Source organism: Choloepus didactylus, chromosome 7 (assembly GCF_015220235.1).
Source record: "Choloepus didactylus isolate mChoDid1 chromosome 7, mChoDid1.pri, whole genome shotgun sequence".
Classification (NCBI taxonomy): Eukaryota; Metazoa; Chordata; class Mammalia; order Pilosa; family Megalonychidae; genus Choloepus; species Choloepus didactylus.
This window is the reverse complement of record NC_051313.1, coordinates 64,821,365-65,061,976: the sequence shown is the minus strand read 5'-3', so window position 1 is coordinate 65,061,976 and position 240,612 is coordinate 64,821,365. Positions and strand designations below refer to the sequence as shown.

Here is a 240,612-nt window from a genome sequence, read left to right as displayed (position 1 = left end):
GAGTGTTTCTTTGGAATGTGCCCCACCCAGCTGTGGGTGATGACTCTGGTTGGATAGTTTCCATGGAGTTGTTGCTCCGCCCATTCGGGGTGGGTCTAGGTTGATCAGTGGAGCCGTATAAATGAGCTGACATAACAGAGGGAACTCAGTGCAGCTGTGAGTGATGGTTTGAAGAGGAGCTACAGCCAAGAGGGACACTTTGAAGAAAGCACAGAAGCTACAGATGAGAGACAGTTTGAAGACAGCCGTTGAAAGCAGACTTTTGCTCTGGAGAAGCTAAGGGAGGACAAATACCGCAAGTGCAACTAAGAGTGACGTTTTTGAGGAGCTGAAGCCTAGAGAGGAACGTCCTGGGAGAAAGCCATTTTGAAACCAGAACTTTGGAGCAGATGCCAGCCACGTGCCTTCCTAGCTAACAGAGGTTTTCCAGACACCATTGGCCATCCTCCAGTGAAGGTACCCGATTGCTGATGTGTTACCTTGGACACTTTATGGCCTTAAGACTGTAACTGTGTAAGCAAATAAACCCCCTTTTATAAAGGCCAATCCATCTCTGGTGTTTTGTATTCTGGCAGCATTAGCAAACTAGAACAACAGTCCTATGAGTTTTTTTTTTTTTTTTTAATTTTTTCTAGTGACATGTATAAACCAAATTTTCTCCTTTTAGTCACATTCAAAATATAATTCAGTGCTGTTAATTATATTCACAATGTTGTGCTACCATCGTTACCATCCATTACCAAAAACATTTCCATCACCCCAAAAAGAAATTCTGTATAATTTAAGCATTAAGTCCCCCTTCCTTACTCTCACTCCAGCCCCTGATAACCTGTATTCTAGTTTCTGACTCTATGAATTTGCTTATTCTAATTATTTTATATCAGTGAGATCACACAATATTTGTCCTTTTGTGTCTGGATTATTTCACTCAATATGATGTCTTCAAGTTTCATCCATGTTTTTGCATGGATCAGAATGTCATTCCTTTTCATGACTGGATAATATCCAATTGTATGTATATACTACAAGAAGTACACTTACAGATGACATATATTCAGAAAATCCTGAAAAATCCACAACAAAGTTACAGAGCTAATGAACGGATTTGGCAAAGGGGTGGGATACAAGATCAACATGCAAAAATCAGTAGTGTTTCTATAAACTACTAATGAACAAGCTGAAGATGAAATCAGAAAAAAATACCATTTACAAAGCAAGTAAAGAATTAAATATCTAGGAATAAATCTAACCTAGGATGCAAAGGATTTGTACAGAGAAAACTACAAAATACCACTAAAAGAAATCAAAGAAGACCTAAATAAATGGAAGGACGTTCCATGTTTATGGATTGGAAGACTAAATATAGTTAATATGTCAACTCCACCCAAAGCAATTTATAGATTTAATGCAATCCCAATCAAAATTCTAACATCCTTCTTTGCAGAAATGGAAAAGTCAGTCAAGTTTATATGAAACAGTAAGGGGCCCTGACAGCCAAAACCATCTTGAAAAAGAACAAAGTTGGAGGACTCACACATCAGGATCTTAAAACTTATTACAAAGGTGCAGTGATCAAAGCAGCATGTCATCTACATGGCAATGTAAGACACTCTGAAAAAGCCTCCCCAGAGATTTAGTGAATAAGAGGACAAATTCCACTTGCTTAGTACTTTGGAGGATGGTAGAAAATGGAGAAGTGCTCCACAAATGCTGAACTGAAGAAACAGAAAAATATCAGGTATGAAAATTCCATTCTGGACCACCAATCCTTTCCTGTTGTCCTCCCCGTTACTTGGTCCTGCGAAACTTGGGAGTTGCACAGAGGCAGCAAGTCCTGGGTCGCTCCCACCACCACAGACAGACTGTAGAGAGACTCACAGCAGTGAGTTAGAACTCCACACATATCCAGGTACAGGGACCTAAGTACGCAGAGACCCATGGTGGAACATAAGCTGCTGAGGGGTGCTGCATATAAAAGGACCCCCGGGGGTGAGGGTTGGGAAAGAGAAACAGATAGAAATGCTGGCGAGAACTGCTGTGCCCTCACTCAATCCAGTTTCAGTTAGCTGGACCATCTAAAGGCAAAGCAGACTTTGATTTCTGGATTGACTTCATCTGGCTCCCCAAAGTGGGATACCTTAATGGGGAAGAATCTGGAGGCAGAAAAGTCCCACAGAAACAAAAAGGGGGAGAGTGGATTAAACCGAACTACTGAAAGATAGGATGCGTCCCAGAACTGAAAAGTGTAAGGAAAATGGGGCACTGAGTGAGGGGGAGAGAATTTAAACAAATCATAGGAGCTGGGGAGAAAGGTTTGCACAGAAACAAAGAGATCAAGATTCCCAGAGAAGGAACAGAGGAAAGGAAGCTCTCTCCTGGAGGTGAAACAGTTGCACAAAAGGTGCAATCTTAAAAATTGTACATATCCAGGGCAAGACATAAATATAAAAGCCATGGGTATAAAACTCGTAGAAGAAAATGTAGGGAAGCATCTTCAGGATCTTGCATTAGGCAATGGTTTCTTAGAATTTACACCCAAGGCACAAGAAATGAAACTAAAAATAGATAATGGACCTCCTCAAATTTAAAAACTTTTGTGCCTTGAAAGGACTGTCGCAAAAGTGAAAAGACAACCTATTCAATAGGAGAAAATATCTGGAAACCACATATCAGATAAGGGTTTAATATCCAGAATATATAAAGAATACTACAATCCAACAATAAAAAGACAAACAACACAATTAAAAAGTGGGCAAAGACTTGAATAGACATTTCTCCAAAGAGGAATACAAATGACTAGAAAGCACATGAAAAGTTGCTGAACATCACTAGCTATTAGGGAAATGCAAATCAAAACCACAATAAGATCCATTTCACACACACTAGAATGGCTACTATTCAAAAAAAACAGGAAATTACAAGTGTTGGAGTGGATGTGGAGAAATAGGAACACTTGTTCATTGCTGGTGGAAATTTAAAATGGTGCAGCCACAGTGGAAGACAGTTTGGCAGTTCCACAGGAAGTTAAATATAGAATTACTATACAGCCTGGCAATCCTGCTACTGGGTGTTTAGCCAGAAGAATTGAAAGCAGTGACTTGAACAGATATTTGCACACCATTGTCCATAACAGAATTATTCACAATTGCCAAAAGATGGAAGAAACCCAAGTATCTATCAACCAATGAAAGGATAAACAAAATGTGGTATATACATACCATGGAATATTATTCACCAGTAAAAAGGAACGAAGACCTGATGCATGTGACAATGTGGATGAACCTTGAGGACATTATGCTGAGTGAAATAAGCCAGATTCAAAAGGACGATTATTGCATGATCTCACTGATACAAACTAATTATAATAAACAAACTCAAAGAGTTAGAATCTAGAATATAGGTTACCAGGGATTGGGTTGGGGGTAGAGAATGGGGAGCTGATGCTTAATTTGTACACAATTTCTATTTAGGTTGATTGTAAATGTTTGGAAATGGATGGAGGTGATAATAGCACATTAATATGAGTATAATTTACAGCACTGAATTATGTATGTGAATGTGTTTGAAAGGGGAACTTTTTCGTTATGTATGTTAATAGAATGAAAGTTAGAAGATAAAACATGGATCTGCATAACACTGTGTACCCTGTTGTGGACAATGGACTGGGGTTAATAGTATAATTATAAGCATGGTCTTTCATGAATTATAGCAAATGTACAACAGTAATACAAGATGTTAATAATAGGGTGGTATATGAGAAAAATATAAGTAATGTAAGCTATGGACTACAGTTAATAGTACTATTTTTTTTTCATCAGTTGAAACAAAGGTACTATACTAATGCAAAATGTCAACCATAGGGGAATATATGGGAATGCTGTATTTTTTTTTACATGACTTTTCTGTAAACCTGCAACTTCTCTAATTAAATAAAATAATATTTTAAAAAATAAAAACATTATGCTAAGTGAAAGAAACCAGACACAAAGAACTACATATTGTATGATTCCATTTATATAAAATGTAAATATAAGGAAATGTATGAAGACAGATTAGTGGTTATATTGGGCTGGGAAAGGATAGAGGGATTGAGAGGTGACTCCTAAGGAGTATGAGGTTTTTCTTTTTGGAGTAATGAAAATGTTCTAAAATTGATTGTGGTGATGAATGCACAACTCTGTCAATATACTGCAAGCCATAGATTGTACACTTTGGATTGATTGTATGGTGTGTGAATATATCTCAATAAAACTGCTTGTTAAAAAGGAAAACAAACAAGCCAAAAAACCAGCATGACACTGGTACGAGGGCAGACATATAGACCAATGGAATCAAATTGAAAGTTCAGAAGTCAACCCTCACATTTATGGCCAACTGATTTTTGACAGGCATGCTAAGCCAACTCAGTTGAGAGAGAATAATCTCTTCAACAAATGGTGCTAGGAAAATTGGATGTCCATATGCAAAAGAATGAAGGTGGACCTCTAATTCACACCATATACAAAAATCAAATCAAAATGGGTCAAAGACCTAAATATAAGAACCAGAACCTTAAAGTTCCTAGAAGAAAATATAGGGAAGCATGTTTAGGACCTTGTGTTAGGCAATGGTTTCTCAGCAGTGTTGCTTTTTAACAGGGCAGGTACTTCCAGTTCTCCAGTCTGACCCACTTCCTGCTTCCTTATTAGGCTACCACTAAATTTCTTTGCCTTATATACCTGACAGATAGTTGTGCTTTGGGACCCTGTCAGTAAAACTTTGGAGCTGTAATTTTATTACTGTCTTGCATACTTCTAATACTACTCATGGATAATAAAGGCTCCTGGATGGAGGGCCTGTTAAACCTGCTTAAATAGGTAGGGGGTCATTATATTTAGCATTTTTTCCTGAACAGGTGACTTTTATTAAAGTATTTGTGTAATTTGTTTTCTATGTAGGTTAAATGTTATTTAGAATATGAACATGCTTTGAAATCCAGTTTCCATACACATTTTAAAGGTAAACTTTGAACAGACCTATTTCTAGGTTTTCATGATTTTCATACCTGAAGTTTAAAAATGATGTGTAAAGGTAGGCTGGCTGGTTGTTTAGGCAAGGTGTGGGGTGAGGGAGGTACCTGTACCTGAAGGAGGTGGGGTGGTATAGTTAATCCTAATCTTTACAAACTCAGGAATTTGATTTTGTTTGTTCAGTCCACCCTCATTAGTTTCTACAACATTACTAAACGCAGAGAAGAATGGCTGGTAAGCCATAATGCAGGGTTGTCAAGTGAGGGCTGAAAGTAAAATAAAAGTGAATAAAAATACCAAATCCATTTTGAAAACCAATCTAAATATTATTAGAAAGTTACCTGTTAAGAATGACAGCTTCAAAATAAAGGAAGATACATCAGATGGTGAGCTTATCCTCTCCCAGGACCTCTACGTACTCAAGCCACACACTGCACACAGTGCCTGACGATCTCCCCCATTTCTGTGGGTTACAGACCAAACTCAATTTCTCTTCCAAATCTGTTTCTCCTTTTCTATTTCCTTCTATGGTCGAAGGCATCACTGCTAACCGAGCATAAACTTAAAACTTCTCTGGCAGCTCCTACAATTAACTAGCCTTTGAGCCTTGTTAATTTGGGCTTGAATTATCTCTGAGATCCAAGTCCTCCCTACTGTAATTTAGGACTTTATCCTATTGCCTGGGTCTCTGCGGTCTCCATCTTTTACATATTTTATCAGGTTAGATTATCTAACACATAAACTGGATCATGTCACTTGTCTTCCTTCCTCCAACCTTCATACCCCCTTTCTTAAAAATTGACCAAGATTCTTCTCCATTACCTAGGGAATAAAATACAAATGCCTTTACATAGTAGATGAAACTTTTCAAAATACGATCTCCATTTATCTTCCGATTTCATCTGTTTCTCACATCCTCCTTCCATACACCATACATACTAGCCAAATTGAACTTCCCCCAAATCTTCAAATATGTCATGGTCTTTAATACCAGCAGTCTCTGCCTTTGCTTTTCACGCTGTCACTTGGAATGTACTCCATAGGCACCCCACATGAAACTCCCCCCACACGGCCCAACCGGATTTTACTTCTTCCATGAAGATTTTTCCCCACACAGTTGGGAGAATTAATTGCTCCCTCCTTTGGGTTTTCATTGACTTTTATTCATACCCTTATTATATAAACTTAAATAGGTTTATTTTTAGGTGTTCCCCTCTATTCTCCCCTGTTAGGTTGTGACTTGTTTGAGAGTTGAATGAATAAGGGGGCAAATTGGAAGCACCATATTGTTAAGTGATTATTTTAATTGACAAGGTAGGAGGTGGCAAGGGCCTGCACCAATTTAGAAAAGGAGAGAAAAAGGCAGGGAGGAAAGGGGAGAGTATGTTTTGGGAAGTGGTAAAAAAATGAAGTTGAATACCTAGGGTTGGCTTAGCTTTTGTAGAACTTTGAAAGCCAGGAGAGGCATATGTTGCTTTCCTGTAGTGGGAAATTAAAAACCACTAAGATTCTTGGACAGAGGAAGGATTGTGGACAGGGGACAAGGGAATTGGGGAGATGGCTGGGAAGTGTTGCAAAAATTGGGTCGTGGCGTGATGGATGATGTGATGATTTGGACTAGGAGAATGATAACAGATCTGCAGAAGAAGGCGCATATGTGAATTTTAATGAAGATGCTATAATATCTCAAGAAAGGAAAGAAAAATATAAAATATGATCTTAGGATTTCTACCCTAGGACACTGAGGATAATTGGGAAGAGGAATGGGTTGGTTAAAAAATATAACGTGTTCGGTACTAGAAAATTTGACTTTAAGAGATGACAAGAATAGTAAAGAGATGATTAGAAAGATAATTTGAAGGTCATCCCCAAAGGAATGGAAGGAGAAAGAGAAGATAGTAAAATAAGACAGAGGGGCAGTTGGAAAAGTAGAAAGAGATATAAAGGAATCTCCACAGTCATGGAAGAAAAATCTAGTTCTGCTTTTCCTAGCTGCATTACTTAATATTTCTCTGCCTCAGTTTCTTCATCATTAAAAGTGTAATAATAATAGCTCCCAACTCATTGGGTTGTCATGAGGATTAAATGAGTTAACACATGTAAAACATAACACATGGCAAATGCTTTGTTAGTGTTAGCCAAGGGCGGAGAGAATTTCCAATGTTTCATTTCTACTTTACCCCATCCCCATTGTTTCTTCTTTTAGTGTTCTAGTTCTCAAGTAGTGTGTAGAATAATGCTTGGCACTTTATGACTCTCAATAAATGTCTGGTGGTGAATAAACAAAAGAGGATAAAGAATGAGAAAATGTCAATGGAGTTGACAGCTGCTAGGCTCAATTTTAATAGAGGTGGATTAAGTAGAAATAAGATTGCATAAGTTAACCAGGAAATGGTAGAAGTCGGTGCAGGCTATGAATCAGTGACTGGTAGGAAAAGCAAAGTAAGATTTTGGTTAAATAAAAAGGGAATGAGAAGGAAGGGAGAGTTAAGCACAAATAAGAAATGTTTGGATATTGATGATTATTCATGTTTAATTCTCTTAGTTCAGGCACTGAAATTTACACCATTTCCCATCAATTATAAAATGCAACAATTATTCTGGTGTGTCTTTAGTAATATTATACCATATGAATGAATTGGTTTAAAATAACAAAAATCTAGCAAATTGGTTTTGGGTGTTTTTCTTAATAGAAGAATAATGAGTAATAGTCTCAAACTGTCACAGAAACAATTATTTTCGGTAACTGCGTTTATCTACATGTTTTTTTTTTTTTATGATTAAGGGTTAACTGAACTTTAACCTTTACCCAAAATGAGCAATCTATTATATAGCTACCATTTGAATTTAATTATAATATCCTTATGCTTTTTGGTATTTGCTTCCTCTCCAGCCTTTTTGTTTAATCAAGTTAATACTTTTACTTCCTTACCAATGGTTATAGTACTGGGCTTCCTTTTCAATAACTCATTGAGACTGGGGTAGCACATATGCCTGAGCTGAGACAGAAGTGAGCAGGATGTAAAGGCAAATACTACATCTTGATAGTGACAATCAGGAATATCAGTAGCTTCTCAAATGGCAATTGCAATAGTTGCTTGAAGGGTTAGCTTCTCAGGTAAATAACCCAAGACTTACATGTTGGGGACTATTACTTCTTGCTCTAACCAATGTTGTATAGAAAGCTAGGCATACATTTAAAAAAAAAAAAAAACACAATAAATTGATTTTTCCTCCAAGACTTAAAATAATTCAGTGAGAAAGTGAGAAATAGCATGAATTAAAACTTATAAATATCTGTTTGTTCATTCATTGGGTTGGAATAAAAAACCATAAAGCCAGCCTCAAAGTTAATGGGAAATAATATTTCTTCCAAGGATATGTTGCATATTGAAAGTATAATAGCAATCCCTTGACTACTTTCTAACTTGCTGAGAAACTTTGCTCCCTGAAATCACAGACTATTAAAATCCTTGCTGTTTGCAATTTATCACTAAGAATGAACCATCTCTTTCTTGCTTGGAGGATCTAAGTCACTTTGACACAAGAAGCAGACTCAATTTCCAACCTAGGCACAAAGCATCATTTAAGGGTTCCTGAATGCAACCTTCCATATCAATCATAATTTCCAGGAAACAGGATCCTGAGACCACTTTGCAGTCTGATTTGATGCTTTGTTCTTTATACGTAGCCTTGCTTTGAGTCTATCCAAACACTGCTTCCTTTAAATTTCACCTAAACTCCATCCTTCCCCTAAATCTATAACTCTATCTTTTCCTTTGTTTCCTGAGACATTCCCTGGTTTCTCTGATGTGTGGTTTCCCTTATTGCCATGGGTTAAAATAAACCTAACTTTGACAAACTACAGGTTTATCCCTGATGGTCTTCAACTGATTGGGCTGGGGCAGAAGGCATCAAAACCTGGTCAAGGTTGGTGCCAGTGGAGTAAAAAATCTTTGTGGGGAATGACAATTCATAAGAAAAGTAGAGTTCAGCAACATAATATTTTATGTGAACCATAAATGCCACTAAAATGGCCTAACAGCATTTTACCCCCCACCATAATTGTGATCAGTTTTTTGGCTATGTGTGTGTGTGTCCAATGCTATTCTCTGTCAAAGGTACCATGATTCCTTAAAGTGTAGTTGGTTCCATGACCTAGGTCAGAGCAAGATCACACATTGACTTGGAATCTCTTGTTGCTAGAAATAAAAAATATTTTAAAAAGAAAATTGCTGAGGTAGCCTTAAAGAAAGGGACAGGTTTAAGGGGACATACTTGAGCATTAAAAAGAGAACAATTATAGTTAGTTAAAATAAATTGTCTGTAAAAAAACATGTATCTATACTTCAAAACTGGAAGGGCTAAATGTAAAAAGCAGTAATTATAAAACAAAAGAAAGGATATATGATAGAGTATTTTTAATTTTTAAAATTAAAGTACATATATGAGTTTTCTGTTTAAGTATATGTTAAGTACATACAGAGTGGGAACTGAATAATTCCAGAAATGGGAATCATACCAATTACAGGAAGAGGTGATTAGCACCAATAAGCACACATACAACTAGGTAGAGAGAGGATCCAACATTGTGTTCCAAAATGAAATTAATCAAATATCTGACTCTACAGAGTCAACTCTAGTGTCCTAGGAGGCCTTTTTAATTATATAATGAGATGCTAATAAAGCATGCAAAATTTTCGAGTAGTGTTAATAGACCAGGTGTATCTATATGTATATCTAAATACATAACAATGATATACAACATTAGCCACACAACCCTCTAAAAAGACAATTTTGGGGGAAAGATCATGCTGCAAAGGTATAGGTTGCTGGGTATGTCAGAATTTTGTACCTTTGTTCCTGTAAGGGCTGGAGGACCTTTACAGTATTTTTAACCAATACATTTATCGTGAACACCTCACATTTTATCAATGAATTATTTCTATCATCCCTTATGCTAATTAACATCCTCTAATGAAGGTGGAGATTATAGTGCTTAAAGTTATTGTTGATATGTCTCACATTTTTGAAGCACCCGTTTGTTTTGCGAACACTATATAGTTAAAGAGTCTGGCTAGTTAAATATACGTAATCAACGGCAATTCTGACAATAAGGACACAGGCACAAAACAAATAACTACAAATATGTAATATAAATTTTACTAACTTTAAACGAGTTAACTATTAAAGGTAATGCACAAGATGACGTTTATAAAAGAGTTGCCAAGAAGAGTCTTTCGAGTTCTGGGAGCTTCTCCAATAGATCTTGCAGAATGAATCAATAAAACAAATCCCAAATCCTTAACCAGCCGTCTCATTTCCAGTAGGGACTACAATTCCCAGAAGGCAACGCTTCGCTCCTTCGACTCCGCTTCCTGAGAAAGCCGGAAGTTGTAGTTTACAAACTAAGCCTTCAAACAGAGACTGCTATTGAGGACTTGGCTCTAAAAGCCTCTCCTCCATCCGGGTTCTTCCCATTTTCGAGCGTATCTTGGTACCATGAGTCTAATTCTAGTGCTTGCCTGGGTAGGAGGTGTCAGTCGGCGCGGCGCTCTAGGCCGAGCAGTGTTCGGTCTCTATGACCACAGAGGGAGGTCCCCTTGCCTTGCGCTGCGTGCGCTTTGGGAACGCGCGTCAGTTCCGCGCGGGGCTGTCAGGGAACTATGGCTGCCCCAAGAGGTGAGGCCGAGGGGCACTGGGAAGGGAGAGCGGGAGCAGCTTGGGCTCAAAGCCTGCGGGGGGGCGGGGTGGGCAAGCATAAGCGATTGTCGGCACCTGTCGGACGGTCGAGCCTACTCCATACACCCGGACCTCCGGGACTACGTTGGGGCGTTGGACTTGAAGATTTTAAATTGACCTGCGCCCTTTTTGAGCCCGCTGAGCCGCCTGTCAGGATGCGCGGAGCAGCCAGCCTCCCACTGCGGCTGCTTTCCCCGCAGTGGACTCCGCGCGGGACAGTTCGGCGGTGCCAGACAGTGCCTGCCTCAACAAACTGGTAGTGGGTAGGAACCTAATTTAGACAGGCCTGGGCAGCCGCAGAGACGTAGAGCGGCCGGGGCGCAGGTCCCAGGTTGGAGCCGCATCACCCGACCGGAGACAGGACAGTTCTCGGTGTCCATGCTGGGGTCACCGCGGCTGCGGTCCTTCTGAGCCTCCTACACTACGGATGCCTCAGAGGCTTAGAGGCATGCTCCGGGTGCAGAGCCCAATCAGCGGCTGCTCCATGTAACAGCCGCTAAAAACATCACTGGGTCGTGAAAACAGCTCTGAAACTGTAACGAGATGGAGAAAGCAGTAGTTACCCGAATTCCCTCTAGGGAGGAATAGCATATGTAGTTGGAAGGAACACTTTATTCTATTTTGGGTGGGGAGGTGAGATCCTCCCCCTACCCCCAAGGGATGGCACATTCCGTTAATAATGTCTGGTGACTAGTTGCCATTTAAAGAGGGTGAGTGTGATGAACTCCTTAGCATCATTTTGTTTTGCTCAGTGGGATATGTAAGTTGCAACAAGAGCTGACTTTTTAGACGGGAGAGCAGTATCTAGGAGAGGTTAAGTGACACCCTATACTTTGTCCACCTTTCCCCACTAGAGCTCTTGCTTTCACCTCTGAAGAAATGTTGAACAAATATTTAAAGAATAGCCTTTGTATGATTGCTAAATTCTTTTCCTGGTTGGAGCCCACATTTATCATTCACGTCCTGCCCAGAGGCATTATTTGTAGTTAAATATCCCTCTCTTGTGTATTCTCTCCTTTCAAATAAGTTCAACTTGAGTTTTTTTGTAGCAACATAAGAAGAAAAGAAAAAAAAAAACCACATTGTTTTGATAACATAAAATAGAAACAGCAAGATTAAAAATAGCAGAAGTCGAATCATTATCTGAAATACTTGTAGCAATTTAGCTTTAGACTTGTTGCCAATAAATATTTGTCATGACTTGGCTGTGTTAGAAATGTATAATACTAACAAAACTGCAATTTCAGTAGCTTCCTGATACTCACAAAGGATATTTCTGGGATTCCCTGAATTTCCAAGTTCTCAGGTATTACAAATAATGCGCCCCATAAAATACAGTAAAATATAAGTGAAAAATAGATAACTTCAGACCCTTAATGTGTCTATAAATATAGAACAGAAGTGATTTAGTAAGTTCCTAAAGTTTTTTGGCACACTTATTGAAACATTTAAATTATAGAGCAAATTTGATCAATTTACTGAAACTGTTCCATGCATTATTCAAAACTTATGTTTTTTAGTTAAAAACTGCTTCATTTCTAACACTATCGCATTAGCAGTTGACTTTTGGGGGCATTTTCTATGCAGAAGCAAATACTGCGTGGGAGCTGATGGGAACTTTAAGAGAAGCAGAGAACAATGCAGGATTAAGATGTGGCTACCAGTTGAGGTGGGAGCTAGGTTTATAATCATTGGCCTTTGGCATGATTTAAATTCTCAGCAAAATTTAAAGTGATTACATGTCATGGCTTTAAGATGTTACCCTGAAAAATTAAAATTATTTTTAATAATTGAAATCTCATACTGGTGAATTTTTGAACAGAGTGAAGAGATATTTTGATCTAATGTTAAACTGAAATTCCTGAGAGAAAATCATGCTTAAAAATGTTTTTTAAAAGTTCCTTTAGATATACTTTTAAAGTGGTATTGACAGGTCAGAGTGTTTGTAGGCTATAAATATTTGGTTTTGTGTTTAAATATTTGCTATATTGTTTTTAGAATCAGAAGCCCATAAAGTAAAGTAGGTTTCAGTTTGGCAATCCTAACTTCTCTTATTTATGAAAATGACTGTAATCCAGGACATGGGTTGACAAATTTTCTGTAAAGGCAAGATGGTCTTTGATACAACTACTCAACTCTGCTCTTGTAGTGCCAAAGTTGCTATAGACAATATCTAATTGAATGAGTCTGGCTATGGTCCAATAAAACTTTATTTATGGACACTGAAATTTGAATTTCATATATTTTTTACTTGTCACAAAATGTTATTTTAATTTTTTTCTAACTATTTAAAAAATGTAAAACCATTCTTAGTTCACAGGCAGTATAAACACAAGGAGTGTTTTTGTTTTTTTTTTAAATTCAGTTTGCTCTCTCCTGATCTAGAAGAGAAGTGCTTTCTCCTTCACTGAGTAATTAAGGATAATCATTTTTTGTTTTTGAAGTCATACACTTATCCCTAGTAGGAAAGTTTAGAAAAGGAAGTATTGGTGTGATCTCCTTCACTTCTTTTTACATAAACATTGCTTTTTAGTGCCTTAGATCTTTTGTAAAGGAAGTTTGGGCAGATATAAGCTTATTTTTTCTGTTCTACCTTAATACTTTTTAGTAAAGACCTGATGTAATTTTAAAAAGTTGTCTGCAATTTACAAATCGTTTTACTCTTTTCTTTAATTCCCCACTAGATAACACTTGTATCAAAGGATGTATTTCCCTGTAAGTTCCTACTGTATATATCTAAAGATAATTTGTTTGAAACTTCTACTTTATGTCCCAAATCAGTGAACAAAAGCATACTTAGTGCATAATATAATTATAGTATAATATAGTTATGGTAGCAATCTGGAGTCATCCTATGTTCCTTTGATCTCTTAATCTGGGGTCCTCAAACTATGGCCTGCTGGCCAAGTCCTTCCCATTACTTGTTTTTATTCAGTCTGTGAGCTAGGAATGGTTTTTGCAGATGAACATTTGTAACTGATTTGATGATGGAGCCCTAAGTTTGAACCACAGTTAAGCAAAATGTTACCCCCTAAAAGAATTAGAATTCCATTCTTCTCATTATAGTAGATCCATCTTATAAAACATTATACTCAATTATTATATTTTAAATTTTGTCCAAAAATTTGTGAAAAACTTTCTTTGTTGTTACATAAATACCTAAATAGTATCTTCTACTTTGTCTTGTGGCCTAGAAAGCCTAAAATTTTTACTACAGGCCCTTATAGAAAAGCTTGCTGGTCTCTGTTTAACCCGAGCTGAAGATTTGGGTGGAGGTTAAGGAGAGCTGTGGGGCTGAGAGGTGGGAGGTGGATAAAGAAAGTGGAAATAGTTTGAGCCTTGGGTAATGACAATATCAGAAGGTCTGGAAGTAAAGCACTGGTCTGACCAGTGTTTATGGTTTTATTGAAGATGTTTGACTAGAAGCATGTCCCTGGTGCCTGAGTGATGGCTGCTGCTCTGGTATATATACTTGAAGGCAGCTCTTAAATTGAGCAACTAAAAGTTGTATATTTTGCATTTCACATATTATAGAGCTTTGCTCTCAATATACTTGTTTGTGTTATGAATTATTTCTCTGTATAATGAAATGAGAGTTTTCAAAATAGTTCATTTTTTATTGTGATAAAGGTCTTTATTAACCCCACTTTTATCTCTCAATTACTCCTTTTGTTTTCTTTCTGTTGTCTTTAAATTTAGAATATATATGCCTTAGTTGTTTTCACTGCTTTCCTGTTGTGCTTTAACAAGTCTGTAATCCTAAACATATCTTAAACATTTCATTTAATATCCTGGAGTCAGTATGCTGCAAAATCTTGTAATCGGGGCATTCCCCAGGAACAAAATCAACAGAAGTTGATATTTAAAGTCAGCTGTGCTGTGTATATGTGTATTTGTTCATGTTCATGTAGTTGGGAAGTATTGTTTTGACTTAAATTTTTAAATGCCATTGGTTTCAAAAGCATTTTGAACTCAAAATTGCAAAGCATTTTTAGTAATAAAATTGATTAACTTTTCTATACTTATATTCTCTACTAATAACATTTTGTTGCACGTATTTTCCAGAGAATGTCAGTTTGTTATTCAAGTTATACTGCTTGACAGTGATGACCCTGGTGGCTGCAGCTTATACCATAGCTTTAAGATACACAAGGACATCAGACAAAGAACTCTACTTTTCAACCACAGCTGTGTGTATCACAGAAGTTATAAAGTTATTGCTAAGTGTGGGAATTTTGGCTAAGTGAGTATACTTTTTAGTGTGTTTAATAATTTTTTTCACTTAGTTGAGGTATTTTATATTTTTAGAAAATCCATGCTATCTCTTTACAAGTTTGATTGCTCTAAAGCAGTGTTTCTCAGTTGGGGGTGATTTTGTCTCCTAGGAGATATTTTTGGTTGTCATTAGTGGTGGGGGGATGCCACTGGCATCTAGTAGGTAGAGGCCAAGGATGCTGCCAAACATTCTACGATGTTCAGGGTGGCCTTCACAACAAAGAATTATCTGGCCAAAATGTCAGTAGTGCAGAGTTTGAAGAACTCTGCTCTAGAGCAGGAGTTGGCAGACTATGGCCATGAGCCATATTTTATTGTATCAGAAACCATAAGACCTGCAAAGCCTAAAATATTTACTGTCTGACCCCTATAAAAAAAATTTCCTGACCTCTGCTTCAGAGGGATATAATGATAATAATTAACATTTATTGAGTGCTTCCTGTGTTAAAGTGCTAGGCATTGTGCTAATTGCTTTTCATGAATTATCTCATTTAATTCTTATACATTTTTGAAGTAAGTGCTATAATTACCCCCATTGTATCGATATGGCATCTGAAGTTCCTCAAGATCACACTGTTAAAATGTGACAGCACTAGGCTTTGAATCAGTAAAGTCATATAACAAATTTTAGCTAAGGATGCAGTATAGGAAGGGTTAAAAATAGGGGCTGTAGTATGAGACAGACCTAATTTTAATACCAGACTCATTGGGATTATGGCTTTGCACACATTTCTTGAATGTCTAGTTTCTTCATGTTTTTAACTGGAGAAAATATTGTACACTTCTGAGAATTAAATAAAATCCTGTAGGTAAATTAGTTAGCATGGTGTTTGGGACACACTAAGGCCTTCCTAAATGGTGGTGGTGGTGATGGTAGTAGTATTGGTACACAAATAAGGTGTTTCATTTGATAAAGTTCAGTTTTTTTCTGGTTCTAAAAGTGAGGACTATCTCTGGAATTGATAGTTCCTTCGCAGTTTTTATTATTTGGAAATGGTTTTTTTTTTTTGAAGTGGAAATGACAAATATAAACATTTTCTTAGTTAATAAAATAATGTACCAGGGGGTACTAATGACTTTCAGATGCAGCTGAAGTGCTCTTCAGCAACTCCTTTAGGTACAGCAGCAAGCACTGACTCATGCAGAGCCACTTTCCATTCTCTGAGTTTGCTCCATGTAGGTTTTCAGTCTCCATATCCCCACACCAGATATATAGCCAGTGTGCCATCTAACTAAATGCCTTACTCATACGTATAACCCAGGGGCCTAGTACTGTGCTAGCTCAAAGTGTAGTTAGTGGTTGACCAACCGAATGATTAATGTTCTGGCTCTTCGCAGCTATATTTTTATTTTTTTAACAATGTTTTTCAGGTCAGCTTTATTGAGGTATGTTTTTTATATCATAAAATTCACCTTTTCTGGTGTATAGTGTTATGAGTTTAGACATATGTATAGAGTTGTGTAACCACCACCACAGTCAAGATACAGAACAGTTCCATCATTCCAAAAAATTCCTTTCTGTCCCTTTGTAGTCAGCCTCTTACTTCCATTCCCAGCCCCTGGCAACTGCTGATCTGTATTCTTTCCTTATAGTTTTCCTTTTTCACAATGGTAAGTGGAATCATACTGTATGTAGCCTTTGAGTCTGGCTTCTTTCACTTAGCATAATGCATTTGAGATTCATCCGCATTGTGGATGTAGTTTGTTCCTTTTTATTGCTGAAAAGCAGTATTCCATCTTATGGATGTACCACAGTTTATTCACTAGTTAAAGGGTATTTGAGTTGTTTCAGGCTTGATTTTTAAGTTAAGTTTCAAGTCGTTTTAGGAAAATTTTGAGGGGCAAAATTTATAATATGGCTTTATGTATGAGTAGAATTAGTATTCTAAATTTTTCCTTAATTATTTTCTTTTTAGGCAAAATGAAGGCTTAAAAAATACAAATAGAAAACTAACATTTCAAATTAAAGTTTAGATTTTGTGAAAATCATTTGTTGATTAGCAGCTCCTGTGTGTTGAGCTCTGAGCCATCTGTCGACAATGTGCTTTCTCAGTATAATATGCCAGTATTTGATACATGCTAGGTGTGTAAAATGAAGCTATAGGAGGGTGAATGTAGACTGACTTGCCTAGGGAAGGATTTATGGGATGGGGTGGGTTTGAGTCATATGGGCAGGTGAGAATTGATACAAATTTTAAGATTTGCATTGGTGAGTGGGGAAGCTGTGAGGAATAGCATGTGTGTAGGTAGAAACAGATAAATTACGTCTAACCGCTTTTTTTTTTTTTTTAATCATTTTATTGAGATATATTCACATACCACGCAGTCATACAAAACAAATCGTACTTTCGATTGTTTACAGTACCATTACATAGTTGTACATTCATCACCTAAATCAATCCCTGACACCTTCATTAGCACACACACAAAAATAACAAGAATAATAATTAGAGTGAAAAAGAGCAATTGAAGTAAAAAAGAACACTGGGTACCTTTGTCTGTTTGTTTCCTTCCCCTATTTTTCTACTCATCCATCCATAAACTAGACAAAGTGGAGTGTGGTCCTTATGGCTTTCCCAATCCCATTGTCACCCCTCATAAGCTACATTTTTATACATCTGTCTTCGAGATTCATGGGTTCTGGGTTGTAGTTTGATAGTTTCAGGTATCCACCACCAGCTACCCCAATTCTTTAGAACCTAAAAAGGGTTGTCTAAAGTGTGCGTAAGAGTGCCCACCAGAGTGACCTCTCGGCTCGTTTTGGAATCTCTCTGCCACTGAAGCTTATTTCATTTCCTTTCACATCCCCCTTTTGGTCAAGAAGATGTTCTCCGTCCCACGATGCCGGGTCTACATTCCTCCCCGGGAGTCATATTCCACGTTGCCAGGGAGATTCACTCCCCTGGGTGTCTGATCCCACGTACGGGGGAGGGCAGTGATTTCACCTTTCAAGTTGGCTTAGCTAGCGAGACAGGGCCACATCCGAGCAACAAAGAGGCATTCGGGAGGAGGCTCTTAGGCACAACCATAGGGAGGCCTATCCTCTCCTTTGCAGCAACCGTCTTCCCAAGGGTAAAACCTGTGGTAGAGGGCTCAACCCATCAAACCACCAGTCCCCTATGTCTGTGGTCATGTTAGCAACCATGGAGGTGGGGTAGGCGAATACCCCTGCATTCTCCACAGGCTCCTCAAGGGGGCACTACATCATTTTTTTTCCTTGTTTTTCTTTCTTTCTTTTTTTTTTTTTTAACTTTCCCTTCTTTTTTAAATCAACTGTATGAAAAAAAAAATTAAAAAGAAAACAAACATACAATAAAAAGAACATTTCAAAGAGACCATAACAAGGGAGTAAGAAAAAGACAACTAACCTAAGATAACTGCTTAACTTCCAATATGTTCCTACTTTACCCCAAGAAAGTTACATAATATAGCAACCTTTCTGTGAACTTGTTCCTACTATATCCAACAGAAATTAACAGACCATAGTCATTTCTGGGCATCCCCAGAACGTTAAAAAGCTTATCTGTTCTTCTTGGATTATTGTTCCCCCTTCCTTAATTACTCTCTACTGCTAGTTCCCCTACATTCTACATTATAAACCATTTGTTTTACATTTTTGAAAGTTCACATTAGTGGTAGCATGTAATATTTCTCTTTTTGTGCCTGGCTTATTTCACTCAGCATTATGTCTTCAAGGTTAATCCATGTTGTCATATGTTTCACGAGATCGTTCCTTCTTACTGACGCGTAGTATTCCATCGTGTGTATATACCACATTTTATTTATACACTCATCTGTTGAAGGACATTTGGGTTGTTTCCATCTCTTGGCAATTGTGAATAATGCTGCTATGAACATTGGCGTGCAGATATCTGTTCGTGTCACTGCTTTCCGATCTTCCGGGTATATACCGAGAAGTGCAATCGCCGGATCGAATGGTAGCTCTATATCTAGTTTTCTAAGGAACTGCCAGACTGACTTCCAGAGTGGCTGAACCATTATACAGTCCCACCAACAGTGAATAAGAATTCCAATTTCTCCACATCCCCTCCAGCATTTGTAGTTTCCTGTTTGTTTAATGGCAGCCATTCTAACCGGTGTTAGATGGTATCTCATTGTGGTCTTAATTTGCATCTCTCTAATAGCTAGTGAAGCTGAACATTTTTTCATGTGTTTCTTGGCCATTTGTATTTCCTCTTCAGAGAACTGTCTTTTCATATCTTTTGCCCATTTTATAATTGGGCTGTCTGTACTATTGTCATTGAGTTGTAGGATTTCTTTGTATATGCAAGATATCAGTCTTTTGTCAGATACATGGTTTCCAAAAATTTTTTCCCATTGAGTTGGCTGCCTCTTTACCTTTTTGAGAAATTCCTTTGAGGTGCAGAAACTTCTAAGCTTGAGGAGTTCCCATTTATCTATTTTCTCTTTTGTTGCTTGTGCTTTGGGTGTAAAGTCTAGGAAGTGGCCACCTAATACAAGGTCTTGAAGATGTTTTCCTACATTATCTTCTAGGAGTTTTATGGTACTTTCTTTTATATTGAGATCTTTGGTCCATTTTGAGTTAATTTTTGTGTAGGGGGTGAGGTAGGGGTCCTCTTTCATTCTTTTGGCTATGGATATCCAACTCTCCCAGCCCCATTTGTTGAAAAGACCATTATGGCTCAGTTCAGTGACTTTGGGGGCCTTATCAAAGATCAGTCGGCCATAGATCTGTGGGTCTGTCTCTGAATTCTCAATTTGATTTCATTGATCTATATGTCTATCTTTGTGCCAGTACCATGCTGTTTTGGCAACTGTGGCTTTATAATAAGCTTCAAAGTCAGGGAGTGTAAGTCCTCCCACTTCATTTTTCTTTTTTAGAGTGTCTTTAGCAATTCGAGGCATCTTCCCTTTCCAAATAAATTTGATAACTAGCTTTTCCAAGTCTGCAAAGTAGGTTGTTGGAATTTTGATTGGGATTGCATTGAATCTGTAGATGAGTTTGGGTAGAATTGACATCTTAATGACATTTAGCCTTCCTATCCATGAACATGGAATATTTTTCCATCTTTTAAGGTCCCCTTCTATTTCTTTTAGTAGAGTTATGTAGTTTTCTTTGTATAGGTCTTTTACATCTTTGGTTAAGTTGATTCCTAGGTACTTGATTTTTTTAGTTGCTATTGAAAATGGTATCTTTTTCTTGAGTGTCTCTTCAGTTTGTTCATTTCTAGTATATAGAAACATTACTGACTTATGTGCATTAATCTTGTATCCCGCTACTTTGCTAAATTTGTTTATTAGCTCTAGTAGCTGTATCGTCGATTTCTCAGGGTTTTCTAGATATAAGATCATATCGTCTGCAAACAATGACAGTTTTACTTCTTCTTTTCCAATTTGGATGCCTTTTATTTCTTTGTCTTGCCGGATTGCCCTGGCTAGCACTTCCAGCACAATGTTGAATAACAGTGGTGACAGCGGGCATCCTTGTCTTGTTCCTGATCTTAGAGGGAAGGCTTTCAGTCTCTCACCATTGAGTACTATGCTGGCTGTGGGTTTTTCATATATGCTCTTTATCATGTTGAGGAAGTTTCCTTCAATTCCTACCTTTTGAAGTGTTTTTATCAAAAAGGGATGTTGGATTTTGTCAAATGCTTTTTCAGCATCTATTGAGATGATCAATTGATTTTTCCCTTTCGAGTTTTTAATGTGTTGTAATACATTGATTGTTTTTCTGATGTTGAACCATCCTTGCATGCCTGGAATGAACCCCACTTGGTCATGGTGTATGATTTTTTTAATGTGTCTTTGGATTCGATTGCAAGTATTTTGTTGAGGATTTTTGCATCTATATTCATTAGGGAGATTGGCCGGTAGTTTTCCTTTTTTGTAGCATCTTTGCCTGGTTTTGGTATTAGATTGATGTTAGCTTCATAAAATGAGTTAGGTAGTGTTCCATTTTCTTCAATGTTTTGAAAGAGTTTGAGTAAGATTGGTGTCAGTTCTTTCTGGAAAGTTTGGTAGAATTCCCCTGTGAAGCCATCTGGCCCTGGGCATTTATTTGTGGGAAGATTTTTGATGACTGATTGGATCTCTTTGCTTGTGATGGGTTGGTTGAGTTCTTCTATTTCTTCTCTGGTCAGTCTAGGTTGTTCATATGTTTCCAGGAAATTGTCCATTTCTTCTACATTGTCCAGTTTATTGCCATACAGTTGTTCATAATATCCTCTTATAATTTTTTTAATTTCTTCAGGATCTGCAGTTATGTCACCTTTTTCATTCATTATTTTGTTTATATGGGTCTTCTCTGTTTTTGATTTTGTCAGTCTAGCTAGGGGCTTGTCAATCTTGTTGATCTTCTCAAAGAACCAACTTTTGGTGATATTTATCCTCTCTATTGTTTTTTTGTTCTCTATGTCATTTATTTCTGCTTTAATCCTTGTTATTTCTTTTTTTGTACTTGGTTTAGGATTGGTTTGCTGTTCATTTTCTAGCTTCTTCAGTTGATCCATTAGTTCTTTGATTTTGGCTCTTTCTTCCTTTTTAATATATGCGTTTAGTGCTATAAATTTCCCCCTTAGCACTGCTTTTGCTGCATCCCATAGGTTTTGGTATGTTGTGTTCTCATTTTCGTTCGTCTCTATATATTTAGCAATTTCTCTTGCTATTTCTTCTTTAACCCACTGATTGTTTAGGAGTGTGTTGTTTAACCTCCAGGTATTTGTGAATTTTCTAAGTCTCTGATGGTTATTGACTTCTAATTGTATTCCATTGTGGTCAGAGAATGTGCTTTGAATAATTTCAATCTTTTTAAATTTATTGAGGCTTGTTTTATGTCCCAGCATATGATCTATTCTGGAGAAAGTTCCGTGAGCACAAGAAAAGTATGTGTATCCTGGTGATTTGGGATGTAATGTCCTGTATATGTCTGTTAAATCTAATTCATTTATCAGATTGTTTAGGTTTTCAATTTCCTTATTGGTCTTCTGTCTGGTTGATCTATCTATAGGAGAGAGTGATGTGTTGAAGTCTCCCACAATTATTGTGGAAACATCAATTGCTTCCTTTAGTTTTGCCAGTGTTTCTCTCATGTATTTTGTGGCACCTTGATTGGGTGCATAGACATTTACGATTGTTATTTCTTCTTGCTGAATTGCCCCTTTTATTAGTATGTAGTGGCCTTCTTTGTCTCTCAAAACATCCCTGCATTTGAAGTCTATTTTATCTGAGATTAATATTGCTACACCTGCTTTCTTTTGGCTGTAGCTTGCATGAAATATTTTTTTCCATCCTTTCACTTTCAGTTTCTTTGTGTCCCTATGTCTAAGATGAGTCTCTTGTATGCAACATATTGATGGTTCATTTTTTTTGATCCATTCTGCGAATCTATATCTTTTAATTGGGGAGTTTAATCCATTTACATTCAACGTTATAACCGTGAAGGCATTTCTTGAATCAGCCATCTTATCCTTTGGTTTATGTTTGCCATATTTTTCCCCTCTCTCTATTAATATCCTTTATTGTACCCATACCGAATCTCTTTAGTACTGAACCTTTCTCCAAGTCTGTCTGTCCTGTCTTTGTTTCTCTGTCTGTAGGGCTCCCTTTAGTATCTCCAGTAGGGCAGGTCTCTTGTTAGCAAATTCTCTCAGCATTTGTTTGTCTGTGAAAAATTTAAGCTCTCCCTCAAATTTGAAGGAGAGCTTTGCTGGATAAAGTATTCTTGGCTGGAAATTTTTCTCACTCAGAATTTTAAATATATCGTGCCACTGCCTTCTCGCCTCCATGGTGGCTGCTGAGTAGTCACTACTTAGTCTTATGCTGTTTCCTTTGTATGTGGTGAATTGCTTTTCTCTTGCTGCTTTCAGAACTTGCTCCTTCTCTTCTGTGTTTGACAGTGTGATCAGTATATGTCTTGGAGTGGGTTTATTTGGATTTATTCTATTTGTAGTTCACTGAGCATTTATGATTTGTGTATTTATGTTGTTTAGAAGATTTGGGAAGTTTTCCCCAACAATTTCTTTGAATACTCTTCCTAGACCTTTACCCTTTTCTTCCCCTTCTGGGACACCAATGAGTCTTATATTTGGACGTTTCATATTATCTATCATATCCCTGAGGTCCATTTTGATTTTTTCAATTTTTTTCCCCATTCTTTCTTTTATGCTTTCATTTTCCATTCTGTCATCTTCCAGGTCACTGATTCGTTGTTCAACTTCCTCTAGTCTTGTACTATGAGTGTCCAGAATCTTTTTAATTTGGTCAAAAATTTCTTTAATTTCCATAAGATCATCCATTTTTTTATTTAGTCTTGCAATGTCTTCTTTATGCTCTTCTAGAGTCTTCTTGATTTCCTTCATATCCCGTACTATGGTCTCATTGTTCATCTTTAGTTCTTTGAGTAGCTGCTCTAGGTGCTGTGTCTCTTCTGGTCTTTTGATTTGGGTGCTTGGGCTTGGGTTATCCATATCGTCTGGTTTTTTCATATGCTTTATAATTTTCTGTTGTTTTTGGCCTCGTGGCATTTGCTGAACTTGATAGGGTTCTTTTAGGGTTTGTAGACCTATTGAAGTCCTTATCTCTAATTTATCAGATCTACAGCTTCGTGGAGTACACTTTCTCTAACTAACCAGCAGGTGGCGTCCACGAGCCACCTGTTCTCCACAAGCCAGTTCTCCCCTGCTTAGCCTTTTTGGTGAGTGGGGGAGTGAGTCTTGTGGGGCCCAATTGGTGTACCAAGCTTGCGTGTGTAGTTGGTGTTGCCTGCCCTGTATGTGGGGCGTGTTTCTGGGCAGTCGGGGAGGGTGGGTGGCTCTAACAATCAAATCTCCCTGGTGATCCTAGAGTTTTAAAGCTGGTGCAATAGTCTAATCCTTCAGTTCAGTCCTGCCACAGTTTGTCTCTGCCACTGACCCACAAGTCCTTGGTATTGGCGTATGGCTCCTGAGACTTGCAAGTGGGCCCCTCTTCCAGGCTGTGCACCCCGGGTCCTCTGTTGACGGGTGACTGTGCTATGTCACAGGTGAGTGCCGTCCCCTCAGGGCAGTTCTGGGCTGCTGGGCTGTGTAGGGAGGCTCCCAGTCTGCTGAAATGATGGCTGAATGGGGCTTTGTTAATTCACACTGCTCCACCTTCCCAACTCTGGGACAATCAGCTGAGGTTTCAGGGAAGGCTAATGTCCACGCCCAGTTTTGTGGTGTGTGCCTGTTATTTGAAGCACTTCCGTCACACTGGGTTGTCTGGGGCAGTTCTGGGCTATGGGGCTGGCGATGGGCAGGAGTGTTTCCTGTCCACCAGGATGGTGGCTGTGAGCGGACACCCCCGTTTTCTTGGGAAGTTGTGGTGTTTAGTGAATTTTCTCAGCCACTGAATTATTGCCTTTTGTCTCAGAGCTCTCTTAGTTCTGCTCTTGACTTGACGTGCCCAAATTGAAAGTCTTTGAAGCTTTCTGTATTGGGCTTCTTAGAGTAATTGTTTTAGAAAAAGAAAAAAGGATTAAAAAAAAAAAAAATAAGGGCCCTCCTCAGAGATCTAATGGGTTATTGAAATGCTAAGAGACAAAGCAACCAGGGCCATTAAGGAAAGGTCCACAGGGCAGAGAGATCGGCTTTTCTTCGGGATTTGCATATGCGCCTTAGGGACTGAGCTCCGCCCTTCCCCTTTCTGTGTTCACCAGAACTCTAAAAATCCTCTGCTTTTATTTTGGAGTTTTTCGTGTTGTTTTTTTTTTTTTCTATGCCTGTCTCCTCTCTGCTGGGCTGGCTGCTCACAGATTCTCTGGTGTCTGGTCTCTGTCTATCTATGGTTGGAGTCTGAATCAGTGGAATGAGTTTCCGATAAGAGCAGCCACTGCAGTTCTCCCTTCTCCTTCCCGGAGCTGACAGCCCCTCCTCCCACGGGACTGAGCCTGGCAGGGAGGGGCGCGGGTCCCCTGGCCGCAAAAACTTACAGATTTCGCTGATCTCAGCAGTTCGACATTTTCATGAGTGTTGTATGAAGTATGCCCAAAGACAGATTGCTCTGTGGTGTCCAGTCCACGCAGTTCCTGGCTTTCTACCTACTTTCCTGGAGGAGTAACTAAAACATACAGCTCACCAGTCTTCCATCTTGCCCCGCCTCCCTAACCGCTTTTTAATTCATTTAACAAATATTTATTGAATGGTTTCTATGAGATAGTTATACTGGATGCTGGATGTGCAGGTATGAGTGAAATAGATATGGTCTCTGCTTTCATGGAGCTTAAATTTAGTGGAAGAGGCAGAAAATGAACTAGTAAACATACACATGATTACAAATGATCATGTGAAAAAGAATGCTCTAAAAATGGTTTGAGGAGAGAGAAAAGGGCAGAAAAATAAGTTGGGGCCAGATGTTAGAAAGCTTTACTATATTTGAGATTAAAGTTTATCTTAAATTTATGGGTAGATACTATGGCAACCTAACTTGTTAGCTTGCAAGTAGGGTAAAATCTCAGACCTTTCACAGTTTCTTACTTAACAAGATTTAGTTTTCTGAAAATTTGACTTTTCTTGTAGAATTCTTCATTCTGGATGGTGTCAGATAAATGAGAGGCCTTAAAGTACCATTAAAAGACAACATGTCAGAGGTTAAGGTCTCTGTGTTTAAAACTCCAGAACATCTTCCATATAACAACCTAAGAGTTAATAATTTAAAAAAAATATTAAGGATAAGCCTTTTTAAAAGAAAATTTAGGATGTAGAAAGAAGGCAGATGCATTTCCTCTCCTTGTTCTCCAATTTCCAGAGTGACAACCTTAGGAATTAAGTAGAGCTGTCAAAGCATGTAATCAGTTATTTTAAGCTGTAAGTTCAAGCCATGGTCCAGTTTGTTTTGTAACTGTTAATTTTTAAAAACCAACAGAGCAAAGGAAATCAATGAGGCCTTTGCTATATATATTGGCGTTTGGGTTGGTGTCCTGCTAACCTACCTGCATAAACTTTATTTTGATGTTTTTCCAGCTTTGCATTGCTTGTACAGTATTCTTCAGTTACTCAGTGTTATGGGTATGGTCAGTTGTAGTTTTGTGTGTGTGCGTGTGTGTGTAAACTTTGGAAATTATGCCAAAATAAAAGCACAAGAATTTCTAAAAATTCACTAGGCAAGTCAAATAATGATATTAAAATAACAGCAGTGTGGGAAAACCAATACTTCGTTATCATCAATAATCAGACTCTGAGTCTGTCACCAGCATAACACAGAGGCCAGGATCTTGTTCTTTTGTGAACTTCTACACAGAATATCAAGACCCAAGGCCAATCAGAAAAAAGTAAAGAATTATGAATGCTGAGTTTTGATGGTTGGCATTTGATATTATATAGCCAACAAGAATTTGGTTCTGGAGAAGAATCACTTAAAACACAAGGACTTTGTAAGTGGAAAAAGCAGTGGGAAAAATTCAGAAAACATGAAAGAAGTGAAAGGTATTTGAAACCGCTGAATTTTAGCGTGAATATTAATTTATGGAGAAATATATTGATTAATTATCATTTGCTTATTCGAAACACTGGTAGGAACAATACCTGTTGCTCAAAACAAGAAAAATATTTTATTTCTCAGAATAAAAGTCTTACTTTTAAGAGGGAATGTGTGAAAAATGTTAATTTTTTTAGAATTGTAAAAGTGAAAGTTAATTATTTCAACCTATGTGGTAAGAGATCGATAGCTACAAAGTAAATAATTTCAAAATGAAATGTTACAGGACATTGTGATTGTTTCTTCAGCTTATTCAGCAATATGTGATGAGACAACTAATAATGAAACTGAAGCACAGATATCAATTTGAGAAAGTTAACCCACTGAAAATGTCGACAGTTGGTTCTATATTGAAAGGACAACTGGGTTAATTACTTACCTGAAGCAGTTTGGAATTTGAAAACATGAATAAAATGCATGGCCAAACTATGATTGGGCCACTAAGAATGAGTTGAAAAGTTGAGGATTGTGGCAAACAGAAGAGCCTAGAACTTTATACGTGTCTTTTAGATTTAGTGGTGTGAAGTTTGCAAAGAAGTAAAAAATTTTCCAGATACTCTCAATGCCATCATGTAATTTCTATGTACACTAATTAAAATTGGTAATTAAAAAAAAAGGAAGAGGAGCAAAGGCAAATAGGATGTTATGCAGTTTGTCAAAAAAGAACAGATTGGATGTCAGTACTTTATTCGTTATGATTGGAGAAACTTCTAAATACCAGAAAATATTTGTTACTTGGAAATTTTATGAGACGATTTGTTAGACATGAAGGAAACTAAAGTTGAGTTCATATTTTTGAATTTATATTTGTTTGAGTATTCTTTACCACATACTGTTAAAGTAATTCTTTTTATAGAGCTAAAAAATGACATAAAATCTTTTCTTTGTTTTCAAAGTAGAAGCAATACTGTATTTTTTATCATCTGTAAGAAAGGATGACAATTGCATGATATTGTGGAGAATGTGGAAGAATTATATTAAAAATAACTAAAGGTTTAGAACTTGAATAACCTTCCCTTTAGAGAAGAAAATTAAGAAAAAATTCGATCTTGATGATTAAATAGTGCATTTCCCCCATATCCCCAGGAGAATAGTCTGAAGTTAATGTAAAAATTAGATAATATGTTACTAAATTTGGATTTGAGCATTTTGGAGAATAGTTACAGAAAAAGGAGGAGGAAAAAAACTGAAATGACTATTTAAATGAAAAAATCTATTAAATGAAATAAAAACTTCTTTCCTTCTCCCTATTCTTTACCTATGATAAAGTGTTACAGAGGTGATAGAAATATTACTTCACAGTTTCAATTTTATCTGTACTATGCAAAGCTTAATTTCATTATAGACTTTATCAGTTTGGCTGTTTGTTCATTTAGTATGGTCTCTACGTTAATGGTCTTTGCTCATAAGTCATTTTTTTTTTATTAAGAAATTTTATTTTGAGATAAATTCAAACTTGCAGGAACAGTTGCAAAAACAGTACAAACCCCATACATAGAAGTCCAGCATACCCCAACCCCCCTCCCCTGATCCCCCGATCCACCACCTTTAACATCCTGTCACACTGCCATTTCTTTCTTTCTTTCCCTCCCTCCCTTCCTCCCTCCCTCTCTCCCTCCCTATCATCCATCATCTATTGCTCTGTCTTCTGAACATATGAGAGTAAGCTGCACACATCCTTGAACAAACAATATAATTCACATATAGATTTCCCATGAACAAGAACATTCTTCTATGCAATCCCATTAAATGCAGCTAAGAAGTTCAAGAAATTCAACCTTGATACAAAGCTTACATTCTATATTTCCTTTTTTTTTTTTTTCCTTATGTCCCATCTGTGTCCCTTTGAGCCTCCCCTCCTCCATCCTCAGATCCCATCCAAGATCATCCTTGGCATTTAATTGTCATCTATTTAGACTGTCTTTTTTTTCAGTTGTGGAAACATATATACAGCCTAAATCTTCCCATTCCACCCCCTCCCTAGTATTCCATTAGTGAGATTAATCACATTTAGAATGTTGCAATGCTATCACCTTCCCACCATCCTTTTCTAGAAGTTTCTCTTCACCCCAAACAGAAACCCTACACTCATTTCTTAACTCTCCATTGCCTCTTCCCCCACTTCTCGGAACCCCTACTCTACTTTTCATCTCTATGGTCATATTCTCTGATACTTTCTTTGTATTTACCATGGGGCTTAAATTTAACATCTTAAATCTGTGACAATCTTGTTTTTCTTTAATACCACCTTAACTTCAATATGACACATAAACTATGTTCCTATACTCCTCCATTCCCCCACCTTTATGTAGTTCTTGTCAAAAATTACATATTTTACTTTGAGTCCAAAACCACTGATTTATCATTAGTTTATGTATTTTAGATCCTGTAGGAAGTAAATAGTGGAGTTACAAATCAAAAATACAGTAGTATTGGTATTTATATTTATCATGTGATCTTTAGTGGTACCCTTTATTTCTTCATGTAGTTTCAGTCAATTGTTTAGTGTCCCTTCCTTTCAGCCTGCTCAACTCCCTTTAACATTTCTTATAGGACTGATCTACTGGTGGTGAAGTCCCTAGCTTTTTTCTCTGTCCGTAGGGCTCCCTTTAGTATCTGAAGTAGGGCAGGTCTTTTATTAGCAAAATCTCTCAGCATTTGTCTGTGAAAAATTTAAGCTCCCCCTCAAATTTGAAGGAGAGTTTTGCTGGATAAAGTATTCTTGGTTGGAAATTTTTCTCTCTCAGAATTTTAAATATGTCATGCCACTGCCTTCTCGCCTCCATGCTGGCCGCTGAATAGCCACTAGTCTTATGTTGTTTCCTTTGTATGTGGTGAATTGCTTTTCTCTTGCTGCTTTCAGAACTTGCTCCTTTTCTTCAGTATTTGACAGTCTGATCAGAATATGTCTTGGAGTGGGTTTATTTGGATTTATTCTATTTGGAGTTCACTGGGCATTTATGCTTTGTGTATTTATATTGTGTAGAAAGTTTGGGAAGTTTTCCCCAACAATTTCTTTGAATACTCTTTCTAGACCTTTACCCTTCTCTTCCTGTTCTGGGACACCAATGAGTCTTAAATTTGGACATTTTATTTTATCTATCATATCCCTGAGATCCATTTCAATTTTTTCAGTTTTTTTCCCCATTCTTTCTTTTGTACTTTCATTTTCTGTTCTGTGGTCCTTGAGGAGGCTGAGGTGTTGTTCACCTTCCTCTAATCTTGTATTATGAGTATCCAGAGTCTTTTTAATTTGGCCAACAGTTTCTTTTATTTCCGTAAGATCTTCTATTATTTATTCTTGTAATTTCTTCTTTATGCTCTTCTAGGGTCTTCTTTATTTCCTTTATATCCTGTGCCATCCTCTTCTTCATGTCCCTTATATCCTGTGCCATGCTCTTGTTGCCTGTCTGTAGTTCTTTGATTAATTGTGCCAAGTACTGTGTGTCTTCTGATCTTTTGATTTGGATGTTTGGGTTTGGGTTCTCCATATCATCTGGTTTTATCATATGCTTTAAGATTTTCTGTTGTTTTTCACCTCTTGGCATTTGCTTTACTTGATAGGGTTCTTTTAGGATATAAAAAATACCAATCTCTAATTTGTCAGATCTACAGTTTGGTGGTGTACACTTTCTCTAACTAACCAGCAGATGGTGTCCGCGAGTCACCTATTCCCCTCAAGTCAGTTCTCCCCAATGTTGTCTTTGTGGTGTGTGGGATCTGATTCTTGTGGGGTTCAATTTGTGCACTAAGTTTGGGTGCATTGTTGGTGCTGTCTGCCCTGAATGTACAGTGTGTGTCTGGGTGGTTAGGCAGGCAGGGCAGCTTTAATAATCCAACCTCCCAGGTGTTCCCAGAGATTTAAGCCTGTTGCAGGAGCCTAAACCTTCATTTCAGTCTTTGCACTGATTGTCTCTGCCGCTGACCCACAAGTCCTTGGTATTCATGTAGGGTCCTGGGATTTCCGAGCGGTTCCCCCTTCCCAGCTGTGCTCTACCAGGACCTCTGCTGAGGGAGGGCCACGCCATGTCACTAGTGCGTGCCGGCCTGCCAGGGAAGCCCTGGGTCGCTGGGCCGTGCAGGGGTGCTCCCAGCCTGCTTCAAAGATGGTTGAATGGGACGCGTTAACTTCCCCCTTTTCACACAGCTCTGCCCTCCCAGCTCTGGGACAATCAGCCATGGGTGTATTAAAGGCTACTGTCCCAATATTGTGGCTTGTGTGTAGTGCTGCAGGAAAGATTCCCCATCACACTGGGTTTCTTGGCACTGCTCTGGGCTGTGGGTCTGGCCCCGGGCAGGAGCGTCTCCATCCCCGCTGGGGAGATGGCTGCAAGGAATGTAATTTTTTTCTCCTTTTGGCTCCCCTCTGTTCCTCTGGTCTTGAGACAGTCAGCAGCAGGTGTGGGAAGGGTTATCTTCCACGCCAGACACCAAGGTGTTAGTCCAGCCTGCTCCCACCATGCTTCACTGCGTGGCTCTCCCCATCATATCTGCAGCCACTCCTGGGCTTTTTTTTTTAAAGAACTAGTCCATCTCCAAACACCAGCCCACTGTTTCCCCACACCACAGCGCGGCCGCAGGACTTTCAGCTGACTCACTTGTTTCAGAATGCAGGTTCCTGGTTTCATCAAATGCACGTTCCCTGGGGATTTAGCAGACCTTGTCTGGCTGGTGCATCGCTCGCAGTGGTGTTCTGGGTCACTTTCTGGTTTTTATCTAGTATTTTTCATGGAGGTATTTTTTTGCCTTGTCTCACCTAGTCACCATCTTAGGTTCTTCTCATAAGTCATCTTATACAAAACAGAAGTAGAGGGGAGACTTATGGAAGCGGTACCTGAAATTTCTCAAATTGTCTTGCATAAAGGTTCAGTTTTAGAGAAATCATTGTGACATCCAAATAATCTGTGCTTCACTCCCTCCAAATATTTTAAACATATAGTCATGCTAAGTCTCTATCAAGGCAATATTTTAAAAATGTAGTCAGTTTTATTCATTCATTTATTCAGCAAGTGTTTATCAAGCCCCATTTATGTGCTTAACAGTATTTTAGATGCAAAAAATATAGTTGCAAACTAAAAAGGCAAAGTTATGCCTTCCTGGAGCTTATGGTCTAGCAGAAAACCAACATTAAACAAGTAAATAATAAATTGTGGTGGTGTGAAAGAAAAGTAGAAGGTGTTAGTAAGTATAATAGAGGGTTTCCATTTGGATTGGAGGACTTCCTCTTGGAGGAAGTTACATTTAAACCTAGATCCGAAGATTGAGTAGAAGGGAGGCAGTAAAAGAACAGAGAAGAGCATCCTTGGCCAATGCAAATGGAAAAGCATGTAGTCCCTGCAATAGAAAGTCCTTGACTTTTAAAGAACTAAATTAGTCAGTCAGTCAATCATTGACTTGATCAGTTGATGTTTCTGGAGGGTTGTGAGAGGACAGTAGTGCTAAGATGAAGCAAGAGAAGTCAGCAGGGAATCTAGAATAATCTGTGGTCCTGTTGAGGATTTTGGATTTTATCTCAAGTTTAAATCAGGACCAACATGACTTATTTTGCTTTAAGAGATACCTTGGGGGTGACGTCATCAACATGGCAACATAAACAGCTACTGAAAACTTCTCTTCAGAGATTCAAGATAAAAAGGACGATTCTGAATTGTTTGAAACTCTGGAGGAGGATATAGACTGAAGAAGGACCCTGCAAATGCCAAATTGAAGAAAGAGAAGAAACCAGGTAGGAATCTTCTGTCCCAGATCAGCCAGTCCTCTCCCTTCCCCCTCACTCAGTCTCTGAGGTTCACAATCAGCAGATGGGACCCCTTCAACAGGGACACATTGTAAATTCTTTCACAGCAGTGAAAAATACCCTCACTGTTGAAAGACTCGGTGGACAGGGGAGGACATTTCAAAGCCCAGATCAGTGAGGGACAAAGAGACAGAGAAAATGTAGACAGAGACTTTTTCCAGCCCTGGGTCTGAAAGCCCTTCCCCTACCCTTAAAGGAGCAGCAGCTGGCAGCCGTTTCTTTGCCTTGGAGACAGCTGGAGTGCTGGGTCGACTGAGGGATTACTTTGTCACAGGTGGAGCCACACATCGAGTCAGATTTTGGCTGGCAAAGTGAGGGCATAGGAATCCTGCAGTTTCAGCCTGGCTGGGTCAGACACAACCTGTGCTTGGAGGCAAAGCAGCCTCTGAGGATAATTAAGTTACCGAACGGTGACATCTGCTGGACAGTCTGGAAAGTGCAAAGGAAGTAAAATACTTTTTAAAGGATGCTTCAGACCCTTTCTTAGGATCACAGGAGCTGGCCTACATGCCCTGTATGGAAACCTGCCCCTGTTTTGGCTGAGAAATAGGGAAGATCCAGCTGTTAAAACAGGGACCCAAAACAAACCCAGGTCTTGCTAGCCATTGGAAAATAGAGCACCACTGGAAGCCAGCAGATTTGTATTACCACACACAGTGAGCTTGCTGGGTGCCCAGTGCCTACCTCCCATCTCTGTGGCAGGCCACAGTGGGTGCCTGCTTTTGGGGGGAAGACTGAGGGGCAGAGCCAATCTAACGATTGGCCAGGGACAGAAACAAAGAAAAGATAAGAGATCAAAGACAACCAACAAGAAACCTTAGGCAAAAAAGTGAAAACAGCCTCCAGAATAAACCAATCCAGAAAATCAGATGTCTAGACAGCAAAAATCACAAGCCACATCAGGAAATGGGAAGATATGGCCCAGTCAAAGGAAGAAATTAACACCTCAACTGTGATTCTGGAGTTGAAACAACTAATTATAGATATCCAAACAAATCTTTTAAATCAAATCAATGAGTTGAGAGAGAATGTGACAAAAAAGATGAAGGATATAAAGAAGACACTGGGGATCATAAGGAAGAATTCATAAGCTTGAAAAAAGAAATGGCAGAACTTATGGGAATGAAAGACACAATAGAAGAGATGAAAAACATAATGGCGACGTATAACAGCAGACTTGGAGAGGCAGAAGAAAGATCAGTGAGCTGGAGGACAGGACATCTGAAATCCTGCACACAAAGGAACAGATAGGGAAAAGAATGGAAAAATATAAGCAGGTTCTCAGGAAACTGAGTGAGAACACAAAGCACAGGAATATACATGTTGTGGGTGTCCCAAAAGGAGAAGAGAAGAGAAAAGGGGCAGAAAGAAAAGTGGAGGAAATAATCACTGAAAATTTCCCATCTCTAATAAAAGACATAAAATTACAGATCCAAGAAGCACAGCATACTCCAAACAGAATAGATCCAAATAGACCTACTACAAGATATTTACGAATCAGATTGTCAAATGTCAAAGAAAAAGAATTCTGAAAGCAGCAAGAGAAAAGCAATCCATCACATACAAGGGAAGCTTGATAAGACTTAAGTGTGGGTGTCTTGGCAGAAACCATGGAGGTGAGAAGGCAGACACTGAGAGTGTTTGTGAACAGGGGACCTCCTCTACAAGAAATACTGTTACAGACTGATAGGAAAAGACAGGAGAGAGAGGTTTGGAGAAGAGTGTAGAAATGAAGATATCAGGAGATAGAAATAGGGTAGAGATTGGGCATTTGATGTTAAAGAAGTATAGAATGTTCTAGAGGATTGATTGTATAGATCCAGAAATGGATAGTACAATTAATGTGTGATGGTAGCACAGTATCATAAGACCACTGAGAAAAGATGACTGTGAATATGGTTGAGAGAGGAAGGTTAGGGGTATGAATGACATGAGAAGGAAAGATAGAAGATAAAGACTGGGACTGTATAACTTAGTGCAACCTAAAGTGGTCAATGAGTGTGATTAAATGTATGAATATAAGAATGTTTTTGCATGAGGAAGCAGCAAGAGGGTATGAAGTTCTTTGATTTTGGCTCTTTCTTCCTTTTTAATATATGCGTTTAGTGCTATAAATTTCCCCCTCAGCACTGCTTTTGCTGCATCCCATAGGTTGTGGTATGTTGTGTTCTCATTTTCATTCGTCTCTATATATTTAGCAATTTCTCTTGCTATTTCTTCTTTAACCCACTGATTGTTTAGGAGTGTGTTGTTTAACCTCCAGGTATTTGTGAATTTTCTAAGTCTCTGATGGTTATTGACTTCTAATTGTATTCCATTGTGGTCAGAGAATGTGCTTTGAATAATTTCAATCTTTTTAAATTTATTGAGGCTTGTTTTATGTCCCAGCATATGATCTATTCTGGAGAAAGTTCCATGAGCACTAGAAAAGTATGTGTATCCTGGTGATTTGGGATGTAATGTCCTGTATATGTCTGTTAAATCTAATTCATTTATCAGATTGTTTAGGTTTTCAATTTCCTTATTGGTCTTCTGTCTGGTTGATCTATCTATAGGAGAGAGTGATGTGTTGAAGTCTCCCACAATTATTGTGGAAACATCAATTGCTTCCTTTAGTTTTGCCAGTGTTTCTCTCATGTATTTTGTGGCACCTTGATTGGGTGCATAGACATTTACGATTGTTATTTCTTCTTGCTGAATTGCCCCTTTTATTAGTATGTAGTGGCCTTCTTTGTCTCTCAAAACATCCCTGCATTTGAAGTCTATTTTATCTGAGATTAATATTGCTACACCTGCTTTCTTTTGGCTGTAGCTTGCATGAAATATTTTTTTCCATCCTTTCACTTTCAGTTTCTTTGTGTCCCTGTGTCTAAGATGAGTCTCTTGTATGCAACATATTGATGGTTCATTTTTTTTTGATCCATTCTGCGAATCTATATCTTTTAATTGGGGAGTTTAATCCATTTACATTCAACGTTATAACCGTGAAGGCATTTCTTGAATCACCCATCTTGTCCTTTGGTTTATGTTTCATATTTTTTCCCCTCTGTCTATTAATATCCTTTATTGTACCCATACCGAATCTCTTTAGTACTGAACCTTTCTCCAAGTCTCTCTGTCCTGTCTTTGTTTCTCTGTCTGTAGGGCTCCCTTGAGTATCTCCAGTAGGGCAGGTCTCTTGTTAGCAAATTCTCTCAGCATTTGTTTGTCTGTGAAAAATTTAAGCTCTCCCTCAAATTTGAAGGAGAGCTTTGCTGGATAAAGTATTCTTGGCTGGAAATTTTTCTCACTCAGAATTTTAAATATATCGTGCCACTGCCTTCTCGCCTCCATGGTGGCTGCTGAGTAGTCACTACTTAGTCTTCTGCTGTTTCCTTTGTATGTGGGGAATTGCTTTTCTCTTGCTGCTTTCAGAACTTGCTCCTTCTCTTCTGTGTTTGACAGTGTGATCAGTATATGTCTCGGAGTGGGTTTATTTGGATTTATTCTATTTGGGGTTCACTGAGCATTTATGATTTGTGTATTTATGTTGTTTAGAAGATTTGGGAAGTTTTCCCCCACAATTTCTTTGAATACTCTTCCTAGACCTTTACCCTTTTCTTCCCCTTCTGGGACACCAGTGAGTCTTATATTTGGACGTTTCATATTATCTATCATATCCCTGAGGTCCATTTCGATTTTTTCAATTTTTTTCCCCATTCTTTCTTTTATGCTTTCATTTTCCATTCTGTCATCTTCCAGGTCACTGATTCGTTGTTCAACTTCCTCTAGTCTTGTACTATGAGTGTCCAGAATCTTTTTAATTTGGTCAACAGTTTCTTTAATTTCCATAAGATCATCTATTTTTTTATTTAGTCTTGCAATGTCTTCTTTATGCTCTTCTAGGGTCTTCTTGATATCCTTTGTATCCCATACTATGGTCTCATTGTTCATCTTTAGTTCTTTGAGTAGCTGCTCTAGGTGCTGTGTCTCTTCTGATCTTTTGATTTGGGTGCTTGGGCTTGAGTTATCCATATCGTCTGGTTTTTTCATATGCTTTATAATTTTCTGTTGTTTTTGGCCTCGTGGCATTTGCTGAACTTGATAGGGTTCTTTTAGGATTTGTAGACCAATTGAAGTCCTTATCTCTAATTTATCAGATCTACAGCTTCGTGGAGTACACTTTCTCTAACTAACCAGCAGGTGGCGTCCACGAGCCACCTGTTCTCCACAAGCCAGTTCTCCCCTGCTTAGCCTTTTTGGTGAGTGGGGGAGTGAGTCTTGTGGGGTCCAATTGGTGTACCAAGCTTGCATGTGTAGTTGGTGTTGCCTGCCCTGTATATGGGGCGTGTTTCTGGGCAGTCAGGGAGGGGGGGATGGCTCTAACAATCAAATCTCCCTGGTGATCCTAGAGTTTTAAAGCTGCTGCAATAGTCTAATCCTTCAGTTCAGTCCTGTCACAGTTTGTCTCTGCCACTGACCCACAAGTCCTTGGTATTGGCGTATGGCTCCTGAGACTTGCAAGTGGGCCCCTCTTCCAGGCCGTGCACCCGGGGTCCTCTGTTGAGGGATGACTGTGCTATGTCACAGGTGAGTGCCGTCCCCCCAGGGCAGTTCTGGGCTGCTGGGCTGTGTAGGGAGGCTCCCAGTCTGCTGAAATGATGGCTGAATGGGGCTTTGTTAATTCACACTGCTCTACCTTCCCAACTCTGGGACAATCAGCTGAGGTTGCAGGGAAGGCTAATGTCCACGCCCAGTTTTGTGGTGTGTGCCTGTTATTTGAAGCACTTCCGTCACACTGGGTTGTCTGGGGCAGTTCTGGGCTATGGGGCTGGCGATGGTCAGGAGTGTTTCCTGTCCACCAGGATGATGGCTGTGAGTGGACACGCCCCTTTTCTTGGGAAGTTGTGGTGTTTAGTGAATTTTCTCAGCCACTGGATTATTGCGTTTTGTCTCAGAGGTCTCCTAGTTCTGCTCTTGACTTGACCTGCCCAAATTGCAAGTCTTTGAAGCTTTCTGTATTGGGCTTCTTAGAGTAATTGTTTTAGAAAAAGAAAAAAGGATTAAAAAAAAAAAAAAAAAAAAAAAAAAGGGCCCTCCTCAGAGATCTAATGGGTTATTGAAATGCTAAGAGACAAAGCAACCAGGGCCATTAAGGAAAGGTCCACAGGGCAGAGAGATCAGCTTTTCTTCGGGATTTGCATATGCGCCTCAGGGCCCTTCCCCTTTCTATGTTCACCAGAACTCCAAAAATCCTCCGCTTTTATTTTGGAGTTTTTCGTGTTGTTTTTTTTCTCTATGCCTGTCTCCTCTCTGCTGGGCTGGCTGCTCTCAGATTCTTTGGTGTCTGGTCTCAGTCTATCTATGGTTGGAGTTTGGATCAGTAGAATGAGATTCCGATAAGGGCTGCCGCTGCAGTTCTCCCTTCTCCTTCCCGGAGCTGACAGCCCCTCCTCCCACGGGACTGAGCCTGGCAGGGAGGGGCGCAGGTCCCTTGGCCGCAAAAACTTACAGATTTCGCTGATCTCAGCAGTTCCACGTTTTCATGAGTGTTGTATGAAGTATGCCCAAAGTCAGATTGCTCTGTGGTGTCCAGTCCATGCATTTCCTGGCTTTCTACCTACTTTCCTGGAGGAGTAACTAAAACATACAGCTCACCAGTCTGCCATCTTGCCCCGCCTCTCCCAAAGGCCCTATTTTTATTCAAAGGCTGAAAAGTATGGGATAAAAGAGAAGAAAAGTGAAGGGGAGAAAAGGGACAGCAGCACCCTTGGTTATTGGTACAGACATGGTGGTTATTTGGAGCAGCAACTAGATCCTTAAGGGGCCCATATTCTGAAAGGGCAAAGAGCTGTTCATAAAAGAGATCAACTCTGTTCTCTGGATAGCCAATTCATTTGATACCATGAATAGTCTTATACTATCTCTAAAGGGTGGGGATAAGATGGCATAGACCAAAGCTGGGGATTGGGGAAAGGCTAAATATCCACTACACTGTAGCCTTTGAAGGTTCAGCTTGAGGAATCTTATGTGGAAGACAAATGGATATAAGGAGGTGGGGTGTGGGGATAGGTACAGGCATACCTCTCAGTGTCTCCTTAGGGTGCAACCCTGATGATGCATTAGGTACATAAATCAGCATTCTAAAAGGGCAGTGAAAGCAGTGTCTCATACTTCATACAATTTGTAAGATTATATCTATACTGTCTTATGCTTACTAGTGATAATTAGGGCAACAGTGAATGTTCAATTATATTTTCTAAAACATTAACTTTTATATTTAACTCTTTCTACTTTTCTTTTTAAGTTTTTTCATTCAATTTTATAATTGAGGGAAAATCATTCTTTGAAAAAGTATTTATATTCTAAGATGTTAAAAAAGTATATAGAACATCTTAGATTGGTATTAAAGAGTTAAAAAAAAAAAAGAGAATGTCAAATGTTTAAAGGGCAAACCTTTATATACATGGAAAACTCTGCTTTGTAGAATTTCTCAGTAGAGTGATCTTTTGGTATTTTTTCCCTCTTCTGTTAGTTTGTAGTCCACTACCAAGCTGTGTGCATTACTTTTCAGCATGTAGATTTACCATGTGGTACGTAGCATGTTAAATTTGGCAACAGAAGAAGATATGTAACTAAGAAGGATGTCTTTTGTTTCTGTAGCCTAGGTCAAATTTTCTCTTAAGCATTTCCTTTCGGCCCTAATGTTCTACAGGAAATAGTTAAGCAAAGGTAATCTATTTGACATTATGGGCTTTTTTGCTCCCCCTTAGAATGTAGGTAATTATTTTTGCAGTATTTAAATATGAAAAAATACAGTTTACAAATGTTGATTCTAATATGTCAACCAAAAATATAGATGCTCATTGTGATTATCATAAATTTGGTGTTGAAATGGAGCTTTCTCACCAACAAAAGTCTTATGGATATTGTAACGATATTGTAAGTTGCAATGAGAACCCTCTTTATGAAGCATTTTTTTGGTACTGATGCTTGTCATAAAATACCGTTTTATATTTTTGTTCAGAAAATAAATGAACAACAGGGGGAAATATAAGGAAGATTCTTATATTTTTATATATATCCTGAGCAGAAATAAGAATAGTTAAAAGCATGAATAATCAGTATGCCGTCAAGCAGTAAACTTTATATGTTAACAGCTATAGTTTACTTTTGTTGGTATTAGTAAATTATTTAGAGTTCCACAAAATTATATAGATAGTACTTGAGATTTTGTGAGCATATGCTTATATAAGTAAAAGTTTTATCGTCTACATTTCATAAGCACTGAATTGATTTATAAATAATATTGATCTAAATTGCTCAGTTCGTAACCCAAGTAATTTCCATAGCTACCAAAGCCTTTTTTTCCAATTTAAATCTATTGTAATTAAAAAAAAAAAAACATACAGCACAATTTAAAAATGGATATGCAACTGGATTAATTAAAAAATAGGGTGAACTTGAGGTAATGTCTGTTAAAGAGGCAGGGAGTTAAATTAATTTCTTATAGGTTATAGGTAATATCAGGAATTCTGGTTTCCTGTTATCTCATTATATAATGTACTCATAAACTCCTAGAATTTTTGCCAGAATCTGCAAATGGTAAAGTAATTGTCATATTTTCCCAAATAGAACTCGTAATTGATTTTCTTTTATGAGGATACATTGTTGGTGTGTTTCTTTTAATGAATCTAAAATGGTTGGAAATTATTAAAACAAAATAAGTTTGCGAAATTATATAGCTATCTTATGTGTAAAGGAATTTTATCAAGAAGATGTTCTTTAATTCTCTTCCTCATTACCCTCCCGTATCCCTCCTTTTGTTTTCAAAGAGAAACTGGTAGTCTGGGTAGATTCAAGGCATCTTTAAAAGAAAACGTCTTGGGGAGCCCCAAGGAACTGATGAAGTTAAGTGTGCCATCATTAGTGTACGCTGTTCAGAACAACATGGCTTTCCTCGCTCTTAGCAATCTGGATGCAGCAGTGTACCAGGTAAATGGAGTGAATGATAATGCAAAGCATAGAACCTTAAAAAATGTTTTTATGGTGAAACACTTTTATTAACACTTTATAATATTACCAAATTTTTTCATGATAATTCTAGAAATAATATCAGAAATAATATATTTGTGCCAGAGACTGATGTGAATTGAACTCATCAATTCACTGTTTTGTTTCTAGGTGACTTATCAATTGAAGATTCCTTGTACTGCTTTATGTACTGTTTTAATGTTAAACCGGACACTCAGCAAATTACAGTGGATTTCAGTTTTCATGCTATGTGGTGGAGTTACACTTGTGCAGTGGAAACCAGCCGAAGCTACAAAAGTTGTGGTAAGAAATAAAATGCATACAAGAAACTTCCTTAACTCTTACACTTCAGGCAGTCATATTGATGAATGCAGCATGATTACATTTATTTTATTTAAGATAACCTTTGCCATAATTATAAATAGGCAATATTGTCTCATAGTACATTTTTTTCATTTTTTTAAATTGTGGAATATAACATAGATACGTAAAAGTGATAAGTTTCAAAGTGATTTAACAGTAGTTAGCAAATTTCAAAGAATGTTATGGGTTACAGTTCCAGTTTCATTTATTTCCTTATTGTGAAATATAACATATATACAGAAAGGTGATAACTTTCAAAGTACAACTTAACGAGTAGCTATAGAGCAAATGTCAAAGAATGTTATGGGTTACAGTTCCATCATTTCAGTTATTTCCTTATTGTGAAATGTAACATATATGCAGAAAGGCAGTAACTTTCAAAGTATGATTTAACAAGTAGTTACAGGAAATTTCAAAGAATGTTATGGATAATCATAAAAAATACATAATTTGTAATTTATTTAATTTATATAAAGATTCTGTATTCGTAATCCTTTGTTAAATTCTGTTTTGTCTGTTGCTACTCCATCCTCTAGTTTAATCACTTTCCCTATCTTCAGGGATGTCTAGGCAGTGACCACCCTAACTTTTTCATGTTAAAAAGGGTTGTTGACATTATTGGAAAGGGGAGGGCATCTGGTTGATGTTCTTGAAGAGGCTGTTGCCTCTGGGTTTTGGAACTTATCTCATATAGGAACACCTTGGAGGATTTAAGTTTCTGAAAAATAAACTTAGTGAGCGAAACTTTTATAGAGTCTCAGAAAGGGACCAAGGTATTCTTTAGGGTTTTCAGAATTACTGTTGATTTGGACTTGTCATACTGTGGCCATTTGGCATATCTAGCCAAAGCTTGCATAAGAGTACCCTCCAGGACAGCCTCTCGACTCTATTTGAAATCTCTTAGCCACTGAAACCTTATTTTGCTGCCTTTCTTTCCCTCCTTTTGGTCAAAAAGATATTCTCAATCCCTCGATGCCAGGGTCAGGCTCATTCCCAGGAGTTGTTTACCATAACTTACCTGGGAGTCCTGTCCCATGTTGGGGCGGGGGAGGGTGTTGCATTTATTTGCAGAGTTGGGCTTGGAGAGAGAAAGGCCACATCTGAGCAACAAATGAGGTTCTCTGGAGGTGACACCTAGGCATAATTATAGGTGGGCTTAGCCTCCCCTTTATAACCAAAAATCTCTCAAGAGCAAGCCTCAAGATTGGTGGCTTGACTTCTTAAATAGGGGGTTCATAATTTGACATAGCATATGTTCTGTCCAAGATAAACAATCAGTGTCTCACATTACCTTCACTTTGTTGTACAGTCTCCATTTTAAACAATTCTCATGACTCAAAACACCCCATCATTCTTTTCAGCCCCTAATCATGTCCCTACTATTTGAACGGTACTAGTAAAGTATTCCTATTGATTATAGTCCCCTATAGCAATAGGTAGTTTTTCCCATATACCACATGTTCTAGTTTGCTAATGCTGCCAGAAGGCAAAATACCAGAGATGGATTGGCTTTTATAAAAGGGGGTTTATTTGGTTACACAGTTACAGTCTTAAGGCCATAAAGTGTCCAAGGTAACACATCAGCAATCGGGTACCTTCACTGTAGGAGGATGGCCAATGGTGTCCGGAAAACCTCTGTTAGCTGGGAAGGCATGTGGCTGGCGTCTACTCCAAAGTTCTGGTTTCAAAATGGCTTTCCTCCAGGACATTCCTCTCTAGGCTGCAGTTCCTCAAAAATGTCACTCTTAGTTGCTCTTGGAGTGTTTTTCCTCTCTTAGCTTCTCTGGAGCAAAAGTCTGCTTTCAACAGCTGTCCTCAAACTGTCTCTCATCTGCAGCTCCTGTGCTTTCTTCAAAGTGTCCCTCTTGGCTGTGGCTCCTTTTCAAAGCATCACTCACAGCTGCACTGCGTTCCTTCTGTTTGTCAGCCCATTTATATGGCTCCACTGATCAAGGCCCACCCTGAATGGGTGGGGCCACACCTCCATAGAAATATCTCATCAGTGTTATCACCTGCAGGGCACATTTCCATGCAAACACTCAAAGAATTCCAATCTGATCAGCACTAAAATGTCTACACCACAAGATTGCATCAAAGAATATGGCCTTTTCTGGAGGACATAATACATTCAAACCGGCACACCACAGTGTTGTTAACTCCTTGTACCAGTATCATACCTTAGAAGTAGGTCATGCAAGCACTTAGATTTGTAGCACTAATCTGTGGGATACATGCTTTTAAACAATGCTTTTCAATCCTGTTCACCCTTCAATGCAGCTCTGATACGTATAATCCCATTAATGAACAATGATCATCCCTATCCATTCCCAAACCTTTAAATTCACCCTCCTTAACATATCTTAACTTACTAGGTTATCATTTCCCCTTCACTAGCTTCTGTCTATTCTAGGTCCCCTATATTCTCCATTATTAGACACTGATTTTACATTGTTCAGGGAGTTCATAGTAGTGGTAACATACAATATCTCTCCTTTTGTGTCTCACTTATTTCACTCAGCATTATATCTTCAGGGTTCATCCATGTTGCCATATGTTTCAGGACCTTGTTCCTTCTTAGTGCTGCATAGTATTCCATCATATGAATATACCACATTTTGTTTACCCACTCATCTGTTGAAGGCCACTTGGATTGTTTCCATCTCTTGGCAACTGTGAACAAGGCCACTATGAATATTAGTGTGCAAATGTCTGTCACTGCTTTCACATCTTCTGGGTATATACCAAGAAATGGAATTGCTGAATCGTAGAATAACTTGATATTTAGTTTTCTGAGGAACTGCCAAACTGTCTTCCACAGTGGTTATACCATTATACAGTCCCACCAGCAGTTCCAATTTCTGCACATCCTCTCCAATATTTGCTGTTTCCTCTTTGTTTAATGGCAGCCATTCTTATTGGTGTGAGATGGTATCTCATTGTGGTTTTGATTGCATTACCCTAATAGCTACTGAAAATGAACATTTTTTTCATGTGTTTTTTAGCCATTTGTGTTTCCTCTTCAGAAAAATACCTTTTCATATCTTTTTCCCATTTTATAATTGGGCTGTTTGTGCTGCTTTCATTGTGGTGTAGGATTACTTTATATATTCAGGATATCAGTCTCTTATCAGGTATATGGTTTCCAAATATTTTCTCCCATTGAGTTTGCTGCCTTGTCACCTTTTTGACAAAGACCTTTGAGGTACTAAAGCTTTTGATTTTTAGGAGTTCCCATTTATCTATTTTTTATTTGTTGCTTATGCTATGGATGTAAGGTCTAAGAAGTGAATTCCTATTACTAGGTCTTGAAGATGTTTCCCTATATTATCTTCTAAGAGTTTTATTGTACTGTCTCTTATATTGAGGTCTTTGATCCCCTCTGAGTTAATTTTTGTGCAGGGTGTGAGGTAGGGGTTCTTTTTCATTCTTTTGGATATGGATATCCAGTTCTCCTAGCCCCGTTTGTTGAAGAGACTGTTCTGTCCCAGTTCAGTGGATTTTTGGGCTTTATCAAAAATCAGTCTACCATAGACCTGGGGGTCTGTTTCCAAACTCTCAATTTAATTCCTTTGGTCAATGTATCTATCTATATGCCAATACCATGCTGTTTTGACCACTGTGGGTTTATAGTAGGTGTCAAAGTCCAGAAATGTAAGTCCTTTTTAAAGATGTTTTTGGCAATTCGAGGCCCCTTTCCCTTCCAAATAAATCTGATAACTAGCTTTTCCAAGACTGCAAAGTAGATTGTTGGAATTTTGATTGGAATTGCTTTGAATCTGTAGATTAGTTTGGGTTGAATTGACATCTTAGCATTTAGCCTTCCTATCCATGAACACAGAACATCTTTCTACCTCTTTAGGTCCCCTTTGATTTCTTTTAGTAACAATTTGTAATTTTCTGTGTAGAAGTCTTTTACATCCTTGGTGAAATTTATTCCTAGGTACTTTATTTTTTAGTTGCTATTATACACTATTTTTAGAACTATGCTATTTTTAGAAGCTAGAACTTCTAGCACAAAGTTGAATAATAGTGGTGACAGTGGGCATCCTTGTTTCATTCCTAATCTTAGGGAAAAGGCTTTCATTCTCTCACCAGTACTATGCTGGCTGTGGATTTTTCATATATGCCTTTTATCATATTGAGGGAGTTTTCTTCAAGTCCCACGTTTTATCAAAAAGGGATGTTGAATTTTGTCAAATGCTTTTTCAGTGTCTATCGAGATGATCATTTGATTTTTCCCTTTTGATTTGTTACTGTGTTGTATTACATTGATTGATTTTCTTATGTCGAACCACCCTTGTATGTCAGGAATGAACCCCACTTGGTTGTGGTTATAATTCTTTTAATGTGCCTTGGATTGGATTTGCAGGAACTTAGTTGTGAATTTTTGCATCTATATTCATTAGAGAGGTTGGCCTAAAGATTTCCTTTTTGGTAGTATCTTTATCTGGTTTTGGTATTAGAGTGATACTAGCTTTATAAAATGAATTAGGTAGTGTTCCTTTTTTGTTAATTTTTTGAAAGTTTGAGCAGGAATTGTGTCAATTCTTTCTGGTAAGTTGGTAAAATTCTGCAGCGAAGCCATCTGGCCCTGGGGTTTTATTTGTAGGTAGAGTTTTGATGACTGATTGGATATCTTTGCTTGTGATTGGACTGTTAAGGTCTTCTATTTCTTTTTAGGTCAGTCAAGGTTGTTCATGTGTTTCCAGGAAATTGTCCATTTCCTCTAAATTGTCTAGCTTTTGGCATACAGTTGTTCATAGTATTCTTTTATGATTTTTTTTTTTTATTTATTTCTTCAGGATCCATAGTAATTACCCTACTCTCATTTCTGATTCTGTTTATTTGGGTCTTCTTTGTATTTCACTTTGTCAGTCTAGCTAAGGGTCTGTCAATCTTGTTGATCTTCTCAAAAAACCAACTTTTGGTTGTATGTATTCTTTCTATTGTGTATTTTTTTTGTTCTCCATCTTTTATTTCTGCTTTAAACTTTGTTCTTTCTTCTATTTGCTTTAGAGTTAGTTTGCTGATCATTCTCTAGCTTCTTCAGTTGTTCAGTTAGGTCTTTGGTTTTAGCTCTTACTTCATTTTTGATGTATGCGTTTAGAGCTATACATTTTTTTCTCAGCATCGCCTTCACTGCATCACATAGGTTTTGATATGTTGTGTTCTCATTTTCATTCGTCTCTAGATATTTACCTATTTCTCTTGCAATTTCTTCTTTGACCTACTGGTAGTTTAGGAGTGTGTTGTTTAACCTCTGTATATTTGTGAAAGATACGGTTCTTTGGTGGTTTTTGATTTCTAGTTGCATTCCATTATGGTCAGAGAATGTGGCTTTGAATTATTTCAGTCTTTTTAAATTCATTGAGACTTTCTTTGTGCCCAGATATGATCTATCCTGGAGAACATTCCATGAGCACTAGAGAAGAATATATATATCCTGGTAATTTGGGATTAACAATTTATATATGTCGGTTAAGTTTAATTCATTTATCATATTGTTTAGGTTCTTAATTTCCTTATTGGTCCTCTGTGCAATTGTTCTATCTATAGAAGAGAGTGATGTATTGAATTCTCCCACTATTATTTTAGAAATCTGTATTTTTCCCCTCAGTTTTGCCAATGTTTGTCTCATATGCTTTGAAGCTCCTTGATTTGGTGCATAAACATTTCTGATTATTTCCCCTTGGTGATTTGTCCCTTTTATTAATATATAGGGTCCCTCTTTGTCTTATGATATGTTTGCATTTAAAGTCTGTTTTGTCTGACATTAGTATAGCTACCCCTGCTTTCTTTTGGTTGCACTTGCATAGAATAATTTTTTTCCCATCCTTTCACAGTCTCTTTGTGTTGCAGTGTCTAAGATGAGTCTCTTGTAAACAGCATATCAATGGGACATACTTTTTTTTTAATTCATTTTTATTGAGATATAGTCACATACCATGCAGTCATACAAAATAAAGCGTACATTCAATTGTTTACAGTACTATTATATAGTTGTGCATTCATCACCAAAATTAATTTTTGACATTTTCATTACCACACACACAAAAATAATAAGAATAAAAATTAAAGTGAAAAAGAACAATTAAAGTAAAAAAGAATACTGGGTACCTTTTTTTTTTTCCTTCCCCTATTTTTCTACTCATCCATCCATAAACTAGACAAAGGGGTGTGTGGTCTATATGGCTTTCCCAATCACATTGTCACCCCTCATAAGCTACATTGTTACACAATCGTCTTTAAAATTCATGGGTTCTGGGTTGCAGTTTGATAGTTTCAGGTATTTACTGCTAGCTGTGCCAATTCATTAGAACCTAAAAAGGGTTGTCTATATTGTGTGTACGAGTGCCCAGAGTGACCTCTCGGCTCCTTTTGGAATATCTCTGCCATTGAAGCTTATTTCATTTCCTTTCACGTCTCCCTTTTGGTCAAGAAGATATTTTCCATCCCACGATGCTGGGTCTAGATTCCTCCCTGGGAGTCATATTCCACGTTGCCAGGGAGATTCACTCCCCTGGGTGTCAGATCCCATGTAGAGGGGAGGGCAGTGATTTCACCTGCCAAGTTGGCTTAGCTAGAGAGAGAGGGCCACATCTGAGCAACAAAGAGGCATTCGGGAGAGGCTCTTAGGCATAATTATAGGGAGGCCTAGCCTCTCCTTTGCAGCAACAGTCTTCCCAAGGGCAAGTCCTGTGGTAGAGGCCTCAGCCCATCAAACCACCAGTCCCCTATGTCTGTGAGGACATCAGCAACCATTGAGGTGGGGAAGCCCAACACCCCTGCATTCTCCACCAGCTCCTCAAGGGGGCTCTGCATATTTTTTTCATTTTTTTTTTTTAATTAACTCTTCTTTTTTAAATCAACTATATAAAAAACAATTTAAAAAAACATACAATAAAAAAAACATTTTAAACAAACCATAACAAGGGAGTAAGAAAAAGACAACTAACCTAAGGTAACTACTTTACTTCTAACGTGTTCCTAATTTACCCCAAGAAAATAACCTAATATAGCAACATTTCTGTGAACTTGTTCCTACCATACCCATCAGAAATTAACGGACCATAGTCATTCCTGGGCACTCCCAGAATGTTAAATTTACCCACAATAGCTTATCTGTTCTTATTGGGTTATCATTCCCCCTTCCTTAATTGCTCTCTATCGCTAGTTCCCCTACATTATACATTATAGAATTTGTTTTACATTTTTCAATGTTAGTGGTAGCATATAATATTTCTCTTTTTGTGCCTGGCTTATTTCGCTCAGCATTATGTCTTCAAGGTTCATCCATGTTGTCATATGTTTCACGACATCGTTCCTTCTTACAGCCGCAGAGTATTCCATTGTGTGTATATACCGTATTTTATTTATCCACTCATCTGTTGAAGGACATTTGGGTTGTTTCCATCTCTTGGCAATTGTGAATAATGCTGCTGTGAACACTGGCATGCAGATGTCTCTTTGTGTCACTGCTTTCAGATCTTCCAGGTATATACCAAGAAATGCAATCGCTGGCTCAAAGGGTAACTCTATATCTAGTTTTCTAAGGAACTGCCAGGCTGACTTCCAGAGTGGCTGAACCATTATACAGTCCCACCAACAATGAATAAGAGTTCCAATTTCTCCAAATCCTCTCCAGCATTTGTAGTTTCCTGTTTGTTTAATGGCAGCCATTCTAATCGGAGTGAGATGGTATCTCATTGTGGTCTTAATTTGCATCTAATAGCTAGTGAAGCTGAACATTTTTTCATGTGTTTCTTGGCTATTGTATTTCCTCTTCAGAGAACTGTCTTTTCATATCTTTTGTCCATTTTATAATTGGGCTGTCTACACTATTGTCATTGAGTTGTAGGATTTCTTTATATATGCAAGATATCAGTCTTTTGTCAGATACATGGTTTCCAAAAAATTTTTCCCATTGAGTTGGCTGCCTCTTCACCTTTTTGACAGATTCCTTTGAGGTACAGAAATTTCTAAGCTTGAGGAGTTCCCATTTATCTATTTTTTCTTTTGTTGCTTGTGCTTTGGGTGTGAATTCTAGGAAGTGGCTGCCTAATACAAGGTCTTGAAGATGTTTCCCTACATTATCTTCTAGGAGTTTTATGGTACTGTCTTTTATATTGAGGTTTTTGATCCACTTTGAGTTAATTTTTGTGTAGGGTGTGAGGTAGGGGTCCTCTTTCATTCTTTTGGATATGGATATCCAACTCTTCCAGCCCCATTTGTTGAAAAGACTGTTATATCCCAGTTCAGTGGCTTTGGGGGCCTTATCAAAGATCAGTAGGCCATAGATCTGGGGGTCTATCTCCAAATTCTCAATTCGATTCCGTTGATCAATGTGTCTATCTTTGAGCCAGAATCATGCTGTTGTGACAACTGTGGCTTTATAATAAGCTTCAAAGTCAGGGAGTGTAAGTCCCCCCACTTCGTTTTTCTATTTTAGAGTGTTTTTAACAATTCAAGGCACTTTCCCTTTCCAAATAAATTTCATAACTAGCTTTTTCAAGTCTGCAAAGTAGGTTGTTGGAATTTTGATTGGGATTGCATTGAATCTGTAGATGAGTTTGGGTGGAATTGATATCTTAATGACATTTAGCCTTCCTATCCATGAACATGGAATATTTTTCCATCTTTTAAAGTCCCTGTCTATTTTTTTTAGTAGAGTTATGTAGTTTTCTTTGTATAGGTCTTTTACATCTTTGGTTAAGTTTATTCCTAGGTACTTGACTTTTTTAGTTGCTATTGAAAGTGGTATCTTTTTCTTCAGTGTCTCTTCAATTTGTTCATTTCTAGCATATAGAAACATTACTGACTTATGTGCATTAATGTTGTATCCTGCTACTTTTCTAAATTTGTTTATTAGCTCTAGTAGCTATCATTTATTTCTCAGGGTTTTCCAGGTATAAGATCATATCATCTGCAAACAATGACAGTTTTACTTCTTCCTTTCCAATTTGGATGCCTTTTATCTCTTTGTCTTGCCAGATTGCCCTGGCTAGCACTTCTAGCAGAATGTTGAATAACAGTGGTGACAGCAGGCATCCTTGTCTCATTCCTGATCTTAGAATGAAGGCTTTCAGTCTCTCACCATTGAGTACTCTGCTGGCTGTGGGTTTTTCATATATGCTCTTTATCATACTGAGGAGGTTTCCTTTAATTCCTACCTTTTGAAGTGTTTTTATCAAAAAGGGATGTTGGATTTTGTCGAATGTTTTTTCAGCATCTATTGAGATGATCATTTGATTTTTCTCTTTTGATTTGTTAATGTGTTGTAATACATTGATTGATTTTCTTATGGTGAACCATCCTTGCATGCCTGGAATGAACCCCACTTGGTCATGGTGTATGATTTTTTTAATGTATCTTTTGATTCAATTTGCAAGTATTTTGTTGAGAATTTTTGCATGTGTATTCATTAGGGAGATAGGCTTGTAGTTTTCCTTTTTTGTAGCATCTTTGCCTGGTTTTGGTATTAGATTGATGTTAGCTTCATAAAATGAGTTAGGTAGTGTTCCATTTTCTTCGATGTTTTGAAAAAGTTTAAGTAAGATTGGTGTCAGTTCCTTTTGGAAAGTTTGGTCGAATTCCCCTTTGGAGCCATCTGGCCCTGGGCATTTATTTGTGGGAAGCTTTTTGATGACTGATTGGATCTCTTTGCTTGTGATTGGATGAGGTCTTCTGTTTCTTCTCTGGTCAGTCTTGCTTATTCATATGTTTCCAGGGAATTGTCCATTTCTTCTACATTATCCAGTTTGTTGCCATACAGTTGTTCATAGTACCCTCTTATAATTTTTTAAACTTCTTTGGGATCCACAGTAATGTCACCTTTCTCATTCATTATTTTGTTTAAATAGGTCTTCTCTCTTTTTGATTTTTTCAGTGTAGCTAGGGGTTTGTCAATCTTGTTGATCTTCTCAAAGACCCAACTTTTGGTATTATTTATTCTCTCTATTGTTTTTTGTTCTCTATGTCATTTATTTCTGCTTTAATCCTTGTTATTTCTTTTGTTCTACTTGGTTTAGGATTGGTTTGCTGTTCATTTTCTGGCTTTTTCAGTTGATCCATTAGTTCTTTGATTTTAGTTCTTTCTTCCTTTTTAATGTATGTGTTTAGTGCTATAAATTTCCCCCTCAGTAGCACTTTTGCTGCATACCATAGGTTTTGGTATGTTGTGTTCTCATTTTCATTAGTCTCTATATATTTAGCAATTTCTCTTGTTATTTCTTCGTTAACCCATTGATTGTTTAGGAACATGTTGTTTAACCTCCAGGTATTTGTGAATTTTCTAAGTCTCTGATGGTTATTGACTTCTAATTGTATTCCATTGTGGTCAGAGAATGTGCTTTGAATAATTTCAATGTTTTTAAATTTATTGAGGCTTGTTTTATGTCCCAGCATATGATCTGTTCTGGAGAAAGTTCCATGAGTACTAGAGAAGAATGTGTATCCTGGTGATTTGGGATGTAATGTTATATATATGTCTGTTAAATCCAATTCATTTATCAGATTGTTTAGGTTTTCAGTTTCCTTATTGGTCTTCTGTCTGGTTGATCTATCTATAGGAGAGAGTGATGTGTTGGCATCTCCCACAATTATTGTGGAAACATCTATTGCTTCCTATAGTTTTGCCAGTGTTTCTCTCATGTATTTTGTGGCACCTTGATTGGGTGCATAAACATTTATGATTGTTATTTCTTCTTGTTGAATTGCCCCTTTGATTAGTATGTAATGGCCTTCTTTGTCTCTCATAACATCCTTGCATTTAAAGTCTATTTTATCGGAGGTTAATATTGATACTCCTGCTTTCTTTTGACTGCAGTTTGCATGAAATATTTTTTTCCATATTTTCACTTTCAATTTCTTTGTGTCCCTGTGTCTAATATGAGTCTCTTGTATGCAACATATTGATGGTTCATTTTTTTTGATCCATTCTGCCAATCTGTATCTTTTGATTGGGGAGTTTAATCCATTTACGTTCAGTGCTATTACTGTGAAGGCATTCTTTGAATCAGACATCCTATCCTTTGGTTTATGTTTGTCGGATATATTTTTTCCTTCTCTCTCTTAATGTCCTTTAATGTACCCATACATTAGTACTGAACCTTTCTCCATATCTCTCTCTCCTTTCTTTGTTTCTCTGTCACTAGGGCTCCCTTTAGTATCTCAAGTAGGGCTAGGTCTCTTGTTAGCAAATTCTCTCAGCATTTGTTTGTGAAAAATTTAAGCTCTCCCTCAAATTTGAAGGAGAGCTTTGCTGGAGAAAGAATTCTTGGTTGGCAATTTTTTTCTCTGAGAATTTAAAATATGTCATGCCACTGCCTTCTCGCCTGCATGGTGGCCACTGACTTGTCATTACTTAGTCTTATACTGTTTCCTTTGTGGTGAATTGCTTTTCTCTTGCTGCTTTCAGAACTTGCTCCTTCTCTTCAGTATTTGACAGTCTGATTGGAATATGTATCGGAGTGGGTTTATTTGGATTTATTTTATTTGGAGTTCACTGGGCATTTATGATTTGTATATTTATGGTGTTTAGAAGATTTGCGAAGTTTTCCCCAACAATTTCTTTGAATACTCTTTCTAGACCTTTACCCTTCTCTTCCCCTTCTGGAACACCAATGAGTCTTATATTTTGATGTTTTATATTACTCATCATATCTGTGAGGGCCATTTCGATTTTTTTTCCCCTTTCTTTTGTTCTTTCATTTTCCGTTCTGTCATCCTCTAGGTCACCAATTTGCTATTCAGCTTCCTCTAGTCTTGTACTGTGAGTATCCAGAATCTTTTTAATTTGGTCAACAGTTTCTTTTATTTCCATAAGATTATCTATTTTTTATTTACTCTTGCAATTTCTTCTTTATGCTCTTCTAGGGTCTTCTTGATGTCCTTTATATCCTGTGCCATGCTCTTCTTCATGTCCTTTATATCTTGTGCCATGCTCTCGTTTTTTGTCTTTAGTTCTTTGATTAATTGCTCCAAGTAGTGTTTCTCCTCTGATCTTTCAATTTGAGTGTTTCGGCTTGAGTTCTCCATATCGTCTGTTTTTTTCATATGCTTTAAAATTTTCTGTTGTTTTTGGCCTCTTGGCATTTGCTTAACTTGATAGAGTTCTTTTAGGATATGTAGACTGATTGAAACCCTTATCTCTAATTTGTCAGATCTACAGCTTCGTGGAGTACACTTTAACTAACCAGCAGGTGGCGTCCATGAGACACTTATTCCCCTCAAGCCAGTTCTCCCCCACTTTGTCTTTGTGGTGAGTGGGGGTGTGAGTCTTGTGGAGTCCAGTTGGTGCACCAAGCTTGCGTGTGTAGTTGGTGTTGCCAGCCCTGCATATGGGGCATGTGTCTGAGTGGTTAGGGAGGGGGGCGGCTTTAATAATCAAATCTCCCAGGTGTTCCTGGAGATTTAAAGCTGTTGCAATAGTCTAATCCTTCAGTTCAGTCTTGCCACAGTTTGTCTCTGCCACTGACACACAAGTCCTTGGTATTGGCATATGGTCCCTGGGACTTGCGAGTGGGTCCCTCTTCCAAGCTGTGCACTCCTAGGTCATCTGCTGAGGGATGACTGTGCTACATCATAGGTGAGCGCCGTCCCCCAAGGGAGGTTCTGGGCTGCAGGGTTGTGTAGGGGCGTTCCCAGTCTGCTGAAAGGATGGCTGAATGGGGTGTGTTAATTTCCCCCTTTTCACACAGCTCCCCCTTCCCAGCTCCGGGACAATTAGATGAGGGTACGGAAAAGGCTCTTGTCCACTCCCAGTATTGTGGTGTGTGCATCTGTTGTTGGAAACACTTCCCGTCATACTGGGTTGTTTGGGGCAGCTCTGGGCTGTGGTGCTGGCACTGGGCAGGAGCATTCCCAGCCCACCAGGAAGATGGCTGTAAGGGGATGCTCCCCTTTTCTTGGGAAGTTGTGGTGTTTAGCGAATTTTGTCAGTCACTGGACTTATTGCTTTGTGTCTCAGAGCTCTCTTAGCTCTGCTCTTGTCTGGGCCCAAATTGCAAGTCTTTGAGGCTTTCTATAATGGGCTTCTTAGAGTAGTTGTTTTAGAAAAAGAGAAAAAGATAAAAAAAAAAAGGGCCTCTTTGCAGATCTAATGGGCTCTTGAAATGCTAAGAGACAAGGAGATTAGGGCCATTAAGGAACAGTCAAGAAAGCAGAGAAACTGGCTCTTCAGACGAGGAAACTGGCCCTCTGGATTTGCATATGAGCCTGACTCTGTTTGAGCCCTGCCCTTCTCTGTTCTATGTTCACCAGAACTCCAAAAAGTCTCTTTTTATTTTGGAGTGGTTTTTTTTTTTTGTTTTTGTTTTTGTTTTTTTTTGCTGTTTTTGCTAGCCCTATCTCCTCTCTGCTGGGCTGACTGCTCCCGGATTCTCTGGTGTCTGGTCTCAGTCTATCTATGTTTGGAGTTTGGATCACAGTCTGTGTTTTCAATAAGAGCTACAACTGCAGTTCTTCCTCCTTGTTCCCAGCACCGATGGCCCCTCCTGCCATGGGACTGAGCCTGGCTGGGAGGGGCACAGATCTCTTGGCTGTGAGAACTTACAGATTTTGCTGATCTCAGCTGTTCCATGCATTTGTGAGTGTTGTATGAAGTATGCCCAAAGTCAAATTGCTCTCCAGTGTTTGGACCACACAGTTCCTGGCTTTCTACCTACTGCCCTGGAGTAGTAACTAAAACCTACACCTCACCACTCTGCCATCTTGCCCTGCCTCCTCTGGGTCATACTTTTTAATTCATTCTTCCAGTCTGTATCTTTTAATTGGAGGGTTTAATCCATTCAGACTCAAAGTTATTACTGTAAAGGGAGTTCTTGAAGCAGCCATCTTATCCTTTGGTTTTTAGTTGTCAAATCTATTTTTTCCCTCTCTCTTTTTTTCCTTTAAGTTACTCTTACTAATATTCTTCAGTTCTGTACTCTTCTCCAGACCACTCTCTCTTTTCTGTTTTTCTCAGCTGGTAGAGCTCTCTTTAGTATTTCTTGGTATATATGGCAGTGCTCTTTTAAAAAAATTCTGTCAGCATTTGTGAAAATTTTAAACTCTACCTCAATTTTGAAGGAGAGGTTTGCTGGATAAAGAATTCTTGGTTGGCAATTTTTGTCTTTCATAATCTTCAATATGTTATACCAATGCCTTCTTGCCTCCATGGTGCCCCCATGTAGTCAGTACTTAGTCTTATGTTGTTTCCCTTGCATGTAGTGAGTTGTGTCTCTTGCTACTTTCAGAACTTTCTCTTCAGCATTTGACAATAGATCAGTACATGTCTTGGAGTGGGTTTATTTGGATTTATTATATTTGGAGTTCGTTGGGCATCTTTGATTTGCATATTTATGTCATTTAGAAGGATTGGGAAGTTTTCCCCAACTATGTTTTGAAACACTGTTCCTAGCCCTATATACTTCTCCTTCTTGGATACCAGTGGTTCTAATATTTGTGTGCTTCATGTTATCCATCATTTCCCTGCAATTCATTTCAAATTTTTTTCACTATTTGTTCATGTGTTTTCATTCATTTGCCTTGTCCTCTCATTCACTTATCCTTTCTTCTGCCCCTCCAAATCTGCTGCTGTGTTTCTGTAGTGTATTTTTAATTTGATCAACAGTATCTTTTATTTCTAGAAGATCTGCTATTTTTTAATTTACTCTTTCAAATTCTTTATGCTCTTGTAGAGTCTTCTTGATGTCCTTTATGTGTTCAGCCATCTTGTTGAAGTTGTTTTTGAGATTTGTGTGTACTTCTTTAATTAATTGCTCCACATTTTGTGTTTCTTTCAGCTTTTTAATTTGTTTGGCTTGTGTATACTTTCTTGTTTCTTCATGTGCTTTATGATTTTCTTTTGGCTTTGGGGCATTTGCTTATCTTGGTAAGATTCCTTCGGGAACTGCAGGATTATATGAGCAATTATACATAATTTAGCAGAGTTACAGCTTGCTGGAGTGCACTTACCCTGTTGTTTTAGTTTGCTAATGCTGCAGAATGCAAAACACCAGAGATGGATTGGCTTTTATAAAAAGGGGGTTTATTTGGCTATACAGTTACAGTCTTAAGGCCATAAAGTGTCCAAGGTAACACATCAGTAATCAGGTACCTTCACTGGAGGATGGCAAATGGCGTCTGGAAAACTTCTGTTAGCTGGGAAGGCACGTGGCTGGCGTCTGTTCCAAAGTTCTGGTTTCAAAATGGCTTTCTCCCAGGACGTTCCTCTCTAGCAAGCTTGCTCCTCTTCAAAAGGTCACTCACAGCTGCACTCCATCCAGTCTCTTTGAGTCAGCATGTTTTATATGGCTCCACTGATCAAGGCCCACCCTGAATGGGTGGGGTCACACCTCCATGGGAGTATCCCACCAAAGTCACCACCCACAGCTGGGTGGGGCACATTCCAAGCAAATCTAACCAGCACCAAAACGTCTGTCCCACAAGACCACAAAGATAATGGCATTTGGGGGACACAATACATTCAAACTGGCACACCTGTCTTACCAGCAGATGGTGTTCTTGATCTCACTTTTCACTCACAAACCAGCCTTCCCCCAACTTTTCCTGTGTGCTGGGTGGGATCCAAACCAGTGGAAATCCAATCAGTGCACCAGTTCTCTGTTTGCACTGGGGACTGCTGGCTCTGGTGGTGCAGTTCAGCAGAGAATCTGCTCAAGGGCACCCTCCAGCTCAAATGTGCCCTGCTCCCTGTCTGCCATGCTCTCTGGAGCCTCTGGGGTATGGGAGAGGTTCCTGGTGCTTCCTGTGGCACCCTCTCCTATCCCTGCTTCTTGCCAATACAACCCCTCCTTCCGTGGGGGATAGTAAATGCAGTCAACACTTGTCTGCTTCCTCCTGGGTTCCCTCACAAGACACCCAGCCCTGTGGCTGTGGAGCATTATCTCCCCAGTTAATTGCTGAGGTGGGTGCACAGGAGTGGAGAGCTGCTGCTTACTCCCTTGCCCGGCAGCTATCTCGCTGCTGCCAGCCCTGGGAGGCAGTCCTGGCTGAACAAACTCACCCGTTCCTTGAGATTCAGTCTCTCTCCCTCTCCACCCATGTCCCCACCATGCACTACAGGAGTCCCTTTATGACCTCTCACACCCCCAAGTCTGCAGTGCTGGGTGTTCTCCAGCCCCTCTCTAGTTTCATTCATGGAGTAGAAGCACACTCTGCCATCTACCTGGAAGTCCTCTCTGCTCAAATGGGAAAAGATGGAGTAATTCTGCTCAAGGGTTCTGTGGGCCAGGAATCCTGATGGGGCTGGCCCACAGAACCCTTGAGCTGGGATGCCTTGTCTCTGCTGTTGGGAACTCACCACTGGCTTGTGGCTTGAATCATTTAGAGCAGATGTTCTCAGAGTGTGGTTTCTCGTCTCATGGTTTTTATGGATCAGGAATTTGGGGTGCCTTAGCTAGGTGGTTCTGGTTTGGGGTCTCTCTATAATGTTGTAGTCAAGATAGCTCCCTTACGTCCCTGCCAAATTGATGTTGGTCTAGTTTGATTTTGTTGTATTAATGAGCACTCTGCAGTAAGAGCATTCACTGAGCAGTGAATCAAATTGTACTGTTATTCATCACATTTTCTGTCTCATCCACAGAGATGTTACGCAAATGTGTCAGATTTTTTGCTAAACATGATCCCTATGGAATTCTCCATATCACCTGTACTCAGAATCCATTCCTTAAGGAAAACTTGGATATTTACCTCTTAGCAATGGTATACTGTGATGACTATCAAGCTGTTTAAGTTCTTTCAGTCATCAGTTCTAAAAATTTATAAGTAGCATTTTGCTAATAATCAAAAGTAATAACAGTAACAGTTGCAACTATTTATATAACACTCACTATGTGCCAGCATTGTTCTAAGTGTTTTAGATGTATTAGCCCAAGAAACATACTCTTTTCTTCCTGGACTAAACATACTTTTCAAAGCCTTCATCAATGTTTTAAAGTACTTCTCAAGCCTCTGCTTTTTCTGAGTTTTCAATTTCTTGAAATTATTGTTAAACTGGTTCGATTCCTTTTAATGGTATATATTTCAATTCTTCTTTTGTGTGTGCCTACAAAATCAGAATTCGTTGAAGATGCTTTGGTTGGTCATGTTAATCTTATTCTTTAGAATTTCGTATGCCTCTTGAACCATCTTCCTACTAGCCATGTTTTATATGTTTGAATTTTTTTTATTCAGTGCTGGTGTACATGTCTCCTAACTGTGCTGTGTTTAGCTAAACTCATGCTGAGATGACATGGTTACTTTCTTCCAAAATTTTCATCATTTTCACCCAGCAATTTCTTATCAATCAGAATTAAGTTCTAAGAGGCAGTTTCCATCACTATTTTTTCCTGCATGTAGAGAGATTAAATTGGCAGGAAAGCAAGTCAAGAATTTATCAGATGCTCTGTTTTTAGCAGCTTGAGCTTCCTGTCAGATGTATGAATAGGTGAAAAGTCACCATTAGGTTTTCTTGTATCTATGCCAGTCTTGCAATATGTATTAGGAAAGCATCTATGTCCATCAATTGTAGTCTATAGCAGTGTTTCTTGAACTTTTAGCATACATGAGAATCAACTGGAAGGCTAGTTAAAACAGATTGCTGAGCCCTATCTGCAGAGTTTATGATTCAGTAGGTCTGGGATGGGCTAACAATTTTCATTTCTAACATGATGATGTTGCTGCTGGTCCAGAGACCAAACTTTGAGAGCGATTGGTCTATAATATAAGTAGTGTTCTCCTTACATCAGACTTATTTTGAACAAGGTATATGCTTCCTTATCATATTACCGTCTGAATCTTCTAGTTTCAGTGATACTACTGAGATAGTATTTATCTCTCAGGAAAGACTAAGGAAAGCCCAGGATGGAAGAAAGAGGAAATAAAGTTTAAAGAACAGTTTCGGTCCTGTTCTGGTTTGCTAATGCTGCCTTTTCGCAAAACACCAGAAATGGATTGGCTTTTATAAAGGGGGGTTATTTGGTTACAAAGTTACAGTCTTAAGACCATAAAGTGTCCAAGGTAAGGGGGTACCTTCACTGGAGAAAGGCCATGGCATCTGGAAGGCACATGTCTGGTGTCTGCTCCAGAGTTCTTGTTTCAAACTGGCTTTCTCTCAGGATGTTCCTCTCTAGGCTGAAGCTCCTCAAAAATGTCACTCTTAGTTCTCTTGGGGCATTTGTCTTCTCTTAGCTTCTCTGGAACAAAAGTCTGCTTTCAGCAGCCATCTCCAAAATGTCTCTGTAAGCTGCAGCTCCTCTCTCAGCTCCTGTGCGTTCTTCAAAGTGTCCCTCTTGGTTGTAGCAAGCTCACTTCTTTCTGAGCTTATATAGTGCTCTAGTAAACTAATCAAGGCCCATGCTGAATGGGCAGGGCCACACCTCCATGGAAATTATCCGGAGTTATCATCTACAGTTGGGTGGGTCCCATCTCCATGGAAACACTCAATCAAAGAATTACAATCTAATCAACACTAATATGTCTGCCCACACAAGATTGCATCAAAGATAATGGTGTTTTGGGGGACATAATATATTCAAACTGGCACAGGTCCGAAATACATGGATCTGATAGCACTTGTCTTACAATATTATAACTATGTATTCCCTTCAGTCTCTCCTGTACATGAACTAAAGAATTGGAACTGTGTATCATCTTCATCTTTATTCATTTGGCACATACCGTCTGGTACAAAGCAAGTATGCTCTAAATATATGATAAAAATTCAGTGAAATGGAGTCTGAAAGCCAGTACTTCATTCTGTAGGTGAAAGTGAACCTTTGAGGAGTTTTGAGTAAAGATTGTTATCAAAGTAATGACTTAAACTGGTACTGTTTCCAGTAATGATGCCATAAGGGCTTTGAGTTAGGGTGATGGTAGAAGTTAAAATTAAGCAGCAGGCTGATTACGCAAAAGTCAATGCTAGGCTGCTTAATGGTATTAGGAAACAATATTAAGCATTTAGTAGGGCTGTTACTTGAGGAGCATACTTTTAAGTCAAGGGCGTTGGTTAATCTCTGTGATTGAGTCTTGTGGTTTGTTAGGTCCTCTTATCCTGTGGAACAGTTATATCTGATATGGCACATACTTTTACTAAAAGTGTAATGCAGATTTTTGTATTTCATTTGTTTAGTCTCTTGGATGAATTCTTTTCATTAGTCACTAAAATAACTTTAAAAATTAATATTGCAGGTGGAACAGAATCCATTATTAGGGTTTGGCGCTATAGCTGTTGCTGTATTGTGCTCAGGATTTGCAGGTAAATCATAAAAGCATCATTTGAATCTGTTGTCAATTTTTTTAAAAGCATCAAACTTTAAATAGGGATCTAGTTTATCTTGCTTTATAACAAGTTTTTCACCAAAGCTTTATCTTCTTACTTATATTTGTTTAGTTTTGTATCAGCTGTTTTCCCAGTAAATATATGGCAGAGTTTAACTCAGTTCAGACCTCAGTCCTTATTTCACACATGCAGCTATCTATGAGGATAGCTTGACCATCCTCAGTCCAACCAAGAACCCGAAAGTACGTGAAAAGAGATCTCTGAAAATGGAGGAAATTATCTGTCAGAAAGCCCAAGTATCTACCTCTATTTTCTTGGAAATCATATTATCCTCAAGCTAGATCCTCCTACTTGACACTTTAGATTGTTAATGTTACCAGCTCACTATCTGTTCAGATAGGAACTATGCACAGAGAAGAAGGGAGCTATAATACATGCAAATAGTAGTCAAAAAGGTAGGAAAGTATACAAAATCACTAAAAAAAAAGAAGCATGAAAGTCTGGGGTCATATATGTAGAGACAGGCAATCCTTCACTGAATCAAGAAAAAGTGAAAATATGAAAGTTAAGTGTAACAAAAGAAATGAAATGTGTTTTAGAAATAGTTCCAGAAGAGATGAAACTGAATTCTTTTTTGTAAAGAATTATTAGTTATAGCTATAAGCCTTGTTTATCTTTAATTTGTGCTATTTCAAGAGTTAAAACTCGGTTTTTGACTAGGAAAGCAGGATGGACATGGAAATGAAATATTGTTTGTAAATGGGATGTTTTATAAAAAGAGGGGAAATCTAAATTTAGGTATATAATGATAGCATTATGCTGAATTTTTATTCTTAGAAACAAAAACTGAGTTACTTCAAAAATGATATACTATTTGAGTTTTAACACTAGTTTTGAACAATTAAATATTTATGTCTACCATTCTGTTTAGTTCAGCCTCTCAGTACACAATTGAGGAAAGGGTCAGTGGTTTAATATCCCTTTATTCTTGGAGTAATAGTTAAATGGTTTTTCCAGCTGGTATTTTCCAGCTGGTAAAGAAAGCTGGAAATGGGAATATCCATGTTTGTTCCCGTTCTCATTCTTTCCATCACAGGTTCACTGAAAACAATCTTGTTTTTCATTTGATTAGTACTTTAGTGGTAATTCCTATCTCTAACATGGTGTTTATAACTAAAATCTTTAATGTCTTTGCTAAACATTCATTCAAAGTACAAAAATATAACCAGAAACTTATAACAATGGCGTATGACTTTTTTTGGGTGGTTACATATTCCTTTGACATATCTGAAAAACACTTTGGGCCCTCAACCCCAGGAAAATAGCAATACACCCAAAATTTATGATCTAGTTAGGGAGTTCATGGCTTCCAAGCCAAAAAATGAACTTGGCTTGTGGAATTTGGCTTAAAGGAAAATGGCTTCACTCAGAAAGTTCTATTTAAATTTTATTTTGGTTGTGTTATTTACTCTGAAAAAATTCCAAGTGGTTATTATGAAGTTTATTTTGCAAAGTTAGGGGAACTCATTACTAGGCAGATCTTATAAGGGTATGATTAAGATAATTCGCTCTTAGAGTTTTCCAGCTGACCACAGCAAGTCTTTTATTGGCATTAAATAGTTCAGAGAACTTTTGTGATCTTACTACTATAATAAAAGCAGAAACTATTATTAAAAATTATGTCTCCTGTTAAATGTAGGCTTTTAAAAATTTATTTATTCTAGATGCTCTTTAAAAATGCACATTGGTAATGTTCAGTATAACGTGTGTCACAACCTATAAAATATGTGTACATTTAATTAAAATAAAGCATGTTTGTTCCCTAAATCATATATTTTATATTTCTTTGGGTTATTGTTCTAAATAAAAAAACATTTGAAATTTATTTCTAATAATATATTTTCCTATTTGTATGTCTAATTTTCTTTCAGGGGTATATTTTGAAAAAGTTTTAAAGAGTTCAGACACTTCCCTTTGGGTGAGAAACATTCAAATGTATCTATCAGGGATTGTTGTGACATTAGTTGGAGTCTACTTGTCAGATGGAGCAGAAATTAAAGAAAAAGGATTTTTCTATGGTTACACATATTATGTCTGGTTTGTCATCTGTAAGTATCCAGGAATTAAAAGGTTCTGGCTAAATCTTTTTTTTAGCTGTCCATTTTAAGCCTTTCCAGCATTTTAAAATTGTTCCTTTGATATAGTCAACACCAGTTTGAAAATGTAATTTTGGTTTTTATTGACTTACTTTTTATAGCATAGCTATCCCAGAACAATTTTGTGTTCGTAATTTTGTCTTCATAATCACAAGTTTCTAATTGTTAGCAATAAATGTGTACAATTTAGTAGACCATATAGCCCTTTGGGCATCTGAAAAACAATGTTATTATGCAGGAATTACTACTCAATTTTAATATAAACTCTCTCAGATGGCTGCTTTTAAGGAAAATTGTGTTTTCCTAGGTAAATTAATATGGCAGCTCTGGGGATGAAAATTGCCTCAGCATTATAGAATGTTTCATTTATTAGAATGCTAAGATTTTATTTCTTTCTGTATACAAGTTCTTGCAAGTGTTGGAGGCCTCTACACTTCTGTTGTGGTCAAGTACACAGACAACATCATGAAAGGCTTTTCTGCAGCAGCAGCCATTGTCCTTTCCACTATTGCTTCAGTGATGCTATTTGGATTACAGATAAGTATGTCTTAGTTTGTATTAAGTTATTAACATTGAAGAACGTGTCACTTGCTTTATTTATATTTTATGAAAAAATGACAGTTGGCTATAGTGTTTCCTGCAATTCCTAGTTTTTAATACAATTTATTCTGCAACTGCAGCAAGCAGTTCATAGTTGTGTGGACTATGGCTAAGTAGTACGTAGCTTGTCTAAATGGTCCTAGAGCTTAAGCTGAAGCAGCCACTGGTTCTATGGGTCTATGGTTCTCTGTGAAAGTAAAGCAGCTACTGAATTACCAAAAAAAAAAAAAGAAAGAAAGAGAAAAAGTTTTTTTCAGTCAGGGCCTCCTTGCTCCCCAGATATTAGATAGTTATTAGGTATTAAGGAGATAAATACAAGTACTTCAAAAATGATTCCTTTTCACTAGTGGAATTTTAGTAAACTATCTAGGCTTTTTATTTTGAGGAAAGAGTAGAAAATATCTTCCATCTTCCCCCTTAGTTTGCAATTTCTTAACTTTTTTGGACTTGGGTGCATATTAGTTTTGAAACTACAAGCCAGCTCTAGATTTTCTTTTCTCTTTTGTGAAGATATCTTTGTTTCATTTAATCTGTATCCAATACAAAATTCATTATTATAGCTGGTACTGTGGCACTAGTGTTATGCTAGTCTTTTTATATAATTTTCCCTAACCCAAATCCAGCACTGAGCTGGCTTCTGAATTAAGCACTGATGCTCACTTAACATTTCAGTGCTTTTATAATGTAATAATCTTTTTCTTTACTGATCAGTTATTATATCAAAAACTAATGTGTGGTGAAAATCTTTCAAATATCTACAGAAGAAAAAAAAAAACCAAAAAACCAGACATGACCTATATTTAAATTTCATTTTAAAACTGACTTGTTAAAAATTCATATTGAGGTTCTATCAATCTTGTAGAAATCCTAGAAAACCATTTTATAGTGTGGTTGAAGTCTTTACTATAATATTTATTAGCTGTACAGCCTTGGGGAAGTTACTTAACCTGTGTCTATTTTTTTATCTATAAAATGGGAGTATCACCCACCTTCTAGTGTTGTTCTCAGGTAATGTGCTCAGAATAGTGCCTGGTATATGGCAAGATTAGACATAAGGCAAACCCTTTACCCCATTTCAGTATCAGGAATTTATAGGTCCTCCCCAAAGATGTTTTTCTTATTTGATTTGGTGAATTTTTAATTGCAGTTCTGATCCATCCTTATGTTTAACCAATCCTTGTGCCTTTGCTCCTAAGGAATATTTGGCAACAGCATAAAATGCTTTTCAGTCAGTATTTCCTCTTACTGGTGGTAAAATAATCAGAATGTCTTAGTCATCTTCCAGTTTTCTATTCAGATTTATTATCCTCTTTTCTAGTTAGGGGTGAACTAAAATCATAGTTCTCTGCATGCCATTTTTAAAGATATTAAGACTGTGCCACTATAGTTCATATAGAATATGGTTCAGTTTTGACAGATTTCAATATAAGCATTCACTTAAATAATGCCTACCTGTTAAGTTTGGACAGGCTGTAATTCAGTTTCCTGCTTCCTGATTTTCAAGATTAAGATAAAAATATAAGGCTAGCAGGAAATGGAATTTGACTCAGGATGCCACCATCTCATCTCTTCAGTAACCTTCAATGGTTTGAATCATTGCTCATGTAATTCTTTGAATTTTACTCTGTTATCTTTTACACTAAACTTTCATAGGTTTCTGGTTATCATGGAAAAGCCACGCCCCATTGCTTTTTTTTTAAATCATCATATAGGGAAGTTAGCACAGTCTTTATGTTAGAGTGGCCCAGGACAGGCATTCTGGTATGCAGTCAGTGACCGATACTCCTTTGATTTTACCGTATATATTTTTTGCCAGAATTGATGACCTTTCTAAATCTAAAAACTAGAACATTTGGCTTTATTTATTTCTCATATGATCTCATATTGTAAACCCACAAGTAAAAGTTTTAAAAATATTAAATTAATCTTTGTTACATAGTTTTAAAGATACAGACTGCTAAACTTACTGTTTTTCTTTTCAGCACTCATGTTTGCTCTGGGTACCCTTCTTGTATGTGTTTCCATATATCTCTATGGGTTACCCAGACTTGACACTACATCCATTCAACAAGGAGAAACATCTTCAAAAGAGAGAGTCAGTGGTGTCTGATTTCAGTCTCAAGAGAAATTCAAACTAAGACTGTATTAAACTAGAGCCTTAAGAAAATCCAGAAGATAGCTTAAACAAACAAAAATTTTACTGTATGGCGTAAGAATTAAGAAGAAAGCTATCCGAGTGAATTGCTATTACAGGGACTTAATGTGAACCTGTTTGGAGTCAACCTGTTTTATTTTAGAATGAAGGAATTTTATTATTGTATATATAATGTACACTGAAAGTATGGAGAAAATATGGTATAAAAAAATCATGTGAGGCTACAATATTCAAGTAACAAGGTATGGAATAATGTTTTAAGGATTCAAGTGCCAAAGCCATCTCTGTACTAACTGTTCTCTTGTTCAGCTACCAGGGGAGAGAGACAATGACTCCTTATTCTCCAATTCATGTACAGTATTTTGTCCCTGTAGCAGTGAAGACTTAGCTCTTTTCTTACAGAAGATAGGCAGGAACAAGACAGGCTAGTTCAGCAACAAACTGAATGTGTAACTTTTTCTCAAACTGAATCTATTATTTCATAACTCAGCTGAAGAGCTCTGGGTGATGACTTGAGTACTCCTTTTAATGCTGTATTTGTACCATTCATTGTCTGGATACATAATTTTTGCTGTTAGACAATATACTTTTCTTCAAAAAAATTTTTCTACTGTCACTTTTATACTTCTTTTAAAGTATGTTCAACTGTTGGGGTCTCAATAATTTGTGAAATTTCAGTGTTTAAAAAAAATTCTATAATGTTAATGGGGGAAATTCAGCAATAAATTTTATTTATTTATATGAATTCTGTTTAATCATTTTTTGTATTATAGAGATGACCATTAAGACAATTGTTTTAATTCTATTTTGAACAGCAAGGCAACTAAGAATAGATAACTAGCATTCACTTAGCATTTTAAAACCCATTTTAATTAGAAATTACATTCTAGATACAGGTGTTATTCCAAGAAGTTTCATTCCGTTAGCTAGGACAGAACGAACAGCTCTGAAAAGATGAAGTCTGGCCTGCAAAATAAAAAAATGATTAAATGTTCAGTTCAATAACAGGCTAATTGTAAGTGAATAAATAAGAATGTCTTAAAAAGTAATCGTCTTTCTTCAAATTTGAGAAAGTAGAATAGTATCTCAAAGTGCCAGGGAAGATAAATTTCTAGCACTCCTTACAATAATCCTAGTATTTAAGGGATTGAGGACTAAATAAAACAGTATCACTATCAGACAGTCTAGCTTCAGATGAGGGGAATTCATCAGGACACTATTTGATATTAGAAAATGTTTCATAATCTAGTATGTTGGAAAGTATATAAACATCAGTTTTACAGCCCAATTCTAATTATTACCTGAGTCAGTAAGAACAATGATGTAGTTGAACAAAAGAATGCTATTTTAAGAAAAATTTACAATAATGACTTAGTAATATTAGTCTGAGGAAACTAGGTATTAAACAGAAAACACTCAACATAACATACCCCAGCCACTTCAGGAAGACTGTCTTTTATTTGTAGTGTTTTGTGTGCCACAGCTGCAAGATGACTGAAATTGGAAGAGGGGAATCATGATTAGGGCCCGCAGTAATGCCCTGTTTTAACATTTGAGTTTGATATTTAATCTTGCCCGTTCAACTTAAAAATAAAGAAATCAAAGCCTAGAGCCATTAAAAAGCATATCCAAAGTTGCAAAACTGAGTCTGGAATTCGCTGCTTTTCTATAATGGCCAAAGTAACATAATAAAACTCAAGCTTTAGATTTTGGTCCTAGTTCTTCCACTAACAGGTGGCAAGTTCTTAAGATTATGATTTCATTGTTATTTTTACAACTTTAGGGGAGTTGGCCTGGCCTTTCCCCCTTGTACAATGGGGAGGTAAGGCAGAGATTATTTATCAGTCCATTCTGCAGACACACTCTGGGCACTTCTTTAAAACTTGTTTTCTGTTTAGTTAAGAAGACAGCAAATAAAAGAATGTGCTAGGGAAATGATGCTTAGGGCATTCGTCTTAATGGTTAAATGACACTTAAGACTCTCTGCTTCTTTATCTCTATATGGCTAAGTGGAATTGAAAGGAAAACAGATCTTATTTTAATCTGGGGACAAGGTAAAATATAATTAAAAACAGGGACAATAGATCTCTGATTTCAGTAAATCTTAAGAAAATAATAGTTTCCTTTCTTAAGTAGCTTTATGGGAAGATACAGCTGTTGCTGGGTAGACTCAACTTCTATTCAAAGTTTCTACAATAGCCACCATGAACTTTCTATCAAACTGTCACTAGTTCACCTCCCAAATCATTCTCTACTCTAAATGACTGAGTTTTCTGTGTCTCTGCCTGAAACCCTTTTATGGACCCACTGCCTTAAAAATAAAGTGTAAGTACCTTAGTACGTAGCCAAAAGGTCTGTATATGCTTCATTTCTCATCTCTCCCAGGACTATGCCTGTAGTTTCTTTAATACATCATGTCCTTCCTTGCTCAACTCTGGGCTTTTCCTCCTTTCCTGCCACTGACCTTTCCCTGATTGATATCGACTCGTTTCCTCAGAGAAGCTTTCTCTGGTCCGTCAAGGCTGAACTGAGTACCTTAACACTGTCTCTATCGTAACACATATACTGTACCTTAACTACCTATGTTGTTGTTGGTTCCCATTCAACCTCACATCACTGAATGAATGAATTAATGAACATTATTTGCCAATTTGCAAAGATGAAGCAAGAATTTCTGAACTTAAGCACATCATCTTTTAGGCCAAGGGGTTTGTTTATAGGAAACCTTTAAATGAAAGAAAGGTTCTTTGTCAGACTAGAAGATCCCAAATGTCATTTAACACTCCATGAAAAAAAAATCCCTCCCTTCTGATATTAAATGAAGGAATTGGAAATGCCATGAAATGCAGTATGCAGAGTCATTTATTTGTCATGCATCTGTCCTGCATAACTACGCTCCAGGTACATGGCTGAAAGCATTTCACCAGCAACATATCTTAAAGTACCTTAGAGTTAGAAGGTAACTGACAATATGCCTGGGTTGAAGGTCCTGAGATGATTGATAAAGCACCTCATCGAACCTAAAAGAAAGATGACAGGAGCAATTGCCAGGGGAAGACTGTCCACATACTACAATAACCTAAGACATTAAGACAAAGATGTAACGTTGACTTGGTATCATTTAATGAGTAAAAGGTACATGAGAAAAGACCTGGGTACATTTGAAGGGAAAGGCACGTTTTTCTTTTTTACAAATTTCTTGGTCACGAGGACTTTTTAAATATCTGATATCCCTTAGGCCTAGCCCAAAGCAAGGACTCAAATAATGGTGTTAAACTGCATATAAAAAGCCTCCAAATGTATAAAGACGTAATTTGTAAAATGCAAAAAATGGGGGGGGGGGGGCAAAGGGTTATAGGAACAGTGTGTATGTGTGTGCATGTGTGTGTATGTGTGTGCATGTGTGTGTGTGTGTGTGTGTGTGTATGCATGCTATTGAAGTTAAGTTGGTATCAAATCAAATTCAATTGTTACAGAGTTAGGATGTTAAATTTATGGCCCATGATAACCACAAAGAACAAATCTGAAAAACAGATACAGAAAAATATAAGAAGGATACAAATGGTACAATACAAAGAATCAAATAAATGTGAAAGAAGGCATTAATAGAAGAATTGGGAGACAAAAAAGGTATAAGACTTACAAAGACCAAACAGCAAAATGGCAGAAGAAAGTCCTGCATTATAAATAGTTACTTTAAATGCAGAAGGCAGAGACTGACAGAATGGATAAAGCATGACCCACCTATAAGGTGTTTATAAGAGACCTATAATTTGAAGGCCTAAGTTGGTTGAAAGTAAAAGGATGGAAAAAAATATGTCATGCAAATAGTAACTCAAAGCGAGCTGGGATATAGCTATACTAATTATCAGATAAAATAGACTTTAAGTCAAAAACTGTTATGCAGTACAGAGAAGGTTGCTATATACTGATAAAGGGGTCAATTCAACAAGAAGACATAACAATTATAAGTGTATGTACACCTAAAAGCAAAGCCCCAAAATATATGGAGTAAATGTTGACAGACTTGGAGGGAGAAATAAGACAGTTCTACATTAATAGCTGGGCACTTTAATACACCACTTTCAATAATGGATAGAAAATCTGGACAGAAGATCAATAAAGCAATACAATACTTGAATGACATTCTAAACCAACTAGACCTAACAGACACATAAATCACTTCACCCAACAGCAGCAGAAGACACATTCTTCTTGAGTGTATATGAATCCTTCTCTAGGAAAGACCATATGTTAGGTCACAAAATAAGTCTCAATAGATTTAAAAATAACTTTTCTCCAACCACAAAGGAATGAAGGTAGAAATCAGTAACAGAGAGAACTGGAAAATCCACCAATATGTGGAAATTAAACAACGCTTACTTTAATCAAAGAAGAAATGACAAAGGAAACTAGGAAATACCCTGAGATGAATGAAAACATACCAAAACTTATGAGCTAAAGGAAAAGGAAGTGCTGAGAGGAAAACTTACAGCTCTAAATGTTTACATTAATTCAGAGATTTAACTTCCCAACTGGAAGAACTAAAAGAGAAGAGCAAATTAAACCCAAGTAAGCAAAAGGAAAGAAATAAAGAGATAAATCAAGAGATAAATGAAATAGAGAATTAAAAAACAAGAGAATCAAGAAAACCAAAAGTTGGTTCTGTGAAAAGATCAATAAAATTGACAAACCTTGAGCTAGACTGACAAAGAAAAAAAGACAGAAGACACAAATAATTATGATCAGAAATGAAAGGGACGGGGAATTCTCACAGAAATAAAAAGGATTTAAAGAGGATATATGAACAACTGTATGCCAACAAATTACATAACCTAGATGAAAGGGAAACACTATCCACATGGACTGAAGAAGAAAGATTTCAACGGACCAATAACAAAGAGATTGAATCAATCATCAAAAACTTCCCAATAAAGAAAAGCCCAGAACCATATGACTTCACTGGTAAATTTTACCAAACATTCCAAGAAGAATTTATACCAATTTGCTCAAACTCTTTCAAAGAATTGAAGGGCAGGGAACACTCCCTAATTCACTCTATGTGGCCAACATCACCTTAAAACAAAAGCCAATAAAGATACCACAAGAAAAGAAAATTACAGACCAATATCCCCTATGAATACAGATGCAAAAATCCTCAAAATACTAGCAAATCAAATCCAACAGCACGTTAAAAGAATTATACACCATGATCAAGTGAGATTTATTCCAGGTATGTAAGGGTGGTTCAATATAAGAAAATTAATTAATGTAATACACCACATTAATAGAATTAAGAAAAAAAAAAACCCAAAAACCCACATGATCATCTCGATTGATGCAAAGAGGCAATCCACAAAATCTAGTACACCTTCTTGACAAAAATGCTTAGACAACTAGGAATGGAAGGAAACTTCCTCAACATGATAAAGGGCATACCTGAAAATCCACAGCTAATATCCTACTTAATGGTGAAAGACTGAAAGCTTTCAAGACAAGGATGGCCACTGTCATCACTGTTAGTCAACACTGCACTGTAAGCTCTAGCCAGAGCAGTTAGGCAAGAAAGAAAGAAAAACCATACAGAGGAAAGGAAAACACCCTATTTGCAGATGACATGTTTGAAAAATCCACAACAAAGCTCCTAGAGCTAATGAAGTCAGCTAAGAGGGGAGGATGAAGGGTACCAGATCAGCACGGAAAAATCAGTAGTGTTCTACACTCTAGTTATGAATGATCTGAAGAGGTGATCAAGAAAAAAAATCCATTTACAATAGCAACTAAAAGAATCAAATACCTAGGAATAAACTTAATCAAAAACCTAAATATAAGAACCAAAACTAGAAAATTCCTAGAAGAAAGCATAGAGAAGCATCTTCAGGACCTTGTGTTAGGCAACGTTTCTTAGACTTTATACCAAAATCATGCACAATAAAATAAAAAATGGGACTTCATCAAAATTAAAAACTTTTGTGCAACTAAGGACTTCACTGTGAAAGTAAAAAAGACAATATACATTATGGGAGAAATTATTTGGAAGCCACATATCCGATAAGGGTTTAATATCCATAATATATAAAGAAATCTGACAACTCAACAACAGAAAACACAAACAACCCAATTAAAGAATGGACAAAATACTGAACAGACATATTTCCAATGAAGATATACAAATAGCAAACAGGTGCATGAAAAAAAGGTATCAACATCATTAGTCATTAGGGAAAGGCAAATAAAAACCTCAATGAGATACCATTTCTCACCCACTAGAATGGCTACTATTAAAAAAAAAACAGAAAATTACAAGCATTGGGAAGGATGTGCAGAAATAGAAACATTCTTTCACTGTTGGTGGGAATGTAAAATGGTGTAGCTGCTGTGGAAAACAGTTTGGCAGTTCCCCAGAAAGTTAAGAATGGGATTACCATATGACCTGGAAATCCCACCTCTAGGTATATATCCCAAATAACTGAAAGCAGGGACTTAAACAGACATTTGCACATCGATGTTCATAGTGCTATTATTCACAATTGCCAAAAGATGGAAAAATCCAAGTTTCCACAAGACAGATGAATGAATAAACGAACTCTGGTATATACATAACAATGGAATATTATTCAGCTGTAAAAAGGAAGGAAGTTCTGATCCATGTGAGAACATGGATGAACCTTGAAGACATTATGTTGTGCAAAATAAACCAGCCACAAAGAACAAATATCGTATGAGCTCAATGATAAAAAATAATTAGAATAAGCAAATTCATAGACTTAGAAACTAGAATACAGGTTATTAGGAGTCAAGGTGGGGGTAGGGAATGGGGAATTAATGCTTAATGGTACACAGTTTCTGTTTGGGGTGATGGGAAAGTTTTGGTAATAGATGGTAGACAGTGGTTATAGGACAACAACACTGTGAAATGTAATACGTACCACTGAATTACTGAATGTGGTTAAAAGGGAAAATTTTAGGTTTTACATATATCTTATTAGAATAAAAATTTTAAAATAAAATCTTAGGATGGTACAACACAAATAGTGATCCCTAATGTATACTATGGACTATAGTTAGTAGCATCATAATAATAATAGTCTTTCATCAACTGTAACAAAGTTACCACACTAATGCAAAGTGTTAATAGGGAAAACTGCATGTTTGGGGGGGAATATGAAAACTCTGAATTTACCACATGATTTTCTGTAAACCTACAACTTCTCTTAAAAAAAAAAAAAGGAAAAGATAATAAAGCCTCCAGCTATGTTTAAGTATATAATCTATAAGCTAGCAAACTATCTATTTTCAAGGCCAGGAAAACCAAGTTGGCTTATTTTTTCTTACAAACTAGCTAAATATGAGTAAACTTAACTCCTGTTCCTAGAAAGGAATCAGTGACTATTATGTGGCATTCAGAGAAAAGGGCATTGTTCTTAAGTACTCTCATTCCTTCCAGAGACTCAACTGCTTACAAATCTGGCTTTACCAACAGTTCTTATGAGAGCTAAAATGTGTGTGTCTAGTGTGGGGGCATCAGATGGATATGTATTTGAGACTTAACTGGAATCAAGAGGCAAATGAAATACTTATGGTCTTGGGGAAGAGTCCTGAAGGGAGGAATTTTCCTTTACTTATCACAGAGTGTGAGACCATAACATCTTCATCTTCCCAAACTAAAATGTTCATTTTTTTTTCACCAGGCTTCACATTCTTATACCATGGGCTAGAAGATGCCCAGCATCTGTGCTAATTCAACAGTGATAGTCTTTTTAAAACCCAGGACTGATTTTGAGCATGGGCTTAATTCATGCCCTCAGCCCTCAAAGAGCAGACAATCACTTTTCAGTCATACTTAGGAAAGTGCTGTCTGGAGGCAGGACGCAGTAGCCAGCTATCAGCCTGCTGACTCTAGTGGTCAGCAAACAAGCCCAGAGTCATTTCACTAAACAAAAGCATACTTGATAATACTACAAATGCTTCATACCTGAGCAGATGCTGTAGGATTGAAACAGATTGTGGCTCTTGTAAACAAGCAGTGTTGAAGTCATTTAGATAACCACATCCAAAAGCCTCTTCTAAACTGTTATCAAAAATTTAAAAAACAACAAAGGATTAAACAAGTCATCCCAGGACATACAGCTGTAAGTGATGAACATCCCCAAATAATACACATTCTTGCTCTCCTTTTATACGCCTAGACTTTGCAGCTAATGTCGTTTGACCTGATGCCTTGATTTTCCCTAAATCTGTTTCTTCAGCTATAACAGTATGTTCTTTGACAGGGTTATTTTGAGGACTAAATAAGATATATACATAAAAGCTTTCTTCACAGACATTCAATAAGCAACTGTTAATTACAAAACAAAACAAAACAGGAGGTCCACTTACTTTAAACCTTTTGAATATGAGATTTGGAGAAGCTCAGAAAGCAAGCTCTCAGTCTTGGAATGGCAACAGCCAAGTCCCACCGGGGGAAGGACAGAGCAGAGGGGCTGCATTTCCCTGCAGTCTCCTCACCTGTGGAGGCGTGCGTGTGTGTACTGGAGGAAGACTCCTGTGTCTCCGCGACTCTGGAAAACACGATCCCAGCTGAACTGATAGTCAGATAACAGCGAACCCCTGAAGTCCTAAAATGAAAAGGAGTGAATCTTCAGGTCTGGGATGTGTTCTGGTGCCAAACAAAAGGGTCTCATGGGAGTCTTCACAGACCTGAATAATGAGTGCTGCGAGCCCGACCCTCTCTGCAGTCTCCTGCGGGTTCTCAAGTTCCTTAGTTGCTGAAACAGACCAAGGAAGCTACCTTTAATCCGCGTGACACTGTGCCAGAATCATGGATTGAAGTGGGGAGAAAATCTTCCAAAAATGAATGCTGACAGTATCAAGAACAAACAGGTTCACAGTGGAAAACTGACTTTCTTAATTTAGGCTAGTTTACCTTTGAAACTAATATTTCCCCTGGCTACATTAAAGGGGAAGAACAGTCACTGATAAATACAAAAATACAAGTTTATATTTCTTATCCTTGTAAGACTTTAGATAAAGCTGATACTTAAACAAAGCCATAAGGACTTCTGATGTGTACCCAATTAGATAACATAGGAACTTGGTATAACCACTTGAATAACGGAATAATGAAACTGAAGTTGTTCATAAAAACAGGATGAGGGTTTTATCAATTTAGATTATTGAAATAACTCCTAAGCAGCAAGTCTAAAAATTCTGTTATCTCAAATTAGTGAAAATACTCAGTGAAAGTTCAATGGAGGGACAGTCATAATAAATTACACTGCACAAAAGTCTACCAAAACATAAATGTGGCATATAAGTTTTGAGTATAACAACAAAATAAGTGAATTCACTTTTAATGGAAGCCATGTTCTGTAGCATTCTTAATTGAATCTCATTTAAAACATCTTCCAGAAAAGTAACATCTCCTCTTCGGGTCTTCATTCCCTGCACTACCCCAAAGGGCACATGCTGGCACCTGAAATGGAGTGAGCATTTAGGTAACTGAAAAATAAAGAGATGGTGATAATATGGTATATAATAATACCCTTTTAGAGAGGAGAGTAGTTTCAACTTTAATTATTTCACAAGGTTTTTAAAAATTAATAAATTGAAATACAATGTGATTTGTTGTGTGTCATAAAAGATGTTAAACATACCGTTTCATTTTATAAAGATAATCACTAGCAAGTTTTGGTAATGGATGGTGGTGATGGTAGCACAACAATGTGACCATAATTAATAAGCACTGAACTATGTATTTGAATGTGGTTAAAAAGGGAAACTTTAGGTTGTATATATGTTACCAGAATAAAAATTAAAAGAAAAATGATGTACAACATAGTGCACCCTATTGTAAATGAAAAGTTACACAGTATAATTATAAAAATGTTCTTTCACCAATTGTAACAAATGTCATGCTAATGCAAGGTATTAATAATAAAGTGATATATGGGAACTCTATATTTTATGCATGATTTTTCTGTAAACCTACAACTTCTCTAATATTAAAAGAAATAATTGAATGTTTACAAGCTATAAATTAATATAACCAGGACAGTTAGTGCAAAAATCAAATCTACTTTTCCACGCTAAAATCTTGAAAAAAAAAGAACTTTAGTTTGAATTGAAATATTTAACAGCTGGGTAGATTTTTGGGCCTAGGCTGCCTAACAAAGTTTTAATGACCCTGGCCAGGCAATTAAGAACCATGAAGACATTACCTTTCTGCCCAGTCATATCCCATGATCTTCAGCACTTGGAACACTTGCTGAAAATGCTTTTTTTGCCCTTTATCTGTCTTGGGAAGAAAATATGTTTGGAAAAAGGAACATTGATAATTTACAAAAATAGGTTGGGAATGAATCAAATTAATATAAGTCGTTGTCAATCAGTGTTTTAAATAAACACAAAGGGTAGGGCAGTAAAAGAGGGTCTAAAACTGAGTGCTCCATGAAAGAAGGATATGAGCTGCTGTACACTGAGTTAGGAGGAAACAGGAACTTTAATCTTTTAAGTATTGTTTTTAAATTCCTTCCCTCTCAGCTGTTATGACCTTTATCTCCAAGAAGACTAAAGCTAAGCTCCAAAAAGATGCTTGATGGCTACTTTTTTCCTTAGGGGAAAAGGAGACTGTACATAGAAAGGAAAGAAAGGGGAGAAGAAACTGGAATAGCACTCAGCAATAAAAGGAACAACTATTGATATATGCAACTTTGATGGATCTCAAGAGCATTCATTAGGCTGAGTGAAAAAAGTCAGTCTCAAAGGTTTACATACATCCACTTATATAATATTCTCAAAGTGACAAAATTCTAGTGATGGAGAACAGAGCCACGGGGTCGGGTTGGGGGCAAGGTATGACTATTAAGTGTTAACATGAGGGAGTTTGTTGTGATGGACCAGTTCTGTATTCTGATTGTGATCATGATTACACAATTCTACACATACAATCAAATTTCGTAACACAGACATGTGCATGTGAAAACCTGTGAAATCCAAATAAGGTCTGCGGCCAAGTTAATAGGACTGTACCAACATTGATTTCCTGGTACTGACAATGTACTATGATTATATAAAATTTTATCACTGGGAGGAAAGCTGGGTAAAGGGAGACTCTGTACAATTTCTGAAACTTCTTATAAGTCAAATATTTTGAAAGTTATTTTTAAAAACTGCATTATGGTGACTATACATATTCATTTTGCATATCTATTTTCCTCTATTGGGTAAATTTTTACAATGAAACAATGAGCTTTTCATTTTTTTAAAAATAGAAATTGCTACTTTAAATACACTTTAACACTGAATTCTTTCTGCAGTTTGACAAAGAACAGAAAATATTTTTCCATAGCTCTTCAGCATAGCAGCCAATTTCTATCTTTGCAGTTTTCATGAGGTAGGGATCATAGCCTTTTTTTAAAAATTCGGTTTATTGAGATATATTCACATACCATACACCTATCTATGGTGTACAATCAACTGTTCACAGTACCATCATATAGTTGTGCCTTCATCATTCCAATCCATTTTTTGTTCTCTTTTTTTTAATTAAATTCAGTTTTATTGAGATATATTCACATACCATACAGTCATCCATGGTGTACAATCAAATGTTCATAGTACCATCATATAGTTATGCATTCATCACCCCAATCTATTTTTGAACATTTTCCTTACACCAGAAAGAATAAGAATGAGAATAAAAAATAAAAGTAAAAAAGGACACCCAAATCATCCCCCCATCCCAGGGATCAGAGCCTTTTGCTCAGTATTGTGATTACTTACCACATAAATCAAGGTGTCAAAATTATACTTGTCCATTCGATCTATAGCAGCTGCAAGGTCTCTGAAAGAATGGCCATAAATTAGGAATTACTAAGTAGATTTGGGTAATAATTTGCTTTATCTATTTAATAGCAATGAGGCTTTTCTAGTTAAGAATTCTTATTATCCCACAGCTTTGAGTACACCCTCAACCTTGTAAAATACCATACTTTGATACAAAGTAATAGTAACAAAAATAGCTTTAGGTAAAACAGTAATACTAAAAGTTCTCGTGAAATTAATAAAACAAAAATAAATGAATAACAGCTCTGGGAAAAGTAGTAATTATAATGAGAATAGCTCTGGGAAAAGTGTCTCATAGATAGATGTTTTATAATTGGTTAAACCTCTCCTGGAAAGAATCACCCACTTATCACTTCTCTGCAATATACTCTCTTAAAGAACATATTTAAAACATAGGAGATGTGCTGCTAAACAGGCATCTTCTAGCTATTCTTCTATTAATACAATCAAGGACTTTTAAAGTTGTGTCAGTCATAAGCAATACTTTCTAAAGCATTTTAAATGATCATAAAGTTCTTTGTCAAAAATTCTACTTATGTCTTTTATCTGTGACTAAATACAAACCACCAGCTTGCATGTAGTATGAGAAAATGAAAAGTAAATCATTAGTCCTAAACCATGACATTCAAGTCCAAGATTATAAAAATATTGAAGTTGAAAATTAAATGTATTTTGGGTTAATAATATTCGGCACTGGGAGGACTTAAAAAGTTCTTGTGTCTTTTAAAATGTCGGAGAATCATCCAAATGTCGTTAGTATTTACCTCATGTCCCTAATATTGCAGAGCATGCATTCTCAATGGAGGGGGAAATTAGTTCTTAGGGGACAAAAAAATCTTACTTTTTTTTGTATGAAACACCAAAATAATAACTGCAAATCACACATAACACATACACACATTTGTGCTATTAAAATTTCATGTGGGTGGGCAGTTAGGAAAAAAAAAAAATGTCTAAAAAGTCTCCTGGGAGGAGTGTTAATGAAAACAAGGCTGAGAAACACTGATAGTTATCACAAAATTGAAGTCACAAATATACACCACCATTATATTTTTTGGGTTGAACCAAGGCCAAAACAAAGAGAAACCTACACCAATGAAACAACAAAAGAGAAGACTATAAGAAATAGTTCAGGTTTGGTTTGTAGAAACAATTTAAAAACTAGAAGAAATGCCAGGTCATTCAGTCCAGGTCTCTCATTTTACAAAGTAGGGAACCATGTGTCAGACAGGCTGAGTGAAGTTCATGGTTTCAGAATCAAAAGGCCGGTCTCCAACCTTGACTCTGTGCTCTTGTTAATATTCTCCTGCACTTCTCCTCATGTGCTATAATAACCCCTTGCTTCACATACACATACACTGCTACAAGGAGCCCACCAAAAGGGCAGAAACAACCAAGTTAACAGATGGTGAAAAATCAAACATTTCATAAGTGGTAAAAAGAATCAATTTTACCAAAGAAAAAAGAAAAGGTATAGGGATTAAGGTAAATGCATAGAAAAATCTATACCAAATGACATCCTGAAAAAGATACCAGGTCAGGATAGAGAGCCTTTATGGCATGGAGCCTCTATTCTGAGTGGACACATTTCTTAAAACCTCTGCTTAAGGGTTTTTTTAACCAGCCCAGCAATAATTAGTTGGCACAGAAAAAAACTTTACTATATATATTTTTGTGTCTAGAAAAATAAATATACCTCATATTTTTAGGTCCTTCTCACTTCCTAACACCAACTGCATGGAACTGATAAAGGTTAATGCCCCCCAAAAAATAAAGAAAAGAAGAGATGAATTGTAAAAGGGGCAGTAAAAAGGTCAGTTGGTTGTTTAAAGCTGTTTGGAATAAGTGATGGTAGTTAATAGTAACCACTACATATCATGACTTCAACTATGTTACAAAAGTAGTTTGTGTCATAATATAAAATTCTGGCTTGGGAGACAGGAGAGGCTTTTGCCAGCAGTGCTTGTATATAGCCGTTTTGCTTGTGTGGTTTTTTAACTGTCTTACCTTCTTCTCCTTCCTATTAGCTTTGTTTCAGAAATTAGAATGCTTGAGAAATCCAGTTCTTACTGATTAATAGAAACTGCTCTTTTCCACAGCAGCCAGTTATGGTGATAGAGAAAAAAAAAAATGTAAGTGACATGGCCTACTCTCTCAGCCCGTTTTACCACAATCACAATGAGGTCTGGTACTTACGTGCATGTAAAATGGTCTCTACAGCTCAGAGGACTCCACTGAGCCAACACTACCACCTTCTTGTATACATTATTGGTATTTCCTACCAATGTGTAATTGTAAATACTTATGGTTGATTATGGAGTACCTCAATTTTAGTTTGTAGAATGGTCTATTCACCTAAGGAAATCCTATGATATTTAATTCAAAAGTTTTTTAACCACTCTTCTGAGAATATTAAATCTTTTCAGGAACTGTGCTGGCACTAAATAGAAACCTGGTAACTACTTTTTGAATGATGAGAGCAAGAGATTTGGGAACTTGCAACTAGGATTTGGTAACAATTTGAGGATGAAATGACTGTCTTAACATTAATCTTAGCACAAAGAACACGAAATCAAGTACATATGCTAATGTTTATCCTCACCAAAGATACAAACCTCGTTGCATAAAGAGAAGTCCCATCACTTCGCATTACAGTACAAATTGAGGAGGGGTCACCTTTCCCAGACAGATCTACTATAGCTGGTCCTTTTCTAGAAATGCAAAAAGGGTAACTCTGAAGCACCATAATAAATTAAGACCTTTAAAAGTATAACATCTATAGCAGTATCTTCGGCAAACAGAAGCTATTTTTATTCCCCAAGTAGTAGTAAGCAGTCTCAATTCTAGCTTTAATCAATAACGAAGAAAAACGAGAAGGAACACAACTATAAATCTATTAAGAGTGGGTATGATGTGATATTTGGTTATCTAACTTTTTTTTAATCTGAAGGAATGTGATTGTGAATCTATTAAGAATGGGTATGGTGTAGTATTTGCTTATTCAAACTTTAAAAAAAATCTGTACCTTAGGGCAAGGCACTTAGATAAAATCTTTAATACCTTAGTTTTAAGATGAGAGTGCAACTGCAGTTTAGGTGAAAGTTAACCATGAAACATCATAAACTCTTATTCTCATTCAACTTATTGTAACATTCCATACTTGGTTAATTTTTAGCATACCAGAAAGTACCCTCAAGTAGTGAAACCACAAAATTTTGTTACTGTTTTTCCTGCCTGATCTGCATATACTACCATTTAAAAAATTTTCCTTAAGGACATTGCTGAGGATGTTATTATCCACATTCTACATGTCTTCCTTATAAGGATTACAGGAGAAATTGCTCTTTAGTACCATGAAAAGTGGCACTTTTCCTAAGCAACTAGTTTGCTTCTATCTTACAGATCCATGAACTGTTATGACTGGTACTAGTTGTCTAAGTTTGGTTGACCTCTGAGGAAGCTCAAAGCTAAATGAGTAACCTACCTTTAAGAAGTAAACAGAATCTCAGTGTGTGTTATATGATGTACTAACATTCTCCCTGACTTCATATTAATTCTCCTGTACTTTCTCCCCAATTTCCTCATTTTATTGTCTCAATAACTTGAAGAATAGTACCTGTTTTCATGAACTAACAAATATTTTTTGAAACAAGATGGGATTTAAAAGAAAAAAAAAAGTCAGGGTTGAGTCAGAAGATGTGAGTTCTATTTCCTTTTCCATTTACACCATTATCAGGCTTGTGACCTCAGATAGGCCTCTTATATTTTCCATACTTCAGTTTTCTCACATGTAAATAAAGAGGATGTAAAGAAACATCCTCTCTCCAAACCTTACCAGAATTGTGCTGTGGCAACAAAAGACAGCATGTGTGAAAGTACTTTGAACAGCAAAAAACACTATCTAAAATGCCAGGGAGGCTGCACATCACATTCTGTTGTCCTTACTGAAAGAATATATCAATACCAATTTCAAAGAAGAACAAATAACTGTACTCAAGAATAGTAACCTGACATACATTGTTTTTTGTAGGAGTCCTTTACTGTCTAGCAGCTTTAAGACTTCTTTAGATTTTTCACGATAAAATGATTCTCCCGAGTATTCATCAAAATGTACTCCTAGACGCTAAAAAGGTTTAGAAACAAAAGGAAGAAAAAGGTTAGGTAAATTTTCTATCATTATCTTACCCTAAGACAAAGAATTGAATGCCATACAGCTTGTCACACAGATGGAGAAAACAAAAATCAGCTCAAGCCACTCTTCTGCTCAAACTTTCCAGTGGCTCCTGCCACACCAGTCATGTCCTCACAATGTACTATGCTGACCAATATGGTACCACCAGCCACATATGGCTATTTAAATTAAAATTAAATAAAATTGAAAATTTACTTCCTCAGTCACACTAGTCACACTTCAGTGCTCAACAGTGACATGCGGTTAGTGACTACCATATTGGACAGCATAGATGTCAGATATTTCCATCACGGCAGAAAGTTCTAGTGGACAGCCCCGAAGAATGTCCTATGTTTTATGCCCCACCCTACCACCTCTCCAACCTCCTCTCCTACTATTCTTGCTTATTCTTTCTCTCCAGCCACATGGCCCTTGATACTAAAACTCAATGCCCATCCTCATCCTGCTGCAGACAGCATACCCGATCTTCCCTTTACTGCTTTATTTTTCTACATAGCATCTATTACAATCTAACAGATTGTATACGTTTCTTGTTTTATGCATTTGATTTCTGTCTTTTTGCTAGAATATAAGATCCCAGAGACAAGGATTTTTCTCTTTTATTCACTGTTGAATCCCCCCCAACAAATGTTTGTTAAGTGAGTGAATTTGTACCTATCACATGCAAGCATAACAAAGCAAATGGAAATGAATAAGAAAAAGTGAAGGAATGATAGAACACAGGAAGAAAAGTCAGACTGAAAGGAAGAATCAGAATGCCACCTGACATTGCTTCAGGATTATTAAAATAACTAGCTCTAACTTTCGGCCCAAAGAACAATATTTGAGCCCTAACTTTCAGTCCAATGACAGATCTATTCTTAAAGTATGAGTTTAAAGAGCAGCTATTCTACATCGTAGTTCCAGTTGAGACTTGTACCACACCACAGAAAAGCAAGGGGGAGGATCTATAGGTACCTTATAAATCCGAATGTACTCCTCAATGCTCAAGTCCCGAAATTTTCGCCACAGTGCAAGTGCTTGCATATCACCCATTTCTAATTGCTGGAAGAATTCATGTGCTGATTTTGCTACACTTTTGTTTTCTGCTGCTTCTTTATTAACTTGTACATAAACCTAAAAGTAAAATAATAAATTAAATGAAGTACATTACTAGCTACTGTCATCTTCAATAAGCAAGACACATTAAAGACAAAGCACAATTCTGAGAATTCTCATTTAATGTTTACCCAAGTGGCCTGACCACTGTGTTTAAGTTTTTTGTTTTTTATCACGGACCCGTGGTGAAACCTCTGGACTGCTTCTCAAAATGTTTCTAAATACATGAAACAACATACATAGGATTACAAAGGAAATCAATTACGTTGAAAAACACCCAAATCTTTTAAAAAAATAATTTGTTATTTAGTAAAGAGGAAAATGCTAAATTTCAGAGTTTAGTGAAAATAAAATGTAGCTTTTCCTTCCTATCCAAGTTCACAGACACTCAAGTTAAAAATTCCTGGTTCTAGACTAAGTTGGCATTTCTTCTGTTTTCAAAATGCCAAATTATTATTGAAGAAAAGAGGATGTCTTGAAGAAAAGGCCAAAAGGTAACTTAGCAATTATTTTAATGAAAGATTTTTTTTTTTAATGTTCTCTGAAATCTGAGAAAGACAAATAAATTAGGTGGTCTTGGAAAAAGTAAGGAAGACCTTTTGGATAATTAGCTTAATTACACTTCAACATGGGCTCCTGAGAACTGTGTAGAGCACCCACTTCTGCAGCATTTTTAGCACCATCTGTCTCGGCTGGTTTTGCTCTGCACCTACCCAATGACAAGAGCAGAGTTATGTGGCTCATTTTTAATAATTTTCCAGTCTCCAACATGCGATGTTAACAAATGACATTAAAATATCAGTATTATAGACCAAATGGTATTGAGGTTACGCTTCTTTCTTAGTTATTTTTACTTACAAATTATAACTCATTTCCAGATTGAAACATGAATGAAAACTTTACTATCCTCCTATTATTTCCAGAAAGCTATTAACATAACTTGCAAGTAATAAAAAACTGGCATATACACTATTGAAAACATGAGGCTCTAAATTCTTATAGTAACACTGAGATATCTTGGCAGCAACATTTGGATAGAAAAGATTATTTTACTGCAGGAGAATAAACTCAGACAACAGTAATGTAGCCTACACCCACTTGAGACTAACAATAAAAGGGATAGGACAGTAAACATCTATCTTATGCTAAAAAGATACTTTTTCTTCTTTTGAAAGCATATTGTGCAGAAAAGAGTTAACATAGCAGGCCTAAGACTGCAATCCTTAGAAAGGCCTACTTGCAAGGCTGGCTCTTGGCTGGCATCTGGGAGCTTGGATTTTGGGAGTGTTCCCACCACCCTGATAAATAAGGCTCGAGGCACCTAAATTGCTCATGCAAACAAAATGGTTTATGCTGAACACCTGTTTTCCTTCTGGAAGTCTCAAATTTGGGTATGTTCTAGGCATAGAATGCCAATGTGACTAACTTCCAATAAACACCTTGGGTAAGGAGCTTCTAATTTGCTACTGGAGGAATTAAGCACTTCTTAATTGCTGAGAGAGGACTTGCAGAAGTGTGAGCCTGGTTTTCTCCACAAGGTTTTCTCCATGTACCTTTTCCCTTTGTTGATTTTGTTTTGTATCCTTTCACTGTAATAAATCAAATTATATATATGCTAAGTGCTGTGATCCTCCTAGGAAGTCCCTGACCTTATGGGTGACCTTGTAGACCCTCAATACACATATCATAAAAAGTTAATTTCCACTGTGCTCTTATTAGAAAATCATGAATAATGTCATACAATGCGAGTTAGAAAAGAGTGAAAGAAGACTTTTGTAAAGTATGTAAAACTGAGAAAGGACCACTGTAAGATAGTAAACTACTAACATCCTGAGTTTTGAATGACCTACCCATCTGACAGTTCTTAGCAGTCCAGCCTACAGGAAGAAATACATGCATATATGTGCAAAAATGATTTGTCACATATGCGCATGTAGATGCATGAAATATATTAGCAAATATACACAAAATGTCATTTTCAGAAGATAAAACCATTTTGTCTTTCTTTTTTTGTTTTCTTTTTAAGCTAATTTTTAAAGCTGACTCTAAACTCAAATGGGTAAACATTTAAAAATTTAACATATTCAAGCTTCCGATATTTTTAGAAAAACTCCACTAGAATCTCCACCCTTTCTTAAAATTTCAAATAGAAACAACTAAAACAAAAAACTTGCTAATGCCTGGAGAATCTTGGCATTTCAACAATTTGTAGTTATTAAACAAAGATTATGGAAAATCAATTTACAATACCAAGTAGAACAAGAATCTCAATAAACACTTAACAATCTGCCTGTAAATGCATAATATAAAGCTATAACTATTAATGTTTACCAGTTTTAGGAAGGACATGCTGCTTTATTTATTAAATAAATGTAATATTCTACACTTCTAAAATTATAGACAGTTTTAATTTATAGTAATTATGAACCTTTTACCCTTGGAAATTATGCATTTTGAAGACAGCCTCCTTTTGAGGCTAGATCTAGACACAAAGGGACTATAAAGGAAATTGTAAATTTGGGTTTGATGAAAAACAATTTGGCTTAGCAAAGTATTTTTGAGGATGGAAATCATTTTTCTTTTGGTTACTAGAATTCAAAACCCAACAGCATTAGGGAATAAGCCAAATGTCTTAGATTTCTTAGAGGAGTATCAATCTTCTCTTTTACTACTATTTCTATATGTTGGGAATGTCAAAAAGTATATGACTGTCCAAATGTAAAGCAATAAACATGAAAAATAAAAGTAATAAATAATGTCCTCCTACCCCTGATCCCTTAGGTTTGCTTCTAGAATACCATTAGCCCCAGAAGAACAGGATTTTAATTCTGGATGCCAGACTCTATTTCCACCCCTGGTTACTTTTATCGTAACGACACTGAGAATAACTGGTAAGGGTGGTTAGCATAACTTGGACACTATCTTAAAATGCATTTAATTTTTATCTGATTGTTTAGAAAAGAACATTTACTAAATTCATGGTTAAAATTCAAAAAAACAAGTTCGATGTTTGTTTAAATGTTGTTTCATGCCTTGTTCAGAAATTTTTTGGAGGACTTCTAGTTGACACAGATTCCTAAAGTTAAATGAAATATTAAAGAGATTCAAACAAATTTATATATTAAATTTCAAAATATCAATACTTTAAACATTTAACAATAAAGGCAAAACTTGCTAGGTAAAAAAGGAACTCCTTTGAAGTATTTAACTTATTAATTATCTAATTTCTCCTTTTTAATATATCATTAGTAGCATATAATCAGTAGTTTATCATCCATTTGCCTTTTCATATTTGGAATCTTCTATTTTTATGCTCCGTACATATAGAATCACAGGTAATAAACCCTACATCTATATCAAGGGTGATAACTACCTCCTTGTAAATCACCATAAGCTAGTGCTTAATAAATGCAACATTTCTCATTTCAAAAAAAATTTTTTTTGCATGTTTCAATGTGGTGGAATAATTACTGAGTTATTAATTTGTACTTTGGCCTTGCTAGGTCTTTCCACCCTCATTCTTAGAAGAGAATACAGTGTAAAATGAAACACTGTTGAGTTGTCTCAAATGAGTAAGGGTAGGGGAGAAAGGCAAGCAGCACTGGGGAGGATGGTCAGGGCAAGAGTGAGGAGAGGCTTCCAGATTATAGGAAGAATAGCCTAGATCGAGGAGCAGGTGTGGAACACTCCCAGGAATAGCAGAAACTGGGCAGCCCCTGGGTGGTAGCAGGTTCTCAGAGGGAAATGGCTCACAGTGTGACCACAAAGGGAGGCTGGCCTCAGCTCGTGGAGCAGGGCCTTAGCAAGGATCCCATGTGAAGCTTGTCACACAAGCAGAGCTGCATGCCTTCAAGGCATCAGGTAGGCTTGAGTACTGGGCATGGCAATTGTAACCAGTGTGGACTGAGGACAAGTGAGTCCTCCATGACCATTCCAGGATGCACACAGGAGCCTAGGGAACTCTGTATGATTGGGAAAGAGGGAAATCTCTAACAATGACTTAAATTCACTCTCACCACATTCAAAAGTGATTACTTAGGTTAGATTTAATTAGAAATAATTTGAGCTGCTTCTTACATATAGGTGTTACTAAGGAGAAAAATTCATACTTGAAAAAAGTAATGTGACCTAACAAATAAAAAGGTCTTGAATCTAATTCTTCATAAAACAAAAATTTCTAAATGCATAAATATTCCTACACATGTCTAGAATCGATTTAGTCTTGAATTATTTTCTTTACTTAAGCTTGAGAAACTGTTTTGACAATATAAAGTCAGGAAAAGCATTATCTCTTGAGTAATAGATAGTACCTCCAGGTTTTTAAAAATGAGAGCAAGAAAATGTTACCACTCATCAAACTGGTGATTTAATCTTGCTCTATTTGTTTATGTATTACATTTGTTTTTGCTACTGATACAGGGAAGCACAGGGTAAAAATCTGTTAATCAATCCTAGTACTACATTAGTCACTGACTTTCTATTTCTCTTTTACTAAGTGCCTATCACTCCAATACCTTAAATCCTTTTAGAAAAAGGAAGGATAGAAATAATGAAATTCTGTGAGGGTCATTTTGAAAAAAATGTACACTATTCATGTTACTGTATCATCTTATCTTTCTAAATGTCTTTGCTAGCGTACAGGGTTAATATATACTTCACTGGCATGATATTTACCTCATATAAGAGGCTGCCCTTACATTTCAGAGGAATTTCTATGATTATCAAAATCCGCGTTAATAAGCAACAAAGAGTGAAGTTCTAAGAACTTCTCTAGCAAAAACAAACAAACAAAAGTTAGGTCAAATGTTGTTAAAGGTACTGTATTAGCTGTTACCAAGATCTATTCAAGTAGCTTAAATCTAGGAGAAATTCTGAGAGATTCCTTGTCAAAATTATTAAAACAGAAGTGATAACACTCAAATACTCATGGTTTAGATTTAATACTTGTTCACATTTTACCATAAGAAATTACTTTACAATATAACTGGAGAAGCTTTTTGATAATGCTTTCATTGAATCACTAGCATGAATTTTAAACATCAAATACATTAGTTTATTTAACTCATCAGACAATTCAGGGAGGAGGAAGAATTATTACAAAACCATTTCTCTGTTTCATGAAAGCAACAAATAAATTAGAACAATTAAAGAAAAAAATTTCAAATGTTAGCCAACAAAAGTCCTAAGTCCATGCACAACATAGTCAGTTGTCATGGGAAAAGAAATAACTCTATATAGGTACAGAGAAAAACCAACAGTCAAGCAAATGCAGCAAAATGGAAATGCAGGTGAGAAACGACAGTGGGTGTTAAATGTTTTCATCGCAGAAAAGACTAAAACTATCATATAATATCATTTCTAACCTGGCTGAGAAACTGAAACTGGGGGATACTGATTGTGGTACAATTTAGAGGGAGGTATGAGCCACAAAATCTGCTACCGGATAACCTCAGCCAAATTCAAAACTAATATGCCAAAGGGGTGAAACTGCCAAAACAGAACTACTAATTGTGTTCCTGGTACAGCAATTTGGAGGTGAAAGAAAGGAAAATGTCATGTGAGTAATTATAACAAATGGAAATGAATGGCTCAGAAAGGCTTTTTTTTTTTTTTTTTTTTTTTTTTTTAGTGCCAGTGTGGGGCAGTGCAGTGCTATGTGTCTAGCCCTCAGGTTCTTCTTCAATAAACTGAGTCTGATTCTGACAAATGGTAACTGGTGTATCCCGCAGTAGTTTAGCCCTTCCCTGGAGCTATATCTTAGGTTTTATATACCACAACTTGAGTAAAGGTTAGAGTAAGGGGCAAAAGAGAACTACAGGGACAAATTCAATCCAACATTTACTTGATGTCAATCATGTGTAAAGCACTGTATATGAGACTGGTGATAAAAGACAGGAAAACATGGCCCTTATTCCCAAAGAGCTTTGACCAACTACAATCCAACCAGCAAAAATCCAAGAGTTTGAATAAAGCTCTGACAAACAAAATTGTTTTTCATAACTAAGAAAGGTAAATGCAGACCGTTCTAAAGTTTTGTTTCCCATCAGTCAATACATAAATTATTTACCTATGCCATGACACCAAACACTTACCAAGCTGAGGGCCACTATCCCTAACTTTCTGCTCATGAATTCTGGTTACCTGGAAAGATGACGGAGATAATCTGTATTATACCTATGCTCTCTCAGATACTGTAGGGCATGCAAAGGCATCTTTCAGCCATTAAATAAACTTAGGGGCTTGTATGACTCATATTTTCTTTTAGGAAGAGAATGCCATTTGTTAATATTTGTTTAAAGCTCAAAAATAGAAAAATAAGGGAAACAATTTCTCATTTATGGTAAAAGCTGTTCTTGAAAGTACTGTACAGTAACAATTATAATTTTAAACTGAAAACTGTGTCAACAAATATTAGCATAAAGATATAATAACCCAGAGGGTTGTCATTTTAGACTTTGCATTTTCTTCTTAGACTCTGCAGAGGAAGAAGGAAGAGAGCAGGTGAGCACTCTAACGGGTTTCTGTCATCTATTACTAAGCAAGGTAGGTATAAATGCTACTCCCCTACAAAGCTATTACCCAAAAGAACACTAACGGAAGCAATGCCGTTGTCCCTGGAGTTTTTGCTTAATCAAAGAAGCACCCCTGCCCTCCCAGTCCTTTCCTTACATTTACCCATCAATTAACAACCTCTAATATAGATGTGTGCTCTCCCATTTTTTATGAGTCTCAAAAGGCAGAAAATGGTACTAAACTGCACAGAAGGAAACATATGCTTAGGTTTCTATGGCATCTTAGAACAAATTTCACTAAAATGTATAAAACATTATAGGAAAAAAAAGATTGACTATTTGCAGGATTAAATGAAAACTTCTGAGAGGTTGTGGGAGAAGGATGACTCTTACATGTCAAACTGTACTCTAAATTCTTAAAATGTTCTCACAATGACACAAGGTCTCCACTGCAGGCATTTCTACTTTTTGTACTATGGTTTGTGTCTGGAAGTCTAGATATGATGAAAAGTTTGTTAAGCTTGTGGTAAAAAATATTACCCATTATTCAAAGTTTTAAAAATTCCTTGAACTAAGGGGGTGGGGCATGCCTTATTTAAAGACAACCATAAAAGTTATTACTTTTTAAACTCTTATCTAACAATCTAAACTCAGTGGGGAAGAGGGAAAAATATTTTGGTTAACATAAATCAAAAGGTAAGCATTTATAGTGCACTGTAGGCATGGACTTTGGGGGAAATTACAAACCTTTAAAGATCCTTGAGAATTAGAATGTGTTTTTGTGAAATTTAACTACAAAGCCAGGGGCAGGAAAAAAAAGCATTTAATCAAAAGGAAAATGATGAAGCACTCTTTTTTGGCTGGAGAAGTAAAGCATTATTTTGGCAAGTGCTTTTCCTCATACACAGGCATAGCATCTTTAGTCTGATCACCTAGTATGTCACCTACAAAGCTTGTAAGGACCAGCGATAGCAGAGGTAACAACTAGAACAACGAAAAGGAAACACATCTCTGGAAATTACTTGGACAAGAAGAGTTTCTTAGTGAATTCCAGGAAAAGTCAAGGATACTCAAGTATCCAAGAGACAAAGGAAGTAGAATAATAAAAAGGAGTTAAAACCAGGCAAAAGTCATGAAAGGAACCTGAAAGATATAAATTAAAAAAGTGCACACAAATTCAGAGAGAAACACATATGCCCCACCATGACCACCAGAAAAAAGAACAAAAAGTATATACACATGCTTTCCAAGTCTAAATGAATTACCAGTTATATCCAGGAAGAAAGCTGCAGTACATATATATCAAATGACACAATATTAAGAAATTTCTCTCTGTATCAAAACTGTTACTCAGTGTGTTTATTTCTAAGAAGATTCTATATCTGTAGAACTAGAGTCGCAAATCAACTAAAATAGTAATAAAGACTTGGATTTGAAAATGAAAAGAATTCCCTGGTACAATAAAAGCAACATGTCCAATTAAGTTTGGCTCCTTGTTTTAAGGAATAGATTTTTTTAAACCTCTGGGGATAAAAGATATGTTACCAAGAGGCACAGTGCTCTGAAAAAAAAGTTCAAGCACTTGCTAATGTTGTTCCTTGTCAACTTACTTCAAAGAGATGCTGTAAAGGATTGGACTGGAGTTTTTCTTCATAGCCGAACAGCTGGAAGCCAGTTCCCAGAAGACCTAGCATAATAATCAGTAAATGAAATTATAAAAAGGAACAGTAGAGGACAGTCATAGCAGGGAATAGGTATAATTCTATGAAAAGATCAACTTCTCATAATTATGTATCCTGAGAACTATTGCAAAACATAGGCTATCACCTTCCTCTACTCTATTAACTGATGCAAATCAAATTCAATATATGATAGATCATGGAAATTAACTTCATGAAAACCAACAGAATATGAGCTCATCAAAGGTAGGGTCTAGGACTAATTTATCTTTGTCCTAACAGTGCCCAATGCTTCCGTAGCAGATATTAATAAGACAAACATTCATTGAACAACTACTCTCTGAAAGGATATCATGAAGCTAGACATTGGGCACTCAAAATTTGTGAAAATAAACTGATGTGAAGTGATTTTGAAAACTTTCTTTAAAAACCTGGAGGAGTTAAAATAAAGTTAGGAATGGTCTTCTGTTATATTAGTCCTTAAATACATAACTGAAGGAAAAAAAAAAGAGACAACTTGAAACATCCCTGATTACTTCCCTGATTCAGAGGAATCAAACAACAAAAATTCTCCTTTTATTTGGATATATATATATCTGTGTTCTGTCAATTATATTTTTCCAGTCTTTGATTATAAATTCAGACTTCAGGGATTGCGACAATTTAATCTTTTTTTTTTTTTTAATACAAATTGAGGTTTTCAGACTAGTAATGAAATTTCCTAGTATGGACTGTGCATGTTTACACTCAAGGTGTTTTGCTAAAACATTATAACAATTTCAGTTTGAAAGGATATACACAGCCTGCGGCCAAAAACAGTAATAAGTAGTTTTATTATTTTAAAAACAAATCTGTTGCTACAATAATCTATCACCAAGCTTCAGATGTAAAGAAGCTGTTGCCGGATCTTGGTATTGTACACTATCCCATACAAGGCTGAGAAGAAAAGGGGATGCTATTGAACACAAGAATACACAATACTCCAGAGCTGAGATGGGAACGAGGGGGAGGACTGAAATATGTACCAGCTCTGTTTGCTCTCAAGCAAGAGCAAATATGATTATGATTCAGGGCCTTGGGAGCAGGGTGTGGAAAGATGCCCAGAGTGCTCTAAAAAACAGAAATGGGAAAAGTAAGGGCCAGTTCCATTTAGCATTCAATCTAATACATTTTCCAAAACTAATTTTGTGCTTAGGAACTGTCTGCCAACTTTCAAGAGGGGACAGCTCAAACAGCCAAAATGAAAACTCTTCAACAATGATGGTTATAATGGAAGTGTTGACAGAGAATTAACCAGAGTTGGCCTTTAGAGAAAAAACTGCTTTAATGAAATCCTGCAACTAAAACATAACAAATACCATAATTATATTATTTGCTAATGCCTGTGAAATGTCTACATCGGTCAAACTAATATAAAGCGGATGCCACCTATTAAATCTGGACTGTCAAGCCTAGAGCCTAAACCTCTGACTAGCAGCTGTTGTGAACTGCAGGTGAATCTGTATAATGCAAGGCATGTTCTCTGATTCCTCCACAAAGAACAGTAAGTGCACGGTAACAGGTTCAAATTCTACCCTTTCTATTGTCTGAAAAAAGATTTCTATTAACTAGAAGGCTATGATTAATAAGAGAAGGTCATGATAAACATGTCATGAAAAAAATTCTTCAAATGAACTGGCCTTTCTCTGAAAAACTATGATTTCATTTCACTGGATATGGAATATAAAATCAGAGAATGTTTGAATTGGCAATGCATATTTTACACTTTAAAGAAGCTTTAAAATATTACCCAACCTTCCTTTTGCATTAATATAGAAAAATACTGCCCAGGACAGATTCAGTTGTCATTCTTATGTACCAAGCATTGTGGATGCAAAAATAATTATATCATAGTCCATGCCTTTCACATATGGTCTAGCAAGGGAGAGAAGCACACAAATAATATAAGACAGATAACTATTTGAGTAGAACTGGGTACTAGGAACACGAGAAGGTGGGCAAGGATATGTCTGTGTGGTGGAGAATGCTTTATAGAAGTGACTCTAGGGGGCAGGATCTTAAAATACACATGGTACCAGATATTTAAAAATCTTATATTTCCCATGCTACCAATCCTTCACTACCTTAACAACTCCATTTTTCTTGCCGCCCCCTCTCCTTGATTTCTGTTTTATATGAGCTAGGAATGGTTCTGAATAAAGTCATGATATTAGAGATCATTTGTGGCACTCAATTGTAAAGTTATTTCCTCACTTCCTGTTTCCTCTCTTTTCCTTTTGACCCTCCCCTGTGCAGTTAAAGGGGAAGCCAAAATATGCCACTTTGTTCCTCTGGCCCACTGATCTACAGCGTAATGAGAGTTCAGGCAGGGAGGCTGGACATCACTAGATTCAAAATGGTAGGGCAGTGGTTCAGAAAGGTGTATTTAGCTAAACTTACTTACTTCTTCCCTGTATGATCACTTCTGTATTTAACTAATAAATGTAAGCCACTTCTCTTAAACGTGGGCTTGGCAGGTCTTGCTCTGAATATGTAAAGCTTCCTCCCCCAAAACTTACATGCGTGGTAAGAGCTACCCTAATAAGTAGAAATAAGATTTTATGCAAAAGGACCATTAGGAAAAAAAAAATAGATAGAAAGCACTGCTTCAACCACTGACAGTCTTTCTATATTCTGTCCAGATGATCAAGTGATGTGACATTAAAAGAAATTAAATCTTACAATTAAATGAAATGAAAAATAAGACCTCAAACATACTTACCAAATTGCATGCCCCAATCTCCAAGATAATTTATTCTTGTTACTTGATGTCCTAATGCTTCTTTGAGATTTGCTATAAAATTTCCTAGTAATTAATAAAATAAAGTTTCTCATTCTTGTTATCAGTTTTGGCATAAGAACCACGTGCTTCTCTATTACAAAAGCATAACACAAAATTCTTTACACAAAATTCACCAATTCAATCTTTTTTACCAGAACCCCAATATAATTTTCATCTATGTTATCGAAAGGGAATAAGGAATTACTTTGGGGGCAGTTATTTCAAAGAATCTCACAATTTTCACAAGAACAGAATTTTCATCAACACTCACAGAAGTCTGGAAAATAGGTTCAAGTAATTACTACTCTAAGGCAATTCCAAGTTCAGAAAAACAAAACAAAAACAACCAATCTCAGTAATTAACAAGAAACATATAATCTGGCAAGACTTAAAGAACCTGTGCCATACTGCTTTTTTCCTAAATAGCTCATTCCATCTCCTTTCAATCACTGAAGTCCATCCTCCATATGTCTGTTCCCTAACAGACAGCCTGCAGTTGTCTAAAGCCTTCACTTTCTTGTGTTGCCTGTGGCAGTCTGATATTCAACATCCATTCCACTCTCTTCCAGTGTACACTCACATACTGCAGAGGCTGGAGACCTGAAAATTAACATTTCCTAGAACCTCTTGCAGTTAGGGTTCCAGAAATGATTTAGGTTCAGGCAATCAGAGATACTTGGCAAATATTTAAGGTGGAAGTGACACGAGGTGGAACTACTTGTATTTTTTCTGACCATTACACTTGTGGGGGTGTTTGTTTTAATTTTTGTTGTACCACTAACAGAGGTCCTAGTGTCCTGTCACAACCTCAAAGAATATTGCAAGAAAGGGTATGAAGACGCCTCCTTTACTAACATAAATTCTAGAAGACCTGGCAGTGACAGTGTGACTCTGGAGCAGTGGATTCCTGATTGTGGAAGAGGTAGTAGCTCCTTTAACGGTCACGCTATTGTAGTGTGGTTTTGGGAGTCATTTACGTCAGCTTACTCCAAAGCATTTAAAATGCTGTATGACATCCCTTCCTAATTTTACTGAAGTGGATTTAGTTTTCTGCAAAATAAATCCTGACCAATCCACATTCTTGGCTTAAATTACTGCAGCTACCTTCTTTTCCAGCTCCCCTGGGAAGACTGAGTTTCTTTGTTTAATACAAAGTATATAGACAAACAAAAAAAAAGGGAAGAGGGGGATTACTATCTTTCCCACAAAACTATTTCCATTTTCATATCTTCTGGTTCTTCTCCATATGCATACATATTTTCATAAAGTGAAAATCATGACATACATAACAGTTAAAACTAGTTTCTGATTTAATCTTTTCGTTTTGAGATCAATTTCTTTTTCCCATTTCTAAACCAATTTTTCTTTTTTTTTTTCCCCACCAGGTAATATTCAATTAGCATTAGGTTTATATCAATTTGAAGGCTTTTTTTGTTTGTTTGTTTTGTCATTTAAGTATCAAACCATTAGACTGTATTACCAAATGCTTCCCCCCAAAGGCATGTTTACTATTTTCAGTGAAACAAATACCACTTACCTATGATGGTAGAACGCAAATGTCCAACGTGAAATTTTTTGGCAATATTAGGTGAACTGCAACAAATTTCAAGAGTTATTTTTGTGTTCTAAAAGCAAGAGTCCTAAAAATGCCTCCACAGTTTAACACAGTTGAGGACTAGGGTCTTTGGTAATTTAGGGCAAAGATAAATTAAAAATGAGCAATATAGAGCAAAGATAAATTAGAAATCAAAAAGAATAATCTTTAATGAAATTCATCTTGTGAGTCATGAGGTATTAACCAGTACAGAAGTGGCACACTTACGAAGCAGATATATTTAAGGATTGATAAAAAGAAGAAGAAATCCAGAGATAATTGGGTATTTTTTCCCTTATTGATAGGCATTCCCTTTTTCTGCTATTATGAATAAAACTGCAATCAACATTTTTGTACATGTCTTTTGTGAACTTACATGTTCAATTTTTGGGTAAAGACCCAGGAGTGGAATTGCTAGATAATAAGGTATTATGTATAATGCTATTTTTTTTTTTAATCATCATTTTATTGAGATATATTCACATACCACGCAGTCATACAAAACAAATTGTACTTTCGATTGTTTACAGTACCATTACATAGTTGTACATTCATCACCTAAATCAATCCCTGACACCTTCATCAGCACACACACAAAAATAACAAGAACAACAATCAGAGTGAAAAAGAGCAACCGAAGTAAAAAAGAACACTAGGTACCCTTGTCTGTTTGTCTGCCCCCCCTACTTTTCTACACATCCATCCATAAACTAGACAAAGTGGAGTTTGGTCCTTATGGCATTCCCAATCCCACTGTCACCCCTCATAAGCTACATTTTTATACAACTGTCTTCGAGATTCATGGGTTCTGGGTTGTAGTTTAATAGTTTCAGGTATCCACCACCAGCTACCCCCATTCTTTAGAACCTAAAAAAGGTTGTCTAAAGTGTGCGTAAGAGTGCCCACCAGAGTGACCTCTCGGCTCGTTTTGGAATCTCTCTGCCACTGAAGCTTATTTCATTTCCTTTCACATCCCCCTTTTGGTCAAGAAGATGTTCTCCATCCCACGATGCCGGGTCTACATTCCTCCCCGGGAGTCATATTCCACGTTGCCAGGGAGATTCACTTCCCTGGGTGTCTGATCCCACGTAGGGGGGAGGGCAGTGATTTCACCTTTCAAGTTGGCTTAGCCAGAGAGAGAGGGCCACATCTGAGCAACAAAGAGGCATTCAGGAGGAGACTCTTAGGCACAAATACAGGGAGGCCTAGCCTCTCCTTTGCAGCAACCGTCTTCCCAAGGGTAAAACTTATGGTAGAGGGCTCAACCCATCAAACCACCAGTCCCCTATGTCTGTGGTCATGTTAGCAACCATGGAGGTGGGGTAGGCGAATACCCCTGCATTCTCCACAGGCTCCTCAAGGGGGCACTACATCTTTTTTTTTTTTTTTTCCTTGTTTGTCTTTTTTCTTTTTTTTTTTTTAACTTTCCCCACTAAACAGTTTTCCAAAGTGACTGTACCATTTTATATTCCCACCAGCCACAGAGATACTGTTTCGACACAAACAATGTAGATAATTTGATATTAAGTTTAGTGCAGCGGTCCTTAAATCCCTTACTCTCTCAAATTATTGAGGACCCCAAAGAAATGTGTTTATTTGGGTAATCTCTTATCAACATTTACTGTATCAGAAATTAAACTAGACAATTAAAAAATATTTATGCATAAATCTTCCCAGAATAATCAGAAATCTGATTTATCACTCCAAATACTCAATTAACATATTTATCACTCCTGCATATGTTTAAGAAATTGTAATCAATAATTTAATAATAGCTGCATGTGCTGATTTGGATGTATTATGTCCCCCAAAACACCATTTTCTTTGATGCAGTCTTGTGTGGGCAGGAAACGTATTGGTGTTGATTGGGTTGCAGACTTTTGATTGGATGTTTCTGTGGAGATGTGATCGCTGAACTGTGGGCGAGATCTTTCATTGGATAATTTCCATGGAGGTGTGGCCCTGCCCATCCAGCATGGGCCTTAATTAGTTTACTGGAGTGCTATATAAGCTCAGATAGAAGGAGCGAGCTTGCTACATCCAAGACGGACACTTTGAAGAATGCCCAGAAGCTGAGAGAGAAGCTGCAGCTTACAGAGACATTTTGGAGATGGCCTTTGAAAGCAGAATTTTTTTCTGGAGAAGCTAAGAGAGGACAAATGCCCCAAGAGCAACTAAAAGAATGATATTTTTGAGAAACTGCAGCCTACAGAGGAACGTCCTGGGAGAAAGTGATTTTGAAACCAGAGCTACGGAACAGATGCCAGCCACATGCCTTCCCAGCTAAACAGAGGTTTTCTGGACACCATTGGCCATCCTCCAGTGAAGGTATCTTTTGATTGTCGTTGCCTTACCTTGGACACTTTATGGCTTTAAGACTGTAACTGTGTAGCCAAATAAACCCCCTTTTTATAAAAGCCAGTCCATTTCTGGTGTTTTGCATCCCAGCAGCATTAGCAAACGAGAACAATAGCAAAGGCTTCTGGAGTACTCACTACCTGACAAAGTTTTACACACTGTACATGTATTAATTCATTTAATATTCATAAAAGCTGTAAGGCACTCATCTCTATTTTACAGATGAAGAAACTAAGACAACAACAAAAAAGAGATGATGAAATAAATGTGGCAATATCCTGATGGCTCTTGAAAACGGTGATGAGCAAATGGGGGTTAATTATACCATTCTCTCTGTTCTGTGTATGTTTGAAAATTTCTTAAGTTTTCAATATTTTTTAAAAAAGAAAAAATAACTTAAATATAACTCATTAAAAGTGGTCAAGTCAGAGCTTAAATTTTGGTCTTGGGTGACTCCAAACCTTGTTATACCCTTTTTAAGGGTATTATAATTTAAAAACTTGATCCTACAGCTATATGCATACAACTTTGAAAGCAGGAAACTACAAGGGTATTCACTTAATCATCATTAGAAATAAAGTACATGACCTTCTATAGGGTTAAAAAATAAGGAATCTTCCACTTCCAGCCAACAAGGAATAACAGGGACTAGATTTAACATTCTGCTTTGAACAACCAGAAAACCGGAAAAATATATGAAACATTGGCTTTCAAACAATAGACAACAGGTAGTGCAAGACTGTAACAACTGAGAATATTAAATGAACCCCAGGACTGGACCACTTTACTGTCTTACTATCAAAATTTGTGGGATATAGCTAAAGCAGAAAAATCTATAGGATGAAATGTTTATATTAGAATAAAAGAGAGGTGTCAAATAATAATCTAAGCTTCTTTAAGAAAGGAGGAGCAAATTAAATTCAAAGTGAGCAGAATAAAAGGAAATAATATAGATAAAACCTCAAATCAGCAAAATAGATAAGCAATAGAGAAACCATTCTATATCATAATTGTGGTGGTGGTTGTGACCAGACACCCTTATCAAAACTCATGAAATTATATGCTTAAATCTGGTGAACTATATTGTATATAATTATACTTCAATAAACCTCAATAAAAGCCCCAACAATGGAATACTATGGAACAGTAAAAATAAGTCAGCCCTAGATAAATTAATATTGAAGGAATCTCAAAATACATTGTTAAATGAAAAAGCAAGGAGTAGAACAATGTGTAATGTGTGTAATCTGTTTATAAATGCAGAGAATATCTCTGGAAGGGTAATAAGAAGCTATACTGGTAGCTGCCCAAAAGGAGAGAACTAGGAAACTGGGATGGGGAGGAGACTTCCTTTTTACCCAATACCCTTTAGTAATCTATTAATTTTTTTAAAAAACTAGGTATTTATATTTGTTAAAAACAAGCAAGAAAACTTTTGCAGAGCTTTTGTCTTCTTCCCCTAGGATAAGAAAAATCAAATCTATCTAGTTCTTCAGCTTGGATGAAATGGAAAATACAAATCCCGCTATAAATTACAATCTGGACACTTTATTTCAAGTAATTTTCTCAATCTTGTAAGAAAGGAGAGATGTTATTCCTCTTACTTTCCAGATAAGAAAATAAGCCAGAGAAATAAACTGCCCCATCCCAGATTACAAGCATAAACAAAAAGGAGCATTATGTGGGAAACAAAGACTTACAAAGGAGTCAGAAGTGGTACCCTGATTTCCTGGCTTCCCAATTTACCAACCAGAGGTCCCCAATCTGTTTTGTGAGGAAAATACTTCACATGTGAGAAGAGCATCAGGGGGAGACTGTGCTCCTTTCACAGGTTTGAGCTGAACAAAACAGGAATGGCTGACCTTTCGGAGAAGAGAGAACAATAGCAGTCAGCTTCAAGATGGTCACCTACCCTGGCACTTTTATCACACTGCTCTTAGATCTGACCAAATAGATGACAACCTCAACCACGTATCAGGAGGCAATAAAGGTGTCAGAGTTAGTTCTGTAACCCTGAACAAGTTACTTAACCTATTATTATTATTATCATGACCTCAACTTAAAGGGCAAGTTTCTTGAGCACAGTGATTATTTCTCGCTTTTTTTGGGGAAAAGAAGAGTTTCCTAGTCTACTCAAGAGACTACATATTTTTAAATTTCTCTTTTCCCACCTCTTTCCTTTCAGAAGAAATTCAAGAACAGTGTTTTCTGTATCAATTTTGACCCTGTCTCCCACCTGTTTGTCTCTACTATGAAACACAATGGTAAGCACAGAAGCATCAGGAAAACCTCTAATTAAGGGAGGGAGAAGTAAGAGTCCCACAGCAAGGCTAGATGGAAAATATCAGAGATAAGATGGCTGCTGGGAGATGGGCTGTGCCTTCATCAGCATTCAAATGCTCATTTAAGTTCCAGCCTTCTTTTACTGCTTTAGAAAAAAACTGAAAAGGGCAAATTCATAAGCAAATAAACTGCCATACACAAAGCCTATAGAACAGAACTCAAACAGAACAGGCTATTTTTAGACCTTCCTTACAAGCATAAACAAAAAGGAGCATTATATGGGAAACAAAAACTTACATGGGAGAAAAGCTGGAGAATCAATGAGTAAGGAGGACTGAGTTCTTGGTATTTTAAGAGCTCAGTTGGGGAGGAGGGATGGTGAAGTTGAAGTGAAAATTAGGAAGGTGTTAAAAGTGAGCACTGGAAAAAAAAATTGCAAAACAAAAACAAAAGAAAAAAACAGTGAGCACTGGTGGTAACTTTTCAAATTTCAAAAAACGTACAGTGTCATTATTTCAAGGATACACGATAACAGATACTATACTGCTGCCCTACTGATTTTCCTTTATCTACTGGTAAGGCAACAGAAAGAAGCCCAAGAGTAATATGGTACTGAAGTGCCTCCATAGAAGAAAATATCTCCATCAACTCAAATGAAGAAATGAATGAAAAGAATTATAAGATGGCCACAAATTCTTTGTCACTCCTGACATTAAGAGATACAGTCTATTTTCCATCCCCTAGCATCTGGGCTGATCTTGTGAGTTGCTCTGACCAGCAGAAAGTGACAGAGAAGTGCTTCTTCTCTGACAAGGTGCTTTCACTACCTTGGAGCTCTAACTGCCTTTGTAAAGAGGTCTGCCTATCCTGCTGGAGAGAATGTCGAGAGAGATGCCTGGCTACCTTGGACTTCTAGTCCCAGTCAAGTCTTCAGATGAACAGAGCTCCATAGTGACAAATGGAAGAACTATTGAGCTAAACCCTAATTTCCTGATTCACGGAGTCATGTCTATCAAAATGGTTGCTTTTAAGCCATTAATCGGGGATTGGCAAACCTTTCTTAAGGGGCCAGATAGTATATACTTTAGGCTTGCAGTTCCTAATGTTCCCTTTTTTTTTTTTTTAGTTACCTAAACATAATCTAAACATTAGACAGCTGTAGTAATGGCATATTGTAAAATTATTATGAAGAATACTTAGAGGCCTATTAAAACCTCAAGCTATTTTTCTGGTAATTTTTAAATACATATTACAAATACTGTAAGACTTTGTTCTCTGGTATTCATAATACTTTAACATTTTAAATATTTAAAACCTTTTAAAATTACCTCTGCTTTAAGAAGCTACTAAAATTAAGAACTATTTCTTCAAAAATAATTAATTCTTAGATATTTAATTTTAAAAGAAAAAAAGAAAAAAACACCTAAATAACCACTAGACTTTTCTGGGGGTTTGGAGTCCAAAAAATCCATTTTCATTCATAGTTTAACCATCAATTCACCATGACCTTAAGAAAATAAAATAATTTCACTGGTTTTCAATTTTTCCATGTGTAATTTAGTAAGCCCCGAGATAATGATGGTAAAACACTCACCTGCCCAGTCCACTTGAATAACCAGGAAATAAGATGAGTAGGTACTCACCTGAATTCAACCACTACCTTCTTTTGTGGAAGACCAGAGAAAAATTCACTTTTTAATCCATATTTTGAGTCATCTTCAATTACTTGTTTTAGCACTGTCTGAAAAGTAAAAGATGTGGGAACTGATAGGAAAAAAAATTGCAATTTTCTTAACTACTATGCTATTGAGAATTAAATGTTGCTATTTTGCTCATTTTAATTTATGGAATTAGGAATTTTGTATCAGTGGCAGTAGCACTACCTCCTCTACCACCTTCTATTGCTAACACTAGTCTGGGCTTTTGTAGCAGAAATGAACATCTATGGGAGCTCTATGCCCTTTAATACATCCTTCCTGTCTATTCATCCTTGTAATAACCAATGATGTAGACATTTTACAGGTAATGAAAATGAAGCCTAGAGAGGTTAACTAACTGCCAAAAAGTCCCACAGCAAATAATAACAAAACTGGAAACATCTAAAATTTATTGAGTACATACTCTGTGCCAGGCATTCTTCCAAGCATTTTATACGTATTACCTCATTTAATCCTCACAACAACCCTAGAGATGAGCACTGTTTTTGTGAATGAGGAAATAGAAGCACAGAGATATTAAGTAACTTTCCCAAAGTCACACTGCTTCTAAATCATGCAGCAAAATCTTCTCTCACTTCACAGCTCACATTTTACTTCATGATGCTGCTTTTCCTGTCATTCTAAAATCATAACTAGTGGTAGAAAATGAATAAAAATTACAACTCAAATGCCTATTAGTGACATAAGGATAAAACAAGGATATCTCACAGAAACTTACACAACAAATTCCAAGCTATTTTTTACTTATTAACATAGAATATTTTAAAGTTCACAAAATTCACTTCATGTTGATAATGGTGAAGACGTACTTTTTTCTAGTGTACTCTTGATACCACTGTAATAAACTTCTATTTACTCATGCTGGTTTTGCTTCACAGTCCTAAATGTGTAGTTTATGATGTGAAGAATTTTACTATGATAAGAGTACATTAACATGTCACTAAATGGGAGAGACAGAGTAGGTAGCAACAGGAAGCAAAATAATACATAAAACCAACATTTAAAAAGCATGTTCTTTGATACAATCTTGTTGGGGCAGACGTATTATTGTTGATCAGATTGGAACCTTTTAACTGAGTGTCTCCATGGAGATGTGACCCACCCAACTGCAAGTGACACCTTTGATTAGGGTGTGATCTCTTCATTGAATGTTTCCATGGAAATGTGGCCCCACCCATTCAGCAGTGGTCTTTGATTTAATCACTGGAGTCCTATGGAAGAGCTCAGACAGAAGGAGCTTGATGTTGCAGCTCAGAGAGACATTTTGAAGACCGCCATTGAAAGCTGACACTGACATCTTGGAGAATGCCATTTTGAAACGCAATGTGGGAGCAGGCAGATGCCAGCTATGTGCCTTTCGAGCTAACAGAGGTTTTCCAGATGCCATCAGCCATCCCTCAGTGAAGGTACCCTATTGTTGATACCTTACCTTGGACACTTTATGGCCTGAAGACTTTAACTTTTTATAAAAGCCAATCCATTTCTGGTATTTTGCATAATGGCAGCATTAGCAAACTGGAACACCATCTATGTGTCTATCAATACATTTCATGAATAATTGAGCAACGGCTTTATTCACCATGCTGCTTTAAGTCTCATATTCAAATGCTTCAATGATTCTGTATCATTTAAAAGAGTGTATCAATTCATGGCCTGATTTTTACTTTACAAGCATACTACCTTTACTGCAGTAAATATATGACCACTAAACGAAGTAAATTTCATTAGTGTACTACCAAAAATCATCACATATGCTTCCTGTGGTACACATAACACACTATGGAAAATAATGACATAGGAAAAAGCTGAAATTCTTATGCAGAAACACATAAAGCCTGCTACCTTTGAGAATGATCCATGTAAAAACACTGTAAGCCACTATTAGTGACCCAAACTTAAGGTAACATTTAGTCATCCCTGATGCAGCCAATAATTTGATTTCTCTGTTAATAATTTGATTGCAGAGCATAAGAAGATATATTCCATGTAAGGCAAAGTATGCACATATGTAGGCAATAGCAATTCATAATTTTATGCTTGAGGAATGTTTTGGACATAGATCATTGGCTACATCCCAATTTTGATAACTTTAAAACAGGAGGACAAGAAGGATGATGAGGGGATTGTGTGTGTGTGGTGGTGGTGGTGGTGGTGGTGGTTGGGGGTCTAGGAGGAAGAGAAGAATGTTTTATAATACTCCTGAGAAGGGTTGAATTTTTTTCTTGCTGTATTCTGAAAAATTCATTAGATGTAAATGACCACTGTCTAATGCCTGGAAATAAAACCAGATGTAGAAGAAATTAGGCTTTGGGCAAATGACAATTATTATAAAAAATTATAGCACACACAGAATCAATCCTTTTTTAGGCTATGGGTACTCACTGCTCTAGGCTACATCTTTTCTGTGACAATGGAAAGGGCTGTGAGCCATCTCCCTGTTCCTTTAACAAAAATCACACTAAGATTCAGATCCTTAAAGCTGCCATGAAGGGAAAATTTCCATGTGAGAAAGAGTAGCTGGAACACAGAGTCCTGACTCTTGTTCTTCCATTGTCAACTGAGAAGAATTTGGGATATTTTTAATAAATGAGCCAGTGAGCATCCTTAAACCAGACCACATTCTGTAGTTTGTTAATTTTAATAATGCATGAAAATTCATGGCTATTGTAATTTTAAATTAGTAAGTAAATACATGCTCTACCTCAAAATACTGACAAACCTGTCTTTCAGCTCAGCTGGCTGTAAAGGCAAAACTATCTATCAGAGTCCATTTTCCCATCTCAGGGAAAAAGAAAATTAAAAAAAAAAAAAAAAAAGGAAAAAAGAAAATATTGCTGCCTTTCAAATGGCTTCAAGTTTGGAGGGCACTTCAGTGAGCTGCATTTCTACTTCCATAAAAACTGAGATGGAAATTAGAAGAAAGAGTCACTTATTTTAAAATGGTAAATCAGATTCAGTGGTTCACTAAGTTGACACAAAATGTTTTCAAGACCCAGCAGGGTGTAGACACTTTTTAACAAGCTCAAAACAATTGTACAACTTGCACATGTGGCTGATTTTTGGTTAACTAATTTACCTTGAAGTATGAAAAAAAGATAAAACAAAAAAGATAGCATGAAACAATTAATTCTCCTTCAGAAGAACTACAGGCTGACGGACAAATGCCTGTACCATATAAATGCTTGTACCATGCCTATACCAAGAAATGATATAATTAGAAATTTGATTTTATAGTTATTTTCAATTCAAGCATTTACCAAGCCCAACAATACAACAGGTATTTTTAAAAACAGCCCAAAGCATGCATTGTTATCAAATTTAAAGTTCAACTAAGAAGAAACTTACAACAAAAAGTCTCATTACCATACACTGTCTATTGGGGATTACCTCCATCCCCTGAGGTCTCACTTTTGTGAGATCCAGTCCTCCCAATTCCTCCAGGCCATCTTGATTTCTCTTTGAAATTTCTTATGCTTATTTTATCAACCACTTTTTTTGTTTTATTATTTATGCTTTATTAAAATAAGGAGTTGGCATTTAGTCTCTGCTGTATAAATCTTATGCTTTGGACAGAATATAGGCTACCAGAAAGCAGAAACCATTTCTAATACTGTTCTTGTGTTCAGTACATAGTCCATCTGTTCATTCAACAAATAGTTATCTACCACCTATTACATGCCAGGTAATGTGCTAAGAACTGGGGATCCTATAATGAGAAAGACATAGTATAAGCCCCAATAGAAATTAGAGTTTAAAGGTCAACAAGGATTAATGAAATTTTAAATATGCAAAATAGTAACTAAAATAATTTCTGCAAAAGAAGTGCTCTCATATATAGTGCTACAAGAGCATATAAACAAGGGGGTCAGAGAGATGCTGCTAAGGAAATATCAGGATCTGAAGGATAAAAAGGAGTTAACTTAGGATAGCACTCTAGGCAGAGGGATCAGCATGTGCAAAGGTTTTGAGGCAGGAGGAGGCACATGAGTTCAAGAACTGGAGAAAAACCACTGTAGCTGAAGCAGAGAGAGTGAGTGAGAGAACAATGGCTAGAACATACTTCACTCTTACCTTTGTTAATAGTTCTCTGTTTATTTTGAAATTTATAGTACCTCGACCAGTGCTGATTTCACTCACCACTGTATCACATTTTAGCTGAAAAGATAATAAATCAAGAAAAATAGGTATTCCATAAGATATGCCTAATGAGATTTGCAGTGCTAACATTATAAAAAACAGTTTACAAAGGCAGCAGGGGAGTTATCTAGCATTCATTATATCTAGATCTGGACCTTGGCCAGTCTCTTTATTTCTATCGTTTTATTTAGATAAACCCATTTTCTTCTTTTCCTGACTAGAATGTTATTCTGTATTCAGAGAATCTCCCTCTTCCTCCTTCCCTTACTTCAAATCCCCCACCTAACGTGGAAGAGCTCATCACTCTATTGTCTGCCCTACTTATTCTGACATGCAGTGAGCACTTTTTATCTCTTACCTTTCATGAGAGCTACTGAACACAACATTATGTCAAGGCATACACTGAAGCAATTGCATAAACATGTAACATGTAAATCGTTAAATGCTTTGCCTTCTATGCATTTACCTTCACTTTTTAACCTACTAGAAGTTCAAAAAACCTAATATACCTATAGAACTTGAAGAGATATCTGTTGTCACTGTAGAATAGAGTATTTTTGAGAACTCACAAAAAATGGGAGAAGGGGACTAAATATTGTAATTGGAAATAATTCCATTCCTGGTATACTTCCTGATAAAAATCTGAAGTGATTCTGCGATTATAAATACTTACTCAGCTATTAAAGCATCTTTATCATATTCATTCATTATTTGTCTTTTTCTATAATAGTGATTTATGCTGCTCCAGTTCTTCAGAGTGCCCAAATGGCGGCTCTGTGTCACATGCAATAAATAAACCTATGAAAAAACCTTGTCCAACATCAGCCTTTTGTTATGGTATTACACTAACAATTTGGATTTGGTCATTGTCTACAATCCTTTCAATTCTTCTTTTAGATGCCAAACCCATCAGAGAAATTAGAAATGAAAGAGGTTTATGAAATCTTCTAACCACCTCTTCTCGGCAATCAGGACTCTTTTTAAATCTAATTATTTCTTCTCATATTTTAATGTTCATCTCAGAAACTCATTTTAAAAACTGCATCCCACTGCTCTAATTTATCAAGCTTGTTCTACTAAATTCAAAAGTCCATTCAACTTCAACCTGTAAATTTAATTAACACTTCAGTCCTATGAGTAGTTAATAAAAAAACTGAACAATGTTAGCTCAAGAGGAATCCTTTATAACTAATTTGAAAAATCATTCTAACCTTATAGTACATGGCTATAATGAATTTAAATTATATTTTCCAAGGTGCCTTGAACAAATAAACATTATTAAATTAATTATTATGGCTGAGATAACCTGAGAATATAACCTGTTATTTCTTTTAATAACAAGTTTATTGTAACGTCAAAAAAAAAGATAATAGTGCTCAAGTACCTTCTCTGCCAGTCTCTTGGCTTGAACTTGAATATCTGGTCTTGAATGGTCACTGTTGTTTTCCAATAGAGAATCCACAGAAAGCTGAAAATCAGCTATTTCTCTAAAGGCAGACATTGAAATGGGAAAAGACTGTTACCTTAAAAACATTACAGCCTAATAAAGACTAATCACTATGGGTTCCCTACATCAACAAAGTGTTATCAGAAGAAGTTTGTGCTTTCAAAATAAAAAGCAAAGAAATTAGAAATATCATTATCTTGTATTTATTTAGAACTTTTATCTTTCTATCATGTTATAAAACTCTTCCTCTTCTATTACCTAAATTTTAGTTTTATGATATCTCTATGTCACAGGAAGAGCAGCCACCTTATTTTATATACATAAAAACTAAATGCATGGTAAGTTAAAAATCTCTCCTAAAATCCTACAGCAAGCTAATGAGCAGACCCAGAAAAAAACCCAGGTCTTTTGACCTCCTCTGCAATGTTTCCTCCATTATTCCAAATTCTTGCCTATTTTAAGCCCCTCCATTAATAACTCCAAAATGGTGAAAGCCAAGATACTTTTAAAATTCTGTGACTTGAGTTTTCAACATAAGAAAAAGAAGAAAATCATTCTTAATACTCAGTAGTTCAATAAAGAGACATTTTACAGTTGTCATTTGTCCTTTTCATTGGGTTGGTGGACAGAAAATAAAACACAAAGGAACTTAATAGTGAAAATAATCATTTGCTTCTTGATAGCAGTTATCTCTAAGGAAGGAGGGGAGGGAATAGAATCAAAGAGGTATATATAGGCTGCTTCAACATTATCTGTAATGTTTTATTTTTAAAATACAAAAATCAAGATTGCCCCCTATATCTGCAAAAACAAGGGAACTGAAATAAATTTGGAAAAAAGTTAAGACTTTCTCTGCACCTCAATAAAATGGTGGTAACAATAGTATCTACTTCTCAGAGTTGTTGAGAAATCACATACTGCTGCAATAATATGAGCCCTACATCTGACATTAAATAAAAATGCTAAATAGTACCAAAACTGATCCCTGAGGAATTATTCTGTCTGTACTTCTTCATGTACTGGTTTGGCAGGCAAATTGCATTCTTTGTTCCTTTTTAAGACTGTTCTCTAACTAGGACATGATGAAATTTTTAGAAGTCAAAGAAAATAAAGTAAAACAAAAAGAAAGTAATAAGAACCTGTGATAGTTAAGTTCACGAGTCAACTTGGCCAGGTAATGGTGTCCAGGTGTCTGGACAAGCAAGCACTATCCTAACCGTTACTGCAAGGACATTTGTGGCAGGTTAATAAACCAGAAGGCTGGTTTATTAAATCATCAGTCAATTGGCTGCAGCTATGACTGATTACATCAACAAGGGGCATGTCTTCCACAATGACAGAACGCAATCAGCTGGATTTAATCCAATCAGTTGAAGACTTCTAAGCGAGACAGAGAGAGGACCTTCACTTCTTCTAACCAGTGAATCATTTCCTGAGGAGTTCATCCAAGTTGCCAGTTTGTATCTGAGGAGTTCATTGAACATGTTCATCGAAGTTGCCAGTTCACTGCCTGAGGAGTTCATCGAACATCTTCATTGGAGTTGCCAGTTTGCTGCCTGCTCTACGGAATTTGGACTCATGCATACCCACAGTTGTGTGAGACACTTTTATAAAACCTTGTATTTAGAGATCTCTCTTGTTGATTCTGCTTCCCTAGAGAACCCTAACTAATACAGAACCTTAGCAATATTAACAGAAATTATACAGATCTGAAGATACCAAAGATTAAATTATGATTTTTAAAATATAAGTAGAATACTTTATTAAGGTTTAAGAAGCTTTATTAAGGTTTAAGAAGCCATAAACCTACAACATGGCTCTCAAACATCCAGGAAACACAGCGTACACATGATTTTATACATATTTTTTATTATCATATTTTTATTATAGAATAAAATATACCTACATAGAAGTGATAACTTTGAACTGCAATTTCACAAGTAGATAGCAAATTTCAAAGAATGTTATGAGTTAAAGTCCTACAGTATCAGTTATTTCCTTATTATGAAATATATATAAAAAAAGGTAGTATCTTTCAAATTATGATTTAACAAGTAGATATATAGGAAATTTCCAAAGTTATTATGAGTTATAGTACCATAGTTTCAGTTATTTCCTTATTGTGAAATATAACATATATACAAAAGGTGGTAACTTCCAAATTACAATTTAACAAGTAGCTATAGAAAAAGTTTCAAAGGATGTTATGTTACAGTTCCAACATTTCAATTCTTTCCTTCTAGATATTCTACTGTCCTAGCAACTAAGAAAAAGAAAATTATATAAAGATTCAGTATTCATAATCCTTTGTTGAAATCCATCTTGTCTGTTGCTACCCCTTTCTCTAGTTTAATCACTTTCCTGATCTTCAGGGATGTCTAGGCAGTGACTACCCTAACCCGTTCATGTTGAAAAGGGGTGTAAATTTTATGAGCAAAGGGGACACATCTAGTTGATGTTCTTGACGAGGATATTACCTCTGAGTTTTGAGACTTAACTGGCATAGGAGCTCTCTGAAGGATTTAAGTTTATGAAGAATAAACTTAGTGAGTGAAACTTTTATAGTCTCAAACAGGGATCTGGATATTCTTTAAGGTTTTGGGGACTACTGTTGGCTTAGGCTTATCATATTGTGGTCATCTGGCATATCTAGGTGACACTTGTATAGGAGTAACCTCCAGGACAGCCTCCTGACTCTATTTGAATTCTCTTAGCACTAAAAGCTTATTTTGTTGCCTTTCTTTTCCCTCTTTTGGTCAAAAAGGCATTCTCAATCCCTTGATGCTAACGTCAGGCTCATTCCTGGAATCCATGTCTCACGTCGCCAGGAAGGCGATCTTGGGGGTTCTGTCCCATGTCTGGGGGAGGTTGATGAATTTATTGGCAGAGTTAGTCTTAGAGAGAGAAGGTCCACATTTGAGCAACAAAAGAGGATCTATGGAGGTGACTCCTAGGTATAATTATAGGTGGGCTTAGCCTCCCCTTTACAACCATAAGTTTCACCTGAGCAACCCTCAAAATCGAGGGCTTGACTTATAAAGTAGGGGGTTCCTAAGTTCACATAGCATATGTTATGCCCACAATAATCCATCCATATCTCACATAATCATCATTGTACTTAGTTGTACAATTGTCATCACTCTCCATTTTAAACAATTCTCATGACCTAAAACACCTTGTAGCTCTTATCAGCCCTTAACTGTTTATCCCTAGTATTTGTGTAATACTAGTATGATATTCCTATTAATTATAGTCCACATTATGCAATATGTAGATTTTTCCCATATACCCTTTTGTTGTCAACTGTCTGTGCTGGTGTCATACCTTAGAAGTATATCATGTAAACACCTATCTATATTTGTGGTACTGATTTGTGTGAAATATGCCTTTAAACAACCCCTTTCAACCCTATTCACCTTCAATACAGCTCTGATACTTATACTCCTAGTAACAAACAATCGTCACCCCTATCCATTACCATACCTTTGAATTAAACCATAATTAACATAGCTGAACATATTAGATAATCATCCTCTCTTACTAGCTATTGTCTATCACTTGGTCCCCAATATTCTGTAAGTCACTGATTTTACATTGTTCAGATGGTTCATAGAAGTGGTAACAAACGAAAGACTGAAAGTCTTCCCCCCAAGACTGGGCACAAGACAAGGATGCCCACTGCCACCTCTATTATTCAACATTGTGCTAGAAGTTCCAGCCAGAGAATTTGTCAAGACAAAGATATAAATCGTATCCAAATTTGAAAGTATTTGTGTCTCACTTATTTCACTCAGAATAGTATCTTCAAAGTTCATCCATGTTGCCATATGTTTCAGGACATTGTTGTTCCTTACTGCTGCATACTATTCCATTGTATGTATATACCACATTTTGTTTATCCATTCGTCTGTTGAAGGACACTTGGATTGTTTCTATCTCTTGGCAACTGTCAGCAATGCTGCTACGAACAATTGATGTATAAATGTCTGTTCATGTCACTGATTTCAAATCTTCTGGGTATATACCAAAAAGTGGAATTGCCAGATCATAGGGTACTTCAATATCTACTTTACTGAGAAACCACCAAACTGTCTTCCAGAGTAGCTGTACAGTCCCACTAGCAATGAATAAGAATTCCAATTTCTCCATATCCTCTCCAGCATTTGTAGTTTCCTGTTTGTTTGATGACAGCCATTTTTATTGGTGTGAGATGGTATCTTGTCTTGATTTGCATCTCTTTAATAGCTAGTGAAGATGAACATTTTTTTCATGTGTTTTTAGCCATTTGTATTTCCTCTTTGGAGAAATGTGATTTCATATCTTTTGCCCATTTTATAATTGGGCTTTTTGTACTATTGTCGTTGGATTTCTTTATATACGCAAGATATCAGTCTCTTATCAGATACATGGTTTCCAAATATTTCTGCCATTGCATCAGCTGCATTTCACCTTTTTGGCAAATTCCTTTGAGGTACAGACATTTATCTATTTTTTCTTTCATAGCTTGTGCTTTGGGTGTAAGGTCTGAGAAGTGACCTCTTAATACTAGGTCTTGAAGATGTTTCGCTACCTTATCTTCTAGGAGTATTATGATATTGTCTCTTATACCGAAGTCTTCGATCCACTTTGAGTTATTTTTTGTATAGGGTGTGAGGCCAGGGTCCTCTTTCATTATTTTTCATTATTTTTGTTATGGCTATCCAGTTCTCCTAGCCCCATGTATTGAAGAGACTGTTCTGTCCCAGTTCAGTGGACGTAGGAGCCTTATCAAAAATTAGTCAACCATATATAAGGGGGTCTATTTCCAAACTCTCAATTCAATTCTATTGATCAATATGTCTATCTTTATGCCAATACCATGTTGTTTTGACCACTGTAGCTTTATAGTAGTCTTCAAAGTCTGGAAGTGTAAGTCCTCCCACTTTGTTCTTTTTTAGGATGTTTTTGGCAATTCAAGGCCCCTTTCCCTTCCAAATAAATCTGATGACTAGCTTTTCCAAGTCTGCAAAGTAGATTGCTAGAATTTTGATTGGAATTGCATTGAATCTGTAGATCAGTTTGGGTAGAATTGACATCTTAACAATGTTTAGCCTTCCCATCCATGAGCATGGAATATTTTTCCAACTATTCAGGTCCTTTTTTATTTCCTTTAGTAAAATTTTCTGATTTTCTGTTTAGAGGTCTTTTACATCCTGAGTTAAGTTTATTCCTAGGTACTTGATTTTTTTAGTTGCTATTTTGAATGGAATTTTTTTTTGATTACCTCTTCAGTTTGGTCTTTACTAGTGTAAAGGAACATTACTGACTTACGTGCATTAATCTTATATTCCGCCACTCTACTGAATTTGTTCATTAGCTCAAGTAGCTTTGTGGTCAAATTCTCAGGATTTTCCAAATATAAGATCATAGCATCTGCAAATAATGACAGTTTTACTTTTTCCTTTCAAATTTGGATAGATTTATATCTGTCTTGGCGAATTCTCTGGCTAGAACTTCTAGCACAATGTTGAATAATAGAGGTGACAGTGGACATTCTTGTCTTGTTCCCAATCTTAGGGGGAAGGCTTTCAGTCTTTCACTGTTGAATACTTTGCTGGCTGTGGGTTTTTCATATGTGCCCTTTATCATACTGAGGAAGGTTCCTTGAATTCCTTCTTTTGAAGTGGTTTTATCAAAAAGGGATGCTGAATTTTGTCAAATACTTTTTCTGCATCTATTGAGATGATTATTGGTTTTTCCCTTTTGATTTGTTAATGTGTTGAATTTCATTAATTGATTTTCCTATGTTGAACCATCTTTGCATTCCAGGAATGAACCCCACTTGGTCATGGTGTATAATTCTTTTAAGGTGCCTTTGGATTCAATTTGCAAATATTTTGTTTAGGATTTTTGCATCTATATTCATTAAGGAGATTGGCCTACAGTTTTCCTTTTTTTGTAGTGTCTTTACCTGGTTTTGGTATCAGAGTGATATTAGCTTCATAAAATGAGTTAGGTGGTGGTTCCTTTTTCTTCAAGTTTTTGAAAGTGTTTCAGCAGGAATGGTGGCAATTCTTTTTGGAAAGTTTAGTAAAATTCCCCAGTGAAGCCATCTGGCCCTGGGCTTTTAATTTAGGTAGATTTTTGATGACTGATTGGATCCTCTGTGCTTGTGATTGGTTTACTGAGGTCTTCTATTTCTTCTTGGGTCAGTCTAGGTTATTCATGTCTTTCCAGGGAATTGTCCATTTCCTCTAGATTGTCTAGCTTGTTGGCATACAGTTTTTCATGGTATTTTCTTATGATTTAAAAAATTTTTCTGGATCTGTAGTAATTATCCCCTTCTCATTTCTAATTCTGTTTATTTGGGTCTTCTCTCTTTTTGACTTTGTCAGTCTAGCTAAGGGACTGTCAATCTTGTTGATCTTGTCAAAGAATGAACTTTTGGTTTTACTTATTCTATTGTTTTTTTTGTCCTCTAACTCATTTATTTCTGCCTTAATCTCTGTTATTTCTTAGGGTTAGTTTGCTGACCATTCTCTAGCCTCTTCAGTTGCTCAGTTAGGTCTTTAGTGTTAGGTCTTTCTTGCTTTTTGACATATGCATTTAGAGCTATAAATTTCCCTCTCAGCACTGCCTTCACTGCATCCCACAGGTTTTGATATGTTGTGTTCTCATTTTCATTCATCTCTAGATATTTACCAATTTCTCTTACAATTTCTTTTTTGACCCATTGGTTGTTCAGGAGTGTGTTGTTTAACCTCCATATATTTGTGAAAGATCTGGTTCTTTGGTGGTTGTTGATTTCTAGTTGCATTGCATTGTGGTCAGAGAATGTGCTTTGAATAATTTCAATCTTTTTAAATTAATTAAGACTTGTTTTGTGCCCCAGCCTATGATCTATCCTGGAAAACGTTCCACTGGCACTGGAGTAGAAACTACATCCTGGTACCCTGGGATGTAATGATCTATATATGTATGTTAAGTCTAATTCATTTACCATATTGTTTAAGTTCTCAGTTTCCTTATTGGTGCTCTGTCTATTTGTTGTACCTGTAAATGAGAGTGGTGTGTTGAAGTCTCTCACTATTATTGTAGACATGTCTATTGCTCCCTTCACATAAGCCAATGTTTGTCTCATGTATTTTTGGAGCTCCTTGATTGGGTGCATATTTATACTGGTTATTTCTTCTTGGTGAATTATCCCTTTTATTAATATATAGTGTCCTTCTTTGTCTCTTATGACATCTTTGCATTTAAAGTCTATGTTGTCAAATAGTATAGCTATCCCAGCTTTCTTTGGATTGCAGGTTGCATAGAACTTTTTTTCACTTTTAGTCTATTTGTGTTGCAGGGTCTAAGATCAGTCTCTTCAAAGTAAACAGCATATCAATGGGTCATTTTTTTTTTTTTTTTTTTTGCTTTGTCCCATATTCAACCACTTATGTAATAAACCACAAATAAAATCTTCTCTGGAAGATACTTTGCTCCTCTTTGAGACGGCAGGGAAAGGGACTGGAAGTTGGGGTAGGAGGCTTTTATTCTTTTGGCAGATCCTTTCAGTCATTATAGATATTGCTGCACTGTTAATAAAAAATATATGCTTCTCTGTAAAGCATTAAAAAAAAAATCCATGGATGAGATGGCTGAGGCCTCAGCTCAAGTATCTCCAAATACATTGTTGTCCATTCCCTAACCTTTCCGTGTGTTATTTCTTGGTTGTTTTCCGGATCAATGCCATTCTCTGTTTGTGAACTTCTGTGGTGCAAGCTTTTTTGTAGGGTCGGATTTCTTCAGAGCCAAATCCTGGGATCCACATGTTCCACTGGCGCTCTAGATGCAGTTGTACATCTTTCACTTCCAGGGTGTTGGACTTGCGATGCCAAGCAAGCTGGCAGGCTGCTGTCACCACACTTTCGATAAAATCATCAGCAATCTGCAGCAGCATCTCCTCCACATCTTCACCCAACTGCTCATTAGGATCCACTTCTCTTACTAAGTCCTGCAATTTCTTCTTGGTCAATATCTGATTGTTTTTGGGGCTGAGATGACCTCCTGTCCCAGGAGTGCCTAGTATCTTTACTACTGTAGTGCTATTGGCCATGGAGCCTTGTGGAGGAGTGCTGGCTGGTTCCGGTTTTATGGATGAGAAATTGGAAAGGTTGATTAGGGCTGAGGGGCCAAACTGGTTAATAATCTGTCGAGCTTTGGATTTCAGCTCATAGAGCTTATCAAGATCCTGTTTCCTTTTGGAGCTGTGAGGACCAAGGCCAATCAAAGGCAGCAGCGTCTATCTCCCCATGATATGCGGAGACTGCCCCAGTGAAGTGTTCGTCTCAGCAGCCGGTCCCTGGGTCATATTTTTTAAATCCATTCTACCAGTCTGTATCTTTTAATTGGAGAGTTTAATCCATTCACAGTAAAAGCTATTACTGTGAAGGGAGTTCTTGAACCAGCCATCTTATTCTTTGGTTTTTAGAAGTTAGATCTATTTTTTTCCCTCTCTCTTTTTTTCTTTAAGTTACCCTTAATAATAACTCTTCAATTCTGTGCAATTCTTTAGATGTCTCTCTCCTTTCTTTTTTTATCAGCTGGTAGAGCTCCCTTTAGTATTTCTTGCAGGGCAGGTCTCTTGTTAACAAATCCTCAGTATTTGTTTGCCTGTGAAAATTATGAACTCTCCTTCATTTGGAAGGAGAGCTTTGCTTGATAAAGAATTCTTGGCTGGCAATTTTTCTCTTTCAGAGTCTTAAATATGTCATACCACTGCCTTCTCGCCTCCATGGTGCCCACAGAGTAGTCAGTATTTAGTCTTTTTTCATTCCTCTTGTAGGTGGTGAATCACTTCTCCCTTGCTGCTTTCAGTAATTTCTCCTTCCCTTCAGTATTTGGCAACTTAATCAGTACATGTCTCGGATTAGGTTATTTGGATTTATTCTACTTAGAGTTCATTGGGAATCTTTGATTTGCATATTTATAATTATTTAGAAGGTTTGGGAAGTTTTCTTCAACTATGTCTTGAAACACTCTTCCTAGCCCTTTACCCTTTTCTTCTCCTTCTGGGACACCAACAATTCTTATATTTGTCTACTTCATATTGTCCATCATTTCTCTGAGATCCATTTCAAATTTTTTGAATTATTTTTCCCATTTGTTCTTTTTTGTGCTTGCATTCATTTACTCTGCCCTCAAGTTCACCCATCCTCTTCAGATCTGCTCTTGTGTGTCTCTAGTATATTTTTAATTTGAGCCACATTATCTTTTATTTACATAAGATCTGCTATTTTTTAATTTACTCTTTCAAATTCTTCTTTATGCTCTTGTAGAGCCTTCTTGATTTCCTTTATGTATTTAGCCATCTCACTGAAGTTGTTTTGGAGGTTTGTTTGTACTTCTTTAATTAATTGCTCCAAATTTTGTGCCTCTTGCGGCTTTTGCATTTGTTCATTTGGCTTGTCCATATCTTCTAGATCCTTTAAGTGCTTTGTAATTTTCTGTGGACTTGGGGGCATTTGTCTGTCTTGATAGGGTTATTTTGGGAAGTGCAGAATTATTTGAGCATTTATATATAATTTGGTTTGCTGGAGTCCAGTCTCCCTAAACTACCAGTAGGTGGCGCTCTTGAGGTAAGCCTGCTGGAGTGCAGTTTCCCTCACTTACCAGCAGGTGGCCTTCTCAAATAGGTCTTCCCCAAACTTCTTTGTGGTGGCTGGAGTCCAAACTGGATGGGGAACTAATCAGTGCACCTGTTCTGCCTGTCCTGGGGCTGCAATGCGGGACCTGAGCAGGTAGGCAGGGAGTCTGATCATGGGCACCATGAAGTGGAATGTGGGCCCTGCCTGCTGGTTGTCTGCCTGCCTTGTGACCACGAGTCTCTGGGGTGTGGGAGGTACTCCTGATCACTGGTATGGCACTTCTCCCTTCCCCGCGTCTCGCCTTTGTACCCCACATCCAGACTTCCATTGGCAGAGAGCAAATGCTGCCTCCCGGGTTCCCTCACGGGAGCTCCCCACTGTCTGGCTGTGGAGGATCACCCCCTGCAAATTGTCAAGGTAGGTGGATGGGAGTGGAGAGCCACTGCTCACTCCCTTGCCTGACGGTGGTTTTGCTACTGCCATCTGGAAGGCTGTACAATAGGAACACACTGCGTCCCTCCAGCCGCTATCTCTCCACCATTTTTGTCAGTGTCGCCTTCATGTACTGTGGGGGACCCTCTATGGCCGGTCACACCCCGAAACCACAGTCCCCGGTGTGTCCTCCGGCCCCTTTCTAGTTACTTTCACAGAGGAGAAGCCCGTTCCGCCTCACCTACTCTGCCATCTTCCCGGAAGTCTCCTCATTTATTTATAATCTTGTTATACTGCATTTATCTTTGTAAATCACTCCAGGTCCTTTCTTTGCCCCTCCAGCATCCAGCTCAGCAGCAGACACCCAGCTTCCTCCTCTGCTCCGGCCCCTGAGCCAAGGGGGTGAGGATGCTGTGACTTCCTCCCTAAGCAGTGCTGCCCACCAGGCTGCAATCCCCTGCAATGGGGTTTATGCTCTGCCCAGGGCTTGTGCATTGTGTGCTGGCCCAGCGGCCACAGGAAAGCAGGAGGCACCCACAGAGGTGTCCCAGCCACTGCTTGCATACCCAGGAGGCCAAGCAGGAGTGAGCAGGAGTAGAGCAAGTGGCTAGGCTCTGGGAGGGAACAAAAGGGACTGGCGCTTGGGCAGATGTGAGAGATATATTTTTAAAACAATTATAAATAGTAGGCTGGCAGCTACAATTTTACTGTAGACTTGAATAATATACAACTAAAATATAATTTAAAATTTTTCTTATCTCCACAGAATCACACATACTTCCAACTTGCTCAGTGAAAAAAATATTTTTAAAAAATCACCCTTTTAGTCAATTAAAAATGATTAACAACAACTTATTAACCTAGGAATATATTTAAAACATGAATTCTGAAATTAACTGAAGGATTACTCTCCAGTAAAAAAGGCTAAAAATAGAAGTAAATGCTTCCGGCACACGAGGAGGACAGACCAGATTTCATCTAATTCCCAGTTCTTTCTTTGGGAGTTTATAATTCTGGTACTTAATAGCACTTCAGGATAAAGTTAGAAATGTGGAACACTTAAGCTTGGTTTTAGTATTGTAAAGGATACCAGAATTCATTATGGCAAAACATATTTAATAAGCAGACTCTTAAACAACCAATGGGCCAAGAAATCACAAGGGAAATTAGAGAATATCTTGAGGAGAATAAAAATGAAAACTCAACATACCAAACCTTCAGGGAATGCAGTAAAGGCAGTGCTGACAGGGAAATTTACAGCTGTAAATGCTTACAATTAAAAAGGAAGATCTCAAATCAGAGATTTAACCTCATAACTGGAGGGTCTATAAAAAGAAGGGCAAATTAAACCCAATGTGAGCAGAAGGAAGGAAATAAAGATTAGAGCAGAGATAAATGAAAGGGAAAAAAATCAACAAAACCAAAAGTTTTATTTTTTGAAACCATGAATAAAATAGACAACCTTCAGTTAGACTGACAAAAAAAGAAAGAGGATACAAATAACTAAAACCAGAATGAAAGGGGGGACTATTACTACCTACCCCACAAAATAGAGAGTTTCAGACTATACTATGAACAACTGTACATCAACAAATTAGATAACCTAGATGTAACAGACAAAACTATCTACTGACACAAGAAGAAAACTATCTACTGACACAAGAAGAAATAGAAGACTTCAACATAACAGTAATAGTAAAGAGCTTGAATCAGTAATCAAAAACCTAGAAAGAAAAGCCCTGGATCAGATGGCTTCCCAGGGAATTTTCCCAAACATTCCAAGGCTTAACACCAATACTGCTCAAACTTTTCCAAAAAACTGAAGAGGAAAGAACACTTCCAAATTCATTTCCAAAGTCTACATCACCCTCATATCATAGCCAAATAAAGATACCACAAGAAAACTACAGACAATATCACTTGTGAATACAGATGCAAAAATCCTCAGCAAAATACTAGTAAACTGAATCCAAAAGCACATTAAAAGAATTATACACCATGATCTTGTGGGATTTATCCCAGGTATGCAAGGGTGATTCAACATAAGAATGGAATGAAGGAAAAAAAAACACATGATCATCTCAATTGATGCAAAAAGGATTTGACAAAATCTAGCACACCTTCTTTATAAAAAAAATTTAGAACACTAGGAATAGAAGGAAACTTCCTCAACATGATAAAGGGCATATATGAAAACCCACATCATACTCAATGGTGAAACATTGAAAGTTTTCCTTTTAAAATCAGGAACAAGATAAGGATGTCCACTGTCACCACTGAAATGAAAGCTGTAGCCCAAGCAATTAGGCATGAGAAAGAAATAAAGGGCATCCAAATTGGAGAGGCAGAAGGGAAACTTTCCCTATTTGCAGATGGCATGATTCTATATATGGGAAGTTATAAAAACTCCACAACAAAGCTAAAGGAACTAAAAAACAAATTTGGCAAAGTGGCAGGGAACAAGAACAGAACACAAAAATCAGCAGTGTTTCTATATTCAAGCAATGATCAATTGGAAGAAGAAATCAAGAAAAAAATTCCACTTACAATGGCAACTAAAACAATCAAATATCTAGAAATAAATCTAACCAAGGATGTAAGGGACTTGTTATACACAGAAAACTATAAAATATTGCTAAAAGAATCAAAGAAAACATAAATAAATGGAAGGCTATTCCATGTCATGGACTGGAAGACTAAATATTAAGATGTCAATTATACCCAAAGTGATTTACAGATTTAATGCATTCCCAATCAGAATTCCAACATCTTTGTAGAAATGGAAAAGTCAATCATCAAATTTATTTGCAAGGGTCAGGGGCCCTGAAGAGCCAAAGCCATCTTTTAAAAGAACAGATTTGGAATACTCACACTTCCCAATTTAAAAACTTAATACAAAGTCACAGTAATCAAAACAGCATATTACTGGCACAAGGACAGATAGATATAGACCAGTGGAATCAAATCGGGAGCTCAGAAGTCAACCTTCAAATTTAAGGCCAATAGATTTTTGCCAAAGGGGCAGAGACAACTGTTTCAACCCAGCTTAGCCCCAAGACCTAAGAATATACCAAGCACAGAAGTGGACATAGGTTTAATTGGGACTTACTGAGAGGAGATTATGGTCTCACAGTTGTGGCCAGCTGTGGAAAGTGGACCACACGATAAAGAGAGAGAGGAGTGCCAGGGGGCGTGGGAGGTGGGGTGCTCATAAAGGTTTGTGACAACAGAGCTTCTCTCAAGATTTGGTTACAACAGGATCTCCCAAGATTTGGTTACAACAAGGTCTCCCAAGATTTGGTTACTAACAGTGATTAGGGGAGTGAAGTTTTAATGCTTTCCCCCCGGGGAGGGGAGGAGCCTATTGCCTGGTCATGTAGGCTGCTGTGTGTATCTCATAATGGATACAGGACCCTGGGCCCTGGGTCCTCACAATCTACCCCCACATAGCAGACTACATTTTGCATTGCAGAGTAAGAGACAATAGAACACTAAGAGTACCCCACAAAGAATTAACAACCCCATAAAGAGATGCTACTGACAACTGATAAAATTGTGATCTTCAGTCTTACTTTCTGATACATTGAATTCTTCCAAATCAGCAGGGTGTTCTATGCAGTCCAATTTGCAGGAGTTACAGTCCAAGAAAGGTCAGTAGCACCTAAAGGTGACAAGTCCTTGCAAACCCAACATTGGGTTCAACTGTGGGCATGAGTTACTGCTGAGGCTCACTGCAGGAAGGTATTTGTAGGGCACTATGAGTTGAAAAGAGAGATGTTTATGGGGAATAATAAAGGATAATTCTTGCTAGAGTTCCACTGGTTAACAAGTTACCAGACAGAGGAACATTATGTGGAGGTTTTAAATACCAGATAATATTTTTCCTGTACAAATTTTGACAGTTTTTACTGTAAAATTTGGGCTTAAGAAAGGTCCACATAATCATGCATAAAATTCCTGTGGGAATAGGAGGCCCTGGATTGGTGATAAAGATTTTAACAGGCATTTAGGTCTTATTACAATATTTGGGTAACTCCTATTTCCCTGGGACTTAGGATTCCTAACCAATGTGGCTGAATAGGCCAGCACTAAGGCCAAAGAACCTCATTTTCCCCGTTTTGTATGATCTGAGGCACAGGCAACAAGTTATTACCATTCCACTTTTTGGCTGTAAAGAGGCTGGCCCTTTAACTGGGGACTTGCATTGGTCATACCATTAGCATTTCAACAGGGGCAGGGACAGCAGCCCATGCGGTACATTTAAAGCAAGCTGAGGCCTGATAAGAGTTTTTTAGTCCATTGTCGTTGCCCATGTGTGGGTCATAACAACAGATGGTGGCCCACTGGGAAAGCTAACAAAAATCCTGTAGATGTGTCCATGGCAGGAAAAGCATATCTCAAGAGCAGAAGGGGACTGATGTAGTCCACGTGTCCCATCTGGTGTGGTAGCCTATGTGGTCGATGCAGGGAGCATGAATGGCACTCTCCAGTGATGTCCACTAGTGGCTGGCAAGTTGCCTTTCGTCGTTGGCAGGCATCCCAGATGTCTTTCCACAGTTTTTGTCCCCAGAGGGGGCGACCTATGATCATCCATTGTTCTTGCTTCTAGGTTGCCATCCAGGTCGTTAAGGCTTTGTAAACAGCCCAGTTGTCGGTACAGCCAGTTAGTGCATCTCCTAGTTCATGTATTATTACCATTCACATTGCTCTTACTCAGCCTATTGACTGCTTTGTATAGCGCCAGTCTCCCACCATATAGGGTCAGTACTGGGTTGCACTGCCACAGCTGTCCATGTGGGAGGCTGCCCGCTAGCGAACCTATAGTGTACCAACCAGACTTGGGAATGGTACCCATGCCCTCTTTGGTGGGCATTTCAACAGCTATCTCAGGTGCAGCAACTTTAGCTATTGACTCCTCTATATAGGACACTGGTCTGAGAATCTTGTGCATTTTTGAACTCAAAGGTCTGGTATTGAAAATGCTGTGCTGTAGCAAGTACACTTTCCATTTGGTCAGTGTGTTCCGTTAGGCACTGCCAGAGCATAGCTTAGAAGCATGTCAGTTAACCACCCCTGAATAGGGATGGCCATTTTTAAGGTGACTAGGCATTCTGCATCAGTCCCTCCACTTGCAATAAGGCATTATATGCAGCACATGACTGCTTTTTTTAGGGAACTGATTCTCAGTTTTGCCCCTTTCCATAATTCTGACCAAAAGCCAAGGGGCATTTGTTTAGAATGTTGCCTCTGCCACAGACCCCACCCAAAGCCAATATTAGTGTTGACTACCTCCAACTCACAGGGTAGATATGGATCTATGCACGCACGCACACACACACACACACACACACACATCCCAGTGCTTGTGCCTGTGCTATTGCCCTTTTTTTTCCTTTTTTAATGCAGCCTATTGGGAGGTGTCCTATTCCCAGGGATAGCCTTTCCCAATCAAGGCATACAAAGGTTTTAACTTTTGGGCTAAGTGAGGAGCAAAAGGTTGCTAATACTCCAACAACCCCAAGACAGCCATTAGTTGTTTCAGCATTTGTGGCACAGGGAAGCACTGCACCTTATCAACTACAGTAGAAGGTAAAGTTTGATTTTACCCAATCATATAACACCTACGTCTGAAAGAGTTACTAATTAGCATGACATTATCAATGTAGTAAAATAGAGTTACACTAGAGGGACTTTTTCACTTAGTCAAATTTCTTTGCCACAAGGCAAGACATATGATCAGCTGTTTATATAGCCTTGGAGAAGTACAGTAGAAGTTCATTATTGGCCTTCTTAGAAGGCAAATGCAGGCTGGCTTGATTTTCTTAGGGAGATACTAAAGAAAGCGTTAGCAAGATCCAATCACTTTATACAGGAGGCGGGTGGAATTCCCCTATAGTGATTTGCAACGTGGCATTTCTTTTCTATGCTTATCATTTTTTTTTAAATTTTTTTAAATTCAGTTTTATTGAAATATATTCACATACCATACAATCATCCACGGAATACAATCAACTGTTCACAGTACGATCATATAGTTATGCATTCATCACCACAATCTATTTCTGAACATTTTCTTTACATCAGAAAGAATCAGAATCAGAATAAAAAATAAAAGTAAAAAAAGAACACCCAAACCATTCCCCCCATCCCACCCTATTTGTCATTTAGTTTTTGTCCCCATTTTTCTCCTCATCCATCCATACACTAGATAAAGGGAGTGTGATCCACAAGCTTTTAACAATCACATTGTCACCCGTTGTAATCTACATTATTATACAGTCTAGACAATTAATTTTTTTTCTTTTTTTTAATTAAATTCAGTTTTATTGAAATACATTCACACACCATACAATCATCCATGATATACAATCCACTGTCCACAGTATGATAACATAGTTATGTGTTCATCACCACAATCTATCTCTGAACATTTTCCTTACATCAGAAAGAACCAGAACAAGAATAAAAAATAAAAGTGAAAAAAGAACACCCAAATCATCCCCCCATCTCACCCCATTTGTCCTTTAGTTTTTATTCCCATTCCTCCATTCATCCATACACTAGATAAAGGGGGTGTAATCCACAAGGTCTTCACAATCACACTGTCACCCCTTGTAATCTACATTATTATATAATTGTCTTCAGGAGTCCAGACTGCTGGGTTGGAGTTTGGTAGTTTCAGGTATTTACTTCTAGCTATTCCAATACATTAAAGCCTAAGAGGTGTTATCTATATAGTGCATAAGAATGTCCACCAGAGTGACCTCTCGACTCCATTTGGAATCTCTCAGCCACTGAAACTACTTCGTCTCATTTTGCATCCCCTTTTTGGTCAAGAAGATACTCTCAGTCCCATGATGCCTGGTCCGCATTCATCCCCGGGAGTCATACTCTGCATTGCCAGGGAGATTTACATCCCTGGGAGTTGGGTCCCACGTAGGGGGAAGGGCAGCGAGTTCACTTGTCGAGATGGCTCAGTTAGAGAGAGAGAGGGCCACATATGAGCAACAAAGAGGTACTCAGGGGGAGACTCTTAGGCACCATTACATACAACTTTAGACTCTCCTTTGTGGTAATGAGCTTCATAAGGGCAAGTCCCATGCTCGAGGGCACAGCACATCAAACCGCCAGTCCCAATGTTTGTGACAACATCAACACCAGTCCAGGTGAGGATGTCCAACACATCTGCACCTTCCCCCAGATCCTCGGGGCTGGGGAGGGGGAGGCTGTAAATATATTTTTTATTATCTGCCCAAATTACTCTAGGATGTGTCACTATTTCACTCCAGCCTATACTAACCTACCGTATCTCACTTCCTATTCAAAGTTCCATGCAATTGTGGTGTTTGAACAAATCGACTGTAGAGTTGTACCATTTAGAAAATTTAGATCCTGTACCAAATAGATATCTATTCCCTTGGTCTCATATGAAAGCTGAAGTTTTAAAACGCAATCAGTTTCAACCTTTACCCTTTGGCCTGGCTTGCCCTGGTCTTAACCACACCTGCTTCATTCATATCACTAATTGAAGTCTGCACCCCTTTTCAGCTTTTTTTTTTTTTTTTTTTTCTGACAGTGGCTGTATGCACTAATATTGACATTCATATCTGCCGAGCTCTAGCTCTGAGTTTCAGGTGTCTCAGAGATATGCATTGTTCCAGAGACCAATCAGGTTATACGCTAGGGGATCAGCATCTCAAAGTTTAGAGATAGGCCTTACAACTCAGGGATAGAGTTAACTGCTGTAAGAGCTTACAATCTAGGGACTATTACAATTATTGTGTCCACATTAGGCTATGTTCTAAGATTCAATTCTGAGTTTATACATTGTAGTTAGTCCATAGTGGTGAGGCATCATCCCTCTCACCATGTTTTCTCCAGCACTTTTACTCCTATATATATATTTTCCTACAATTTTATAGAGTTATGTTCACATACCATACATTTATCCTCAGTGTACAATCAGTTGTTCATGGTATCATCATAAAGTTGTACATTTATCACCACAATCAGCACTTGAACATATTGATTACTACAAGAAAAATTGTTTTGTTTTTTTTTTAGCAATAAGAAAAAATGATAAAAAGAAAAATAACATGTTATACAATAAAATATACTACTAAGGACAGCAAATAACACCACTACCAAGAATCCCATATTACTCCCCTAGATCCCTCTCTCATATACATTTAGCATTGGCATATTGCCTTTGTTACATTTAATGGAGGTATATTACAATGTTACTGTTGACCATAGACTCCAGTTTGCTTTGATTATGTTTTTTCCTGAATACCATCCCTTTTTCAAATTTCTACATGGTTGACATTCATTTTCTTTCCCACATGCAAAAATATTTTTATATTTGTATATTTAGTAACAGTCATTAGCCACTCCAGTTTTTGCCACATTGTACAGTCCCAGTCTTTATCATCTATCTTTACCTCTGGTGTCATACATTCTCCTGTCCCACCTCTTTCATCTTTACTCACAGACATCTTTGTTGAGTGTACTTACAATACCGTGCTACCATCACATAGTATTATGCTATCTATTTCTGGATCTATGCAATCAATCCTAAACATTCTGTAGTCCTTCAGCATCAAATGGCTGATCTCTGCCCTCCTTCTATCTCCTGGTCGCCTGTGTTGTCAGCTTTTAACTCCCAAAGTTTGTTCATTAATGTCTGTTCATATTAGTGAGACCATACAGAATCTGTCCTTTTGCTTCTGGCTAACTTCACTCAACATAATGTCCTCAAGGTTCATCCACATTATTACATGATCCATGTCTTTGTTCTGTCTTACAGCTGCATAATATTCCATCATGTGTATATACCACAGTTTGTTTATCCACTTGTCCTTCGATGGACATTTGGGCTGTTTCCATCTCTTGGCAATTGTGAATAATGCTGCAATAAACATTGGTTTACAAATGTCTGTTTGTGTCTTAAGTTTCAGTTCCTCTGAGTATATACCCAGCAATGGAATAGCTGGGTCATATGGCAAATCTATATTTAGCTTCCTGAGGAACCTCCATACTGTCTTCCAGAGTGGTTGCACCATTCTACATTCCCACCAACAATGAATAAGTGTGCCTCTTTCTCCACATCCTCTCCAGCACTTGTCATTTTCTGTTTTTTGGATAATAGCCATTCTGGTAGGTGTGAGATGATATCTCATTGTGGTTTTGATTTGCATTTCCTTAATAGCCAGTGAAGTTGAGCACTTTTTCATATGCTTTTGAGCCATTTGTATTTCCTCTTCAGAAAAATGTCTGTTCATGTCTTTTGCCCATTTTTTAATTGGATTGTTTGTCTTTCTGTTATTGAGATGCAGGATTCCTTTATATATTCGGGATATTAAACCCTTATCTGATATGTGGTTTCCAAATATCATCTCCCATTGTGTAGGCTGCCTTTTTACTTTTCTGACAAAGTCCTTTGATGTACAAAAGTGTTTAATTTTGAGGAGGTCCCATTTGTCTATTTGTTCTTTGGTTGCTCGTGCCTTGGGTATGAGGTCTAGGAAACCACCTCCTTTCACAAGATCTTTAAGATATTGCCCTACATTTTCTTCTAAGAGTTTTATGGTCTTGGTGCTAATGTTTAGGTCTTTGATCCATTTTGAGTTAATTTTGGTATAAGGTGCTAGATGGACATCCTCTTTCATTCTTTTGGAAATGGATATCCAGTTCTCCAAACACCATTTACTGAACAGGCTGCTCTTTCCCAGTTGCTTCGGCTTAACTGCCTTATCAAAGATCAGTTGTCCACAGATGTGAGGGTCTACTTCTGAACACTCAATTCGATTCCATTGATCAGTATATCTGTTCTTATGCCAGTACCATGCTGTTTTGAGCACTGTAGCTTTGTAATATGCTTCAAAGTCAGGTACTGTGAGACCTCCCACTTCATTCCTCTTTCTCAAGACATTTTTGGCTATTCGGGGCACCTTACCCTTCCAAATAAATGTAGTTATTGGTTTTTCTATTTCTGTAAAGTAAGTTGTTGGGATTTGAATTGGTATTGCATTGAATCTGTAGATCAATTTAGGTAAAATTGCCATCTTAACTATATTTATTTAGTCTTCCAATTCATGAACATGGTATGTTCTTCCATTTTTTCAGGTCTTGTTCAATTTCTTTTAGCAGTTTCTTATAGTTTTCTATGTAAAGGTCTTTTGTGTCCTTGGTTAAGTTTATTCCTAAATACTTGATTCTTTTGGTTGCTATTGTAAATGGGATTTTTTTCTTGATTTCCTCCTCTTGTTGCACATTACTTGTGTATAGGAACACTACAGATTTTTGCGTGTTGATCTTGTAGCCTGCTACTTTGCTGTATTCATTGACTAGTTCTAGTAGCTTTGCTGTAGATTTTTCTGGATTTCCTACATATAGAATCATGTCATCTGCAAAGAGTGAAAGTTTTACTTCTTCCTCTCCAATTTGGATGCCTTTTATTTCTTTTTCTTGCCTAATTGCTCTAGCTAGAACTTCCAGCACAATGTTGAATAACAATGGTGATAGTGGGCATCCCTGTCTTGTTCCTGATCTTAGAGGAAAAGCTTTCAGTCTCTCCCCATTGAGTGTGATGTTAGCTGTGGGTTTTTCATATATTGCCTTTATCATATTGAAAAAGTTCCCTTCTATTCCTATCCTTTGAAGTGTTTTCATCAGGAAAGGATGTTGAATTTTGTCAAATGCCTTTTCTGCATCAATCGAGATGATCATGTGGTTCTTCTGCTTTGATTTATTGATGTGGTATATTACATTAATTGATTTTCTTGTGTTGAACCAGCCTTGCATACCTGGAATAAATCCCACCTGGTCGTGGTGTGTAATTCTTTTAATGTGCTGCTGGATTCGATTTGCGAGTATTTTCTTGAGGATTTTTGCATCTATATTCATTAAAGAAATTGGTCTATAATTTTCTTTTTTTGTAGTATCTTTGCCTGGTTTTGGTATTAGGGAGATGATGGCTTCATAGAAAGAGTTAGGTAGCTTTCCCTCTTCTTCAATTTTTTTGAAGAGATTGAGCAGGATTGGTACTAATTTGTTCTTGAATGCTTGGTAGAATTCACATGTGAAACCATCTGGTCCTCAGCTTTTCCTTTTTGGGAGCTTTTTGATGACTGACTCAATCTCTTTACTTGTGACTGGTTTGTTGAGGTCATCTATTTCTTCTTGAGTTAATGTTGGTTGTTTATGCTTTTCTAGGAAGTTGTCCATTTCATCTAAGTTGTCTAGTTTATTAGCATATAGTTGCTCATAGTATCTTCTCATTATCTCCTTAATTTCTGCAGGGTCAGTAGTTATATTTCCTTTCCCATTTCTGATTGCATTTATTTGCATCTGCTCTCTCTTTTTTTTTTTGTTAACCTAGCCAGTGGTCCATCGATTTTATTGATTTTCTCAAAGAACCAACTTCTGGTTTTGTTGATTCTCTCTATTGTTTTCCTGTTCTCAATTGCATTTATTTCTGCTCTAATCTTTGTTATTTCTTCCCTTCTGCTTGCTTTGGGGTTAGTTTGCTGTTCTTTCTCTAATTCCTCCAGGTGAGCAGTTAACTCTTCAATTTTTGCTCTCTCTTCTCTTTTAATATAGGCATTTAGGGCAATAAATTTCCCTCTCAGCACTGCCTTTGCTGCATCCCATAAGTTTTGATAAGTTGTGTTTTCGTTGTCATTTGCCTCGAGGTATTTACTAATTTCTCTTGTAATTTCTTCCTTTACCCACTGGTTTTCTAAGAGGGTGTTGTTTAGCCTCCATATGTTTGTGAATTTTCTGACCTTCTGCCTTTTATTTATTTCCAACTTCATTCCACTGTGGTCTGAGAAAGTGTTTTGTATAATATCAATATTTTCAAATTTGTTGAGACTTGCTTTGTGACCCAGCATGTGGTCTATCCTAGAGAATGTTCCATGAGCACTTGAGAAAAAAGTGTATCCTGCTGTTGTTGGATGTAGTGTTCCATAAATGTCCGTCAATTCTAGTTCCTTTATCATACAATTCAACATCTCTGTTTCTTTAGTGATCCTCTGTCTAGATGTTCTATCCATTGATGAGAGTGGTGTATTGGAGTCTCCAACTATTATTGTAGAGGCGTCTATTTCTCCTTTCAGTGATCGCAGTGTTTGCCTCATGAATTTTGGGGCATTCTGGTTTGGTGCATAAATATTTATGACTGTTATGTTTTCCTGATGAATTGACCCTTTTATTAATATATAGTGTCCTTCTTTGTCTCTTTTAATTGTTTCGCTTTTGAAGTCTAACTTGTCTGATATTAATATAGTTACTCCCACTTTTTTCTGGTTGTTGTTTGCATGAAATATCTTTTTCCAACCTTTCACTTTCAGTCTATGTTTGTCCTTGTGTCTAAAGTGAGTTTCTTGTAGACAGCATATAGATGGGTCCTGTTTTTTAATCCATTCTGCCAGTCTGTGTCTTTTTATTGGGGAGTTTAATCCATTTAGATTTAGTGCTATTACTGTAAGGGCAGTACTTTCTACTATCATTTTGTTTTTTGGAATTTATATGTCATATCTTATTTTTTCCTCTCCTTTTACCTTTCCTGATAATCTTCATTTCTGCACTCTTTTCCAACTCTCTCTCTCCTGTCTTTTCCTATCAGCCTGTAGCACTCCCTTTAGTATTTCTTGTAGTGCCGGTCTCTTATTCACAAACTCTCTCAGTGTCTGTTTGTCTGAAAATGTTTTAATCTCTCCCTCATTTTTGAAGGAAAGTTTTGCTGGATATAGAATTCTTGATTGGCAGTTTTTCTCTTTCAGAATCTTAAATATATCATGCCACTGTCTTCTTGCCTCCATGGTTTCTGCAGAGAAATCTGTACATAGTCTTATTGACCTTCCCTTGTATGTGATGGATTGCTTTTCTCTTGCTGCTTTCAGAATCCTCTCTTTGCCTTTGACATTGGACAATCTGACCAGTAAGTGTCTTGGAGTAGGTCTATTGGGATCTATTCTATTCGGGGTACGTTGTACTTCTTGAATCTCTAATTTTCTGTCTTTTATAAGAGTTGGGAAATTTTCAGTGAATATGTCTTCTATTACTCTTTCTGCCCCTTTTCCCCTCTCTTCTCCTTCTGGGATACCCATAACACGTATATTTGTGCATTTCATGTTATCACTCAGCTCCCTAAAACCCTGCTCATATTTTTCCATTTTTTTCACCATCTGTTCTTTTGTGTATATGAATTCGAATGACCTGTCTTCCAGTTCACTGATCCTTTCTTCTGCCTGTTCAGATCTACTGTTGTGTCCCTCCATTGTGTTTTTCATCTCCTCCACTGTGGCCTTCAATCCCATGAGTTCTGCCATTTGTTTTTTTAAATTTATGAATTCTTCTTTATGGTCAGCCAGTGTCTTCTTTATATCCTTCAGCTCTTTTGCTATATCTTCCTTCATTTCATCAAATTTATTTAGCATTAGTTGCCTCCACTCCTGTGTCTCAGCTGAGCTATTAGTTTGTTCCTTTGGCTGGTCCATGTTTTCGTGTTTCCTGGTATGGCTTGTTATCTTAAGTTGTCTAGGCATCTGATTTTCTTGATTAGTTTATTTTGGAGCTTGTTTTCTGTCTTTTACCTAGAGGTTTTCTTGTTGGTTGGCTTTGTTCTCTGGCCTCTGTTATTCAGTTCAACTTATTCTAGACCTCTTACTTAGGTTCTATTCAGTTGATCAGAATTTTTTCCCTCTTGTTTTTTCTGTTTCTTGCTCTGCCTCTATGTAACCTTTTTGTGTGTGGGTCTCCTCAGATATGGTCGACCCTAGTCAGATTTTCCCAGTCTAGTGAGGCCCAGGTCTCATTGGGAGGGTATGGAGTTTTCCTGAGAATGAGACCCTCCTATGAGGCCTTTAGAATTGGTGCTTTTCCTCTCCTGTCCAGCAGGTGGCGCTGGCCAGCCCGCAGCTCCCCCACCAGTGTAAGGAGGTATGTAGACTTTAGTTCTCCTGGTGACTCTGATCCTGTCAGGGGTGTGGCTGACTGAAGCCGGAATCTGAATTCCAGCCCCTGGGGTCTGAATTCTCAGATGGAGGACTGCCAGTTGAGCTGGACCTCCCTCCACTCTCTCAATCCTCAGAACTCCAGTTGTCTCTCAGGGGCACTATTCCCTTCTCCCCTCTCCTCTTTGGGGCCTCTCCAGGTAGATTCCTTGGTCAGCCTATGTTGCCAATTAAAGACGGGGGTGGAGGCCTTCAGTAGTGAATACGGAATTCAAAGACACTTTCTACTCCCCCAAGCCCAACCTAGTCCCTCAACCTGGGCTTTCCAATGGAAAATAACCACATATATTACATTTAGATTTAAAAAAAAAAAAAAAATAGAAAAGAAATCAAGAAAAAGAAAAAAGGAAAAAAAAAAAAAAAAAAAGAGTCTCTTTTAAAAGTCTTTCCCCAGCCTGGAAGTTTTGTCAGTGTCAGAATAGAGCATTTAAAGATACGCTTTGGGCTATTGTCTGATAATTCCCCTCCAACCGCTTCAGTTCCACCCCTGCCGGGGGCTACTGAAATGCAAAAAGATAAGGGATCAGTGAGAAGCCAGAAGGGACAAAATGTAGGAAAAAAAATGGCTTTTTTGGAGTCTGGGAATGGGTGCCTGCTTTTACGTGCTCCCACTTCTCAGAGCCCAGCCCTTCTTTAGCACCCCAGCTCCCAAAGTTAGTTAATTAATTTGTTAATTAATTCTGCAGTTGAGGCTGGGTTGAGCCTCCCTTCTTGCCCTCAGCAGATTGCTGTTTTTTGTTTTTTTTTCCCCCCCTTTCAGGGAGCCGGCAGCAAGACAGTCTGTGAGGTCTGGGTGGGGAGGGGCGCCAGACCCCTGGTCCGGGGAACTTACAATGTTCGCTGTGATCTCAGCTTTTCCTCCGATTCCAAACTTGTGTCCAATGTGTGACTGGTCACTGGAGACCCCGAAAACACTGTTTCATATAGTTGTTGGGTAATTGCCAGCTGCTCTAGGGGAGAGACGAAATTCTGCTCCTCACCACTCCGCCATCTTCTATGCTTATCATTTTTAATCTCCATGCTCAGTTAAAAAAAAAAAGAATTTTAAACTACACTTCCCCTATCTTTCTGCACCCAACCCTTCCCCTATAGCTGCCTTAGGTGCTTAGGCTTTGAGGGCAAGGATAGATGAGACAGAAAGAAAGAAGCTTGGCTTGCTGAACTTGGATTTAAAAGTTTTAAATTAGGGTAGTGGGATTTAGGGATTTTCTATGCCCTTCTTCTAATTATTCTCAATTGTTAGATTTCACTTAAAACTATGACCAGACAACTGGAAAAGGTCTTTGCCTTTTCCAGAGGCAGCCCTCTGGCAGCCTTCTGCTACCTTAGGGAAATTCCAGGAGTGGTTTCTTTTTAACATCCTGGTTTGTTTATAGTAATTACAAAACTAAGGCTTTGAAACCTACTGCTCAGAAGGTTTTTTTTTTTTTAAACCTGTGGGTTTCTGTCTTTCTTAAGACAGTCTACTGTAGCTAGCCATACCACACACAACAATGGATAGCCGACTGCAGTGTAGTCAAGCAAGTGGGTGACCCCTCCTCATAAACAGGAAGTAGGCCACCACAGGATTACCTCCATGGACTTGAAGAATCTGTCTTTCTTGAGACAGTCTGCTGTAGCTGACTGTAGTGCACATAACAGCCAGCCAACTGCAGCGCAGTCTAGCAAGTGGGTGACCCCTCCTCACAATGAGGAAGCAGGCCACCCTGGAGTTCCTTCCCAGGACTTAGGCCCATTATGGCTTGTGGCTCTTTGGTCATCCTGGCTGGCTTGCCAATTATTCCAACCCAGCTTAACCCTAAAACCAAAGAATACACCAGTCTTGGAAGTGGATATGGGTTTATTTGGGACTTACTTGCAGGGGATGATGGTCTCGTGGTTGTGGCCAGCCACGGAAAGTAAACCACATGAAAAAGAGAGAGAGGCATGCTAAGGGGGTGAGGCTTATAAAAGTTTGTGACAATGGAGTTTCTCACAAGATTTGGTTACAAAGGATCTCATGAGACTTGGTTACAAGGTTTCCCAAGATTTGGTTACTAACAGTGATTGGGGAGGGGAATTTTAATGCTTTCCCCCCTGGAAGGGGAAAGGCCTGTTGCCTGGTCATGTAGGCTGCTATGTGTATCTCATAATGGAGGAGAGGGCAGGACCCCACGTCCTAGTTCCTCACAACCACTCAATTGTCTTTTCAACAAATCATCCTGGAAAAACTGGATCTCCATTTGCAAAGAACAAATGAGAACCCTTACCTCAACTTATATAAAAATCAACTCAAAATGATCAAATACCTAATAAGAGCCAGAACTATCAAACTCCAAAAAGAAAATGCAGGGAAGCATCTTCAGGACCTTGTATTACTCAATGGTTTCTTAGACATTACATCCAAAGCACAACCAACAGAATAAAAAAATAGACAAATGAGACCTCATCAAAATAAAAAACTTTTGTGCCTTAAAGGAGTTTATCATTAAAGTAAAAAGACAGCCTACAGAATGGGAGAAAATATTTGGAAACCACACATCTGGTAAGGATTTAATATCCAAAATTTATAAAGAGAACCCACAACTCAACTAAAAAAGACAAACAACCCATTTTTTTAAATGGGCAGAGGACTAGAAGACATTTCCCTGAAAAGTAATACAAATGGCCAAAAAGCATATGAAGAAATATGTCAACATCATTAGCCATTAGGGAAATGCAAATCAAAACCACAATGAGATATCTTTTCATACCCACTAGAATGGCTACTATTAAAAAAAGAAACAGAAAGTTACAAGTGTTGGAGAGGATGTGGAGAAACAGGAACACTCATTCACTGTTGGTGGGAATGTAAAATGGTGCAACCGCTGTGGGAGACAGTTGGGCAGTTCCTCAGAAAGTACAGAATTGTCATACAACCTGGAATCCCAGTTCTAGGTACATGCCTCAAAGAATTGAAAGCAGGGACTCAAACAGATATTTGCACACCTAGGTTCACAGAGGCATTATTCACAATTGCCAAAGATGGAAGCAACTCAAGGGTCCGTCAACAAATGAATGGAAAAACAAAATGTGGTATACATATATACTGGAATATTATTTTGCTGTAAAAAAGAATGAAATTCTGATTCACGGATGAACTTTGAAAACATCATGTTAAGTGAAATAAACCAGACTCAAAAGTACAAATACTATAGGAGATCACTGATATGAAACAATTAGAACAAGCAAATTCATCAAGTCAGAAACTAGAATATAGGTTACCAGGGCTATGGTAGGGGTAGGGAATGGGAAGTTAATGCTTAAATTGCACAACATTTCTATTGGGGTGATGGAAAAGATTTGGTAATGACAGGATGATAGTAGCACATTGTGACAGTAATTAACAGCACTGGATTACATATTTGAATGTGGTTAAAATAAAAATTTAAAGAACAGGACTGTACAATACAGTGAACCCTACTATAAACCACAGACTACAGTTAATAGAACAATTATAATAATGTTCTTTCATTAATTGTAACAAAGGTACCACATTTATACAAGATGTTAATAATGGGGGGGTGAGAAGGGTGGATATAAGACCTCTCTATTTTCTCAATGATTTTTTTGTAAACCTTTAACATCTCTAAATTTAAAAAAAAAAAAAAAAAAAAGCCAAAAACAAAACAAAAAATTTTAATATGCTGGAATTTAAACATAGAGCCCAGAAAAATTTTCAGGCTCCTCCTCAAAATTTGTTTCCTATATATAAATCAAGGTCTTAGTATGTCAGATTGTTAAGAGTAGAAATGCCCAACAGTGCTCTAGGCAGATAAAGGAAATTCTACTCAAAAGATGAGCTAAAATAGTTCAGCTGATTAAAAATCTTTGAAACAGAAAAGAAATAAACTGAGACATTTCCCTTATTATGCAGATTAACTTTTACAGATTTCATGAAATAGGTAGCTGGTTTGTAATGTCAACTCAATTCATATAAAATTAAGAGGACCACTTGGTCAGTGATTGCTTCTGTTCTTGAAGTCAATATAGAGGAAGCAGCAGTGGTCATATTTAGGTACTCTGGATTATATATTTGAATGTGGTTAAATATTTCTATTTAGTGTAGCCTCTCTCTCTTTTCCATTAATTTCTTTGTCCTATTCAGGGGACAAGAGTATTCATCCTACCCCATCTTTAAAGTCCTGACAAAATTAAGGGGACAAAGTACAAGGATGTAATGATACTAATAATTATATCTTTACATCTTTCCAAAGCTTAGGGCTTAAATGTGGTTAATTTTTTGTCATTATTAATTTACTGAAAGAATAGTTTATCCAAATATTGAAGTTTTCTAATCAAATGGTAAACAAATATGAATTGGGATGACTAAACTCAGAGAGAGAGAGAGAGAGAGATTGATTCCTGCATACCAGAAAGCAACTATTGATTGTAGGTAGTCCTAACCAATAATTCTTTATTATTAGGAGTCCTCTAATAGAAACTGAAAAACAAAAAAGCTAGCTGAAAAATGATACAACCATATTTAAGCATGAGACGGTTGTGCAATTTTTAACATCCCTTCAAAAAACCCTGAGATTCTAACTACAATCTTAGTTCAGGAAAAAGTCTAGTTCGTTTACTTGTTCTTACAGAATTAAATTCCAAACTTATTTCTAATTTTTCTTAAAGACTTTGCCATACTGGCAAAAACAAACATCAAAACAATTAACATGAGAATAGTAATATGTTTTGCATGTCAGAGTACCTAAAATACAGAGTTCAATTTTATTATCTAAGTCATCAGGAAAAACAGGTTGGGCAGGACTGTGGGAAGATAGAGAAGTAGGAAGCTCTAGTATTCAGTCCTTCTACCAGAACAACTATTAAAACAGGTAGAAACTGCCTGAAACAACTCTTTTGATACTCTGCAGTCCAGTAGAACACTGTATAGCTTCCAGGGAAAAGCAGGAGGAAGAGGGTGGTAAATTACAATAAAGACAATTAAACTACTCTCTCACGGTTACCATCACCCATCTCCCAATCTGTGGCAGGCCATTACAGGGTCCAGCCCTTGGCAAGCCACTGGTGACAGAAAGGGGCATAAAAATCCTGCTCCTCAAGATCAGGGGTGGGCATGACTGATTGCTGATCGAGGCTTTTGAATTGCAACTTTGGATCGCTGGGGGTTTGGCCCTAAGGGCAGCCATTGTTCTAATCTACCCTGGACAAAGGCCGCTGAGGAGACATAAAGATGCACACTTCCTCAAGGCTGCACAGGATAACTTCAAGGGCTCCATGTGCTGGGCAGGAGCAAAGTCAAGAAAACACAGCTTTGAGGAGTCGTGCAAAAAGCTACTGGTGCCCTTCCTAATAGCCTCCCCAATGCATTTTAAGCTGGTCTGCACCCACTTCATGGGTCCTTAGCCTTGTTCTGGCTGGGAAAGACTGACTTGGGAATCTTGTCTTCAATGTGTCCCTGCTCCCACAGTTTGCCCTGCAGGTGAAAGCAGCTTGAGAAAATGAAACTGTTGAGGCAGGCAGCCTAGGGCAATGGCTTATCTGCTTTAAACACCTGTGAGAGGGAGCAGCTCTCCCTCCTGGGAAACAGAGGAGGAATTCAAACTTCTGTAACAAGGGGAACTCTAAAGTAACTAACAAGCACAAGTCCAAGACACAGACCCAGAAAAGACAGGAAAGACCCCGCACTTTGCATTTGCTTTGAGCAGACCTTCCTGATAGGATGGCTGATGTAAGAAAATCTCTGTCATATCACCATCTGGTTACAAAACCAAGAAACAGACATCTCAGGGAATAAATCCCAAAGTTAACACTTTAAATATTAAAATGTACAGTGTGCAAACAAGAGTACAAGACTAATAAAGAAACAAGAAATGATGGTCCATCCAAAGGAAGAAGTTAAAAGTCCAGAAAACAACCAGGAAGACCATACTGTGCACATACTTAACAGAAACTTTTAAGAAATGATCTTTAAAAAGCTAAAGGAGATGAAGGGAAGTACAGAGAAAGAAATCAAGGATCTCAGGAAAACATTGAATGAGCAATATGAAAATGAAAATCTTAGAAAAGAGATCGAAATTTTGAAAAGAAACGAAACAGAACTACTGGAGTTGAAGATCACAACAACTGGAATGAAAATTACCCAGGAGGTTTTCAACAGCAGGTTGGAGCTGACAGAAGAAAGAATCAGTGAACACAAACACAAGAAAATGAATCAGGTTGAGGATCAGAAAGAAAAAAGAATTATAACAAGTGAAAATAGCCTAAAAGACCTCTGGGACACCATCAAGTGTAGCAATATATGCATTAAGGGAGTCCTAGGAGATGAAGAAAGAGAGAAAGGGCTAGAAGGAATAGTCAAAGAAGTAACAACAGAGAACTCCTCAAACTTAGAAAAAGATGTGAATATGCACATCCAAGAAGCTCAGAGAACAAAGGGATAAACATGAATACACCCTGTCATATATTGATCACACTATCAAATGCAAATACAAGGAGAGAGTTCTGAAAGCTGCAATAGAAAAGCAACAAGTTATGTACAAGGGAGTCCCAATTAGACTGAGTGCTGATTTCTCATCAGAAACCATGGAAGCAAGAAGACAGTGGGATGAAATACTTAAAGTACCGAGACAAAACAACTGCCAACAAAGGATTTTATACCTGGTGAGGCATTCTTTCAAAAATTGGGGGGGGGGGGGGGGCGGGGATTGGAAACAACACTAGACAGTGGTTCGAATTGGCCTGAAGAAATAAAGACCCGGTAAAGGTAAACATTTGGATAATTTTAAACGTCAGTATTATTGCAATGTGTTATTTGGTATTATCTCCACTTCTTACTTTCTACAGGTGCTAAAATGCAAATGCATAAAAAGTAATGATAAATATACGAACATACAACATACTAAGATATAATTGGTAAAAAGTACAAAAAAAAGGTGGAGGGATGCAGGAGTATAGGTACAGTGTATGTGTATGCTATTGAAGTCAAGTTGGTATCAAACCAAATGTGACTGTTATATATTTAGTATGTTACATCTCATGGTTACAACAAGGAAAATAATGAAAAATATATCCAGATAGAAATGACAAGGCACTCAATACAGTGCAACACAAAAAATTAAATAAATACAAAAGTAGGCATTAATGGAAGAATTAAGAGTCAAAAAAGGTACAATACTTTTTATACTAAATAGCAAAATGACTAAATAACAAAATGGCAGAAGAAAGTCCTGCATTACCAGTAGTGCCACTAATTGTAAATGGAGTAAACTCTCCTGTTAAAAGGCAGGGATTGGCAGAATAGATTTTAAAAAAAGCATGACCCAACTATATGCTATCTGCAATAGACTCATGTTAAATTCAAAGACACAAGTAGGTTGAAAGTGAAAAAATGGAAAAATTTAACATGCAAGTAGTAACCAAAAGAGAGCTGGGGAAGCTATACCAATCTCCGATACAATAGAATTTAAGTAAAAAACAGTTACAAGGGACAAAGACTATCATTATATACTGATAAAGGCAGAAACTCAACAAGGAGATGCAGCAATTATAAATATATATGCACCTGATAGCAGAGTCCCAAAACATATGACACAAATACTGTCAGATTTGAAGGGAGAAATGGACAGATTTACATTAATAGAAGACTTTAATACACCACTGTGCCAGCTTGGATATATTATGTCCCCCAGAAAAAAGCCATGATCTTTTAATCCAGTCTCATGGGATATTGGGATTAGGTTGTTTCCATGGAGATGTGACCCACCTAACTGTGAGTGACACCTCTGGTTAGGGTGTGACCTCTGATTGATTGCTTCCATGGAGGTATGGCCCCGCCCATTCAGCATGGGCCTTGATTAGTTCACTGGAGTCCATAAACAGAGCTCACAAACAGAGGGACCTCAGAGCAACTGAGAGTGACATTTTGAAGAGCTGCAGCTGAGACAGACATTTTGAAGACAGCCATTGGAAGCTGACACTGACATTTTGGAGAACGCCATTTTGAAACACAACCTGGGAGCAAGCAGATGCCAGCCACATTTCTTCCCAGCTAACAGAGGTTTTCAGACACCATTGGCCATCCTTCAGAGAAGGTACCATGTTGTTGATGCCTTACCTTGGACACTTTATGGCCTTAAGACTGTAACATTGTAACTAAATAAACCCCCTTTATAAAAGCCAATCCATTTCTGGTATTTTGCATAATGGCAGCATTAGCAAACCAGAACAACCACTTTCAGTGGACAGAACATTTAGAGAGAAGATTAATAAGGAAATACAAAACTTGAATGATTAACAGTTATATATAGAATACTGTCACACTGGTATTCAACATTGAACTGGAAGCTCTAACCCAAGCAATTAGGCAAGAGAAAAAAATAAAAGGCATCTAAATTGGACAGGCAGAAGGGAAATTTTCCCCATTTGTAGATGGCATGACCTTGTATAGTGAATACCCCCAAAAATCCACAACAAAGCTACTAGAACTAATAAATGAATTCAGCAAAGTGGTGGGGAAAACGAGCAGAATGCAAAAATCAGTAGCATTTCTATATATAAGCAATGAACAATCAGAAGAAGAAACAAAGAAAAAATTCTATTCACAAAGGCAACTAAAATAATCAAATATCTAGGAATAAATCTAAACAAGGCTGTAAAGGACTTGTTGAAAGTAGAAAACTACAAAACACTGCTAAAAAAAAAATCAAGGAAGAACTAAATAAATGGAAGGACATTCCATGTTCATGAATTGGAAGACTAAATATTAAGATGTGAAATCTACCTAAAATGATTTAGATTCAGCACAAAATCCCAACAACCTTCTTTGCAGAAACAGAAAAGCCAATCATCGAATTTATTTGCAAGGGTCAGGGGCCCTGAATAGCCAAAGTCAGGTATAAAAAGAATGAAGTTAGAGGACTCACATTTCTTGATCTTAAAGCTTACTACAAAGCCATAGGAATCAAAACAGCATAGTACTGGCACAAGGACAGATAGAAAGACCAATGGAATTGAATTGAAAGTTCAGAAATTAACTCAATGCTCACATTTATGGCCAACTGATTTTTTTGACAAGGAGACAATGACCACTCAATTGGGAAAGAACTGTCTCTTCAAATGGTCATGGGAAAACTGGATCTCCATTTGCAAAAGTATAAATAAGGACTAATAACCTCATACCTTACTCAAAAGTCAACTAAAAATGGATCAAAGACCTAAGTATCAGAGCCATAACTATCAAATTCCTGAAGAAAACATACAGAAGCATCTCCAGGACCTTGTTTTTGGCAACAGTTTCTGAGACTTTACATCCAAAGCACAAGCTACAGCAGAAAAAACAGGTAAATGGGCCTCAACAAAATTAAAAACTTTTGGTCTTAAAGGACTTTATCATGAAAGTAAAATGACAACCTACAGAATGGGAGAAAATACTTGGAAACCACATATCTGGTAAGTGTTTAATATCCAGAATATATAAAGAAATCCTTCAATGTAACAACAAAAAGACAAATAACCCAATTTAAAAAATGAGCAAAAGACTTGAATAGACTTCTCTCTATAGAAGATATACAAATGGTGAAAAAGCACATGAAAAGATGCTCAATATCATTAGCCATTAGGGAAAAGCAAATCAAAACCACAATGAGGTACCATTTCACACCGACTATAATGTCTACTATTAATAAAACAGGAGATTACAAGTGTTGGACAGGATGCAGAGAAATTGCTGGTGGCAACGTAAAATGGTGCAGAAGATAGTGGAAGATAGTTGGGCAGTTCCTCAGAAAGTTATGTAATGAAAAACCATATGACCTGGTAATCCCACTACTAGGAATATACTGAAAAAAAACTGAAAGCAGGAACTTGAACAGATATTTGCACAATGATGTTTACAGCAGCATTATTCACAATTGCCAAAAGATAGAAGCAACCCAAGTGTCCATCAACAAATAAATGGATCAACAAAACATGGTATATATACAATAGAATATTATTCAGCCCTAAGAAGGAATGAAGTTCTGATACATGCAACAACATGAGTAAACCTTGAAGACATCATGTTGAATGAATTAAGCCAGACTCAAAATGATAAATACTATATGATCTCACTGATAAGAAATAATTAGAATAAGCAAATTCATAGAATCAGAATCTAGAAAACAGGTTACCAGAAGACAGGGTGGGATAGGGAATAAAGAGTTAGGGCTTAAAATGTGCAGAGTTCCTATTTGGAACAATGAAAATATTTTGGTGATGACAGAAGAATAACATTGTGAACCTAATTAACAGCACTGAAATAATATGTGAATGTGGTTAAAAGAGGGAAGTGTTAGTTTCTATATATGATAATACAATAAAACAGAATAAAAAATCCATGGAACTGTACTGTGCAACCAGTGAACTTTAAGCTAAATCATGGATTATAGTTAGTAGTACAATTCTAAAAGTGTGCTTTCACCATTTGTGACCTATATACCACACCAATGCAAGGTATTAATAATAGGGTGGTGTGCTGGTTTGAAGCTGTTATGTAACCCCAGAAAATGCCATGTTCTTGTAATCCATTCCTGTGGGTGTAGACCTATTGAGGGTGGGACCTTTGATTAGGTTGTTTCAACTGAGATGTGACCCACCCAATTCAAGGTGGATCTTAATCCTTTAATGGAGTCCTTTATGAGGATAAAAGAAAGAAAAAGCCCAGAGAGCTTAGAGAGAAACACCCACAGAAATCTGGAGAGCAAAAGCCCCTGGAGGAGCTGAGAGAGCCACTGAAGTCAGAAGCTGAAAGCAATGAAACCGAGAGAGAAGGACCAGCAGATACCGACCATGACTTCCCATGTGTCAACGGTGTTCTAGATGCCAGCAGCCTTTCTTCAGAGAAGGTATTCTCCTGTTGATGCCTTAATTGGGACATTTCCATGGTCTCAGAACTGTAAATGTGTAAACTAATAAATCTCCATTGTAAAAGCCAACCCATTTCTGGTATATTGCATTCCGGCAGGTGTAGCAAACTGAAACAGGTGGTATATGGGAATCCTGTATTTTATATGTGATTGTTCTCTAAACCCACATCTTCTTTAATAAAAAAAAAGTTGAATATAGTAAATCACACATTATGGTTAATTTCAGGGGCTCTCTAATCTGTAAATTGAAAGACAATTTTTTTTGGCATGTCAACAAAGTCAGCAACATTTTAGATTGTTACGCATATATTATACTTAACTCTTTTTTGGAAATTGGAACTGCAGAGATTGACTTGACCAAGTTTTCTGGTGGAATATCCAACACTCTGGAAAGCTAAAGATCAAAAAGAAAAAAACAGCATAAGAGGCTTGTTGATCTACTTGTTACAGATTCATGTTCAGTTAAATAATATTAAACCTGGTTAAAACACCACCACCACACAACAGTTTTGGTCAATAAGAATATCAAGTATGGATATGAGAGTTTATTAGCTGTAATATTCCTTAGCCAAAATACACCATAAACAAAGGGGTATTTAATCTCAGTTTATTTAGGACATCTAGTCCTATCAAGGAAAAACTAAACAGCATTAAATTAAGGACCAAATCTACAAGTGGCAAACATCTAAAACTGTTGCCAAGAGTTGTTTAGAGTGCAGTAAATCTTTATCTTAAGCATATTTAAATTCTATTCTACTTATATTGAGTGTAACTGTTTGGAAATGGATTATGGTGATGGTACCACATTATTATGAGTGTAATTAACAGTGCTGAATTGTTTGTGAATGTGGCTGAAAGGGGAAGTTTTGGTTCATGCATGCTACTGAAGGAAAGTTAGATGATAAAACACAGCATGATATAGCACAGTGAACCCTGTTGTGGATGATGACTGTGATTAATAATACAAACATAAGGATGTTCTTTCATGAATTATAACAAATGTATGTCACTATTACAAAATATTAATAAAAGGATGTTATATGGGAAAAAATATACCTAATGTAACTATGGACTACAGTTAACAGTAATATTTTAATATTCTTTCATCAATTGTAACAAAGGTACCACACCAATGCGAAGTGTCAACAATTAGGGGATATATGGGGACGTTGTATTTTTTACATGACTGTTATGTAAACATACAACTTCTCTAATTAAAAAAAACAATTAAAAAAAGTAAGATTTTAGATAAAGTAAAACTAGTAACTGGCATTGAAGCTGTAAAATATACAAAGTCTTGATTATATATGGGAAGCTGAGCACAGGATGTTATAGCCACTTCTTCCTAAAACACATATAAAGTGATGTAAAGGAATAAAAACAGCATAAACCCATAAGTCATAGAATATTGGAGAAGAGATGAAAGCAACAAAAATTTGAAGATGGAATGCAGATGAATGAGTGGTACTGACCTAGCAGACCTGAGAAAGCAGAAACCTAGGCCAATGGGGGTTTGGGAGGGTGGACAATAGAAGGCACCTTCATGGTGCAGAATCTAGAAAGAACATGGCACCAGATCCTCTGCACGTTGAGGTATTGATAAGGCTGCAAACAAGAAAGCTGGCTGAAACTCTATAAGAAGCAGGTAGAGCCCAGACTTTTTCCCCCGTTCTATGAAATTGAGTAATTGCTTTTTTCTTCCTCTTCCATCCCCCCCAACCCCCCTGCAAACATACACACAGAAGAATAAAATTTACTCTCTTTAGAGGGTAAATTAGAAATCAGGAAGGCACAGAGGACAACTGAAAGCTGTAGGATGATACTGACAACAGGAGGAATAATACTGTACTGGGAGACCCCATGTTTCCTTCACCTGTTAGACTCCGAGAACACTGGCTTTAAGACTTATACCTTTATTCCTCTGACGTGGAACATTAGAGAATTTCTCTTTGAGGATACTGACTGATTAGGCCAATAGAAAAGACCTAAAGATATTGACAATTGGGTGACCTCCCTTAGAAACAGCTCAGTGTAATCACCAACAGTGAAACCTATTAGTTGACAAGCCTCATTCATACACAAAACATCCTATATGTTTTTTAGTGCTTCAGTCTTAAATATAAGCAGTGATCCAATGACATTCATATTAGGCAATTTAGGAAAGCCCAAAAATGAAATTCAGAAATTAAAATAAACAGAGAAGAGGGACATCACAGAAGAACATTTTAAAAGCTATTCTATTAATATGTTCTAAGAGACTGAAGAAAATGCATTCATGATAGAATGGGAAGATATTAAAAACAGTTCTTGAAAATTAAAAACAGGATACAAAGCATGAAAGATTCTAAAGTAGGGTCAGAAGTTGATAAAATATCCCAGGAGGTAGAACACAAACAAAGAAATAAAAATATAGAAGAGAAAAAAATAATATTGAGGACCAATCCAGAGTTAAACATCTGTGTAATAAAATTTTCAGAAAAAGAAGACAGTGAGGAGGAAATCAGTAAAGAAAAAAATTAAAGAAAATTTCCCGTAATTTAAAGGGCACATGCTTTCAGATTGAGAGTCCACCACTGTGACATTTCAGAACACTCAAAACAAAGAAAAGATCCTAAAAGCATGGGGGTGTGGCAGGGAGGATGAGGAAAAGGTCACATACATAACACAAACCAAAAACCAGAATGGCTTGAAACTTTTCAAAAACAACACTGGAAACTATAAAACACTGGAGTAATGCCTTCAAATTTTGAGGGTGGGGTGGGAGTAGGGGTGGGGCTTGCCTGATGTCCAAAGTAAAATTCTAGACCCAGTCAAGATATTGTTCAAGTCCACAAAAAATGGCATTTTCAAACAGGTAAGTTCTAAGATTTATCTCCCATGCACACTTTCACAGGAAATGACTGGAGGTTGTGCTCTATCAAAGCAAGAAAAATATTTGGAAAGAGAAAAGACATGAGATCTAGACAATGAAATAATGGAGAAGGATATCTCAGCATGACAGCTGAACATTAGGCCTAGAAAACAACCAATCCAGGTTGCAGCAAGGGTATGGATTCTTCCAGAGGAGGAATGCGTTTAAGAAAAAGATAAAATTGGTAAAAGTACTTGATGTGTTTGAAAGTATTAAGAAGAGATTTTCAGATCTGATGGAGAGTTTGGGAATGAATTAGTGCAAACACAAAAAAATGAAGATACCTCCAAGGAAAAGAAAAAGTTTGCAAGGTGGGAAACGTAATCATCAAACATGGTTCAGTGGTGAATGGCTAGTTTTCCATTGTTATTAGGAAATGATAATTCACATAATAATTATTTGCATAGTAATAATGGAAATACTGACCACTGCCAAATACTATGCAGCCATTGGAAGGGAGGAGGTAGAGAGATGAATCCTCTTCTTCCATAGCAGGACATCACTAGATATCTACTACTAAATATCAAAAACGGGGGAAAAAACATTACAAAAGTCTAAAAAATGTCAAACGGGGAAATTCAAATATGGACTGTATTTTCGACAAAATTACAGCATTAACAATAAATTCTTTTCATCTGGTATTACGTAGAAAAATAACCTTATTCTTGTGCTAACTAAGCTAAAGTACATAGAGAATTTTCATAATACCTGCAAATTTCTTTCAAATGGCTCAAAAAAAAAGTGTGTGTGCACAAAGTTAGCAACTGGTAAATTTAGATGTAAACTTGAAAATATTCAAAATTTATTTTAAAAAAGTGAAAATATGAAAAGTTGTTGCCTCTGGGGAGTGGGAGGTGGATGGGGAAGAGGTAGGGCAAGGAACTGCTCTTCTCATTATAAGTCCTACAGAATTTTCAAACAATTGTGTACAAATACTACTCTGAAAAAAAATTTAAAAGATTGAGTTGATGGATTAGCTATTTGAATTACCCCAGTGGAATTAAAAGCCTGATACATTTAACAGGATAAAAACAAAAACAGTATCATCTGTGAATCCAGCCATTGTTAAGGTGTTAAAATGAGGTCATTTAAAAAATTCAAACTCTAAATTCCAATTCTCACTAAAAAGAACCAGGAATCATTGACGATATGGCTGATTCCAGACGTATGCAGAAAGCATGGATGTGCACCAAGAATGAAGGAGGCAAATCAAAAGAACACATAGAAAATCTCTGGATTAGGCAGAATTCTTAGATATAACACTGAAACCATTATACGTAAAAGAAAAAAACTGATAATTTGGCTTTCATCAAAAAAAAATTTCTCTTTTGCTCTGTCAAAGATACTAAGAGGATGAAAAGACAAGCCAGACTGGGGAAAAAAAATCTGTATAAATGTTTGTAATAACTTTGCTCATAATCACTTAAAACTGAAAACTCGAGAACCTAAGATGGCGACTAGGTGAGACAGGGCAAAAAAACATCTCCATGAAAAATACTAGATAAAAACCAGAAAGTGACCCAGAACACCAGTTCCAGCGATGCACCAGCTGGACAAGGTCTGCTAAAATCAAAAGGACCGTGCACTTGGTGAAACTGGGAGTCTGCATTCTGAAACAAGTGAGTAAGCTGGCTGAAAGTCCGCGGCCGTGCTGTGGTGTGGGGAAACTGGGGGTTGGCGTTTGGAGATGGACTAGTTCTTTTTAAAAAACAACAACAACAACAAAAACCCAGGATCAGCTGTAGTTATGACGGTGAGAACCACGCAGTGAAGCACAGCAGGAGCGGGCTATGCCAACCTCTCGGTGTCTGGCGTGGAGGATAGACCGCTGCTGATTCCCTCAGGGCCAGGGGGGCAGAGGGGAGCCAAAAGGGGAAAGAAACCATGCTGCTTGCAGCCGGCTCCCTGGTGGGCTGGAGATACTTCTGCCCGGGGCTGGAACCATAGCCCAGAGCCACGCCAGGAAACCAAGTGTGATGGGGAGTGTATCCCATGGCACTGTGCACATGCCACAATATTGGCTGTGGACAATGGCCTTGGGTGCACACACAGCTAGTTGTCCCAGAGCTGGGAAGGCGGAGCTGTGCCAAAATGGGGGGAGGGATTCAGACGCCCCATTCAGCCATCTTTGCATCAGGCTGGGATTGCCCCTGTACAGCCTGGCAGCCTAGGGCTTCCCTTGAGGGATGGCGCACACTTGTGACATAGCACAGCCTTCCCTCAGCAGAGGTCTTGGAAGATCACAGCTGAGAAGGGAGGCCTGCCTGGAAAACCCAGGGATGCTATGTCAATGCCGGGGACTTGTGGGTCAGCAGCAGAGAAAATCTGGGACAAAACTGAAATGAAGGCGTAGACTCTTGCAACAGCCTTGAATCTCCGGGAACACCTAGGAGGTTTGACTATTAAAGCTGCCCTGCCTCCCTAACCGCCCAGACACACACCCCACATTCAGGGCAGACAGCACCAACAACACATCCAAACTGAGTTCACCAAACTGAGTTCACCCACAAGAATCATTTCCCCACACACCACAAAGACAAAGTTGAGGAGAACTGACTTGAGGGGAATAGGTGACTCGCAGATGCCATCTGCTGGTTAGCTAGAGAAAGTGTACGCCACCAAGTTGTAGATCTGAAAAATTAGATTGGTATTTTTTATAACTTGAAAGAACTCTATTAAGCAAAGCAAATGCCAAAAGGCCCAAAACAACAGAAAATCTTAAAGCATATGATAAAACCAGACGATAGGGAGAACCCAATCCCAAACACCCAAATCAAAATATCAGAAGAGACACAGTACTTGGTGCAATTAGCCAAAGAACTACAAAGAATGAGAGCATGGCACAGGATATAAAGGACATGAAGAAGAGCATGGCACAGGATATAAAGGATGTAAAGAAGACCCTAGAAGAGCATAAAGAAGAACTTGCAAGAGTAAATAAAAAAAACAGAAGATCTTATGGAAATAAAAGAAATGGTTGGCCAAATTGAAAAGACTCTGGATACTCATAAAACAAGATTAGAGGAAGTGGAACAACGACTCAGTGTCCTAGAGAACCACAGAACAGAAAATGAAAGAACAAAAGAAAAGAATGGAGAAAAAAAATCGAAAAAATTGAAATGGATCTCAGGGATATGATAGATAAAATAAAATGTCCAAATTTAAGACTCACTGGTGTCCCAGAAGGGGAAGAGAAGGTAAAGGTCTAGAAAGAGTATTCAAAGAAATTGTTGGGGAAAACTTCCCAAACCTTCTACACAATATAAATACACAAAGCATAAATGCCCAGCAAACTCCAAATAGAATAAATCCAAATAAACCCACTCCAAGACATATTCTGATCAGACTCTCAAATACTGAAGAGAAGGAGCAAGGTCTGAAAGCAGCAAGAGAAAAGCAATTCACCACAAAGGAAACAACATAAGACTAAGTAGTGACTACTCAGCAGCCACCATGGAGGTGAGAAGGCAGTGGCATGACATATTTAAAATTCTGAGAGAGAAAAATTTCCAACCAAGAATACTTTATCCAGCAAAACTCTCCTTCAGATTTGAGGGAGAGCTTAAATTCTTCACAGACAAACAAATGCTGAGAGATTTTGCCAATGAAAGACCTACCCTACTTCAGATATTAAAGGAAGCCCTACCAACAGAGAAACAAAGAAAAGAGAGAGAGATATAGAGAATTTTAACAGGCATATATAGAACCTTACATCCCAAATTACCAGGACACATTTTTCTCTAGTGATCACGGATCTTTCTCTAGAATAGATAACATGCTGGCACATAAAACAAGCCTCAATAAATTTAAAAACAAAACAAAAAAAAACAATTGAATATATTCAAAGCACATTCTCTGACCAAAATGGAATACAAATAGAAGTCAATAATTTTTGATTTGTAACTTCACTATTTACTTTCTACAGGATATAAAATACATAAACTCTAATGACAAATCAGTGGTTTTGGACTCAATGTAAAATACGTAAATTTTGACAAGAACTATATAAAGGCGGGGGAATGGAGGAGCATAGGAACATAGTATATGGGTCCTATTGAAGTTAAGTTGGTCTCAAAGAAAACCAAGATTGTTATGGATTTAAGAGGTTAAATTTAAGCCCCACAGTAAACACAAAGAAACTATCAGAGAATATGACCATAGAGATGAAAAGTAGAGTATGGGTTATGGAAAATGGGGGAAGTGGCAATGGGGAGTTAGAAATGAGTGTAGGGTTTCTGTTTGGGGTGAAGAGAAATTTCTAGTAATGGATGGTGGGAAGGTGATAGCATTACAACATTCTAAATGTGATTAATCCCACTAATGGAATGCTAGGGAGGGGGTGGAATGGGAAGATTTAGGCTGTATATGTGTTTCCACAATAGAAAAAAAAAAAAAAAGACAGTCTAAATAGATGACAATTGAATGCCAAGGATGATCCTGGATGGGATCTGAGGATGGAGGACAGGAGGCTCAAAGGGACATAGTTTGGGACATAAGGAAAAAAAAAAAAGGAAATATAGAATCTAAGCTTTGTGTCAATGTTGAATTTCTTGAACTTCTTAGCTGCGCTTAATGGGATTGCATAAAAGAATGTTCTTGTTCATGGCAATTGTATATGTGAATTATAGTGTTTGTTCCAGGATGTGTGCAGCTTGCTTTCATGTTCAGAAGAGAGAGCAATAGATGATGGATGATAGATAGGGAGGGAGGGAGGAAGGGAGGCAGGGAGGGAAACAAAGAAATGGTGGTGTGACAGCATGTTAAAGTTGATGGATCAGGGTATCAGGGGAGGGAGATCAGGGTATGCTGTGTATGGGGTTTGTATTGTTTTTGCAACTGTTCCTGTAACTTTGAATTTATTTCAAAATAAAATAAAAAAAAATTAACACAGTCTGAAACAATATTCATTGCACCTGTTATTTTAAAGAATTTAAACGGCAGCTCCTTCACTAAGCAAGATGAATAAAATGCCATTTGTTTTTCCCTAATGTGCAAAGGGTATGTTTCTTTGTGATATTTAATCAAGACATTAACATGAACAGTGCTGTTGATTTAAAACAAGTTTGAGACCCACTAAAATTAATTGCTGTATGTTTGTCCTTCTGTTGGCTGTGGAAGTTTCATTTCCTTGGACATCATTAGATATCTTAGCTGTTGAAGTACAACTTTAATGTTATACATATTTTGCCATTTCATTAACAGTGGTTTTCACTGCATCCACTGGAATTATTTATTACATTCATATTATTTTTGGTTATGAATCTAACAGATGGAGGAGCTTCTGAGTTTTAGGTCCACATTCTACTCTTGGGCTATATGTTCGCTTTTGTTATGTGAAGATGGCCTTCTCCTGCAGCCTTAACTGTACCCTTCCCAAACTCATGTAATCACTGACCTCACATGTGTCATTCGAGAGCTGATTCTGAAGTTGGACAGATCTCTGTTCATACACCAGTTCTTCAATTTTATCAACATGTGGTCTCATTTAATCTTTCTGGATCTCAATTTCCTCAACTGTATAACAGGGCTAACACTTTTATATCATAGGGCTGTCATGGGACAAAAATGTGAATGTATGTAAAGTAACTAGCACAAATATATACTCAGTAATATTAGTTCCTGTTTCTCCAATTTACCTTCTTTATAAGGAAGAATATTGGCTTTTCAAAACTAAACACAATATATTTCTGGTCATGGCACCATCTTAACCTAAAGGCTGAGAGAAAACCATCTACCCCCACACACAGTTTAGACACTGACAGCTTTCTCTCTACAATACTATGACTTTACTATTTCTTTGTCCTCATTAGTGAAACTTTATTATTACAGGACACTCCTGCCCAGACAAATAAATTGATAGCTCATTACAGGAACTTCTGGAAAAATCCATCAACAGAGACCTCTAACAGTTTATGCTAATACTCACCCTGCCCTTTCCACCAATCGTAAACTTACATCAAGATGCTTACCCAATCCTAATCAACCCCCCATCCCCACCCCCTGCAACCTCAACCATCGCCAAGACCAACCTTATACCAAACTTCAAAATTCTCAATAAAATTCGACCCTGCCTTTCCTGTCTGAGAGTCTCCTACTAAAGCTCTGTGGAGATGGTGGTCTCCCTTACCCCAATAAGCAATAAACTCAGCTTTGTCTTATCAAGAGGTAGTGATGGTGGCATTTGGGGAGCAGGCATTCCACAGGGCAGTACATCTATGAACATAAAGACAAGGTGGAAGGATTCCCCCTACGGAAAGTCCAGAAACACTAAAGATGAACTAAGGGAAACTATATATCAGGAAAATACGTCTATTAACTATCCATTAATAGAAAGGAAACGGTTTGTCAAGACCACAACTGAAAGTTTCCTCGTAAAACTCCACAGGTATCCGATGACTTTTAAAATTCTTTTTGATGAATTTCAGGTTTTTGTTGCAGTTTTTTATTCCCTTCCTCATTAAAGAGCTGTTCAAATATGACTCTGTAAGAAACACGGGGTCTCGTGTATCTTTGGAGTTACCAAAATAATGCTAGGACACGCTGCCAAAGTGACTGCAAGAGTAGTAACCAGTTTTTAAATGAGATTCTTTCAGATAGAAATTCGAATCCGTCACTAACTAGTAACTTACCACCCAGCTAAAGGATACAAAGCTGTAGGGTGGGAAGGAGCGAGGAAAGCAATTTCTCAGGAGCTGCTTTTTACCCTGAGAAAGATCTCGGCCGCAACTCGGTCCCTCTACTCAGATCGCGTCTGCAGCTCCAGCAGCTCTAGAGAAGGCGGAGCAGGCGGCAGAAACAAACTCGCGCCCAGGCTGAGGACTGGCCCGCAGCGGTGCGAGGGCCTTAAGGTCCAGGCCCCCACACGGGCCCTCATTTTGCCCCCTCTGGGGTTCGTACCTGAGAGGCGATGGAGCGGCGGAAACCACACGCCATCTCCGGTGCTGAAAGCGCGCCCCGACCTCTTAGTCTGGAACCCGCCTGACCCCGCCCTACTCTGTACGCCCCGCCTCCGCGCGCCGGAAGCCCGCCTCGGAGGGTAATATCAACCAATCGAAGAGGCGCGTGGCCTGCCACTAACCTCTGCCCCGCTGCCGCTAGGGCGCGCGGGAAATCCCGAGTGTGTCTGCAAACTGGTGGACCAGTAGGACCATGGCCACCTCTTCCATGTCCAAGGTATGTAGGGGAGGGCACCCAGTGGGACTCCGTCGCCGTCTCATTCCCTTTTGAAGAAAGATGAAGCGGAGGCTACGTAGGCTTCGGTTTATCGGGGAGGGAACGGCTAATCTAGGTGAGGCTTCTTTGCCTCAGGTCCGGTTGAGGCCAACTTTACTTTGTTGGGGGAACGAGGACACGGAAACTGCTTTAGTGGGACAGCCGAGGATTTTCAAATTCTGGTTTATGGAGGTCAATGCCCCAAAAATGTGCCCTAGTCTTCTCTCCTTCTCTCTCATAAATATTTACTGTGCGCCAAGCACTCCTTAAGGTACTCGAGATACAGTGTTAAACAAAATAGACTCGGTTTCTGCACTCAGTAAAGACATTAGGCACAGATAAACTAATGATCACAAATTGTGATAAACCTTCGCAAGGAAAAAAGTTCTAACCCAGAGAACAGAAGATTGGGGTGAACCCAGTAATACAGGTGGCGGGGTCAACAGAGGCCTTTTTGAGAAAGTAACATTTGAGCTGTGATCTGAAAAATGAGGGGCAGTTAGGCAAAAGATGTTTTAGCAGAAAGAATAACTTGTGTTTGGGTCCAGAGGATAGAAATAAAATGACGTATTAAAGAGATTGAAAAATCAGTGTGATCAGAAAGTAGAGGAAGAGTTATGAAAGGTGAGAATGAAAATGTATTGTGGATGTACGTGTGTGTGTGAGATACAGTCCTTAAAAGGGCTGCCAAGACAGCAGGGGATTGCAAGATATGATAGTGTGGGTGGTAAAAAAAAAAAAAGCTCCAGAGCTATATTGTCCAATGTGATAGCCCCGCTAGAAACATGTGGCCATTTAAATTTGAAATTAAATTAAATTAAATTAAAATTTCAGTTCCTTAGTGGGGCTGTTGCAACTGTGCTCAATAACTACATGTGGTGGTGGCTAACATATTGGACAAGACAAATACGGGACATTTCCATCATGGCAGAAAGTTCTGTTGGCCATCGCTGCCCTGGAACATGTAAAGTAAGATCTTGAGTTTTATAGTGAGTGCAGTGGGAAGTCACCAGAGGACTTTTAAGCTGAAGAGGGATGAAGTTCACCATAACTTCTGATCATGCTCTTGGTTTTATTAACAAGCCTTCACTCTACCCATAAATGTTGTGTTGACCCTTTAAAGAGAATGTGAAGGGAAACTTACAGAAGATGATATAGGTACTGTTTTCAAGCTTGACTATTTGTATAACAAATAAAAGCATGGAAAAAAAAAAAGACTTTTAACTGTTCTGAGGCCTATTATGCTACATCTTTAACAGACTAGTGGGCTTGTCTTCTGTGCTCTATGTATGTGAACCTCTTCACATCTATTTGGTCTTTAATATAACCCTGTGAGGTAACTGGGAGAAGAGCAGTATGCTCATTTGATGAATACAGTATGCAAGACATGGCAAGAATAAGTACTTAACCATTGTGATATGCAAATTAATAAGAAAATCAGAACTAGAACCTAATAGATTTTAATAAGTGTAGGTATGCAGTTCATACTTCAAATTGCACTTTCCTCTGTCTCCAGCTCTTCATTATTTAAAGTCCTTTTTATCTACTTGGGAATTGTGTGATTAAAATGTTGAAATGTTGATGGACATCCTTTAGCAGTACAACCAAATGAACTAAAAAGCAACTGCATTTATCTTCTTATTCCATCTTTGAGTAGAAAAGATGTGGTTGGAGACAATGTAATGATTGAATAATGTGGGATTTTGAGATTATATTATGTGAAGTAATTTAACTCTTCTTAATTCCCAGTTATATGTAAAGTATTGGCTTTTCTTCTTTTAACCAAAAACTGCTTAATAAATTCATTCTGTTGTGCTACAACTTGTGTTTCTTGATCCAAACTACCTCACTTGCTGTTGGTAAATAGGGGAATAATATTAGGATAACATGGAAATTGTGTTGGTTCATGTGTGATTATTCTCACATGACTTTTGTCATAATTAAAGAGAAAGCCATGGCAATATAATGAAGGCCTTGAGAAAAAGAATGAAAATCTACGTTGTCCCTTCCTTTAGTGCACGTAATGCCTGATTTAGTTCAAGAACTAAGCTTTCCACAAAGTTAAGCCTCTGACAAAGCTGAAAAAGCAGATGAAGAAACTTCAAAGACACTTCTTCCTTTGTTAAAACAGTGGGTTAATGCAGAAGGCTATACCTTGGATCCAATTTTTGATTTTGATTAAAATGGTCTATGAGAAGCAATGCCTTCCAAGACTATATCTCAAGAAGGCAGCACAAGCCCTAGGGTTTAAGGTTACAAAGAACTGATGCTAGGTGCAAATGCCAGGGGAGATTTAACTAATGATAGTATTTTTATTAGGATTGGTACTGTTTTTGCTTTGCTCTGGTTATAAAGTTCCATAAGTTTTGAGTGGTTTATTCCCTAATGCTGTTTGTTGCATAAGCCTCTCTTATTTTTGTGTATCTCACAGAATGTGAGAATTTTTAGGAAAGCCTTTATGGCATTAGAGCAGTATGATATGCCTGCACTGGGACAATTATGAGGGAGACCTTACATAATAAAGAATCATTATGGACCATTTCAGGAATTCATGGGACTGACAGCTTTTTTTTTTTTTTTTTTTAACCCAACTGAACATGTTTACTTCTCTTCCCTCATCATATTTTCTAGCTTTTGGCTCCTCTAGACTTTTTCCTTTGTCTTAAACACCATCGTTTGATCAGCACAAAGTGCTTAACCATGTTACTCGCTCCGCCATATGTTAGGACCCGTTCTGAGCACTCTTCACATTACAGTCCTCCACAGCTCTTTTTCCTTTACTGAATGGCAGATGGATATGGAAACAAGGCAATGACAACTTTTGGTTTTCCCTGCTGAAATGTCCTTTAGGCAGCAACTGTAAATCGCTGCTGCTGTATGTATTCATAGCTCAGTCTCCACATCTTCCCAACTCACACACCCTTTGCTGCCGTCAGACTGATATTAGGAGACAGAGCACGTTGGGCGCTTCCATTTATAGAATAAATTTTATAGCATCATAAATTCAGAACATTGTTTCAAAACTATTTTTGAGTGCCTACTAGATGCCTGGCTACCATTCTAAGTGCTGGGGGGAAAATGTGAGTAAAACAGGCAAAAGTCTCTTCCTTCACTGAACATGCATGCTTGGTGAAGGTGGAGACAAACAATAAGCAAGAAAAATAAATAAAATACACAATATTCCATGGTGACAAGTGCTGTGAAAGAAGGTAAAACAAGAAAGGGAAAGACTATTGAAGGTGGGGATTGCATTAAAAACGTTTTTTTTCAATTGGAGAAGTTGTAGGTTTACAAAAAAAAATCATGTAAAAAATACAGTATTCCCTTACCACTAGTATGAACTCCTTGAACAGTGTAAAATCAGTGTCTTATAATGTAGAATATTGGGGACCTAGAGATAGACAGAAGCTAGTGAAGGGGAAATGATAACCTAATATGTTCAGACATGTTAATGAGGGTAAATTCAAAGGTATGGGAACGGATAGGGGTGATGATTGTTAATGGGATTTTAAGTATCAGAGCTGCACTGAAGGCAAATAGGATTGAAAGGGGTTGTTTAAAGGCATATATCCCATAGATCAGCACTACAAATAAAGATAGGTGCTTGCATGATATACTTCTAAGGTATGACACTGGTATAGAGAGTTAACAACAGAGTGATATATGGGAAAAATCTACCTATTGCATGCTAGGGACTATAGTCAGTAGGAGTACCTTACTAGTACCATTCAAATAGTAGGTACAAATAATTAAGGGCTGAAAAGAACTATGGAGTGTTTTGAGTCATGAGAATTGTTTGAAATGGAGAGTGATGAAAATTGTACAACCAAGTGATGATAATGTGAGATAACTGATTGATTATTGTGGACAGAACATATGCTATGTGAAATTAGGAACCCCCTACGTTATAAGTCAAGTCCTCGATCTTGAGGCTTGCTCTTGTGAAACATGGTTGTAAAGGGGAGGCTAAGTCCACGTATAGTTATGCCTATGAGTCACCTCCTTGTTTGTTGCTCATATGTGACCATTCTCTAGCCCAACTCTGCAAATAAATTCATCATCCTCCCCCCTGAAATGGGACAGGACCCCCCCAGTGAGTCTTCCTGGCGACATGGGACACGGATTCTGGAAATGAGCCTGACCCTGGCATCAAGGGGTAGAGAATACCTTTTTGACCAAAAGGGGGAAAAGAAAGGCAACAAAATAAGGTTTCAGTGAAGAAGAGATTTCAAATAGTCAAGAGGCTGTCCTGGATGTTACTTCTATGCAGGCTTCTGCTAGGTATCCCAAATGGCCACAGTATGATAAGCCCAAGTCAACAGTAGTCCACAAAACCCTAACGAATATCCAGTCCCTAAGTCCCACTAAGTTTACTCTTCAGGAATTTAAATCTTCCGGAAAGCTCCTGTGCCAGCTAAGTCCCCAAACCCAGAGGCAGTAGCTTCTTCAAGAACATCAGTCAGTTGCATCCCCTTTTCCTATAATGTCGACGTCCCTTTTCAACATGAACAAGTTAGGGTGGTCACTGCCTAGATATCCCTGAAGATCAGGAAGGTGATTAAACTAGAGGAAGGGGTAGCAACAGACAAGATAGAATTTAACAAAGGATTATGAATACTGAACCTCTGTATAAATTTCTTTTTCTTAGTTCCTAGGGTATTAGAATAACTAGAAGGGAAGAACTGAAGTGGTGGCACTGTAACCCATAACATTCTTTGAAATTTGCTATGTAGTTTCTTGTTAAATTGTAATTTGAAAGTTATCACCTTTTTGTTTTTATTTCCCAATAAGGAAATAACTGAAACTGTGGAACTGTAACCCATAACATTCTTTGAAATTTGCCCTCTACTTGTTAAATTGCACTTGGAAAGTTATCACTTATATGTAAATATGTTATATTCCACAATAAAAACAAAAACAAAACAAAACAAAATACAGCGGTCCCATATACACCACTACCACCCCCATTATTAGCAGTGCATTAGCATGGGACCTTTATTATAATTGATGAAAGAATATTATAATTGTACAATTAACTATACTCCATAGTTTACTTTAGAGTGTATTTTTCCCCATATGCCACCCTATTATTAATACCTTGCATTTGCAGTGTATTTGTTACAATTGATGAAAGAACATTGCTATAATTGAACTATTAACTATAGTCCATTGTTTACAATAGGGATCACTGTGCTGTATAGCCTATGTTTTATCTTTTAATTTTTATTCTAGTAATATATACAACCTAAAATTTCCCCTTTTAACCACATTCAGAAATATATTTCAGTGCTGTTAATTACGCTCACAATGTTATTCTACCATCACCACCATCCATTTCCACAACTTTACAATCAAAGTAGAAATTCTGTACAAATTTAGCATTAACTCCCCATTCCCCACCCTCAGCATATGCCCTGGTAACCAATATTCTAGATTCTGAGTTTGCTTATTCTAATTATTTCCTGTCAGTGAGATCATACAGTATTTGTCCTTTTGTGTATAGCTTACTTCATTCAACATAATGTCTTCAACATTCATCCATGTAATCACATAAACCAGAACTTCATTCCTTTGTAATGCTGAATAATGCTGCCTTTTATGTATATACCACATTTTGTTTATCCATTCATCAGCTGATGGACACTTGGGTTACTATCATGTTTTGGCAATTGTGAATAATGTTGCTGTGAACATTGGTATACAAATATCCCTTCGAGTCTCTGCTTTCAGTTCTTTGAGTATGTATCTAGTCGAGGGATTTCAGACTGTATGGTAATTCTATACTTAACTCTCTGAGGAACTGCCAAACTTGTCCTCCACAGCGGCTGCACCATTTTAAATTCCCTCCCAAAAGGAATGAGTGTTCCTCTCTCTACATCTTCTCCAACACTTACAATTTCTGTTTTTTTTAAAATAGTAGCCATTCTAGTGTGTGTGAAGTGGTATCTCGTTATGGTTTGATTTGCATTCCCCTAACAGCTAATAATGTTGAGAATCTTTTTCTATGCTTTTTAGCCACTTTCATTTCCTCTTTGGAGAAATGTCTGTTCTAATCTTTGACCCATTTTTTATTTGGGTTGTCTGAATTTTTATTGTTAAGTGGTAGGATTTCTTTATATATTCTTGATATTAAGCCCTTATTAGATATTTGATTTCCAAATATTTTCTCCCATTGAGTAGGTTGTCTTTTCACTTTCCTGGATAGAGTTCTTTGAGGCAAAAAGTTTTGAATTTTGATGAGGTCTCAATTATGTGTTTTATTATTTTGTGGCTTGTGCTGTAGGTGGACAGTCCAAGAAACCATTGCCTAACATAAGATCCAGAAAATGCTTCCGTGCATTTTCTTCTAAGAATTTATAGTCCTGGTTCTTATATTTAGGAATTTGATCCATTTGGAGTTATTTTTGTATATGCCATGAAAAAGAGTTCTTTTTCATTCTTTTGCATGTGGATATCCACTTCTGCCAGCACCATTTGTTGAAGAGACTATTCTTTCCCAATTGGGTAGACTTGGCAGACTTGTCAAATGTCATTTGGCCATGGATATGAGGGTCTGTTTCTGAACTCTCAGTTCAATTCCATTTGTCTGTATATATCTATCCTTGTGCTCATACCATACTGTTTTGACCACTGTAGCTTTGTAATAAGCTTTAAAGTCAAGAAGTGGGAGTCCTCTAACTTCATTCTTCTTTTTTAAGATGTTTTGGCTATTCATGTCCCTTACCTTTGCAAATAAATTTGATAATTGGCTTTTTTCCATTTCTGCAAAATAGGCTGTTGGAATTTTGATTGGGATTGTGTTGAATATGTAAGTCATTTTGAACATCGGTGCGTTCAAACGTAGAATTGACATCTTAACAATATTGAGTCTTCCAATCCATGAGCATGACCTAGTCTTCCATTTGTTTAAATCTTCTTTGATTTCTTTTAGCAAAATTTTGTAGTTTTCTGTGTACAAGTCCTTTACATCCCTGTTTAAATTTATTACTAGATATTTGATTCATTTAGTTGCTATTGTAAATGGAATTTGTTTCTTGATCTCCTCCCCAGATCTCTCACTAGTGTATAGAATCACTACTGATTTTCACATGTTGATCTTGTACCCCACCATTTTGCTGAATTCATTTATTAACTAGACTAGCTTTGTTGTGGAGTTTTCCGGACTTTCTATAATTAGGATCATTTCATCTGAAAATAGTGAAAGTTTTACTACTTCCTTTCCACTTTGGAAGCCTTTTATTTCTTTTTCTTGCCTAACTGCTACCTAGAATTTCCAGTTCAATGTTGAATAACAGTTGGGACAGTGGGCATCCTTCTCTTGTTCCTAATCTTAAGAGGGAAAGCTTTCAGTCTTTCACCACTGAGTATGATTCTAGCAGTGCATTTTTCATATATGCCCTTTATCATGTTGAGGAAGTTTCCTTCTATTCATGTTATATGAAGTGTTTTTATCAAGAAAGGATGTTGGTTTTTGTCAGATGCCTTTTCTGCATCAATTGAGATGATCATGTACTTTTCCTCCTTCATTTTGTTAATGTGGTGTATTACATTAATTGATTTTCTTAGCGTCGAAACAGCCTTGCGTACCTGAGATAAAATCTGCTTGATCATGGTGTATAATTCTTTTAATGTGCTCTTGGATTCAATTTGCAAGAATTTTGTTGAGAATTTTTGCATTTATATTCATAAGAGAGTTTGGTCTGTAATTTTCTTTTCTTGTAGTGTCTTTATCTGGCTTTGGTATTAGGGTGTTTTTGTCCTCATAGAATGAGGTCTATTCAGTTTTTTTTGAAGGTTTGAGCAAGGTTGGTATTAATTCTTTTGGGAATGTTTTGAAGAATTCACCTGTATAGCCCTCTGGTCCTGGGCTTTTCTTTATTGGGATGGTTTTGATGACTGAGTCAATCTCTTTACTTATAATTGGTCTCTTGAGGTTTTGTTTCTTCTAAAGTTAGTATAGGTTGTTCGTGTATTTCTAGGAATTTGTCTGTTTCATTTAGGTTACCTAATTTGTTGACATACAGTTGTTCGTAGTATCCTCTTATGATCCTTTTTATTTCTGTAGAGTCTCCCTTCTCGTTTTATTTATTTATTTTATTTATTTGGGTCTTCTCTCTTATTTTCTTTGTCAGTCTAGCTAAGGGTTTGTCAGTTTTATTGATCTTTTCAAAAAAACCAACTTTTGGTTTTGTTGACTATTTTTTTATTCCCTCTCATTTATTTCTGCTCTAATCTTTGTTATTTCATTCATTTTGCTTGCTTGGGGTTAGTTTGCTATTCTTTTTCTAGTTCCTCCATGTGTGCAGTTAGGTCTTTGATTTTAGCTCCTTCTTTTTTAATGTAAGCATTTAGGTGTATAAATTTCCCTCTCAGCATTGCCTTTGCTACATCCCATAAATTTTGATATGTTGTGTTTTTTTATTTCATTCATTTCAAGATATTTACTGATTTCCCTTGTAATTTCTTTTTTAACCCATTGATTGTTTTAAGAATGTGTTATTTAACTTCCATGTATCTTTGGATTTTTCCAGTTCTTCCCCTGTTACTGATTTCCAGCTTTGTTCCATTATGGTCAGAGAAGATAATTTGTATAATTTCAATATTTTAAAATGTATTGAGACAGTTTTTGTGACCCAACCTGTGGTCTGTCCTGGAGAACGTTCCAGGTGCTGTACTTGGGGAGAATGTATGTCCTGCGATTTTGGGGTGCAATGTTCTGTATATGTCTCTTAGGTCTAGTTCATTTATCATATTATTCACATTCTTTCCTCATCGATTGTCTGTCTAGATGTTCTATCCATTGATGAGAGTCATGTATGAAGTCTCCCACTGTTATTGTACAGGTGTCTAGTTCTCCCTTCAATTTTGTCAGTATTTGCCTCATGTTTTTTGGGGCATCCTGGTTAGGTACATAAATATTCCTTCTTGATGGATTGCCCCTTTTATTACTATATAGTGTCCTTATTTGTCCCTTGTAACATCTTTGACTTAAAGGCTATTTAGTCTGATATTAGTATAGCTACCCCAGCTCTTTTTTGGTTACTATTTGCTTGGAATATCTTTTTCTATCCTTTCACTTTCAAACTGTTTGTGTCTTTGGGCCTAAGGGTCTTAGTTGGGTCATGCTTTTATGTCCATCGGCCAATCTATGTCTTTTTTTTTTTTTTTAATCATCAAATACTCAATTTAAATTTTTATTTTTCAAATTGGTCATGCAAGCAGAAAGTCTCAAGCAAAAGTAAGCATCCTGTGTATATAGTACAGACCATACTGTAAGCCAGCTAACTAAGCATTTTAAAATGTAAGTAGGTAATATTTATAAAAACTTATCACAATTATAGCTTCCTAAACTATACAGCAATCTCATCCTCAACAATAAATCTGACAATGAGAAAAGATTTGAGAATAGAGCTATTTTAATCATTCAAAGAGCAAGCTCAGGATCTGTTTCAAATTATTTTTTATACATCATGGTTGCACAATTTGAGGCTGGTTAAATACAAATGGTTTTCAAAATTTCTTTGAATAATTTTTTTTCTTTGAATAATTTTTAATTACTACATGCAAGTGATCATGAAAATATTTGGCATTGTTTAAATTTTGAAACTTTGAACAGGCACTTACATGAAGGAAAACGTTACCATTCACAGATATCTACATTTAAAATAGATTCTCTGGGATGGAACTTTTTGCCAATAGAGAAGGTGGTTATCGACCATTTTATCAAAGTGCTATTGTAGTAAAACAACTTTAAGGAAATTAATTTGGATTATTTAGCTTACTTAAAGTAAGGTTAACTGACAAGACTTGCACTGAAGTATATAAAAAATATTGGTACAAAAACGAATGAACTGTAAATGAAAGTAGTTTCCACACAGTGGGCTTCGTTTTGGTATCTACATCCCACATTTACTGTATTTGAGATCAGATCCCATTCACACAGATGACTGCCACCTTCTTTTTCAGAGATTTTGAACAAATGACTTGAATTTACTGTTAAAAAAATTCGAACTGGTGGGTGAGGTTTAAATTTGAGTTTGAGTAGCCAAAGTTCCAGTTTACCAAACATGAAATTATCCAGATCTGGATATCTACATGCTCCTGAGTCCCCCCATCCCAAAATTTTCACCTGAGAAGTGAAGAGAATAAATTTGTGAGGTCAAGAAAATAGTGTATATGTGGCAAAAAGATTCCTTAAATTAAAAAAATACACATACCTGTTTCAGAGTATTTATGGAAAAATTATACAGTTCAACAAATTCTTAAACACCAACATAGGGTCAATTCCACATTGCACAAAACATATAGTGGCACTGCTGGAACGTAGCAGAATGGTTACTTATTGTGGCAAAAAGGAGACAGAAAGGTCACAAAAACATGCCACATAATCCTTTGAAAAAAAATTTAATATTCATAGGACAGAAAACTTTTAAGAGGATACAAATTCAGGAAGCCATGGAATGGTAGACTCAGAACACTCCATATGTGTTTCTCAAACTTATGTAGAAACAATTTAGTTAAAAAAAAAAATGAGACGTTCTTTTAAATCTTTGTACAATATAAGGGCTAATCAAGTTTTCTAATTTTATTTGAATATAAAATAATTTGCATGTAGAGAATAAGAAGTAATCATTAGCATGAAAAGGGAGAAAAAAGATTAATAATCAACACTATGCAGAAAGAAAGCAAAATTATAAATACCAGCCTACTCACAGGAAAATCTTTAATGTTTATGCTTAGGCATATCTGAGTGCTTATCACCAAATCAAAGTGCAGTTTAAAAAAAAAAAAAGCAGCTTAAGAAAGTTCCAGTGTTTCAAAGAAAGCACTTTTTTAAATGTATATACATGAAGAATATTTAGTTACATCATAAAATATATGCAGCACTGTAAGATAAAGGAAGACTATTATAAATGGAGTTTTGGCCTTTTTTCCCCTACGTGCTGCAACCATCTTTAATCTGCTGAACTTAATCTCAACGGTTACGGGAGATTTTTGTTTTTTTTTTTCTCTTATTCAGTAGTTCACATTTCAGGCTGTTCAGCAGATGCCTGTGATTCTGGAGACTCAAATCGCTGGTGGAAGTTTATTCTCTGTTTCCTCAGTTTTTCAGGTGCTTTTCTCCATAAAATGATCTCCTGCTGCTTGAAGTACCTTCTGTCTTCTTCATCAACAAGGACTAGATTCAAAAAGTACCTTACTGAAAATTTTTTGTTCACATCTCTCATTGTTGGAGTTGGGTCATACCCTGCTAAAAATAGTCTTATGGGAATTGATTCACCTTTTACTGGTGCACCATCCATTATTTCATATTTGGCAATTGTTTCTGTTTCTGTCGTAGTACTGGGTCCAATTCCTGTGATCTCTTTTTTGATCAGTTGTAACTCCATATGTTGGATTTTTATTCTTACTAATAAGAAGTAAATTTTTCCAACAATCACATCCTTTAAATGGTACTTTGATTTATTATATTCAAATTCTATATGTAGACAATCTTCAATGCCCACTTCCATTTTAATAGAGTTGTTAACATCAGGATAGGTAGCAAGCTGGTGAACAATAAGATCATACTCTTTTACCAAGTCTGTCAGTCTTCTTACTATTGTCACTTTAAGAAAATACCTCAAGCGGACATTGGCACCAATGTAAGATTCATATGGTTTTTCAACTTGCATGAATTCAAAGTCGTAACTTCTGCTCTGAGTCAGTTCTCCAGGTAAGGCCAATTCTTTGACTAGGTTTACAAATTCATGAGTGTTACTCTTGTCATTGAAAAGTTCAATTTGACCTACAAATTCAATTCTAATTCCTTGGTGCTCTAGCCTCTTTCCAGGTTGCTTAAAGGCTAGGTTTACCTTTCCTGAAACAGATTCTCCATCATAGAAAAGATAGTGTTTTTCTACTTTCCCATCTTCAGTTTTCATTTCTGCCATTTTCCTGGTGTCCCCATCATTAAGGACAACATCGATCTCACAAATGGGACCAAAAAAGCCTCCAAGAAAACTCATTGTGAGCGCCGCCGCCGCCGCCGCGTCCCCCCCACTTCACTCCTCTTCCCTCTCCAATCTATGTCTTTTGATAGGGGAGTTTAATCCATTAACATTCACTGTTAGTGCTGTAATTAAAGCATTACTTACTTCAGCAATTTTGTCCTTGATTTTTATTCGTCATATCTTTTTTATTTTTTGTCTTTCTTTTCCTTTATTGCAATCTCCTTTTCTATATAGCTGATCTTCTGGGATATATCTGCCTGATCCCTTTCTCATTTCTGTTTCTGCATATTTGTAAAATACTTTCTTTATGGTTACCCAAGATTATATTACAAAACCTGCATCTGCAACCTACTAATTTGCAAAGATATCAGCTTAGCTTCTATAGCATACACATTTTCTGGTCCTGTATCCTTCTGTTTCCCCTCTTTATGTTGTTTTTGGCCCATATTACCTTTTTGTATTCTGCATATCTACTATCAGGAAATATACCTTTTTCTTGTTAAATTGTATTCTTACTCTTATAGGAATTAAAGAGTAGAGTTGTACTTTGAGGATCCGGTACTATTGGGTTTTGCATTTACCCTTTTAGTTACCCTTATTGAAGATCTTCATATCATCAACCTACCCCAAGCCACTCTCTTCTGTATTTTCCTTTCAACCTGCAGAACTCCCTTTAGTAATTCTTATAGGGTCGGTCTTTTGTTGGCAGAGTCTCTCAGTTTCTGTTTATCTGTGAATGTTCTGAACTTTCCTTTGTTTCTTGATCTGTTCTGTTTGTTTCTATGCAGACTTTTCTCCACAGCTCCTATAATTCGTTTAAATTCTCTCCCTCACCCAGTCCCCCATTTTCTTTACAACTTTCTGCTCTGGGGACTCATCCTGTCTTATAGCAGCTTAGTTCTTTTTTCCCCAACCATTTTTTCCACTATGAGGTTTTTCTGCTTCCAGTTTCTTTCCCTTTAAGGTATCCCACCCTGGAGACCCAGATGGATTCATTCTAGAAAGGAGGGACAATCCAGAAATGCCCATTTGGCCTTTAGGTGGTCCTGCCAACACAGACTGAATTGAGTGTGCACATCTCTTGCCAACAGTTCTGCTGTGGTCTCTTTTTTTCTTCCCTTTGGGACCCTTTTGTATGGGGCACTCCTCAGCTACTTGTGGTGTGCCCTGGATCTCTGCAGACTCTGGTCCCTGTGCCTGGATATGCTTGGGGCTGTGAATAGCTCTATAGTCTGCATCCAGACTCACAGCAGGATAGACCCCGGCTGTGCTGCCTCTGTGCAACTCCCAAGCTGTGGGGTCCAGGCTGGCAGGCTCAGAAAGAAAATCTCCTACCTGATCTTGGAGAGTTTTTCTTTTCCTTCAATTCCATGTTTGTGGAGTCCCTCTCTATCATCCTCCAGAGTTCCAATCAAGTGGAATTTGTCCTTTTATTAGTTGATTCTGAGGTGCAACTTTTCAGGGGTTGTCTTACATTGCCATGTTGATGACATCACTTGGATATTCCACTTTTTAAGTGGCCAGGGAAAGCTTAGCTGAGAAGGTGACATTTGAGTAATAAGTTGCTTGAGGGAACTGTCCAAAATGGAATTCTGGAGGAAGAACATTCCAAACCAAGGGAACAGCAAGGACAGTGGTCCTGAGGCAGGAACTTGCCTACCATGCTGTTTTGAAAAACTTCAAGATCAGTGTGGATGGAGAAGAGTCAGCAAGGCAAGGAGTGATAGGAAATGAGGTTGGAAAGGTTTTAAAAGGATGGTCAATTAACCTTTACACTGGGTGGAAATTCTGAAGTCTCATTTTTGTACAGAGTTCCTAGTTATGTAGAGCTGGAAGCTGTCTCCTATAAGTAATTCTCTCCATTGTCTATTGGGAGTACCCTGAAGAAATCATTCAGTATTTGCAGATATTATATCCCCTTGCTCCCAGTCATTATACTTCAGTATAAATAGCCCCATTCCTTCAGCTGTTTGTCATTAGATTTTCTTTGTAGACCCTTTACCCTTGCTGTCTTATGGTTATGTTCCAGTTAGTGCAAACCCCTCTTTTTGCCAAGAAATGAATTGGATAGTCAGTATGTTTAACAGCACAAAGTAGGTTGACACTATTGCAATATTTTCTGATTCTGGATGCCGGATGTCAACTTAATATAGCCTAAGATCCCATGAATTCTTTGAGTTACATTACACTCTTATTCAACCATTTAAATCCCAGTGTCTTTCTCATAATTGCTGTTGTTAAGCCATTTCTTACCAAAACTGTACTTCTATAGTTTATTTTTAAACACATTTTGGGATCTAACAGTTTTTCCTCTCACTGGATAATTACCTCAAGTTTTCCTGGTGATGGAAGTAAGGATTTAGTAAATTTATAGAGCCTTATGTCTCATTATTTTAATGTAAAATAATCTTGTAGCATCAAAATAATGATGTTTATTAGATTTCCTAAAAACATTTTTTCTCCAAAAGATCTGTTGTTTTATGAGCAAGGTAGAAAGAAACTGAAAAAGCAATGTTTTTCCAATACAAATAGCTAATTAAGTGAGTGAAGATTATAATAAATGGTAAACAGATTTGAAAGGAAGAAAATGAGAAGGATGAGTAGAAAAGGGGGAGAGAGCTAAAGAATCTTAGTCGTGAATGATTGGTTATTGAGTGTAGTACATAATCATTGGTACCATAGTTAATTTTTTGAAATATGTATGCGTAGTTCACTTCATTCTACTATTTGCAGATATGAGAATATAAGGGACAGTTCTTATTTTGGAATCTATAATGGCTCAGATCAAAATGGCCACTTTCTTGTTGCACAGTTATCTTAGGCAGTGTCCTGAGATCACTTTTTCTCAGTATGTTTCTTTCATTCTTTTTTTCATTTTCCATAGAAATGGAATTCTTTAAGGAGCTATCCATGTTATATAGCTTTAGGATTCGTAGGATAGATGTAGGACCAATACCTTAGGGACTGTGTGTTACTAGTCATATAATAATATGAAATTAAATGTGACTAAATACTAAAAGGATTGTTTAGGAAAATGCTTACTTGGCAAGCATTCATTCATTCCATTTACTGGTTGCCTAATGTATATGTCAACACTATCCTAAACATTAGAGAAACAGTAATAAAATACAATCTGCACTTTGAAGTAGCTCAAAATCTCCTTGGGGAGCCAGACCCATAAATAAATATGATACATAATGAAAGAGCTTTAAAACAGTACAAAATAAAAAACATATCTTTAAGAACTTTGAGATCTCATGGGAAGGAACAATTCTGACTAGAGAATTAGGGAATGTTTTCTGTAGGAGGTGATTTTTGAATAGAACTTTAATAATGGATAAATGAATAAAAGTTTTTCAAATGAAAAAAGGTATGTAGGGTAAAACAAGCATCACTCTTTTATTTGTTGTCAAGGTTTTAGATACCTGGAGTTTAATTAAATGATAAATACTTCTTTTGGAATGGGAGAATATCAGTATTTTTTTACCTTTTTTAGCTTCATTTTAATGTATAGTAAATGTACTTTCTCCTTTAAGTTTTATAAAATGGAACCTTTTTGAGTTTAAATTTCATCAGCTTTTATTTTTCTCTTAGATCAGATCCCAAGTTGCAAAATCAAAGATGGGCAGCCCATGGGAGAAAGGGGAAAGAAATGGATGATCTCCTATTGTTTAATTAAGAATCTTCCTTTCTTATTACAGATGGAAGACATGTGATCTCTTAGATCTTCAAAGACACTTCTTTTTTTTTTTTTTTAATTTGCTTATCCTTAAGATACATGGTTAATCAGATTTGTCTGCTCCTTGGCTACTTTCACTCTATTTTTTTGTTGTTCCTTTTTATAGGGCTGCTTTGTGTTTAAGCCAGATTTTAAGAAGAGAAAGATCTCTGTGCCAATAGGTAAGGTTTTTAATGACACATTTGATGGTCTCTCCCCACCCCCCAACTTCTTAAACTTTAAGAATTAATCCTAATTGAATTTAGTAAGTCTCTTGTCTAAGCCTGGTTTACTTACCATACTGATGTAGCAGTTATATTCTAAGGCATCAGTCAGAGGGATAAGAGTATACTCCAGGGTTCTAATCTAAAAGGGAATCCAAACATACCTTCTGAAAGAAAGTGGGAAAGTAAATTTCCTTCAAAGGATGTGCACCATTCCTTAAAAGAAACTATCTTAAAAGTAGGTCATTGGTTGCCTGGGGAGAGGTGGGGGGAATTGACTGCAGAAGGGCATGAGGAAACGTTATAGACTGATGGAAATATTCTCTATTTTGATTGAGATGGTGGTTACATGAGTATATATTTTTGTCAGAACATATCGAACTGTTAAAATGGGTGCATTTTATTATTATATGTTATTTTTTAAAAAGGTACTGTCCGCTTTCTCATTTATCTCCAGATACCTGTTTAGTAATCAAGTTGTCGACTTCTTGAAACAATCATAATATTGCTGTTAGTCAGAAAGTGTTTATTGCAGTGGTTCTCAATCCTGTCTACACATTAGAACAATTGGGAAACTTACTTTGAAATAATTGTAGATTCACATGCAGTTGCAAGAAATAGTTCATAGAGGTCCCCCATACCCTTCACCAAGTTATTTCCAATGGTAACTTCTTGCAGAACTATAGTACAGTTCTATTGAGATATATTCACATACCATACAATCATCCAGGGTGTACAATCAGTTGTTCACAGTACCATTATATAGTTGTGCATTCATCACCACAATTTTTGAACATTTTCATTACCACAAACAAAGACAATAAGAACAAATGGTAAAGTAAAAAAAGAACACCCAAAACATCCCATAACCCCCATCCCTTCCTATCATTCATTTAGTTTTTGTCTTCACTTTTCTATTCATCTGTCCATACACTGTATAAAAGGAGTAGGAGCCACAAAGTTTTCACAATCACATGGTCACATAGTATAAGCTATATAGTTATATAATCATCTTCAAGAATAAAGGCTACTGGGTTCAACAGTTTCAGGTATTTCCTTCTAGCTATTACACTAAAAACTAAAAAGGGATATCTATAAAATGCATAAGAATTACCACCAGAATGACCTCTCAACTCTATTTGAGATTTCTCAGCCACTGAAACTTTATTTTGTTTCATTTCTTTTCCCCCTTTTGGTCCAAGAAGCCTCTCTCAATTTCACGATGCCAGGGCCGAGCTCATCCCTGAGAGTCATGTCCCACTTTGCCAGGGAGATTTACACCCCTGGGAGTCATGTCCCACGTAGCGGGAAGGGCAGCGAGTTTATCTGCAGACTTGGTTTAGAGAGAGAGGCCACATCTGAGCAACAAAAGAGGTTCTCTGGGTGTGACCCTTAGGCACAATTTTAAGTAGGCTTAGCCTCTGCTTTGCAGTAACAAACTTCATAAAGGCAAGCCCCAAAATAGTACAGTATCCTAACCAGGAAACTGTATTAGTACAATCCACTGATCTTATTCATAGTTCAGCTGAGGAACTTTGAAAAACACCAGTGTCCAGATTACAACCCAGACGAACTCTGGGAGTTGGGACCAGGCATTGATACTTGTAAAAGCTCCTCATGGCTTGAGTATTTACTCAATACTCAACACTATGAAGATCAATTCCAATGGGAAAAATATGAGGTGGAATTAAGTATGCTCTTGCATAATTTTGAATTAAAAAAGAAAAATTGAACCATACCATTTTTTTGACTAAGGAAATAAATAACTTGAATATATGAAAGAGAATTTTTCTGAATCTTCACATGACGCAAACATTAAATGGTACTCCTTCAGCCTGAGACTAGCCAGATAAGAAACCTGTGACCAAGGAGAAAATACTAAAATAGTAGTCCATATTGGGGAGGGAGGGGGATGTTAGTAAGTATCCAGTTTTGCATTAATGGGAAAAATCAGTGATTTATAGCCTTGTCAACTTAGTCTCAAAGAAGCCTGATGTTTTTTCTCCTACTTGCCTTCCTCCCCTCTTCCCCAGAATAGAAGGTGACAGTGATGAGCTTGGAAATAGTGAACAAAGAAAATCTACATTATAAATTACTTTATTTTTAGGTTATTGACTCATGAGCCAACTTTGTTAATGTTGGAGATTTCTAAACTTACTAGAAACAGTTCATTTTATGAGAAAATTCAAGACTTTTCCCCCTATTACATCTGTTCTAGTTTGCTAATGCTGCTGGAATGCAAAACAACAGAGATGGATTGGCTTTTATAAAAGGGGGTTTATTTGGTTACACAGTTACAGTCTTAAGGCCATAAAGTGTCCAAGGTACCACATCAGCAATCGGGTACCTTCACTGGAGGATGGCCACTGGTGTCCGGAAAACCTCTGTTAGCTGGGAAGGCACGTGGCTGGCGTCTGCTACAGAGTTCTGGTTTCAAAATAGCTTTCTCCCAGGACATTCCTCTCTAGGCTGCAGTTCCTCAAAAATGTCACTCTTAGTTGCACTTGGGGTATCTGTCCTCTCTTAGCTTCTCCGGAGCAAGAGTCTGCTGTCAACAGCTGTCTTCAAAATGTCTCTCATCTGCAGCTCCTGTGCTTTCTTCAAAGTGTCCTCTTGGCTGTAACTCCTCTTCAAAAGTTCACTCTCGGCTTTACTGAGTTCCCTCTGCCCATCAGCTCATTTATATAGCTCCACTGATCAAGGCCCACCCTAAATGGGTGGGGCCATGCCTCCATGGAAATATCTCATCAAAGTTATCACCCACAGTTGGGTGGGGTGCATTTCCATGCAAATCTAATCAGCACCAAAATGTCTGCTCCACAAGACTGCATCAAAGAATATGGCTTTTTCTGGGGGACATAATACATTCAAACCGGCACAACCTCTAAAAGACATGTAGCATACATTGATATCTTATGTTGTCAGCAATGTAATTGTAATCAATAAAGTTGCTAACATTTATTGAGTCTACTACCTGCCAGACACTGTCTAAGTACATTGTATGTTGTTCTGGTTTGCTAAAGCTGACGAAATGTAATACCAGAAATGGACTGACTTTTAACAACGGGGATTACAAGTTTACAATTCTAAGGCATGAAAATGTCCAGATTAAGGCATCAAAAGGTCCCATCTACACTAGGTCTTTACCCAAGGAATGGATTAAAAAACATGACCTTTTCTGGGGGACATAACAGCTTCAAACCATCACATATGTGTTAGTTTATTTAACCCTCTCAACAAACCATGAAGAATGGACTATTATTTTCTCTATTAAAATATATGAGGATACCTAGACATTGTAAGAAGTTTCCCATTGTTATAGTGCTAGAAAGTGGTGGAGCTGGGATTTAAACCCAAGCTGTCTGATTCCAGAACCCCATGGTCTAATTATTTATACTGGTTCTCATAATGTAAGGTGAGGTTTTGCTTAGATTTTTTTTGTATTGAATCTCATCTATAATTTATGAAAATTTGTTTAATGTTTTTAGTACTACTAATCCTAATGTGTATAAATTGAACTTTGCTTTAGATGTACATTAGGTTGTTTTTGTTTTTGTTTTTTTTCATCGTGTTGATCTAAGGCCAACAGATAATGTTATGAGAATCATAGAGGAATTGACCCTGATTATAAGACAGATGGAGCAGGAATAAGGAAAACATATCCAGATTTTACCACTTGCTTTCACTGGCTTCGATTCTTGGGAAGTTGCTCTGCATTTTGCCCAGTATCTGTCTCCTGACTTGAAGACACTTGGGTATTACCGAAGACTGGCAGCCTCCTTCTCCTCAGTATTCTGTGGGTGACTACACATCCTAGAAAGCAACTGAGCAGGAACTAGTGGGGAGAGAGAGGCTGGCACTGTAGGAGATGGTCACAACAGTGAAGTAAATCACTGTGAGGAGGAGCTAAGTGAGGAGGAAACCTGGCATTAGTGAGAGTTTACATTCTTTAACTCCTCTCGCTTATTTTTTATTTTTCTACCCTCCTGATCTATAAATGACTGAGACAAGTCATGGTAACAGGTTAACATGTCCTACTGCTATTATTTCCCAATTTGTAAGAGTTTTTCTGTTATGTATTTTGATACAGTGTTGTTCAGCACATAAGGAAGGCATATCTTGATTAACTGCTTTACCATTGTACCGTAACTTTATCCATTATCAATGTCAAATTTCTATTTTTGTTCTATTTATGGCTATTTAGTTATTCTGCTTTGTGGCTTTGTAATATTATATTGCTTTCTTTTTGTTTTATATTATGACTAGTCTAGTATAACGATGTCTCCTGTTTTACCATATGAGTACTTCAGTATGTTCTAAGCCTTTTGAGAAAATTAAAAAAACTCTGAGTCAACTATGATTAGAAGAAAAGTTCCTTAACATGAAAAAGAATTCTGTTTCGAACTGTTAGTTAACATTAAAACCTGAGGAGGAGAAAATCTTCATGACCTTGGATTTGATAATGATTTCTTAGGTATGACACTAAAAGCATGAGCAACAAAAGAGAAAATAGATTAATTGAACTTCATCAAAAATTAAAGCTTTTGTGCATCAAAGGACATTATCAAGGGAATGAAAAGACAACCTACAGAATGGGAGAAAACAGTTACAAATCACATATTTAATAAGAGTCTAGTATCCAGAATATATGTAGAATTCCTACAATTCAATAACAAAAAAACAAACAACACAACTGAAAAATGGGCAAAGGACTTCAATAGACATTTCTCCAGTGAGATATACAAATAGCCTACAAGCACATGAAAAGATGCTCAGCACCTTTATCAGTGACTAAGCAAAGGCCAGTAAAAATCATAGTAAGATACCACTTCATAACCACTGGGAAGGCATTATTTTAAAAAGAAGAAGAAAATAACCTATTGGCAAGGAAGTAGAGAAATTGGAACGTTGTTGGTGGGAATGTACAACGATACAGCCACTGTGAGGACAGATTGGCAGTTCCTTAAAAAGTTAAGCGCAGAATTACATATGACCTGGCAATTCTATTTCTAGGCATATACCCCAAAGAATTGAGAACAGTCATTCAAACAGATGTTTGTACACCAATATTTATAGCAGCATTATTCACAATAACCAAACAGTAGAAGCAACCTAAGTGTCTGTCAGCAGATGAATGAATAAACAATATTGTGGTATATACATACAATGGAGTATTATTCAGCCGTAAAAAACGACGTTCTGATACATCTTGCACATGAATGAACCTTAAAGACATGTTGAATGAAATAAACCAGACACAAAAGGAAAATATTATAGGATTTCACTTATAGAAAGAAGATTAGAGGTTACCAGAGGCTGGGGGAGGGGAAATGAGAAGTTATTCCTTAATGGGCATTGGGGTTTCTGTTTGGGATGATGAAAAAGTTTTGGTGGTAGATAGTGGTGATTCGCAACAATGTGTGATTCCAACATTGTGAATGTAATTAATATGGAATTGTATGTCTAAAAATGGTTAAAATGGGAAATTTTGTGATATACAAAATTTTTTTTTAAATAAAAACAACTTGATGGAAGAATACTATCAGCAGCTCAGTAAAGTCAGGAACAAAATGTGTACTTTCACAGTTATTGTTTAATGCCAAAGAAGTTCTAACTGATAACAGAAGATGCCTAGGAGTAAATAAATGTGGAGGGAAGTAGAAAACTGTAAGGAACATAAAATATTCGATTAAAAGAAGAGACCTATAGTGTTTCTGGTGGTAATTTCTTAACATTCTAAGCATGCCGTGTCACACCACGTGAATCTACAAATTTTATTTTATCTCAGCCAAATACCAGTGTAATTATTTTAAGACTGTGACAAAAATTATTGTAAAATTAATTTGAAAGAATGTGTTAACAATTTTTGAAAAAGAAAATCAATGTTTAGTAGTAGAGGGGAGAACACCTGGTTAGTCTCTATTAAAAGTACTGCAAGGCTACAATAATTAAAACAGTTCAGGACTGGTATGGGAATTGAGTTGGATTCAGTAGAACAAAAGAAAAAGTTCAAAAATAGTTCTAGGTATACATAAATATTAAAACTATAAGGGCATCTCAAATGAATTGGATAAAGGGTAGATTATTCAATAAATCATTGCTTTCCAAACCGAAGGACATAACCCATGTGTGAGTCATGAAATCAATTTAATGATTCATGATTTTGCATTTTTTTAAACATTTGTAATCATGTGGTAAGAGTTAAGTATTTTTTTGTGGGACTTGGGTTTTTATTTTGGTTATGCATATGTGTGTTGGGTCATGATGTAAAATGTTTTCCTTAAACTGGATAATACTGAAAAAAAAAAAAATTGAAAACCACTGCAATAAACAGTATTTGGACAAATGACTAGCCAATTGGAAAACATGAAAAAAGGATATAAAATAATACAGACAGATTACATAAAAGACTGGATTAAACTAGATAATCGAACAAAAGAACAGGAATGGTAGTAGTATTAGTCATGTATAATTAAGGAAAGGTTAAAGCACATAATATTAAGCAGAGTATACAAGGATATAGAATAAGAGCAAATAATGAAATCCCAGTAATATTAAATGTATATGCCTTAAATCAAAAGCATTAAATAAAAACTGTTATAAATTCAATGAGTAAATGCTAGAAATACAATCTAAAAATTAATTTAACATTTTAATCTTAAAGATATGATTAATATGTTAAAAATATATGACCTATAAATAGATTAAATACAAAGGATATTGAATGCTACCTATCCCCGTGTGTATTTTTTCATGCATGCAAAAAATTCAACTCCATCATTTATTATGTTACTTTGCACAGAGATTTTCTAACTTACTATGTAAAAATAAATTTAAGAAATGTACTTATTTTTCTTCTGTGTTTGTAGAGGGCTATTTTAATAAAGGGAAAAATGTGTCTGAGGACAGTAAGCTTCGATTTGAGACTTACCAGTTGATGTGGCAACAAATGAAATCTGAAACTGAGGTGAGTACTCTTTAATAACCTGACATTTCTCTAATTCTATCAATCCAATATTTGGTGCTTTCCCTTTTCCTTCCTACCATTTTACAAGAATATTGATGAAATGCAGGAAATATTGGTCAAGCATAATCTGTACATCCTGAAAACTCATGTTGCGAAAAAAAAAAAAGCATAGCTTCAGGTATTGGAATATATGTCTATAATGATAATGATAAGGCAAGTAACCTTTTACATATCCTCACAGCTTTTAAATGGTGGCCCTCTTTAAATTTTCCATTCAGTTAAGCAAGCAAGAAATCCAGCTAGTCCTAAACTCCTTCACTCTCATCCTTGTATTTAATACCATGTTCTTTAGATTCCAGCTCTGAAAAATTGCTCCACTCCAGCAAATTGGTAGCCCTAGGGCCAGCATCTCAAGCAGACTTGTTCTGTTTGGCAAACATAGTGCTGTATTTTGCTTTGTTTTTAAATGCCTTTGGGGGAGGTATGCACTTTCTAGTTCATTACTATTTTTGATTGCTTTATACTAGTGGCTCTCATCATTTATGTAATCCATGTGACCCTTGAAGGTATTTGAGTTTGTGGTTTCCAATTTAGGCCCTTCTCATTTCTTAACCTGGGTGGTCATAATATCCTTGTAACTGCCATCCCTGTTTCCAATGTCAGGCCTTCCAGATCTGCCACTAACCTTTATGGCAGCATTGACCAAATAAGAAAGTACCCCCTTCAGGCAGATGCAGCCCTTTGCCAAGCTATGGAAGATTTCTAGCCCCTTTGCCAGTTAGTTTCTCTGACCCTTTCTGATCAGGCCTCCACAGTGCTGCCAGAATAACCTAGTCCTGATTTAATCACATCTCTACTTCAGATCCCTTCAGTGCCTTCCCCATAGGATAACATCCAAACCCTTTAACGTCATGTCTTTTCTTGATCTAGCCTTTTGCTTATGTGTCCAGTCTCATTTCCTACCACCTCTAGGATTCTTAATGCACAGCCATACTTGTGGTTCCCCAGATGTTCAGTGCCTTCTCCCTCCCTTGCCTGTCCCACTCCCCATTTCTTCTAACTTTCCTTCACCTCCCTTTGCCACTTTCATCAATTTCTAATGCCTGCTATTCCTTTAAAACATGGCTGAAGTATATTACCTCCTCAAATTAAGTTGGATTGTCCTGCTCTGTTCCTGGTCCTGTATTATCATAGCACTTTACACATTGTACTTTAATGGTAAGTGTTCTTGGCTAGTTTCCCCACTTTTATAGGGTAGAGACTGTCTTTCATTTTTAAGGTAGTTTATAAATGTTTTAAGTGAATAAATGAGAAGCATTCTTTAATGGGGGGTATCCAAAGCACTAATCACTAGAGATTTCAGGAACAACATTTTTTATTTCATCCAAAATCATTTAGTTGTGATCCTTGGAATTGAAACCATGACTCTTCTTTTCAAAACCAGGAATGTGTCAGATTACTACTAATAATAATTCATACAGTTTTGTGTTTTGTTTGTAGCGACTGCAAGAGGAATTAAATAAAAACTTGTTTGACAGTCTAATTGAATTTCTGGACAAGTCTCATTCTGGATTCCAGAATAATTCAAGAGACTGGAGCAGCCAGATAAAAGTCAGAGAAATTCCAGCTGCTGCTCTTGTTCTAGGTATGTATGTATGTGTGTGTGTGTGTGTATTTTGATGTATTGGGTGGTTTTGTTGTTGAGAATAATGGGGGATAGCTTGTTTTGATAAACCGTTACCAAAATGTGAAATTCTGGTATTTACCAAAATACCACTGCCTCTTTGACTTACAGAATTGAGCCAATTATAGGTAGCTTTACCTACTTTCAAAACCAGTAAAAGTACCATATTGATCAAATATCTGTAAATGAGAAGAAGTTGATTTAGGGCTAGGTAATGCCCTCTTCAATTTTGTGTTAATTTCCAGAAAAATGAAGGGGAATATATTTGTTTTATTCTTTCTTCTTACATTATGAGAATATATGAGATTTAGATTTGGTAATAATGTAACTACCAGTGTGTTAGTAGATTGGATTTTTTAATACTTTATTTTCTACATATCTTCAATGCAGTTACTCTTTGTCCTTAATTTTATTTCCCATGCTTAGTTTTTCAATCTCAGAGTTGCCTAGAAAGGGATTTGAATAAATTGTGAATAAATTGCTTTGAGATTACAGATTGTAAACTTCTTAGTACTTAAATAACTTTCATTAATATCCCATCTTTACCCTACATTTGGATTCTAGGCAGTGGGAAAGATATTTTCTTTGGAATATTAGCAATTATCTTTTATTCCTTTTGAAATGAAAGTTGATTTATTTGGATTCCAAACATATTCTTCAGTTCACTTCTGATTTATTTATTCAGGTTTTATTACACTAGTGGGCTCTGAGATAAGAAACTAATTTTGTTTTAATACTGCCTCTTAAGACTTCTCATTACCTAAATCTTGTTCCTAATACTCAGGGCAATACTACAAATATGTAGTATTGGGGATCTTTTTAAAATGTAGATTTTCATTAATAGGTCTGGGCTAGGACCTGAGATTCTGCCTTTCTAACATGGAATACCCATAGTGTTGGTCTGTAGACCACACTGAGTGGCAGGACTCAAGGGAATGATTTTATAATGCTATGGGCCAGCTTTAGAGTGTAGCCTGCTATCTAATTTCAGTTATGGATGAGAGTGAGGCCCAGTGATGGCCTCTTGTGCTGTTGGGTGCTTTGTTTCTCTCCTGCCAGGTTTCGGTAAATGGAGGTGGAGGGAGGGAGGCACAACCAAGAGGGATGGCCTGATAGGCGGCTGCTAGAGCACTGTTGATATAACAGTGGTGGGTAATATTTTCTAAAGAAAATTTAAATCCTGCCTTGCGTACTGCCAAGCTAATGGAAATAATGTGTTTCAAGTCAGTAGCCTAAAGAGAACGTCTTCGGAATTAAAGACATTGTTGTTTCTCTTGTTTGCTATAGACAAGCCCATTGTTTTAAGGAACATAATGTTAAATAGTTTATAATTTCAGTCGATGAAAGACAAAATAAGCCCACGTTTTACTGAACTCACACATTTTTCAGAGATGCAACATTACCATCACAGACCATAATGCATGCTAGAAACATAGCTCTTTTTTTGCTATTTTTTTTTAATTGAGATGACAGTCACATAACATAAAATTAACCATTTTAAAGTGTACAGTTCACTGGCATCTAGTGCATTCACAGTGTTGTACAACCACCACCTCTGTTTAGTTCCAAAGCGTTTTCATCAGTCCAAAACAAAACCTTGTACTCACTAAGCAGTTATCCCTGTTCCCCTGGCATCCACCAATATGCTTTCTGTCTTTGTGGATTTACCTATTCTGGTATTTCATATAAATAGAATCATACAATTTGTGACCTTTTGTGTCTGGCTTCTTTCACTGAGCATGATATCTTCAAGGTTCATTGACATTGTGGCATGTATCAATACTTCATTCCTTTTTGTGGCTGAATACTATTTCATTGTATGTATATACGACATTTGTTTATTCATCTATTGATGGACAGTTAAGTTTTTTCCTCCTTTTGGCTATTGTGAATAGTGCTGCTGTAAACATTCCTTTACAAGAATTTGTTGGAACCTGTTCTCAAACTTTGCTATGTACCTAACAAAGGAATTGCTGGGTCATATGATAATTTTATGTTTGTCTTTTTTAAAAACTACCAAACTGTTTTCCACAGTGGCTCAACCATTTGACATTCCTACCAGCAATGTACAAAGGTTCCAGTTTCTTCATATCCTTACCATATTGCTATTGCTTTTATTATGGCCATCCTAGTGGGTGTGAAGTAGTACCTTATTGTGATTTTGATTTGCTTTTGCCTAATAACTAATGGTATCGAGCATCTTTTCATGTGCTTGTTGGAGAAATATCTGTTGAAATCCTTTGCCCATTTTTCAATTGGGTTTGTCTTTTTCTTGTTGAGTTGAAGGAGTTCTTCATATATTCTGGATATGATACTAAACTGTTATTAGGGATGTGATTTGCAACTATATACTCCAATTCTGTAGGTTGTGTTTTCACTTTCTTGGTAATGTCTTTTTATGCACAAATGTTTTGAATTTTGATGAAGTCCAATTTATTTTTTCTTTTGGTGTCATATCTAAGAATCTATTGCCGACTCCAAAGTCATAAAGACTTACCCCTATGTTTTCTCCTAGACGTTTCATAGTTTTACTTTTATATTTAAATTGTTGATCCATTTTGTGTTAATTATTTTATCTGTTGTGAGGTAGGGACCCAACCTCATTCTTTTCATGTGGCTGCTATGTTGAAGGGATAGTCTTTTCCCATTGTCTTGGCACCCTTGTCAAAAATCAGTTGGCCATAGATGTATAGGTTATTTCTGGACTCTCAGTTCTATTCCATCGGCCTATATGTCTATCCTTATGCTATTATTCACTGTGTTTTGATTCCTGTAGCTTTGTAGTAAGTTTTGAAATCAGGAAGTGTGGGAAGTATGAGTCTTCCAACTTTGTTCTTATTTTTCAAGATTGACTTGCTATTTAGGACCCCTTACAATTCTATATGAATTTGAGGATCAGCTTTTCCATTTCTGCAGAGAAGGCCATTGGACTTTTGATAGGTATTGCATTGACTCTCTAGATCACTTGGGGTGGTATTGCTATCTTAGACAATATTAAGTCTTCCAATCCATGAACATGGATGTCTTTCAGATTATTTAGGTCTTCTTTAATTTCTTTTAGCAGTGATTTGTAGTTTTTAGTGTGCAAGTCTTTCACCTCCTTGGTTAGATTTATGTCTAAGTATTTTATTCTTTTGGATACTCTTATAAATTGAATTGTTTTCTTAATTTCCTCTTTAGATTGTTCATTTAGAAATATAGTTTTGATACTCTAAAAAAAGGTCTGTATTTAAGGAATGTTTAAGCACAATTGCACATTTTTTAATTTCAAAAAGATATATGTCCATTAAAAAATAGCCTGCCAACATTTTTATCTGTGACTCTCATGAACAAAAGAAAAAGTTGCTTATTGTTTGTTTGTATAATTCTGAACCCTTTTCTTTTCTTCTAAGCAATGGCAGTTATACAGTAGCAGGTCTCAAGCAGATTCAATGTGGCTGCTGTTGGCACTTGTTTAAGCACCAAGGACATTCTAGATATCACAGATTGTTGCTTTAGGGAAGCATCAGTTAACTGAATCTTCTTTAAAGTAGTGAGGTAATTTCCACTCATCTCTAAAAACTGCATGGAGAGCATTAAAACCAAGTTGAGGAGATGGGAACCTTGGGTTCAATGAATACAAGAGACCCATAGTTTTAATTTGTTATTAGGCTCTTCCCACAGAAATCATTTTAGGGTACATTTTATCTGTTGTATCCAGTATTATGATCTTCTGTGATTGGATTTTCCTCAGTTGTTAAGCAGGCTAAGTCAAGGTCACAGTAAGGCGGGAATCCATAGCCCCTTATTTTTGAATCATTATTTTAAAGAAATGAACTTGATGAAGTAATGGAATTACTTCTAAGATGTTTTCAAGGGTCAAATTACACATCCTTAGTAATGTTTTTGAAAGAGGAATTGTGCTAAATTTATCTTTCCTGACCACTAAATATTGTGTGTGGATCCAGATATCTGTCATTATTGATATCTTTTCATTTTTTTTGTATAGTACATTTTCTTGGTTTCTGTTATTAATCGTGTTTTTAAAATGCCTTTACTTGTTAGTTCACTTGGCATGTTAAATAGCTTTTGTTGTTAAATGTTATTAATAAAAATGTGATGCAGTATTGATGATTATCCCACAGGTGTTAATGTAACAGATCATGATTTAACATTCAGAAGTTTAACAGAGGCCCTTCAGAATAATGTTACACCATATGTAGTTTCATTGCAAGCTAAAGATTGTCCAGGTAAAGTATAAATGCCATGATAACCTTATAATCTTGGTGAAATGTTAGAACTCTCTTCGTTACCTTCCCCTCCTCCTCCAAACCCCCTCGCCCCACCATTCTCTCTTTCTTTTGCTTTCTTTATTCCTTTTTATTTGTGGGAAGAGCACAGTGCCACATCTTTGGGAGGGTGAAGTCTAATGCCTCCCAGAATAATTCTGGTGATTGTGGAGCTCTTTGCCACCTTTTGCTTTCCTTTATTCTGGCCCACTTCTGCCATACCAGGTGTATTAATTTCCCAGCTGCTAAAAAAAATATACAATGGGTTGGCTTAAATACAGGAATTTATTGGCTCACACTTTTAGAGGGTAGAAGACTTGCTTCTTACTGGAGACAGTATCTTCTGTCTGGCTGGTAATTGTTGGGGTTCATTGGTTTTTTCATCACATGGCAGTGCACTTGGTGGCTGTGTCTACTTTCTCTTCCAGGTTCTGTTGACTTCCAGCTTCTGGCTGCTTTCCATGGCTTCTCTTTCTGTGTCCAGTTTCCTTTGCTAACAAAGACTTCAGCCATATTGGGTTAAGGCCCACCCTCATTCACTTTTGGTACACCGTAACTAATAACATCTTCAAAGGTCCTGTTTACAAAGTGGTTCTCACCCACAGGACTAGGGGTTGGGACATGAATGGCAAGGACAGGTCACTGACACTGATAGTGTGGATAGTTTGAAAGATGTATTACTTAACCTAGTGAAACTTTTAATAAGTAGAAAGATTTGGAACAGTGAGCTGAGAATTGGGGAATGGGAGCTCTTATTTAGCCCAAAAGAAAGTAAACTGACTACATGGGCTTATATTTGCAGCCTCAAATCTTACTGTCTTACTTCAGAAGGTCACCATGCTAAAAATAATTCATTGACAGATCTAATATTGAATATGTGAAGCCATAAAATCACAAAACATGTGGCCACTAATACAGTAAAATTAGTTTGGATTTGGACTAATATAAATGCTGATCTCAATAATAAAAGCACAAACATTTTTATGTGCTTCTATTACTTTCACTCATAAACTGCTTGGAATTAGGTAAAAGCCTTTAGTACATCCTCTTTAAAAATGATTATAAGAAAGATTTATAGTTAGTAAAATAATTTATGTAAAGAACACTTTCAATGTTCTTTAGGTGCTTGAAAACATTTTGTAATTTTTCCAGTACACAGTAATTTAAATGTAAATTATTCCTAAAATAGTTTATAGTTTACATGTTTATTTAGGTAACATTTTCATATAGACAATACACACATAAACAATGTCCTAGTCTTAGTCTGAATTAGTGATGTTTTAAGTATTAAGGAATGGGTACTAATTAGCCTTAACAGTTAATATGTTAAATGTTATTTCAGTGATATTGATGGTAGGTGTGGTAAAACACTTTCTACCCAAATAATGTAATATACAATCAAAAATGTCAAGGATTTTAACTGTTTTTAAGAGGAGGTAAGCCTTCTTTTTATATTCTGCAGATATAAAACATTTCTTGCAAAAGCTGGTTTCCCAGTTGATGGACTGCTGTACAGATGTAGAATCCAAAGAAGAGGAAAGTGTTCAGGTCACCCAGAAAAAGACACTTTGTTCGATGGAGTCCCTTTCTGCTTGGTATATGAATGTCACACAGGTAAATGGAAACTGATCATTTTCTCCCATGAAAATTGGCATATCACTGGAGAGGCTTGGAATTTTGCTAGACATAGTAATGTTTTATTCTCATAAGGATATGCCCTTATTGTAGCACTGGCTGTTAATTTATTAGCAGCAACTTATTTTTCCTAAAGCTATTAGAATTTAAAAGTGTTCTTATATTACTATGCAGCCTAATTCTTGGTAAGTACTTGGGTTCTTACAAGGACGTTTTATTTGTAGGAGAATGTTATCTGGTGACAAAACTAGAGCATCAAGAATTGGTTCTGTTACAGATGCTATCTCTGTGACAATGCCTATAACTTTATTATTTTTTTAATTCAATTTTATTGAGATATATTCATATACCATGCAGTCATACAAAGCGTACATTCAGTTGTTCACAGTACCATTATATAGTTGTGAGTTCATCATCCAAATTAATTTTTGAACATTTTCATTACCACACACACAAAAATAATAAGAATAAAAATTAAAGTGAAAAGGAACAATTAAAGTAAAAAAGAACACTTGGGTGCTTTTTTTTTTTTTTTTTTAATACCCCCATTTTTCTACTCATCCATCCTTACACTGGGCAAAAGGGAGTGTTGTCCATATGGCTTTCCCAATCACATTGTCACCCCTCATAAGCTACATTTTTATACAATCGTCTTCAAGATTCAGGGCTTCTGGGTTGTAGTTTGATAGTTTCAGGGATTTACTGCTAGCTATTCCAATTCATTAGAACCTAAAAAGGGTTGTCTATATTGTGCCCACCAGAGTGACCTCTCGGCTCCTTTTGGAATCTCTCTGCCACTGAAGCTTATTTCATTTCCTTTCACATCCCCCTTTTGGTCAAGAAGATGTTCTCCATCCCATGATGCCGGGTCTATATTCCTCCCCAGGAGTCATATTCCACGTTGCCAGGAAGATTTACTCCACTGGGTGTCAGATCCCACGTAGAGGGGAAGGCAGTGATTTCACCTGCGAAGTTGGCTTAGCTAGAGACAGAGGGCCACATCTGAGCAACAAAGAGGCACTCAGGAGGAGACTCCCAATTGCCTATAACTTTAATACATTATCTCTTAGATACCTCAATATTTGCTTTTGGGCAATGCCAGTACCTACTGTCCACTTCAGCTAACTTAGTCCAGGAGAGAGTCTTTTTTGTTTAATCTAATTTGTTCCATGTTTAGAGTTCTTTGGGAATAAATGCTCTGTAAGTAAAGTACAGTCAACATACACACATACACACACAGAAGTTCCATCCTACCATGACATTATCTGGAGAAAATTCAAAACCTAGGTGATTCTTGAGTAACTGCACATAAAACCACGGACTTATTGTACAATGCTGTGTAGCCAGGTAATTTGGGGAAAAAATACTATTGTGATATTTTCAACGTTTTTGCTGAAGTCATAAGTTTCATAAAAATGTCCGTTTTGCTTTATAGGGACTAAACTGGATCTAATCCTTACCATAATGTCTTCATTTGATCCTTAATTTTAGATTTTGTTTAAATCAAACACTATTTGCAATTTATGCCAGATATCTTTAAAAGATTAGGATTGGACCAGATGATATTTAAGATTCTTTCCAACCTTGAATTTTCACAGTAGCAGAATAGCAACTAGTGTTATGCATTGTGCTCTTCTATTTATTAAAAATACTGGTTCTCACCTGAAAGCAAGGTTAACTACAGCATCCTACCAACTGAAAAATCAGTTGTGTAGAAAATTTTTTCTTCTCCCCACACTTTTTTGTCATTTTCTCAGACAGCTGAAAATATAAATATTTCATATGAGTTACAGATTTTACTGAACCTTTTCTTCTTGATTATTATTCCCATGTCAGACAGAGAAAGATTCTGCTAGTAACTGCTGGAATGAGTTTCTGTTTATTATGTGGGAGAAATAAAAGAAACAGTGTAACTGTAAAGGAAGATACATCCAGCATGTGGCAATATGTATTATAGCATTGTGGCAATATAGCATTGTTTGGGTGGTAAGGCTTACTTTTAACTCCTTCTTTCCGCAATGGTTTGAAAGAGGACAAACCCAAAAATGCCAAGCAAGAAAAGGACTTCTTCTAGCCAATGGCAGTCTCCTCCTGTTGTGCTTATCTTGAAAGATATGGAAAGCTTCACCACAAAAGTACTCCAAGACTTCATAATTATCAGCAGGTAGATGTTGTGTCTCCTGGATTTTGTGCTACAGTTCTCTTTTTACTAAGAAAACATAGAACCTTTAACTTAAAATGCAACTTTTGAAGGAAATGAATGCCAGTTTAATCATTTTAATACCAACTGGATGAGGACCAAAGTGATTTCAAGTTCTTACTGATTGAATGTTCAAAGACCCATTGCATTTTTCATTTACTTTTTGACCCAAGGATGAGACTCAAAACATCACAGGTAGCCAGTTTTTAATTTAGCATGGTGAGGCTGTATAAAATGTAGTTTATCTTACAAAGGTTGCCTGTATCTTAAATTAAATGGATAAATTACTCCAGGTTGAGATATTTTTGCCAGGTTTTATTTTCTAATACATGTTCACCTTTAGAGACTCTGTGTTGCCATAGCTTTTCTGAGCAGGAATAATATTTTCTAAATAAATATTGTATGCTTATATAATATTTACAGTTGAGAAACTACTTTCATGCTCTCATTAGATTTTCAAGGCAAACCTCTGAGACTCAAAATTGGAGCAACTACCTCTGTTTTAAAATCCAATGTCATGCATTTCCCATGGTACATTTTTTAGTATATAATTTATTTTATACTAAATGTTAATTTGCCTTAATAGTTATGGCTATAGTTCTCTAAAGCTATATTGTGTTATAATTTACTAATATACTTATAATTTCTATTTTGATAGTGTGTTTTTTCCTATTGATTCTAAAATTTCTGGCTGCTAAGACTGTTGTTAATGCTAACACTGAACTGCTTAACATGCTGGAAATGTGTATAGTACAGAATAGTGACGGTAAAGCTCCACTTTTTTGGAACTCAGACTTAGGTCTACTTTAACTATCAAAAGTATGGAAGAACTTAAAGCAGTAAGAGAGTTCAGGCACTTTACTGTTACGAAGGTAGAACTGCATACGGCTAGAATACTGAAAAGCACTAGCCAACAGAAGGGAGCATGCAAAATCATCAGCTATGATACAGAGGTCTCTGACTTGTAACAGCTTCCAAAGACAGTGCCATTTCACTCTGTGGAAGTATTTGTGTTCATACCAGCAAAGCCAAGAAATAAATCGTGTTCAGTAAGTTTGATTTAAGAACACAAGGAAGAAATACAACATTTTTAAATGACGTCCTTTTAAAAGATGTCTTACATATGTGTAAGAAAAGTTTTCTAATTCTTAGCTATTATAGCTGGGTGACATAGCATGTTAGAAATGTCCGTAAATAGAATAAGTTACCTTGGAAATTAGTGTGCTTCATGTCACTGAACTCTTAAAGCATAGGCTGGATGTCCAACTTTGAAGAAGACTGTAGCTAGGGCTCAAACTTTGGGTGAAAGATTAAATTGAATGGTTTCTTAATACCTCTTCTAATACTTGAGACTGTATGTATAACCTTGAAGGGAGGCACTCGATCTCTCTGAAGCTCAGTGTTTTTATTTATCAAATGACACAATCCATTAATAGACTGGTTTCAGAGTTAGAGTATCTGGGAACTATCTCTTCCTATGTTACTTTAACAGAGGAAATTGGGTTATCTAGAAAATTTTAGTATTTAGAATGACACTCACTAGCATTGACTGATAAAATAGGTGTTATAATAAAGTTGGTCTTATTTTGAAATATGTATTGACATATATTTGCTAAAGGAATTCCACTTTTGTATCTTACTTTGAAAACTAGTCAACATCTACATGAATTTCCACTAATACTCATTTTTGGGATCGCCACCTCTGCTATTATCATCCACCGATTGCTTCCTCATGCAGTATCATCTCTGTTGTGTATAGAACTCTTCCAATCTTTGTCTTGCAAGGAGCACCTAACTACAGTACTTGATAAGGTAAAAATAAAAAAACTTACCAGTGAAATAGGATTGAAAGAAAATTGCCAAGAACAGATTGTAGACATAAATCTTAGTGATAAATCTCTACATCTTTCAGAGTACTATATTGAACATATTCCTTAATTTATTTTAATTTTTTTATTTAATGATTTTTATGGGGTAAATTACCTCTTCAGGTAACATACAGACTTTATGAGAGCAATGATCATATCATATATGTGATATGTATCATTACTCTATGAAAAATGTAGGTTTTTAAAATATTTACAGAGTTTATAGAATTCCTAGTAACAAAACTACAATACATTTTGGCTCTTACATGTAATACAAAAACATTTGAAGTTTTAGTGGACTCTTTCCTAGCTAACTGTCATACTGCGCTTCGGAACAAATAAGTACCAAAAATTCCTTAGCCCTTAGCTACTATAATGTTTCTACCCAAATGATAATGTTTTTTTTAGTATTGACCTTCCACAAATTGTTGCTCGACTCAACTCCTTAAAGCTGTGCTTTATGCTGCTTGCATGAGGTAAACCATTGACAATCCACCATATATTTACTAACCATGTCTACATTTTTTTTCTATAAAGGTGATATCCTTCTGACTTATCGGCACTTTAGGGAAGAAATTTCCAGCTATAGTATTTAAGATTATTTTGTGGTGGCTAAAGTCAGTTGGCCTTCTACAGTTCTGCTTCTGTTTATTTTGAAAGAAGAATCCTAGTATGATTTTTCATTTTCATATGTAAAATCTTCACTGAAGGCCACTGAAAATTAGCTAACTGATACAAATTCAGCTATTATGTATTTTTGAAATCAGACATCTGTTAATTGTGTTTTGTTTCTCCATTCACTGGTGTATGATGTGTTACCCTTCGTTACTATGCATCACTGGGGATAAAGGAAAAATCTTTCCTTAAGACAGAATTGCCAAAGGCTGCAGCTTCTGCAGGGGCTTCTGGTGGGAGAAAAAGAATTAGGTAATAGGCAGTGTTTTTAAAAATTAGGTTTTGGGTGGAGGATAGTGGGGAGCTTTGGTTCTGAAGATGTAGTATGAATAGCTCTTTAAAAGTTTATTACTGTTGTATAAGTTTAAAAAATTGGCCATTTGACCTAAACACAAACACACACACACACACACCCCAGACTATTATTGCCACTTTCACAGTTACTGTGTCATAGTAACCTTCTTGCCTCATTATTTATACTTCATATTTATGAATAGTAAAGAATAACAAGTGTGTTCCACCCTTTTATCTCTTTCAGGTACTTCTTACAACTCAGTTTCCTTTTAAACTAAGTGAAAAAGTGTTACAGGTTCTGACCAACATCTTTTTGTATCATGATTTCTCAATTCAGAACTTTATAAAAGGACTTCAGGTAAGAAGAGACATGGGTTTGAAAATTCATGAGCTGATTCTAAATATTTGCATGTTTTTTTCTATTTAGTCTGACATTAAGGCATTTTAAATGGGAAAATCTAGAACAAGTAAATTCAAGTTATATTATTCTAGGTTTTACCGTTTCTTTACCTTGCAGCAGAATGTAGAGAATGTATTAATTTGGATACCAATAGTAGGAAAAAGACCTCAATCCATTCTGGGGATTCTTAACCATTTTGTTGCAGGAGGAACCATTTTTCATTTTCACTGGGATTTCTTGAAGTGCTAGAAGCCAATTCATGGGCTTAGCTTCAGAACATTTGCTCTAATCTAAAAAAAAGAAGATCATATTCCCCAGTTGCTTAAAAGTTAATATTATTTCCTTTTCTTGGCAACTACCTAAATTATCTTAGCAAAATATAGTTATTGTGAACACACGTCAGTTGTCAAATTCATTAAAACCTATATATTGGTAACCTTCAGTGCAAAAGTGAAATATGATATAATACCTCATGGTTGTGCCATTCTTCAAATATTATAAATTATTTCTCGTTTGTATTCTTCCTTCACATAAAACGCTGTTGTGGTTTTTTTATGGCTAAAATATGTCCCCTTTTTTTCAACTTTGATTCTTTAAAAAGGGTATTTTAAAGCAGGAAAACATGATTTATCTTAGCAAAATGTGAAATTAAATGATATTCAGGTCTAATAACTTCCTAAATTACTTCTCTCCTTTATTTCATTCATTCATTCATTAATTCATTCATTTATGTACTCATAAATACTTACCAAGGGCCTACTGTGAGCCAGGCACTGTGATGGGCCCTGGAGATAAAAAGGAAAAATAAATCTCAGCTTCAGAATGTTCATTGTCCAGTGAAGGAGGCAGAAGAGTAAATCTACAATTACAATTCTGTGTAGTCAGTACTATGAAAGAAACATGCCTGTGAGTTCTGTAGGAGGATGGAAGTGTATTCTGTGGAATCAGAGTGATTGAGGTCTCAGTTGGAAGAGCCCTCCAGGCAAGACAACAGTAAAGGCAGGGAGCTGTAATATAAGGCTGTTGCAGTCATCTGGACAGGATGTGAAAAGGGCCTAAACAAAGGAAATGATGGGGGCCTAGGGAGGAGGAAATACATTTGAAGATTAGGTAGAATTGACAGAACCTGGTGACTAAGTGGATGATAGGATGTGTAAGAGAGGCGTGAAGGTGACACACAAGTTTTAGTGTGCCAGATGTATTGGAGGTTGGAACAATTTATTAAGTGTATATGTTAATATAAAGCAAAGAGCAAGTTTGTTGTGAGAAAAGGGTAAGTTTCTTTGGCATATAATTCATTTAGGAGTATGTTAGATATAAAGATTTGGAGGTTAGGAGGAAGATTTGGGCTAGAAATAGATAATAGAATTTATCATTAAAAGGTGGTGGTTGAACTCATGAGATGAGGATGGGATAAATGTAGAACTCTAAGGCATGCTGACATTTAAGAGTGAGCAGAAGAAAAAAAAGTTAACAGAATGAAGCCAATAGAAAGCGGAAGATCACGTACAAAGTCAGGGGAAGAAAGAGTTTTAGGAAATAGAAACCGTACTCTCAAATACCATTGAGAAAGTGAGTAAAGAAAAGGACATTTAACCAAGTTACTGAATCCCTCTGGGTCCCAGTGTTTTCATCTGTAAAATAAGGGGGTCAGATTAGATGATTTTAAAGGTTCCTGATAATTTACTAAGCACCTCTTTTGGACTAGGCTCTTTGCTAAGAATTTACATTATTTCATTAATGTGTATTATTCTCAGTTTTGCACATGATTTGGTCAAGGTCACACTGATAATAAATGGCAGGGCCTTTAAACCCTATTCTTCCCGTTTCTCTAATGGTCAGTGGAAAATATTTGTAAGCCTAATTTCTACAGGAAGTATAACAGGGCATATAGACATTCTGTTTAATGTATATGCTCAATCCCCTCATTGGCATGATATTTTAATCAATTTGTTAGTTGACCCAGATATTGAAAACACACTTGGAAAAAGTAAGGTGTTACTGGGTTCTTGTCCTCTTTATAGCTCCACTATAACTCATGTGACTTCCTTCCATTCCTCCTCCCCAGCAAGTCCCTTAACCAGTTTGGTTCTTACTTCTCTGATGATTAAAATGTTGGCATAAATATTAACACTTCAGTATAGTTGGGAAATACAGATACGAAACAAAATTATGTTAATATGCACAAAAATAATTTAACACTTGACTTGAACAGTTGCTTGCTTTTTTTCTCTGTTGCCAAGTTAGGTTGGCTCTTTGCCTTAAAGCCTTGGGAATGGACTATTTTGGAGGATTTCCTCTGGTCTTGGGTATCTAGTACTCAGCTATAAAGTCTCAGAAATTCATTATCATTTCACCCAGGAATGATCAAGTTCTAGATTCCTTATTCATGCCAACCAGATACTTTAAGACTGATATATAACCTAGCATTTTCATTTATTAATTTGTGATGAGGAAATGCCACTTTTCACTGGCCAGAATGTATACATTCACTATTTAGGAAACTGTCTTTCTAGTCCCAAGGTATCTGGAAAACCAAACTGGTCATGAGTAGGTCACTTAGAATCAAAGTGTTTAACATTTGGATAGTCTCATGAGAGATATAGTGCAAGTAGTGTTAGAATCTGGAAAATCATCCTCCTTCCACTATGAAGACCACAGCAGTCTAGTTAGTAGGATACTGTAGATACCAGATACTGTACCATGTTTTCTTCCATGGAATAAAATTGAATCTAAAAAGAAAAATTTTCTTTAGCTGTCCCCTCATTTTTCATTATTCTTTTTTATCATTAGTCAAAATTTCTACCATTATGGCATGTTTATTTATTGTAGCAGACCAGTTTTTATGTTTGGGATTTCACATTTTACATTGCTATTTCTTTGGAATACTTGGGCATCTGGTGAACCCTTAGATGATACCCTAGTCCCATCCACACCACATATACAAGTATCTTAAGAGAATTGCTTGTACAGATAGCTAATATGTTTAGTTTCCTTAGTTCATGTTGCAGAGAGTACCATTTTCTGATCTTGTCCACAAAATTGGAACCCAAAAATATTGGAGCATAAAGCCATTTATATGTTGTTTACACTGTTATTGTGATATTAAATATATTAGTGCCATAAATTATTTTGTTCTTAAAAAAAAAAAACTTAAAATTGAGCAGACACAGAGCAAAAGATTTACTGCCAAAATATAACAGATATATTTAATCTTCATATTTCTTTCAGCTTTCTCTGTTAGAGCATTTCTATTCCCAGCCCCTCAGTGTTCTATGCTGTAATCTCCCAGAGGCCAAGAGAAGAATAAGTTTTTTAACAGATAATCAGTGTGAAAACATCAGACGTCTTCCATCTTTTAGAAGGTAAAAGGGGAAGTATATATTTAGCTACATCTTATGGTAGAGTTTGGAGTGAAATAAGGCATTGTACATCCAGTTATTTTTGAGATAGGGAAGAGTAACATTGCTTACTCTTTTCGTTTTGTTTTGCACAATATAAAACCCTCCCATTTTTAATTGTGGGATTTCTTTGTTGGGTTTGAAAATAAAGACAGATGTTTTTACAAAGGGACATAATTTCCAAGTTTGTCAGAATTAATTTTCAGAAATAACATTTCTTGTTTCTTGGGTTTATGGCCTTTGTTTATGATTAGACTTCTAAAGTATGAGTGTAGCTGATTTTTAAAGTTAAAAATTGCCATTGCACTGATTGTCACCTTGAATTTATTTTTGAGAAGTAATTAAAGAATGTGGCCATCATTCTAGGAAAAATAGTTTTTTATTCCCACATGCTATTAAAATATTCAGAATGTTTAATTTTCTCTTTTTGTATATGGAATGGTGAAAATTTTAGGTATGTGGAAAAGCAAGCTTCAGAAAAGCAGGTTGCATTATTGACCAATGAAAAAATTTTAAAGGTAGGAATGTGAATATGTCTACTTCACTTTTTTTTTCTTCTTCATGAAAAAGAATATGCACATAATATTTATTGAGTTAATTTTATAAAACATATCTGTTCATCCTGATATGCTTTTGCACAATGAAGAACTAGATTGTGGTAGTCAATTTGGAATGTACATGTTATTAGTGACACAAAACTTCAGCTCATCTAAAAGATAAGACTCTTATGGAGAACAAATATTAAATAGAACACTGGGTTTCACCTGTGGTCTGTTTTGAAAGCACTTTTAGATCTCAACTTTCTTTCAACAAAGCAGTTTTGGAATCTGCAGGCAGTCTCATTTTAATGTTCTTTTAAAGACTGTCATGTATAACAGTACATAGAAGCCTTACATCTTAGGCACCTATTGCTAAGTGATTATTGATTTAAAAAATAATATTCCAGGAAAGATGTAATGAGCTTAGACAATTTTGAGTTAGGCATACAGCATAGGGGTATCAAAGAAGGAATTTTTTTTCTTTCTTGAGTATATAATACTTGGACATGGTACAAAATTAAAAAGACAAAAATAATATACAGGAAAAGGCTTCCTCCCACCTCTCTTCTCCAATTACCCAGTAACCCTCTCAGAATACAGTCAATATTATTAGTTTCTTATCATTTTAGAGATACTCTGTGCATATACATATAATTAGATATATTTTGGGGGCTTTCCTCCTTTTTTACAGACACTAAGGATATTATGCACGCTGTTATGCATGCTATTCTGCACCTTGTTTTGTTTTGCACTTCATCTTGGAAATCATTCCATATGCAGACTAAAGAGAGCCATAGTATTCTGCTGAATGAATGTACCTTCATTTTATTTAACATGTCCCTTACTGATAGACATTTAGAAACTGTAATGTCACATTTATTTTCATATTCCTCATATCTTTCTTAGGAAGAAGTTGTTAGAAAATTGAAATAAAATTAGGATAAATTTGAAGTTAAGCCCTAGTGGTAGGTGTGAGTTTTGCTGATACATGCTATTTTCAAATTTTGAACAAATGAAAGTAAGTTTCTAGAGGGCATGTATTCCATGTAGTTCTTACTTATTTACCTCCTTATTTACTTAAATACTGAGAATGGCTTTTATTAAACAACTGGGCCATAATTTAAAATCACTTCTAGATTGGCGTCAATAATCATTTTAATAATCTCTGTAATCTTTTCAGAGCAGTTTAAGACGCCCTCAAACCAATGCAGGTTATTTTGGTAGAGAGGAAATTTAAGAACCAGTGGAAAAGAATGTGTGCATGTTTACTGAGTCTTTTAAGATTAGATAGATTAGCTCTCTCCTGAGTTAGCTAGTTGCCAAGTACATTTCCTGCTAGAAATTTCTGTCACAGTGTATTTTCAGAAGTCAGGAATAGAATTTTCAAGAGTGCCTTTAACCACTGAGATGACAAACGGAGAGAAGGTCTGGGCTAGTCTATTATAGAAATATTCTGATGTTTATCTCTGCTTTTCATTGACTTTCTGTGTATTTCCTAAGCATTTATTTACACTGTACTTGTTCTTATTGCACTTATCAGCCCTGTCTGTTATTATCTTTGCCTAAGTCATGATAGGTCTGACAAGAGACAAGATTGACACAAGACAGGTATTGATTTGGGGATTTTATATTTGATTTTATATTTTGTCATATAAGGGCATATTTTCTTGAGACTTAAACAGTGAGGAATATGAAGGAAGACAAAGATTTGTACCCTTACCCTGAAAAAGTTATCTGCACGTTACCTGTTGCTAACTTCAAAGAAAGGAAGAAATCTATGAAGAAATCATTGGGAATTTTATTCTCCTTTGGTAGAATACTTAATCATTGTGTCTGTTGATTTTTCTGGTTTGGAGTCAAAATATCTTTGAATATTTTATTTTCATTATAATGCATCTCTTTTTATAGTTTTGTAAAAATGCATGATAATCAGTAATATGGTACTGCATGGTATGGTGGAAAATACCCAATCTTGAACAAAGAAATCTTGCCTTTGAACTCCAGCTACTCACTAGCCATGTGTACTTAGGAAAATCACTTACTCTTTAAGTTTCAGTTACCTTATCTATAAAATGGAATAGTAATTCCTACTATGATTTGCTCATAGGTTATTGTTTAAAGTGTGTTTAGGGAGTGAGAATGATATAGCAATAAAACTTTTATAAATGTAAATCATAAAAACTGTTACTGTTATCTGTTTTTCACTATTGTTACTGTTAATGTATTTTTCACTATGATAAAAAATAAGATCTCAATGTGAAGTTAGATATTTGTAACATATACAATGTATATCTTAAAATATATAATATATAATAGTATATAGATTATATAGTTACACAGACATGCCTACCATTAAGAGTTTATCATTTTACACCCATTTTATGTACTTGAATTTCTAAGAGAAATCTGCACTCTTCATAATCCACTGTTTCTGTCCTAAAAATCTGCTTTGCTCCCTACCTTGATGAGCTAGACCAGTGATTCTCAAATTTAAGCATCCATCAGAATCACCCAGAGGGCTTGTTGAAACACAGATTTCTGGGTTTTATTCACAGAGTTTCTGATTTCCTAGGTCTGGACTGGGGCCCAAGAATTTGCATTTCTAACAGGGTTTCAGGTGAAGCTTTTGCTGTTGATTTGTAGACCACTCTTTGAGAACCAACAAACTAGATGACTCCCAGGAAGGAAACGCTGTTTCCCTTTAGCTCTTAAGTGTAGAACTAATCTGTTATATTACAAAAATGATTCATTTCAGTTATCCTCTGACTGGACTCAAGATGTAAAAAATAACTTTCAACTCCCTTAAAACCATGAACCCATTAGTTTCATAGACACTGCTTGAAAACTTTATGCCGGCTTTGTATATAATAAACTTCAGGTTTGAGTTTTTTAATACTGGATTTTTAAATTTAAAAAATTCTGCTTACTGAACAGTGTACATTTTTAGAAGATTCATTAGGAAGTCCACACGAAGGTGGGACATTAAAAAGCCATATGACGAAAACCCATTTTCATGTACATTTTCTCATTTCTGAGTACTCTGTCCCCTGAACAGTTGTATAGTGCAACTGGGTACATTACCCTAAAAGTATACTCTGGCAATGTGACAATCACATTCTTCTAAGTTTAAACATAATAAGCTTCGCATGAGCTCCCATAAATTCAAACTTCTGTGACTTTATAGCTTTCCTAAAGCCTGTAATAAAGGTTTATCCAAATAATCTTTAAGGTTCCTTTTGGCTCTAGAATGCTATTATTTTATCTACTTTTCATTAAACAGATTAGTAATAATGTTTTATGACTGGTTAAATCATTTCGAGTCCTCATTAAAAATTTATTTTAGTCCCATCAGCTAATGGAAGATAGATTAGTTATTATGTTAGATATTTGTAGGTTTTAGCCAAAATAGCAGGATCAATGACTGGATATATTTTTGCCCTATAGTGTTGCTTTGTAATCAAGCTTTTTTTTTTTGACCTTTAAAAACTTAAATTTGTTAAAATATATTTCATGACAAATTGAGCTGTCAAAAATTACAAAGATGGAATTTTTATTATTGCTTGTGCCTGAATTTTGTTTCCAGTCAGACATTAAGAAGCGCTTTGAGAGAAGATTGTGGCCTCACATCATAATTGCATAATTGTCATTATTATTTAATAATAAAAAACCCTAGGCCTTGGAATAGTAGAAAGATTATTTTAATAGTGAAAAAGTCTTCTTTTTATACCCCATAAGCAAGTGTTTGGGGAAGGATTGGGGAATAGTTACAACTTCTGCCAATTATTTGGTAGCTTATGTGCATAATCTCATGAGAAACAGCTACCACGTAAGTTACATGTTTTTATCCCTTTGAGGAGAGTAACAAAAAGACTAAGTAGCTTGCGTGTGTAAAATGTCACAATAGAAAGTGTAGGATCTGGTATTAATACCCAGAACTGATGTCAAAGCCCAAATACTTTATACACCACTTTATTGAAGAATTCATACAAGCTGACAAAAAGATGCCTTAGGTTCTTTGTTAGTGTTCAAGAAGTCAGAAATGGGGCCATCAAATATTGTGGCAAGTTAATAGTAAAGCTAATTTGTGGTAGGTTTAGCATTTTAGGTTAGGTAGCCATGTTCAGCCGCCACGTGCCATGCGCAGTACGTGCTGCTGCTTCAGTTAAAGAAAGGGGAACAAGTCCCCTCTGCCCCGCCAAAATATACAGTTATGTCATCCTATATTTGTGTATACACACACACACATTTTATTTTCAAGAGACTTTTTTGAAAAGGACCATTTTATTCTTGTGCTCTCTCTACCAACCACGTTACCAGTATTGATTTGCTAGTCATGTTGATCTGTCTAGTCAAGAAGAGGTTACATTGTGCTCAGGATATTAAATAAATGAGTGAATCCATATATTTTATTTGAGTCATTTAAATATTTTTATTTAAATCTTTGTAAAGATGTTTGACATTTTCAAACTAAGTTTGAAGGGTTAAACCTCCTGTTATGTAGAAAATTTAGATTCCATCCCTTGCAGATGACAGGTTTATTATCCTGTCTTGTATAATTAATGTTTCATGCCCCTATGCATATTTGCCCAACTAGATTTTAAATCCATTGAGAATGGGAAGTAAGTCTTGACCTTCTTAGAATTGTAATATATTACTTTTTGGTCCTGTTAACCCTGTTTTCCTTACTGTTTCTCCTTATGGCAATGGGAATGTTTACCCTATTCTTGCCCTTCCTTTGTGTATTGGAAACAGATAACTTTTTCTAAGTTTCACAGATAGAGGGGAATTTTGTATTAGGACTGACCACACCTATAATTGATTTTGATGGGACTCAGTGCCCTTGTTTTAAAATGAAGAACTATAGTCAAGAGAAATGAAGTGAAATGTCTGAGATCACAGAGCAATTTAGTGGCACAGCAAGGATTTCATCTATCCCTTCTGTATGCTTATCATGGTGATTCATGAGCAAAAGGCACAAAATTGGTTCATGAGTTTAGTAAAGACTTGCTTTTCACCTTTGCTTCTGTTCTGGTTTGCTAATGCTGCCGTTATACAAAATACCAGAAACAGATTGGCTTTTGTAAAGGGGATTTATTAAGTTGCAAATTTACAGTTCTAAGGCCATAAAAGTGTCCCAACTAAGGCATCAATAAGAGGATACCTTCACTGAAGAAAGGCCAATGACGTCCGGAACACCTCTGTCAGCTGAGAAGGCACATGGCTGGCATCTGCTGGTCCCAGGTTCTGGTTCAGTTCCTCTCTTAGCTCCTGTGTGTCCTTAGATTAGCATCTCCAAACATCCTTCTGTCCACATTTCAAGCCTCTCTGAGCAACTCTGTCAGCTCTGAACTGTGTCTCCAAAAGTCTCTCTCAGCTGCCCTTGGGGTGTTTTGTCCTCTCTTACCTTCTCCAGAGCAAATTCTTGGCCAGCATCTCAAAGCATCAGCAAGCATCTGTGCCTGGAGCTCTTTTTAAAGGACTCCAGTAAACTAATCAAGACGTGCCCTGAATGGGTGGGGCCAAATATCTATGGAAACTTTCAATCAAAAAGATTAATCAATCTGCCCCCACAAGATTACATTAAAGAATATGGCTTTTTCTGGGGGGCATAATATATGCAAACCAGCACATGTTCCATCTCTTCTTTGTGGTGTTTTGTTTTTGTTTTTATTTTTGTTTTTGTTTTTGTTTTTGTTTTTTTACAGACTTAAAGGGCAGGAGGAGGGAAAGGATCTATTAGAAAAAATAATAAATTAATAAATAGAAAAGAGGAAAGAAGGAAAACAACTGGAGCTTACTAGATGTGATAAAATGAGCTAGACATTAGCCTAGTGTGTCAGGAATTGGCAATTTAAATCCAAACCCTTTAAGTGCTTCTTCTGATCTGAGCTGTGCAGTCTAAACTGTAGGACTAAAGAGAGCTGGGAAAAAGCTGTGGACTGGTGCTCTTTTAGGTAGCTGCAGTGTAGTGAGTCAAGCCTGGGAAACACTGCCAGTCAAAATTTCTCTCTAATGAGAAAAATGATCATTAGTTAGATCAAGAGGATACATAAGAAAATGCTGAAATATGCATGTTCTTGGACAGCTGATAACCTCTTAATCCTAAAATTCAAGTTAGGTCTCTTTTACCAGCTTTTAATAATAGTGAATTGAAAAGAAAGAAATTACAAAAACTTACAGTTTTTACTTTCTTTAAATCTAATGTCACTGTTCACCCCTGTACATGCAATTCTAGATGCAAAAGTGATAGTTATGGAAATTAAAAGAGAAATAAATACAAAAACCAAAGCATCATAGCAAATGTATTTCTGCCTAATCATTTTTTCTTTACCTATATTCATTTCAGTTTTATGTAATCTGATTTCTCCTCCAAAGAAAGCAGCTATGTCACTGATGGTAGGGACTGTCATATAAGTAAACAATAAATGAATGATTTTTGAATGAATCATGGACAGGATTGATGTGGTTGAAGATGAGTGATTTAAGATGATGTATTACATCTTGACTGGCAACTACAGCCTAATATAAAGGTGTATTTAGGTTTATACTATGTATTAAAAATCTGAACCAATATTTACAAATAGAGAAATTTTATATTACAGATTCAGAATATTGGGTTTTTTTGAAAAACTAGGAAATCTAAATCACATCTGGCAAGACAATAAGCAGTTTTCCCTTAAGTTAGAAGAGCGACTGTTGGCCTCCATTTATTAATACACTAATTTATTCAACAAATATTTTTTGAATGCTTCCTCTATGCCCAGTATTAGTCTAGGTGACGAGAATACAAGAGTGAAAAAAACAGACAGAAACCTCATGGAGCTTACATTCTGTTGGGGAGATAAGCAATAAATAAGATAGGTAAAATGTTCACTATGTTAATGATAGGTGCTAAGGAAAAACAATGAAACAGAGAAGGGGAATATGAAGTTCCATGTGCCTGGGTGGGGTTGAAATTTTAAATAAGGGTCTCACTGAGTTGAAAATCAAAGACCTCAAAGAAGTTACGAAGCTTGCCATGCAAGAGTTTAGAGGAAGAGTACTCCAAGCAGAGGAGACAGCCAAGTGTTTAGGACCTGAGGTTGGAGCATGTCTTGCATGTTTGAGGAAGAGTGAGGAAGCTGCTGTGTATTTGCTCTGTTTTTCTTATAGCAGAGAATTATTTCTCTTCTCATATCTTGATCAAAAATCAAAAGACCAGAGGTCTTCATGTTTTAAGACAAACAGAAGGATGTTTCTTTCGGAGATAATCAATATTCCTAGGTAAAGTGTATCTCTGTTGGAAAGAATTCTCCTAAGCACAATTATGAAATAAAATAGAGAACTATGACTGATGTACAAAAAAGATACCTGAGGAAAAACTTAGTGAGTGAGGTTAAAAATGAATTAATATTTCTACAGGCTTTTTTTGCATGTGCATAGTGTGATGCTGCTGTAATATATTAAGTGGCCAATTTCTCAGCTATCGAGACCTTTTACAAGTTTTGAATTTATAAAATAGCATCTATAAAGTGCCTCAGGACTTATTGTCCTGGAGAAGTAAAGGCAGATATGCCTCAGAAAGGCAGAGAACTTACAGGATAGGTTATGTGAAAAAATTAGTCATTTGGGATCTTTTCTGTTGCAGTTGATAGCACCGATATAAATACCAGTGGAATCTTATGTGGAGATTTAAGTTCTAAAGTCAGCACGTAAGGCAAAGATTAGAGATGGTCAAAATTACTCTTGAAAATCCCTTAGAAAAGTACAGTTCAATAGACCTTCTCTCATTAAATCCAGCATACCCAGTTGTTCTGTCTTTGTTTTCTTTCTCTGCATTGGAACGAGACTTTGTTTCCTTAATTGAGCTTCAGATGAGATGAAATAGTCTGCCATGTTATATGAAAAGCAAACAAATGAAAGTATCCTGTTTTTAAACCCTATAACTCTACTTAGCACAGAGACATAATCACACAGTGAGAAGTATGAAGGGACTAAGACCACCTGGGAGAAAAATACACTTACATGCTTCATCTCACACTTCCTCTAGGGCTTATAGATCATTGAGTGGTACAGTGTGCAATATTGTCCATAATATGTAAAATATTTATTTTCTCTCATCCAAGTAAATTCAATGAACATATCATTGAATTCTACTGCATCACCCAGTTACTTGAACATACAGTTATTCCACAAAGCAAAAGTAAATAGGCAGTGCAAGTAGCTTGAATGGCATGCAGTATATTCAGTAATGGATTCCTTTTTCTCCAGAATATTCCCCATTTAAAAACTGTTTAGGCACACATCAATGCAATCTCTATGCTATAACTTATAGTGAAAATAGAATTAAAGCTCTCCCAGTGGTGATTAAAGTAACTTTCAATTATGGCTACTTATGTTATGAGAGGAGACCAGATTTCTGAATTACCAGCCAATTCAAATAATGGGAGGAAAAACATTTTGGTACTAAAAGCTTTTCTTTTATTTGCCCTATGCTTTCAGGTAATGACCCATAGATTGCTGACCAAGGAATTGATTTCTAAGTCAGGGTTTAGGAAAAATATATCAGATTTGCTGCTTTATATAGGTTAGATTTGCTTGAATTTATTGGTATTTGAGGAGTTATATTCTGCACAATTGAATGATAAAACTAATAGGTATCTGCAAGGTATTACTGAAAAAAAAAAGACACAGTCCAGTAGTTAAAGTCCTTTATTTGACTTTTTAGAGAAGAAATAATTGAAGATCTTGCCATGGATCATAATCCTCTTAAAATGTTAGAGAAATAAGTAGTTATAAAAGATATTGAAGTCTGAAAAACATTTAATAAGATATAATGTTGAAAATCACTTCTAAAACTATTTCAGAATGCTCTAGAAAGCATAATACTCCCTGCTCCCAACCCACCAAAAAAAAACAAAACCCAAACAACTTACTAGTCATCCCATAGGTGTCTTAAGACACTATCCTCCATATCATACTTGATGAATTCTAAATTATAAAGCTTATTGCCTTCAGATTTCTCTTTTTTTTTTTTTACTTTTTTTTCCCCTTAATCAGTAAAGTGAATAAAGCCAGAAATGAGGTTTTCCAACATGAGGCAGAGATCTATCAGAATCACTGTGGTGTTTCTTCATTTGTCCTCACTTTTTCCCCTCCAAACAGAACTCATGCAGTACCTTAGGAAATGCATACACATGAGCAGAACGTCACCTACTGTTAATCACATTGCTTCTGGGCCTCCTGGTGAGCTCTTCACCCTCCTGGTGCCTGTGAGGTGGAGGACCATGGACTTCCTTCAGTGTGGCACAGGACAGGCATCCAGGGAGGTGGTCTTGGGTACACTTGTATTGTGGGGGTCCAAGGTATTGTAGCAATGCTGAAGATATGAAGAGATTAAATTGCCATGTTAATTCTCATGTATGTAAAAATCACTAGACTTGACATTAAATCAGAAATAGCCAGACTTACTTCTGGATTTTGTGTGTCTTACAAAGTCTCATGAATTAAGCAGGCTAATTTGTAATTCTGAATCTTCTCTCTTGTCAGTTTTCCAGAAACTATACATAACCATGAAGTAGATTTTATTATTCTTTTAATTACTGACTTACATATTAATAATATATTCTGGGATTTTTAGGAAGAAACACAGTCATTACTAGAAAATTTGCATGTTTACCATACAAATTACTTCCTGGTTTTGAGATGTCTTCATAAATTCACCGCTTCTCTTCCCAAGTACCCATTGGGTCGACAGGTAACCAAAGCTCTCCCTCATTTGAAATCTATGAAGTAGGAATATTTGTAGTTTCTTCTTTGATTTCTGTAGTGTTAAAGATACCAGAATTTGAAATGGATCCAAATCTTGGCAATGAGAATATAATCTAAATCCATTTCATCTGTAGGCATTACTGGTAATTGAGATAGTATTTTTTGTTCTGAAGACCATGGCTAGAAACAACTACAATTCTATTGTTGCTTCTCCAACAGTGTATTTGTGCTAAGGTATTTTAACTGTCCTTCTTTAACACTACTTTGTTTTGTTCCCTATACTGAGAGATCTACCCTCCACCCTTATAAGACTGGAAAAAGGAATCTGTTTGAGAATGTTTAACTGTTAGCTTTGCATTGCACCAAGAACCAAAATAGAAACAGTGCTTCTGCTCCTTGCAAAATTATGGTCAGGTGGCCCTTATGTCATAATGTAAACCTTTTGAACCATTTGTAGAGTTGATGTTAACAGAAGAATTCTGTTATCCTGAGTCTTTGCATCCTTAACTCAGTTTTGGAGGGCAAATAGAAATATATGAATGACTTGTTTTTGAGGTTGTTTCTGCCATTGAACCTTCTTTTTTATAATCATATTATCACTTTTAATTCGTCATTTTTTAATCACAAAGAAATGGCCAGTGATATCAGCCAGTCCCAATGTAGTTTCATTTTGCTTTTACGTAAATGATGTTCTTATAAAGCCTCATCCATGTGATATATGCCAAGCCTGTTGCCATCTAAAGAAACTGGTTGTTTTAATAGCATTAATTTTTTTTTCTTGGCCATATTTGGTTTTGCCAAACTAAGTAGTGTGTAAACTTAGTGCTTCACTTTTGGTTCCTCACGAATGTGCTGTTCACTTACAGATTAGAGAGCTGTACTGCACATGTTTAGAAAAGAACATATGGGATTCAGAGGAGTATGCGTCGGCCTTGCAGCTGCTGAGGTAGTTTTTTTTAATTATTTTTTTCTGTTTTATGAGCCTGCCAGTAAGTAAAACCGTCTTCCAGCACTTTGTCTGCTAGGAGTTTCATAAGACACTATGTTGTATCTAAGAATATTTGTATATATCTTGAATTTATGTTTGTAGCTTGTGTTCTTAACATAGCAACCATCCATTTCTTTGTTTCCCTTTGTTTGAACTTGTGGTTTTTAAAGTAAAGCTAGTGGTTGTTTAGTCAGATATCAGTACTGCACGAGGGAGCTTAGGTAGGGATCGTTGGAAGTCACAAGATTGACATCATGGCAGGGAAAATATCCATGGGAAGTGAGCTCATCTTGGCCTTGATTAGGAGCAACAATGAGTAGGCAGTGGCCTGTATGCCTTATCCCCACTCAAGCTATGTCCACATTGACAGTGGAGAATTCAAAAATGTGTCTGATATCATGCAGATAGGATTTCTTAGTGTTATTAGTAGATTATCAAAGATTGCTTACCATCTCTGACAGATACACCTTTCAAAGTTATAATCCTTTGTATTCCTTGGCTTTATTTTTGTATGTATGGTGAATTTTTAGTCTTCCATAAAAATAATGACCAGATGGATAATGTGAAAGAGAAATGAAGTATGAGCTAAGTTTCTGCACACAGTATTTTCCTTAGTGAAAATAAAGGCTTGTATGAAAATATAAAGCAGTGTGAGAACTGAATAGTTACTAAGTATTGGTTTCCTTGTGACTCAATAAAAGAACAGATGGGCACAATAGGAGGAAAATTCACATTGAAAGCACTTTAAATCCAGAAACTTAATAATACAAATGTTAGTGATTAGCTGGTACAGCTTAAGATAGAAAACTAATTTCAGGCTATATAGAAAAATAACTCCTTGTGGAAACTAGATTGCTACTGAAAAGTTATGTTTCACTTAATATTTTTAACTTCCAATTAGAGATTCCTATGTATTTATATGCATACCTCAACTAGAATATTTCTGAGACTTCTTTTGTTTTCTGTTCAAGTAAACATGCCTTTCCCAAACACCCAGGTGATTCTTGCTTGGTTTCCTCTTTTGACCTTCCTGGTTAGTGATTGTCTTCCTTCTCCAGCTGAGTGTTCCCAAATTCATAAATTCCCTTGTCAGGGAGGGACTTGTTCTTTTCCTCCTAAGCCTCCCTGGTACTGGCCATCTTGGGAACAGTCAAGGATCATGAATGCCAATTCCAAACTGGGGAGAGAAACATGAGCAGTAATAGTAATGGTTCAATAGTAAGCACCATTTCTTGAAGGCTTGCAGTGTGCTAGGGACTTTTTTAGGCACCTTATCCCTGTTTTCTGATCTAATACTTAGAGTTCACCGCTGTAGTAGATATCATTGTCACACTTTACAGCTGAGGAAACTGAAGCACAGATAGGATTAAATGACTTGCCAGAGATCACTCAGTTGCTGACGGAACCAGGATTCTATTCCAGGTCTGACTTCAAAACTGTAGTACCTTCCACTGTTCTTTGCCAAGATCTAAAATATGGATTCGGGATTCCAAGTAAAGCAGAAGCAATAAATAGAAAGTGAGGTTTCACTCATATTACCAAGCTGAGGTCAGAAACATAAGCCTTCAAAGCAGAGGAATGTAGAAAGCTCTGAGGATCAAATGCAGCAGCTACAAGGACAGGCAAGGGTCTGTGCAGCACAAGAGGAAAGGAATCTGGGAACTCCCAGACTCTGGAATTACCCTTTTCTCCTTTTTAGAGATTGGATGTGGACAAGAAGTCAGGGACATTTTGTAGTTTAATTATTCTTAGTAGAAATCATCAGAATTTAGGAGACCAGATATTCTCATCACTTGTCTTCAAATTTGTAAATTCAAGTCAGGAAAGAAAATAAGATTAAAATGCTCACTAAATGTTGCTTTGGAAAGAAAACTTGTTGAGTATTATTAGAAACATAGTCTTAATATAATTTCCAATTTGAATTTTTTGTAAGAAACTGCTTAAATGTAGTATTTCTCTGAAAAAATCCGATTTATCAGGAAACTGACATGTTTAAATAACTATAGATCTGCTTGATGAAATATTTTGTGACCATTAAAAAGTATTTACAAAGAATTTGTAGTAACATGATAAAAGTTTTGTTGTATTTTCATGAGTGGAAACAGACCTACAGAATTTTATAGCACAGTTGTTTTGAGGAGCATTCAAGGGTACACTTTTGAACATAGGTCATAATTTAACATGAGTGCAGTGGTTCTTTCCTCATTCAGTCAACTCCAGAATCATGAAGACCACATCCCTCTGTTGGATTAGTTAATTTTTCACTCAACCATGTATCATTATATAAGAACATAGTTAAGATGAAAAACCATTTGTGAACAGGAAGTGGTAAAAATGGTGCTAACCCAGCAGTGAGCTAGGTGAGTGCATCTGCTTTTCCCGGTCTGATACAAAATAAGACCTACTTTTCAGCTGGAGAGAATTTCTAAACAGCCATCTAGAAATCAAACACTAGACCAAGAATTTTTCAGACTTTTGAAATTCATAGAAGGGTCACCTTATAGGAACAGGAAGAATACTATACTGTCATTATCAATAGCAGTGGTTCACTAAAGCAGTGATTCTTGGTATTGGGGATAATAAAAAGTTTGCCCTCCTTCCTAGGGGAATTTGTTCTTTTCCCCCAACCCCATCAGTTAAGAATTATTCACCTAGAGTTATCCCATTTTCTTCCAAATAAGGAAACTGAGGCCACAAATCTTGAGTGACTTTTCTGCAATTGGGAGAACTAAAATTTAAATCTGAACCTTCAAAGTCCAGTGCTTTTTTTCAGACATATCCCAATTATTTGAAAGATGGCAATAAAAGGAAATTTACATGGATTAGTGGCCAGTAGCCCATGTTCAGAACATATCCAAAATTTTTGAATGAGTCAACAGAGCACATTTCTGTGGAATCAGACCGCCCCCATCCTGTGACCAATCATCTCAGCGTGGGGTGCAAGCACATAAGTGAAAGGAGCCAGTGTTTAGTCTGCTTATCCCAAGTGTAACCTTATGAGCTTGCTACAGAAACAGATTTATAAACTGAAGTTAATTGATAGCTGAAAGAATTTACTTTAAGCTGATAGAAATTATTCTAATTTCTGAGGAAGTCTTTTGACTTTAACAGTAATAAATTAGCAGGTTAGCTCAGCCTTCACTGAGTTTAAAAAACATGACCTGAGTAATAATATAAACATTTGATCACTTCAGTTTAGTTTAGAGACTGTAGAGATTTGGAAACTAAGGAACGCATTGTTTCTTGTTATGCAGATCAACCTTAGAAGATATTTAAAGATCTCATTATGAAAAAATGATAACAGAAGATGTATCAGATTTCATGATTAAAATATAATTTCTCCCTTTTGGAACAGGTATTGCCAATCCTAAATCAGCATTACATCAGGTTCTCCACAGTTATCTGTAAGTTTGTGGTGAAATCAGACAAAGAGCTGAATCATTGAAGCACAGTTTAAAGCAAAAAATGTTGAAAGTCACTGGATTTAGAGTCCTGGTTTTCAGTCTTTGGCATGCGTAAGATTGAGCTGTGGTGTGTTAAACACCTGTAGATTTCTGCCTTCCTCCCAAAGACAGTGAATCAGATAGGGATCCATGGGGAGAGGTCATCAGGAATCTACATTTAAGGAGCACTCCAGCACATTCTGGACAGATGGCCTAGGGACCACATTTTGAGAAACATTGTTCTGGGACATAAAGAATAAGAAAGCATTCAAAAAACTTGAGGAAAAAAATGAAGCCATCAAAGGAGAAAAAAAGTCCTTATCTATGCAGGAGCTAGATGGCTTTCAGGTAGTTTTCAAGTAGAAAAACTGGACTAAGATATTCTGTTAATAGTGAACAATGAGTTTTTGTCCCAATGAACAGAAATAAAGATCTGAATTTGTATTTTAATTTTATGTTCTTCTTTCCCTTTATTGAACATTTAGTGTCACTTTTCTGCTAGTAAAATGAACAGCTAGTTAATAAATATTAAACTCAGAAATAACTGATCAAATTTAACATTCAGCCTTTTGTTTCTTATGAATGTGAGGCTATACTTTTATAGTACATCAGTAAGATATGTGTATATTTTATGCTACTAAAATTGTTCCTAATCATATGGTGAAATAAAATTTATTCAATTTGACAGACAGTGATTTAGTTACAAGATTACAGACATAACCAGATGTAAATAAGCTAAGAATTTTTAAGCAATGATTTAGGCACCAAGTCATCGTGGCTTAAGAGTCAAAATTCATCCTCTCTGTTGTACTGTTAAGACCAACCTTTAAATACTTTAAATACTTCCCTAATTTCCTAAGATCTGTGAGAACTTTCTTTGAGAGTTTCAAAAGAGCAAGGTGTTCCAGAAAGGGTACCATGGCTTCCAGGTGCTCCCCAACATGAACTAATTTGAAAACCATTCATCTTAGAGAAACTGTTCTTTTACTAAGGCCTGAAGTCATGAAATTCTTTATCATTGCATGGTCATTGCCTTGTTCATACATTCAAAAAAAAAAGGATGTTTATTTAATGCCTGATTTGTGGAACCACTGATCTGTTGAGAAAGATGACCCTGTTCTGTTCCAGACACAATTTTTGCAAGTGGGAGATTCAGGCAGACAAGTAGACAGGCAATTACAGTGCAGAGTAATGACTGCTGTGATGGGTAAGGTCTGAATGCTCCATTTGTGAGTTCAAGACAGCTTCTCAGAAGTGGCATCTAATATGAAATATCGAGGCTTTGGAGGAGTTAACTGGGTGGGGTAGGGACAGGGAGCTGCAGCACGGTTTGCAGGAGGCAGTGAAAGGTTGTACGGGAGAAGTTAGATGGGGTAGAAGAGTGTTGGTAACCTCTAAAATCCCCAAGTCTTACAGATTTTAGTTTTTTCTACTTTCATTGCTTAAAATGGAATACAAGCTAGAAGGAAATGTACTTCGTCTTTCTTTGCGAATTCTCACAGATCTTAGGAAATTAGGAAGGTATTTAAAGGTTGGTCTTAACAGTATAACAGAGAGGATGAATTGTGACTCTTAAGCCATGTATAACTTGGTGCCTAAATCATTGCTTAAAAATTCTTACTGAGCTTATATGTCTGGTTATGTCTGTAATCTTGTATCTAAATCGTTAAGTAAAGGCTCTTTAACATGCTTGGCTGTATAAAGAGATGCTATCCTTATTTATGTTTATAGATTTTTTTTAAATATACCTTGGATCTGAATTACCATGAAATGGAATAGGTTCTCAGTATTATTTTTGATAAATAAAAGTTTTTAAATTATCAATTAATAATTAAATTATTAATTTTCCAGTTAAAATATATATATTGTTTTTAAAAAGTTAAATGTTATAGAATATAAAAAATGAAAGTACCCCTAAATGTGCTTTCACTAACATAGCTTTTAATTTTTTCCCTCAGATTACTGACCCTTAATAGAAAAAGGGTTTATCACTTTTATTCCAGATAGCAAAAGGAAAGCAAGAATTTTTTCTGATTTTTAACTCTTACCAATATTTTCCTCTAAATTTTGATTCTGTTTTAGCCATTTGAAGTGCAGCTATTCAGCTAAAAGGAAAATACATTCTTTGTGTATGCTTTTGGTTTCTGTTTCACTTGAAGGATCACATATGATTGCTCCGTTGTATTAGTCTGAAGATCTCTGCTAGTAGATGGTTGTTGCAGGCTTCTCCACCCCCACCCCCACCCCCTTTAACTTCTAGCCTTCATTGATGTAATACATTTGTTGATTTGGGTTTTGAATATTTTTTGAAGCTGCTTTGTAATGGTAATGTCAGTTTAGAACTTGAGGACTCTTTAGTCACATGATCTTTACATTGGCGATGGATTGACCAGTTTCTCCTTATAGCTATCTGTTCTCACAATCAGAAGTTTATATAATCAGTGCTTAACCAGAAATTATTGGCTTTCTGCATGATGAAGCAGAACACTGCATTGCCCTGCAAGGTGATTTCTTTTAATGATTACTAAATGATTCTCTTTCTCTCTCTTTTTTTTTTTGAATTTGGTTTTATTTTTATTATAGAAGAAACCAGAAGGCTAAATTCACCTCATGCACTCTGACATCTGAGCTTTCACAAAGTTCATCATTACAAGATCACTTTAATAAGAAATGGAATGTCTAACTTTAGGTTCTCATATTATTTTTTTTTACTTTCCCCACTAAATTTGTTTTACAGCCCAATCCTTTTGCTTAAGAAAAAAAGAAAAAAGGTTTTGTTTGTGTGTGTGTTAAGTAGGCAAAGCTAAGGAAGCAACTAAAATCCAATGTGTGGTTCTGTTTCTTTCTCATACCACAAACTACCAAATATGCCCATATTTCCAGTGCCTAAGAGAACTGGGTTCCTTTCTCTCTTTAAGAATTTCTTTAATGACAGCTATAAAGCTTTTCATACATTAAGTGTCACAGATCTTTTTTGAACCATTTACCTGATAGCAATATAATCACTTCTAAATCAAGTTAAGGATAAATAGCTCTTTTGAAGCAGGAATGTGACCCATTTTAGGTGTACTTTTTTTTCCTTCTCTGTAAATTAATCTAATCTTGTAGCTTTCAAACTTTTTAATTCTGATACTTTGTTTTCAATTTTATTCCCTTTCTTTTAAAACAAAATGCTAGTGGGAACCCACCAAAAATTCGGAAGTAGTCTCATTTCTTAATTCCTCTCCTCTTCTCTCTCAAAGTGATTCCAATTAGGCTTTTACAGACTCCATCAAAACTGCTTTTATCAAAGCACCAGTGACTTCCATCTCCTAAATCTAATGGTCAGTTCTCAGTCTTCATTTCCCTGTACCTGTCATCAGGGTTTGACTTCCTCTGTAATGACTTCCAAGGATCTGGACTCTCTTGGTTTTCCTCCAACCCCAGTGCATGCACCTTCTCAGTCTTCTTTGGTGGTTTCTCTTCCCCTTGACCTCCTAATGTTACAGTGCCCCAGGACTTACTCGTTTTTTTTTTTTTTTTTTTAATAATTCAATTTTATTGAGATATATTCACATACCTTACAGTCATACAAAGCATACAATCAGTTGTTCACAGTTGCACTATATAGTTGTGCATCCATCACCAAAATTAATTTTTTAACATTTTCATTACCACACACACAGAAGTAATAAGGATAAAAATTAAAGTGAAAAAGAACAATTAAAGTAAAAAAAATCACTGTGTGCTTTTTTTTTTTTTTTTTTTTGGCTCCCATTTTTCTACTCATCCATCCATACACTGGACAAAGGGGAGTGTCGTCCATATGGCTTTCCCAATCACATTGTCACCCCTCATAAACTACATTTTTATGCAATCGTCTTCAAGATTCAAGGGTTCTGAGTTGTAGTTTGATAGTTTCAATTATTTACTGCTAGCTATTCCAGTTCATTAGAACCTAAAAAGGGTTATGTATATTATGCGTAAGAGTGCCCACCGGAGTGACCTCTCTGCCATTGAAACTTATTTCATTTCCTTTCACATCCCCCTTTTGGTCAAGAAGATGTTCTCTATCCCATGATGCCGGGTTCAGATTCCTTTCTGGGGGTCATATTCCATGTTGCCAGGGGTATTTAGACCCCTGGGTGTCAGATTCCAGTGCTTACTCTTGAGCCCACACCTCTCTCCTGAGCACCAGATTTTAATATCCGTTTGCCTATTTAACATCCACACTTAATATCTGCTAGATGTTTCAAGGTTAACATGTCCAAAATTGAACTCCTGATGTTCCTCCCAAAACCTATAATCTTCCTGCATTCTCTCTGCCCTTTGAATTGATCAAGCCAAAAACTTGGGTTCTGCCTTCAAAATGTATCAAGAATCACACTATTCTTGTCACCTTCCTTCTCTGGTACCACCACAGTCCAAGTCACTGTCAAGTCTTCCCTGGAATACTGCTTCTGGTTTCCTGCCTCTCCCTTCGCCCACTACAGCTTTTTTCTCAAAACAGTAGTCAGAATAGTCCTTTAAAAATTTGTCAGATAATGTCACTCCTTTGCTCAAAACCTTCCATTGACTCACTATTTCACTCAGAGTAAAAGCCACAGGCCACACAAGGACCCTACATGATGCCTCTCTAACTTCATCTCCTACTGCTTGTTCTCCCTCTCAGCTTCAGCCACCTTAGCCTCCTTGTTCTTTCTGGAACATGCCAGACACATATCCACCATAGGGCCTTTGCACCCATTGCCAGGAAAAGCTCTTCTCCCAGATATTTGTATGGTTCATTACTGCCTCCTTCACATATTGGATCAAATGTCATTTTCTCAATGAGGCTGAACCATTTTAAAATTGAAACCTATCCACGCCACCATTACTATGTTCTTACACTGCTCAATTTTTTCCATAATATTTATCAAATTTTAACATGTATAGCATATATGGTAGATCAATAATGTTTATTGTCTGTACCCCCTTCCTCACTTAGATTGTAAGTTTCATGAAGACAGTGATTTTTGATTCACTAATGCATACCTCAGATGCCCAGAACAATGCCTGGTATGTAATAGGCATTCAAAAATATTTCTTAAATGATTGAATGGTTTCATGACTAACAAATGGGTCAAAACTCACAGTTTAAAATGCTGGTCTGTTAGCTAGATGCAATCCTTAATTTTCTATTTGAGGTACAATATATAACAAACTTTTTTGGAATGGACTGCATTTTTGGTTTTTTAATTGTTTTCAAGAAATCATGTTCAGTTAGTTTTGGTTATCCGAAGTGCTTGTTAAGAGTCTAAATGAAAAGTAACAGCACTGTTCTGGTATTACCTCTTGTCTGGGTAATACATAACTTGTTTTACGTAACTTTGAAAGCCAATCATCTACTGTTAACAGTTTGTATTTCCAGGCACAAATACATATCAAATCACACTATATATAGTGTTCTACAGATTGCATTGTTAGTTAGTTTTGTTTTTGTTGTGGCACTTGTTTTGCAGCTAATATGCTATTATGAACACTTTTTCTTGCCATGCAGTGTAGCGTAATTGTTAAGAGCATGGATGCCAAACTGGGATCTCTGTGGATTCAAATCCCAGCTTTGCCAATTAATAGCTGTGGGACTCCGAACAAGGCACTTTAAATTTTCTTATCCCTAACATGGGAGTAATAACAGTACCCACCTGAAACAGTGTTGTGGGGATCAAGTAAGGCTTGGTGCATGTATTTGCATATAATTGTTAGCTGTTGGTTATCTTTAGTATTCATATTGCCCTACCTCATTCTTTTTCATTGCTGCATAACGTCCCATGTTTTGAAGGTGTAACATTTTATTTAATTAATCCCTTATTTGACGTACATTTAGATTGTTTCTAATTCTTCACTATTACCACCAGTTCCATAGTGACTACCCAAGGATATGTGTTTGCACATTTGTGTGATTATTTCTAGAGTCTAAATCATAAACACTATTATGCAGTTGTACACTCACACCAAGGTATTGGTGTTTGATAATATCCAGCATGAACATATTATCAGTCTTAAATATTTTTTATTTTCTAGTATTTTATGATTGATGGGCCCCCACAACATACACACTTAAAATTTTTATTTTATCTGAAATTTTTTTTTATATAATACAGAAATTTTGTGTATAAAATACGTAATGTCTTTTCCCCACTAACTTGAAATGCTACCTGTGTCACATACCAAACTTCTAGGTATACCTTGATCTCTTTCTGGACCCTTATTCTCTTCTACTGACCTGTCTATTCCCATACAAGTACCATTTGATTTTAATCTCTATAGTTTATACCTTTTGATAAATTAACAGCCTACTAACACACTCAGACAATACACAGTCTTCCTTCTTTTCAGGAACAATTATTATTCCAGATAAATTTTAGAATAATTTTATTGGGTTTTAAAAAGTACCCACTGCAATTTTGTTTCAAATAGTCTTAAAATTATAGATTAATTTGGAACAAATTTCTGTCTTTACAAGATTGAATGTTAGCAACTAAAATGTCCATTTATTCAGGATTTTCATTTTTTAAATATACTTACACATTTTTAATAAAGTGTATTGCTGTGTGTTTGATAGTTTTTGTTGCCATTTTGGACATGCTGTTTCTTCCATTTCATAATTTAATATAAGCTATTGATTATATGTATATACATATGTGTATATATAAATGTATCTACATACACACCTATAGATGTCTGATATTCACACACCCTTTTACACACTCTAACACTTTTCCAATTCTCTTGGATTATATAACTTCACGGGCACATAATATGCAAACAATAAATTTCATCTTCCTTTCTCCTGTTTATATCTTAATTTATTGTGGTAACTAGATTCTACAATGATGATCAATAATAGTGATAGTGATAGTGGATATCTTTGTTGATTCTTTATATGTATATCATTTAACTGAAAGAAATTTTAATTAATGTCTTTTATTGGGTTGGTCACATTTTTTGCTCTGATCAGTCTTACCTCAAGTCTTGTTTTATTACATTAAACCAGAAAGTACTTAGGAAATAGTAATTACTGATCTTTTGCTACTCTGGAAAGAATAAGAACATAATTTTGGCTAACAATAAAAAAGGAATCGTAACTATCTGGATCCCTGGGAGTTTACATATGAGAGGTCTACCTCCTCCAGTCAATGCCGCATTAAAAGTTATGCCTAATAAAGTCTGATTACAAAATTATATGACATAATGCCTTCTCCCCCCACCCCCATCCTGAAAATGGTTAATAGGCTAGTTTTGGCCATCCTTGATATTCACGTAAACAGAAAATGGGTTAGGTCAATTATTTTGAGCTGAAAATGGATGCAAGTTATGCCTGTCTGCAGCCTGGGAAACTAATCCTCTGCCTGTTGCTGAAATGGGTTAGACCCCCTGCCAGCGTTACCTCAGCCTCTTCTCTCCTCCAAGGCAAGCCAGTGCCAGTGATTCTCTGGACACTGGAAATGCTGATCTGGTCTACTTAAGTTAGAGGTAAAGGTCAAGTATAACAGATTGTTCAAGTGTTGCTGACTTTGAGTTAACTTTCTTAACAGTTTAACTCTGTCTGGGCAATAGAAAGCCAGAAATTTTAAATAATCTCAGACATAATCTAGAATTAAATGTCTTGGCTTGTTTTCCTTTAACTTGTTAGTCGCCTTTCATTCACAGATAAAGAATACACTTTGAATAATTATTTCATTGTTATAGAAAGAGGAAGAGAGATTTTATACTTTTTCTTAAAACGGAGGAAATGTTTACTTTTTGTCCACCCCTACCAGTTTCTATATTCATTGAATGTAGAGGCTTTTTGTTTGTTTGAGCTTTAATTTTAGTTGACATAACCAGTGTAATTTCTTAGTAGTTAGTCTGCTTAGCTTTATATCCCCTTACCCTAACTTGATAAATTTCTCCCAAATTTTTTATTATGAGAAATGTCAAACATGAGATAGTTATCTTGCAGAATACTCCCACATTCTGGATTTGTCCGATTGTTTCTTCATGGTTAATATTAGTACTTTAAATCATTGTAATCTTAATGATTTAGATCCATTTGCTGAGAGTAATTTGTACACCTCTCTCATGCCACATAACAATTACTAGAGTAACCTGATTCCATTTGACTCTGTTTCTGAATATGATCTTAGTGGAGAGATCCTGTAGCTAATGGCTTTAAGAACAGGATCCTAATTCCAGATTATCTGTGTTCTATCTGCATTTGTGACAAAGATTTGTTCTCTAGCCTTGCTGAGTTACTCAACCAGTGTACCTTGTTTAAAGCAGAATTGTGTACCTTGTTTAAAGTTCAGTGGATTTACTGACTGATGGTTTATAAAGCCTATAGAAGATATAAGGCATAGTTAAAATGGTAATAATTCAAGAATGAATGTGATTCTTATATTTTTTGTCTCCTTTCAAACAAGCTTGCATTTGGCATAAATGCCATATGCTTGGCAGAAATTTCTTGTCTTATATTTACATTTAGATCAGAAGAAAGGGAAACTAGTGTTAAATGTCTCCTGTGTGATAAGGACTATGCTCAGTTCTTCACATGTGTCTTCTCATTTAATTTTTGCCTTTACCTAACTTATGAAATATGTGAATTCTTATTTTCATTTTATAAACAGGGAAACTGAGGATCAGAGATGTTTAGTAACTTGTTCTGTATTATAGATTTAGTAAGTGTCAAAACTAGGCTTTGAACCCAGATCTTTGTTAATTTTCCAAGTTGAGTTTTATTATGAAAGCTCTTTTTGAATATTTCTCAGTGTCACATACTTTGAGGAAAATCTCTCCCAAAAAAGGTTGGTAGCTACTAATGCAGAAAGTATACCATCTTCTGAGCAGAAACATTCACTATGTAAATGATGTTTTTTAAGTATGTTAATTTTCCAATTCATTTACATCACCTGTCACTTAATTCTTTTCTAGGATGTTGGCAAAGGATGAGCTGATGACCATACTTCAGAAATGTTTGAAGGTTTTTAAGTTCTCTTCTGGAAAGCAGCTTGGCAGTACAGCAAAGAGAATAGAGGAGTTCCTGGCCCAGTTTCAGTGTCTTGATGGTGAGAGTATATCCTGCCAGTTTTACTGGTTATGACAGTCATTTAACTAAAATGACATGGAAAAACCCTACATTCTGATTTGCTGAGAGATGAAGAGATAAAGTAGTTCATGATCTCAAGCCTTGCAACATCACATCTTAACGATCACAAACAAGCCAAATGTTTCTCTTCCACATTTGATTTAAACAATGAAGAACAGCAAAAAGAAAAAACAAAATTACTTCTCCAGATGGGCAGTTTGGAGGACTTATCTTTAAAAAGAACAACAAAAAGATTGGAGAGAGTAACAGGGCATCATAATTAAGGACTCCTTTTAGACATTTTCCCTTAAGCATTTCACCAAATTCTTTATAGATTTCAAAAACACTGTGTAAATCATTTGTAAGTCAGAGAAATTAATAGCTGTGAACAGTTTTCATGGGAATGAGGCTCATTGGTATGCTGATTACCAAAATATGCATGAGGCATGCTTTAATTGGATTTACAAAGGCTCAAATTCTTTAGCCCTAAATGAATTGAAGCAGCCTGGCCCTCTTCCGTATTGGAGGACTACAGCTTCCTGTGTTTTGCATAACCTCCACATAATCGTTTATGTTTGCTGAAAGCTCAGGATGCCTGATCATGTGTAGGTAGCCATGTTCTTTAATGTTCCAAGACTTCTTTGTGTAGTGAGGCACCATGGATTAAAATTGGACATTAATTTTCCATGGGCTCTTCTCTTGCTCAATTTCTAGCACCAAAGTATAGTATTGTTTTGGTTTTGGTTTTTTTGGTAGAACAAAAGAATGGGTATGCACCATTTCCTTTTCCTTTACTTATGGAACTTTATAAGGGAGTTTCAAGAAAGAGGCAAACTTGTATATGAGCACATAGACTGGATGTGGCATGGTAAAAAATACCTTGCTTGGAATGCCCATTTTAACCCTTTCTGTGTTTGGCACATGTTCCTTTGTCTTGAAAATCCTTTGGGTTCAGGAAACTGCTTTTGCTGAAGTCACTCCCTTTCCATACATGCAGTGCTGGGCCCCTGATGAGTGTTCAGTCAGTGGATGATGAAAGAGAACATTTGCCTGACTGCAGGGGCATGAGCAGGCAGAAGGCAGAATGAGCTAGTACTCCAGAGTGACCAAGAGAACGGTCCCTTCCAGGTTATGTGTAGGCACTGCTCTTTGCCCACAGCAACATGAGTTGAATGACTTTTAGATCATAAAAATTTTCAAGGTCTGGAAATTGGTATTGAGATCATTGAGTCCAGCTACATACAGAAATTAAAGCCCAGAAAGAGAAAGTGACTTGTTCAAGATGTTACAGCCAGCTAATGGTAGCATCTAGACTAGAGCCCACTTCTCTTAGTCACCATCTCATTGTTTTTTTTTTCTCACTGATTCACAATTTAAATGCCCCCTAATTGTGGTCAGTGGCCCAGTGAGGAGCCACCCTTAAGGACATAAATAGGAAAAAAGATTAGAAGAATATAAGATAAATTAGGTAAATTTCTGTCTATTACAAAATTGGACTCATGGGGAATTTTGTTAAAAGAAACTGCAGATAATATAATAACTTTCATTAGAGTTCATGTAACAAGCTAGTGAACAAATTCTGTGATGTGCTAGCATTAAATAAAGGAATGCAGCTTTTAGATGTGGGAAAGTCAGAGACTAAGATGATTTACAGCCTAAAGAATAAAGAATTTTACAAGTTGAAGCAAAACCAGTGTCTTGTAGAAATATCTGTATTTCTATATTTTCATAAGTAATACATTATTAATAATAAAGTAAAAGGTGAAAGATTTATACAATCTGAAGAGAAACCAGAGTATTTATTTTAGGTTTGTTGTCTTTTTCCTACTGCCTTGTTATGTTATGGTTTGTTTGAAATGTTTTTTTTACTGTATGTTTACATATATATATATATATATATATATATATATATATGTATATAATTAATTTAAAAAAAAGAGTTAATTAAAAAAAAATGAAAAAAAATGCAGACCCCCTTGAGGAGCTGGTAGAGAATTCAGGGGTGTTGGGCTTCCCCACCTTGATGGTTGCTGATGTGCTCACAGACATGGGGGACTGGTGGTTTGATGGGCTGAGCCCTCTACCACAGAACATGCCCTTGGCAAGACTGTTGCTGCAAAAGAGAGGCTAGGCCTCCCTATGATTGTGCTAAGAGCCTCCTCCCGAATGCCTCTTTGTTGCTCAGATGTGGCCCTCTCTCTCTAGCTAAGCCAACTTGGCAGGCGAAATCACTGCCCTCCTCCCTACGTAGGATCTGACACCCCGGGGGAGTGAATCTCCCTAGCAACATGGAATATGACTCCCGGGGAGGAATCTAGACCCAGCATCGTGGGATGGAGAACATCTTCTTGACCAAAAGGAGGATGTGAAAGGACATTAAGTGAGTTTCAGTGGCTGAGAGATTCCAAGGGGAGCTGAGAGGTCACTCTGGTGGGCACTCTTACGCACAATATAAACAACCCTTTTTAGGTTCTAATGAATTGGAATGGCTGGCAGTGAAAGCCTGGAACTATCAAACTACAACCCAGAACCCATGAATCTTGAAGACGATTGTATAAAGATATAGCTTATGAGGGGTGACAGTGTGATTGGGAAAGCCATATAGACCACACTCCCCTTTGTCCAGTGTATGGATGAATGAGTAGAAAAATGGGGACCAAAAAAAAAAAAAAGGCACCCAGTGTTCTTTTTTACTTTAATTGTTCTTTTTCACTTTAATTTTTATTATTATTTTTGTGTGTGTGGTAATGAAAATGTTCAAAGATTAATTTTGGTGATGAATGCACGGCTATATAATGGTACTGTGAACAATTGAATGTACACTTTGCATGACTGTGTGGTATGTGAATATATCTCAATAAAAATAAATTTAAAAAAATAATAAAGTAAAATTAAGATTCCCCACATCAGACAGGTAGAAATATTTTTCTATATGCTACCTCTAGTTCCTTAACACTTATTACACATTAGTCTGGATTAGAAATAGTTGTATGGGGAGGAGAGAGTTAAATGGGGCAGAGTGTCATATCACATTTATTTATTTGTTTTTAAGGCTCTGTTACATGTTAGTAAAGAGGATAGAAGAGCTTATTAGATATTTTAACCTTAAATTTTATCTTTCTTGAACCAGGAATTTATCCATGGCTAAAAAAAATATTGATTCTTTGAGAACAATGCAGATTCTCCAGTGTATCCTCCTGTTTTAGATTTAGGCCAAACAAGGCATGTGAGTGTGACGTTCCTTAAAACTAGGAGGAGGGTATCAGAGCCTCATGTTCTTTAGAAGAAACACAGCTACCCATTTACCAGATACAGATTTCTGTTTCCTTTACCAAAGAACCATGATGTAGTTTATGTTTTAATGGGTTATTTTTAAATTTTTACATACCACCCTCTTCATACTCAGTGTTGGTATCAAAAAAAGATCAAGGCCAAGTTTGCCAGGGTATAAATTGTGTTGTTTATAATCTTGGTATGATCAAAGGAATATAATTTGTGTGTTTGATATTTTTAAAAGCTATTTATAACAGCACAAAGATTTGAGACTTTTTGTTGTTGGTTTGGGAGGTATGTTTGTTTTGTTCTGTTTTCATGTGTCACCACCTTTAAAATTCAGTGGTTGATTTTTTGAAGACCTTACTACAGCATAAACTATATAATATTTATTGACCTTCATCTCCTAGAAGAAATAATCTATTTGCTGAAAACTTGATCCCTTGCCACGTTAAAAAAAAAAAAATAGATGAAACTATTAGTTTCCTTGTATTAGTAGAAATGTTTGTTCTCTTGACTTGAATGGATTTATCCTAATTGATGTCTGTTGGTTTTGTATCAAAAGCAGAAGCCAAAGAGGAAGAAGATGCTTCTGGGTCACAGCCAAAGGGGCTTCAGAAGACAGACCTCTATCACCTACAGAAGGTTAGGTCACTGTCTTCCTTTCAGCTACTTCCTGGGATGCTGTTTTTCAGTTTGTGCTGATTAGCTATGCTGATTAGCTATGCCTGGATGTTTTTATTTTTATAAACCAAACTAGGAACAGAGAAGACTTTGTAACTCACTTATAAATTGAACATTCTGTTTATCCCACTGTCATCCTCACTCTACATGTATGCAGTCTGGAATTTACTAGCCAAATAGGTGGAAATTGTTCTTGAAGCTCAGAGAGAGAGAGAATTAACTAGCAATAAAGAGAAGAGTGAGCATGGTTGCAGAAAAAGGAATCTGATTATTTATCTGATTAAACTGAGAGATTTAAAAGAGCCTAACTCATTAGTTTTAGGTACTTGTTCTGATTTTTTAATGCATAGTCAGTATAGCAGGAATTGAGCTACAGTATTTCCAATATAGCCTTTTTCAGATAGTTCTAACTTTGGAATGTCTGTGTACCATAATACCAAATTATGATAAATGTAGAGTAAAATTGCAATCTAAATGAAACAAAATACATGTACTCTCTTCAGGTAGTATGGCAGAAAGGCAGGATAGTTTCTTCCTCTTCTTGTGAATCATTAGCTTAAATGAAGTAGTAGATTGTGAATTTTGAGTGCTGTGGCCTATAACTTAGTACTGAAGTAAACTGTCCTTTTCCTCCTCTCCTGAAAATTCAGTTCATATATATTTAAAGCAAAACATCTAGGAGGAGAGGTTCTTTCCAGACCTTAAAAATGAAAAATAAACAAAACCATTTTGGGTTGGTTCTTTCTCTGCACTTTCTGTCATATGGAAAAGATTTCAGCTGTCCCTGAGCAACAGAGCTGCTCTCTAGTGAAGAGGGATTTTCTGTCTCAGAATCACCAGAAAAGGTATGCTTTTTTATCCATAGTCCTTGTTGGAAATGAAGGAGTTAAGAAGAACAAGTAAGAAGCAAACTAAGTTTGAAGTACTCAGAGAAAAAGTTGTGAACTTCATTGACTGCCTAGTGAGGTGAGTCATATTGATCTTAAGAGCTAAAAATTATGTCCTTTTTCCAAGTGACCCTGGTGTAGTAGCCCATCCAGAGTCAATCCAGGACATTTTTTCCTAGATGAGGCTTTAGGCTTTTTCAGGTCCCTCTATCCAGCTGAGAATTGCAATTTTGATTCTTTTTCCATCCTTACTAAGATGTCTAATCACATGATCCAGCTCATTAAGCCTGAGGTTGGGGAGATGGGGGAAGGGAGAGAAAGTGAATGTTTTCCCTGCTTCTAATGACAAAGTATTATACTTTATCCTTGTTCTCTCTTAGCTTGGAGTATATCCTGGGTCTGGGTCAAGCCCAGGAAACAGATAGGACAGACCAGCTATGCTGTCCTATTTTGTCCTGAGTAAAGGACTTCTTCTAAAGACTGTCAGTGCATCTATGGCCAGCATAAATTCATATTGAGAAATGTACTCATAGTAAATTTAGAAATCCACTAGTTGGGCCTGTATTTAAGATGATGTCTTCTCCAGATACCCAAATCATTCTGATTCATGGATTTCCCAAAAGCTGGCTATATGCAGTTGTGTAAAAATTAACCACTTAAGATCCCTTTGAGGAATTCAGGATATGCTACAGAAAAAAAAAAAAAAAAAAAATGAGAGATGTGCAAAGAAAAAAATGTTATTATTTGAAAAGTAGAAAGATTATTTATCATTGTTTACTATGGTTTTTAATGGCAGCGCCAACCCAACAGCCAGCTAGCCACTTAATAGGATAAAGTACTGAAAAAATAACAGCTCACTTATTAAAGACAAACAGTGGTTTTGTGATAAATTACTTGCCCTTCTTGAAAGTGAAAAGTTCCCTCCTGCAGGTCCATTTGAGAGCAGAATCATTATTCCCAGTCACTGGGGAGAAATTACTAATGTCATTATGAAAGAAGTCTAAAATGATCAACAGAGTTTAACAAAAGAAAGATTAAAGAGAGAAATGTGTCATATAAAGTGATGTGCTACAAAACTGAACTGATCTACTGGTCAGAATTTGCCTTTTAGAACTCATAGACTTATCCTTGCCTTCCTGGGCTTTCCTGTTCCTGTAGTTTCTAACCCTAAACACTCAGCTCTTCCCTTTTACCAAGTTGTGACCCTTATAGTTACTAGAAATAAATTTTACAATGTGATTTACAGTCATTTATAGGCCAGATGTCAGGTTCCTTTCTGTGTTCCTACAGATCCCAAATTGTAGGCACTAAAACCAAACCAGCCATTCTACTTTCATGATCTTTGACCTAATATGATCTTTGATCTTTTTACCTTTCTGAGCAGCTATCGAAATAATGCTGAGCATTATTAAAATGATTCTATTTGAGCTTATAACAGTCAGATTCTTTTTATAATTCTTGAAATACAAAAATTTTGAATCTAGGCAACTTGCGAACTGCCAGCAGGTCCTAAGGGGGGAATCGTTAGGAAGGCTGTGAGGACAGTTGAGCTGTAAGTTTTCTATATGTATCACTGGGTAGGGGAATTAGGTTGGGTGGAACTCCAAACACTCGCAGTTTATGAATAGAAAGACATCGGTAGAAAGACAGAAAATGAATGTCACTCTATTGAAAGAACAGTTGCAGTTATCCTCTGCTTCCTTGTACCAAGCACCTGCCCTGACTGGCTGGGATCATCAGGTAACTAAATAGCAGTGAGCTGCTGCCAGTGTAAGCAGTGCCCCCAATGCTGATAAAGTCAACTTGGCAACCAGAAGGGACTCCTGGCTTACCATGTTTGAATTGCTTATCTGCCAGCATTGCTTCCTGATGCCTCCCTAAACCTGTCTTCAAATGTTGCAGTTGTTAGCTCCTGAAATGTCTGGGTCTTGAAATATACTTAGCCACATGCACCTGATCTGTTCTGTTTCAGTTTCATACTTAAGGCTTCCTTAGAGAACTTTCAGTATTTTCGGTGTAAGACCAGTCACTATTTTCTTTATGTGGAGCCCTTGGCTGATTCCTTAGAACAGCCCTTCAAGTTCTTTGGACAAGTGCCATGTGTAGTCCTTGGGCCATGGCCCCGCTCTTGTGGGATAGTCAGCCTGCCTGAGACCACTATCCTTATTATCCAGGACCAGGCCTTCTATTCCGGCTCTCTACCTCTTTTTGCACTATGATGATTCCCTTTCTCCACTCAGGTTTTTCAAACAGGCCAACTCCTTTAGAGTTTCTCAGTGTCTAGTTGTTGATTTTGCTTTTTAGATAGATGGCTCACTCCTCTGCAGGGGATTGATGAAAATATTATATTGAAAATAAACCTCTCATAATCTAAAAACTGTTATCTGACTTTGTTTCAGAGAACACCTTCTGCTTCCAGAGACACAGCCTCTGCATGAGGTGGTGTACTTCAGTGCTGCCCACACTCTGCGTGAGCACTTAAATGCTGCTCCACGAATTGCCCTCCATACTGCACTCAACAATCCTTACTATTATCTCAAAGTAAGAAGCAGACTCATTTCTGACAGTTTAGCTCAGTCCAGGCTTTATTGTCACAAAATACTGTAAACTTGCATTTCTAATTTAATGAGCACAGACTCTGCAGTTCAGGGTTGCCCTCTTTCATGTATTTTTTTTAATTCTTCACTTTAGAGGGTGGTTTCTAACCCAGTGAAGACACAATTAGTAGCTGACTAATGCTGTCAGTCTTTGACCACATGTGAACTGTTTGCCCTTCATGTGATAAAATATTGGCACTAAGACTCGAGTATAATGCTACAATTATGAAAATAAAGGGGAAATGTTTCCTACATACAGAAACAGATAATGGGTCAAACAATATGCCTACACAAATTATTTAAAGATCTGGGTGGTTGTTTCTGATAGAAGAAAGAAAGAAATACTTTGGGATTTTAAACTGAAGAGAAAACTATTCTCAGAGCATCCGCAGTGCTGTGTGTGGAAGGTGGCTGACAATCCACCACAGCTAAAGCTCCCAGGCAACAACTGCAACAGAGCCACTTGCCTGAAGTCTGATAGTTTACCAACCTCCAGAGTTGTTCTTAAAACAAGACTGTTCCTGTTCAAGACAGTTCAGAATTTTAAAAATTAGCTTTCTTATGCACAGGTAAAGTGATCACATTAAATATATCAATGATGTAAACATGAAATGATTTGGGAAGAGTTCAAGTTATCAACTCAATTAAGCACCTAGAAATTTTGGCACAGAGGATACTTAAGAAGTGACTCCAAACCAAAATTAAGAAACAGAAAACAAAAGAGTTGACTCTGCACCATGAAATATGTGAAGTGTCTGTGCTAGTTTCCTGAACTAACATGCTGAGCATTTCAAGTGAATAAGAAGTAAGAAGATAATGTCAGTGGTTTTTAATGGTGGTGGTAGTGATAGAGAGCTTTAATACTTTCATGTTTAAAGAACCAAAAAACTCAGTTATTTTTATTATATAAGTGTAAACCATAAATTAAAAGTCTTATAAAAAAATATTTTCTTGGCTGGTGGTGTGCCACAGAAGTGATTCTCAACCACTAGGTATGATTTCAGCTGTCTTTGGAGAGATATTTGAGACTCTCAGGATGGGAGTGAGATTGTATTTCTCTTTAAGAATCATGGATTTCAAATCGGTTGAAAAAAAAGACTACTGATTTGCAGTGTTGACAGAAGTCTTTTTTTGAGAGAGAGAGGTTATTATACCCCTGATGGTGGTATGCTGCTATTTACTAATACAGTATAGTAATTGCTACAATTCAGGTAATTAACAAATGTCAGAAGTGGCATTTTATTAAAAAATCACAAAGAATTCCTTAACTTTTTATGAAAATCAGAAATGCATTAGGATCTCAGAAATTAATACTTTGTTATTAAAATTGAAAGTGTTTGTCTTCTGATTCTGGGAATATTCTTCTAGTGACTAGCAGCTACAGGGATTATAACCAAGAAGCAATCCTAAACAAGAACTAGCTAGCTATTAGAGTAAATGCAACTCCCCAAAGAAAGGACGTTTAGAAACCAAGAGTTCAGTTGTTGTTTTATTAAATTTATGTTAAGGGGATCATTAATGTCTGTTTTGTTCCTCATCATTTCTAAAAAGTGGCTGTCTTATTTACTGTTATTTTTAGAATGAAGCTTTGAAAAGTGAAGAAGGCTGCATTCCAAATATTGCCCCAGACATTTGCATTGCATATAAACTGCACCTAGAGTGTAGCAGGCTAATCAACCTTGTGGACTGGTCAGAGGTAGGTCGGGAAAACAGCAAGCTGTGTATTTGTCTAATCATCCATGACAACTTTCCTGGAATGTTTTCATACTTTTGGTACTTTGGGATTCACCTTTTATTTTTTTTAATGTCCTGTCTCTTGTTTGAAAAGCATAAATCATCTCATACTTAAAAAGTCTCTCAGGAAATAGCAACCAACTACTCAACAACCCCCACTCCCATTCCCTGCCCTCTGATCCCCCACCCCTCAACCAAGCAAATTCTGCATTCGTGCCATGTCAAAGTAAGTATATAATCTAACCCAATAGTTAACATTAAGCAAAAGTTAAACAATTTAAGTTTGTTCTATGTCATCCCCCCCCAAAAAAAAGTGAATTATTAACTAGCATTTCCCTTATTGCATAAAAGAAAAAAATATATTGGAATGACTACATGTCAGCCTAGCAATCAGGAAGTACCTGAAATACTTGGCAAGGCATGGGACAACTGTTTTTGTTCTTAAAAGTAATGCTGTTCTTTCCTTCCTCAAGAGCATTACAAAGATCATGAACTCTGTTGCAGACCCTACTTGACAGATGTCTAGTCACTATTTAAAAATATACAAAATAGGCTGCTTCCAAGAAAAACAGGTTGGAGAGTGGAAGATACAGGGCTTCCTTTGTCTTTTCACTTTGACTACCTGTTTTAAAGTGGTCATCACTGTAGCTTTGAGAATCTGAAATTTGGTGTAATGAAAAATGTGCCAGCCATCAACAGCAGCAGTGCCTAACCTGGCTTAATTACAGAGCCATCTAGGGAAATACATGAAAAGGTGTTTGGCAACTGTAGATTTGTTTTCTTTTGTCTTTCAAAAGGCCTTTGCAACAGTTGTGACAGCTGCTGAAAAAATGGATGCAAGTTCCACAATCTCAGAAGAAACAAATGACATTATCCAGTATCCTTTTAAAATCAGTCCTACAATATTAAAGTACACATAGAATATGTTTAGAGATCTTGCTAATGTTAATCATACTTCCCATAACTCAGGTTTCTAAATATTAAGTATTTGTTCTGAATTTAATCAGAAAAACAGCCAAACATTTAGATCTAAAATAGTGGTCTAAAATTTATATCAAGATCATATTTCAAAATATAACTTAATTGTTGCCCAAAAATGAAACCATCATATTGAATTGTTTCCCTAAGGCTATTTATGTACTTTTAGAAGTCAGAGAGTGAGGGAGCAATTATATTATGTGAAAAAATTAGAGTTAGGCATGCATGAGCACATTTCCATTCACATCTTATAGACAGTGGATAATGATCATATTTTAATGTTTTCCAATAAGGATTATAATTTAGGAGTATATATTTGGACTATCTTAGTTTACCAACTATTATTTTTAACACTGAGATTTTAACCTCTTTGTCACAGATGAAACATAAATTTCCTTAGCTACTACCCCCAGTGCTCGGTTTATTAGAGCTGTCTCTGAACTAGAACTTCTAGGATTTATAAAACCTACCAAACAGAAGACTGACCATGTGGCAAGACTAACATGGGGAGGCTGCTAGAAGGCAAATGAGCGAAGCCAGAAGGATCATGCTTAGTTTAAGAGAAAAAAAGAGCTCAGTCATTTCACATACCAGTATCTGAGTGAATCTGTTTTGGAGTGAAATGTGTAATCTCCATGTGATATTTAACCAGAAAACACACATGTGCTAACTCCAAACAAGTGTATGTCAAAACTCTTTTGGTGTACTTAGGAATCAAAAAAATAACTTTCTTATGTTGTAACTCAAAGCCCTCCCACCTTCCAAAAGACATTACTCAATTATGAGTAATTTGTTCTTGAACATATGTAGTATATAAATGTAATAAATTCCTTTACCTGGAATATAAATTATTTGCAATTGATTCATTCATTTTCCTCCAGTCTTGCACTAGTATTGTCCACTTTAATAAATAAGTGACATGAATATCCTAAATGTTTATTTCTCCTAGTAACTACAAAGGTTCTAAAATTGCCTCTATCCTCTCCATTACCTTAAGTCTTACGACTTAAAATGTCCCAAATTGTTTGGCTTTATGCTTAATGGCAATAAATGTTCTACTTTGGGATGACCCATCATGTAGTCTTAGTGACAGTAAGTCCTTGAGAAGTAACATCCCAACCCTATAAAACCCAAATGAGTAAGTAGAGGAAGGCCCAGGTATAATGACATCTGGATCTCTTCTATGGCCAACACTTATCAAGAAATAATGAGACAAAAAATATCTCAAGTTCAGTCAGTATTTAATGTTCTGCTACCAAGAGTATTCTGGGACTTGTCTTTAAGACTACCGACTAACATACCAAAATTACTATGCAAATGTGGTTGGGAAAAAAAAAAATCCAAGTTCAATAAAAACTTTGGTTAGCAAACCTTAGGACTAACGATGTAATTACAGGTGCTTTTTTTTTAACCTTTGGGGACAAAATTTATATAAAACTAAACTTCATTAATTCTGGAATATAAATGGAGTATTATATGGGTTTAGAATAAAGAATATCCTAGTCTTCTGTTAACATGATGGGCTGATAGCTGCCCTCCCTACCCTCTCCAAACACATAAAAATGCTGGATGAAATATATTCAAAAAACAAATGTTGCCAAACTAACAGATGTTGCCACAGCTAAAAATGAAAGGGTAATTCCAAGTTACCAGGAATAGACAACTGTACACCAGAGCAGAAAGTGTCTAGCCCTGCAAAGACAGAAGTGGCTCTATGCCCATACAAGTTGAGGGGCTGAAAAGAGATCCCTTACATTAAATTGCAGGCCTGCTCTCTCAGTCAGATAAATACTTCCAAACATTCATGATTCAAAGAAGAAATCCATCTAGCCCATTTTTTAGATGATATGATTGTACATAGAAAGAGAGAATCCACAAACATAAAGTTAAGTAAGATTTCTGAAATCCCAAGAAAAACAACCAACGGTATTCCAAATTACCAGCAACTACCATTCAAAATTACAATTTTTACAAGCATCCCATTTATAATTTCAATTAAAAACTAGTTATATCTGAAGAAATTTATAAGATGGTTAGGGAAAAAATTATAGAATTTTATTAAATATAAAAAGACCTAATAGACATTAAGTGGTTAGACTCATGAAGATACCAGTTCCTAAGACAATAAATATTGTGCAATTCCAATGAAAATCCCAACATATTTCCAAAAATATGAGATTGCAGATCCTAAAATTCATAAGGAAGCATGAAGAAAATTTTTAAAAAGGGGTGAAGATGCTCTACCAGATACCATGACTTTTCATAAAGGTACCAAGCAGTGAGGTGTAGGGATAGATGAACAAACCAGTGGAACTCAATATGATGCAGAAAACCTATATGGGAACTTGATAATCAACAACAAATCTCTGGGGAAATACTTCATTAAATTATACTGGCACAATTGGCTATTTCTATGGGAGTATATTCCTGTTTTACCCCATAACAAAAAATAAATCCTAAGCAGATGAAAGTTCTAATGTGAAAAAGCCAAACTTTTAGAAGAAAATCTTTTTAAATGTCTTTAGCAGGATGGAATAGTTTCTTTTAAAATACCAAACAGCATGAAGTATAACTAAATGAGGATTATATTAGCAACAGCAACAGAAAATGACAGAAAAAATCCAACCGAATCATCAGCAAAGGAAAAAACCACTATATACCGAAGAGGGAAACGTGAACCAATAAACATAAAAATGTTTACTTCATTGGTCACAAGGGAAATGCAAATTAAAACTGAGATACCATTTAATACCCATTAGGTTGACAAAAATATTTCAATTTTCAAAGCTGTCAGTTACTAACTGTAGCTTCTTCCTCTATCCCCAGTATTTCCTATAGACTGAAAGTTCAATCTAAAGGCTTGATGGACTCTGAATGCCTAGTCCTCTTGTTTCAAAATGGGAACACTCATCTGCAGCTGAGGGAATGTAAATAATCATTTTATGATGTACATGATACCTAATAACAATGATGTTGGTATACATACTTAACCAGTTCCTCTTCCAAGAGTCCACCCTAGAGAAACTCACACGTGTACAAGATGTTCACACTAGCATTATTTGTAATAATGCAAATTTTTAATTTACATATCTCATTGGGGGTTGGTTAACAGCTAAGTCAAAATGAACTAAATTTATGTGTTAGTGGAAAAGTAGAAAAAAAAGCTACCAAAAAATATACACAACATACCAGAATTTAATTAAACACATGCACAAAGGGCTGTCAACTTGGAAATCAAGGAATTTGAGATATATAAACAAATACCACCACAAGGAAGAAACCAGACAAATACAGGCTTTTGACACCTTGGAATCCATGTGTTAAAGGCAGAGCCTCTCATCCTACAGGTTGCTGAAGGATGCCATGGAGCAAAGCCTCTGCCAGTTGGATATGATCTGAACAAAGAATAAATTTCGGTTTTATGTAGTCAATGAGATTACATGATTTATCTTTACAGTAAGTAGATGAATATTTTTTCTTCAGTACTGTAGTTATTTCTCTCCAAATGTTTCCTCAAGCATGCAGCATTCCAGTTTTTTACAACAGTTAGTTGGTAAAATCTGAGAAAATAACATAAGGATGATTTTAAGGATTTCCCACTGATTGCTTGTTCAAGTGCAGCAATCAGCAATGGTGAAGATTTTCCAATACTCCGTATGTCATTAATGTGAGAATACATACCATGTGGCTTCTCCAGCTTTCAAATGATACAGATGAACACCAGATAAAACTGCCAGCAAGATGCTTACGCTACAAGGTACAGACAAAAGTGGGCTCCACACATACCATCAAATTCACTTTTGTCTGAGGCTCAGGTTCAGTGAGTAGAACAAGTATCACTGCTATTCTTTTTCTGAGTTCTTAGTTGAATTCATACAACCTAAATGCATGTCATGCACTAAACCACTTTGATTTGCCTCACTACCCACCAAGATTAGGTAAGAGAAAAGCAGGATATAAACTGTCCTATTTTCATAGTGGATACCAAAAAACTTATAAACTTGAAACACAAAGCTCACTTGTGGTAATCCCTTCTGGAACACAAAACCCTCAAGCCAGCTAGTTAACTCTCAGCTCAGTTCTGTGTCCATTCCTTAATACAGTAAAATCTCAAATCAAAATATCTTACATGAATGGAATTCTTATTTTTTGATGAAAGGCTACCCTGAAAACCCTCAACTGAAGTAGTTTGGACATCATTCAAAAAATATTTATTGAGCATCTACTATATGCCAGGCATTGTTTTAAGCACTTGTGATGATACTGCAGTGAACCAAGATCCTTGCCCTCATTGAATCCTAGCAGAGGAAGTAAAACAAATAGTTATATATAGAATGTTACAAGGGGAAAAAAAGAACCAGAATATCAAGCTGCAGTTAAGAGTGGTCAGAAAAAGCCTCACTGAGATGTCATGTCAACCAGAACTTAATGGGGGGTGAAAGAATTATCCAGTTTTATGGAGAAGCACATTCTAGGGAAAGAACAGCAGTTAACAAAGACCTTGAGACAGGCGTATGCAAGGAGTATGGAGGAATGGCAAGATGGTCAGTTGTGGGTAAGGCAGAGTGAGCAAGAGGAAGAATAGGAGTTGGGGGAGGGGGTGTGTAAAGTGAAGGTAATTTAGGGCTTTGTAGATCATCACGACATCTTTTAATTAGGCAGAAAGTCATCTAAGCAAAACTCATATCTTTAAAGGATGACTGGCTGCTATAATAAAATGAGATGAATAAGGAAATACAAACGAGGCAGAACAAAAAAAAACGACACCACTGAAATAGTAATACATCTTATCATCTTGGACTAGAGCAACAGCAATGGAGCTAGTAAGATTTTAGATGAAACAAATTAAGGATGTAAACATTTGTAAGTTGACAGTTTTTTTGGCTGAGGAACTAGAAGAGTGGAGTTGCCATTAACTGAGTTAGTAAGAGACAAAATAGCTCCCTTTGGGAAAAAATTCGAGGTGTCCATTAAAATATCAAAGTGGACATGTGATATAGGCAGGTGAATACAATCTAGAGTCAAAGGGAGCGACATACAGTGAATTGTCCTTAGGATTAGTTACGATCACCCAAGTATGGATTCCTTTCCTCCTTTGTTCAAACTCGAGCCCTGGGGCATGCTTATGTTTTAAACTTAAGGAAAATAAAGACCAGGCCAGCAGCAAAGGATAGACTGAGGAGCAGCCAGTAAAGTGGGAGGAAAATCGGGCAAGTGCAAGTCAATTATAGAAGTGTTTCAGTCAAATGCTGATCACTGATTGGATTTAGAAATGTAGAAATCACTCATGACTTTAGTAAAAGCTGTTAATGGAATAGTGAGGACAAAAGTCTGAGAGCATGATTTGATAATTCCCCTCCTACGTATATACCCAAAAGAAATGAAAGCAAAGACTCACAGATACTTGTACATTAATGTTCACCGCATTATTCACAATAGTGAAAAGATGGGTACAACCCAGGTGTCCATCAACAGATGAATGCATAAACAAAATGTGCTATGTGTATATATACTCACACAGAATAAAATATTAAGCCATAAAAAGAAATGAAGTTCTAATACAAGCTACAACATGGATGAACCTTGAAACAGTATGCTAAGTGAAATAAGCCAGGTACAAAAGAACAAATATCGTTATGATTTCATTTATATGAAATATCTAGAATAAGCTAGTTCATAGAGAAAGACAGTAAACTACAGGTTAACAAGAGCTGGGGGGAGAGGAGCTGTGGCTTATGGGTAAAATTTCTATTTTGGGTGATGAAAATGTTTTGGTGATAGATGGTGTTGATGTTGATGGTATCACAACACTGTAAATTTAATACCACTTGAACTGTACATTTAAAAAGGGTTAAAACAGCAAGTTTTGTCATACATACATTACCAAAATTTGGGAAGAAAATTTAAAAAGCCTGACTGGAGGCACACATCAGATGACTTCACTAAGTGATAAATTTATCACTAATGTTGGAAAAGCCATACACTGTAATATAAAATGAAGACAATGGCATCATCTACAGAGCACTCTTGCCCAAAAGATTTAACATGGAATTATTAAAAACTTTGGACCTAAGTTCTCGTTTACAGGAGGTTCAAAGAGATAGAAGAGGTTAAACTAATGACACCACAAAGAAACATACAAGATGGCAGGCCTAGTCTCTTCAAAAGCCAGAATCTTAACTGAATCCTTCCAGAGAGGGGGTATCATAAAAGACATTTTGGGGGTGTGCCGGTTTGAATGTATTATGTCCCCCCAAATGCCATTATCTTTGATGTAATCTTGTGTGGGCAGACATATCAGTGTTGATTAGACTGTAATTCTTTTGAGTGTTTCCGTGGAGATGCATCCCACCCAACTGTGGGTGATGACTCTGACGATAATTTCCATGGAAGTGTTATGCCACCCATTCAGGGTGGGTCTAAATTTAATCACTGGAGCCATATAAATGAGCTGACAAACAGAAGGAACTCAGTGCAGCTGTGAGTGACATTTTGAAGAGGAGCTACAGCCAAGAGGGACACTTTGAAGAATGCACAGAAGCTGAGCGTGTAGCTGCAGATGAGAGACAGTTTGAAGATGGCCACTGAAAGCAGACTTTTGCTCTGGAGAAGCTAAGAGAGGACAAACACCCCAAGAGCAACTAAGAGCGACATTTTTGAGGAACTGCAGCCTAGAGAGGAACTTCTGGGAGAAAGCCATTTTGAAACCAGAACTTTGGAACAGACACCAGCCACATGCCTTCCCAGCTAGCAGAGGTTTTCCAGATGCCACTGGCCATCCTCCAGTGAAGGTACCCGATTGTTGATGCATTACCTTGAACATTTTATGGCCTTAAGACTATAACTGTGTAAGCAAATAAACCCCCCTTATAAAAGCCAATCCATTTCTGGTGTTTTGCATTCTGGTAGCATTAGCAAACTAGAACAGCAGGCAAGTGGGAAAATCTGATTATGGACTGGATGTTAAATATTAAGGAATTATTTTAAGTGGAATAATGGTATTGAGGAGAACTTCATTCTTAGGAGATGCATGCAACGATCATGTCCATGGTTTTCTTTGAAGCAGTTTGAAAAAAATACATAAAGCAACAAATGGCAAAATATTAATTTTTCATTTAAGTAGATCACTGGACTATTCTTTTAACTTTACACTGAATGTTTTTCCTAATTTATAAACACCAATTACTGAATAATTTGAAGAAAATGAGTAACGAAAACCCAAATGAAGCAAAGACAATCCTTTCCAACCCTAGGAAATGCACCTAGGGAGCATTTTAACAGATTCCAGTCCCTCTTCCCACCCCACTTCAATCCTGTAAAGCCACCTCTGGGGGTGGAACCTAAGAATCTTGGTAATGCTGATGCAATAAATGTCACATTCAGAAACCATTTTCTCTAGGTTTATGTCAAGTTCTTGCCATAGGCAAAGAGAGCTTTGATATCTGAACTAATACATTACAGTAACATAAATACAGCACCAGATCAGAAGTGACTGCCTTTTACTAAAAGAGAAAGATGACTATTAGTGCACTAAACATATAGATATTTACCTATTGGTGAACTCTGGGAATTCAGAATCCCTATGTATGTATCTTTCTATTGAGATCATGTGTGGCTGGTATACAGACTAAAGTAACCAACTACTGATACCATCAATTATTACTAAATCCAAGAAAATGCACATATTTATTTTCTGGAATTATCTCATACTTCTTAAAATCAGTAAATAGTCATAAGCTAGGACATTCTGGTAAAGGGATAGAAAATTTGCTGTAGAAGAAATTTTATTTTTGGTCAAAGTTGAGTCTAAAATTAAAACCATATACTTGTGGTTCCATTTAGATTGACAGCACTGAGTTTTCTCTTAATATACCTTGCCCTCCAAACAAATATAAAACCCAGCTCCTTCACAAATTTAAGCCTATTTAAGAATTCACAAGTGCTCATTTAATAAGAGAATATTCATTATTTTGCCTTCACTGGGGTTAAGGGATAAAACATATTTATACTCACTCTACTTCCACACCTCCATAGTTCAACTTAGTACTTGCATTCTCCCCCTAAAAATGCTATCCCCACTATACCAGTGGTTCTCAACTGGATACAATTTTTCCCGCCGCACCCACCCCAGATGTTAGGTAATAATCTGTAGACATTTTCCACTGTCACAAAAGGGGGACGATGCTATTGGCATCTTAAGTGGGTAGAGACCAGAGATGCAGTTAAACATCCTGTACTTTACAGAACAATCCCAACAAAGAATTATCCAGCCCAAAATGTGAACAGTGCTAAGGTTGAGAATCCCTGTACTAGCCCTTTAACACCACGTGAATAATCTCCCTTATAGCCACCCTGCACTATAGTAGGATGCCTAGGGACCTTGTGAAATCCCCACACTGCTTTTTTGGGCTTATTTGAAACAAAGAATTGATGAAACAATCACCAAAGTTATAAAAGAAAAAAAAAAAAAAATCCTTTTCTATTTCCACAAATTAGCTTAATTATAAATGTATATGTCCCAGTACATTTAGAATTGATTTAATTCATGGAAATAAGCTATTAGATAAGTCAACAAAATAATTTACTAAAGCATATTTTTGCCCTCTTTATAAGAAACCCAACCCAACATGTATGAAAAATGAGTTGAATCTGCTCAGATATCACACATCAAATCCTTAAAAAATAAACGAAATAACACTGGATTTTACTGATATCTCTGGGAAAAATTCTAGAGCTGTTAAAACTGGTCTATTTATGTGTCAAACATTCTATCATACAGCTATTATCTTTCTATTGAGATTATGTATGGTTGGTATTTGGTAGCACTCAAAGTTTTTAGATTATTTGGTATGTTAAAAGATTGATTTTTTAAATCTTATCACAAAATTAACTTCATTCCTGGAAAATAGTTATATTTAAAACACTGGCTTTTTATTCACATACTACCCATGTTTACATTAAAAAAGAAGCAAATTAGAAGTAAATGTTTTATTCTTCCAACTAAATTCCAGTACTACAAGGGCAGTAAAACAATGATACACTGGGGAAAAAAAAAATGCAATAACATTTGTTAAAAAGACTGATAGAATAAATAAAAACTACCAAAAAAAAAAAAAAAAATCATATAAACCCATTCTGAGACCCCAAGAAGTCATGGAATACAGAAATGCCCTCCTATTTCACAGGAAGCACTGTAGGCTATTTGCTTAACATTGTCTCTGGATTACATTCTAAATTATTAATAACTGGTTACAGCTTGGTTGTAGTGCACAATTAAAATCACACTAACTTCAGCCTGAAGTGTCATTCTACAGTTTTATTTACACAACCAGTGAAGGGCATGTTCTAGAATACCAGCTTTAATCTTTTTCAAACATATCATTAATAAAAGAAGCCAAATTGTAATGATACAGCACATCAGGCCACTGGTATTAATACAGGTAGCAAAGGTCCACATTCAGGTGGTACTGACATCAGGGAAATTTCCAAAACCAGATGCTGCCTAAGAGTGGCTGCCATTCACGAAAGCTTGAAATAACCTGTATTCACAGGGGGGGTATTGGCATTGCTGCATGTCTTAATTGGGACCTCTTGCAACAACTCAACAAGAACAAGGCAGCCCACAACTGCAGAAAACGTGATTCATGAAACATCTAAAGGGAAAAAAAAAGGAAAATTAGTGCAAAGTACAAAGTCAAAATTCAAACAGATACCAGATCTTCATACCCAATATTGCCCTAGGTATTTAAGTAACCAAAAGTAAGCCTTGTAAAGTTCTGCTGCCACCTATTTCCTCCATGATTTTCCAATTAAACTTTTTGGTATGAAAATTATTATAATAAAAAGTCTTCTCTTTAAAAGACTGTCTTGTTTCAGTTTATAACTTCAAAGATGCAATACTTACAACTAGCAGGCTGTTCTCCATATCGCCGCATTATTTGATCATGCGTAAACTTCACAAATGCATCATATTGTTCTACAAATAAAGGTATACGTCAATTACACAGTTGCAAGACCCCTTCCCTACTTTATTAGAGCCAGAAGAACTGAAAATCCAAGACATACAGTGAAAAAATCCTAACACCCACATAACCTTGGTAATAACATTTTATCAAATGCAAGTGGCATGGAAGTTGGTTGGGAAACGTAGGTTTCAGTCTCAATCACATGACCTCATGTATAGGTACTTATCCCCCTGAATGAAGCTTTGATTTTCTAATTTTATTAAAAATAAAGGACTTGAAATAAAAAGGTATCTTCTTACTCTGAAAGTTTAAGTGATCTATGAATGGCAATATTCTGCAATGAGAGGAAATAGGACAATGAAAATGTAACAAAATACATTTTATTCAAACAAATCCACCTATAAGCCCATCAGATGCCACAGAAAAAGAGATTAAAAGAAAAAGATGCTGTATAACTAAGCAAATTTTCTTGCCTATCTTAAACACCTTGATTTAACTCCTTAAGAATCTAAAAGTTTACAATATCTATATCCAATAAAATCTGTGGCTTAAAATTAGATGTTAAACATTCTGATTAAGTTACCGTACATAGTAAGTTTTATTTATTGCACATAAATTATCAAGTTTCCCTTAAGTTTTTAAAAATGCCAGATTCTTATAAGTCAGAAGCTTGGTATACTCTAAAATGATGCAAAGAGTAGAAGACAGATATTTCAAATATCTAGACTGATGGCTAAATCAAACAAAGATTTAAAGTCCAAAATTCCACACTAAATTGAGATAAAAACAGCTGAAGTTCGTTTTTAGCATGGGGACATCAAAAGAAAAATCTAGTTCACTAATACTTCAGTTCTTCTACATGGCACTTCTTGAGGTCACTAAGGTGAGTCATGAGCTACAAGAAGGTTCAATTCCTTTCTTGAACTGAAATCTGGTTCTTGGAAAATACATTATACCAGTATATAGAAACGGTAATCTATCTGATATGAGCTGCACATGGGAAGTAACAAAAAGTTTCTGGGAAACACTAAAATAAACTCATCTCGCACCTGCAAGTTTTGTGTTCAATATTTCTTCATACTCTTCTCGAACTTTTTCTTCACGTTCTTTCAACAAACGTTCACAGATCATCCCAACTTGCCGTAGAGTGAATAAGGGCTGTTCTTTTTTTAATGGGGAGGATGTTGCAGATGCAGTCCCTATGTATAACATGAACAAAAACCATCTGATTTAGAGTCATCATAGAAACTATCTTCTAACTGAAGAGGCTTCATTTGGATCATTTCAATGATTCCTGTGTGTGTGTGTGTGTGTGTGTGTGTGTAATTTTCTATCAGGTTTTAGCACAGGATTTCTGTGTGTGTGTGTGTGTGTGTGTGTGTGTGTGTGTGTAATTTTCTATCAGGTTTTAGCACAGGATTTCCCAAGAAGTCTTACAACAGGTTTAAAGTAATAACCCTATCAGCTTATGACTCTGGAAAAATACAGCAAGAGGTAATCATATATAGGGGAAAAAAAACAAAACAGTTCAAGTGTCTAAAGGTGAGTGGAGAAAATTACAATTTCTGAAGACACAAACAAATACTAGTAACAACCATTAATTACAAGAATGCGTCCTAATATATGCCAATGACCAATCTCCATTTTGGCCAATACCACACAATAGTTTTAGTGACTAATTTACAAACTCTCCTACAACAGAAATAGGGGACATCTCTAGTCTAAAGCTTAATTTCATTTACTCCCAAAAAATAACAAATGATATTTATTCCTATGAGAAGACACTGTTATACTTCAAAGTCATACTTGTAATATCCTAACAACCCAGCACAAACTGGAGATTACTCCACCACCATTTCACTTCAACACTCCCATTTTCCAAACCCTTTAATTTAGAGGGGCTTTCCCTTATCAAAAGAGAGAAAAACAGATTTCATGTTGGTACAATAAAACATTTATGTTTAAATATTCTGTAAAACACTCTGGGATCTAGATACTCATCCCTTGACAAAGTAGCATAATAAGTTATATAGTGTCCACTCATTCCCATTAAATTAACATTAATACAACAGAATTTCTATTACTAGAAAAGTAAGTTCAAGGATCAAACTGATAATATGCTCAAAGTTACAAAACGTAATCATACTACACTGTCATCACACTAAATAAAAAGATCTAAAGCAACTAAACCCAAAAGCAGCAGCAACATCAGTGTCTGCCATTATTTTAATTAGCATGGAAATTATTTTGGGCAAGTATTTTTACACCTACTAAATTAAAGCTCATTTCCATGATCTCTTAAAGGAAGAAGCACTGATAATTTTTATTTCTTACTCATCTGGATTTTATATTTTTTTCTAATGAAGAGTTTGTCTCTTAATTAATGATATTAGCCAAGAGACCACTTTGTACAAGGAAAAAAAAAAATCCTCACAATATATACCTAATGTGCAACATATGTATTTTATGGTTAAAAGTTCGTAAAGATTATTAATCTAACAGCCATTTGGCATTATCAGATACTCCATATAAAAGATTTCTTCAGAAACACTTCCTCTTTAAGAACTACTTAAGGCACTTTGATTTTCCAAAACCATCATTCCCCATTTCTTATAAAGAACATGTGAAATTTATTCTTTTTGAGAATTTAGGAGAGCCATCCATTGTAACACTGCTGCAATTATTTTATAAACATATAAATACACATCAATTTGTTACTGTTTCTTTCTCCTGCTCTATCCGTCTCTGGTAATCCCCCTAATTCTTCTCTTTTGACTTGCTCCTTGTAACTACCATGGCTGGAACCAGTTAACTGCGTGTTAGAACTGTGTCTATATCTCAAGAATAAAGTATACCAGCTTTACAGTATAGCTACTAAGGTTCTTTATTTTGAAATTCCAGCTTTGTTAGCTGAAGATGCCAGTTAATTGATCTGAGAAATTAAACTGACTAATGAATAACCATCTAATTCTCCAGCTGACAGTCCAGCCTCCAACCCTCATCTCCTCTTACCATGTTTCATCCACTTACACCTGGCCCATAAATCAGCAGGAGTACTACAGTATTTTTAGTTTTGAATAATGTCATATTTCCTAATTTTATTTGACTGTTTTATGGCCTTGACTGCTTTTTATTCAGCCAGATTTTCCTATCCCTACAAAAAAGGATGGGAAAAAGGAAGAAAGGGAGGGTGGGGGGGGGAAGGAATAACAGATGGAAAGAACTGTCAAGATAAAGGGAAGAAGAAAGGGAGGGAGAGAAGATGGAAGGAACTGTCACAAGAAAAACTATTTTGCTTAAAAACTTTACTAAGGTAAGAGCCACTTCTGATGTCTCTTTGCCAGCAAGAAGCTACTCTTCAACTTTTCCTCTCCCTATACTTCAAACAGCCCTCATTTTTCTGCTTTAAAAAAAAAAGTGTATTTGTAAATCACTCCCTCCAATAAAAAGTTCCTACAAAGAGATTGCAGGATCAGAAAATCCACTTTCAGGAATCTATCATACTAAGACAAGTGTCTGAGAGAATATGTACAGAGTTATTATCTATCAGTAATGGATAATTAAATAATTATAGCAAATTCATAAAATGGTATTCAGCCAGGCAAGATACAGCTGTAAGAAATACATGGTAGATTATTAATTTGCAAGATGGAGGCTACAAGTAACAGTACTTACTGGAAGTTTACTTTGGGGAAATTATACATATGGTTATCTTTGGATATTGGGAATCCAGGTATATTACTTATTTTCAAGAGATCATGCATTACTTGCTGTGTACATATATATAAATTTTTTTTTAATCAGAGGAAGAAACAAGAATTTAATAGACTAAAGGCAATTTGGATTACACTTTTCCCATACTGAATAACATTTCCTTTAACTTATTAAGTTTATCATTACCTGGTGAAGCTGGTCCACTGAGGAGAAATGCATTTGGCTGTGCATCAGAAGCACAACATGGATCTGTCTGTTGGAAACTAGTTTCTAAATGTCTTCTCTTCTGCATGCGTTTATACTCTTGTTTTATGTTGTACAGAATTTGTTCTAAAAGAAAAAAGTTAAAATTTGGCAAGATAAACTTTCAAGTTAAAAAAAAAAAAGTTGGGCATCCAACAATTGTTTAGGAGAACCAATCTACCCAAAATATTCCCTTCAAATAATATGCAGAAAGCTGACACTGAGAGAACTCGTTTTGGCATACATGGAGGCACTCATTCAGAAACAGCAGTTACACAACACCACTTGGAATTAAGCTATTCAACAACATCATTCTTGTTGAGCACCTGATTAGCAAAAAATAAAATATAAAAGCCTTTCATTCAAAACAAAGGTCAGGGAGTCTGTGCACTAAAACACACATTTTACTCAGATCCTTAACAGTCCCCAACTCAAAGCCCATTTATTCATCACAAATAGAATTATTAGAACAGACTATTCCAACCCAATAAAAATAATGAGAAGTGGGGAGGACTAAGTATGTATGCACACCGAGAAGCGACAAGTCGACAAACAATAGACAGGAAATTTAAATATTATCATATAGCTCTACAGAACCTAAGACCATTATAACTTTAGCAGCAAGAGTTATTATGAATTGGGAGGAGGGGGGAAGGCACCATGTAAAACAACTTGTATATAACAGGTACTCAATGAGAATCACTATAACCAGGGCAAAATTATTGATCAATCACAACCATGAAAAAGGGAGGAGGGGTAAAATTATATCCAGCATTTCCTTGAGGCCAGTATGATTCATTTAAGAAAAATTTCTCATTCAAAATAGTTACTATTTGACCTCTCTAGAATATACCTTCCAGAGTTTCTCACATACACACCCCCCATATCTCCTAAATTAATAGGTTATCTATGTGCAAGTACATTCCAAAAAACGTATTAATCCCAATCCAAATCTGTCCCTTAATGTTATACTGACAATTTTGTTATTTTAACTGAAAAAAAGTTTACAAGATATATCCAGTGAAGATAACATTCGTGAAACTTCTGTGCATAAACAAATATGTTTATATATATATATGAATGTTTAAATATAAAATCGCACATTGAAATAACTTCTTCAAGATGGTTGTAATTTAGCTGTATTTAACATTTTTCAAAATGTTAACTATTGTTGAATACAGGTTATGGTCATCTTCAGTTTTTTTCCCAGATATATGAGATAGCTTGAAATTTAAAAACAAAGTTACTAGTGTGAAATAAAATTACTGCCTTTTGAGCTATAAGCATACCTTGATATAAATGGGCTTCCCAAGATTCAGCAGAAATGTCCTCTAAAACTCATTCAACATCCTAATTCCAACCAGGACAAGGCATCTATCTCAATCTCTCGCAGCAAGCTTCACTCATTACTTTTCAAAGCTAACCATCATCTTGAACAAGAATAGCACTTGAAAGCATCTCAAGTTTATTCACAACCAGAGACTGCAGGATGTACTATCTCTGAGTAACCTGTCCTTGGCATCTATCTTTTAGGTGACTTATTTACCCTCTTTTTTGGTCACCACACAGCTGTTTCTCAGGTTACTTTAGTCTTCCTTTTGCTTCACAAAATAACTAAAGCACAATTAAATAGTTCCAAAAAAATACTTATAACAAACTTTTGTTTTATGTCTCAACAGAGATCTAACTCAGAATTAAGATATGGTAAAACTTTTAAAAATTTGCTTTGTAAACCTCCACACCATCCGATCCCTGAGACGTCACTAACAAGCTAAAGAATCAAGATAATTTACAAACAACAAAACT

The 240,612-nt window shown here is 36.6% G+C and overlaps 6 protein-coding genes and 1 long non-coding RNA gene across 18 annotated transcripts in view; 2 read left to right on the top strand and 5 right to left on the bottom strand.

The window, feature by feature from the left end:
- Nucleotides 1-10,466: 10,466 nt before the first annotated feature.
- SLC35A1 (solute carrier family 35 member A1) lies at nucleotides 10,467-65,588 on the top strand. 3 transcript variants are annotated; one of them, XM_037842631.1, is made up of 9 exons: nucleotides 10,676-10,691; nucleotides 12,002-12,057; nucleotides 14,817-14,994; nucleotides 40,110-40,269; nucleotides 40,459-40,611; nucleotides 59,842-59,908; nucleotides 61,864-62,040; nucleotides 62,495-62,629; nucleotides 64,671-65,588. In XM_037842631.1, the coding sequence occupies exons 3-9, from the start codon at nucleotides 14,858-14,860 to the stop codon at nucleotides 64,796-64,798; spliced, it is 957 nt and encodes a 318-aa protein (XP_037698559.1). In that variant the 5' UTR covers nucleotides 10,676-10,691; nucleotides 12,002-12,057; nucleotides 14,817-14,857; the 3' UTR covers nucleotides 64,799-65,588. The 3 variants fall into 3 exon arrangements, with proteins under 3 accessions (XP_037698558.1, XP_037698559.1, XP_037698560.1); XM_037842630.1 differs by lacking the exon at nucleotides 12,002-12,057 and having other exon boundaries at nucleotides 10,467-10,691; XM_037842632.1 differs by lacking the exon at nucleotides 10,676-10,691 and having other exon boundaries at nucleotides 11,999-12,057.
- A 103-nt stretch (nucleotides 65,589-65,691) lies between these two features.
- On the bottom strand, nucleotides 65,692-151,356 carry RARS2 (arginyl-tRNA synthetase 2, mitochondrial). Of its 5 annotated transcripts, none has more exons than XM_037842627.1 (20): nucleotides 151,285-151,356; nucleotides 141,797-141,870; nucleotides 106,467-106,569; nucleotides 105,017-105,100; nucleotides 100,871-100,968; nucleotides 94,530-94,585; nucleotides 92,933-93,016; nucleotides 90,103-90,179; nucleotides 81,840-81,998; nucleotides 80,707-80,813; nucleotides 79,306-79,401; nucleotides 76,628-76,688; nucleotides 75,064-75,140; nucleotides 74,194-74,318; nucleotides 73,544-73,611; nucleotides 73,352-73,461; nucleotides 72,819-72,914; nucleotides 67,789-67,863; nucleotides 66,274-66,337; nucleotides 65,692-65,809 (listed from the first exon to the last, which is right to left on the bottom strand). In XM_037842627.1, the coding sequence occupies exons 1-20, from the start codon at nucleotides 151,318-151,320 to the stop codon at nucleotides 65,723-65,725; spliced, it is 1,737 nt and encodes a 578-aa protein (XP_037698555.1). In that variant the 5' UTR covers nucleotides 151,321-151,356; the 3' UTR covers nucleotides 65,692-65,722. The 5 variants fall into 5 exon arrangements, with proteins under 5 accessions (XP_037698555.1, XP_037698556.1, XP_037698553.1 ...); XM_037842628.1 differs by lacking the exon at nucleotides 151,285-151,356 and adding an exon at nucleotides 151,017-151,127; XM_037842625.1 differs by lacking the exons at nucleotides 141,797-141,870; nucleotides 151,285-151,356 and adding exons at nucleotides 131,426-131,614; nucleotides 141,399-141,508.
- Nucleotides 113,954-114,972, bottom strand: LOC119539256 (transcription initiation factor TFIID subunit 12-like). The gene has a single exon (XM_037842633.1). It carries the CDS (start codon nucleotides 114,610-114,612, stop codon nucleotides 114,217-114,219), a length of 396 nt encoding a protein of 131 aa, XP_037698561.1. The 5' UTR covers nucleotides 114,613-114,972; the 3' UTR covers nucleotides 113,954-114,216.
- A 128-nt stretch (nucleotides 151,357-151,484) lies between the features above and the next one.
- ORC3 (origin recognition complex subunit 3) lies at nucleotides 151,485-225,732 on the top strand. 5 transcript variants are annotated; one of them, XM_037842851.1, is made up of 20 exons: nucleotides 151,498-151,560; nucleotides 167,438-167,492; nucleotides 174,404-174,501; nucleotides 176,002-176,146; nucleotides 180,310-180,414; nucleotides 181,916-182,067; nucleotides 184,119-184,252; nucleotides 185,941-186,100; nucleotides 187,370-187,483; nucleotides 190,757-190,890; nucleotides 191,381-191,444; nucleotides 201,085-201,201; nucleotides 202,082-202,161; nucleotides 214,578-214,711; nucleotides 218,573-218,649; nucleotides 219,554-219,654; nucleotides 221,975-222,116; nucleotides 223,752-223,868; nucleotides 224,704-224,783; nucleotides 225,298-225,732. In XM_037842851.1, the coding sequence occupies exons 1-20, from the start codon at nucleotides 151,537-151,539 to the stop codon at nucleotides 225,401-225,403; spliced, it is 2,139 nt and encodes a 712-aa protein (XP_037698779.1). In that variant the 5' UTR covers nucleotides 151,498-151,536; the 3' UTR covers nucleotides 225,404-225,732. The 5 variants fall into 5 exon arrangements, with proteins under 5 accessions (XP_037698781.1, XP_037698779.1, XP_037698778.1 ...); XM_037842850.1 differs by having other exon boundaries at nucleotides 218,570-218,649; XM_037842853.1 differs by lacking the exon at nucleotides 167,438-167,492 and having other exon boundaries at nucleotides 151,485-151,560; nucleotides 218,570-218,649.
- On the bottom strand, nucleotides 162,172-163,651 carry LOC119539353 (vacuolar protein sorting-associated protein 26A-like). Of its 2 annotated transcripts, XM_037842856.1 has the most exons (2): nucleotides 163,455-163,587; nucleotides 162,172-163,378 (listed from the first exon to the last, which is right to left on the bottom strand). In XM_037842856.1, exon 2 carries the CDS (start codon nucleotides 163,272-163,274, stop codon nucleotides 162,624-162,626), a length of 651 nt encoding a protein of 216 aa, XP_037698784.1. In that variant the 5' UTR covers nucleotides 163,275-163,378; nucleotides 163,455-163,587; the 3' UTR covers nucleotides 162,172-162,623. The 2 variants fall into 2 exon arrangements, with proteins under 2 accessions (XP_037698784.1, XP_037698783.1); XM_037842855.1 differs by having other exon boundaries at nucleotides 162,172-163,651.
- LOC119539354 lies at nucleotides 187,642-213,091 on the bottom strand. Its single transcript, XR_005217858.1, has 4 exons — nucleotides 213,055-213,091; nucleotides 200,662-200,823; nucleotides 188,275-188,310; nucleotides 187,642-187,815 (listed from the first exon to the last, which is right to left on the bottom strand). It is a non-coding gene; the product is annotated as an uncharacterized LOC119539354 (long non-coding RNA).
- Nucleotides 225,733-233,857: 8,125 nt separating the features above from the next.
- AKIRIN2 (akirin 2) overlaps nucleotides 233,858-240,612 on the bottom strand; it is an 18,528-nt gene continuing 11,773 nt past the window's right edge. Inside the window, exons 2-5 of the mRNA XM_037843924.1 lie at nucleotides 238,750-238,893; nucleotides 235,899-236,048; nucleotides 234,789-234,860; nucleotides 233,858-234,537 (exon numbers count right to left, since the gene is read on the bottom strand). Coding sequence (XP_037699852.1) covers nucleotides 234,527-234,537; nucleotides 234,789-234,860; nucleotides 235,899-236,048; nucleotides 238,750-238,893 — 377 coding nt within the window. The 3' untranslated portion in view covers nucleotides 233,858-234,526. The remainder of the gene's footprint in view (nucleotides 234,538-234,788; nucleotides 234,861-235,898; nucleotides 236,049-238,749; nucleotides 238,894-240,612) is intronic.

Coding starts and splice junctions, on each gene's coding strand:
- SLC35A1 (XM_037842630.1), top strand. Junction 14,995..40,109: donor AGTGTGGGAATTTTGGCTAA/GTGAGTATACTT, acceptor TTGTTTTCAAAG/AGAAACTGGTAGTCTGGGTA. Junction 40,270..40,458: donor TGGATGCAGCAGTGTACCAG/GTAAATGGAGTG, acceptor TTTTGTTTCTAG/GTGACTTATCAATTGAAGAT.
- LOC119539256 (XM_037842633.1), bottom strand. CDS start 114,612: ATGGCCAATAGCACTACAGTAGTAAAGATACTAGGCACTCCTGGGACA.
- RARS2 (XM_037842625.1), bottom strand. CDS start 141,493: ATGGAAATGTCCCAATTAAGGCATCAACAGGAGAATACCTTCTCTGAA. Junction 79,402..80,706: donor GGACTCCTACAAAAAACAAT/GTATGTCAGGTT, acceptor TTGCATTTCTAG/AAAAGGACCAGCTATAGTAG. Junction 76,689..79,305: donor ACTTCTCTTTATGCAACGAG/GTTTGTATCTTT, acceptor CCATTCTTTCAG/AGACCTTGCAGCTGCTATAG.
- ORC3 (XM_037842850.1), top strand. CDS start 151,537: ATGGCCACCTCTTCCATGTCCAAG. Junction 174,502..176,001: donor AAATGAAATCTGAAACTGAG/GTGAGTACTCTT, acceptor TTTTGTTTGTAG/CGACTGCAAGAGGAATTAAA. Junction 214,712..218,569: donor CCAGTTTCAGTGTCTTGATG/GTGAGAGTATAT, acceptor TTGTATCAAAAG/CAGAAGCCAAAGAGGAAGAA.
- LOC119539353 (XM_037842855.1), bottom strand. CDS start 163,607: ATGAGTTTTCTTGGAGGCTTTTTTGGTCCCATTTGTGAGATCGATGTT.